Source organism: Ictalurus punctatus, chromosome 27 (assembly GCF_001660625.3).
Source record: "Ictalurus punctatus breed USDA103 chromosome 27, Coco_2.0, whole genome shotgun sequence".
Lineage (NCBI taxonomy): Eukaryota > Metazoa > Chordata > Actinopteri > Siluriformes > Ictaluridae > Ictalurus > Ictalurus punctatus.
Window position 1 is genome coordinate 5,591,331 of NC_030442.2, and position 288,358 is coordinate 5,879,688.

Below are 288,358 nucleotides of genomic sequence, written 5' to 3' on the forward strand. Positions count from 1 at the left end.
CACACACACAGGTAAAAATAAGTAAATAAATAAAACAATACAATAATAGAAGCAGACCAAACACTAAAACACTTTAAAATAAACTAAAAAATAGTTATGTTATGTTATATAACAACCATTATATGGAATTACAAAGATGCTGTAATGCTAAAGATGCCATATTTTACCCCTCATGTTACTGCAATAAAACAAATATCAGCATCTGGCCTCACCTGGTGGTAGATCTTTGAATTGCAGATAATTTTGGGGATTAACATTTTAGTCCATTGTGGCACACTAGTTTGAGCCAACTCACTTCTTGTGTGCTCGGTGTCCAGCCACTCCTAGAAGCTCTTGCCACCTTCTGTGCTCAAATCTGGCTAATGAAGCACTTTTTGATGTATAAAATCTTGTGTGTTTAATCTTATAAAGGAAGATTAAAAGAAGTAACAGGTCACAATGTATTTTTAAGAAAGAACACTACAAAAAGCACTGCAAATTATAAAACTATATTTAATACACACTATATTTAATATATTTACCTATATTTAATCTGTTTTAGAGGCTAGGGGATATTGTGTATATCATTACTAAATATTATATTATGTTTGTCATCATAAATAGCAATCAGATGCTATCAACTGTATCCATGTTTCCATGTTGTCTTAGTGTCCTCGATGTGTAAATAAAACTCCATTGTGTTATGATCAAGTACTGACAGTGGCGCAATGTGTGTTTTATAAAACAAAACATTCAATGTAGAATTATAATCACATCTGCAGGGCAGGTATGCAGGGCAATGCTTGTTCATTCATTGTTATTCATTCATTCATTCCTCTTTGCTTGTATTTCCTCATTTTTAATAAAAACTTTGGGTAAAAGTGTCTGCTAAACTAATAAATGCCAATCTTCAGTAACCTCGTTTCTCCTAATGAGGGACGCAGTGGATCCAGAGCCTACCGACTGCACCACTGTTATAACCAATGTGATAAATCAAAAATATAAAGCAAGTACACAGATCACTATAAGCATTTTTCTCCTGACATTCAGGTAGAAAAGTCATGTCCTGGCAGTTGCTTGTTACACTTGCACTATAATTTAATGAAAATGCTTCCATGGAAAACCTTTTTTCAACATCTAAGCTGTTCGTTAGTATGAAAGGTAAGACATATGGTTGACTCTTGGCTATGTATGAGGCAGCATGACAGGGAAGGTCCTCTGCACTGCTGCTTGTAGAAGATAAACTGTAGGTAGTGTATTAAGTGAGACGATCATATATCAGGATAAGTGGAAATAAAGCCCAGACACAGCTCATATAATAACATTAATGCAGGGATGCTCACTTTATTTGTCAATACACATTTGTTGTGCCGTGCTGATTTGTTAATTATTTAAATAGATTTTATAAAATGCAATTCAGAGTAATATTATTTTTTATTAATTAGTAGACGCAGTAAGACTTTCAGCCATGCTTAGGCAAAGATAAAAACAGCCACTGGTCAAATCTCTTAAACTGTGTCTGATTTAGAAAGAAAAATTACCAATAAGAGCCAGTTTGTAGTCAATCTGACTCACTGAAAAGAACAGGAATAAAGTAGTAGAATAAAAAGTATTATGTTCTCTGCCAGGTGGTGAAGGTTGTTCATGTACAGTCGTAAACCAAGTCTCTCACTGCTAGCTGCCTCCCACACACACACACACACGACACTCTCAGCTGGAAACATTGTGCTCTCATAAATGAAAAAACACAATCTTAACTATTATAACAATGTTCCTCCTCACTTCATTAAATCCTCCAGGTTTGGTAAAGAGAAATAAATAATAATAATAATAATAATAATAATAATAATAATAATAATAATAATAATAATAATAATAATAAATAGGGCTTACTTTAATCCGGGGAATTCCCTGGTACACACCACACTTACAAATCCTTCTCCAAGTGACTAGACATGAAAGATTTTTATAAAGTATAAGCTGAGTAAGCAAGAGAAAAGAAATGGCATATGGAAGTCACCAAAAAAAAGGCAGATATTTATGCTCTCTTGTGTCTGCTAGGGTTAAGACTGAGGATAGTTTTTAGCAAGCATCTTAAATCCTGGGTCCTTACAGTTACCCTAAAGTAGAATTAGTAGTTAAATGTCTCCGTTCAGTGAAGAGTGTTGTTAACTGCTGTGAAACGTGGTCAAAAAGTCAGACGTGTTTATTTTCTAGTTCACTGTATTACTTATCTAAACAAGTAGAAGGTAACCAACATTGAGATCTCCATGATAATATATTGACCGGTATTGTTGCTACTTTGGATCCCCTGAAAGAACAGGATTCTGCGATCCCGCAGCCCATTTTAATCTCTGAATAGAATGCCAGATACACCTAATCATATATTAGTGTGATATTTTACTAATTGTACCACAGCCCTATTGAATTCTTGATTCTGGTTGATCATAAGGTGTTGATTTTCTATAACTGCAGCTCTGACACTGGTGCCTGTATGGTATATGGTGGGCCCATATAAACAGGTTAAAAATGTGTGTAGTGGTTCATTAGGTTGAGTTTTCTGTGAGGTGACATTTATTGTTTTTTTGGAAGGAGTTTCCAGTATCGCTGCTTTGTAACAGTTAGTTACAAAGTTTTCTGACACAGTAAAGTGTCATTCTACTCTATTGTCATTCAGAGCTTGGAGCTGTTCACATCCTCGGACTCAGAATTGAATCTGTGTGAGATGATGTTGAAAACTGCATTTTATAATTAATGCGAGATTTTACTGGGAGCCAATGCAGTATTGATAATACCGGTGTGATATGGTCGTATCTTCTAGTTCTAGTTAGGACTCTAGCAGCTGCATTCTGGACTAATTGGAGCTTATTTATATTCCTACTGGAACATCCAGACAGTATGGCATTACAATAATCTAATCTAGAGGTGACGAATGCATGAACTAGTATTTCCGCATCATGTAGTGACAATATGTTTCTTATTTTAGAAATATTTCTGAGATGAAAGAAGGCTATCCTAGTAATATTATCTACATGAGCATCATATGATAGGCTGGAGTCAATAATCACTCCAAGGTCTTTAACTGCTGCACATGATGAAACAGAAAGACCATCCAGAGTAACCATGTGATCAGAAAGAATACTTCTAGCTACACGTGGGCCTAATAAAAGTATTTCTGTTTTATCAGAATTAAGTAGAAGGAAGTTAATTAACATCCAATGTCTAATGTCCTTTACACAATCCTCAACTTTACTAAGCTTCTGTCTGTCCTCTGGCTTCGCTGAAACATACAACTGTGTATCATCAGCATAACAGTGGAAGCTAATTCCATGTTTACGAATAATTTGACCTAGGGGTAGCATATATAAAGTAAAGAGCAGTGGGCCTAAAACAGAACCCTGTGGAACTCCAAAAGTAAGCTCAGTACGCATGGAGAATTCACCATTTACATCTACGAACTGATAACGATCGGTCAGATAAGACCTGAGCCAGGAGAGGACTGTTCCCTTAATACCAACAACATTTTCTAATCTATCAAGTAGAATAGTGTGATCTATAGTATCAAAAGCTGCACTAAGGTCGAGTAACACAAGCAGCGAGACACAACCCTGATCGTAGGTCAGTAGAAGGTCATTTACTACTTTAACTAACGCTGTCTCTGTGCTATGATGAGGTCTAAATCCTGACTGATACATTTCATGAATGTTATTCCTATCTAAGTACGAGCATAACTGCTTTGCTACAACCTTTTCTAAAATCTTAGAGATGAAGGGGAGATTTGATATTGGTCTATAGTTGTACAATTGAGACGGGTCAAGATCAGGTTTTTTGATCAAGGGTTTAATAACTGCTAATTTAAGTGATTTAGGTACATAGCCAGTGCTTAGGGAAGAATTGATTATATTTAGAAGTGGTTCAATTACTCCTGGACCAATCTGTTTAAACAAACATGTAGGTACGGGATCTAGTATGCAAGTTGATGAATTGGCTGAAGAGATTAATGTAGCTAGTTCGGTCTCTCTAAGCGGAGCAAAACACTAAACATTGATCTGATATTGCTACATTGTCATGTAATGGGTTTGTTACAGTACTGTCCAGTTTTAATTTAATGGCCTGTATTTCACGTCTAATATTTTCAACCTTATCATTGAAAAATTTCATGAAATCTTCACTGCTATGTAATGATTGAGTGTTTCTCTCTGTAGTGGTTTTATTCCTAGTTAATTTTGCTACTGTGTTGAAAAGGAATCTAGAATTGTTTTTGTTGTCTCCTATTAAGGTGGAGAAATAGATTTTTCTAGCATCGCCAAGAGATTTCCTATATTTCAGTAGGCTCTCCTTCCATGCTGTTTGAAATATCACCAGTTTGGTTTGACGCCATTTACGTTCTAATTGTCGAGTTGTCTGTTTTAAAGTTCGCGTTTGATCGTTATACCAGGGTGCTAATTTTTTTTCTCTAATTATTTTCCTTTTGAGTGGAGCCACTCTATCTAGCGTGTAGCGGAGTGTTGACTCCAAGCTTTCAGTCGCCTGATCGAGCTCTGTGTGATCTGACGGTGATCCAAATCTAATTGATGTTTCTGCGAGGTTATTTATGAAGCTCGGTGCAGTAGCTGATGTGTAGGTACGTGTTACGCGGTAGCGAGACGAGGTGGAAATATTATGATCAATACGTATTATGAACGAGATAAGATAAGTTGTCTGAGACAACTTCAGACTGCGGAAAAATGATATTTTCTATACTTAGTCCGTATGTTAGTATGAGGTCAAGAGTGTGACCACCATTATGAGTAAGCCCGATTACGTTCTGATTAATCCCTACTGAATCTAAGATGGACACAACCGCTATTCTTAGAGGGTCTTCCAGGTTATCAAAATGAATATTAAAGTCTCCGACGATTAATGCTTTATCTACAGACACAACCAGGTTTGAGACAAAGTCTGCAAATTCACTAAGAAATTCAGTATATGGCCCTGGGGGTCTGTAAATAATAATTAGAGGAATTTACATATTTTTTGTGGCTACATAACTTATACTGGTATAAAGAATTTCAAAAGAATTAAATTTATGCTTAGGTTTTTGTGTGACGACTAGATTTTTACTATGGATGAGTCCAACACCTCCTCCTCTACCAGTTGAACGAGGCTGATGTACATAACTGTATCCAGGAGGACTGGCTTCATTTAATGCTATGTACTCGTTTGGTTTAATCCAAGTTTCTGTTAAACACATTAAATTACATTCCTGATCAGTAATGATGTCGTTAACAATAAGAGCCTTAGACGCAAGATATCTAATGTTTAATAGTCCTAGCCTCAGATCAAAAGTGCTGGCTGTGCATTCAATATGATTTAATTTTATGTTAATTAGGTTATGAAGATAGACTTTCCGAGATTTTCTATATATTTGTATAGCTCAGGGAACAGACACAGTCTCTATAGTATGTATTACCTTTGCCGGATTTTTAGTTGAACATTGATTATACTGAATGTTATTATTGGAAGATGTACTTACGGTAGGCAGTCACTTGGAGTGTAGCGCCTTGGAAATGTTGTCTGAAAGCAGTTCCGCTCCAAGGCTGCTGGGGTGCAGGCCATCAGGACGAAACAACCTAGGACGCTGCCAGAACAGATTCCAGTTATTGACAAACACCAGATTCTGCTCATTACACCAAAAGACTAACCAATCATTTAATGCTAGAAGTCTACTGAACTTTTCTGCTCCACGTCTGTATGTGGGAAGAGGTCCAGAGACGATGATCTTCGCGGTGGGTGATCTGCCTCGTACCGTCTCGATCAGGCTGGAGAAGTCCCTCTTCAGAACCTCCGTCTGCCGCAGCCTGGTGTCGTTCGTCTCCGCGTGCAGCACAACCGCTCCAATGCGCTCGTCCTTCTTCAGGATCCCGGATACCTGCGCAGCGACATCAAGGACACAAGCACCAGAAAAACAGTGTGTGCGCACCTTACCTTTAGATGAGGCTACACGGACGTTCCGCACAATGGAGTCCCCGACGATCACAGCGTTGGGTCTGGTCTGGTGGAGAGGGGCGAAGCGGTTCCTGGTTGGAATCTCGAACACCGGAGGTGGAGAGGGTCCAGCCCGCGCCTTTCGCCGCTGGTTCACCCAAGGCCCGAGGTGTGTTGGCGCCGGCGTGACGGAGACCACGGCTGGGAAAGTCCTAGGTGCACGGTCCCTGCACAGAGAAACACACGGCGTACAGGGGCTGGGAGTGGAAATACCACGCTGTGTGCTTACCTTGGATATGTGGGCAGAGGCACAAGATATTTCCAGCGCAGTTTGTCGCTCCAGCAGCTGGGCCTACTTTGTCGAGTAGGCCGCGGATCTGCTTCTCCACATCCTCCAGTTCCAGCCGCACCATGTGAAGCTCAAGCGAGTCCTCATCTGCACTCAAAACCGGAGAGACAGCAGACATATTTGTTTTTTTTTGTTTGTTTTGTTTTTGTTTTTTTAAAACAGAACAGCGGTAAGTGAGAAATGTGAAACGTAAACAAGGCTAGCGGTAGGTGATGCTAGCGGGCTACGGGCTACAAGCTAGTCACGGATGTTTTGTAAAAAAAAACAAAATACAGATCAAATTTGCGACAACGCAACGTTACGATTGTTTTATCTAAAGTGGTGTCAGTTATATTTGTATAACGTAAGGTAAATAATTTTAAAGTATAGAGATTAGAAGAAATTAATGTAAATTAATGTAATAGCGTTAGCTCGAAGGGTGCTGCTTCCTCAGTGACACTTCAGGTTGCCCTGAAGTGGGCAAAAAAGAAGAACAACTCGGATCGGGAGGTGAGGTGAACTTAACTACATTTTACTGCTGGAGCCGCCACCAATCTAAGTGTTTCCACAGGTGGTACAAGGTGGAGCTCAGAAAATTACAAGTTTACACATTGTAATTATGGGTTCTATGACAACGTGAACACTTTGTACAAGTTGGAATCCTGAAATTATGGTAATTACGACATGGTGTGAATGCAGCTTTACAAACTGTTGGGGGCAGGACACTTCCGATTCTACAGAGCATTCGATTAGACTGAAGATCTGATGAGAAGCCGAAGTGAAGAATGACGTCATCAAAACTATGGATCTGTATTGGTGGCGTAGAGAGACTGTAAATTTTGAATGCATATACAGTGGGGAAATAAGTATTGAACGCGGCAACATTTTTTTCAGTAAATATATTTCAAATGAGGTTATTCACATGAAATAATTTTCACCAGACTTTGGTATTAACTCAAGAAATCCGTAAATATAAAGAATTCACAACATTAAAGTCCCTAAATAAAGTTATGTATAATAAAGTGGAATGACACCGGAACAAAGTATTATATAGTTTATATTTCCATGTTTCTTGAGTTAATACTGATGTCTGGTGAAAATTTCATGTAAATAACCTCATTGGAAATATATTTACTGAAATAAAATGTTGACGCGTTCAATACTTATTTCCCCCCACTCTATCCTCTAAATGTGAACTTTGTTGTTGTTTTGGAGCGCACTAGCTTATAGATAACCCTACAGCTCATATATTCATACAAAAAGCCACAAAACTTCAATCTTGACTTCATGGGGACATCAAGAGGGATTGAGAGAGAGAGACAGAGAGAGAGAGAGAGAGAGAGAGAGAGAGAATCTGGTGAGGAAAAGACTGTATAGCTGCTATAGTGACAACACATTAAACACAACTAAAAACGAATTAAAAAGCTATGATGTGTTGTTCTTTAATTAATAAAAAATTTTTTTTTTTAAATCATTTGCTATGGTGGTATAAGTGAAATACATATTGGGTTGTGCTGTTATAAGAAAACACCCCAAAGTGTTTTATTCCTTAAATACATGTTTACACAGGTCTACTTTCCTCTCACATGATATATAACTTAAAGCTCAGGAAAGAAAACGCATGAATTATGTTATTGTATTTCTGCTTGTCGTCACCGTTCAGTGAAACTAAAGATAAATGAATGTGTTTAGGGGGACGAGTTAGACGGTAACACCAGTTACACAGAGTTGACTTCCGGTTTGTGGATGTCTTGTTGGTTGGAGCGCTATGATTTTCTCGGAGTTTCGGGGGATATAAGAAAACACTCGAGTGGCCAACGCGGAAAGGAAACCCAGTGCTAAGTTAGTGGAAACAGTAACATTGTGTTCATGCTGAAACTATCCGTCACTTAAACAAACAGAATAGGCGAAAAGTTCAGGTCAAATCATTGGATTTCTTAGCTAGCAAGCTTCCTGCTAGTGAAGGAAGAAGAAGAAAAAAAAACAACCCTGCAAACCTAACTGGCATTTTCCCTACAATTCCAACAAATTCAAGATAACGCAAATATTCTTGAAGGGATCATTATTTATATCAAAAACTATTCGGCTATCTATAGCAACACCTTCCTACACCGCTGTTTATAATATCAGAATTAACTTAGCTACTCTTCATCTGTAACGTAAAACACTAAAGCAGTGTTTTAGTATACTTGTTTAATAATCTGATATCAAATAATTACAATAAAACCAAAGCGTATTATTGATTTCTTGGCAATCTGAAGTGAAGCGTGCACGTTCAGTGAAGTACTTTGTGCCAATCATGTGCGCATGCGCGTAACTCTCACACTCCACAAGCAGTACTTACTTTTGATCACAGCAGTTCCTGAGTGTCGTGTAGGCACTTCTAAATGACTCCTACAGTACTATTAAAATGGTTCAGTTCATTGTTGTGACGTATTTATGCCACATTGAGTACAAAGGGCCATTAATCTCATTTAATGTGCACTATTATAAGTGCACCAGGTGTATAGAAATCATAGTTTACTTTAAAGGTCTGGGCTCTTAAGGCAAAAAAAAAAAAAAGTTTATAACAAAAATAGGTCTTAATAAATAGACTTTTCATCATTTTACAGCATCTGTGTAGTTTAATGTAGTCTTTCCAGCTTTTTGTCATAGCTTTGAGGATGTAGTAGTTTTCAGTCAAACAATTCTTGAATTAGATTATCTGATAGTTATAGTTAACTTATATATATATATATATATATATATATATATATATATATATATATATATATATGCATCCATTTTCTGTAAAGCTTATCCTTCAGGATTGCAGGGAGCCTATCCCAGGGGGCATGGGGCACAAGGTGGGGTACACCCTGGACAGGGTGCCAATCCATCACAGGGCACAAACACACCCACATTCATACACTACGGACACTTTGGACATGCCAATCTGACTACCATGCATGTCTTTGAACTGGAGGAGGAAACCGGAGTACCCGGAGGAAACCCCCGTAGCATGGGGAGAACATGCAAACTCCGCACACACGGGGCCGCGACGGGAATTGAACCCCCAACCCTGGCAGTGTGAGGCAACCGGGATGTATATATAGACATGCGCACACACACACACACACACACACACACACACACACACACTTCCCTTCACTAATATTGCCACCCATGGTAAATATTAGCAAAGAAGTCTTTATTGTTTAACCTTTATTGTTTAACTTTGTAAAGTTATTGCAAGGGTATATACGATATTCTATAATTTTTTATATATATTGTGCAGCCCTGAGGTCATGTGTTTATCATTCATTCATCTCCAGTATTCTGCAGTAACCGCTTTGTCCTGGTTAGATCTGGAGCCTATCTGGGGACATGGATAAAAAGAAGAACATGGAGAAGAGAGAAACACTGATAAAGATAAAGAACCCGTATAAACCCATGCAGACTGGGGAGAACATATACAAAAACTGCACACATACAGTAACCTGAGCTCAGGATTGCACTCTGGATCCTGGAGCTGGGAGGTGGTACCACACGTCCATGTCTCCCTCGTGGATTTGTCATGCTAATATGTAAATAGAGAAATTCTGTGGACTATGGATTATTTAGTATTTTGAGGCAGGAGCTTGCATTTGTCATATGGGTCCTATTGTCCCATGGCTCAGACACTACGGTCAAGTGCTTGAGCTATAACTTCTAATGTGTCTCTGTGTCCATCACTAATAAACTCTGCTTAGTAACTCATCGTAAACAGTATATTCATGTTTTATTCTTCTTCCCTCAGTGGCTACGTCTACTCAGAATGCGGGCCTGCCGGAGTGTGTAAAAGAATCTTTCTGTAATGTGCTGAGGTTAGTACCCCGTGGCCTGACTTTAGGGCCCTCTCTCGCTAAAGATGGGCAAATGGGGTTGTGGTGTGTTGGATGGGACTTACAGACTGGAACTCTTTTGGGGCTGGAAGATCCAGACAAAGTGCCAGAAAAGGAAGAGGTATAGTATGCTTACACAAGCTACCTTCTAGTTGTAATGCCATAAAACTTTGTAGGACTTGGAAAATTAAACTTAAATTGGTTTTCTCACGTGTTTCAGACAGCCGAAGTGAGCAGATGCCTAAAAGGAGCTAATGGACAAATTTCAGGCAGAACATACTGGATGAGGTATGATATCAACATTTGGGTTACAGTTAAAAAATAATAATAATCCCATAAATTGAAAGTGAATGAAAGAAATTGAAGTAACAACTACATTATGGGTGGTCCTGCAACAAGAGAGACATTGCCTGTTTCTCAGTCCTAAGAACGCAAAGAACGGACTTGCGTTCTCTCCAAGACTGGTCTTGCCAGGCTACCTTGAAAGAACAAACTCAGAAGGACAGGAGGACATAGAATACATCTTTGTGAGAATTGAGATGTGCTGTGAGCTTCCCGTTACGCAATGGCCCAGCCCAACACATTTCTAGTAGTGGGACAGGACAGTCGTCTCTTCAGTGCTCCCTAAGTAATACGTTTCAGCTGGTTAATAGTTGTACTGTTAACTGGCTGATTAAGCAAAAGTTAATTAAACATGTTTTAATGTGGTAAGCTCATTGTTTGTAACTGTGACCTCACGCTAACTAAAAACTAAGCTAATGAGTTTACCATTACCTCAGGAGGGAAGCTTGCATAGTTTAATTAAAATATTTCCAAGGGATATATTTGACTTTTCAACAACGTCATATACAGTATCTCACAAAAGTGAGTACACCCCTCACATTTTTGTAAATATTTGATTAACGCTGAAGAACTGACACTTTGCTACAATGTAAAGTAGTGAGTGTACAGCTTGTGTAACAGTGTAAATTTGCTGTCCTCTCAAAATAACTCAACACACAGCCATTAATGTCTAAGACAGGCAAGACACACTTGTCTTTGTACTCCTCACCTGGTTGCCACCACACACTCTTGACACCATCTGAAGCAAATAAGTTTATCTTGGTCTCATCAGACCCCAGGACATGGTTCCAGTAATCCATGTCCTTAGTCTGCTTGTCTTCAGCAAACTGTTTGCAGGCTTTCTTGTGCATCATCTTTAGAAGAGGCTTCCTTATTTGCTTATTTGCTTCAGATGGTGTCAAGAGTGTGTGGTGGCAACCAGGTGAGGAGTACAAAGACAAGTGTGTCTTGCCTGTCTTAGACATTAATGGCTGTGTGTTGAGTTATTTTGAGGGGACAGCAAATTTACACTGTTACACAAGCTGTACACTCACTACTTTACATTGTAGCAAAGTGTCATTTCTTCAATGTTGTCACACGAAAAGATATATAATTAGATATTTACAAAAATGTGAGGGATGTACTCACTTTTGTGAGATACTGTATATCTCAATGTACAACCCTAATTCCGAAAAAATTTGGACAGTATGGAAAATACTAATAAAAACAAAGAGGAGTAATTTGTAAATGTACTTTGACTTGTATTTAAACAAAAAACATATGAAGACAAGGTATTTGATGTTTTACCTAATCAACTGTATAGTTTTTTGAAGATAAACGCTTATTTTGAAATTGATGCATGCAACACATTCCTAAAAAGTTGAGACAATCGTCTAATCATAGTATATAAGGAGCCTCCAATAAAAGGCCTAATTCTTCAAGAGTGAGGATGGGTCGAGGCTCGCTGATCTGCCAACAGATGCATCAGCGAATAATCCAACACTTTGAGAACAACAGTCCCCAAAGACAAATTGGTAGGATTTTGGGCATTTCACCTTCTACAGTGCACAATATAATTAAAGAATCAAGGAATGCGCTCAAATCTCGGTGCGTAAAGGGCAACGCCGAAAATCACTTCTGAATGCACGTGATCTCAGATTCCTCAGACATCACTGTCTTAAAAACCGTCACGGATATCCTGACATGGGCTCGGAAATACTTGAGTAAAGCTCCGCCGACTTCTCTGGGCTCAGTCTCATATGAGATGGACAGTAGCACAGTGGAATCGTGTTTTGTAGTCCGATGAGTCGACATTTCAGTAGGTTTTGGACAAAACAGCCGTTGTGTTCTCTGGGTCAAAGAGGAAAAGGGCCATCCAAGCTGTTATCAGCATCAGGTTCAAAAGCCAGCATCTGTCATGGCATGGGTAACTTGTACATTTGTGAGGGCACCATTAATGCAGAAAGATATGTACACATTTTGGAGCAACATATGCTTCCATCCAGAGCAGGACAACACCAAACCACATTCTGTCCTGATTATAAGCGGACGGTTGCGTAAGCAGAGAGTGCCGGTGCTAGCATGGCCTGTCTACAGTCCTGACCTGTCTCAGATTGAGAATGTGTGGCTCATTATTTAGGCGATGAAGGCCCCATACAGTTGTGCAGCTGAAGAAATTCATAATGGATGAATGGGGGAAATTTCCACTTGCTAAACTAAATCAACTGGTGTCTTCACTCAGCACCCAAACGCTTAATAAGTGTTATTAAACGAAAAGCTGACGTTACACAGTAGTAAACAGTCAACTGTCCCAACTTTTTTGGAGTGTGTTGCTGTGATCAGATTTGAAATGAGTGTATGTTTTCAAAAATTAATTAAATTCACAAAGTATAACATCAAATAATGTGTTAATAATGTGTTTTCAATATAGCACAGGGTGAATTGAATTTTCAAATAACTCCTTTTGTTTGTTTTTTTGCATTTTCCATACTGTCCCAGCTTGTTCGGAATTGAGATTGTAAATCATATATAAAAATCATTCTCTTTAGATGCACATTTTGAATTATTTAAATTAATGTTGTTAAAAAGATTTTGTCATCCTCTATTGTTTTGTCGCAATGATTTCTGGGAGTTCAAGTGGGTTTGGTCCGCTTATCCTCGAGATCAAGAACACATCCGGGTAATTTCATGCATCCTGGTACTTGCATTCTTGAGTATTGGAATTGAAATTCGGTGGTGGATGATGAGTTCACAAGGTCATGAGATCGCATTAGAACGCATATTGAGAAACGGCGATTTAAACTTGATCACATTTACTTAAATGATCGCATGTACTAAACTGAAGAATATGGACATGTTGTGTTTGTTAATAAACTCAGATCAGATGAAGATGATGTTTGGATTTAGTCATATTTTGTAACAGTTTTTTTCCCCAGTGTCTCATTATATCATAACATCATAATAATTATTGTCATGTCCAGGTTTGCTTGTAGTGCCCCGAGTGAAGATCAAAGGAACGTCATTGTGCATGAGGTGGATGGAAAACCTTGTTTCAGGACCTGTAAGGACATCAGTCAGGGAACAGAGCTCCTGGTCTGGCCAGAAGATCAGAACTTTCCGAATGAACCTGTGAAGAACAAGGTAGTGACCATAACAGAAGAACTCTCCAAACAGGAAACACCACAGAGAGCAAGTAAGGATAAGTCACTGAAGCCTGGTTATGTAAAGCAGGGCTCTGAGGGGGAAGGTATGTAGATGTGTGCTATTTAATCTAAAATAATTTTTTTATGTATGAATGTATGAATGAAAATATAAAAATTTTATTAAATTGACTGGAAACGTCTGTCATAGTAACCAGAATGTTGTGATGCTATAAAATGTAACTACTGCCTCTGTTGTCAGCTTCATAACAGGTTATAAAAATGTAAAGAAAAGGAACAACATATATATGTGTGTGTGTGTGTATATATATATATATATATATGTATATATATATATATATATATATATATATATATATATATATATATATATATATATAATATTAGTATTGTGCAAAAGTTTTAGGCACATGCAAATAAATGCTGTAGAGCAAAGATGCCTTCAAAACAATTAAATTAAATGTTTCTACATTTAAAAACAAAATACTGTAAAGAGCAGTAAACAGTAGTAAATGAAACAAAGTCAACATTTGGTGTGACAAAAAAATAAAAAAAGTAGTAGTCTCCGGTACAATTAGTGCACTTTCATAAGGAAATGATCTGTAAGTTTATGGAGCATCTTGCAGAAACAGACACGGTTCTTCTGGAGACTTTGACTTTCATACTTTCTTCTTATTTTTGCAGCAAATCCCAGCAGCCTTCATTGTGTTCTTTTGGTCTGAAAAGTGTCTCTTACATAATACGCTGTCGTCTTTAATGACGTACAAACATTTTTCTATAACATTTAATTTTGTGCTAGAAAACTAATGTTTGGGAATCTAAAATGTTTTTTTTTGTGCTGACTCGATAGTGTAGAAGTCATGAAATATAAAATCTATAACAAAAGTTTGTACTAAAAAAATAGTGTGCCTAAAACTTTTGCACAGAACTGTGTGTATATATGTGAACTGTGTGACGACTGGTCATTTATGTATGTACATTATATATATATATATATATATATATATATATATATATATATATATATATATATATATATATATACACAGTGCGGGAAAGAAGTATTTGATCCCCTGCTGATTTTGTACGTTTGCCCACTGACAAAGAAATGATCAGTCTATAATTTTAATGATAGATTTATTTGAACAGCGAGAGACAGAATAACAACAAGAAAATCCAGAAATGCATGTCAAAAATGTTATAAATTGATTTGCACTTTAATGAGGGAAATAAGTATTTGACCCCCTCTCAATCAGAAAGATTTCTGGCTCCCAGGTGTCTTTTACACAGGTAACAAGCTGAGATTAGGAGCACACTCTTAAAGGGAGTGCTCCTAATCTCAGCTTGTTACCTGTATAAAAGACACCTGTCCACAGAAGCAATCAATCAATCAGATTCCAAACTCTCCACCATGGCCAAGACCAAAGAGCTCTCCAAGGATGTCAGGGACAAGATTGTAGACCTACACAAGTCTGGAATGGGCTACAAGACCATTGCCAAGCAGCTTGGTGAGAAGGTGACAACAGAAACACAAAAGAACTGTCGATCTTCCTCGACCTGGGGCTCCATGCAAGATCTCACCTCGTGGAGTTGCAATGATCATGAGAACAGTGAGGAATCAGCCCAGAACTACACGGGAGGATCTTGTCAATGATCTCAAGGCAGCTGGGACCATAGTCACCAAGAAAACAATTGGTAACACACTACGCCGTGAAGGACTGAAATCCTGCAGCGCCCGCAAGGTCCCCCTGCTCAAGAAAGCACATATACATGCCCGTCTGAAGTTTGCCAATGAACATCTGAATGATTCAGAGGACGACTGGGTGAAAGTGTTGTGGTCAGATGAGACCAAAATGGAGCTCTTTGGCATCAACTCAACTCGCCGTGCTGGGAGGAGGAGGAATGCTGCCTATGACCCCAAGAACACCAACCCACCGTCAAACATGGAGGTGGAAACATTATGCTTTGGGGGTGTTTTTCTGCTAAGGGGACAGGACAACTTCACCGCATCAAAGGGACGATGGACGGGGCCATGTACCGTCAAATCTTGGGTGAGAACCTCCTTCCCTCAGCCAGGGCTGAGAGAAAATGAAAATGGGTCGTGGATAGGTATTCCAGCATGACAGTGACCCAAAACACACAACCAAGGCAACAAAGGAGTGGCTCAAGAAGAAGCACATTAAGGTCCTGGAGTGGCCTAGCCAGTCTCCAGACCTTAATCCCATAGAAAATCTGTGGAGGGAGATGAAGGTTCGAGTTGCCAAAGGTCAGCCTCGAAACCTTAATGGCTTGGAGAAGATCTGCAAAGAGGAGTGGGACAAAATCCCTCCTGAGATGTGTGGCCAACTACAAGAAACGTCTGACCTCTGTGATTGCCAACAAGGGTTTTGCCACCAAGTACTAAGTACTTCTGTGGACAGGTGTCTTTTATACAGGTAACAAGCTGAGATTAGGAGCACTCCCTTTAAGAGTGTGCTCCTAATCTCAGCTCGTTACCTGTATAAAAGACACCTGGGAGCCAGAAATCTTTCTGATTGAGAGGGGGTCAAATACTTTTTTTCCCTCATTAAAATGCAAATCAATTTATAACATTTTTGACATGCGTTTTTCTGGATTTTCTTGTTGTTATTCTGTCTCTCAGAATTCATTTCTCAGATCATTTCTTTGTCAGTGGGCAAACATACAAAATCAGCAGGGGATCAAATACTTCTTTCCCTCACTATATATATGTGTATATATATAGTATCTCCCAAAAGTGAGTACACCCCTAACATTTTTGTAAATATTTGATTATATCTTTTCATGTGACAACACTGAAGAAATGACACTTTGCTACAATGTAAAGTAGTGAGTGTACAGCTTGTATAACAGTGTAAATTTGCTGTCCCCTCAAAATAACTCAACACACAGCCATTAATGTCTAAACCGCTGGCAACAAAAGTGAGTACACCCCAAAGTGAAAATGTCCAAATTATGCCCAAAGTGTCAATATTTTGCATGGCCACCATTATTTTCCAGCACTGCCTTAACCCTCTTGGGCATGGAGTTCACCAGAGCTTCACAGGTTGCCACTGGAGTCCTCTTCCACTTCTCCATGACGACATCACGGAGCTGGTGGATGTTAGAGACCTTGTGCTCCTCCACCTTCCGTTTGAGGATGCCCCACAGATGCTCAATAGGGTTTAGGTCTGGAGACATGCTTGGCCAGTCCTTCACCCTCAACCTTCACCCTCAGCTTCTTTAGCAAGGCAGTGGTCATCTTGGAGGTGTGTTTGGGGTCGTTATCATTCTGGAATACTGCCCTGCGGCCCAGTCTCCGAAGGGAGGGGCATCATCTTTAGAAGAGGCTTCCTTCTGGGACGACAGCCATGCAGACCAATTTGATGCAGTGTGTGGCATATGGTCTGAGCACTGACAGGCTGATCCCCCACCCCTTCAACCTCTGCAGCAATGCTGGCAGCACTCATACGTCTATTTCCCAAAAACAACCTCTGGATATGACCGTGGCAAGGCCTGTTCTGTGTGGAACCTGTCCTGTTAAACCGCTGTATGGTCTTGGCCACCGTGCTGCAGCTCGGTGTCAGTGTCTTGGCAGTCTTCTTATAGCCTAGGCCATCTTTATGTAGAGCAACAATTCTTTTTTTCAGATCCTCAGTTAGTTCTTTGCCATGAGGTGCCATGTTGAACTTCCAGTGACCAGTATGAGGGAGTGTGAGAGCGATGACACCAAATTTAACACACCTGCTCCCCATTCACACCTGAGACCTTGTAACACTAACAAGTCACATGACACTGGTGAGGGAAAATGTCTAATTGGGCCCAATTTGGACATTTCCATTTAGGGTTGTACTCACTTTTGTTGCTAGCGGTTTAGACATTAATGGCTGTGTGTTGAGTTATTTGAGGGCATTTGTATGTCTTACAGCAAAACAGCTGAAGGATGAACATCCAGCCAGCAATACAGAATGGAATCAAGTAGAATGCAGAGATAGACGTGAAAAGGAAGTGATGGATACATGTGGTACTGAGAAGCTGGGGAGCATTACTGGAGCCACAGCACTGGAGCTAGCAAAACCACCTGAGCAGCTTCGAGTGGCTGTGAGAGCCAGCTGTCGCCTGGCAATGAAACCCCGCATAGTCCACTCACTAAGCAGCCGTTTAATCAAGCAATCGCAAGGGCAAAGATGTGGGATTGGTACACATGTTACCAAGAACTCTCAGAGCAAACAGATTACCACTGAAAATGGACAAGAAAGCCAAGAGATCTCAGTCCACAAGGAGAAGGTTAATGCAGATGATAAGCCCAAGGAAGGGTCTGTGAATGTGCAGAGAGGAAAAGAGGGTTCTCCAGACATCGAGAATCTACGAGAGCGCAAGTACAAGTGTGATGAGTGTGGAAAAACTTTCTTCCAGCTTTGCCACTTAAAGAAGCACAAGCTCACACACTCTGAGTTGAAGCCATATGCTTGTACAGTCTGTGAAAAGCGCTACAGATCCAAGGAGAGTTATCATGCCCACTTACTCTTGCACAGTGGACAACGACCTTACAAGTGCCAGCATTGTGACAAGAGCTATGGTCTGAAACGTGACCTCAAGGAGCACCAAGTGCTACACACAGGTGAGAAACCATTTGTGTGTAATGTATGTGGCAAGGGTTTTGCCCGGAGGCCTTCTCTGCGTGCCCACCGGGCGGTCCATGAGGCCAAATGGGTCCCCAGGATCAAATGCCCAGAGTGCGCCAAAGAACTCGCCAACCAGAACTCTCTTAGGGCCCACATGTGCTTACACACAGGTGAGCGGCCGTATGCATGCCCGCACTGTGCCAAGTGCTTTCGCCAGCGTTTCAACCTGCAGGGGCACCTGCGCCGCCACACAGGCGAAAAGCCCTATGGGTGCCCACACTGTGAGCTTCGTTTCTCACAGGCACCCGAGCTGAAGCGGCATCTGATTTGCCACACGGGTGAAGCATACCTCTGCCCTGTGTGTGGCAAAGCACTGCGAGACCCACAAACACTGCGGGCCCATGAGCGTCTGCATGCAGATGATAGGCCCTATAAGTGCCAGGATTGTGGGAAAGGGTATACACTGGCAACCAAGCTCCGCAGACACATGAAGTCACACCTGGAAGAAAAGCCACACAAGTGTGAGATATGCGGAAGCAGATACACTTTGATGCAAAGTCTACAGCGCCACCTCAGAGTACATGCAGATCGAATGCAGGCTGGGCACACGGTACCAACTAGGGGGCGACCTAGAAAATCAAGCCATAAAGAGAGGGAGCAATGGGAGAGTGATGGAGGGAAGCAGGAAAAAGAGCAAACTTTGTTTTTTGTCCACACCCTGCAGGACCCTAGAATGACATCTCACTCTGAAGAAGTTGTCGAAGAAGGTTTGGAACAGATGGAACTTGGTCAGGACATTATAGAAATTGTTGTGTCCACTGACAATACTAAGTGCATTCTGGTTCAAGCACAGGATGCTAATGCTGAGTGTATTCTTTTACATCAGCAGGATGCTAACGCTAAGTGTATACCAGTGGAGAACCAGGACGAGAATACTAAATGCATTGTTGTGGACGAGCAGGCCGAGAACAGTAACATGGTCATAATACAAGGTCATGACGAGCTAAACTCAGTGGCAGAGACCATTGAAATAGAGACGGGAATTGAGGACTGAATATATTGAATATGTTGAGTTTTTTCCCTGCTCAAAGGCTTGCTACTACATTTCGTTAGAAGGTTATTCTGAAATGGCAGCAGTTGAATTAAAGACATTAGTAAATATTGACTCATCTGTTCACTGAACCTTGTGTCATCACTGTTTGTGCCAGATCTGAACACTGTGTACAAAACAAATCTCTGCTGAAATATGGCTTTCTAAGTAGGATTATTAGTGTTCCAACTATTACTAATTTTGTGGGGGTTTTTAATAGAATTAATCACAGGTTGTATATTTAAAGGTAACACCCATCATATCTATCTATCTATCTATTTATCTATCTATCCATCTATCTATCTATCTATATATATATATATATATATATATATATATATATCTCAGAGATTCTCAAACCCAAGGAGGATAAAAATTTCAAATTGTATCTCTACCTACTAATGTTTGTCATTTTATAAAATCTTCTTCATTCAAATAAAAAAGTGGCATGCCCAGCCGATTTTGTCGCAATATCATGAGCTAAATCCACTGGTACTTTATTTCTGTGTAATTCTTTTGATTGTCAAACAGCACAACAGTTGAGGAATTTCATACTGAGGCTAAAGGATGGAAGAAAGTGAAATATGCTTTTTATTAGATTATTTGCAAAACGACTTAAACTTCATTCAAGTGTAACTATTTGTATAATCTTCTGGACAATTTGTTAATCCTCACATTCTCCTCACTGTAGCCTAGCCATCATCACTCCTCACATTATTTTTTGACATATCTACATCGACAGATGTCATTTTCAAATCATGTCTGGAAACTGAAAGCATCCTGGAACATTGTTTCTAAATATATCTACTGATTTTGCCTTAAGTTTTGAATCTCTTATCTTTAATCTTATCTAACATGCTAGATTTCCATTTATTTTGGAAAATTGTACAATTGGATACATTGAAAATAGAGGTTGTTTTCCTACCTTTGTCCATACAGAAACTATGTAGGATCCAAACTTTAGCATTCAAATGGATCATTTCAGTCACATGACCCTATAATCCTACACCCATTTGATGAAAGTCCAGCACCTAAAACCCAGATTAGCTTTAATGAAGGAGAACTTCTTACAGAAATAGCATCAAGTAACTAATAGCTCAGTTTAATGATGACTGTGAAACTAATATAGACAAGTAGAAAGCCTCAAATGTAAATAGCACCAGTGTGTTGCTTTAGAACTCGAAATATATGTACTGTTTTTACATGATAGGACTGTCAAAAATGATAACTGACTCAATATATTATTCATATCTTAGTGTACCAAGACTGTACTCGAACACCTCGGCTGAATCACTGTTTAGAGTGATATCAACTTGTGTGGATGGTTCTAGTCTTGTGTCCATCATACACATAATCTCTGTTCTATTTGAAGTCCAGTAGTTCAATATTAACTCGAGCAGCAGGAAGAGGATTTCTGGCATTTGTTAGCAGTTTTCCAGCTCTGTGTGATGTTCCAGGACTGTTTGGGATCGCAAGCTTTATCACTGTAAAGAATGGGAGCAGTACCAGCGCCTCTTCTTGTCATACTTCTTCTCAGCCAAGTGTTTCAGCTTACACTCTGCTACGATGGTATGGCAAATTTGATGTCTTTTAATTTTTTTTAGATGAAATGGTCACATGTACTGATTATGTTGGTGTCTATTGAGTAGTGTTACGAGATACTTTTTCTTTGTGGGGTTTTTTTTTTTTTTGGCAGTTTTTATTGAAGGGAAGAGGGCTTCTCAGGTTATCCGAGTAAAGAGAGCAAACACGGCTTTTGAGGAGATTTGGAAGAAAGGGAATCTGGAGAGGGAATGTGTGGAGGAGATCTGTGACCATGAGGAGGCTCGAGAGGTGTTTGAGGCCAATGATAAAACGGTAGGCACAGCTGCAGCCTCTGACGACTATCCTGAGACTATTCTGTTCCATCTAAACTTAACACTCTGCCAATTTAGTGGCGTTCACAAATGTACATTCCTCCGGAACTCATCATACAGGAGAAATAGTGGAGTATGTTATTATCATAGCGTCATACAATTGGAGTATTTTACGTTATACTAAGTTTAATTATTTCTTTTCTCTGTTCTTTAGACTGCATTTTGGAACACATACTTGGGTAAGATTATCTAAAACAGGAGTCAGCAGAGACCACATTTTGTGTAAATATGTGATATTGAACGAGGAGCAAAGTTCAAACCTTCACCAGCCTTTTTTCTGAGTGATTACCAAATCAGTCCCTGTTTCGATATGCTTGATTGTGGCTCATCTATACCAAGGGATTAGCCCTGAAGACACACTAATTTGGTTTTTCAAAGACAGAAATTGTATTGTTGTAAAAAAAAAAAAAATCGTAACACTAAGCTGACTGAAAATGGGGGCAGGAATCAGCGGGAGCTAGGCAGCATCTCATTCGAATAATATCCCTAGAAGTTTTCAGTCACTACTTTTTTAACTATCATTACTTAATATGTTTAATATGATTTTCACATAAAAATGTCCATGGCAAGTGTTTTTTTTTTTTTTTTTTTAAACCTGTTGTCTACTTGTACCATCAGATTAGTGTATGTTACCAAGAACAGTTATACTTCAGCTGTTGTAATTTAACTGGTTATTGTCCTTCAAACTTATTTCTTAAACAGGCTTTTTATTCTTACTAAGCCTTTCAGACTGATATGTGTAAATTACAACTATTCTGATTAGCTAGATTTTGAAAAAACTATAGATTAAGTTTACTTAATATGTTGCATTCTTATATTAGGGAAATCAAGTTTTTTTTTTTTTTTTAACATTAAAGATCTTTAAATATATTTTTGTTTCTGCTGATTTGCCCATATTTTCTTTTAAAAACTGTTAATATGACATAACTAAAAACTAAAATTAGCTATGTGTTGTCTAACTAATTCCTTAAGGTGAGTAAATTTATTAACTTAGAAAAATAGTATTAAGGTAATAAAAATGTTATTTTGAAATGTTATGTCAGGTTTTTTTCTTATCTTATTCTGGTATCAGAATAAGATTGACAGTTTTTCCAAATAATAATCAATAGAAAATATTTCCAGTAATTCTAGCAAGTACAGAATATGGAAATGATTTAAGACGATACTCAACCAAAAATCTTCAGCTTAATGTTGTTGTTTTATTTGGTTGGTTAAGATGGAATTATATGTTAGAGACATAAGAGAGAAATGACATGATTTGTGTCTAAACATCACTGTTTTAAAAATTCCATATTCTTGATATGTCCAGCAAACTTGAATGAATTGGCATGATGCTTTATTTGTCCTTTTGTGCACTGATCTGATGTATGCTCCTGTGGTCCCACAGCTTGTTCTGGCACCACGGTAAAGCGGAATGTGGATACCATCAGAGGAATTCGAAGTTGTATCGATCAGAAAGGTAAAGGGTAGCATCCTGATGTATTGAGGATGAAATAAAACAATTAAAATTAATAATCAAATTGGCTGATAGATAGATAGATAGATAGATAGGCCTCTTATATTAAAGATAAACTTAGATCTAAGATTATCCTTGGCTAACCAAATACATCTCACTGTATTGAAAACATGAGAAACGGTGATAACTAGGTCAGTGGAGACACTACAAATAGTAGAGCAGTGCTTTTCATCTAAATCCTGTATGTGCTTGACAGGTCTCTGCTACGTTAATACCGGTGAACACTACAAAGGTAATATCAATGTCACTATCTCAGGAAAACCATGCCAGTATTGGAAAAGCAACTTCCCTCACAGAATCACGTATGTATTTGTTTCACTGGGCTTTAGTTCTAATGTATTATTGTGTATACAAAGTGTTAAATTATGTAATATGATTTCTTTTTTTTCTTAATTAAGTTAGCCATGTTACATCAGAGCAGAGAGATGTGGCACTCCAAAACTGTATCCATGTTTTAAACAGTACTCTCTGTCATATTGCTTTTCAAACTCTGTTGTTGGTCATTTATTCCACAATGGCATTTGTTTTCCAGTGAGTTCAATACAACAACGCTGAATCTGCCAGAGAACTTATGTAGGAATCCAGATGAGAGACCCGGTGGGCCATGGTGCTTCACCAGTGACCCCACTGTCAGGACGGAGAGATGTGCAGTACCAAAATGTGGTATGGAACTTAAAGCATGCTGCACTGAACACTGAAACCTGGAAAAGCCTTTAACAAAGATCCAGGAGCCATTTAAAAAGCATTATGCGGAGTCTAGAGTAAAAGTGTGCATACAAACAAAAACAGGAAATTGCATGCGCACTTATAAGATTTATAAAACCTTGCGTACACACACCTGCACACCGTTTCTTTATAAATCAGTCTTCTTGAAAACATGCACAGCTGAAAAGGCCTCTTCTCCCGCCCAGTTTCCACCCACAAATATCCTTAAATAGTCAGTTCAGATTGCCTCATACATATTTAAATATGGTGTGTGCGCCATTCATTTTTGAATGAGGTAGTGCTGATAAAGGTGGAAAGAAAAACAACAAAGAGGAATGATGGGGAATGCGAAGTGGAAGATGTGTCTAGAAGTTATCTCTATATAAATGAACTAAATGAATAAAAGGGGTTATGTTTGAAATACCAATGAAATTAAAAGAGGTGGTTAAAAATCTAGCTACACCTACAATATATGGTCTCAGCTATTCATAGTTTACTCATGATGTCCATTTAAACAAACAGTACACTCATCAGGTGGATAGAGATGTGAATTGGTTATTAGCTAGAGGAGATGAGGGCGGGGAGCCTATTGATCTGTGCCATATTGTGGAGCACAGCACATGCTCTCTCAGTCCTGCCACATTCAGACAATGCCAACATACAGTCATGTGAAAAAATTAGTACACCCCATGGAATTTTATTTATTTATTTATTTACATATGTGGACAAGCAAACATTTGATCCTTTTTGATTGAGACAGCACCTATTAATAGAGTTGATACATATAAAATTGACATTTTGTATTAATTTTCATAATTTAAATTAACAAAAAAAAAAACAGATCAGTTACATGGAAAAGTAAGTACACCCCTACATTTATCACACCTTCAAATCCATTAGAATCAGGTGTTGAAGATTGGGTGCCAGGGATTAGGACCTGCTTTGTGAGCGCAGGTGGAGCCGGACTTATTTACACCACTCTCATATCTAGTGTCTGGTGTTCCCTTTGCTATTGAGGTGTGTGGTGTCATCATGCCAAGATCTAAAGAGTTCTGTAAGGCCTTCAGAAAAAGGGTTGTGGATGCCTATGAGTCTGCCAAGGGATTTAAAAAGATCTCAGAATAATTTGAAATACATCATTCCACTGTAAGAAATATAATCTACAAATGGGCCAGATTTCAAATGATTGCCAATTTGTACAGGACTGGCCGTTCCAGCAAATTCAGCCCAAGCGCAGAACGTCTGATGCAAAAAGAATTCTAACAGAACCCCAAAATTTCATCACAGGATCAGCTAGTAAGTCTTGCAACTGTTGGTGTCAAAGTGCATGCGTCTACAATCAGAAAGAGATTGCACAAATTTGACCTGTGTGGGAGGCGTGCCAGGAAACAACATTTGCTGTCTAAAAGAACATTACAGCAAGACTACAGTATGCCAATGAGCATATCGGCAAATACCAGGCCTTTTGGAATAATGTGCTCTGGACAGAATCAAAGATAGAGTTGTTTGGCCACAGTAATAGCAGACATGCTTGGCGCTAACCAAAGACAGCTTTTCAGGAGAAGTACCTCATACCAACTGTGAAGCACAGTGATGGAAATGTTATGGTTTGGGGTTGCTTCGCTCCCTCAGGTACTGGACAGCTGGCATTCATTGATTCAACTATGAATTCTGCATCATATCAAAGAGTGCTTGAAGATAATGTGAGGCCATCTGTCCAAAACTTGAAATTGAACCGAAAGTGGATCTTTCAACAGGATAGGGAATTACAGTTGTGCTCATAAATTTACATACCCTTGCAGAATCTGCAAAATGTTAATAATTTAAAAAAGAGGGATCTTTAAAATTGCATTTAGTTTTTTATTTAGTTTTGCCTTGAATAAGCTTTTTCACATAACAGATGTTATATCGTGTTGCCTTTGTGAGCATCGAGAAATTACCTTTCATTAAAAAAATGCCTTTTGTAATAGTTTTGTATGAGTCCCAATAGTGTGAAAAGGTGGATCTCAACATCATATAGCCACTGTTGGAAAGAGGTTAAATGTGCATAAGATGCTAGAAAAGCAAAGAATGTGCAGGACCTGGAGGATTTTTCTGAAGAACAGTGGGCAGTTTAACTGCTCAGGACAAACAAGGGACTCATGATCAACTATCACAAAACATAAACACAGTCACTGATCATCCAGATAACGACACACAGGATTAAGAATCAAGGGTGTGCAAACTTTTGAACTGGCTCATTTGTGTCAATTCAGTTATTATTATGTCTTGTGGAGTATATGTAAACATCTGTTATGTGAAAAATCTTATTCAGGACAGAACTAAATAAACAACTAAATGCAATTTCTGTGATCCCTATTATTTTTTTATTATGAATATTTTGCAGTTTCTGCAAGGGATATGTAAATTTATGAGCACAACTGTAAACTGTCGACCACAAGTAGTTAATTGGAGCAATAAATATCAAAATATATAAACAGACTAATAAACCAGTCTACACAAATAAATAAATAATCTCATGAAAATGATATTATGCTTTTCATGTCCAAGTAGCCTACATGCAGTTATTATGGAAAGGCATAATTTCATATAAAGTGTAAAACAGAGGCCCCAGAACACTGAGGACATAGCGCACTTTTAAACAGGAATGTTGTCATGGGGCTGTGCGATAACATGGCTAATAACTAACATCTATAAACTAAGTGTTTTTTTTTCAGTAGTTTTTTTATTTTAAATCTACAGTATATTTAGGTTCATTTTTGTTATAGTGGTCATATTACAGTAATTATGTAATACTGTGTATATACTTGACCCTGTTGATGTTGCAATTTTTAAAAAAAAAAACAACTAAATTAACTCTGTCCTGGACCTAGAGAGACCCTTTTAGATGTTTGGATTGGATGTCTGAAGTTGTTCTGTGTTTTCTCTTCACACAGGTGAGAAGTTACCACCCACTGTAATCCCTGTCCTAGTAAAGGACGTGGCTACGCGCTACCAGCAAACCAACTGTTTACCAGGCAATGCGGAGAGCTACACTGGAACGCTCTCAGTGAGTCTGCATGGTCACACCTGCCTGGACTGGAACCTTCCCATAGTGAAAGCTTTGTTTGTGGGTAAGGATTTCAACCCAGAGGTTACTCTATCGAAAAATTACTGCAGGAACCCAGATGGAGACTTGGAGGGTCCATGGTGCTACGTGAAGAAGGCAGGAAACATCACCATAGACTACTGTGATTTGGAGCTCTGTGGTGAGTTTAACCCCAAAATAATATATATTTAAAAAAAACTCCTTGTCATTTATGGTCATTTACTAATTATTCTGGCGACTGATAATGCAAATCAGTATCATTATAGAGGCATGCAAATGAAACATTTGTTGTTGTTTTTTTTTGTCTTTCAGATGCTCCTCTGGATGGGCAGGTAGCGGAAGATAGTGTTCGACAAAGAACTGTTGGAGCCAAAAAGGACACTTTTTTTAACCCTCGCAGCTTTGGCCAGGGAGAATTAGGTAAGATCAGTGGATACAAAGCCAGTGCACTTGTTCTTCACTTTCACTCTTAACCACAGACTAACCATACCAAGACTTTCCAACAAAGTCACTAGGCAAAGTATGATGCAGTATTTTCAATAAATACTGCTTGAGTACAGTTATCTTTCCCTAGAACTTTATGGTGGATTGCTGCTGGTTCTGAATGAGAAGGATCCCTGGAGGCTATTTGGGGCTTATAAGTTACAGTTACAAATGTAATTAGTGCTCTATTCTACCCCTCCTAACTAGCAAGAGCAGTGAGAATCACCTGGATAATGTGTGTAATGCAGAACCCGGGGAAAGTGCACCGTGACACCCAGGTAGCAGCAACGAAGACTTCCTAGAGTGGCATGCCTTCAATAATGCCCATGAAGAGGACTCACCCCTTGAGTGGCATATCAACATTTCTTATCTCTTATTCTTTTTTTTTCTTCCAAAAGACAGTTTTGAGAAACATTAATTTCAGTTTGGCATCTTGCATAGGCTTCTGGAGGGGCCTTAAGGGACTCCTGCACAAGGGGGAGATCCCATGCCAAGCTGTTGGGTAATCATGGAGGATAGAGGCACCTTGCCGCTAACAGATAGTTGTTCTTAGGTTAGGAAGGTCAGAAAAGCTTCCACCTACATGCGTGCAAGGCATGCTAGATCACAGTCCTTGATTGCCGATTCATTTTTAGGGGCTAAAACCACAGACCCAAGTTGGGGTGCCACATCTCTCCGTCCCAATGGAGCAGAAGAACTGCTTGGGGAGGAAGCCACCAGCGTGTTCCAACCTCTAGTGAAGCACACACCCCTGGCACCACACTACTTCCTTGCCAGTAAAGGAAGTGTCTGTGGTAATGAGAAAGTGTCTGTGGCTATCTCTCTCCAATGGGGACCGATCTCAAATGGACCACTTTGGTCCACTTCTAGCACGATAGAGCCTATGTCTTTCTCACCGAGACAAGGGCATGCTTCTGTGCCATTTGTAGGCCAGCGACAGGTTAATAGTCCACTTCTGGGGGCCAGTAGTTTCTGCAAGTCAAGCAAAATTATAAAAGCTGTTACCAGCCATAACATCCTCAACAGGAGCCGGTAACCCACATAACAAGTGAAAAATCGTGAATTATATCTAATAAGGCTGACTATGCTAATGAGGGAAAGTCAATTTCTAATGGAACTGAATGGATGCTGTATAATTCCACTAGCATTTCACTAGAAAAGGCACTCACAATATATACAAATATACACTCATCAAGGCAGATGAGATGAGGAGCTGTCTATCACCAGCTTTGGAGGACAGTTTACCTGTAGTGTGCATGTGGTCCGACGTGTACGATGTGAAAAGTTACACAGTTGTATACTCTCAGCTTTGTGGATATGCCATAGTCTAATAGGCAGTAAATGTATTTTGTTAATCTTCTTTGCTTATTTCATCAGTTCAATATCAAATCTCCCCTTCATCTCTAAGATTTTAGAAAAGGTTGTAGCAAAGCAGTTATGCTCATACTTAGATAGGAATAACATTCATGAAATATATCAGTCAGGATTTAGACCTCATCATAGCACAGAGACAGCGTTAGTTAAAGTAGTAAATGACCTTCAACTGACTTACGATCAGGGTTGTGTCTCGCTGCTTGTGTTACTCGACCTTAGTGCAGCTTTTGATACTATAGATCACACTATTCTCCTTGATAGATTAGAAAATGTTGTTGGTATTAAGGGAACAGTCCTCTCCTGGCTCAGGTCTTATCTCACCGATCGTTATCAGTTCGTAGATGTAAATGGTGAATTCTCCATGCGTACTGAGCTTACTTTGGGAGTTCCACAGGTTCTGTTTTAGGCCCACTGCTCTTTACTTTATATATGCTACCCCTAGGTCAAATTATTCGTAAACATGGAATTAGCTTCCACTGTTATGCTGATGATACACAGTTGTATGTTTCAGCGAAGCCAGAGGACAGACATAAGCTTAGTAAAGTTGAGGATTGTGTAAAGGACATTAGACATTGGATGTTAATTAACTTCCTTCTGCTTAATTCTGATAAAACAGAAATACTTTTATTAGGCCCACGTGTAGCTAGAAGTATTCTTTCTGATCACATGGTTACTCTGGATGGTCTTTCTGTTTCATCATGTGCAGCAGTTAAAGACCTTGGAGTGATTATTGACTCCAGCCTATCATTTGATGCTCATATAGATAATATTACTAGGATAGCCTTCTTTCATCTCAGAAATATTTCTAAAATAAGAAACATATTGTCACTACATGATGCGGAAATACTAGTTCATGCATTCGTCACCTCTAGATTAGATTATTGTAATGCCATACTGTCTGGATGTTCCAGTAGGAATATAAATAAGCTCCAATTAGTCCAGAATGCAGCTGCTAGAGTCCTAACTAGAACTAGAAGATACGACCATATCACACCGGTATTATCAATACTGCATTGGCTCCCAGTAAAATCTCGCATTAATTATAAAATACTCTTATTAACCTATAAAGCACTAAATGGTCTCGCGCCACAATATCTAAGCGACCTTTTGGTTTTATATGATCCGCCACGCCTACTTAGATCAAAAGATGCAGGCTATCTGACGGTACCTTGAATAGTGAAGGCTACAGCAGGGGGAAGAGCTTTCTCTTATAGGGCCCCACAGTTATGGAACAGTCTTCCTATTAGTGTTCGGGACTCAGACACAGTCTCAGTGTTTAAGTCTAAGCTTAAAACGTATTTGTTTACTCAAGCCTACCCTGACTAGATTCTGTTCTACTTTCTCCCTCTCTCCTTTCGCCGAGCCCCACACGAATTTATGGAGATACTAGAGATCCAGATCCTTTCTGCCTCTGGATGGAGCTCAAATCTTCTTTAATTCCAGACTGCTGGGACTACGGCTGCTCTTAACGCCATACAGACTTCATATAAATCCATAATGAACTTTTTCACAATATCTGTTGTTACCCAGATGAGGATGGGTTCCCTTCTGAGTCGGGTTCCTCTCAAGGTTTCTTCCTCTTAAAACATCTTAGGGAGTTTTTCCTTGCCACCGTCGCCACTCAGTGGCTTGCTCAGTTGGGATAAATTCACACCTTTAATATCTGTATACCGTGTTGATATTTCTGTAAAGCTGCTTTGAGACAATGTCTATTGTAAAAAGCGCTATACAAATAAAATTGAATTGAATTGAATTCATCTTATAAATGCTGTAATGATTATTTTTATCCTCACTGCTGTCAGAATGTGGCGAGCGACCCTTGTTTGAGAAAGTAAACAAAGAAGATGCAACAGAAGTTGAGCTCATCAAATCCTATGAAAAACGAATTGTACATGGGGAGAATGCTGAAGTAGGAAGTGCACCATGGTAACTCAAAAATCTTGCTAATAGTTTTATCAATATAAAGTGCACATTCCTGCAAGGATTTGGTTTGCAAAGACCTGTGATACTTGATGCCCTATTGGTGTGTGTGTGTGTATTGTGATTGTCAGGCAAGTGATGCTGTATAAGCGTAGTCCTCAGGAGCTGCTGTGTGGAGCCAGTTTGATTAGCGATCAGTGGATCCTCACTGCTGCCCACTGCATCCTTTACCCACCATGGGGCAAGAACTTCACCATTGATGACATTCTTGTGCGACTTGGAAAATATGAGCGGGCCAAGTGAGCTCATTGCAATTTATAAAATTAAAATAGTATTAATGATGTATTGACCAGAGTACTACATAATCTACATAAACTACAAATGCACTTACTTACTGGGATTGTCTCCATGACAATTGATGTGTCTTTTTATAATAATTCCCTTGTTTATTGTTTTGCCATTGTTTATTGTTCCCTTGGTATTGTCTCTGATATTAGGTATGAGAGAGGCACAGAGAAGATTGTGGCTATTGACGAAATCATCATCCATCCTAAGTATAACTGGAAAGAGAATCTGAACAGAGACATTGCTCTTCTGCACTTGAAGAAACCTGTCATCTTCACCAATGAGATCCACCCCATCTGCCTGCCCACCAAGAACATCGTAAACATGTGAGATACTTTTTACCTTGTATCATTCCACCATAAGCATGACTCCCACAGTCAAAAATTCACAGATGGATAACTTGTGCAAAATATGAAGGAAATGTAAGCCTCCATCTTCAACTTTGTATGTAGTTTGATGTCAGTTGGCCACAAGGGTCGTGTGACCGGCTGGGGGAACCTGAAAGAGGCGTGGACATCTAGCCCTCTGAACCTTCCAGCAAAGCTGCAGCAGATCCATTTGCCCATCGTGGACCAAGAAATCTGCCGAAAATCCACCTCCATCCGCATTACGGACAACATGTTCTGTGCAGGTGAGGGATGATCATGAGCTCAAACCCTATCCTGCTACATCTGCAGGAGAAAACCTCAGAAACTATACTAATGGCTCTGTACTATGGATAATGCAATAAGCTTAATCTTTCCTTGATGGGATTTTCCTAGGTTATAGCCCTGAAGAGAATAAACGAGGCGATTCCTGTGAAGGAGACAGTGGTGGCCCTTTTGTGATGAAGGTAAAAGAAGAGTTATTCTCTTTTATTTTTTCTTCTTCAAAGACATTGGATTCATAGAGTCCACAATATCAGAGTGCTTTCTGGATTTGGATTTGTAAATACCAAATACCCCTTGCAGAATCCTGATGATAAGCGCTGGTACCAGATTGGTATCGTTTCATGGGGTGAAGGCTGCGATCGGGATGGAAAATATGGATTCTACACTCATTTGTTCCGTATGCGCCGCTGGATGAGGAAGGTCATCGAGAAATCAGATTCTGCTGATGATGACTGATGTTCTTATGCTAATAATGAGAGCTCCAAAAATCAGATCTCTTTCTAAAGTTGTATTCATCTGCAAATAAAATGTAATTATTTTCAACGTGCTTATCCTGGTGGTGTCTGTATTTGTGATGATTATGCGTTTGTGATTATGGCTTATTATGAAAATTATAGAGGCTAAAAGAAATGACTATCAAATATTGCAGCCAAAATGATGTTTATTATCTTAATGTAGGCGGCACAGTGACTTAGTGGTTAGCACGTCTGCCTCAGTGCAGGGAGTTCGAATTCTGCCTCCATCCTGTGTGCGTGGAGTTCTCCCAGTGCTTCAGGGATTTCCTCTTGTTACTCAAGTTTCCTCCCCCAGTCAAGACATGTTTTGTATCTGATTGGCATTTCCAAATTGTCTATAGTGCGATTGTGCCCCTGGTGGATTGGCACCCCAGCGTGTGTCCAGCATGTCCCCCACCTTGTGCCCTGAGTTCCCTGGGATAGGCTTCAGGCTCCAGCACTGTGTGGTATGGAAAATGGATGGGTGGATGGATCTTAACGTAAATAAACAAATAAAGAGTAGCTCAGTGGTGCAGTGCACCTCCCAGCACTGGGGTCCCTGGTTTTATTCTGAGCTTGTTACTGTGTGTATTCTCCCTGTTCGGTAAGGGTTCTCCGGTTTCCTCCCACCTCCCAAAAATACAATACAGGTGGACTGTCTAGACTAAATTACCTCTAGCTATTATTATTATTATTATGACGCAGCATTCTGCTCCATTCACTCTATTTGTTTTTGTATAGATAATAAAATACACACAAGCAAATAAATGTTTGCACAACCAATTTGTGAAGTCAAGCTGAGTCACTGAGGTGTACAGTAGAGTAATGATATTCATGCTTTACTTAAATGCAGATCATCTGTTAACTCCAATCCAAACTATAATACGTTGGTGGGTGTTATTTATTTATAAAAACAAAACAAAACAAAAAACAACAACAACACAGTCGTCTGTCGAAATTCGGGCTTTTATGGTGGAGTACATGTTGGCAGACTCTAACCGGAAGTGCTGGATGAATAGCTGAATAGGCACAGCTGTGAAATCTCCGACCATCAGGTAAAGCTTTCATTCCAGGTTTTATTATTATTTATTATTAGGCTTTCTGTGCAGTATTTATTCACTGCCGTCAAACTGTTGTTTGCATTCAGAGGAAAACTGCTGGTAGTTTAACATGTATCCAGCCAGTTAAACCGAAACATGTCGCTAGCTAACTCTAACCTGTTTAGCCTGATTCACTGTCTCTGTCACTGTGAATGATGACAAACAGTTCAAGGGGTTAAAAGTCGTATGTGTACTTAATTTCTTGTTTTAGTGTAGGGTCGAGTTAAGAGTCACAGAATTGTAAACAATATATGGGCAGTGTGTGGTGTTTTCCTTGCAGGACAGACGCCAGAAAAATGTGACTCATTCATAATAAACACACGCAGCAGTTACTGCTAGTCTTCTGCTGCTTTGTTTCTGGAGCTCGAGAAGTCTCGGGTTCGGGCTGTTATTCCTTTAATAACACAATACACATGTTATTTGTGTGCTAAAGACTGAGCACTGTGTGTTCAGTGAGTAAATGTAACACACACACACACACACACACACACACACACACACAGAGAGTACAGTGGTGCAGTTTCTTCATTAATTCCTGTTTGCTGCAATAACCGCTTCAGTTTTGCAATAACTACAGGTAGGTGGAAATGTTGAAGAAAATATGAAGTGTATGAATATCCGACATGTTTATATATACTGTGTGTGTGTGTATATAATATAATATATATATATATATATATATATATATATATATATATATATATATATATATATATTAGTGCTGTGAAAAAGTATTTGCCCCACCCCGATGTCTTCTGTTTTTTGTGTATATCTCCTACTAAATAGTTTTAAATCTTCCAACGAAATACAACATAAAACAAAGGCAACCTGAGTAAACACACAATACAGTTATTTATTTAGTTTGTTGAAGCAAAAAAAAAACAAAAAAAGTTCTCCAACACCTATCACCCATGTGAAAAACTAATCGCCCAACTTAAAATCTGTTTATACCAAATTTAGGAGCAATGACTGCAACCAAATGCTTCCGATAACTGGAGGTCAGTCTTTCACTTACTTCTAGGACTTACTCCTGTGCTTTGGATCACTCTGTACATTTACATGGACAACAATAATCTGATATTAAGACAATACTACAATTAAGAAACTAGCATGTAAACAGCGATTATTGAATACCTTAATCCGATTAAAGTCTCACTCGAAGTAAACTCAAATCGAATTAAGACATGTGGAGTACTCCTGTTTTAATCGCATTATCGACGTGTGTTACAGACATGTACACACCTTAATCACACTATTAACATCGTTAATCGGAGTTTTCACCGCATTTTGCAACAGGACACATACACACACGGCAGTGCTCAAGCGTTTGATGGCAAACAAGAGAGCATGGCTGTGTCCCAAACCGTGTTCTTACCTACTATATAGTAGGTGAAATACATGTATTTCTATGTACTATATAGTAGGTAAGTACGCGGATTAGGACGCAGCCCACGGCTTCAAGCAGTCGTCTATTTGCACGTACAGCATGACAAATAATTAACTGCACATGAAGCTTTCGTAAAATTAAAAAAGAAACACCCAAAACTGTATACGGTACCATAACGAAGACCAACTGTATGTTGATGCGTGAAATTCTGGGGGGAGTGTCGGACGGCATGGCGAGGGGACGTAATGACGTGTGCCGTTAATCCATCTATGTTCTATAACATGTAAAACAGGAACATGAAAGGAGTATTCTAAAAGCAACTCAACTCACAATATTGTCTTACTCAGAATAAAGGCAAAAATTATATTATTGCTGTCCATGTAAACGTAGTCCTTGTCTTTCTGCATAATCCAGTTGTGCTTGAGTTTCAACTAATGGACTGAAGACCGGACATTCTCCTTTAGGATTTTCTGGTAGAGAGCAGAATTCATGTTTCCCTCAATTATTGCAAGTTGCCCAAGTCCTGACGCAGCAAAGCATCGCCACACCATCACACTTCCACCACCACGCTTGACTGTAGGTATGATGATCTTTTTGTAGAATTTGGTGTTTGGTTTATGCCAGATGTAACGGGACCCCTGCCTTCCAAACAGTTCCACTTTCGACTCATCAGTCCACAGAACATTCTCCCAAAAGTTTTGAGGATCATCAAGATGTTTTGGCAAAATACAGACGAGTCTTAATGTTCTTCTGGGTTAGCAGTGGTTTTCACCTTGCCACTCTTCCATGGCTGCCATTTTTCCCCAGTGACTTTCTGAGTCATGAACAGTGACCTTTATAGATGCAATGTAGCCTGTAGGTCCGTTGATGGTGTCGTTGGGTCTTTTGTGACTTCATGGATGAGTAGTTGCTGTGCTCTTGGAGGAATTTTGGAAGGTCAGCCACTTCTGAGAAGGTTCACTACTGTGCAGAGTTTTTCCATTTGGAGACATCATCTCTCACTGTGGTTCTTTAGAGTCCCAGAGCCTCTAAAATAGCTTTGTAACCCTTCCCAGACTGATGTATTTTAATCACCTTCATCCTCCTCATTTCTGGAATTTCTTTACATTTTGGCACAGTGTGTTACTGGGTAAGATCTTTTAACCAAATTCATGAATGTCAAAAAGTTATATTTAAGTGTTGATTTGATTGAACAGGGTTTGCAGTAATCAGGCCTGATTGCGTCTAGTCCAGCTGAACACCATTATGAATGCAGTTTCATAGATTTGGGGAATTAGTAACTATGAGGGCAAAACATTTTCACACAGGCCCAGTTGTTGTTGGATAATTTTTTTGCTTCAATAAATAAAATTATCATTCAAAAACTGTATTGTGTGTTTGCTCAGGCCGCCTTTTGGTTTCATTTCTGAAACAGTTTAGTATGTTATATACACAAAAACAGAAGAAATCAAGAAAAGGCAAATACTTTTTCACAGCACTGTTTTAACCTGCTTTTTGGGGTAATATTGCTTGAATGGTCATTTTTGAAGTGTGTGTGTATGTGTATATATATTATATATATATAATGTACATACATAAATGACCAGTCGAGCAATATTACCCTAAACAGCAGGCTTGTCCTAAAGGTTCATAATTCAAACACAATATCAAAACTAAGTAGTATTAAACTTTTGAAAAATAATTATTGGGATTGTATAGTGACTTGTTGTCCAGAAAAGTTGAAAGACTCCTGCAGGCCAGCCAGGAGAAGCTTCATCCTCTGAAGACGGCTTCACATGGTTCCTGGTTCTTTGAAGAGGCATCCTAAATGAATTAAACCAAGCTATATATCTCGTTGCTGACTGTAAAAGAGAAGTAACATAGTGAGGCTGAGGTAGTAAAGTGCTGACAATTCCAGTATTTTACAGCGTGACCATTTGAGAGACTAAGAGTGGCCTTGTGCTGTTACACAGACCTGAAGAGCTATGGACATGTTGTTCCTCCTCATCCTGTTTTTTTTTTTTTTTTTTTTTTTTTTTTTTGGGACAGCCGTATTGACTTCTGGCCAGGTTCTGCCTTTGTATAGCACACCACGCAAAACAGTTACTCTGAAGAGTAACAGAGGACATGTTTTGCGAGAGGAGGGAGTGTGGAACTACTCCACCATGCTCCTGAGGGAGGACATTGGTGTGCTCATCCTGGGAGCTTGAGAGACCATCTTTGCCTTGGACCTCACTAACATCACGCACAAGAAGGCTATGGTAAAGTGGGACGTGACTCCAGACAACCAGAAGATATGTTCACACAAAGGGAAAAATTTGGAGACTGAGTGTCAGAACTATATCCGGATCCTTCATAAAATGCTAGACGGCAGGATGTATGTGTGTGGTACCTATGCTTTCAGTCCAACTTGTGATTATATGTCTTATACAGAGGGTAACCTGACTCTGGAAAGTAAACAGCATGAAGGGAAGGGAAGGTGTCCATTTGATCCTTTCCAGAGATACACCTCTGAATTTGTTGATGGAGAGCTGTACTCTTCTACATCTATGAATTTCCTGGTCTCTGAACCAGTTATGATGCAAAGCTCTAATGACACTATACGAACTGATTTCAACCCTTCCTGGCTCAGTGAACCCAAATTCATTGGCATGAAGTACGTGGCTGAAGGAAAGGAAAACCCATAGGGGGATGATGACAAGATTTACCTCTTCTTTAGTGAAACAGCTATGGAGTACGACTCCTACAATAAGCTGGACTTGTCAAGGGTGGCCCGCGTCTGTAAGGGGGATATGGGAGGACAGCGGACACTGCATAAGAAGTGGACATCGTTCCTAAAGGCTCACCTGGACTGTCCTGTCCTTCAAACCAGACTTCCTTACATCATACAGGTTGTGTTCCTCTTCTGCCCAGGCAGCTAGACAACCTGTGTGTTCTACTGAGTCTTCACTCCTCAGATGGACATGTCACAGTACTCTGCAGTGTGCACCTACAGTATACACAGCATCAGGGAAGTGTTCTCTGAAGGCAAGTTCAAAATGCTGTACAACGACAAATCTGTTTCAAAATGGGTGACGTACAACGGAGACGTGCCTGACCCTCGTCCCGGAGCTTGTATTAACAATGATGCAAGGCAGAAAATGATTTCCACGTCCTTGGACCTGCCCTTCAGTTTGTGAGAGAAAAGCCACTGATGGATGAAGCAGTGAAACCATCTTCTCAGCAACCCCAACTTGTGAAGAAAGGAGCTGCGTTTACACGTATAGTGGTGACCAGCACTACTCTCTGGATGGGAGCAGCCATCAGGTTATGTTTATAGGCATAGCAAGCGGTTCAGTTCTGAAAGCAGTCAACTATGACGGAAAGATGGTGATAATAGAAGAGGTGCCGCTCTTTAAGCGTTCAGAGCCAGTGAAGATACTGCACCTCTCCAACACCATGGGTCAGCTATATGCAGGCTCAGACGAGGCAGCGGTGCAGATATCACTTGGCGCATGTGGCCATTACATTTCCTGTATAGACTGTGTGCTGGCCAGAGACCTCTACTGCGGCTGGAACCTCAACACTAGCAGCTGCATTTCTGTAAACAGCATTGACCCAGATACACACAGTAAAGTGGTTCAGAGTCTGAAAGATGGACATGCTACACATCGTCCTGCATTCGAGAGCACCAAGACCATTAAAACCTTCTACCCGGGTAACGTGGTCAGGCTGCCGTGCCAGCCGGGATCAAACCTCGCCCAAGTGCACTGGCGTGTAAATGATCACCCAGTTGAAAACTCCAACATGTACCACATTCATCACAACAGCCTGTTCATCCTCACTGCCTCGGACAGCAACGCCGGCCACTACACCTGCACCCCTGTTGAGTCCTCCAATGGCAAAGACTACGTCATTCAAACTGTTACATATAAGCTGAGACTGGGGAACTACATGGGGCATCCTTCAGTCCTGCCACCGCTGCAGGAACAGCTGAACACTCTCTTGATCCTCAGGGCTATGGTCATCATCCTATCACTGTTATTAGTGGCACTTTTGATATGGAACTTCTACAAAGGGCATTGTCCTGTTCTGAGATGCTTCAATAAAGCTCTGGAAAGACCACAGCCTATGTCTGGCTTTCAGGAGCCACTGCAAATAGTAGAGGGAAATAAAGCAGCATCAGTAGGATGCAGCAGTAACAGTAATAATAATCATAACAGAATAACTGAATTCCCCAGTACTGGAAGCCAGCATAATGGAGACATCGTTTAATGAGGACCCTGTGCACATCTTTCAGAACATTGGAGCTTGGAGAACATTTACGCCTCTCTTATAACTCATTTTGTGCAATGTCAGCCTTGCCCCCTTTCTAACGTTATGTGATGAATTTATTTGTTTTTGGATTAAATGAAGCTGTGAATGTATGATTTGTCATTTCTTCTGTGTACAGAACCATGATTCTCAGTGTATGTGACAAATAAAAAAAATCGGGGGGAGGGGGAGAAAAATAATTATTGGGATTTTATTTATTTATTTAAATCTATTGTTATTTATTTTTTAAGTCTGTGGTTACCAAACTTTGTGCAGGTAGGGGCACTTCTAACTGTAAAAACAATTTCCACACGCCCTCAGTGCAGATTTTTTTTAAACAAACTAGTGAAAAATTAGACGCATCCCATCCATCATTCATTTGTCTTAAACCACTTTATCCAGGTCAAGTTTGCTCGCACTGCTGTAGGGAACTGTTGGTGCTCAAACTTTACAAGAGGCAGATATGAATTTCTGTTGGGACTGTGTTTGTCAGCACCATGTCAGTTGTGCCTTCATCAGTGGATGCACGTCCGCATCTCGGTCGGTCCACAACACTTCCAGTCTGTTTGAATTTGTCAGTAAATTTGGAAACAGTGTCATGTGTGATGTGTTCTCCGTGTTTCCTGTTAATGTCCATTGCAACCTTGCAACAGCTTCCTGATCCAGCCATGAGAATGATTTCAATACGGTCTTCTTTTGTCAAAGGCATTCTTAAAGATTATATTATGAATATTATATAAATAAATTGCTATTATAATATAAATCAGAAAAAATAAATATAATATAATCTAAGTATATACAATTTTGGAAGACTTAAAATGTGTTAATTTCCCCTGTGTGTGGAGACTTTTGGGACACCCTGTAGTGTTATCTTATTTAAATAAAGACTTGTAAGTGTAAAAGGTTTATGATTTGAATTGTTTGCCATATTGTCAATTTGGAAAGTATTACCATTTTTATCCAGCTCCCTCACTGTAAAGCGTGTCTGTCGAGTCTCCAGTGACGTGTCTAAAATTCAATTCAATTCAATTCAATTCAATTTTATTTGTATAGCGCTTTTTACAATAGACATTGTCTCAAAGCAGCTTTACAGAAATATCAACACGGTATACAGATATTAAAGGTGCGAATTTATCCCAACTGAGCAAGCCACTGAGTGGCGATCAAATCTCACGCGGATGCGCTTCTCTGTAAGATCTGAAACCAAACGTTCGAGAGGGCTTGTGGCCAGGTCATGCTTTCACAAGCAATGGCACTTTTAGCATTTTATCGTTCGAAAATATGCGGGGCTTCAGGGCCGTTCTTGGATCATCACAAAATTTGGGTGAACTCCACATTAGCCATAAAAACAGCCTTGTCATTATTAATGTTCTAGTGCTGTTAATAATAAATGAATGTGTTTATATGTAGCAAAGAAAACTGTATCATTGATGCATCATTGATATGGTGAAGTTTTCTGTAAGGAGATGTCTAGATAACATTTTGTGGATGGAGTCTCCAGTGCTTTGTAACGTAATGATGAGTAAATCTTCAGGATCGAGGACTTTGTGCTTTCCAGTTTCTCCAGGAAAAAAAAAGCGAGACCGGTGAGGGCATGACTGTTTATAGCTGCTATAACATAATGTTGTCTCATGGGCATTCCACAACGTTAAATATAACTATAAACAGTCTGTACAGGAGTTTTTTCGTGACTGTTGCGGCCATAAATGCTGGAGTGTGCTGCGACTTTTTATCAAAATTTGCGATGAAACTTGTGGAGTTTTTTTGTGCTTTTTTTTGCATGGAAAACTACTTCAACTGCACAAAATTTCGCAGTGATGTTTCTTGGAAAATGAGACCTTTTAGCTGTATTCCTGTTCGACCCAGGTGAATCGAAGAGGGCTTTGGCTGAATTCACGTTGTGATGCTGTCACGTGACCTGTCTTGGCCAAAATCTGCAGAAAATTTTGCGGCGTTTGCTTGGTTTTGTGTTCATTCCTGTGCTCGAAAAATCGCAAATTCCTGGAGAAACTGATAAAGATTAAAAAGAATGATGTTGCTTATTCATAAATGTATAACTGTAATTATTGTAAATTGCTGTGGTGTAAGTGGAATAAAGCATTTCAGGATGTGCTGATGGAGGAAAATAATCAATGTAGGGGTTGCAGCAGGTCACTTCTGATTATTTTCCTATAACCGCATGCCTCATGCCTCGTGCTGTATTCTTTACATATTAGATACCAAGTACACAGTTGGTATGTGAACATCAAAGACCTGGAAATGTTATGTGAAGTGGTTTGTGTACAAGTTCACAAAGCTTGATGTAAGCTATTTGGTCTTTCGCATTCTAGCAGTGTTTGTGTCCTGTGAAGCACCAATTATAGATCTGTGCTCGTGTTCACACTGCTCCAGTTCTTCAGTAATGACGAGACATGAAGTGTTGATGTGTGAAGATGCTGTTTATGCCTCAGCAACCATCATGCTGTAACCCCCCCCCATACGCACACGCACGTACAACACCCACATCCGGCTCACGATTTATAAAAAGGAGCCAAATGTCACAACCGATCAGTATCTGATTCTAGGAAGTGCTTGCAGCTAGACACACACGCACATACTTTCTTCAGCTTTGGAATGGGTTAATGCTCTTTTGTCTTTTGTAGGATGTGTTGTTTTTCTAAAATAATCATCTTATTCTGAATTCACAGACGTCACATCAAATCTGTAATGATGTTTAAAAAGCTCACAGTTAGCCATGTGGTTTCTGCCCTGCAGCCCTCCTTTAACCCAATGAGGAAAAACTCAGCAAAAATTTTACCACTTGTCACCCTGTGTATAGAGCAGCATGATTTCCTGTGTGCGTGTGTGCATGTGTGTGCATGCACGTGTGAGAAAGAAGTGGGCTATGAACAGCAACATTATTAGTTTGTGGATTTGAAGAAGCTTAATAAAGGCTCCATTCACCAGTGGGTGAGTGAAGAGCCAGCTGCTCACCACCTGCACTACTGTTCGCGTGTGCGTGTTTCTGATAAAATATGTTTGTGTATAGGATTAGAAAATGTCAAATCCAAACTGATAGTTTTTCATACTAGTTTTGGCATTTAATCAAATTCAAAAATTTTTGTTTATGTTAACCAAAATTCAGAACTTTTTGCATCTCTGTCACCATCTTTGTTTGAAACGTAAAATTGCAAGTTACTTGCTGAGTTATATTTTTTCTGTGTGGTCGTGCTTCCATGCTGCTCCTCTGTGCGGATGAATCTGATGCTGTGAAGTTTGGGTTGTAATTTAGCTCCAATACTTGGCAGCGGAGGTGGTGGAGGATACGTGTTTTTTTGTTTGTTTGTTTTTTGTTAGTTTTTTTTTTTTTTTTTTAGAGTAGAGGCGACTTGGTTTTGACAACAGCTGATTCCCCAGATGCCAACGATGATTGCGTTTAGAGCTATCCAGATTAAAGCAGCCGTCTAGATGACAAGTTTAAATTCTGAGCAAAAACACTCCACCATCCTCAGCACCCACACACGTGATATAGTAGCCGGCTCTTCTTCATTCTGTGTACACATGCAAAGGCGAATGATGTCAAACTGAAATTTCCTGTGAAACTCCCAACAGCTCAAATTATGAATCAATATTATCATCATTATTATAAGCTTACCGTTGCGAATCGGGGTAAGGAGACCGTTTTGAACACTGATTTTTTAAAATTATTATTAATACTTGCTCAAAAATTTATTTTTGTTCATTTATTTATTTTTTACCAAAAAAAAGTTCCATACGGCAGCTTTAAATCATTCAATCATAAGTATGGTTGGACGATGTATCGGTATAATATATATCGATATCGTGATAAATGTGGATAAATGCAGTGTAATTTTCTGAGATATTGTTGGTATGGTGATGTGTTTTTTTTAATGTTTTAATAATTACAAATTATGCTGTTCATTTTTACATAATTATAAAAAAAAAAGCACCTTAATCTTCTTTTGTCTTTTTAGCCATTGAAGAAAAGTATTGTCAAAGTCAATTTTTGTCTGTTTTGGCAGGTCTCTGTGTGTGGTATTATAGAGGACAGTCATGTCCTCAGACCTGCTGGTGGATCTGCACGATGAGCTGGGGGGGGATGATTCTCCCAGTGCGGCTCTCGACCAGCTCAAACTGGTGCCAGAAAAGCAGTGGCCACAGGATGACCCAGTCAGCGTCAGCAAGTCTGGTGAGTGTTCGCACTGCTTTAAACGATCGTGTTTAAAAAATTTTTTTTTTCATGGCTGTCATGTTTTCATGCATTATGGACCTGCAGCAGATCACAGCAGTGTAACGGTTAGCATTACGTGCAACTCCGACCCTAAATCAGAAGATTCTGTTTTGCTGTGTGTTGTATGTTTAGTTGTAGGCCTGCACGTGCTGAAGTTGAGAGCTAAGCTCAGTGTTCTTGTCATTTAAACTAGAGTTTTGCCTGACATCCCTCTGTTCCCTAGTAGGTGTTCGTATCTTTTAGTTTACTGGCGGTTAGTAATGCCGGGATAGTGCCATATCCGTACAAGACCATAAACAACACCACCCATGCGACAGCAGATCAGCTGACTCCCAGATATAGAAATGTCTGTGGATAAAATGTATCTATGCGCTAAGTCTACTCATGACCGGATTAGTCGAAAACAATATTTTGCATTGGTTGCCACCTACAGTGGAAATAAAAGAAGTCTACACACATGTTAAACTGGCAGGTTTTTGTGAAGTAAAAGAATGACATTTAAAATAATAATAATAAGATAAAATGACGTCGGATCTTTTCCCATCTTTACGGTGAAATTGCAAAGTATACAAATAAATTGAAGAACAAGCACTTTTTTTATGGGAAAAAGAAAAAGAAAAAACTTACAATAACCTGGTTGCATAAGTGTGCACACCCCTAAACTAATACTTTGTTGAAGCACCTTTTGATTTTACTAGACCACTCGGTCTTTTTGGGTAAGGGTCTGTCAGCGTGGCGCATCTTGGCTTGGCAATATTTTTCATTTAAAACATTGCAAAAACATTCTAGATCAGGACAATATCAGATTGTCCTGATCATCTGGTGTGCACAGTATGCTTCAGGTCACCTCACAGATTTTTAGTTGGATTCAGGTCTAGACTCTGGCTAGGTCATTCAGAAACATTGACCACCTTTTGGTTAAGCCATTGTTGATTTGGATGTATGCTTTGGGTCATTGTCGTGCTGAAAGGTGAAATTCCTTTTCCTCTTCAGCTTACTATCAGACACCTGAAGGTTTTGCATTCAAATCAACTGGTATTTGTAGCTATTCATGATTTCCTCCACCTTGATAAAAGCCCCAGTTCTGGCTGAAGAAAAGCAGCCCTAAAGCACGATGCTGCCACCACCATGCGTCACCGTGGGTATAGTGTTCTCTCGATGATGTGCTTTTTTTGCACCAAACGTACCTTTTGGAAATATGAAGTTGTTATACCTTTTGGAATTGGTCTCATCAGACCAGAAAGGGCTTCCGTCTTGCCACCCTACCCCCGTAGCCCAGACATGTGAAGAACATGAGAGATTGTTGTCACATGCAGAGAGTAATCAATACTCGTCTGATATTCCTGCAGCTCCATTAATGTTGCCATAGGTCTCTTGGTAGCCTCTCTGGTAAGTTTTTCTCTTGTGGACGTCCTGTTCTTGGTAATATCACTATGGTGCTCCATTTTCTACACTTGTTGACGACTGCCTTCACGGTGTTCCGTGGTACATCTAATGTTTTGGAAACTCTTTCATACCCTTCTCCTGATCAATATCTTTCAACAAGTGAGATCCCGTACATGCTTTTTCAGCTTTTTCCAGACCATGGCTTCAGCAGTCGGAGATGATGTGTAGAAAATCCTGCACTCTGTTTGCTGATCTTTATTTGCATTTAATTCCCTTGTAGCTGTATGGTAATTACATGTGAACATGAGATTGAATGGCATTGGTTCATTCTGAGAACAGCCTCATCCCCAGTTATAAAAGGGTGTTGGACAACAACCAGGTTGTTGGAAGTTTTTTTTTATTTTTCCTACTTTAAAAAAAAAAAAAAAAGTTTCTGATTTTGTATTTCGATTAATTTTATACATTGTAATTTCACAATGAAGATGGGAAATATTTCTGACATGATTTCTCTTGGATTCTTCTTTTTTCTTTTTTTTTTTCCTTTTCAATCACAAAAACGTTTTAACCGGGGTGTGTAGACTTTTTATGTCCGTTGTATTTGACGGATTTGTTTGATGTCTCCAAATAAAACTGTGAAAACGGCTTAGCAAGTATCATGAACTAGCTGCAAGTATGAACAAACATGCGGAAACAAACAAACAAACAAAAAAAAATAATAATTACGGTTGGTTCAAGTAATTTGAATACTTGAGTATTCACTTGTTATGTTGGCATTTGTTTCTCTGTTAAGTTTCGTGCTTACTATCCCATTGTTTAGTGCTTACTATCCCACCATGGTTTCTCCATCTTATATGTTGCACTCTGTGTTTGGATTCACCAAAACACAGATTAAAAAGTTTAAAAGCAGAATAGAACACTGGTATAAAGTTGGGTGACTGAATCCATAGCACAAGGTTAACACCTACAACGAAACGAAAAGAATAGATTTGTCTCCATGACCCTTGGGCTTTATATTATCATGCAGCCCCATCATCTATGGTTGCTCAGAATTTGCTTTTCATGTCATTTAGACTTTTCCTCAGAAGCGTCGTGTCTAAATGCATGTGAATGTGTTTACTGGCAGCACATTTATTTGCATGACTTAAACATTCACACACACTCCTTTATTCATCAACTACTGGAGGCAGTGGGAAGGTAAGACAATATGGTAACCTGCAAAAATTCCATGTGGATTTCTTTAAAAGTGCTTTTTTACCGTTTTACTGCATTTAAAAAAACAAACAAACAAACAAAAAAAACACCAAAAAAAGAAACATCACTTTTTCAGGAAACATTATTTTAAAGATAATTTTGTAAAATCCAAATAAGGTTTACAGATCTTTATTGGAAAGGGTTTAAACAATGTTTTTCATGCCTGTTCAATGAACTATAAACAATTATTGCACATGCACCTGTGGAACAGGTCACAGTTACAATAACTTAACTAAAGAGACCTTTCTACTGACTCTGAAAAACATCAGAAGAAAGATGCCTAGGGTTCCTGCTCACCTGCGTGAACATGCCATAGGCCTGCTGCAGGGAGGCATGAGGACTGCAGATGTGGCCAGAGCAATAAACTGCAATGTCTGTAATGTAAGACGCCTAAGACAGTGCTACAGGGAGACAGGAAGTTCAGCTGATCATCCTCGCAGTGGAAAATTGGGTGTAAACATGTGTCCCCCAAGACGTGATCGAGTTCTTGTAAACGCCTTGGTGGAAGAGTGGAGTAACATCTCACAGCAAGAACTGACCAATCTGGTGCAGTCCATGAGGATGAGATGCACTGTAGTACTTAAAGCAGATCCTGACGGTTACTTTTAATATTGACCCCCCTTTGTTCAGGGACTTATTATTCCATTTCTGTTCATCAGATGTCTGTGAATCTTGTTCAGTTTATGTCAAATGCAGTTGTGGAGTCTTTTTATGTTAATACAAATATTTACACATGTTAAGAAATTTGCTGGAAATAAAAGCAGTTCATTGTGAGAGGACGTTTCTCTTTTTTTTCCTTTTTTTGCTGAGTCTGTATCAGCATCTGTATCAGCGATTACAACAGAGAATAATTTCAGCATTTCCTGTACTTGGAAGAAAAAAAACAGGAAACATGTTAACTGAAAACAACTTCAGGCAATGAAGAGTTTTATAAACAGTTTTATGATTTCTTTAGTTCCCAACTATATAATTTGAACATGGAATAAAACTGCATAAGGTCTAAGAACTTTATCATTAACAGTGTAATTTAACCATTAATTGATATAATTCAACCACCCTTATACTTTAGAGATGTGTGTGCTTTGAGTTAAACAGTTAAAAAATGCCTTCATGGGACATTGCACATGATGTGTCTCTGTGTTGAGTGTTTTCCTGTAGTTGTATTTTTGCACAAATTAAGTTTAATATTATAACCCTTTCTGCTGTGTAGCTACAGATATTAAGAGTCTCACTGAAGGCTCTCACCTGGCATGGGATGATCCCTTCTATGATATTGCAAGGCATCAAATAGTGGAAGTGGCAGGTGAGCCATCAATTATATATGTATTACTGTATGCTAAATAAACAGGAATCATTAACTGAACTTTCCTCGCCTCCCCGTCTCTCTATCTCAACCGTATTCTGTGCAGGTGATGATAACTTCGGCCGAAAAGTGATCGTGTTCAGCGCATGTCGCATGCCCCCACAGCATCAGCTAAACCACCACATGTTACTGATGTAAGCGTCTATAATTACACTGTTCAGTGTTATTGAAGTGAATGAGTAATGTGGGTAAATTTCTAGTTCTGTTTTGTTCTGAATATTTTTTAACTGTGTGGAAATAGGACTTCCTCTCTTTCTCTAAAGTGCTTGCTGGAGTGCACTTGCACTGTAGAACACTTTCCTTTAAAGAGGAACAAACTCCAGACTATTTATAGTTTTACACACACATATAGCACACTCCGGACAAGCTTGCTAAAGCGTTTTTTTGCCTAGTAGCCTGGTTAATGAGTTTATGATTTGTCCACCCCTGTTTATACACAGAATGTAGAGAGATGTATTAATTATTTGATAACGTTTTCTGTTACATGTATGCTACATTTATTTTTCTGAAAGTAACACAAGAGTGAGGTGGAATGCAGTCATTTATACTACAATTATACTACAACACTGTTAAAATCGTCATCTCATCAGGTGTTGATTCACTGCCTATAACAGCACAGCTCTGCCAGTACTGCCGACTGCAAGGCGAATCAGTGCATCGATTTGTCGACATGTTCTATAAGGAGACATTTTTAAAAATGTTTTTGGAAGGATTCTCGGGTGTAAGCACTTTGTAACGGTACGTTTTATGCCGCGTGAGAGTCTTCAGTATGAAGGACTTTGTGCTATCTGGGTTCTCGGGAACATGACGAGCTGTATTTGCGTGTGAAGTGAGAGGGGGAGGAAAATAGAGAGGCTGGTGAGGAAAGCAGCTGTTTATAGCTGCTATAATCAAAGTGATAACAGAAACTAACTTGTTTTGCTGACATCCCACAACATAAAATGTAGCTCTAAACCATTAAAAGCATGGTGCCGTTTTTCAATTTATTATAAAATCTCATTGTTTGCAAAGTACTGTGGTATAAGAGAATAAAACACTTCAGGATGTGCTGTTCCAGGAATATAATGCTTCACAGCAGGCCGCATGACCCCAACCCATCATTGATTATTTTCCTATAACAGCACACCCTATCGTGTTTTGCTCCCTATGTAGCTGTCATGAGCTCAACAGTGGCATCCTGAGCACCAAGCTCACAATCTTCTGATCATTAATACAGAACATTAACTACTGAGATATCACTGCCTGATATGACCTCCTGGCATTGCAGGTACCTAAAACAGACCCTGGATAAGTATGTGGAGAGTGATTACACACTGATCTACTTCCACCATGGCATGACCAGTGAGAACAAGTTGTCCCTCAGCTGGCTACGAGATGCTTACCGCGAGTTTGAAAGAAAGTAGGTCACCATCAGACCGCACTGGCTGAACCTCTATGTAGTGAGTTTGAATGTGTTCTATAGGAAAGAGGAACCTCAAGTGATGATGTACACATTATATATACATGCATACAGCATTGTGTGAACTCTGGATATATATACATATTATGGATATAATACAGAACATCTGGTGCAGTGAATTCTGTTTGTCTTTATCAGGTATAAGAAGAACATTAAGGCATTTTACATTGTCCATCCCACCATGTTTATCAGAACTGTCCTCATCTTCTTCAAACCACTGATCAGGTCAAGACTAAATACACTCCGCATACATTGTAAATACACAAATGTAACATGCAAAGGCTTGCTGTATGCATATTCACTTGGTCTTACAGGTATATGTGTGTGTTTTGTGTGTGGTCCACAGCTTCAAATTTGGCCGTAAAGTCCACTATGTGAACTACCTGAGTGAACTGGAGGAGATAGTGAAGTGTGATCAGCTGGTTATTCCCAGTCGAGTCAGAGCGTAAGACTCTACACACCATACACATTCACTGTGGCATAACCATACATGCACACCCTGCTTAATGGATCGTACATGACGGTTACCTTATCTTTGTCTGGATACAGGTATGATGATAAAATCCGTATGAACCTGAAGCCATCTGTGGTACCTGGTCCAATTTCACCAGCTCACAGCCCTCCTCTCCCGTTCCAGCAGTTTGGGGTTTCACTCTCAGCGTGAGTGACTTTGTGAACTTGATTATATATACTCGATACATACCTGTGTACTGTAAAAACATACAACAATCAGCCATAACATTAAACCAAAACAGCTCTGACCCATCGAGGCGTGGACTCCACACGACCTCTGAAGGTGTGCTGTGGTATCTGGCACCACAATGTTAGCAGTCCTATAAGTTGCGAGGTGGGACCTCCATGGATCGGACTTGTTTGTCCACATGACACGGATGCTTGATTGGATTGAGATCTTGGGAATTTGGAGGCCAAGTCAGTACCTTGAACGCTTTGTGATGTTCCTCAAACCATTCCTGAACCATTTTTGCAGTGTGGCTGGGCGCATTATCCTGCCATTAGTACATACTGTTGCCATGAAGGTATGTACTTGGTCTGCAACAATGTTTAGGTAGGTGTTGCATGTCAAAGTAACATCCGCATGAATGCCTGGACCCAAGTTTTCCCAGCAGAACTCTCTGGCCTGTGGCTACGCAGCCCCATACGCCGGAAGCTGTGATGCACTTTGTGTTCTGACACCTTTCTATCAGAGCCAGCATTAAAGTTTTCAGCAATTTGTGCTATAGAAGTTCTTCTGTGGAATTGGACCAGACGGGCTAGCCTTCACTCCCCACATGCATCAGTGAACCGTGAGTGCCCATGACCCTGATTCAAGTTTGCCGGTTGTCCTTCCTTGGACCACTTTTGGTAGGTACTAACCACTGCATACCGGGAACACCCCACAAGACCTGCTGTTTTGGAGATGCTCTGACCCAGACGTCCAGCCATCACAACTTGGCCCTTGTCAAATATCCTTACTCTTGGCCTTTTTACTGCTTCTAACCCATCAACTTCGAGAACTGACTGTTCACTTTCAGCCTAATTTCTCCCAGCCCTTGAAGAGATGCCACTGTAACGAGATAATCAGTGGTGTTGACTTCACCTGTTAGTGGTTTTAATGTTATGGCTGTTATATTACTATCGTTGACTCTTATCATGGCAGTGTAATTGAGATCATGAGATTTTCTGTGTTTTAGAGATCAAGAGATTTTGTGTAATGAAGGATCATTCATGCTTCGACTGCAACAATGTAATCTAGAAGAACTATAATAATCATTAATTGATCACTAATATACACAATATACAATATAACACATCTTGTGTGTAACACATCTCGTGTGTAACAATATACACATCTTCTAGTCTATATTGTTGCGTAGAAGCAGCTTCATGGGTTATGGTCTAAATGTACCGGGGTTGGGTGATTTGTGTTTGTGTTTAGGTTGAGAGACAGGGGTGCGGACTCGGACGGAATTCCACTGGTGATGCGAGACACCATCACTTTCCTGCAGGAAAAGGGTGTGCAAAATCTTCTGCAATAATATGTTTACATTCTGAGATTAGTTTGCAGAAATTCAGTTATTTAGAAATAAATATTTTTCCGTGAATGTGATCATGGGCTGCTCTTCCACATACAGACACACAAGACTAAGTTTATAGAGATAATGGATCATTCTACTGGTGTTTCCCAACAAACAGTCTAAGACCAGGCTTAATCCATGCTTAGGCGCCCATCCCTATGACTTGTAAAGAGAAGTGTATGGTTTTGTAATACTGTAAGACTACAGTCCCAATTAGGTACAGGTTTGCGCATGTCATCAAGCTTGGTAGTTGTGTATTTATTCAGCGTTTCTCTGTGCCATCTCTCAGGTCTGCAAACAGAGGGAATATTCCGGCGCTCTGCTAACGTGAATCTGGTGAAGAGCATACAACTCAAATACAACTCGGGTACAGTCATAAAACTGTTGAGCATCTGCTCTTTAAACCTTCCTCTTTTGAAAACAGTGCAGTAACTGGGCACAGGCGTTTCTTTTACCGTCGTATTCATCTCTAGTATTTGCTTTAAAGGGACGTGCTATAATGTAAATATAGATTTTTAGGGTGTGTGTGTGTGTGGCTGCATGGTTTAGGTGAGCAGGTGAATTTCTTTGAGATTGACGACGTGCACTTAGCCGCGGTAATCTTGAAGACGTTCCTCAGAGAACTTCCAGAACCGCTGCTTACATACAACCTCTATGATGAAGTTGTCACCTTTCACAGTGAGTGTACACACTATTTACAAAAACACTGAGAACTCCCAGACTGAGGACAAACACTTGGGATGATGGGATATTTTCTGTATGTATTCACATTGTCTATCTCTTAACAAAAGCATGATCTGTGTGTCTGTGTGTGTGTGTCTGTGTGTGTGTGTCTGTGTGTGTGTGTCTGTGTGTGGTGTTTTTTTTTGGCAGGGGTGGACAGTGCATCTCAAGCTGTTACAATCCAAAGCATGCTGATGTCACTTCCTGAGGAGAACTATGCATCATTGCGCTTCCTCGTCCAGTTTCTCGCTCAGGTCAGTAAAACAGCAAGAGCATTCCCTTATACATTTTCTTTTATTTCAGTCCCACTCATATTCTCAGAAATATATTTTTCTGGATAATCATCCCAACCTGCAAGGATTTCAGTGAAAAAAAACAAATTCTCATGACTTTACACTAAACATTTAGAAAAAATGTATGTGACCGTGTTGCCCTGTGACTTCTAAAGCGTTGTTTTCAACACGAGCGAATATGAAAACACCGCTCCAAAGAGGTTAAGTAGTACAAAGAGGGGTTTTTTTAAAGCCATGAAAAGATGCAGTGTTTAATTGCTCCAATGCAGTTTCATGCATGTTGAACTCTGTGGTGATCTCACTGCTGAGCTCAGCTTAGCATAAGTGTGTGTGTACTGCATATATTATATAGAGATGTTCCTTGCTCATTTGTGCAGCTTATTGTTCTGTTTTTATTTACAGTTTCTAATTACACATTCAAGATTACATTAGGACTTGTGGTGACGTTTATGTTGTAGGTGTCGGCCGAGAGCGAGATGAACAAGATGACCAACACAAACCTGGCTGTGGTGTTTGGCCCCAATCTGCTGTGGGGACAGGACGCCGCCATGACACTCAGTTCCATCGGACCAATCAACAACTTCACCCGCGCCCTGCTCGACCTGCACGAGGAAGTTTTCAGCCAGTGAAAAACAGTGGCCCTGCCTCTGTATATAATCCACACCATTTGTGCTTTGCCTCTTTGTGTTGCCAAATTCATGAGTGTTGAATAAATGAGTGAGATTGTCAGGAAGGAAAATGAGTGAGATTGTCAGGAAGGAAAGTTGCAGGTACAGGATTTGAAGAGGCTGAGGGTGAGTTTTCCAGTATACTTATGATGTTTTTTTGTTTTTTTTCCTTTTTGGGCATGACAATAATTCAGACAATCAGTATCAATTTGACTTTTCGGCTTATCCTATTGAGATCATGTAGTTATCATTATCATGGTACTAGTCAAGAAGAGAAATTTTACATAGTCTCTGCTCTCCGATCAGATCAGTCACATATGCATTGATGTATGTACAGAAGGCTCCAAAAGTCTGAGTTCACCACCAAGAAATATCTCCTTTGTCAAAATGAGGAACCGTAGTGAGTCAATAATAGGTGTTATTTACGAAGAGATGACACTATGCATTACCTTCTATATAAATGGTGTCATAATTTGGAAAGTAAATAAGTAACGCAAACAGGATGTTCAGCTATATTTTGGTTTCATTCAAAGCACTTGTTTTTAAATCAGCAACAGTTAGCAGAATCGGTTGTGGACTTTTGGACCATAATGTGATTTGTAAAGATCAGGTTATTGTTATTGGTGGAGGGTTATACAGTTCCTTATTATTAGATATATAATATATGCATCCACATGGCTTACTTTTTAGGGTTTTTTTTAATCGTCTGGGGATTATTTAAATAAATTTGACCTTTCTGTATAGATATTACTTTAAGGTAATATCTATCAGAGTATAAGCTTTTCTGTGCAAGAGAGACGTCCTTTCCTGTATCGGCCATGATCACAGCTATGGACCAATGTAAAGCACTAATACTCAAACTTGAAACACTTTTTTTTTTTTTTTTTATTTTTTTTTTTATAAACATTTAGAGGAGATTCTCAGTTGTTCTTTATTTTTTATAACATTTCATACTTGTATAATCTTTTCTACTCTTGGTGTCGTTGTATTCTTTTTTTCTTTTCTTTTCTATAGTGGTCTGATGCTGACCGAAGAGGGGACTTAAGGTTTTTTTAATGTCTAAAATAGTTATAATTCACATCTGCATATTATATTTCACACACATTCGCTATACATTTATCATATATAGTAGAGATAAACAGATTTCAGTCATGAGTGCTAATTTAGATTCAGTTCTAATTTGGGTTTTGTATTGAGTCGACAACAATCATAAGGACAGGGGGAGCTGATCCTGGATCGGTCAATACCTCTGGATCCAGAGCGTAGGCATCAATGTCCTGCGGTCAGTCATGTTTCTCAGTGGCTCCGCTTATTGTTATTAATGCTGAGCACTTAGATTGGGGCTTAATGCTGAGATTTGTTACTGAAATGAATGAAAGTGGCACTGACTGAAGATTCAAAACCAGACGTCTGAGCTGTGTTGATCTTCTATTAAAACATTTGATATTTTCTGCCTCTACAGCAGCCGAGAAAGCAATTGGGTTTACTTCAGTGATGCTGTTCGGTTCTAACCCTTAAGTCTTCTTTTACCCAAAAAATGTAATCCTTTTTTTTTTTACTTTGAGACTTGAAAGCTTGCCCTGAATAATCTTATATTAACTCAGTGTTCTATAAAAGAGAACAGAGCTGGAACACCCCGGACTCAATATTAAACGAGAACCTTTTCCATATTCCATATCATCCATATATTATCCTGTTTATTCACTCTGGGGGAAAAAAAATGATGGATGAAACTGTCCCCCATGTTTCCCTGAACATTGCACTACTGCACTATCTGCCTGTGGGGTACAGGGTGCTTTCTGCTGAAAGGAGCTTCCATGATCCTGTATTTCATTTCCATCACAGGAGGGAAAGGTGGCTAAATGTTTGCACAGTGGGTTGCTTTTCCCCATCAAGTTTAAAATCCAGTCCATATTCGCTGTGTAGTGCACCATTTTGTGAGTTTTGCAGCCTAGTGGAAAATATCCTGTGCATTCATGACACCCTACAATGAACTGCAATAGGCAGGTGTCCATTACGCACAGAATAATCATAATGCACTTTGCTATTTATAGGGAATGGCACAGGATGAACAGGGTTTTACTCAATCTCAGTGCGGTGTCATATGCCTCCATGTTGAAACGTAATTGTTTACTGTGTATGTAGGTCAACCTCCAGTTTGTGCCTGTGTACATTTTGGCATAACAGTGGTAAAAACGTTTAGTGAACCCCCCCAAATCCCAAGTGTTCGTGTGCCTTATTGAAGTTTTAGGCGTTAGATTGTGGTGTTCTAGATTTTAGCCATTTGAGTCTCCTTCCTCTGCTCATATCTGTGAACTTTGTGCCTTTTTGTTGTAAATCTCATCCCAGTGCCATCCAGATCACCTGTGCTGTGTGGATATCTGTATTTCTACCTTCTAGGTGGAAAGCTGAAGGTTTTAGCTTCCATCTTCACTGTTTGTGTCATTCTTTTTAGATCTGTACTTTTGTAAATGTAATAAATGGTATATAAGTAATAAAATGTATACAGTGGTATTTAGTGTTGTAGAGGGTTTTTGTGAATTTAGGTGTAGTAGTATGCCCTGCAGTAATACTTGAACAAATACAAATAATTTAGCTCTTAAAATAAAATGCAGTTCAGTATTTGTAGCTTTAATATTGGGCTTGTCATCATCAGTACCTAAATGCATAATTGTAAGCTGTATTTAGAATTTTCTTTCGAAGTCATACAAACACTTCTTTAATAGCTTTACTCAGCTTCTTGAAGATGAAAACAAATCCCAGGTTATATGTCTGTTATACTGCATTAGGTATGAGCATCACAGCATGTGTGTGATATGTCTGTGTTATAGTTGCATATTTGGCGACATAATGCAGTGGGTAAAGGCAGTTCATGTATGTGTCCAGGGTTGAGCCAGTGTGTGATGGTGTGTATGCAGAATTCCTGTAGAGATGCGAGGCGAGATGATCTAACGACAAGCTGCAGCTCGGTCTCTGGGGTCGTGGAGCTCACCATCGGGTACAAAGGCCCACTAACCTGCACACACAGGAAGTACTACTAATGCAGAAAAACAAAGCTACGTTATATAACTAAGTTAAACAATGAGGTAAAACTAGCAAGTGTTACTCAAGAATCAAATAAGGTAATAAATACACTATTAAATAAAAGAGATTACACTATATAGAATAATATGTTTAGAACTTTTAGAGTTTTTTTGTTCAAGGATTTACTGATAAATACAGTGCTTAAACTTGCTAAATGCCTGAATTGCCGTCTCAGCAGTCTGTCATGAGGTGGTCATGTGCAAGAAAAAAAACTTTTAGAAATGCTTACTACATGTGCTCAAGGAAACCAAACATGCTTACTTGGTTTTGATTTGGAATAGCAAAGCAATGTGGTTTCCTGTTTGTTTGATACAACTGATGCCATTATATACATACACATAAGGCTCCAAATGAACCTTTTTAAATAATTAACAGCAGGGTCAATTGTGAGTTGTAAGGATCAGGATATTGGAGAAAAAAATACAAATTCTAATCATTAAAAAAAATCAGTTGGTGGTTGGAAGTATCAAAACACTGAACTTAGTGATAATGGACGTGACTATTACATATACTACCCCTGGAATCATGGAATCACCTTGTAATATTGCATTTCTAAAACAAATACCAGCACAAGTCTAAAAATGAAAATTAGTCCTCAGTTAAAATAGAGTGCTTACAGACCTTAACCTTGGACTTTTTGAAAGGAAACATGGCCCCAACAAGAGAGTTGTTTGAAGCAATGGAAATGATTATAAAACTCCTTCAAGAAGGAAATTTGACATGGAGTGTGGCAAGAGATATTGGTTGTTCCCTGTCAGATGTGTCTAAAATCTAGAGCAAGTATAAACAAAATGGGAAGGTTATAAAAGGAAAACGTGGGTCGGCCAGAGAAAGCGTCAGGATAGAAAACAAACGCAATATGCCTTGAAAACAGAAAAAGCACATCAAAACAATGAAAAGCAAATGGACAGAAACAGGAGTCAGTGTTTGTGACAGAACTGTAAGAAATCGGCTGAATGAAATGGGATTTACATATAGAAAACCAAATGAAAACCAGCACTAACACCTAAACAGAGGAAATCTAGGTTACAGTGGGCTAAAGAGAAGCAGTCATGGAGTGTGGATGATTTGATGGAAGGGATATTCAGTGATGAATCATGGATCTGCACTGGTCAGAGAGATAATGCTGGAACTTTTGTCTGGTGCCGTTCTAATGAAACATAAATATGACTGGCTGAAGAAAACAATCAAATTTCCGCACTCATTTATGATATGGGGTTTCATGTCAGGTAAAGGAACAGGCGAGACCTCAACACTCAATGCACAGGTGTACGTTGAAATTTTGGACACTTTTCTTATTCCATCTATAGAAAAATGGTGATGATGAAGTCATTCTTCAGGATGATAATGCATCTCGCCACAGAGCAGAGTGTTAAAGCTTTTCTTCAGGAAAGGCAGATCAACTCAGTGAGATGATCTGTCAACCGCTATTCAAGAAAGTTTGAACCAGCTTGATGGAGAATATTGTTTTCCATTAGTAAAGTCCACACCTCAAAGAAAAATAAGCCTGAGGAGGAGCAACAAAGTACTAATTGTGATTTTTTTTTATTTATTGATGATTCCATCATTTTTTTTCCCCAACATTGAGTGATTCCATAATTTTTCCTCTACTTGATCTGGTAAAAAAAAAAAGGCCATTAATTAAAATTATTAATTTAATTTGTTTGAGGTAATTTTTCGAAGCCAGAATGTTCAGCTATTAAACAAAAATTGTTTTGTGTCATATCTGTAATTTGTTTATTAGCTACAAAGTACATATAAAAAAAAAGCTGGGTGAGCATCCTCTTAAGTGTGGTGATTCCATCATTTTTTGGTTGTACATATGACCTTACATGGTTCAGGTCAGAGAAGGCCAGGCCGAGGTTCTCTCCATTGCGGTAGAATGTTAATGTTCCTGCGCTGCAGTCCAGCAGAACTCCGATGACTGTGTTTATCTCGTAGAATGGTTCTGTGTATTTCTTACTCTTCCCGTTGTGCCAGAGAATGCCTTTATATGACAAACCCCAACCTTCAGCGTCCATACCTAATGACAAACAACACACATTCGATCTTAATATGAACTTCCCCACTGTTCCCAACAATGTGCGTGCACACACACAAACACGTGTCCCCTGACTGGAGTTCTCACCTATAAGGTTGATAAATTGCCGATCTCCTGCATGCAGAAGTGCATTCTGGGTACCAACTCCCACCATCACAGAGGTGCCATATGGAGGTTCCAGAAACTCGATCTCCCAGTAATGCTCACCATGAGTGAAACCTGTAACTAACACACACACACTTGCTTATAAAAGGGTTCTTAAGCAAGGAACAAATTAATTAAATAATTCTATGTCGGTTCAAACTCAATGTGGCAATGAGTTCGATTACAACAGACAGGACATACGGTCATTTAAATAAATGCTAAATGATTTGAGGGATCAGTGACTTTCCCCCCTTGCCTGACTAGGACACTAAGGACATACTGTCTCTGGTGCAAGTTATGACTATTGTTTAATATTCTAACTTGCTCAGGTGTGGTGATGGAGCAGATTACCTTCATTTCCTCGAACAGCTGCAGTGCCTTCGCTCTCCAGCAGTGGGCTGATGTGGAAATAGACAGCCTGGCCACATTGAGACACACATGCATCGTGAGACTTCGAGACTGTGTCCCATTTCCAACTCTGACATATGTGACCTCTGGGGATGGGCATCGTTTACTAAAACCTGTTTATGCAAGTTTACCGTATATGACACAAATGATCACTGGAAGCTCAGGTTTAAATTCAACATAGTACTGAAAGAGCTCGATAAAAAATATTAACCAAGTGCATAAGGCCCTGCGTAACTAATACCGGATACTTTTCAGTTTGTTTTTCTCTGCTTCTGCTCTGAATTTTGTGGCTTTTAGAGAAATAAAAAAGGGTGTTAGGGAGGGACTGATTAACAGTTCTAACTTCCTACTTATTCTGGTAGGGAAACCATCTTTTGGACTGTACATATTGTCCTAAGGCAAACAACTTTGACTGTAAATTATACGTATTTTTGGGCGCCCAACTTTTCAAATTGTAGGCTCAATATTTAAATGTGTACAATTATACCTTGGCTGTTTAATGGAACCATTATGCTTTTTATTCTTGAACTTTCCTCTCACAAAACACATTACATCCAAGTTGACATTAATTATATACTAATTTGCTTTTGAGTTATTGAGGTTTAGATTAAACCCATTCAATCTAAATGATCAGTTAAAGCACCTAATGACTATAAGAACCCAATACTAAATGTAATAAACTTTGATAATAGTGGGTTGTGATTTACACCACTGCAACAAAATACAAAAATACAATAAAAACAAATCACAGACTCTGAATGCAGTCTAAATGTTGTGAAAAAGGTCCAGTGCCTGCTACTTACGCTGGTCCTGTACTCAGTTCAGTATGGACAGATGAAGCTTCAAGTTGTTTGTCTCAAGTGGAGTAAGAGAGTTATAGGCATTCAGTGTGTCTGAACTGAGTTTCCAGGCCTTGAATGATTAAAGGTCAAAAAAACAACCCAGAGTTTGCATTTCTCACTTATCTACTCATGGTAGTGTGTGTTGTTTACTAGACATCATTTATGTCATAAAATTGCACAGCCAGCTACAAAGGTTTGCACAACTTTATGATAAAATATTTACTTTACTGAAACGACATTTAGTCCTTAGGTGTCATGTTTCATCATCACAAGTAACAAATTTGTTACTATATCTATTAACACATTAATGAAAAATAAAAAGCAGGCGGATAGTGATAGTTCTAGATGTATGAAATATTCTGTAGAACACTGTTTGCCCAACCTCTGGCTACCACTAGACTCTTTTGTTTCCTCTGAACAGCTTTTGAATTCTCAATTGTAAAAATATCCTCTCCGCGTTCTTCCTGACATCTGTTCTATCTCTGCCAGATTGCTTGCCTATTTTTGGACTGTTTTCCTAAGTATTGTACCTCTGCCAGATGCTGTACACTGCCTTCTGCAAATAAGGTCTGGAGACTAGGAGTGTCATGTGTGAGGGAAATTATAAATTTTTTACTTTGTAATAATTTTGTTTCTGTTCATGTTCATCTGAGGATAACACCTAAGAAGGCCATGTCGTGTCACTGAGATCTTTGCAGAATGTTTATCTGCTTACAGAGACACAAACATGTTCTTCTGTTCAAGGTTCGTCTGCACATCTTCTAAGACCCTGAGACAAAGCCTGTTTGAACAGCCTCAAACCGCTTCTTATCGGTACACAGACTTATGTCATGCTCTGCGTTTCATATATATTGTAGTGGTTCAGCACAAGTGCTTCAGAGCGCTCTCATTATTCTATCCTGCTTTATTCTATCCTGTATTAACCATCTTTCTGTAATAAACCTTTTTACGATCAGAGGACGAGTCTGTGAGTGTTGTCTAATTTCCACAACAATTTGGCATCCCTGGGTGGGCTGCGCGAGTCTTTCAGCTTTTCTGGACAACAAGCAAACCGGAGTATGCTCGTGGAAAAGTTTCACCCAAGTCCGTGTTGATACAGGCGGTTTGCCCTTTATTATGCAGAGCAAAAGACCGATGCAGCCTTACCACTTACTGGTAGGAATCATCAAGAATTTAGAATTAGAATTTTATGAAGTCATTGTGTAGTGCTGTCTGTGTGGAAGGGAGTCAATGATGTAAGAAATGCGCGTATTACATTGAGAGAAGTATTACATGGAGGCGATTTCTTATAAGACGTTCCCGGAACTTCAACTCTGCGACGGCAGAGATATTGGTGTTTCTTAGATCACAGCTTCAAAACTAAGATATATACCGTTGGGTATATATAAAGAGAGAGAAAGATAATAACAGTAAAAATATTTGCTAACGGAAAGAGTCTGTTTCGAGCAATAAATAAGTAAAGAGAGTACTTATTAAGAAGCGCAAGAAGTATTTTTGCGGCGGGTTATTATCAAGTGGCATGCCCCATTGACTGATTCCATCATATCAGCGGTACATGATATATTTGGCAAATTAACGCACAAGTAAATTTTACTGAGATAAAAAATAATAATAATAATAATAATAATAATAATAATAATAATAAAAAGAATTTTTTTTTTTTTAAAAAAGGGAAGAGAAAACTGTAAGCCCTACCAAATTGCTGTATGTGGACTCTCCCTCACAGGTAAACTCTTTTACATTCTTAAGGATTGCTCTATTGAACCTATAGGTTATATGATTAATTGAATGTCTAGAGATTTGGCACACATTTTGAACCTTTTCTGTCTAAGCACGAGAATGCATATTCATTTGATTTTCATAGCATGTTAAATTGATTAAAACTTTGAAAGTTATAGAAGCTGTAAAAAAAAGAAAAGAAAAATATGGGAAAAACATGAAGCAAAGCACATCCTGTGACACATGCTATGGTATCTACAGGGTGTTCATATGTTGACCTTAATATCACATTTATGCGTGTGAATTATGGGGAAGGATGTTTGAACCAATATGATGTATGGGTTAAAGAATGTGCTTTTCCTGAAAAGGGTAGTTTTAGCCTCAGACAGTTAGAATAACAGAAATTTAATTTGGAAGCAAAGAAGAGAGATAAAAGTAAAAAAAAAAAAAAAGAAGAAGTACAGTTTTTGGCTGACTGGAAGGCATTTGCTGAATGGCAGAGCGAGGCACAAAAAAGAGAGAAAAAATGACAGGCAGGGCCCTCATCTGTTTCTCAGTGTGCTAAATTGCAGAAAGCCGATCCCGACCTGGACCCCCCACCGCGACGCCCACAGCCAGCAAGGAGGGAGGAACCTGCAGTTTCAGAGGCACCTCCTCACGATGAAGCGGCCCAGCCTACGCCACTCTATCCGAACCTGTCAGAACTGAGCCACCAACCCCTACCTAACTATGCGCCAGCCATCCTATCTTCACTGGTGGCGTTACATAAGTGAAGGGACCAACAACATTGCTGCCTGAGGGCTTCCGACCAACAAAATCGGACAGAGAAGGGACAGTGCACGCTGTGGTAAATGCCCCAATGCTAGAAGTGGCCAGAGAAGGAGGCCCTATGCTAGTTCACAGACCCTGGACATTGGAGGACATCAGGAGCAGCATGACGCATCTGCCGGCGCTCCGTGAAGTAGGAGGACAAAAGTTCGGGAATGAGCTTCAAATATTCTGCAGAGAATTCAGACCCACCACTCATGAACTACGACTGCTCATGGCGAAACTTTGCACGGACTGGGTCAAGGTGTCACATGAATTCCCACAGAACGATGTCTGCCTGATCAACCCACAGTGGGATGATGGAGTCAACAAAAGGTACAGAGTGCAAATCACGGCGCTCCAGCAGAGGCTGACGAACACCTTTCCTGTGTAACTGGACATGACAAAAATAGCAAAGTGCAAGCAGCAAGATTCAGAGACTGTATCACAGTACCTGTCCAGGCTCACTGAGGTCCATGATGCAAACTCAAGCTTGGAGAAACCCGACGCTCTGGCAGATAGGCAGGCGGCCATCACAGCATGGGAGGCACATCTCAGAAACAGCTTTATGAATGGCATGAAACCAGAAATTGCCGCTATAATCAAACAACAATGTATCACCTGGGACACCGGAAACCTCATACAAGTGGAAAGGTATGCAATCCATGCAGAGAAGCTCCTACGAGAGGCAAAGGAAAGAAAAATGGAGAGGAGAGGAAAACCAAAAGGACCGGACGAGGAAGGCCAGGTGGCAACCCCCATTGATACAACTTCACATGTTTTATCTGCGGAAAAGTTGGACATTTTGCAAGAGATTGTCCAGAGCAGAACCAAAAGGAGGCCAGATGAGTGGCAGAGCTAAGGGAAGGGTGAGGCACCTGGGAACAGAAGAGGTGACATCAGATACCCAAACTATCAGTTAGCTCACAAAGAACAAGAAAATATGCACACACCCACATCCAACATTAGTCAGACTGATAATTCACAAATGTCTGAACCAGTCATGACCCTTAACCTTTTAAAGTATAATGCCTCTCCTTTTACACAGTTACCATGTATATCTCTTGTAGTTAATGGGCAAAGTGTCCCATTTTGGGTAGATTCAGGAGCAACGTATTCAGTAATAAAACACTACGAATTAAAAGACTCCCCGAAAATGAGTTCATGGTCACTACACTCCATGGGTGTAAAAGGACATTCAGTATTAGAACGTTTCTCTGAAACGCTAGTTTGTGAATGTGAAAATGGGAAAAGAGTAACCCATCAATTCCTAATTTCGTGTTCATGTCCAGTCAATCTGCTGGGCAGGGACTTAAAATTTAACTGTAAAACACACATTATGTCCTCACCTCAGGGAGTAACAATAACTGATGACTCATCTTGGGAACTCCATTTGTTTGAGAAACAGTGCTCTGTGTTTATCAATGGTCCATGCATAACAAGCCTAGAGCCTGTGCTCGTTTGTTGACGTTGGCACATGATAAGATGAACGACAACTATGTTGATTTTATGCTGCCCTCTGCCCTTCATTGCACAGCGCAAGTGCATGAAGGAAGAGACTTTAATTTTGAGAAAGAATGGTTTATGGATATACCAGAAAGTGAAGAGCTGTACCTATATTGGTGTGGCAAATTTCGTGCATATTCAGTCAAATTGAATGACACGCAGTCGCATATATTTTTTGTCCCAGAATCAGCACCCCATGTCGCATTAGCTAAAATAAAGAACAAACAGTGGAAAGACGTGAGGACTGTGGGTCAGATTATGTGAGATTGGGAAAATTACAGATTGGGAACAGAAACCCACCTCCAACGTGGTACAGCCCAACGCTAGGAGTCTATAAAAAATTCTTTCAGGAAATGAGCAAGGTTAACCTGGATGTAATATGTCATGACAAGGGAATGTTTCTGAACCTTGAGACAAGCCCCACACCCCTAGAGATACACCCACATTTGAAGAAGGTGCCTCTTGGGCTGTGCGCCCAAGGGAAACATGACGTAGGCCTGATTAGAAGTGCACAATCTGACTTTAGGCCCAGACAATCTCAATACCCTCTTAAACCAAAAGCTATTGAGGGAATTAGGCCAGTATTTAATTCACTACTAAGAGCAGGGTTCATTGTTCCCTGTCCTGATTCGTCAGTGTGCACTCCAATATTTCCAGTGTGAGAAGCAAAAAAAAAAACCTAGAACCTAATGAATGGAGATTTGTACAAGATTTGCAAGCGGTTAATACAGCAGTAAAACCGAGCGCTCCAGATGTGCCAAATTCTTACACTACATTAAGCCAGGTTCCAGCAAATAGCGAATGGTTTTCAGTCATATATTTAGCTAATGCATTTTTCAGTATATCTCTTGATAAAAACAGTTTCAGTTTGCATTCATATTTGACGGACGTCCTTACACTTTCACTCGCTTGTGTTAGGGGTATTGTGAGTCATCAATGATATACAACCAAATGCTAAAGGACAGCTTAGCACCTTTAACGCTTTCTCCAAGGCACAGTGTGAAACTGACACCGTTAAATTGTTGCAACATCTCGTTAAGGAGGGACAAAAAGCCAAAATGTCAGCATATACAACAAGAAGTGAGATTTCTAGGGCATGACATTTCTGCAAAGGGAAAGAAACTCTCCGCTGAAAGAGTATCTGCAATCCAGAAGATTCCCAAGCCTCTCATAAAGAAACAAGTTCTCTCTATCCTAGGTATGTGTTTGTATCGCAGAACTTTCATTCTAAACTATTCCATTCTAGAAGCACCACTCAGAGAGCTGGCATATGCGACAGGTTGGACAGCTCCTTCTCAGGTAAGTTGGATCCAGTCGCTGCAGTTTCCCCCATGTGTACATGCAATAGCAACAGCAGAGAAAGCTGTGGTGGCATCCAGAAACCTGGCAGGTTACCCAGAATTGAACCTCTTGGTTCCACATGATGTGTTGATGCTTGTCATGCTTGATGAGTGTAATGCTTGAACCTCACACCTGTCCACCAATCAGTGGCTGCGCTATAACACAGTTCTACTAGATATGCCAAATGTCACTATAAAACAATGTACTCTCCTTAACCCTGCTACTCTCCTTCCAACAGAGGAAGACGGGGAACTACATGATTGTGTTGTACTGACTGACGAGCTCTGCTCCCCTAGAGTTGACCTGAAGGATGTTCCACTGGAAAACCCAGATCTGATCCTTTTTGTGGATGGATCAGCGTCACGTGACCAAGAGACAGGTAAAAATCGAGTTGGCTATGCAGTAGTAACCGCAAACGAGACGGTCTGTCAAGTCAAGTCTCCCCTCAAACTTTTCAGCACAAGCAGCTGAACTGTACGCCCTAATAGAGGCATGAAGACATGCTGAGGGACAGTCAGTAAATATCTACACAGACAGTAGATATGCCTTTGGGGTAGTACATGATTTTAGAACAATTTGGAGACACAGGAACTTCCTGACAAATTCAGGAACACACATAGCCCACCACAAACTAGTCTCTGAGCTGCTGGATGCAGTCCTACTTCCCAAAACTATTGCAGTATTCAAATGTAATGCACACACTAACAAATTAGACCCTGTTTTCCTAGGAAATGCTCGAGCGGACAGTGCAGCAAAGCAAGCAGCTGCATATATGGTTCCAAAACTCAAAAGAAAATAATCACTCCTTCTGTACAGCTTTCAGACCTCCAAGCATGAGCTACGCAGATGAGGAAAAGGTTGTGTGGCGCAAAGCAGGCTGAACGGTTGTTGACGGAGTTTAGCGGAGCCGCCAGGGCTGTCCTTGTCTTCAATGTTGGCGCATGGCAGGGACCATGCGTCAAATGGGGGAATGATAGCTGTGGTAAAGCATTGGTTTCTCTAATTACTCAAAAAAAATTGTTCATGCTGTTTGCGCAACTCATAACGTGGGTTGAGTTTTGAAGGTAGAGAAGACCATGTCCCTACATCCAAACAGGACAAAACAGTGATAATGTCACACCGTTTATGAGCCATGCCCTTAAGTAGGTGGGTGAATATTTGGGTATTGACTTAAAGCAGCACTGTGCATATCATCCAGCTAGTTGTGAGGGAGTAGAGAGAGAAAATGGAACACTAAAAAACAGATTGAGCAAATGCTGTTCTGAAGCAGGCTTAGGATGGGCTTAGCTCCTTTGGGATACTGTTTGGGAGACACACAGGAATTGGACCTGTGACAGCTCCTCTTCCTGACGCTGCAGCATGTGATGATGCAATGTTAAATTACTGTGCAACCCTGTCGTCTGCTCTGCACTCTAACCATAAGCAGTTAAAGGCAGCATTTCCAGCTCCAGCCACGGGCCTGCTGCATGATCTGAAGCCCGGAGAGTGGATCATGATCAAGGACTTCCGCAGGACCAGGTGGAACAAGCCACAGTGGTCGGGGCCATTCTAGATCCTTTGTGTCACTCACTCTGTGGTAAAGGTCAGCCAGATAGTCATGTGGATGCATGCCAGCCACTGTAGGAGAGTTCCATAGCTGAGCAATGAGCTGGAGAAGATGGGACTGTAACAGGAGGACTAGAAAGTGATTCTCTATCAAGAGGCCTCTAGGAGGACCGACGCTCGCGTGCGACGATCTGCATGTACACACCCACACACATGACACACTGCATTCAAACACACATTCTCATACCAGTTCCTTGTAGTTACACAACATAAGACACCAAATAGTATCTAGTAGCCTGTGAAATCATGGACATGTAGTTTTTGGAGAAAATGTTGACGACACGGAAACTGTACTCTTAGGACGACTGAACTTCATTAGTGTGTACTATATAGCCACGTGACCAGGACAGAGGTTAGACAACGTGACTTTGCTACCTCACCTCTTATGCCCCAAAGCTCCCTGACCACAGACCTACAAACCTATTCCTAATCGTGCACCCTTCTCCTGGTATAGGTGGTATGTGTTAGTAAACCCTGTCATAGAAATAAACTCACAAATCACTGGGACCATTCCCGACAACACTGGGGGTCCGGGGGTAGACCCTTAAGCTGGAAAGATAAACCAAAGCGCGATATTGGAGTTTATTGGGTGGAAGACTTATTGATCAATCACGATGTTGCGGCAGAAAGAGTGCATGACGCACACACTTTTATCCAAATTTGGTATTTAGCTGATCGTGGTGAAGATACTAAATGCCTACGGTGACGTGATTTCTATAGGTCCCACATAAACCCGCGAAGTTCTTTAGTAGACTATTGCTGCAGATTGGACCACAATTAGTAGTTAAAAGCCCATATGTCAAGATATTGGCATAAACTCTGTAAACCGTTCTGTATCACCTTTGGTCATAAGAATCATTGCCAACAGTGCTACCCACACAATGTCATATGTCCCCTCGTCACGTAGACACATAATGGTTATTCTATCATTGAACACAGGCGGTCTGCTACTATACAAGATCCATAAATTCCAGAAGAAGCAAAGTGCACAGAGTAGAGGTGGAAAGTGCAAATATATATAATGGTTTTTAAAAAAAATTTTTTTTTATTTTTTAAATGAGTTAGTTAGTTGTTCACGGAAGAGGAGGGTCTTTAGCTGTTTTTTGAAGATGGTGAGAGATTCTGCGGTCCGGATTGAGATTGGAAGTTCATTCCACCACTGAGGAACAGTTAGTGTGAAGGTTCTGGAAAGGGACCTTGTGCCACGCTGAGTGGGAACTACTAAACGTCGGTCGCTAATCGATCGCAGATTCTGTGATGGAACATAGGCCTTCAGGAGAGAGTTGAGGTAGGAGGGTGCTGTTCCTGACAAGGTCTTGTAGGTGAGCATCAAGGCCTTGAATTTGATGGGGGCAGCTACAGGAAGCCAGTGGAGGGAGATGAAGAGGGTTGTGACATGGGTTCTCTTGGGCTGGTTGAAGACGAGGCGCGCTGCAGCATTCTGAATCATCTGAAGGGGTTTGATGGAGCTGGCTGCGAGGCCTGAAAGCAGTGAGTTGCAATAGTCCAGTTTAGAGATAAGAGCCTGGACTAGTAGCTGTGTAGCCTGTTCGGTAAGGTAGGGTCGGATTTTCTTGATGTTGTACAGGATGAACCTACAGGACCTTGCAGTTGTTGAGATGTGGTCTGTAAAGGTCAAGCAGTCATCAAGAATCACCCCAAGGTTCCTGGCCATCCTGGTTGGCATGAGTGTGAGTGAGCTGAGCTGTACAGTGAGGTTGTGGTTGATTGAGGGACAGACTGGGATGACAAGAAGCTCAGATTTTGCCAGGTTAAGCTTAAGATGGTGTTCCCTCATCCAGACCGAGATGTCCGACAGGCAAGCAGAGATGTGTGCAGAGACAGATGGATCGTCAGGCTGGAAGGACAAATAGAGCTGGGTGTCATCAGCATAGCAATGATATGAGAAGCCATGAGACTCAATCACCTGCCCTAGAGATGTAGTGTAGATAGAAAAGAATAGTGGACCCAGAACTGACCCCCGTGGAATGCCAGTTGTGAGTTGCTGAGTTTCAGAGATACCTCCTCTCCATGATACCTTGAAGGATCTGTCAGAGAGATAGGATTCCACCCAGCGCAGAACCGTTCCAGTGATGCCCAGGCTGGAGAGAGTTGACAGGAGGATCTGATGGTTCAGTGTCGAAAGCAGCAGAGAGGTCAAGTAGGATGAGGACAGATGATCTAGAGGTTGCTCTTGCTAGTCGTAAGGCTTCAGTGACGGAAAGCAGAGCAGTCTCCGTGGAGTGGTTGCTCTTGAAGCCGGACTGCTTGGTGTCCAGGAGGTTGTTCTGTTTGAGAAAATTGGAGAGCTGATTAAAAACGGCTCTTTCAAGAGTTTTGGAAAGAAAAGGCAGGAGGGAAACAGGTCTGTAGTTGTCAAATACAGCAGGGTTATGTGATGGTTTTTTAAGCAGTGGGGTAACCCGGGCCTGCTTAAATGAGGTAGGGTATGTGCCAGTAGAGAGGGATGTGTTAAAGATGTGTGTGAGTGCAGGTAATAGTGTGGGAGAGATGGACTGAAGAAGGTGAGAAGGGATAGGGTCAAGAGGACAGGTTGTGGGACGGCTAGAGAGGAGGAGTTTAGAGACATCAGTCTCTGAGAGAGGAGAGAAGGAAGTCAGTTGGGAGTTACATGGAGGAGGAGCCGGTCTATGCATGTCTGGGGTTGAGAACTGGTTCCTGATTGATGTAACCTTGTTGGAAAAGAAAGTGGCAAAGTCATCTGCAGTGAGAGAGGTAGGGGAAGGGGGAGGAGGGGGACAGAGAAGAGCGGAAAAGGTTTTGAAGAGAATGCGGGTGTTGGGAGAACTACCAATCTTCTCTTGGTAGTATGTGGCTTTAGCAGTGGAGATGCTATTGGACAAAGAGGAGAGTAGTGTCTGGTAATTGGTTAGGTCATTTGGGTTGTTTGATTTGCGCCATTTCCTTTCAGATGCTCTTAGTTTGGCTCGGTTGTTACACAGAGCTTCTGAGAGCCAAGGACTAGAGGGTGATGTGTGAGCAGGTCTGGAGGTTAGGGGGCATATGCTGTCAAGAGAAGATGTCAGAGTGGAACATAGCATGTCTGTTGCGGTGTTTAAGTCAAGTGAGGAAAGGTGGCTATTGGAAGGAAGTGAGGTTGTAACAACGGAGGAGAAATGTGAGGGGGAAAGGGAGCGAAAATTGCGACGAAAAGAGGTAGAGGGAGGAGACAGTGAAGGGGGTGAGGGGAGAGAAATAGAGAACTGGATAAAGAAATGGTCAGAGTTGTGGAGAGGAGTAATGAGAAGATTATGTGTGGTGCAATTACGTGTGAGGATGAGGTCAAGCTGTTTGCCGGCTTTGTGGGTTGCTGGTGTGGTGAGCTGCTTGAGGTCAAATGTGGGAAGGAGAGCAAGAAAGTCAGCTGCATGTGGCTTGTCTAAATGAATGTTGAAATCACCCAGGACCAGAAGAGGAGCTCTATCATCTGGGATGGTGGACAGTAGCGTGTTAAATTCATCAATGAACTTCCCCAGTTGACCCGGAGGACGGTAAACAACAAGAAAGTGCATTTTGGCAGGGTCAGTGACTGTAACAGCATGAAATTCAAAGGAAGTATATGAGCAAGAGGGAGAAAGACAGGTAAATTTCCATGTTTTGGAGAGAAGCAAACCTGTACCACCCCCTCGTCTGTTGGGGCGTGAGGTATGGGATAAGTTGAAGTTGGAGGCCAGGGCAGCTGGTGTGGTAATGTTCTCGGCATGGATCCAGGTCTCAGTCAGAGCCAGCACACTGAGGTTGGAGTGGGTTGCAAAAGCAGGAATGAAATCTGCCTTGTTGACAGCAGACTGGCAGTTCCAAAGTCCGACTGAGAATGAGAGGGAACCTGCAGAGGCCACATTCAGAGAGCGTAGGTTGTCCAAGTTGCATAGGTTTCTGGGAGAATGCCATGGTCTGCGCCTGTGGCAAATAACAGGGATATACTGATGACACATGTTAGTGTGTGTAAACAGGTAACAGCAAAAGGAAAAAAGGGAGAAGAAAAAAAAGTATACATAGCAGCATGTGTGGTGTCCTTGCTCGGTGGACTCGCGCAGGTAGACTCGCAGGTCTTTAACCGAGCTCGGTCTTCACACAACAAGGACTGACGCTTCCGCCTCAGCATTTCTTAATTAATAAATACTGATGTATTTCAGCTGAACACGCCTCTTTAATTAGCAACACAAAGAGTAGTCGCGTGAACGAGCGATTCCAGAGCGAAACTGAATCTGAATACCGGAATTTGTTTAATCTAGCAATGGGTATACAGCTCATAGCAACAAGGAAGCAGAGTTACAGCTTCTATCTGACAATCGGTGATAAAACTAGTTTCAACTAAAAAATCCAGAAAGAAACACTTTCCAGTTACTGTTCGCCTGGGTCAATAATCGCTTCTACGACACAAACATGTTCTTCTGTTCAAGGTTTGTCTGCACATCTTCTAAGACCCTGAAACAAAGCCTGTTTGAACTGCCTCAAACTGCTTCTTATCGGTACACAGAATTATGTCATGCTCTGCGTTTCATATATATAGTAGTGGTTTAGCACAAGCGCCTCAGAGCGTGAACCAGAACTTATCTGGTTCAGATGGTGTCAAGAGTGTGTGGCGGCAACCAGGTGAGGAGTACAAAGACAAATTGAACCAGATAAGTTTATCTTGGTCTCATCAGACCACAGGACGTGATTCCAGTAATCCATGTCCTTAGTCTGCTTGTCTTCAGCAAACTGTTTGCGGGCTTTCTTGTGCATCATCTTTAGAAGAGGCTTCCTTCTGGGACGACAGCCATGCAGACCAATTTGATGCAGTTAGCAGCGTATGGTCTGAGCATTGACAGGCTGACCTCCCACCCCTTCAACCTCTGCAGCAATGGCAGCAACCGCTGGCAGCACTCGTACGTCTATTTCCCAAAGACAGCCTCTGGATATGACGCTGAGCACGTGCACTCAACTTCTTTGGTCGACCATGGCGAGGCCTGTTCTGAGTGGAACCTGTCCTGTTAACTAGCTGTGTGGTCTTGGCCACCGTGCTGCAGCTCAGTGTCAGGCTCTTGACAATCTTCTTATAGCCTAAGCCATCTTTATGTAGAGCAACAATTCTTTTTTTCAGATCCTCAGAGTTCTTTGCCACAAGGTGCCATGTTGAACTTCCAGTGACCAGTATGAGGGAGTGTGAGAGCGATGACACCAAATTTAACATGCTGCTCCCCATTCACACCTGAGACCTTGTAACACTAACAAGTCACATGACACCGGGGAGGGGAAATGGCTAATTGGGCCCAATTTGGACATTTTCACTTAGGGGTGTACACACTTTTGTTGCCAGCGGTTTAGACAATAATGGCTGTGTTGAGTTATTTTGAGGGGACAGCAGATTTACAGTTATACAAGCTGTACACTCACTACTTTAACTCACTCACTACATATAATTATGTATCATGTGAAAATATGAGCACACCCCATGGAAATTTTGGGGCCTTTTTTTTTTGTTTTGTTTTTTACATATTGGGACAATAAAATGATAAAATGAATAAAATTATAAAAATCCATAAAAATCCATCAAATGATGCATAAAATTGACATTTTGTAGTAATTATCACAATTTAAATGAACAAAAAACAGATCGGTCACATGGAAAAGGTAAGTACACCCCTATATTTATCACACTTTCAAATCCATAAAATTAGAATCAGGTGTTGAAGATTGGGTTCCAGTGATTAGAACCTGCTTAGGGAGTGCAGGAGGAACCGGTCTTCTTTATACCCCTCTCATATCTAGTGTCTGGTGTCCCCTTTGCTATTGAGGTGTGTGGTGTCATTATGACTATGAGTCTGGCAAGGGATTTAAAAAGATCTCCAAATTTTGTTTGTGTGTGTGTATATATATATATATATATATATATATATATATATATATATATATATATATATAAACACACACACACGCACACACACAGAGGAAAAAAAGTATTGAACACGCTAATAAAAAGCAGTTCTGTGTGTCATTCCACTTTATTACACATAACTTTATTTATGGACGTTAATGTTGTGAATTCTTTATATTTCTGGATTTCTTGAGTTAATACTGATGTCTGGTGAAAATTTCATGTGAATAACCTCATTGGAAATAAATTTACTGAAGAAAATCCAATACTTATTTTCCCCACTGTATAGCTTTTTTTTCAGACTGCCTTTAAGAATGCCTTGAATGACAAAAGAAGCTAATAAGAAAGTATTTAAATTAGTCTCACCGCTGGATCGAGAAGCTGTTACAAGGTTGCGATGGACTTTACCAGGAAACACGGTAAGTCACATCACACACAACACTGTTGCCAAACTTATTAACAAATTGAAAGACTGGAAGTGTTGCAGACCGACCGAGAAGCAGACATCCACCAACATCCACTGAAGAAGGAACTGATGTGGTGCTGGCAAACCTAGTCCCCTGTGTATGGAGACTTTTGGGACACCCTGTATTTTTCTGTTGACTTTTTCTCATGTTTCATAGACCCGCATTTAATTTTTTAAAATTGTATTCTTTGATATGTTAGAAGTTAACTTTTTTACATTTTCAAATTTTCCTTTGAAAAACCAGGGGGGTGAGAACTTTTTGCACTCAATTGTATGTACTACAAAAACGACATGTCTGAGAAATGCTCGGGAACCTTTTGAAATAAACCAGTTTATTGCACACATGTACATGCCAAGGAACAGAGCTCCAGGGGACAAAGAGAAAAGCTCTTAAAACACCAACTGTAACACGGTAACACTATACAATGAGTAATGTGAGCAGTGCTGAACTAGACTATGCTGTCGGGTTTAGTAGAAGTTTTGAAATAGTATGATCACAGTGGATAAGGATTCTTGAATCAAGAATAAAATTTATACATGCATCAAGCAAATTCTTAAATATTAAAAATATCAGCAAGGAATTATTCAGGAGAACATCCATGTGGTCATTAACGTGTTGGGAGCAGAGAGCATAAATGCATGGCATTCCTTTGTGCTCTGAGCATACTAAAGTTTGGTAGATGAAGTGGAGGTAAATGAAAAACATTCCTCTTGAGATCTTTTCTCATTGTAATGTAGAGATGCATAAATACTTTTCTTTAACTTCTTCCAGACTAAGTACGAGTACATGTTTCTTTTAGTACTCAATACAACACCTACTTATTAATAAGCAATCAGGGACATCATGGGACTTTATTAACTCTGTTTTTAAGATGTTTTTTTTTTTTTTTACCAAGTTTCATGTATTGTAAGATGCTGTAGAAATTTTCACAGATCACAGGTTGTAGCCCGCTTTATTTTGATTGCGAATCATGATATAGTCCAAGTTCGCTGTCATTTTGGATGATCAGTTCATTAACACAACATTCTATATGATGCAAGTCTAGTGTATCATGTGGTATTGAGTGTTTTATCAGATTATTTTTGAGTACGAGTAAATGAGCACGGTATTGGGCTGTTCCCAGTATTGGTACAGATGCATCCCTAGTAGTTCTCTTCGCATAACTACTCAGAATTAGATACAAGGCTAGTCTTCCAGCAAACGCTTCCTCTCCATTGGACAGGTCACAGGTCTGATGCTATTCATGAGTCTAACTGGATGGAGTTAAGCTTTTTTTTTTGTTTTTGGCTTCTTCTTAAGCATGGTGTAAATGCTAGTAAAGGAAGGATTGTTGTGATTCAACCACTGAGATTAATGCAGATCATATCAGATGGGTGTGGGCTTCTAGCTCTTGGCAGTACTCTATAGAATTAAATAAGAAGTATGCACTATATACATTTATCACAATCATTTGGGCCTGCCAAGGTCCTTCCACACCAACCCCACCTTTCAAACACAACTCTGAAGTAATCCGACACAAAAGGATCTACAATGTTCAGGGTCTGATCTTCCATGGGTTCTCCAGAGACATTTTGGGTTTGTCAAGAAGCTAAATGGGTTTTTGATGGACAAAGAAAAAAGTAAATCCCAATAGTAGACAACCCAGATGAACATGTTTTAAAAACTACTGGCTTTGTGTTTTTTTTGTTTTTTTTTTACTATTAACTATTTACCTAAAACATCACAAAAGTCCAGGCTGGAATCATGCTCAAGAATATCAGGAAGTGAATGCAAAGAAAAGAGCTTTAAATATTACAGCAGATGGCTTAAACGTAGGCAATAAACATCAGATGAGCAGGAAACCCCAAAGCAATCAGCCATATAATGTGGAAAGAAAAGGAAAGAAAAGAAAAAGAAAAAAAGAAAGACTTTCTTAAGAGTATTCTGATTCAGTTGTGATCTACTGTAGTGTGTCCACAAATGCATCGAACTCATCAATGTTCTTCTCGTAGATGGCCAGCTTCTCTGGCAGAGAGTCCTGGAGAATAAAACATACCGTTATTTGGATAAGCTCTGTAGACAAACAGGACATTTAGGACACAAGTCCTTTATTAGCCATGCAAGGAAATGCACAGTTGATAAAAGACTCCCATTCAACGTTATGGTAATTATTCTGTGTTCACAATTATGCTGAGATGAGCTTTAATCAGTCCTAATGTCTTCCTCACCAAGTCCTCAGCCATAGACTGCGCACTGACATCGATGGAAAGGCTTGTGAGTTGGGGAGGATTCTGAAACTCTCGGTAAAAAGTGCCCAGGTCCATCGGGAGGAGGTCGTCCTTAGAGAACGCTGGTTTCTGCAAAGCAAACAAAACGACTTTTACGTATAAAGGTCAAAGATAAAACTATAATCAGTCCGTACAGGATTTCACGAGATTTTTGTGATTGTTGCGGCCAAAAAATGCTGGATTTTGCTTTGGCTTTTTTCAAAATTTGTGATGCAACTTAGATTTTTGTGCTTTTTTGCAAAAGACTACCTGAATTAGTGAAATTGCAATCACAGAATTGCTCTGCGTGGTCTTTCGCAGTGATGTTTGTTGGTAAATGAGACCTTTTCATTGTACTCATGTTCGACGCACATGAATTGAAGAGGGCTTTGGCTGAATGCACGTTGTGATGACGTCACGTGACCCAAATCTTCACAAAATCTGCAGTAATTTTGAAAAATGGCAAGCTCCTCTGAATACTGCAGCGTTTGCTCAATTTTGATTTTCATTTTTTCGACCGCAAAGTCACAGAATCCTGTAGGGACTGTATAAAGTCCATATCTCACATTTGATTTCTAATTTCACTGCATCAGGTTCTCTAGGGTGGATTGATTTGCTGAGAGTCCAACACAATACCAGTTCAGAACTGTTGAACTCATGGCTCTAAAATATTATAATACAACAGTTCCAGTCCAGTAATGTGACTGGAAAAGTGGCGTTCCAAGAGAGCTGATATGTACAAATCCCACCAGGATTTTGCCAGAAATTAGCACCCAAAAAAAAAAAAACAAACAAAAAAAAAAACAAAAAAAAAAATCAAGGAAATGCCACAATATTCGGAGGAGCTGGAATTTTTCTAAATTACCCCAGAATTGGGCCAAGACAGGTCATGTGATGCATCATAATGCACATTTGGTCAAATCCCTCTTCGATTCACATGCGATGATCACGAGTACAGCTAAAATGTCTCATTTACCAACAAACAACACTGTGAAGGACAATTTCATGCAAGTGCAGTTTCACCAAGTCAAGTAGTTTTCCGCAAAAAAAAGAATTTTTTTTTTAAATAACCGCAGCAAAATCCAGCATTTTTGGCCGCAACAATCACAAGAAAACTCTGAAATCCTGTACGGACTGTATTTACTATTACAGCACTGGTACATTCCACTTGTTGAACAATCACTCCACTTGTCTGTGTTCACTGCATAAAATTCCACCTCTAGCAATAGTTCATTACACTGAAATGGTTACTCCACGTACTACACAGTCAGTCTGTGTTTTATCATGGCAACATACAACACTATCTACAATTGTGCCCCAAAAAGCATGATCAGCTAAATCTTAATACTGTTAACAAAATAAAAAGGATCATAGTCCTGAGTTTACAGGACACACCCTTGATTCTTAAACCTGTGTGTCGTTACCTGGATGATCAGTGACTGTGTGTATGTTCTGTGAGAGTTGTTCATTAGTCCCTTGTTTGTCCTGAGCAGTTAAACTGCCCGCTGTTCTTCAGAGAAATCCTCCAGTTCCTGCACATTCTTTACTTTTCCATCATATTCTGCATATTTGACACAACAGTGCCAACAGTTCCAGCAGTCTCTATATGATGTTGAGATCCATCTTTTCACACTGAGGACGACTGAGAGACTCGTACACGACTATTACAAAAGGTGCAAACATTCACTGATGCTCAAGAAGGCAACACCATACATTAAGAGCCGGGGGGTGGGGTGGGGTGGGGGGGGGGGGGGGGGGGTTACACTTTTGTGCAGGATGATCACTGTCTTTGTACTTCCAGTTGTTTTTTTGTTTTTTTTGTAAAATCAAATCAATCAATAAATCATTTACCAATGCCTCCTGGACCAAACATCAACTTACCTTTGCATTAGCTCATGAAGGGTGTTCAAAGTCTATATATTTTTTGAAGTATATTTAAAAATACAAGGGGACTGGAGTAATATCACCCTCGAGGAGAGACGCCATGATTGTGTTTAGAATACAGTACAGGCTTTAAGTCTTTTGTAAATCTAAATGTATTTCTACAAGACATACCCAAGTGTTACTAATACATCTCATGTGTGGAAGGTTTTTTCTAAAGTGAGTTACTTACAAAATCAACCATGACAAAATCGTCTTGTGCTTGGCCTCCACTCTGGCTGGAGCTCTGTGAGTGAAGACTGTCTTGTAATGGAGAGGAGGGGGTGGGTGATGCTGGCGGCTGTACCTGAACACACACACACACACACACACACACACACACACACACACACACACACACACACACACACACACACACACACACACACACACACACACACACAAAATGCCTTTAAATCTCATATTGTGTATTTAGCAACTGACCCATGCCAGCTATGAATGAAGGCCAAATCATTGTTATGCCTCAGCAACAAACTTCCTTCTGGATGGAGAACACGGATAGCGCTGCATTGATATAAGCAATATACTGGAAAAAATACGTGAATGCTTTCTGTGATCTTGTGATTAAATATCAACATACCAAGTACCAAATATTGAGCGATTTCATACTTCTAAATATTCACAGTTTTAGTTGCCCAAAATGTCGTTATCATTGATATTAGCAAACTGGTATTCCACCACATGTATTCCAATCCATGTTAAAGAAAAGATAACAATTTATTGATCCCAAAGGGAATACTTGATCACTTTCACTTGCATCAATTAACAGGACCGTGGGTGTTAAAGTAGGTAATGAAAAATCAATGCTTAAGTTATTTAAATAGTACTGAGCGTCTCGTGTAGATGAACGCAGCAATTTTGGACGGTTAAGCTTGTTAAACAAAGCGTGTGCAAGCAACAGGCAGCAGCAGAAGCTCAAATGTGAATAAAGCAAGATATGGACATGTCTTATTAGTTTAATGGAGATAGACTCGAATTTAACAGATCGGTTTTCTGTAAAATGGAAGGATGAGGTTGATAGAGCAGAGTCAACAAGATATCACACAAAGCTGGCAAAAACTCTATGAATTTAAACCTAATCAGCTGTGTACTGGAGTACAGTGCACACCACAGCCCCAAAGACAGGATGATTTCACTGTTATATCAACAATGTTTTCATTCAGTCTCTTATCACTACTTCAAACTTTAAAACTATGCTACGCTCGCTGCTGATGCGAGTTATCCACCAGGAAGTACCGCCAACCTGTGTATGTATGTAGCTGCAATCAAAATTATTCAACCCCCGTTGCAAATCAGGTTTATTGTCCAAAGTTAGAGACTTTCAGCCGTTTTAAATGAACAAATCAAACAAAAAGCAAAAGAAACAGTTCAACACAACAAATGCTTCAAGTGGTTTCCCCAAATTCAACTGAAAATGCAACTGACAATGACTTCTCCAGTTTCAAAATTATCCAACCCCCTGAACAAAATCCCTCACAACAGCACACATATGCAAAACAGGTGTTATCTCCAGCACAACTAATCAAGGGCTTCAGGTGTGCCTGAGCTGGAACACGTGAAATATCTGATCTATCTAGGGGTAGCAATACATGAAATACCTGGACGGGGCAAAAAAAAAAAAGAAAAAAAAAAAGAAAAAAAAAAAAAAAAAAAAAAAGAAGCTATCGTGAAAAGTTGTATCGGAGAAAATGTCATGGACCTTCCAACAGGACAATGATCCCAAGCATACCTTAAATTCCACCAAGGCTTGGTTGCAGAAGAATTCCTGGAAGATTCTACAGGGCCATCACAGTCACCTGACTTGAACCCCATAGAAAATCTCTGGGGGGATTTGAAGAAGGCGGTTGCAGCACACAAACCCAAGAATATTACTGAACTGGAGGCCATTGCTCATGAGGAATGGGTTAAGATTCCTCAGGAACACTGCTAGAAGCTGGTGTCTGGCTCTGCATCTCATTTGCAGCAGGTCATAACAGCAAAAAGGTGATCTACTGGGTACTAAAGAGGCTTACCGTGAACAGGTTGAATAATTATGAAACTGGAGAAGTCATTATAAGTTGCATTTTCAGTTGAATTTGGAGAAACCACTTGAAGCATTCGTTGTGTTGAACTATTTCACTTGCTTTTGTTTGATTTGTTCATTTCAAACAGCTGAACTGTTTGTAAATTTCTACAATAAACATGATTTGCAATGGGGGCTGAATAATTTTGTTTGCAACTATAGAAACACTCTGATTTGGTTGAAAACATTGATCTTAAACCATCAAAAACATCTTAGATTTGTCTTAAATAATAGTAATATAAACAAGAATAAGAGATGAGGCAGGATTATGCCATCTTTCCTGTTCCAGATGGAGAACCAATGCTTTGATGTTTAGTTTTAAATCAGTTAGAGGTGATGACCGACTGCTGATCACATGGCCAAGCCTGTGTGGGCATTCGTGCGTTTGTTCACATCGTGTTTGTACCATCGGGTCGTTCTCCTCCAGGTCATAACCTCTGGGAGCAAATGCAGCAAACGGCAGATCCAGACTGGCAGTGGTCACCTGCACAAATCACAAAGTAGGCGGTTTACGCAATCTCCCCACGTGATTTCTGAATTATTTGTGCAGCTGTGTTCTCACCTGTGTGGTGGGTTTGTTGACGAAGGCTCCCACTTTCCTGGTGAAGGTTGTCTCGGGGGCATCTGAAGGGGACACACTCTTCCCTTCACTTCTCAACAACACATCTGTATCACCACTACACACACACACACACACACACACACACACACACACACACACACACACACACACACACACACACAAAAAAAAAACTGTGAAAATACCTATTCCAACAGCCATTACATTTGGCTGCATATTAAATTAAATAAACACAGTAAATTACTATATTACTTTATACAATTAAATATCTATTACAAGAAAATATTTCAAAGAAAGGACTACCTCAAAACAAAGTCAAGTAAAATGCCTTTACCTGCTGCAGTTGGAGGGCGGAGGATGGGGTGTGTCTGCTGAGGGGCAGGACGGGACACGCCCATGGTCTGCTTGAGTGCCATGACTGGGCTGAACCAGCACCTGCGGGACTCCACCTTCTTTCCCCGGAACAGCAATCTGTAGAGATAATCTACAAGTGTCATACTCACTTTGTTTATACCTGAACACCAGATGTTCCACTCACAGGCCATCTGATATCTTTTGTACACTTTTTGGCTACAACCTTCAGAATCTTTAAAGTCACAATCAGACCGATTCTTATAACTTTCATGCATCATACCAGTCGGGAAAAAACAAACTTTTGAACTCTGCAACACGATGATGTTTTTGGAGTGCAATCTAGTCATTGGACTAATACAGGGGCACGGAATCCAGTCTTTACAACACATAGATCTTTGTTTGAATCAGTTAATAAGGAGTAAAAATTGTAGTCAAATTGAAAGTAAATGATTCGCCACATATGTTGAGAAAAAAGTACCAGACACTCTAGCAAGTAATAGTAGTCTGGCTAGCTTGAGATTTCTGTCATCAACAATAGCATGTGTTGTGGGATGTTGATGGATCTCCCATCCATAACAAACAGACAGGGTTCAACTTCATAAGAGGTTTTAGCATGTGGATAATATTCTCCCATTTTCCCCACAGTGTGAATTATCATTGTGCCATTATAGATGATGAAATTTAAAAACTAGTTATAAAGCAATTTTTGTTTCAGCTGATTTAATTTATTAAGCAAATAACCAGTCATACAAACACTAATGCAAGAATTTTACTGTGACTGTTCTAGTTGACTAAACTAGAACACTGTGTGAATAAACACTCTGACCTGCTTACGTGAGTAGGGGTGGGTATGCGTGTGTGTGTGTGTGTGTGTGTGTGTGCTACTGTGGTACCTGGTGTGGGTGGGCAGCAGCAGTGCAGTTAGTAGGATGGCACAAATCTACTGGCCCGAGGAGAGGAGTCTGATATGACAGACGAGAAGTGCAAAGCTGAATGAAAGCAAAAGCAAGGGAGAGAGAGTGATAGAGAGCAAGAGAGAAAATGAGAGGGAAAGAGCGCACGAGAGAGACACTACTTGTTTATTACTCGGTTAAACCTGAAGGCTCATTAATTAATTTACACTTTTAATATACTTAGTATTTGAAAATACAGCTAAATATTAAAAACATTATGAATAAAAAAAATTAAGACCATAAAAGTGGCAAAAGTCCAATCTGAGCAAACAGAAAAGTAACAGACTGATCTATTCTGGCCATTTGATTTTGTTTCATAATAGGAAATGGAAATCATATATCGAAATACTAAATAGTTTTAGATCTTCAAACGAAATAAAACATAAAATAAAAGCTGCAAGCAAAGATGGATGGGCCCACTCACCCTGGTGCACATTGGGGCTGTTCTGCCAGGGGAACGCCACTCCATTTTTAAAATTTTTTTTTAAAAGCACTTATATGTTGTTAGGAGTCTATCAAATTGTAAAACATAATTTCCTGTTGCCAGTTGGTGGCGCTATGACTATAACTGAATATTGACATGTAAATGTACTCAGGCTGGGACTTTTATCAAACGTGAAGTTTGGAGCAGATTGTACATTGTACGTATGAGTTATAACAACTTCCTGTTTCATGGTGAAACATTGAACTTTGTGAGACCGCCACAGCCACCCCATGCAGTGAAAACTCAAAAGCTTAGCAATATAGCATCGTCAAGACCTTTAGAGGAGACGGACCGAATATGATCGGATGAAATCTCCAGAAGGAGTACGAGGCCTGGAAATTGCAAAATCTGAGCAAAAATTTAAGAGAAAAATCTAAATGGCTGACTTCCTGTCGGGTTTAGGACTTGGCTCTAAGAGACATTTTTGTACGTATTGCCATGTTACACGTGCCTACCTATTTTCATATGTGTAGGCGAAACGTAGTGCCTTGCACATCGTTGAAATTTTGTGTGTGCCGCTGTCAAGCCATTTTCTCACACTAATTCCAAAAACTGTATCAGATGTCAATTTTTGCCACTTCTGACGCACATGCAAAGTTTTGTGAGTTTACGAATACGTTCAGGACCTCAAAAATGTGATTCATTTCAGAAAAGAATGCAGAAAAATAATAAACAAAGCAGATACAATAGGGTCCTCACACCATCGGTGCTCTGGCCCTAACAAATGCAACCCAAGTAAAACACACAATACAGTTTTTTTTTTAATTGAAGCAAAAAAAGTTCTCCAACACCTACCACCATTGTGAAAAATTGCCCCCTTAAAATTTTATTCGGGTTGTACCACCTTTAGCAGCAATAACTGCAAAATCAAACGCTTCGATAACTGGAGGTCAGTCTTTCACTCACTTCTAGGACTCAGACTTACTCCTGTGCAAGATCATTGTCAAGATCATTGTCTTGCTGCATAATCCAGTTTCGCTTGAGTTTAAACTAATGTACTGAAGACCGGACATTCTCCATTAGGATTTTCTGGTAGAGAGCAGGATTCATGTTTCCCTCAATTATTGCAAGTTTCCCAGACCCTGAAGCAGCAAAGCATAACCACACCATCACACTTCCACCACCACGCTTGACTGTAGGTATGATGATCTTTTTGTGGAATTCGGTGTTTGGTTTACACCAGATGTAACGGGACCCCTGTCTTCCAAACAGTTCCACTTTCCACTCATCAATCCACAGAACATTCTCACAAAAGCTTTGAGGACCATCAAGATGTTTTGGCAAAATTCAGACGAGCCTTAATGTTCTTCTGGGTTAGCAGTGATTTTCACCTCGCCACTCTTCCATGGATGCCATTTTTACCCAGTGTCATGAACAGTGACCTTTATTGATGAGAGGTCCTCTGATGTCGTCCTTGGGTCTTTTGTGACTTCGTGGATGAGTAGTTGCTGTGCTCTTGGAGGAATTTTGGAAGGTCAGCCACTTCTGGGAAAGTTCACTACTGTGCAGAGTTTTTCCGTTTGGAGACATCATCTCTCACTGTGGTTCTTTAGAGTCCCAGAGCCTCTAAAATAGCTTTGTAACCCTTCCCAGACTGATGTATTTCAAACACCTTCATCCTCCTCATTTCTGGAATTTCTTTCCATTTTGGCACAGTGTGTTACTGGGTAAGATCTTTTAACCAACTTCATGCTGTTGAAAAAGTTCTATTTAAGTGTTGATTTGATTGAACAGGGTTTGCAGTAATCAGGCCTGGTTATATCTAGTCCAGCTGAACACCATTATGAATGCAGTTTCATAGATTTGGGGAATTAGTAACTATGGGGGCAAATACATTTTTACACAGGCCCAGTTGTTATTGGATAACTTTGTTGCTTCAATAAAGAACATTATCATTTAAAACTATTGTGAGTTTACTCAGGTTGCCTTTGTTTTTATGTTAGATTTTGTTTTCATTTCTGAAACAATTTAGTATGAAATATACACAAAAACAGAAGAAATCAGGATGACTCTCGACCTCTTTGCCCATACAAGTTACTTATAATGTGTCATCACTTTTACTCGTGTGTCTATAAGTAGGACCAAAATTGCATCGCACTCAGTGTTACTCTGAGGCGTGATCAGGTGAGTCCAAGCCTATATACAAGTGACTATATTACTGCAGGTTTTACGCCATCCAATCAGGAGCCACAACTGATTCCACCTGCTTAATCAATTTATCTCCAAACGACTCATGAGTCGTGTGCCGTGTGCCTTTTGTCGAGCTGGAATGAAAACGTGCAATCCTTTATAATTAAGATCAAACAAGTTTGGGATTGATGAATACTAACATTAATCTGAATCCTGAGAAACACCAGATCAGTTTGAGCATCCAGTAATTCATGTTCAACAGAAATTAACATCATGCTTCTTATTCCAGATGGAGTTCATGCCCCAGAGAGCGGAGTATCCTACTACTGTGTTGGTCAGAATTTTGAGATTTGGCATAATAAAGGCACTGTTAATTAAATATGACCTCAGGAAAATCAAACTGTATTAGACTAAATGAGTCACAATATTTACGGATACTTTTTTTTAAGCAATTAAATCAATTTCCATGTCACATCCTTATTAAGAAGAGGTGCAAAATACTACGCTAGTTCACAATCTCCAGTGTTATACATCATACCAGGAACTGGATAACAAATTAATAAAGGATTTCCAATTTTCTAAAACAAAAAAGAGAAAGAAATCAGTAATTTTTCAGTTTCCATTTTCATACTGTGAAACAAAATATCTGAATGAGGAGAATAGACACACGCACAGACACACGCACAGACACACGCACAGACACACGCACAGACACACGCACAGACACACGCACAGACACACGCACAGACACACGCACAGACACACGGGAAGTGAGAGATCTGAAACACATGCAGAGTGAAGAGTAGAGAGAATGTGCGAGAGGATAAACATTAGTGTTAGGTTATCAGGGCAAATAGGAGAGGAGGAAATTAACCACAAGGAGGTTTGTGAGTATTTTTGACTTGCACTTGACTTAATATGTGAACAGTCTAACATATCTACTCGTACCTGGATACCTAATGTAGTGCGTAAATTAAGAGAAACCGCTAATTTCATGGAATATATGATAAAAATAAGATCTTAAACTGCATTTAATAAAAAATAAATAAATAAAAAATTTAAAAAGGGGGCAGTGGCGGCTTGGTGGTTAAGGCTCTGGGTTACTGATCAGAAGGTCGGGGGTTCAAGTCCCAGCACTGACAAGTTGCCACTGTTGGACCCTTAACCCTCTCTGCTCCAGGGGTGCTGTATCATGGCTGACCCTGTGCTCTGACCCCAACCTCCTAACATGCTGGGGTATGCGAAGAAAAGAATTTCACTGTGCGTATATGTGAAAAATAAAAACCCATTAAATCATCTTTAATTCAGATTTTCTGACTTTAAAACAGTAACATTCCATTACATGCATTTTATTCAGCGCTTTGACACAAGTCATCACCTCTAAGCCCAACCCAGTATTATTCTTCAGCAATGAGTATCAACTAAAACTCCTTGCATCAGCTGAAGTTTGATCCCAACACAGATTAAGAAATGGAGCCATAATCTTCAATTATTTTGCAAATAAAGCTTTTCAATTCAAACCGACTGGGACACCATTAAAAAGTAAAATCAATCATGCAAGTTGTCTGTATTGGAGCATCAGATTACTATAAACATGCATCAGCACTGCAAACGATCAAATAAAAAGTTTATTAACTTGAAAAAATAAGCATAATGAGCACAAAGCAGCTTATTAAGGTTAAAATTGAATAAAAATGTCGCTGGTTGCACCTCTATAGGTGTAGCTTCTACTGGTGAATAAATATAATGGGGTTTCTGTCTGTAGGTGAGCCCCATCTACACCAGGGCAGTCAGCGGATTTGATATCAGACTACGCCCCCTGCTGGAGTTGCTCTTTAATATATTACTTCAATGGATACTTACAGACAATTATAAGTGTGCAAATAATTGAATGAGACATAAAAATAAAAACTAAATCAAACTCTAAAAAGCTTGTCACCCTTGAGTTCTGGGTCTCCTCCATTACGGCATAGTGGTTACTACATGTATCAAAGCACGTTTAAAAAAAAAAAATAAAAAAAAAAAAAGTGCACGCAATAACATCTGCTTATCTGTCCTACAGTTTATCATTCCCCCCCCACCCCCACCCCCCAAGAAACTAGCCTGCAATATAGAACACGCTGAAGCTAATGGCAGCACTGCTCGAAACAGATCTGTGATAGACTGGAAAGAGAAAACAGACCACCGAGGTTTATTTTATCTATGTAACGATCAGAGGATGTTAGTGCAGGCTTCTGTTTCTATGGGTGTGTAATTTTCAGTTTGTTATAGCTCAATAGTCAGTCATGAATTTAAGCTTTCAGCTGCCATTTTTCACACTAAACTGGGATTCAATTAGAGGAAAGCGTTGCAAGTGTTGGAAAATTAATTCACAGCTGCTTTTAATAATCGGTTAGTTTTGGAGACAACATTTCTTGTTTGTTAACCCTACACATTCTCACACACACACACACACACACACACACACACACACACACACACACACACACACACGCTCATGGACTCACTTGCTGTGAGAAGCCCAGCCCCATCACGGGGAACTTCAGAGTGGCCATCAGAGCAGGTTTAGGAGTTTTACTATGTGCCTGACTTACTGTACACGGACACTACGCGCATACACACACACACACACACACACACACACACACACACACACACACACACACACAAAGGAAAAGAGGAGAAAGAGGGTGCAACAAGAGAAATGAAAACACGCCACACTAACAGGATGAGAAGAAAGAAAAACCCACTGAAGAAGAGATCAGGAGATAAAGATTGAATTTGTTCAAAGGTGAATTGGTGAAATTATATGAAATTATTTTTTTTTATCTACAGTCCCAACTCCAAAAAAAGTTGGGAGGCTGTGTAAAATGTAAATACAAACAGAATGCAATGATTTGTAAATCTCAAACATATCAAATGTTTAAACCAAGTAAATGGACCATTTTAAGGAAAAACTGAAACTTTTTATTTATTTATTTTTTTTATATAAAGTGTTGTGACCATCAAATTCAAAATTACTTTTTTTTTTCCCTTAAAATGTTACATTTCCTCAGTTTAAACATTTGATATGTTTTCTATGTTCTATTGTGAATATCATATGAGTTTATGAGAATTGCAAATCATTGCATTTACATTTTACACAGTGTCCCAACTTTTTTGGAATTGGGGTTGTACAAGATGCACGGAGACACACTGAGAATGAGGGACAGAGACACGTTCAGTATTGGACAGTGTGAAGTGGAACTGCCCTCAGAAGCCTTACAAACACTAATATTCAGAACTCGTGTAGCTTTGGTGGAAGTTACGTTTCAAACACCTCGAGTCGGATTAACAACTTTTTACTAATGCTGCCTTCTCAAAGTCGTCTCAAAATGTGACAGTGCGCCTTTTACCCAGTAAAGTATCCGCTTAAATTCACACACTCGCCTCCTGATAATTTCCCCAGAATTACCCGTTAAATTCTTACATAAACATGCAGTTTTATTCCTGCGCAAATGTGAGAATGTTCATCTGTGACAATGTTGAATGAGGATCTGAACACACTACTAGGAAATATTTTATGTGTTTGTCTACCTGAGAAGGTGGAGAAGTGGAAAAGGAGGTGGTGCACACTTCCTGTGAATCCTCCACTCCAGCGTAAACCCCTCCCTCTTCCTCACCTGGAGCTCTGAGAGAGTGAGAGAAGAGTTGACTCGTTTTTATTTACACAAATTTGTGCGTAAGAAAATCGTGAAAGAAAGCATGAAATGAAAGCCTAGATAAACAAAAACAAAAGATAATAAACGAAGTTTCTCCATGTTTATTGCTTTAACTATATGCTACATGTCAAACTAAGGTAACCACAGTAACCAAAAAAAAAAAAAGAGTTTTGCACTGTGCAAACTAACACGTATCCGAGCCAGTCCTACAGAACTGTAATGTAAACAGACAAGCACCTGTAGTTGCAGGGGTGCATGAGGGCCGTGTTCCCAAGTGGACGCTCCACGAAGTGGTCTATGATGATCCCCATGATTGGGCCCGTCCTCTCAAACTGCCTGCGATCCCAACACAACTCAATTCAATTGATCGTTATTTGAACAATTTACTGTGAAGCAAAAATTCTGTGCCTCTAAGAACATCACAACACTGTTTGCATACACAGGACAAAACAGACAGCACTAAAAGGATAAATACTCAGTTTCTACTCATGAAAAGATTCCAAGTAGAAACCATTTAGACAGCTAGAACCATTAACCATCCAGAGAACCCTTGGAGAAGGGAACCCTTGTATTTTTTGAAGTAGAAGTGCATATGAGACAGTAAGGATCTCTACACAGTGTACAGTAAATACACAAACAGGACGGGGGGGGGGTCAGCTTTTTTCAGCTCAAAAACTCATTCAGCTTTTAATACCCGCTTTATTCTGGTCAGAGTGGAGCTGGATCTTGAGTCTATCCTGGGAACACTGGGCACAAGGCAGAACTACACGTTGGATGGGATGGCAGTCCATCGCAGGGACACACACATTCACACCTACGTGCAATTAAGAGTAGCAATCCACCTACATGCATGTTTTTTAAAGATGAAACCCAAATGGACTCCACAAAACTCCACACAGACAGTAACCGTCAGTAAGCTCAGGACTGACCCGGGGAACAACAAGCTGCGAGGCAGCTTTGCTAATCACTATATGTGTGGGTTTGGTTTCATGAGGATATCACAAAAAAACTTTAGACCCACTCATTCTTCATTTTTATTTTCCACATTTTAGAATAAGAATAGTTATCAAAACTCTGGAGTAACACAACTGGAACTATGGGAATTATGTCGTGATAAAAAAAAAAAAAAAGAACGAATAAATAAATCTAAATAATTTAGTATTTTATCATCTTCAAAGTTTCCTCCCCCAGTCCAAAGACATGCATGGTAGGCTGATTGGCGTGTCTAAAGTGTCCGTAGTGTATGAATGGGTGTGTGAGTGTGTATGTGATTGTGCCCTGCGATGGACTGGCACCCTGTCCAGGGTGTACCCCGCCTTGTGCACGATGCTTCCTGGGATAGGAAATATAGGGATAGCATGGCTGTCGTCCCAGAAGGAAGCCTCTTCTAAAGATGATGCACAAGAAAGCCTGCAAACAGTTTGTTGAAGACAAGGAGACTAAGGACATGGATTACTGGAACCATGTCCTGTGGTCTGATGAGACCAAGATAAACTTATTTGGTTCAGATGGTGTCAAGCGTGTGTGGTGGCAACCCGTGTCTTGCCTACAGTCAAGCATGGTGGTGGGAGTGTCATGGTCTGGGGCTGCATGAGTGCTGCCGTCACTGGGGAGCTACAGTTCATTGAGGGAACCATGAATGCCTACATGTACTGTGACATACTGAAGCAGAGCATGATCAGTATTCAGTATTCCAGCATGATCACGACCCCAAACACACCTCCAAGACGACCACTGCCTTGCTAAAGAAGCTGAGGGTGAAAGTGATTGACTGGCCAAGCATGTCTCCAGACCTAAACCCTACTGAGCATCTGTGGGGCATCCTCAAACGGAAGGTGGAGGAGCACAAGGTCTCTAACATCCACCAGCTCCGTGATGTCATCATGGAGGAGTGGAAGAGGACTCCAGTGGCAGCCTGTGAAGCTCTGGTGAACTCCATGCCCAAGAGGGTTAAGGCAGCGCTGGAAAATAATGGTGCCACACAAAATACTGACACTTTGGGCCCAATTTGGACATTTTCACTTAGGGGTGTACTCACTTTTGTTGCCAGCGGTTTAGACATTGATGGCTGTGTGTTGAGTTATTTTGAGGGGACAGCAAATTTACACTGTTACACAAGCTGTACACTCACTACTTTACACTGTAGCAAAGTGTCATTTCTTCAGCCTTGTCACATGAAAAGATATAATCAAATATTTACAAAAATGTGAGGGGTGTACTCGCTTTTGGGAGATACTGTAGTACATAGAAATACGTGACTTTCACCTACTATATAGCAGATAAGTACGCGGTTTCGGATGCAGCGCTCTTGTTTGCCGTAAAACGGTTGAGCACCGCCGTTTGTGATCGTGTCCTTTCGCAAAATGCGGTGAAAACTCCCACATGACGTTAATAGTGTGATTAAGGTGTGTACATGTCTGTAACGCACATTGATAATGTGACTAAAACAGGAATACTCCACACGTCTTAATTCGATTTGTGTTTACTTCGAGTGTGACTTTAATTGGATTAAGGTCATCAATAATCGCTGTTTACAAGCTAGATTCTTACTTGATCAGGTTAATATCGGATTTTAACGTACTGAAACAACATCGTTCAACTATAAAAGAGTCAAAAGTATGACATGTTTTTCATTTAAAAAATAAAACGATAACTGTTGGCAAACTGCTGTGGTGCAAGAGGAACGAAACACTTGCTGTTATAAGAAAAGTAATGAACTTCGGGGTGGTATCAGTAACTCTGCTTCACATTGCATCACACCATATATTCATTTGATAGCACGTGCCATAACGTGTGTTTTATTCCTTCCTTATCTGAATTCTTTGTATGGTGTTTACATTTTGAAAGTGAATCTAGCTGTCTTTTGGATTATTTGTGTAGATTCAGACAGAGGCGGTGTGTACCTGGAGGACATGAGAGCCAGATTGGTGCGGTATGCACAGGAGAGTGTGAGGGTTCCTATGGGAGTACCTACAACTCCTACACGTACTGTCTGGAAACCTGTACAAAAAAGCGTAAAGACAAGTAAGAGTAAGTGTGCGAGTGCGAGTAGGTGAGAGTCTGAACTCCAAATAATCCAGAATGTAATCACATACCTTGCAACGCTCTGAAAGTCTTACCTTCACCAAGTCCTGTTAACTGTACATCACCAAAATATATCCTGCCAATGAAAGGCAATAATTAAAGGACCGGATCAATGCTGAGTCATCAACTGTAAATAAATCAAGCTTAAATAAGCGTATAAAAGGAATCAGGTGTGCATGGTGGATGCGTGTGTACGTGTTATACCTATACAGGATGACATAATCGTGGCCTTGTTTGCGTGACAGTTTGTAGGCAGGAGTAACTCTCGTAATGGCCAGGAGAGATTTGAGAAGCAGGGACAGACGCGTATAAACCGTGTAGGAGACTTTAATGTCCTTTTCACACCTGAAATAATCAAATGTGAATTCTTTCACAGTCGCCACTCAGTACAGTTACTGAAGAGTATAACGTAAACTATAAAGTCAGGTGGTATACAGCTGTATACGTGATCAGTGGAAAATGACTCACTTCTCGTTCATCTCCAAGCACCATGTTTCCAGCTCCATTGAATCCCCCTGCACAGAGGAGAATTACGTCATACTGCGAAACAGTTCTCACATTCCCTTTGTAGGAATGCCACCCTGCTCATGAAAGAAAACGCTTTCTATTTCAGACTGCTCAAACGTCAGTGTCCTGAAAAGGGAAAGTAACAGCCGCACCGAAACCTTGTTTCTGTGTCATTATAAAACAAAGCTCCTGTATATTAAACCTATGACTCACACCTCAGCACAGGGCTTTCCGGAGAAAATGAGAGGAATCATTAATCACAAAGCACCTAAAGTGATTTTAATCAGAACTACAGCATAGCAACTGGCTGTAGAAAAATGATTTGTGTGACTGATATGAAAGATCCAAGTCAGGTGCCGGAATAAAAGGACATAATTCACAAAATATCACATCACTGGAGCTGCTAACTTAACTAACGCAAGTATCAGTAGAAGTGCAAAGCTTAAGTGTGTTATGATAGGATTATAAACTGATTATGCATTACATTTTTTTTTTTTAAACAGCTTTTAGAACAGATTATCTTTTTCTTCCATCGCAGGAAAAAAATAACACGCCTAATATGTATATAATGGGGCTGTGAGAATTTTATATTCTGAATACTGTTCAAACTTTTATCAAGTGCATGTATTCAAAGGCAAACAAATCTCCACTCAAATGTTTAAGAGCTGTTACTTTCCTAACTTTCATCAAAAAGTTATCTTTTTTTTTTACTGACGCTTTTATCGTTTATGGAATACATTTTCACAGATTTGTGGATTATATTACAGCGCCTTCCACTAATATTGGCACCCTTGGTAAATATGAGCAAATGTGAATCATTGTCTATTGTTGAACCTTTTGATCTTTTGCTAAAAAAAAAAAAAAAAATCACAAAAATAATATGCTCTTATGGAGATCTGCAAACAAACAATTGCAAACAAAACACAGGTTTATCAAAAAAAAAAAAAATCTTTATTATTGACACCCGTATGAATTCATATGAGAAAAATATCCTTACCATTACCAAGTATATTACCATTGATATTTTCCTTTTTTTTTTTTTTTTAGTACACCTTCATGACTAGGAACAGGAAATTGTTCAACCATGACTTCCTGTTTCACAAGGAAATAAATATGAGGGAACACAAAGGCCAAATTCCCTTAGTCATTCACAACAATGGGTAATTGGAATATAGTTGTGATGTGCGGCAAAAGATTGTTCACAAAATGGGAAGTGGCTATAAGAAAATAGCACAAGCATTGAAAATGCCTATTTCCACCATCAGGGCAATAATTAAGAAGTTCCAGTCAACTGGAAATGTTATGAATCAACCTGGAATTGGACGCGTGTTTATATCGTCTTAACGCACTGTGAAGAGGACAGCTCGAGTAGCCAAATAATCTTGAAGGATCACAGCTGGAGAATTGCAGAAGTTATTTGTGTCTTGGGGTCAGAAAGTCTCCAAAACTACAATGCGAAGTCACCTACATCACCACAAGTTGTTTGGAAGGATTTCAAGAAAAAAAGCCTCTACTCTCATCCAAAAACAAACTCAAGCGTCTTCAGTTTGCCAGACACTACTGGAGCTTTTTGGCAGTAAACACCAGAGGTGGTTTTGGCGTACACACAGAGAGGTAGCCATATGGAAAAGTACCTCATGGCCACGGTTAAATATGGAGGTGGATCTTTAATGTTTTGGGGCTGTTGCATCATGGTATGTGGCATCATGGACTCTATCAAATATCAACAGATATTACATAAAAACCTGACTGCCGCCGCCAGAAAGCTTCAAATGGGCCATGGTTGGATATTCCAGCAGGACAATGATCTAAAACATACAGCAGAATCAACACAAAAATGTTTTACTGACCACAAAATCAAGGTCTTGCCATGGCCATCCCAGTCCCCTGACTTGAACCCCATAGAAAACCTGTGGAGTGAACTGAAGAGGAGAGTCCACCAGCGTGGAACTCTAAATTTGAAGGATCTGGAGAGATTCTGTATGGAGGAACGCTCTCAGAGCCCTTGCCATGTATTCTCCAACCTCATCAGGCATTATAGGAGAAGACTCAGAGCTGTTATCTTGACAAAGGGAGGTAGCACAAAGTATTGACTAAAAAGGTGCAAATAATTATCGCACCCTTTAATATTTAACAATATATATATATTTTTTGATAAAACTGTGTTTTGTTTGCTCTCATGGATATCAAACAATTGCAGAGTATTTTTGTGAATTTCTTTTAAACAAAATATCAAAAGGTTAAACAATAAAGACATGTTTTCACAGCCTTCTTTGCTCATATTTACCAAGGGTGCCAATATTAGTGGAGGGCACTGTAGACAAAATCGAGTTTTAATTTATCTTGGGATTAGTCATCAAGTCTTCATCCTGATTTCCGATCACATAAGAAGGATCGATTCACTGATTCCTGGCATTGAAGACTAAGAGTCAAACCCAAAGCTTTGGAGTCGATTCCACACCAAAAATGATTCACCACAATTTACCTTTTTTCCCCAAAATTTTTCTGGTTTTTAAACAAATCAGGGCTTGAAATGCAAATAAGACTTGTATGCAAAGTACGTGTGCAAAACCAGTAAGTAAGGGAATTCTGTCACCTTGTGTGAGTTCAGGTGTCTTATTTGGATGACACAAGCACTAGATAACACTCGCATGCTGTGACATATTATCAGGTAGATGTCAGTAATATATTGCAGATAGAGACGTATTATTTAATTAAATCAAGTTCAGAGTTCTGTATTAGTCGACTAAAATGCTGCAAAATAAAAAAAATAAAAAAAATAATTAAAAAAAAGACTTAAATAAAACCTTTGCTGTTTTTTATGATATTTTAAAAAGAATTCAATTCCTCGGTTAATAAAAAAATTATAATATTAAAAAAATGAATAATGATTATCTGTTTTAAAATAATTGTTAATAATTGTAGCCCTACTATCTGCACTAAAATTACATCATCAGTCACGCTTTTGAACAGAGAGACGAGAAAAGGTATGGACCAATGACCTAAAGGCAAAAGTAGAACATTCTGGACCGATCAGTTCAGTTTTCCACTTTAAACATCAAACGAACGTTTGCTGAAGAGCAAAATAAAGAAAAAAACTTGACTTTCAAGTCACATTAAACCTGAACATAACATTACCTCAAGCTCTTGACCTGTATCTGCAGGATTTGACGCACTGTGCTGCTGCTACATGACTGACTGATTAGATATTGGCATGAATATGTAGGTGTACTGGTATTCCTAATAAAGAGGTACATCCTGAAAAACAGTGTATTATGCTGTGGCTGGCAAATGAACACAAAAGTGAACGTTACAGCATGAGGACAGCTGAACGACAAACTCTCTCTGGCTCCTTATTATATCTTATTGTCTTTGTTAAGATTCACGCCATCAAAAAGGTCAGAGCAGAATTCCCACATCATATCTGTTTCTTCTCCAGCATGCTTTAGAGGACAGGAAGAATCATCATCTCTGACTTCATAGCTGGAGAACACAGCATCATGTTCTTTTACAGGCACATTTACCTCTGATGTTTTCAGGGAAATCTCCACACACATGGAGCGCCCGACACTGGGCAGCTGCCCAGCCAGAGCTTTCTTAGCTTCATGGGTCACCTCTGGAATGTCTTTAATTGCCAGGGTGAACTAAATTGAGTGAAGAAAACACACACATCAGATGCAGGGCAAACGTTTCTATCCACAACAATGTCAGAAAGGGTGCAGGGTTTACCCAGTCTGAGCCTGTGGGGGAAGAGGAGGAGCGAGTGCAGATCTTCTCGCCCAGACGAGCCTGCACTATCACCTGCACTGTCTATTTACACACACACACACACACACACACACACACACACACACACACACACTTCACAACTTTTCTTGACAGTAATGTAATTTTTGGTATGGTATAGATTAGGCACAGCATGGTTAGGAAGTAAACAATGGTAATAAAGACCTTCAAGACGAAAAATTTGATGAATTTGTCCAAGTCTTTCCTGTCCTGTGGGCTCAGATCGCTGTCCATCATGACCCGAGCCTGAAAGACAAACGGTTAACAGAGAATGATTGTAATCGTTTGTTTTACCATGTGTATGAACATTGCTTTGTTATTTAGTGCTCAGGCAAAGCTGTAGCTACCATGCCAATAATAAAACAAACTGACTTAAACAGAGACGATTTGGCTGATCTGTCTAGACCACGGGTTCTGAAAAGGTTCCTGGTCCTGGAGTACCCCCTGTCCTGCACATTTTAGCGTTTTCCCTGCTCTAACACACCCAGGTCAACTCAGAAAGCTGTGAATTAGCTGAATAATTGGATGATGTGCATTACAGCAGCTCCAGAGTCCCGGAGTCCAAGTTTCATCCTGAGCTCGGGTTATTGTCCGGGCAAGTCCTGCCCGTACACGTGCAAGTGTCCTCCAAGTTTCCTCCCACTGTCCAGGGTGTGGATCGGATATGACAGAGTGCTCCTACAGGCTCTGTGATGTAATGATGTGTAATCCCACCTCATGCCCAATTCTCCTGGCTCTACCATGACCCAGACCAGGATAAAGCTCTTACTGAAAGTGAGTGAGTTAGTGAGTGAGTGGGGGAGTGAGTGAGAGAGTGAGTGAGAGGGGGATTGAGAGGGGGATTGGGGGAGTGAGAGGGGGATTGGGGCAGTGAGAGAGTGGGGGAGTGAGTGAATGAGAGAGAGCATGAGTGAGTGAATGAGAGAGAAAGAGTGAGTGAATGAGAGAGAAAGAGAGAGTGAGTGAAAGAGAGAGAGAGAGAAAAAGGGGGAGTGAGAGAGAGCGTGAGTGAATGAGAGAGAGAGGGAGTGAATGAGAGAGAGAGAGAGAGAGAGGGAGTGAATGAGAGAGAGGGGGAGTGAGTGAATGAGAGGGGGAGTGAGTGAATGAGAGAAAGAGAGGGGGGAGTGAGTGAATGAGAGGGGGAGTGAGAGTGGGAGGGGGATTGGGGGAGTGAGAGTGAGTGGGGGAGTGAATGAGAGAGAGAGTGAGAGTGGGGGAGTGAGTGAATGAGAGAGTGAGAAAGTGAGTGAAAGAGGGGGAGTGGGGGAGTGAGTGAGTGAGAGAGAGTGAGAGAGTGAATGAGGGGGGAGTGAGTGAATGAGAGTGAGAGGGGGTGTATGAGAGTGGGGGAGTGAGCATGAGTGGGGGAGTGAATGAGAGAGAGGGGGAGTGAGTGAATGAATGAGAGAGAGGGGGAGTGAGAGAGAGAGAGAGAGAGAGAGAGAGAGAGAGAGAGAGAGTGAATGAGAGAGAGGGGGAGAGTGAGTGAAAGAGAGAGAGAGAGAGAGAGAGAGTGAATGAGAGAGAGGGGGAGAGTGAGTGAAAGAGAGAGGGTGGGGTGAGTGAAAGAGTGAGAGTGACAGAGCGAGAGAGTGACAGAGTGAGTAAGTAAGTGAAAGAGTGAGAGAGGGAGTGAGTACTACAGGAGGTTGCTCTAGGACCAGTCAGCTGTTATGTAAACAAATGATCTGCAGTTTTGATTCCACAGAGTATAGTTGATGCTGATCACGACTTTTTTGGATGGCGTATGTCCTCATAAAGAACATTCCCTGGCTCCACCCCAGACTGCCCACAGTGTACTGTACAGCAGCCATCAATAACACACAGCATGTCAGTAATGGGATATCCATCATTACAGGGCTCCTGATCTGTCAGGGCACTAGAAACACATTTGAGTTACATTCCATATCAACTAATGTCTTCTTCTCTGATCCCAACAGGAACCGTGCACACAAACACAACCAATCTGAACGAATAAACTCAACATCACTGCTAACGCTGTCCTGCTAATGCTAGCTGACAAACACCACACACGCATACTTACTGTTCATCACAGATTTCACATCCGCTGCTTAATCCTCAGATCTGCTGCAAATCTCACATCAAAAACCGCGGACATGTATCAAATACTATCTGAAGGAATGTCACTGTAAAGGATCGAGTCAAGTCATCACAACGCTACAGCATGCTAAGGCTCCCATTTTTGTTTATATTGTTGTGTAGCTAGGTCAGAGAAATGACGTGTACAAACACGGGATTGAAATCAGCAGATTCGTCATATTGAATTAATGCAAATGTTCTCATTCAAACCAGGAAGCCGTTTTATATTACGAATTGGGGTTATTTATCAAGACAAAAAGTAACAAAACAATAATTTGTGTCGTTTTATTTTCATTTCTGTAAATGTATACACGGGTTTAGCAGGCTGTTTAAACTGCGTTCATCGAATAGTGAACTTGACAGAGGAAATGTTTGTGCGAAGTTTGGGCAGAATCTTTTATATAAAACGTTAATTATACCCAAAGTGATTTATAGAAAGAAAATTGTTGGTGATTGGAAATATCCGTGTAGTAGTTAGTTAGCTGCAGATCCGGACAAGTGTGAAATGTGTGGAAAGTGTGGATGCAGATTTCAGGGAGCGGCGGTGTAAACAAACTTAGCAGCGACTCCGGTAATGTAGCTGTTAAAGCTTATAAATCCACGAGATTGTTTATGAATAGTGTCGCTTTGTTTAGCGGGGTTTTCCCTCACCCATTTAGACATGCGCATTCTTTAATTTGAGCGTTTATTATAAGTGTGTGTGTGTGTGTGTATATATATATATATATATATATATATATATATATATATATATATATATATATATATAGATATATAGATATAGATATAGATATATATAGATATATATATATATATATATATATATATATATATATATATAGATAGATAGATAGATAGATAGATAGATAGATAGATAGATATATAATGTTTGAACGTGTAAGACAGTGATGTTCCTGTTAGCGTGTTGTTTATTAGCTGAATAGAGAGCTGTTCAAGTGAGAGCAGGGATAGGTACAGTAGGTTACACACATGCTGGTTAACAATTTTCAGCTTGAACCCCTTCTATTATTAAATATTCACAACACATTCCCTTATAATTGAGGGTTACATATTTACTTCATGAGCACACTCCTGCATTTAAAATGTTTATTTATTCATTGGAGCCACTAGAGCATTTTTTTTCTCTGGAACCTTCCACCCACAAAACTCAAATCAGCTTCACTGTGTCCGAGTGCATCTGAAACTGTTTTAACATACTAGCAGCAGTTTTAGTAGTTTTATTTTCACATGCGTTTAATTTCCACGTTAGATTAGCATATTTATGCCTTCACATTAAATACAGTTTGGTTCAGTTCAAGTGAAGAGTCATTTAGTCTTACAACTGTAATACCTGAACAGTAAGTCTAACCTCTTTAATAATAGTTGCTTATTATCTCCAGCATTGTGATGCCTGAAACAAAACCATAACCTTATGGACCACCTGTGCGTCACATACAGCTTGGGGTCTGAAGACTTTACAAAGCTCACATCGGTGGTGATGGGTTACTTGAGGAACGTCGTAGTTTGGTGCAGTTTTGCTGCGATGGGGTCTGGACAGCCTGGGATGATTTAGGGTGTTTTCACATGTAGTCCGTATTAAAAGAACCGAACCCAGTCCACTGAAACTGAACCAGAAAGGGAAGGAGCCAAAAGTGACCTCAGTAATTTTGGTGTTCACAATATAATGGATTCGAAAGAGAACCCGGTTCTTTTTTTGTTCTCTTCAGCAATGAAGTGACCTCAGACCATTTCTTGTTCACACCACAACTTCATAAGAACTCAGACCCCAGCTTGCACCCAAAATTTTATCCAAGTCATCATAGAAGGGACAGGCATGTTTCATCACGGGTGCTCATGTACTTCTGTTGTCGTTTTTTAAAATGTATTATTATTTTTTTTAGATATACTTTTACCCGACATTGTAGCGCTGTTCTGTTATAGCCTCTTTCCTTCATTTTTTGAGAAAACAAAAGAAACACTTTTATGTTCCTATGTGTTGAGGATAGTTGGCATTTAATGCAAACCTCTTTCCAAATTTCAACAGGTGCACAGGTCTTCTCCTGAGACCACCCAATCCCTCGACCTGATATGCTGAAAAGTGGACCGGGACCTCATTGCTTTCACATATCACGAAGAAATAGAAGGACAAGCGAACCGTACTCGGAGCACCTCCGGAGGTGGGTCTGAGATCACTTGGGTTGTTCACATATACATGCTGAACCGCTCCGAGAGTGTTTGGAGGGCTCAGACGAACTAGGTGTCAAAACACCCTTAGAGGACGGTTGATTTCAAATTTGTAGCAAGAAATCTTCCATCAAAATCCGACCGAGTTTTTCACCTGGACGTTCATATAAGCACACAAGAAACTCGACTGCAGAATGGTTTTAATGAAGACATTTAGTGTTTTGCAATGCCCAGTTGAGAGTCCAGACCTTACCAGTTTGAGGGCTGTTCATGCAAGAAATCCCGTAAACATCGACCAATAACAATCTAAAGGTTATTGCTGCTAATGTAATTTGTGGTTTTTCAAAATGATTAACTAACACGTCTGAGGGACATTGCAGACAATTTCTCTCATTTCTTTCCTAACATTTACTCATACATATAAATATTGAACTTCTGCGGCCGCTAGATTGGCGAGCATATCCTCTACGCAGTGTAACACTGGTAGGAATTATTGCGGTAAACGCTAAATGATCCAAGGAATTAGGTTACTGCGCTTGTCATGTTTCCAACTCGGGTATGTTTTCTTACAGGTCATTTAATTCCTAATGGCGATCCCTATTGCGATCCTGGACTGTGACCTGTTGCTCCATGGCCGCGGGCACAAGACGCTGGATCGATTTGACATCGAAACCGTGCCGGACGAGTTTCTGTTGACGACGTTTGGTTTCCCACGCGAGTTCATCTATTACTTGGTGGAGCTGCTGAAGGATGGTTTGTTAAGACGCACGCAGCGGTCGCGAGCGATCAGCCCTGATGTTCAGATTCTTGCAGCTTTGGGTTTCTATACATCAGGCTCCTTCCAGAGCAAGATGGGAGACGCCATTGGCATCAGCCAGGCTTCCATGAGTCGCTGCGTCTCCAACGTCACCAAAGCTCTGATTGAGAAAGCCCCAGAGTTCATCGGCTTCAACAGGGACGAGGCCACCAAGCAGCAGACTAAAGAAGAGTTCTACAGGGTGGCTGGGATTCCTAATATTATAGGAGTCGTAGACTGCGCACACATAGCGATCAAAGCACCTAACGCAGAGGATTCATCATATGTTAATAAGAAAGGCTTCCACTCCATTAACTGCCAGCTGGTTTGTGACGCCCGAGGGTTGCTGCTGAGCGCCGAGACGCACTGGCCTGGCAGTCTGACCGACCGAGCTGTTTTTAACCAGTCTAGCGTGTGCAAGCTGTTTGAGGAGCAGGTGACCCACGAGGGCTGGCTTTTAGGTGAGAGAAACAGAAAAGAGCCTCCTTGTAGATTATATTAAGTATCTAAGTATGTGTTTATCGATCTGACATGCAAAATTGCTTTTCAAAGGCAAGAGAGATCACAGCCATCAGGATAGAAATGTTGTGTCCCACTCCTTTTAAGTCCCTACCCTGTTGTTTGTGATAAAAGCACATCGTCTAAAGCACTTTGTCTACTTCACACATCCCACTTCCAACTTCTCTTATTGTCTGTACATTCCACAAGATTGTGCTGTTTCCCCCTAATTGTCTCATTAATCAGTCACGCTTGGGTGACGCTGCTGTGCTTCACGTTTAACATGTTTTTTTTGTCTTTTTGCAGGAGATAATCGCTATCCTCTGCGGAAGTGGCTGATGACTCCGGTTCCGAATCCCGAAACTCCGGCGGGTTACCGCTACAACCTGGCTCACATGACCACGCACGAGATCGTAGACCGCACATTCCGCGCTCTCCAGACACGCTTCAGATGCCTGGACGGAGCCAAAGGCTATCTGCAGTACTCGCCTGAGAAGTGTTCTCACATCATCCAAGCGTGCTGCGTTCTGCATAATGTCTCGCTGCAGTCTGGACTGGACGCCTGGACCTTTGAGAGGACCGAGGCCACTGACCAGTCAGAAGAGAGCAATGATCCCACAGAAAAAGTGGACCTTGAGGCACTGAGAGTCCGACAGGAACTGATTCAGAATCACTTTAGCTAGAGCATGTCTTGGACTGGAGAGTGCGCTATGTATTTAATTACGACTTGATGATTTAGAAGCGAGGCACCTCACAGGAACCTAACCTTTTTTGTGCTTTTGTATTTGCTGAAGGGGTGTAAACAAATATGAATACATTCTTTGGATTGAACAAATGATGTGTACTGATACACATACAAATACACATGCGAATAGGTGCAGTATTTGTATTGGTTTTTAAAAAAAAAATTCATAGGAATTTTGCCAGAAAGCTACATGTTGTGATTAGGTGTGTGTGTGTGTGTGTGTGTGTGTGTGTGTGCGCATCAGGACTGGGATCCCTAAAAAAAAAAGTGCACAAATTGATGTGACATCAGCTCAAAAACATTCATGCACTTGACACGGGAGACCAGTTCTTTTTCTCAGTTTTTAATGGGAAACAGGTTAACAGTGGTGTGCACACATTTCTGAATTATTTATACAGCCGTCGTTCCATATAGCTAACACACATACACACACACACCGCATACCGCTGTTGATCTCCAAAAATGTAATTTGCTTATTTAAAAAAATATTAACTGCATTTCTGTGTGTTTTTCATTGTTATTAAATAATCATTGGTATTTAAAGAAATCTTCCTGGAAAATCCTGCTGTAATAATAATGAAATATCAGATACAGGACCCCAGATTTATAGTAGATTATGAGTTCACGTGTCCAGTGAACTTTTCTGATGTTTCTGGAAGGCAGTTACATTTGGATCCGTCATCTCATATTCATCTTTCGATCTCAAACCCAAACATCTTCAGTTTATAGTACTTTCGGAAGGGACTATATTCTGCAAATTGCTATTTGTTATTATAATATATGAATAAAAAAAAAAAATTTACTTCTCTTTCCAGGGAACAGTGCTAGGGTCCACATAAAAAAAATAAAAGTAACTGTTTTGCACAGCGCATGGTGATGGATAAAAAGAAACAGCGTTCCTTCAGGAGACTGCTGTGCAACATGTAGTAGACGTAGATATCGATGAGGACTAAACGACAAGACAAGGATACCATAAGGTACACTGAATCATACAACATTTAACATATATAAATATTTGTAGAACTGAAGAGATACAGATATATAAATAATTTAATTACATTAACGCACTAGTTTGTAGTTCGCAGGTTAACACCAGACGTTTCCTTGTTGAAGTATTTTTGAATCCGATGCATAAGCTGAGATTTCTTCAGTATTCTTTGTACTCACTGCCTTGTACTGTACGAAAGCCTTGAGAAGCATTGCCTCATACAGAAAGAGCTACAAAAATGAAATTTAGGACTTCTTTCTAGCCTATTGATTGCCTAAGCGCCACAATACCAAAGGAAAAAAAAAAAGTTGAACACATAACCAATGATGAATCGAATGTACTAATTTTAGCTGCAGGTAATGAGCACTTTACGGACCACGCGGAACGTTTCTGCCATGTGAGGCCATAAATCAACCGCATCTTTAATCAGAGCGCCAAAGAGAGTCCTGCAGATAAAGACAGAAAATGACTCCAGCACAGTCTCGGAAGGAGTGATGAATGTAGAGAAGGAGGTGGGAGGGAGAAAGAGTGGACACTTTGTCCTGTTAGTGAAGCTTGCAGTAGGCAGGCAGATAGCAGCAGAGTAATATTAGGGATGGGTGTTGTGTGTGGCCCTGTCCCAAACCCCACACGAACGCTCTAAAGTCTTGGCAAGTACACTTCGGTTTTCTGTCATTTATCAATAAGCTCTGGATGTGTTGAGACCTCGAGGTTGTCGGGGCACCAGGCGAGGAACCTGAACGGCTCTACAGTGTCTATCACTCAGGACCCATACATAAAATGTAAGTAAAATGATTCTTCTTTTTTTATTTTTACAATGTACAATTCTTGAATGGATTAGTGAGTGATTGGTGTTGAGATGTGGTTTGATGTTGAGTATGTTGTTAAATATCCTGTTGGGTGAGCTGGATGTAATACGGTGATTAATATGAGTGTATATTAATACATTCATATTAATGTTAATGTTAATGGTTCCCAGCCAGAGCGACAATGACAGAGGCAAGAAAAATGGCGAGAGCAAAACTGGTGCTGCTGGGACGAGAGAACTGTGGAAAGACGGGTAAAAGCAAAAGCTTACATGGTGGAACTTATGGCCTATTAATAATGAATTGTTCTACTATTAATAATATATCATCCTCTTCCTTTTTTTTGTCACTTTCTCTCTACTTCTCCTGCTGTTGCTGTGTTTCGCTCACACTCCTTTTGTTTAAAATCCAGCTCTGTGTGTGAGATTCATCACCAAGCGCTTCATTGGGGAGTATGACCATAAAAAGGGTAACACACACAAACACACACACACATACTGATTCACATTCCCATTGGACAGTGTTTTCGATCTTCTGACCGTCTTGTTTGGTTTATATTCTGATTTTCCCTCTCAGAGGTGACCTACAGGTGCTGCAAAATAGTGGACAAGGAAGCGACGGACTTGGAGATTTTAGACACGGTTAATAAGGTGCAAACTGTTTTATAATCTGAACCACAAAGACCTCTGACACTGTATTATAATTATACCGCAGGCCGTAAGGAACAAATGAGCACATTAAGTGTGATTTACAATAATTACAGATAAGTCAGAACGCAATGCAGTATAAAAGTCCAAACCAAAAGGGCAGAACAATACAACACAATCATGTGTTCATTGTTAACATCATCTTGGCTTTTGATTGCTGCTGCTGCAGAGGGTCATAATATACAAATGAGGCCTCATTCACTAACCATTCACTTCATTCTTATTGTCCGCTTTGAGCCTCCTGACCTCCTCATACCTTGCTGATAAGTACTTCTGTGCTGCTTGGTGAATTATGAATCATTCACACCATTGAACAAAACGATTCCAAAAACTATGAAGCATATTAAGCATGGGATTAATATGAGCACTGCAACACAGTTAACAATCGTAAAAAGTATTTTGTCTGTATTTTGTTATGCATTGCTAATAATAGACCAGGTCAACAGGTCAATATTAAGTCATCGTATAAACTAAAGCAAGGATTAAAGCTTTAGGTAAATGCAAGTTTAAATTATTCTGGATAACACTGACACTCGGGTGTCAATAGAAATTATGTGGTAGAGGTTTAACACTATGTATGTATGTGTGTATATATATATAAAAAATGGTTTCAGGTCATGAAGCCCAAAGTCTACTGCCTCTCTGGTAGTAAAGTCTGTATCTAAGCATTTCCTGCTTGGGGTTTGGTGTTTTAGGGTTGTTGTTGTTTTTTTTTGGCTCATTTATTTATGTTTTTGAGTTGGTCATGCACTCTCACTTTTTACCCACCACACTTCTTCTCCTGTGTGAGGGCTTACCTTCCTCCATCACCTACATGCTCGGGATCATTCCTCGCTGTCACACAGACAGTAAGCAGAGCTGTTTTTATCATTCCAGTCCTCTCAGCTCTTATTCTTTACTGAGCATCAGTGTTTAATTGGAGGGGATTGTGTTTACATCTTTCTAAGTAAACACTAGAATTACAATCACAATTAGAAGTTACCATTTCAAAGTTTGGAACGATGCTGGAGTGGAGTTATGACTCCTACAAGTCCTGGGCTTGATCAGCTCCATCTGCCACCTACTCTGCCCCAAATCTCATACTTCATCATAGATTAGACCCCTCTGTCATTGTGCTCTGTGTGTGTGTTTATGAGTGTGTGTGTGCATGCGCTCAGGATTGTGTTGGGTCCGGCGCCACTCCTCTCGAGAGTTCTATTAAATGGGGCGATGGCTTTCTGATCGTGTACTCAGTGACGGACCGCAGCAGCTTTGAGGCTGTTGCACGCCTCAAGAGGCTCATTGATCACACCCGACAGAGCCTTGGTAAGAATGACCTCAGACCAGATTCACTCTGGCTTTATTCATGTCAAGTGAGGTATTTTTCCAAAGGTAAATAATTCCAAGTTAAGTTGGAGCTCTGACCAGCAGTAAATATCTGTGTAACCCATAATTGTGTGGTGTAAACATTCAAATGTCGGCGACTGTAAGGCCATGTGTGTTTGTGTTTTTTTTGTGTGTGTGTGTGTGTGTGTGTGTTGTCCATCTTTTATGGTACCATAAATACCCCTTCTACCTGCTATTACTTTTTATGATGGTCTGCTCTGATTTAGGAGTACAATGTGCTGTAAACAGCTGTTTGTGTGCATGTGTGTTTCCATTGCTTAGGAATCCCCACAGTGATTGTAGCAAATAAGAATGACATGGAGAATGGACGTGCTGTTAGGACAGAAGAGGGACAGGCTTTGGCCAGAGACCTGAGGTGTGTGAATCCCACTAACAAACTGCAACACAAAAGCATGACTTTAGGAGGTAAACAATTGCAAGTAAACAATTTGAAGGGGAACTTAACGTGTTGAAATGAGAGGAAGTTATGTGTTGACATATTGAATAATAAACAGAGAGAATAACTGAGAGAACAGTTAAATATGTTGCTTTAGAACATTTAAGAGAACATTTTAATACTTCAACAGTTTTAACGTGACCTCACGTAATAAGGGAGAACCGGCGGGTGGGTAGGAATTGGCATAGGGAAAATATGAGAAAATTGGGATGAAAATTGGAGAGAAAGTAAGGAAAATATTTGTGTTTGGAAATCACACATACAATGCTGAAGTATTTCTTTTATCCCTGTCTCTCCCTATGATTATGTGTGAATGGTTTATAATATACAGTATATGTTAATGCATTATTATTATTATTATTATTATTATTATTATTATTATCAATAGTATTTTTGTCTGATTTGGTACACCAGGTGTAGTTTTTTTGAGCTCTCCGCAGCAGAGAGCTCGTCAGCGGTGGAGGCAGCATTCAGCCAGCTGATCCGTGAGGTGCGGGTGGAGTTCCATCGCCACCTGTTAGCCATGGACAAGCGTTCACGTGTGCTCCAGATGCGCCATGCACTCAAGAATAAACTCACACGCAGCAAAACCATGCAATGGTGATATAGGTACGAGGGTGTTCCGCTATCTAGGTCTACTAAATACCAGATCACTACTAGTCCATCAGTAAGGAAAATGACTGGACTTATTTAATGTCTTGAAAATGATACTTAACCGAGTCACTTAACTGAGTGATGGGAAATTCCCATGAATTTACACATGTAGTCGCTAGTTTAGTAGGTACCTAACATACCTTCACCTTATTCAGTAGATAAAGGACTTTAGTTATACAACTACTGACTGTAGCCTATCTGTAGCCCTTCTCTACCTTCACACCCGGTGGAAAGGGACAACCTCTGACGTTATTTGAGTGGCGGACCGATTCTGTGGGAATTTCAAGGCCACATGATAGTCATTAAAGTGCTAAGTCACTCAATGTGTCCTCCAAACAGTAAAAATGATCAAGCTCGAATGACTGAATGAGGGGCGGGATGTCAAGATAACAACAGGACAAGATACAAATATGAGCTGCGAGGAAGTTAAAAGACCCCCTGCAGCTGTATCAGGAGGTTCTGTACCTCACAATTAAGAGACACAATCAATATGATTCCTGCCATCCTGTTGCGGAAGTCTTTTGGAAGGAAAATACTTGCTCCAGGGAAATTTCAGGCACCAGAAAGGGAAACAGTGTTCTAATGAAATACTGTGTTAGAACTTTTACAGGTCTATTTGACTGTTTGAGTCCTCTCTTTTTGTGTGTTGGTGAGAGGAAATGTCAGGTGGAATACATTTTGTAGCAGTTATGCTGCTTGATTTGCTATAAATCTGGGAAAAGGGCTACTCTTATTACATCCTTTGAAAGCCTCGTATACTGTGTATATGTGTGGCGGTCTGGGAGAACCCTTTGGATTCCATTGTGATTGAATTCTGTTGGAAGAAAAGAAAAAAATTGATTTGTGGGGGGGAAATTGGATTTTTCTGCCTTTAGCAGACTTTGACACCTACAGTGTAAGAAACCACAAATATATATTTCACAAAAAAATTAGGTGGAAATGTTTTATTGACTTTTCAGTCTTGCTTAGGCTACCTTCATGCAAAGATCATGTTTGGTACGGAGCCAGTTTAACAAACACTGCCTGTGTAAAGATGTCTGTTCCTCAAGTTGTTGCATAGCTACATGCCATAGCTAAAACTTTATTAATGTTGCGTGATCAGTGTCCATGATGGGAAAAAAAACCTTCTTGATCTGAAAAGTTCTGCAAGGCCTGTTTTATCAGTAGCCAGAGATGCCTTAAAGTGCACATATTATGCGTTTTCAGATATTACCCTGCATGTAGTGTGTTATAATAGCTGGTTGTGAATGTAAAAAGTCTGCAAAGTTTAAAAAATCAAAGCGCACGACAAACGGAGTTATTGACTCCCAAAAGAGGAACCGATTCTGAACAGCTGAAACGAGTCGTTAGTAACTCCAGACTTACTTCCTGTACTAACCTATGTAGGTTTGTAACAAAAACCCCCGCCTCTGTTCTTCACTGGCTGCTCGCTGACAGCGGTAGACCAATCACAACAGACTGGGACATCTGACCAATCAGAGCAGAGTATGCTGCAGTTTAAATTATGAGCACATTAAAGTGTTTTTTGACCTTAGATGCATGTAAATCTATTGTATGAAAGCTTTAAAACAAAATTATGCACGTTTCAAAACCATAATAGGTGCTCTTTAAAACTGTAGAGATGACATGGCTAAGGCTTTACTTTACACCTTAGTAAAGTTTGCTATACAGCAAGGAAACTGTGAACCAGATTTTTAAAAAATTAATTAATTTGGTCCAAAGCATAGCTCATAGTTTAATTGTTTATTGTGTGGTCAATGATTTCATCAATGACACTGAGGGATAAAAATGTCTTTTGAGAGAAAGAGAGAAACGTAGGGAAGACTATTCTTTGCTAGCTGAAAGTCATTTGCTCCTCTGCAAGATATGTACTTTATTTAGTCTAAGACATATGTTTGAGAGATTTATGTTTTATATTATTCCACATCTGTTTATTTGTGTTCTAGCTGCATCAGATTGTTCTGCTGGAAACGTCTTTGAATAAAGCTTACAAGGCAATTTTTATATTTTTTTAAATGATTTGTTTTGAATTATCCAATAATTCTAACACTTGTGTTTAGTGGACTTGCATCAGAACACTAATTACTATAGCTCTAATCCAAAAAGAAATTGCAAGACAGGCTGGAAAGCATAATCTATATTTGCAGCCATTATGACAATGTAAGCATGCGGTGTGTGACTGACAGCTGGGTTTAAAGCAGTATTTATTCATAGGGCTCTCATAGATTGAAGTAAGTGACAGACTAAAATGTCATTTTAATCTGATTAATTACATAAGAATAATTTAAATAAGATCTGTATTATTCACATGATTCCCTTTGGATCACGTATCTACTCTTACAGGTTAAGGCAGGTTATTTGGTTAAGTTGTGCAGATATGCAAAGTCTAGAAAATCCGTACAATTTAAACACACTCGTTTTCTCATCTGATAAAATATTGAAATGTAGAAAATGTTTTCGAAAAGATACGCAAGTGATATAGACGCAAGACCCTAAGGGTTTAAACTGGTTTTTAAATATTTACATGTGCTCTATGCATTAACACAGCCTCCCTAATGCATCAATGTGATTACATTCCATGTATCGGCTTTCCAAGATAAAAGCACATAAACTTTATAAATGAACATAGAAAGTCTGAAAAGTTTTTAAAAGCTACCTTAAAAAGCATGAAAGAGTGTGAAATTTCTGCATGAAAAATCCCATCCTCAGGTACTATGCAAATATACCACTGACACATAAGGTTATTAAAGTTATTAATTTTTTAGTTTTTTTTTACATAGAAGATGACTGGAAGATTTAGCTCTGTCCACCCTATCTGGCGAGTGAGGTCAGAGGAAATCCATCCAAGGCTTCCAAAAATTCCTGCCCAGCATGCAGTTTGGAAACGAGATATTTCTGCTTTAAATGTTAAAACTGAAATGTCTCCTTTAGATGCTACTTATGTCATATGTCCTTACCTTTCTTGGTGCCTGGACTATGTACTTCAGTGTCTGCGATCTTCAAAGGATCTTCTGCAATGTCTTCTGGAAATATCCTTCAGGAATCAAAGTGCAAGTTTGTTGTTCATTAGAGGACATTCCGTATATAAAGTACCTACTCTGATATCACACAGTCCTGAAGTACCTCACAACGTTAAGGCATATGATTATACTCCTTCTACATGATGCAAGTCTACACGAAGACACCTATCCGACATCCTTTACCCCGGAAGCATTGCCAATATAGACGTTTCTATCTACCATTACCACAAATGGACACAGATGGAATCTGGCACTGTCTTTTTGAAACGAGGGTTTCTAAAAGAACTTCTTCCAGTGCTCATCATTAATCCCAGTAGAGAGCAACCCTCCCCCACACTTGCTTAGCATAACTTACTTAGTGGTTAGCATTTTTGCTTCACACCTCTAGGGTTAAGGGTTCGATTCCCGCCACGGCTCTGTGTGCGTGGAGTTTGCATGTTCTCCCCATGCTTTGGGGGTTTCCTCTGGGTACTCCGGTTTCTTCCCCCAGTCCAAAGACATGCATGGTAGGCTGATTGGCATGTATTGGCCGTAGTGTCTGTAGTGCATGAACGTGTATGTGATTGCGCCCTGAGATGGATTCTCACCCTGTCCAGAGTGTAGCCCGCCTTGTGCCCCATGCCCCCTGGGATAGGCTCCAGGATCCCCATGACCCAGTAAGGATAAATGGTACAGAAAATGGATGCATGGATGGATGGATCTCCACCTGCTGAAACACTGCTGGTTTACCAGAAAATCTTTGTGACCATCCAAGTGTCTTTTTTCCTCAAGTCCCTTTTCTCAAATGCTTCTGCAGCTGATTTCATTGCAGCTTTTCTTTCCTTCATATCAGTTGAATCAGGTAAACATCTTGCAATTGAAGACTGGAACATGGTCCATTTGCCATTCCTGCCATCACTCAGTACCAGGAATCAGTACTTCGATAGATGGAAGTTAAACTTATCTAGTTCAGTCAGACACCCATGAGCAACTGAAAGTACCTGGTTTGCCAGGTACATTTGTTCATGACTGGTGATCAGTTGAGAGCTCTTCCGTTCCTTTTACTTGAGTGTCCAAAATATACACCCTCAAATCAAATAATTGAAGAATTGATCAATGACCGTTACACCAAGTAATCTAGAGAGCTTATTTGTGCTTATTTATTATTGACTTATGTGACTTGCACAAACATATAATAACATTTCACTGCCCGGGTTCAAATTCTGCGGGACTATGGACTAGGGGGAAGACTCGAAGCCTCATCATAATAATAAAAAACAATTCTTGGCCACTGGGAAAAATTTTAAATGTGTAACCCTCACTTTGAGACTTGTGACTTTCCCCACACCCACCTTGGCCATTCTCCTAGGGGAGTTCCAGAATAGATGAGAGACCACACCTGGTTTTGTACAGAGCCTGTACAGTGTGGATTTAAAAAACTGTTTTGTGCTTTATCCAAAGTGAGTGTCACTAGGAGGATCTTAGCTTTGACTTGGACAGTAAGCAGAATGATAGGTCAGTAGGTAAGCATACATTTTATTGTTGTCTGGTTTAAACTAAGATTAGAATGTTGGCATTTGCTGCATCTGTGGAAGCTTATACACAATTGTATTGTTAAAACATTTATTGAAGCATGAATAGAGGCTTTTGCACTTTTCTTAAAGCTTTGATTGAAGAGTTACATTTGCATCCGTTAACCTGTTTCACTGTGACAAAACATTGTGATTTGTCTGAGACATGCTGTCGGGGCTCAAGCTGGCTTCTGCCCCTATTCAGTCACACTTCTGCTGAATTACTGTGGAGGCCAGGCAGTTTGGGACTTTTCTAAACTGCCCCAAGTGCCTTTCCAACTCTCCACAAAGGTCAGTAACCTTTCAAATGGAAGTATAAATCAGGATTAAGATCAATTATGTCTAGTCTGTACCTTAAAACTGTCCATCATGTGCTTTTCACCTGGCTGTCAGTGAATCTGCCCCTCACCCAGCTTACAGGTGGTGAGAACACAAGATGCATTCACTGCACTGTGGAGCAAATCTAAACGACTATTCTATTAGTTTTCTATTAGTTAATCAAGCATAAAAACATAGTACTTATTTTGAGTTAATAATGCAAAGAGCTGAATACAGCCACGAGATGGTGGATCATTAAGGTATTTGGTAAAAACATCCCCTTTTCTTTTCCTCTATATTCATTCTCTTAGTGAGGTAATATCTGTACCTGACTTAACATTGTTATGCCAACGTACCTTTTCTTTCTCGCCATCATATTCCCAGGTTACTATCAGTATCTCAGCATCTCTGACAGACATTTCATCTGATCAACTACAGCTAAATCCCAGCAAGACTGAGCTATTGTATATAACTGTAAATCAATGTCTATGCCTTGATTCTGCAAAGTCCTTGATGACTCCTCCCAAAAATACTGTACACGAAACCTCAGAATAATGTCAGATATCATTCTGAGCACATCGTGAGAATCTGACCCTTTCTCTCCATGTAGCTCCAGCAGCACTAATCGTATTCACCCGTGTCAATAATGCATTCCATCCACTGGCTTCGCATGTCTGTCTGACCTAGGCCTAAATTTCTAGTGCTTGCCTACAAAGCCAAAAATAGACCAAAGCTTCCCAACCCCTAATGGAAATGTTAAACTCCGGCACATCGTTTGAGCCAGATGTATGGAACAGCCTGACCGGCCACTCTTCAAGTCACAAGAAAGACATGCATTAAGCCTCTTTTCTGAATTAGCGCCCAGGGGATGTAATGAACATAACATGTTATCAGGTGACCCCGTGTGACGTTTTACCAAACTGTACTGTAACCGCCCTTACACAGATTACAGCATTACAGAATGTGTATTGCTGTATTATGACCAACATGTAAAGCCTGTAGAGTACTCAGTGGTACGTTGAATGATTAATGTCAATACTCACGGGCATCCTTGGGAAGCTAATTGGGCAGGACCATTCTCTATAAAAAGCAAGTGTGGCTCTTAATTGTATTAGACACTGCAGAAGAAGGAGAAACATACATGAGAAATGTGAAGGTCTTTACAGTACTCATTATTTTCCACATGAATGACACAAGAACTGCTTATTCTGTACGTGCTACTCATCTCTACACACAGTACCAAATCTGTGAGGAATGAAAGCATGGAATTTATTCCAATTTCTTTCTTTCTGTAAAGCAGCTTTGTGATATTGTCTAAGCTTTATACAAAGAGAACTGAATGGACTATTGGGCCTTCTAGTTTCTAATTACATGGACCGAGAGTAAGTGTATGATTTATATAAGTTTTTAGCTTGATGCTTCCATCAAGGGTAGTAAGTATATTTTATATACAGTATCTCACAAAATCTTTTCATGTGACAACGCTGAAGAAATGACACTTTGCTACAATGTAAAGTAGTGAGTGTACAGCTTGTGTAACAGTGTAAATTTGCTGTCCCCTCAAAATAACTCAACACACAGCCATTAATGTCTAAACCGCTGGCAACAAAAGTGAGTTCACCCCTAAGTGAAAATGTCCAAATTGGGCCCAATTAGCCATTTTCCCTCCTGGTGTCATGTGACTTGTTAGTGTTACAAGGTCTCAGGTGTGAATGGGAGCAGGTGTGTTAAATTTGGTGTCATCGCTCTCACACTCCCTCATACTGGTCACTGGAAGTTCAACATGGCACCTCAGGGCAAAGAACTCTCTGAGGATCTGAAAAAAAGAATTGTTGCTCTACATAAAGATGGCCTAGGCTATAAGAAGATTGCCAAGACACTGACACTGAGCTGCAGCACGGTGGCCAAGACCATACAGCGGTTTAACAGGACTGGTTCCACTCAGAACAGGCCTCGCCATGGTCGACCAAAGAAGTTGAGTGCACGTGCTCAGCGTCATATCCAGAGGTTGTCTTTGGGAAATAGACGTATGAGTGCTGCCAGCATTGATGCAGAGGTTGAAGGGAGGGGGGGATCAGCCTGTCAGTGCTCAGACCATATGCCGCACACTGCATCAAATTGGTCTGCGTGGCTGTCGTCCCAGAAGGAAGCCTCTTCTAAAGATGATGCACAAGAAAGCCCGCAAACAGTTTGCTGAAGACAAGAAGACTAAGGACATGGATTACTGGAACCATGTCCTGTGGTCTGATGAGACCAAGATAAACTTATTTGGTTCAGATGGTGTCAAGCGTGTGTGGGGAAACCAGGTGAGGAGTACAAAGACAAGTGTGTCTTGCCTACAGTCAAGCATGGTGGTGGGAGTGTCATGGTCTGGGGCTGCATGAGTGCTGCCGGCACTGGGGAGCTACAGTTCATTGAGGGAACCATGAATGCCAACATGTACTGTGACATACTGAAGCAGAGCATGATCAGTATTCAGTATTCCAGCATGATAACGACCCCAAACACACCTCCAAGACGAACACTGCCTTGCTAAAGAAGCTGAGGGTGAAGGTGATGGACTGTCCAAGCATGTCTCCAGACCTAAACCCTATTGAGCATCTGTGGGGCATCCTCAAACGGAAGGTGGAGGAGCACAAGGTCTCTAACATCTCTAACATGATGTGATGTCGTCATGGAGGAGTGGAAGAGGACTCTAGTGGCAGCCTGTGAAGCTCTGGTGAGCTCCATGCCCAAGAGGGTTAAGGCAGTGCTAGAAAATAATGGTGGCCACACAAAATATTGACACTTTGGGCCCAATTTGGACATTTTCATTTAGGGGTGTACTCACTTTTGTTGCCAGCGGTTTAGACAGTAATGGCTGTGTGTTGAGTTATTTTGAGGGGACGGCAAATTTACACTGTTACACAAGCTGTACACTCACTACTTTACATTGTAGCAAAGTGTCATTTCTTCAGTGTTGTCGCACGAAAAGGTATAATCAAATATTTACAAAAATTTGAGGGGTGTGTAAGATACTGTGTATATATATATATATATATATATATATATATATATATATATATATATATATATAAATGATCCAAGAATCTATCCAGTACGAGTCACAGGAGAGGTTGTAACCATGTCATTAAAAACCTGCCGCACAGCTTCATGCAGAAACAGACAAATGAAACAGTGATTGACTTTATGGTTTTAATTAGCAAAAATGGTAAAAATTAATAAATACAAATTGATCAAATGCTCCTAAAATGCCCATCCCCTTCAACATGAAGAAAGATGTGTAAATGTGCATTAAATAACTTCCACGAAGAAAACGATGAAGTCTATGAATGAAACAAACAAACCAACATCAGGCAGCACCAGACAACAAAGACCAACAAAGACCAGATAACATATAAACTGTAAAAAAGTAATTCATCACATCATACTTTAAACCATTATGAAAAAATATTCAACACGTCTTTACTGAACACTTCATAATTTGTTTGGCACGAGGGGTGTACCGCTGTGAATTTGTTGTATTTGTTTGTGCAATGCTCCTTAGTTGATTACCTTCCTGAATTCGTACAGGTGAGAGGCCCTTTAATGAGGTAATGGTATAAAAGGAAGGCGTGCATGTTTGTGTTGAGTCAAAACGTGACTGGGAACCTCAACATTCAGCCCACGCAGCCTAAAGTTGGACTGTGATGCACTGCCTCAGTGTCGGGTTTTTCAGTAGTTTCACATTTTTTTAAAATGTATTTCTTTATTTTATTTTTTAAAAACACTTTAGGGACCAATAAAATGACACAAACACTTATTATTCTCTAGTGTATGTAACATATATGCAGAGACTTTCCACACTTTCGGACACTACAGCTTTAAAACATCCAAACACAAATAATTAGTCTTTTCAGCAAAACCTGACATTTGCTGGCCAACAAGGGCTGAAGATGTCATTTGCAAATATCCAATTTAATGGGCAATCCCTTACCAACCCCTAAAACACACTTTTATTATATCAGACATTTCATCATCATAGCAAATTTAAAAAAAAAAAAAAAAAAAAAAAGAACAATTCTCTGTAGAAAAATGCACATCAATGTTCACAACTGAGATCTCACAGCTGTAGTGAGACTCAACAACAGTTTTGTATGTATTCTGTAATCCCCTCCACCCTTCCCCTTCATTATAGAGGGCTTAAAGCTGCCCATCAGTTTTTGTCCATTAGGTCCCACTCTGGCAAATTCACACACGTCTGTATAAACGTCACCTGCAAACAGTCGTTTATTCATCTGGAAAATGTTCTGTTTCCCGCAGGGCTTGAGAAAATTGAAATGAATTGGCTCGGTGCTAAACGCTATTGTGTAGCAGGTCAGAAATGAAGCTCGGCTGTGTTGAATCAAACCAACTAAATCATGAAATGGACCCAGAAGCACTCCAGAAATAAAAACAACAACAACAATAACAACAAACAAACAAACAATTACATTGTTTTAACTGAAAGTTTCAGAATAAAATGACAGGTACTTGTAAAAAAAAAAAAAAAAACTCAAATCAGGCACTGGCCAAAAAAAATAAGCATACGATACACAACTCAAATCTGATGATAGTGCAACAGAAAGCAGTACGGACTCCTGGAGGGAAACACACACGACACACTGCCGAATCACATGGACACGGAAACGTTCCTCCAACTGGGACGTCACATTAACCAAGAAACCAGAGCATGTTAAGGCAACCGCTTAAAAACTCTACTACAGGCCAGACGGGTTGATTGCCTGAGTAGTGAAACGCGCACACACACAAACCCCCCCAACACACATACACACACAAAGCTGATACGAGGACACAACCAGTACTATTTATATTTACACAGTCCTGCATCACATTTATATCTGTAATTTGCATCTCTGCATGAGCTTTTGTGCTTCATTATGGACATAAAGCTTCATAAAGCCGCCATACCCTTGTATAAAACACACACTCTTGTATTTATAATGGTCTGACACTCACATCTGTAGACGTTCAGAGATATGATACTAATGCAGCATGTCTTTGATCACTCACTCTAGAACATGATATGATGGCAGATGAGTGGAGCGGTGTTGGGTTCATTCATGTTCCTGTGCTGTTGGGTTCTTAGCTAAACCTCGCCCTCCTGTGCTTTTGCTCCGAGTCGTCTTAACAGTGCTGCCATGTGGAAGGCGAACACCTCAGCTAATAAAACAATACAAAATAGAAAGCCCTTGTATAATGCTACATAAGCATCGTTTCACAAAGAAAACATTTGATAAAATGTGCATAAACCAACAGTTAAGTACCACAGGGCCAAATAACCCCACCGGTGACAAGTGACAGAACACCATGTCTACCATCAGTGCGCTGCAGAAACCTTCACTAACTAACTTTTACTTAGTGTCCAGATGCCGTCAGCCCTGTGGTACACGATAGAGAGAATCTAACCACCATGTCCGCGTATAGTCTGATTAGAGAGTCTTTCTGTTCATGAAGTGATCGATTTATTATAGTCTGATTTGAAAAACCGATTTGGGAAAGAGATGGAACATTCCATGCGAAATCCTGTGTTGTAAAGTTTGTGTTTGAGATCTGACACCAGTCTCACTAACTGCCTCAACACTCAGACACATGTCGTTTCGATCACTAGTAAAGGCTGTGTGTGTCTGACGCTTTATTAAGAGTCCTCAATACTGATGCTACACAAATACAATGCTGTTGTTCATACATCTATTTAATCGCCATAAAGTAAAAAATACATGTCCCTGTGGCAAACAATATTTGGCAAAACAGAGCTGAGTAATTTATTTGAAAAGACAACGATTGAAAAATATACTTACAGGATCGCTGCACATGGACGTTATAAATAGAACAAATACATCTAATAGGTGTGTGGCTTTTTGAACACCTGGAAGACCTGCTTATAAATCATGATTCATGTCTTTCTCATAGCTGTTCTGCTTTGGAGCCCAGAGGGGGAAAAAACATAAAAAAAAGCCCTACACCTGTACTGGACTGATTCTATCACTCGATCAGCCTTATTACTCTTTTTTAAAAAGCAATAGGACCAGAAGTAGACATGTACCGATATACATTTTTCATACTGTGATATAACTTTTTTTTATCATTGTTTATGATGTAATCACAATATCACATATAATAATAATTACTACATGCTTACCTGTATCTGTCTTGTCGCACTCCATTTTAACTGCAAATAGCAGGGACAAGCTTTAGCAACCTCATATTCATAATGTCGAAGTTCTTGTGCATTTATTTTACAATCAAGTTGGTAAAATAAGAAATCCCTGGATGTGATGGACTGACATCACATCCAGGGTGTCTTCCTGTCCTCATGCCTGGGGTTCCTGGGTGCTCCAGATACACTGACTCTGACCTGGATAAAGTGATACTGGAGATGAAGGAATAAACTAATGAACAATGCTAATAACAACATTAGCTTTACACATAAGGTTAGTTTTTCTATCAAATAATGAGATGACATACTGTACTAGCTGACCAACAGCTAAAGAACGAACTGTTTGCCTACCGGACTGTTTTATGATAGCTAGCTAAAGTGAACAATGAAGGATTTCAGTCAGCACATTTGAAACGTTCATGATAAATGGAATAATGTGACTGCTTTCACGCCGAGTGTTAAATGTGATGCTGCCTTCAAAACTGGCCAAAGTAAGGTCCTTCACTTGGCTGTCCTCATATTAACCTCGTCCCAAGAGCAAAAAAAACAGGCATAATAATATTATTGCCTACAACAAGATCGTGCATGTTTAATATCCCAATAATATATTGTATATAAGTATTGTATATTATCGGCACATGCCTACTTATGTCCTAATTCTAATGTTTTAATAGCTGTAAAAAGCCTTTGCTCAGTTGTTCTGTACGCTTCCCAACCAAGAGGTGCAATGGCATCTGTAGCAGGCACACGTTGGTGTGATATCTTAAACTCTGATAACTCTTTAATTTATTTCTTTCTTTATATTATTATTGATTATTATTTGTGTTAATTTTCTTTTCAGGTGCTGGTACTTTAGAACTTTTAATCCTGCTCATCCAAAATGGCACTGTGGATTCTTTACAGACAAGACAACACAGGAACAGAAACATTAAATGGCAACTTAGGACACTTTTAGATCGGAGGTCTATGGGGTGTAAGGGGGTAGAACGGGGTGCACGCTTTAATTTCGATACTATTCTATACCTTGTACTACCTCTGGCAAGGGCATTACTGTAGGCAACGGAGGCTCCACGCTTCCTCTAAGGTCCCTGATGCTGTTTTTATTTAGGTCTCCCATGCAACCTTTCTCACTGGCGATATTTTGGTTTTGGCTTTCGTCATATCCATCCTCTGGCTCCAGAGTCCCGTTTGAGCTGGCACACATGGTGTTCTGGCTGTGTGTATTGCTGAGTGTTGGAGAGGTGTTTGTAACAGAACCGTGTCGGCTAACGGAAGTGATCTTCGTTTCACTGGTGTCCCCGGTCATTTTCTCAGCGCTTGAGATGCTGCTGTTGGTGCTTGCGGGATTGTTGTGTAGGTTCAAGGCATCTCTGAGATCTGTAAAGGTGTTGCCTACATCAGAGAGACTACCCAAGCTTGTGCTGTTCTTTCTGTTTGGATGTTGGTTTTCCTCCGAGCTGGGACTGATGGTGGGTTGTTGGGTCAAAATAGTGCCTGGATTTCTGCTGCTAATGCCCAGGGCCAAGAACTGGGGCAGAGAGGGCAGTTGGATGCCCCTAATGAGACGTACTAGATCCTTCACCTTCTCTATTGAGGCCTCCATTTCCCTCTGTCGGGCCAGAACACCATTCCTGCTCTCTGTACATATCTGAAAGAGGCAAGATCGAGAAAAGATATTGCGAATTTCAAATGTCATCGAACGACATAATTAGTCACTGCGGTTGGAAACCTTGGGGCTGGAGGAATAAACGAGACATGATCTCACCGTGATGGAGTCACTGAGCTGTTTAGCTTTGAGCTCAAGCTCCTCTCTCTCCTGCTGCAGTTCAGAGCTCCACTTCTCCAGCCTTTGCTTCTCCTGTTCTCTCTCTGCGAGACAAAAGAGGGAAGTCATGCCACATATTTGAATCATTAACAGTTAGAAAATGAAATAGTGTCAATTATTACCAAAGACCTGCCAACCCCGAAGAGAAATAATGCATTTGTTCTTTTTTCATAAATCGAAGTCGACTTTGTCGAAGTCAAATATGTCATGTACAATAATTACATAACGGCTGTGGTTCAGGTGGTGGAGTGGGTTGTCCACTAATCGTAGGATTGGAGGTTCAATTCCTGGCCCACATTACTCCACATGCCAAAGTGTCCTTGGGCAAGGCACTGAATCTCAAGTTGCTCCCGATGGCAAGTTAGCGCCTTGCATGGCAGCTCTGCTACCATTGGTGTGTGAGTGTGTGTGTGAATGGGTGAATGAGACACAGTGTAAAGCGCTTTGGATAAAAGCGCTTTACTTAATAAGAAAATGCGCATTTAAACGTTTCTAGTGTCTACATCTAAACTAACACTAAACCCGTAGATACATGTACGCTCCAGTTTCTACCGTGTTGTGCTGTCTGAATGTGCCACTGACCAGGAAGGAAAGCAAACAGATTACTGATGTATGATGGGATGAAAGGAGTGGGAATTCCAGGGGCAGAGGTATCAGGTAATATTGGAGACTTCAAATTACTTGCACATCTGTCAATCATTCCAGATTCCTGTGTCGACTGGCTCGGTTTTTATTTGGTGGGGTAAAACGATGACTGCTCTTTCTGTGTATTTCTGAATAATACCTCCGAGGGTGAAATGCATAAATGTTGGCAGGTCTGCTACGAGGACTCCAGGAAACCTGTTACCTGCTTTGTAAGAAATGTAGGAATGGACTATGGCAAGAGTTCCAGGCCACTCTATCACTTCATCCTTCTTCAGAATCTGGAAATGATTAAAAACTACTATTGGCAATCAAAGCACACACCACTATAGCCTTGGTATAGAAACAAACAAACAAATAAAAAAGACATGAATGCAAAGAAGTGGATGAGGAAAATGCAACATTGAAAAATGCAAATACCAGAGAACAGAGGACATTACAGTGAAGCATGTTAAACATGTCCAAAGCACAGAACAGTCAAGTTAACGCGGTCTGAACTGCTCATTGTCATTGAGCCTTTGGCAAGTGTAGCTCTTCAAGGACTGCCAAATCCCTGTTTGCTAAGGCTTGGACAATAATCTATATTTTTGAGGGAGAGCATGGGGCAGAAGTTCAGTGGGCAAAGGTTGCAGGCTTGGGGAGGGGGGGGGGGGGGGGGGGGGATTTACCTGCTTTTTGCATGGGGGCAAATCCACATGCCCCGAGGCACAATGTGGAGGGTCAGCGCCAGGCAGTCCTGGTGATAGACGCATGAGCAGGCGTCACACATGAGTAACTGCCCACTGCGCCTACACACCATACAAAGCATCATGGATGTCTCCCTGCCACACAGAATCCACCAATCACAACAATGACCGCCACATGTTGGGCCAATCACACAGGTGGAGGTGGGACTTCTTTAACCAAAAGTCAATCTGAAATGTTTTCATTCAACTAATCTATGAAACCGTTTTCAGCAAGGTTTAACAGGAGTCCTGATACTGTAAGTAATGTATAATGTTTTACAATTTACAGTGTAACTCTTGTAAATTACTATTTGGGAACATACATTCTATACAAAAAGATTAACTGATGTGTGGTGAAATACAGTTCAATTCAATTCTATTTACACAGTGTTTTTAACAGTGGAAATCATCACAGAGCAGCTTTACAGAATCCGGATGCAGACCTAGTTTTAGATCCCTAATGAGCAAGCCAGAATGCGACAGTGGCAAGGAACAGCCTCCTGAGACAACCTTGATATGAACCAGACTCAAAAGTAAACCATCCTCCTCTGGATGACACCGGATAGTGCGATTATAAACCATTACAGTGATGTGAAAAAGTATTTGGCTCCATCCTGATTTCTTCTGTTTTTGTGTATATTTCATACTAAATTGTCTCAGAAATGAAAACAAAATCTAACATAAAAACAAAGGCAACCTGAGTAAACAAAAAATTCAGTTTTAAATTATAATATTATAATATTATAATAATATAATATAATATTAAAGCAACAAAGTTATCCAATAACAACTGGGCCTGTGTTAAAATGTATTTGCCCCCATAGTTACTAATTCCCCAAATCTAAATAGAACTTTTTCAACAGCATGAAGTTGGTTAAAAGATCTTACCCAGTAACACACTGTGCCAAAATGGAAAGAAATTCCAGAAATGATGAGGAAGAAGGTGATTAAAATACATCAGTCTGGGAAGGGTTACAAAGCTATTTTAGAGGTCTCTTTTAGAGACCTTCCAAAATTCCTCCAAGAGCACAACTACTCATTCAGGAAGTCACAAAAGAGCCAAGGACAACATCAAAGGACCTACCTCTCATCAATAAAGGTCACTGTTCATGACTCCACTATCAGAAAGTCACTGGGTAAAAATGGCATCCATGGAAGAGTGGCGAGGTGAAAACCACTGCTAACCCAGAAGAACATTAAGACTCGTCTGAATTTGCCAAAACATCTTGATGACCCTCAAACCTTTTGGGAGAATGTACTGTGGACTGATGAGTGGAAAGTGGAACTGTTTGGAAGACAGGGGTCCCGTTACATCTGGCGTAAACCAAACACCAAATTCTACAAAAAGATCATCATACCTACAGTCAAGCGTGGTGGTGGAAGTGTGATGGTGTGGGGATGCTCTACTGATTCAGGACTTGGGCAACTTGCAATAATTGAGGGAAACATGAATTCTGCTCTCTACCAGAAAATTCTAAAGGAGAATGTCCGGTCTTCAGTCCATTATTTGAAACTCAAGCGCAACTGGATTATGCAGCAAGACAATGATCCAAAGCACAGGAGTAAGTCTGAGTCCTAGAAGTAAGTGAAAGACTGTGTAACTCTTGTAAATTACTATTTGGGAACATACAAATACTCCAGTGTTCGGAAGTGTTTGGTTGCAGTTATTGCTGCTAAAGGTGGTATAAACAGATTTTAAGTTTAAGGGGGCAATTAGTTTTTGACATGAGTGTTAGGTTTTGGATAACTTTTTTGCTTCAATAAAATAAATAAATGAATAAAAACTGTATTGTGTGTTTACTCAAGTTGCCTTTGTTTTATGTTGTATTTCGTTTGAAGATCTAAAACTATTTAGTATGAGATATACACAAAAAAAGAAGACATCAGTATGGGGGCAAATACTTTTTTCACAGCACTGTACTCTTCTACAGTTATAATGACTTATAAAGCCACTGTCAGTGGTCATTCTAGCGTCATTTATCTATACAGCTTCATGTGTCACATAGGGAGTGCTGGGTAATCCTGAAGAGAACAGGGGAGTGTATCAGTGGGTGCAGTAGTCTCCCATAGCTACTTACATCCCCTACTGAGCTCAGGCTGAGACGAGGGCTGGATGGGGATGGATGTGATGAGAGGGATTGTGGAAAGATGGGGAAGTGAGGACCCACACACGCTGGGTGTAGGCTGGTGGGGGTCAAAGGGCTGATGCCCCTCTCCACCACACTGCTGGGTTTGGGTGGGCGACCTGGGTGAGATGAGATAGACAACGAAAGGGGAAAAAAAAATAAAATGGAAAGACAAATAAGAAGAAACACTGGTATGTCATACCTCTGATGAGCCGTCCTCGTTGGCTAGCAAAGAAACAGGAGTAGGAATGGGAAGAGAGTGTTAGACAGTAGAAAACTGCAAAGCAGGGGTTCAACCTCAACAAATCAGTACGTAACAATCATTTGTTATGTACCACTTATTACAGTGTCAATATCATTAGTGCAGTGTCATTAGTTTATTCACATGGGTTAAACAGGTACGTATAATCATTAATAATTACAGTTCATCATTTCCTTTCACAGGTAAATGCCTCGATTCATTTCTCATCCGACTAAATTTTTAAGAGCACTCCTGCTGCAGGTCATAGTGTTAAGCTGTACAAAGGGAAACGGGACTCTTTGTACAATGTAAAAATGGTTGAGGATGGTTGTGTACCGAGTGGCAGTTATGCATAGCCTATTCAAAAAGTATCCCATGTGAACATTAAAAACAAAACCTTAAACAAAGAAAGAAAAAATGCGCACATCTTTGTCAGATCTCAAAGCTCAGGCTCTGATGTTTGAACAGTATCTTTAACAGAGAATGTGTGGGCAGCTGACCTCAGAGCAGAGGTGCCATGTGTGCACCCAGAGATATTCACAAGTGTTATGTACAAAGAAACCCATGCATTAGAGCAATTATGGTTTTAAAAAAAATTAAACATTTTTGGCAATTTATCTCATTGTTATTATTATCGTTATTACCGCTTGAATGTAAACACTTAATAATAAGTACACTCAAACAAACTGAAGTCTGTGTCATCCCCTTGAGTTTTAGCAATACGAAATGTAATAATCAAGACAAACCTTTTAAATTACATTACAGGAAACTGAGATTTCTACATGTAAACTGAAGCACATACGTTAGAAAGAGACCATTTGTAATGGAACGAGAAAACGTACAAATAATAAACTGAATTAGAACGCAGGGTGGACAAGATAATGGAATTATTGTGCAAAGCTAAAGGTTCGATTGGTTTTAAAGCCAAGAAAGAAAGAAAGAAAGAAAGAACTCAGTTAAGATAAATACAGCGATCCTGACTTGGATGAAAATGATTTGCAGAAAATTTCAAAAGTGCTTTGGGTTGTAAGGCATGTAGAAACATCTGGCAAGCTATACAGCTCGTAAGCGTGTAAGAAACAGATAAAGACAACAAATTGCCCCTCAAACAACTGCTTTTAAGAAGCCAGCAACATATTTTAGTAAATTTGAACGTACAACCAGTTTAGATACAGTATAAAGATACTTCTACCTCATAAAACTAGAGAACCAGCTTTCTGATGCTGTGCATAAATAAATACCTCCATGTTTTGACAGTAACACTCTGCAGCCATTCTGCTCAGTATCCCTCAAAGTGCAGAGGCATTAAGCAGTGCGTGTAAACAAACCTATTACATAAATCAATTACAGACTGTGTGTGAGTGTGTGTCAGTGACTGCACATTGCTGGTAGTATAATTATGTCAAAATGGCAGAAGCTGTGCATATAAAAAAAATAATAAAAGAAGTAAAATACAGTGCCGTGTGTGCACACAGCGAGTTATAAACTGATATACTCACCTCTCTTACTGTACTCTTGATTAGCAGAATTCAGGTAAGACACTGTGCTTTTCTTACGCTGAAACACATAGACAGTTAAGCAATTATCCTCCACATGTTTTTATTATACATACACTTGTATCTGTATGTGTGTGTGTGTGTGTATGTCTGTGTCTGTGTGTGTGTGTATGTGTCTATGTGTGTGTGTGTGTGTGGGGCGCACGGAGGCTTAGTGGTTAGTACGTTCACACCTCCGGTCACACCTTCAGGGTTGGAGGTTCGATTCCCACCGTGGCCGTGTGTGTGGAGTTTGCTTGTTCTCCTGCGCTGCAGGGGTTTCCTCCGGGTACACTGGTTTCCTCCTCCAGTCCAAATACATGCATGGTAGGCGGACTGGCGTTTCCAAAGTGTCTGTAGTGCATGAATGGGTGTGTGAATGGGTGTGTGAATGGGTGTGTGAATGGGTGTGTGAATGGGTGTGTGAATGGGTATGTGAATGGGTATGTGAATCACTGCGCCCGGGGGTCATCTTCAGTCGTCTTGACACTGGATCATGGCGGTCACCGGGAAGTGAGAGTGAGGCCGATGCTGCGCAAGTCTTCCTCACTTGAATCCAATTCACGCACAAGTCGAGTTCCAGTTTGTGTTCTCCATAACGGAGGCGGAAATGGAAACTTCGGTCTTCGTCGAAACCGACGGACGAACTCCCATGTGCGTGTGTATGTGTGAGTGTGAGTGAGTGTGAATGTGTGTGTGTGTGAGCGAGTGTATGTTTGTGTGAGCGTGTGTATGTGTGAGAGTGTGAGCGTGTGTGTGAGTGTATGTGTGAGTGTGTGTGTGTATGTGTGAGTGTATATGTGTGTGTGTATGTGTGTATGTGAGTGTGTGTTTGTGTGAGCGTGTATATGTGTATGTGAGTGTATGTGTGTGTATGTGTGAATGTGAGTGTGTGTGAGTGTATGTGTGAGTGTATGTGTGTGTGTGTATGTGTGTGAGTGTGTATATGTGTGAATGTATGTGTGTATGTGTGTGTGTATGTGTGTGAGCATGTGCGAGTGTGTGTATGTGTGAGTGTATATGTGAGTGTATGTGTGTGGGTGTATGTATGTGTGTGAGTGTGTATATGTGTGAATGTATGTGTGTATGTGTGTGTGTGTGTGAGTGTGTATGTGTGTGAGCATGTGCGAGTGTGTGTATGTGTGAGTGTATATGTGAGTGTATGTGTGTGGGTGTATATGTGAGTGTATGTGTGTGTGTGTGTGTATGTGTGAGTGTGTGTATGTGTGAGTGTATATGTGAGTGTATGTGTGTATATGTGTGCGCGAGTGTGTTACCTCTGGCTCAAACACTGCTCCACTATACACGGGATTTGCTGTTGTTCGTCTCTTTCTCTCTTGGCGTTTGCTCTGAATCTCTGCACATGAGAAACACAGCTGAGGTCAACACCGCGAGACAGTCAGAGACAGCTGATTGCTGGCTGATTGTTTGAACTGTACCGAGTATCATGCTGTATCAAATGCACGGGTAGATTGTGTCTTCATACTACAGACACGTCAAAATGGAGACACACACACACTCACCCTCCAGATAGTCGTGTGTTACGAGCCCCAGAGACAGCATGAAGGCCAGTTTCTGTAAGGAAAACACAGCAGAAAACATCAGTTACTGATGATAAATGACACGCTAGCAAACGAGGAACAGATTCATCTTTTATATAGCAACATTCTTGTTCAACAACAACAACAGAAAAAAGTCAAAACCTATTCTCATTGATATGTGAGTGTATCGTATGCTTGTGTGGTGCTATAGAGTCAGTCATCTTTAGTAAATAATTAGAGATGCACCGATACTAAATTTCTCAGCCGATACCGATAACCTATTATTCAGAGTGATATCAGCCGATACCGATAGTTCTGCCTTTTATGCCTTCTTTTAAAATAATAATAATTAATTCCACAGTTCTGATGTTGTTTCACGGTAACTGGTCTCATAAACAGAAAACACATCACTCTAATTAACATGAACACATGAACTAAATTCTGAAGATTAAAGTAAGATTTCTTAACTTATTGAATGTTATTAATTCATTTTAACATTGACTGAAGTCTAAAAATCCTCCTGTTAGTCTCGCATTCACTCACCACAAACACAAGCATTTCTACTTCACCATAACATCAAACTGGTAACATATAATATAAACTTTTCCTATACATTAACATTAACTGGATATGAAATATACTACTCTACAGATATATTTTCCTGTGCAATATACACCTTTCTGTCAACTCATCTTCATTTAAATATTTCATTGGTGTACTGGCCCTTTAATTCAGCGCGAGCAGTGCGGCAAAAATTTTTTTGACTCGACCCTGAAACTCCCGCTTCACTGCTGCAGCGTCCGGTGTAAAATTTTTGCGGTGCAGAGATTACAGAGATTACAAACTGCAGTTTTGTCATCATTCCACACAAGAGACATCATCTTTACACACAGCACGAAATCCATGTGTTTTTCCGCAATCTTTTGATTGACAGGATATAATTGGCCCTGATCATCGGATGTTTTTAAACTATCGAGCGTGAACAATTGCCTTTATCGGCCGATACATCTGTGCATCTCTAGGAAATACCTGACAATATCCTGATCAGGGTCTCTGTTTACGTGTTGGAACCAACTAAGTGTGTTTGGGGTGTTGGAGTAGCTGTAAATTCTCAGCCAGTGCTGGACATCCTGACTCTTACAGGCTAAACTGTGAGAACCTTTTTATTTTTTTTACACACATACAACTGCGCATTAAAGCACTGAACACAATCATCATAATCAAACTGAGAAAACTGTAATGGTAGACTTGTTTGGCTGAGGATGTGTTTTTAATAAGTTTTTACACTCTTTCACACACACACACATACTATCTCTATGAGATATCTAGACCTAGAATTCTGACATTGTTCATCATTCTTAATCTGTTATTACACTAGAAGCACACTCTGTACCGGGTGACACTGCACATCCGACCGCATCAGAACATTAATGATATTTCAGAACAATTCATCAGGTCTGAACATGAGCAAAATGAACTTCAAGACAATATCACGTCCTTATTTAGGACACCATTTCGTTGAACACCACAAAAGAACACTAAATGACAGATTACCTCATACTTTTACACTTGTAGACATTTATCATTCATTTGTCGTTATATTGTGCGATGACGGAGGTTCTGAAGACTACAGTTAATCATGATACAAGGTTTATGGCTCCAGCTCAGTTCTGGTCCTATACATAAGCACGAGATTCATTCTAAAGATGTTTAAACAACTGAATATCAAAGAAATTATGCTTGGGACTATACACCTATACATCAGACATAACTTATGCCATATGTATAACATAAAATAAATGCTATATGCGTTATTTTCATCTGTGATGTTTAAGAGGAAAATAAAACATTTGATGATTTACTTACACTCACTATTTATATTATCTTAAAATCTGATTAAAAAAATTAAGAAACAAACAAACAAAAAATCTCATTCTGTAGTGAATGGAGGAAAAAGCCATGCCTTACCAGCGGGTTATCCTGACTTGGCTTGGGTGTAGGGGTGTGTGAAGTTACAGGTGTGTTTGTGTGTGACTGAGTGTGTGTGCTGGGTGTGTGTGAGGTTGGAGAAGGGACAGGTGATTTCAGTGGAACTGGGCAAGGTGCAGGGCTGCTGGTTGATGTCTTTGGCTCCACTCTGTCTACTGTGTCAGGTGTCTGAATGAGACAGAGACAACATGAATATCAGCTCTAATCTCATGCCCTCTTGCTCAAAACATCTTTCGTGTCAATGGCTGCTGAACATCTTGATGTCAAAGACTAACACAACATCTTTGCAAAAATATGCTAGTAAAAGATTTTTAAATCTAAGACAAGTAAAACCAAACATTCATTTTATTTTATTTCCCACCTTTTTTTATTTCAAAAAAAAAGAAAAAGGAAATGAAGGTGTGTATACAGTCGAACAAATTCAACAAAGTTTGTTGCCAAGTATTTCATTTCTATCGTCAATGTCTGTAATAATCTGAGAGTGCAGATATTTGCACATTTTATTCACCATGTCAACAGAAATGAACTGAAAACTGAAATGAATGCTCCAGCGTGTAAAATTAAAAGTGTCACAGACCAGTTGTAACGTGACTTCTGGTATAAAATGGTTTTAAGATGCAGACCTGAGGTACCTTGTATCTGACCACTGTCACTTAAGACTTTTAATGAAGACTGAATAAAGCTGTGCTGAATGTTATCGAGTGAGCTTCTCTCCTCCTGGTTAAAAGTTTAAACTAGTCCTGATGCACACTAATATTCACATAACCTACTAACTAGCTATAGTTCTATGTGCTTACATGTAATGCTTAGTTGAGAGGGCGATGTTGTACTCACAGGGGTATTAGGGCAGGGCTCGCTGCTCCGGGTTGTGTGAGGTGTGCCTGCGTTTGCAGAGTCGGTGTTAGCTTGAACAGAGCATACAGCATGGGGTTTGCTGGGTTGGGGCGAGATGAGAATGCTGGGAAGCTGTGTGTTGTGCTTTGTGCTGCTAGTACTGAACTGACTGATGTTGGTGCTGAGTGTCATGGTGATGCTGGGGCAAGGCTGGATTATGTTAAAGCCAGGCTGGGCAGTGCCAGGGCACGGCTGGGTGGCGTTAGTGGCTCCAGGCGGGGCATTGGCAGTGCCAGGTTGGGGATTAAAAATGTGGAGTTGGTGCACTGGGCCTGTTGAGGGCAGCAGAGCTGAGCTGAGCTTGGCAGTAAGGAGCACAGGCTGCTGAGATGAGGCCAGGATTGGCTGCAGTGCTGCGGGAGCCACAGATGTTTTGGGCATTACCTGTTCCAAATGTTTAGTGGAAAAAAAGGAAAGAGAAAGATAGAGAGATTCACAAGGTTAAGGAGTAGCATCTGCTGCAGTTAACTGCACAATGCGATCCGTGACATTTCATTTTAACACTTTCAAAGATACAAAACAAGAGAGCGATTATGTAGCGTTTAACTTCATCTACACTGGCTATGTCAGTATACGCTGGCTTGCGTAAAGATTCCACCCCCTTGAACTTTCCCACATCTGTAGCATCTAGCATTGGGAGCCTGCAGAGATTGTTCTAGAACATACCTAAACAAAGCAAATCTGGGACAAAGTTCTGGACAAGTACGAGTCAGGATTCGGTTGTCAACAGAATCCTGTTTTGAACACCCATGAAGCACCATTAGATTCATTATTAGACTGTGACTCTGCCTAGAGAGGCCAGCCATCAAATGACAGTGATCAGGTAAGAATGGCATTCATCAGAGAAGCAATTCATGATATATAATGCCAGTTAAGTCCATTTCATTTGCAGGTTGTTTCAGGGGGGTGAATACTTACAGTAAGCAAGTCACTGTGAACGCATCAGCAGCAGGCCACAGACAAACTAATTAAGATATCACCGGTCAAAAAATGGCCAAGTATGCAAAAAAAAATAAGAATGATGTAAACACTGCAAGCCCAGTAAAAATAACAAATGTCTGGTTTTCGTTTTGAACAGTAGACACATACAATACAGTCATCAACTCAGCAATCTCAAACAAGTAACAGGAGGATAATAATAAATAATTAACACACATTTTTAAAAAGAATTGAAAAAGTTTTTGTGCACCACAGTCGATGACTCGAGCGAAGCTGGTTTACCTGAACTTTTCCGTGCTACACTCACCATCCACTTTATTAGGGACACCTGCGCATTCATGCAGTTATCTAATCAGCCAATCAGGTCAAGAGTTTCAGTTAACCTCCGTTCACATCAAACATCAGAATGGGGAAAAAGTGGGATATATGTGACTTTGATCGAGGCATGGATGTTAGTACCAGAAGGGCTTTGTTTATTTCAGAAAGGCTGATCTTCTGGGATTTTCACACACAACACTCACAACAGAGTTTACACAGAATGCTGCGTGAAAAAAAAAAGAATAACAGTGAGCGAGGGGCAGTTCTGTGGGTGGAAACGCCGTGTCATTAAGAGAGGTCAGAGGAAAACGGCCAGACTGCTTCAAGCTGCCAGGAAGGATATAATACGTTTACAACTGAGGTGAGCAGAAAAGTATCTCAGCATGTACAAAACATCGAAGCTCGAATTGGATGAGCCACAACAGCAGAAGAACACATTAGGTTCTGCTCCTGTCAGCCAAAAACAGGAATCTGAGGCTATCATGAGCACAGACTCACCCAAACTGGACAGCTGAAAATTGGAAGAAAAAAAAATAAATCAGTCTTCAACTGTCCAGTCTGGGTGAGTTGGTGCTCATGACAGCCTCAGATTATTGTTCTTGACTACCAGGAGTGGAAGGAGTGTCCATGAAGCATAGCCAGGGGTCTGTGGGGTTTTTTTTTCTTTTTTCTTTTTTTTTTTTTTAAAGCACCCCTATTATGCTATATTAAAGTGCCTAATTTTGTTCTAATTTTGTTTGAGAGGTCTCATACAATAAGTTTACATGCATCCAAGGCCAAAAACATTTTGCAGCATCATCTCTTTTTCTCGTTCAAGGATCTGTTCACTCTAAACTCGTCCTTTCAGAGAGCCTACACTGCTCTGATTGGTCAGATGTCCCAGTCTGTTGTGATTGGTCTTGTGATCACTTACAGCTCGTGTCAGAAAGGAAACGCCCACTACCAAATCTGAATTCCAGCTTAGTAATAATGTCGGTTTACTTTACCAATTTGAGGCCGAGTAAAGATAATCCCGGACCACCATCCCAAGCACGACGAGAACAGGACGTTCCTCAGTGGTGAGTTTGCATGTAGTTGGACAATAACGTGAGCAGAGGCTTACAGCTGTGCACTATCTGCACACTTATACACTACGCATCTCTTTAATGAATAATCGTTTCGCAAATCCCGCATTGATTTCAGCTAGATTTAAGAAGGTCGGAGTTGAACTGCTGTAGTATTGTTTTGAAATTAATTGTAACCACTGACGCTTTACATGCTCGTCCTTTGTGAGTCCGTGCAAAGTGGTTTTTCTTTTGCAGCTCAAAAAACAACATCTTCGAGACATGAACCTAACTCTTTCAGGACGAAACCTTAACCTTAATATCTGAAAAACCTTAAAAGGGGCGCTTTAACTTTTACACTGTTACAGCGCTGGAAATCACAACCCACAAATATCAACGTTAATCAATAAATATCAAGTTCTTGTACAGTGAACTCCACTAATATTGGCACCCTTGGAAAATATGAGCAAAGAAGGCTGAGAAAAATTGTCTATTGTTTCACTTTTTGATCTTTTGTTCAAAACAATTCACAAAAATACTCTGCTCTCATGGATATCAAACAATTGCAAACACAACACAGGTTTATCAAAAAATATATATCTTTGTTAAATATAGGTGTGCAACAATTATTGGCACCCATATGAGTATTCATATGAGAAAAATATATTTGAAGTATATTCCTACTGATATTTTACATTTTTAGTACACCTGGGTGATTAGGAACAGGAAATTGTTCAACCATGACTTCCTGTTTCACACGGGTATAAATATGAGGAAACACAAAGGCCAAATTCCCTTAGTCATTCATAATAATGGGTAAGACCAAGGAATAAAGCTGTGATGTGCGGCAAAGAGTATCTACTCTCATCCAAAAATAAACTCGAGCGTCTTCAGTTTGCCAGACACTACTGGAACTTCAAATGGGATCGGGTTCTATGGTCAGATTAAACCAAAACAGAGCTTATTGGCAATAAACACCAGAGGTGGTTTTGATACACACAGAGAGGTAGCCATATGGAAAAGTACCTCACATCCACGGTTAAATATGGTGGAGGTTCTTTAATGTTTTGGGGCTGTTTTTCTGCCAGAGGACCTGGACATCTTGCGTGGACCTCAAAATGTGAAGGATCTGGAGAGATTTTGTATAGAGGAATGATCTCAGATCCCTTGCCATGTGTTCTCCAACCTCATCAGGCATTATAGGAGAAGACTCAGAGCTGTTATCTTGACAAAGGGAGGTAGCACAAAGTATTGACTAGAAGGGTGTAAATTGATGTTAATCTATATATAACAAATATATTTTTTGATAAACCTGTGTTGTGTTTGCAATTATTTGATATCCATGGCAGCAGAGAATTTTAGTGAATATTTTAAACAAAAGATCCTCAGGTTAAACAATAAGGACAATTTTTCACAGCCTTCTTTGCTCATATTTATCAAGGGTGCCAATATTAGTGGAAGGCACTGTAGTTATTAGCCTGTTTGTCTAGGCATAACTTGTTTTGCTGGCAGAATCTGTAGGAATTCAAAACCTCTATGGTTATATTTAACAGCCAAAATATTATTGCACACATTGGAACAATGAGCTGAATATCTGAATAATTGGATTTTGTTTGGAGGGGGTCCATAGAATTTATTTTACGGTTAAAGGGATCCCTGCTTGCTAAAAGTCTGAGAACCCCTGCTCTACACGCTAGTCATGCTGGCTGGGATGGGGACTGAGGGGTTTCCATGGGAACAAACTTGCAGTAGAGGAGCTCAGTTGTCTGTCTGGTGGACAGGACAAATTTAGGAACTCTGACTGGCAGAGTGCCAATGAGTCACACGCAATGTGAATTTAAAAACTGGGACTGCACCCTAACTAAAGATACGGCTCCATTCCTCAAAGTATTCATTTTTGTCATTAGTCAAAAAAAAAAAAAAAGAATAAATCAACAGGAATAACAAGGTTTTGTAACAATAACGTATTAAAAGAAATCCGTCTTTCTTCGTAGTTTTCACTATCACTGTAGAAACCAGAGTAAAAAAAATCCATACTGTTTTCTCTGCTTTCTCATGTTTATTAGTAAACCTCTCACCACTGCCGGACGCCACTGCTGACATGTACACACTGACACGTTCACTTACAACAATGGTGTTTTTGGGAACAATCCGCACAGGCTCAGTTCCCTGATTGGCTGGCTTGCTGGCTGTCTGGAGACCTATCGATGAATTCTGGGGGTCTGAGTTTGGAAGGCTGGGGCGGGGCGTATTGGTGAGGGTGGTAACCATGGCGATGGTGGGTGTAGGCATCATGGCAATGGGAGTGGTGGGTGTGGCAGCTCTCAGCATCAGAGGTAGAGTCTTAGTGGCAATGACTGGAGTCACACTCACGGAGTTCTAGAGAGAAAAAAATCATTCACATCATTCACACATACAAGCACACAATATAGAACCACAGTATACACACCTCAAGATCACGACCATGAACTAACTACAATTTACCAAACTTAATTCTTAAGTTTAGTTTAGGCAGGAAGTTGTGATATCGTACCTTAGAAAAGTGTAACTACTTCTACATTTCAGTAATACATAAGTCTGGCATTTTTAAAGGAGGAAGAAGGGGACAACTACTTGTGGAGTGTTGAGGTGAGTTGGAGGAAGAGAGCTCTGGTTCTGGTTGGAGATCAGTGTAGTAGTTTTGCCATCGGCCTGTAGAGGGAGCTGCGTGTGTGTCTGGAGCCTGATCTCCGCTGAATCCTGCTTCACCAGCAAATCTCTCCTCAACTGCTCCACCACCTTTTTCTGGGGAAAGAATACAGCAAAGCTGTGAATACACAAGCTCTGTTCTAAAGAGGTGAGAAGTGTAATGACAGCCCCACAGACTTGAAGAGGCTCCACGCATACACCCACTCGGCCAAGCCTGCGCTGCTGTGTGGATTTCGACTCTCTTATTGCAGCAGTCTATAACAGATGGTCAAAGTGTTTCTGTCCCTGCTGTGACTGTATTTTATGAACCTATAAAAAGGAAAAATCTCTTGCAATATAAACAGGACTAATGTAAAGCCTCTAATCCATCCATCCATCCATCCATCCATCCATTTTCTGTAATGCTTATCCTTCAGGGTCACAGGGAACCTGGAGCCTATCCCAGGGTGCATGGCGCACAAGGTGGGGTACACCCTGCACAGGGTACCAATCCATCACAGGGCACAATCACACACACATTCATACACTACGGACACTACGGCCAATACACGCCAATCAGCCTACCATGCATGTCTTTGGACTGGGGGAGGAAACCGGAGTTCTCAGAGGAAACCCCCGCAGGGCAGGGAGAACATGCGAACTCCGCACACACAGGGCTGCGGTGGGAATCGAACCCCCAACCCTGGTGGTAAAGCCTCTAATAATATATAAAAGCCACAACATATGATCCTGGTGCAGTATGTTATGAATTTGACTCACTCTACATTTCATTCTCAACACACATTCTCAATGTCCTTCTATTACAGGGCTGTAACAATTTCCATTCCAGAAGTACCCTCTCTGTACTGCCACAAGGTCAGTGATACGTTAGGTGGATGCTTCTTATATAGTCGACTCTGTCTGTCAATCAGAGTGGGAGTCAGATTCACTGCTCATTCTTTGACTCAACTAATGACAAGGACTCAGAAAAGGAATGAAAGAGAATAGGTGATATGATTGGGTAAATTGGGTAAAGTGTAGGGCTGGGTAAAAAAATATAGATTCTCAGATTTTAATCGATCTTCAATTTAACGAAATGATATACTTAATGTGCGTGCTTTACTGGAGAGGATGTGAGTATTATCTGTAGTTTGCCTCTCGTCCTGAAGATGTCGCCATCTTTCATGTTTTGAATTATTGAAAACGGTTTTATTTCTTAAACATATTTTAAGTTTTTAATGAACTGTTGGGACTTTTACAACGTTTTTAATTTATTTTTTACAGTAATGTGCAGTTTGTGCTTACATGCATTGTATGCACATTTTTATGATTTCTTGTTACAATGTTTGTTACTCAAAGTAAAAGTAGAAAGTATATAACTGTGTAGGCCCTATTGTTAATGTAAACGTGTATTTCAGTAATATAGCTAAGTAGGAGGGTTTCAGTTACCCGCATTTATATTAAAACATGGGTTCCATGTCTGCAAAACTCAGATGTGAAATGAAATATTGATAACTAATCGATCTTGAATCAAAACCATATAAATAAGAATTGAATCGCCAAATTGGTCACAATATCCATCCCTAGTAAAGTCTGTGTGTGTGCGCGCGCATGTGTAATGCTCCTTATAGATATAAAATAGCATGCAAAATCAGAACAATGCAACAATGAAAGCTTTCACATGTTACTGGGTAAACTGACTACAGGGACATCATTAAAAAGCACACACTCTAATCATAAGACATAAGCATGTCTTATAAACCATGAACACAGTTAAAGAGACTCTCTCTCTCTCTCTCTCTCATTCCATGGCAGTGACTTTAGAAGAAAAAAAAATGGACCCAAGTGACATTTTGCTGATACCAGAATTCTGTTTTCTATTCCATTGTTTTTCAGTTTATAACGAAGTAGATTGATTAAAAGTCACAACAAACTGAACCATTAAACTATAAAATGAGTCTTTTATAAAAATAAAGCTGCATTTACTTGCTTTCTGGTAAGTTCAGATTTGATGTGGGGTTTAGAAAAAACTCCTTAAAAACTCTCCTCTACAGTACATACAACGTGTTTCCGTATGGCTGACGCTGACATCAGATGACGTCAAAGAACAGATCTTCAAAGATTTGACCCCCTCGCAGATCACAGGAGGAGCTCACACTCCCATGATGAACAGCTTCTGCAGTGACGGAATACATGTACACCTCTGACAAAAATTGAGAACATTAAGATGAGCAGATCGGCTGGATTTCTGAGTGATTTGTTTGCAGTCTTCCTCGGCTGTTGTTGCAAGAGGATCCCGAAATAGGAGCGCCAAGATTATGTAATGCAAAGATATACATGTTTCATGTTCCAGAAGCGCTTAAGAAACTGAAGTTTTCTAGTTTTAAAGAAGCATGCAAAATAAGAGACGGTACACAACCTGCAGTCTTTGTTCCAGTCATGAGGTCAAAGTCAGACAACACTGATGAATTAATATGTGAAAAATATATTTGAAATATATTCCCATTGATATTTTACATTTTTAGAATAACTGGGTGACATGAAATTATTCAATCATTACTTCCTGTTTCACAGGGGTATAAATATGAGGTAACACATATGCCAAATTTGTCATAACACAGCCAAGCCACGACTCAGTTTCCCAGGAGGCACCGTGGACTACAAACATGGCCGCTGAGAACTACATTTCCCACACACGACGCATGCGCTCGCTCTCCCCAGAGTTCTAATCGCACACACCTGCATCCAATCACACACACACTCTCACCACAGTGAGACGGGTGACCCGCTGTGGCGTCAAGCCATTGAAGGCCACGGTAGAATGATTAGCGACCAGAACCAGCAGCTAGCCATCCTGATTGCGCAGGTGAATAAACCGCGCCATTCGCTACACCGATGCCTGCGCAGTTTCTGCCCATACCGGCACCTGAGAAATATGCCGCGGATCCGGCACACTGTCGGGGTTTTCTCCTCCAATGCTACGTTTTTTGCGAGCTACCCAGGGATGCTGGAGACCCGGAGAATCACCCACTTCATGGAGCTGTTAACTGGGAGAGCTGTACTCTGGGCCACGGCTGAATGGGAGCAGAGAAGCAGCACCATCACGTCCTTGGACAGATCAATTTCGGCTGGTCTTCAATCCCTCTCCGGATAACGAGGAGACAGGGGAGGAAATGCTAACCCTAAAGCAAGGTGCACGCTATGTTGCGGATTAGGCCCTAGAGTTTCGCACTATCGCTGCCAGGAGTGGATGGAATGAGCCAGCTCTCAAGACTATGTTTCGCCAGGGATTGAACCCAGATGTAATGACAGAGCTGGCCTGTCGCGGCGACCAATTCACCTTTGTCTCACTCATTAATTTGGCCATCCGTCTAGATTGCCTGCTACAGAGCCGCCGCACAGTACGCAGTGAGGCGGCTGTTGCGGTGCAAGGCATTGCCGCTGAACCCATGCAGCTGGGGCGTGCGCGGCTCAACGCAGGGGAGAGAGAGAGAGACGAAGTTGCGAGTTTTGTTGCTTCTACTGTGGTGAGGAGAGGCACCTCATCAGACAATGCCCTCTCAAGCAGCGGCGCGACCTAGGAGATAGCGTGATGGCTAAACCACATCAGCCAGGGGTGAGTTCGGGTCCTTCAACCCAGAGCACATCTCAACCTGCATTTGTGTTACCTGTCGTAGTTGAATACTCAGAGTTGTCTTGTACCTTAGAAGCGCTGATTGACTCAGGAGCGGTGGGGAATTTCATCGATCAGAACACCGTACAGCAGTACAACATTCCCGTTCGCCCACTAATTCAACCCCGTAAGATCCAGGCCATCGTTGGAGCCCCTATTGGGAAGGGGTTCGTCTCCATTTGTACAGAACCACTCATCCTCCAAACCAGCGCGCTTCATCGGGAGAGCATGGTGTTTTATGTCACAGTGTCTGCCAGACATCCAGTGATTCTCGGCCTCCCCTGGCTGGAACAACACAACCCAGGTATTTCATGGACTAACATGGAGATCACGCACTGGTCCACCCACTGCATAGCACATTGCCTACACACACCTGTGATCTCACTAGCGGCCACCTCAATCGAAAGCCCAAGTAAAACTGCTACAGTCCACATTCTACCTGAATATCATGACCTCAGCGAAGCGTTTAGTAAGGAGAAAGCTAGCGGATTACCACCTCATTGACCCTACGACTGTGCCATAGATCTGCTCCCAGGAACCACGCCATCCCGAGGAAGGGTGTATCCATTGTCACAGACTGAGCAGAGAACTATGGATGAGTATATTCAGGAGGCATTGCAACAGGCCTACATAAGACCATCCACATCCCCTGCGTCAGCAGGATTTTTCTTTGTGGACAAGGAGGGAGGAGGGCTCAGGCCATGCATCGATTACAAGGGTCTTAATCAATGCTGTATCAAGTAGCGCTACACTCTTCCGTTAGTTCCGGTCACCCTCGAACAACTCCGAGCTGCCACCATCATCACTAAACTGGATCTCCGCAGTACATACAACCTGGTCCAGATCAGAGAAGGAGATGAGTGGAAGGCCACTATGAATATCTGGTAATGCCGTATGGGCTCTCTAGCGCCCCTCGGTCTTTCAGTGCCTAATAAATGACGTCCTAAGGGACATGCTGGGACGTACAATTATTACGTACATTGACGACATCTTGATCTATTCCAGTTCCCAGGAGGAGCACGTCCAACATGTCCAGAAAGTACTACAAAGACTCTTCAAGCACCAGCTTTATGGCAAAGCCGAAAAGTGTGAATTCCACAAGGACACCATCTCGTTTCTGGGGAACATCATCAGCCCTGAGGGCTCACCATGGACCAAGGTAAAGTACAGGCAGAAGTAGAATGGCCCACCTCAGTAACTGTGAAGGAGCTACAGAGATTCCTGGGTTTTGCAAACTTTTACAGGTGGTTCATTAGAGATTTCAGCTCCATAGCACACCCATTGACGTCCATGATGAGAGGGAGGCCAAAATGCCTGTCCTGGAATACAGCTGCCCAAGCAGTACTAGAGCAACTCAAGAAGGCATTCACAACTGCCCCCATCACCAAATACCCCGACCCGTCCAAGCCGTTCGTGGTGGAGGTCGATGCGTCCGAGACTGGAGTAGGAGCCGTCCTCTCACAACGGTTCGGAGAGATGCCCAAGCTCCACCCTGTGGCCTTCTTTTCCCGAAAACTGTCACCAGCAGAGCGAAATTATGATGTGGGCAATAGAGAACTCTTGGCCGTAAATCTAGCCCTGAAGGAATGGTGGCATTGGCTGGAGGGGGCAACACACCCCTTCTCCCTTCTCACAGATCAAAAGAACCTAGAGTACCTACGTACCGCCAAACGTTTATCACCTCGTCAAGCCCGCTGGTCACTATTCTTCGCAAGGTTCCAATTCACCCTGTCGTACAGACCCGGGTCAAGAACACTAAGGCGGATGCCCTCTCTTGTCTGGACAGCACTGAGGATCGGAGGAACCACGAGGAGTTCATTATTTCCCCACCCTGCATTATCAGTGCCCAGGAGTGGGAGTTGGATCAAACCTTAGCGAGCATTCCCCGGTCACAGGTTCCAGCAGCACGCCCCTTGGGAAGACAATTTGTGCACGAGCGGCACTGACAGGAACTCATTGTCTGGGCCCACACATCTGTTGCCACGGGTCACCCAGGTGCACACCGCACCTACCATCTGTTGCGGGCCAAGTACTGGTGGCCTAACATGGAGAGGGAGGTACGCCGAATAGTGGCTTCATGCTCATCGTGTGCTCAATGTAATGTGCCACGAACACTACCGGCCGGTAACTCAAACCCCTACCCGTACCGGAACGCCCCTGGTGCCACATCTCCATTGACTTTGTCACGGACCTTCCAGAATCCCAGGGTAACACGACCATTCTGGTGATGGTGGACCGATTTTCAAAATCCGTAAGGCTCAACCTGAGGTAAAATTTTAAGCCCTACTTGCCCAAATACTAAATGGTGTTGGTTTATCATGCAAATAGAGCGCACATGCCCTAATTGCTTCTAAGCACTTCATTTCGCTTGTAGATGTTGCTGTGTTTTTCACAAATTTGTGGATGACATGCACTGTATATGGTCAGCATATGTGCTGTTGGGAAGTAGGGGCATGTGTGCGTAGGCATAGTGGGCCAGAGCTGCAAATGCTAACCAAATAGAGTTGTGCAATGGGGAAAGACACCAGGCTCACAAGACTACCACGTGGTTTCAGAAGCATTCATATACACGATGTGGCCAAAAGTATGTGGACACTTTGTATGCTGTGGATTTATAATTTCCTTCAATGGAAATGAGAGGCCCAATCATATTACAGCATTACAGTGCCCCTGTACACAAAGTGAGCTCCACAAAAACATGGGTTGCCAAGGCTGGATTGGAAAAATCCGAGAAGCATGTACAGAGCCCTGACCTCAACCCCACTGAACACCTTTGGGATGAACTGGAATGCAGACTGCACCCCTGGCCTCCTCGCCTGACATCAGCACCTGACCTCACTAAGCATTAAGCTTTTGTGGCTTAATGTTGAAATCCACACAGCCACGCTCTAGTAGACACCCTTCCCAGAAGAGTGGAGGTTATTATAATCTGCAATGGGATGTTTAAAAAGCACGTGTGTGAGATGGTCAAGTGCCCACAAACTTTTGGCCATATAGTGTACAACATGTTGGCGTTTTGTCTATGGAAAGTTGTCTAGGCCAGAAACTGCCATGTTCAACCTTTAGACATTTTAGTACAAACTAGGATTCATAGAAATGACAGCAGTGGTGCCGTTCCGCGAGCAGCTACGTAATGATGTGTGCATGGTGGTGTGCTTATATGTGCGTAAAAACAAGCTATGAATTTGTATGCCAGAATGTGTAAAAGGTTTAGAACTTCTTCAAGCATATACAGTGTGACAGGGTGAATAAGTATTGCAATAGATGATGCAGTCTCTCTCTCTCTCCCTTTCTGCTGAAGACATGCTGCCTCCTTTTTTTCGGATGTTTTTTCCTTTGTCCTTAATGTCACTTCATTTTTCATTTGATAGCGATAATACCTGAGCACGCACACACGCACACACACACACACACACACACACACCCAAAGACTAGCTATGAGGATCTTTCTGCTTGCTGTCACTCTCTGTGCTGGTATTTAACCAGCTCTGAGCTTCCGATTAAAATTCCACTCACATTGCCTGCTTCCTCACACACACATCCACCCCACATTTCTCTCTCTCAGCACTAGTGCACATCTAGTCATTAGGAACAGCATGGAAGTGCTGATCTGGCTCTCACAGGCTGATTCACAAAGCATTCTATCTTTCATTTCAATTAACCCAAAACTTAGACAATCACGATAAGAGAGGAGGGGAGTGTGGGTGCACAGCCGGGAACATAGCTCTCTTTTGAGATTCATCCATTTTCTTAAATAAAGATTTTTTTAAAAACATGCACACACACATTATTTTTTTTCCCTATATCCAGACCAGTGGGTTTTTCAAAACCCACATACAGCTTATCTGCAGAGTCGTGTGTGGCTGTGGCTGGGCTTTCAAAGCCTTAACAAAAGAAACAGATGCCACACATTGCTCAGTCCAATACCTGAGACGCAGCTGAAGCACTGAAACAGCTGCTGGTTTATCGGGCTTCATTCCAAATAACCAGACAACACTTAGGCCTGCACAGAAATCAGGATTCAGAGAATGACACAAGAGGGTAGACGAAAAAACTAAAAGAGGTAGAATACTTTAGTGTGTAGTGTTTCTCTTAAACATGTACAGTAGATGTAATCACACTTTTTTCAGTTGAGGAATCGTGATTATCGCTTCATCAGGATTAGTCAGCGTTTCTGCATTTTTGGAGAACAGAAGGGGAGGATCTGGAGTTTAAGAGCAGGGGAACAGGCATGGTGTGAAAGTCCTATAATAATGTGCACTGTGTCATTATTATTTCGATGTTATTCGTCAGTGAATGATTTAAGTCTCTGCCATATTTCTAATATCATAAGTTCAGTGAGGATTTGTAGGTTTGTGGCGCTGTTGCATCCCGAAACAGCACAAGTCCTAACCATGGGTTTGTAGTTATTATATAACTATGCAGTTTTCAGTGGGAGTTTTTTTTCTGTGATCGTTGCGGCCAAAATGCTTGATTTTGCTGCGGCTTTTTTCAAAATTTGCGAAATTGCAATTGCACGAAATTGTTTGTTGTTAATGAGACCTTTTAGCTGTACTCATGTTCGATGCATGTGAATTAAAGAGGGCTTTCGCTGAATGCACGATGTGATGATGTCTCCGCCCAAATCTGTGGAAAATCTGTGGTAATTTTGAAACATTGCAAGCGCCTGCAAATATTGTGATGTTTTCTTAATTCTGCATTAATTCAATTTTGCTTTCGCAATTCCAAAAGCCTGGAGGGACTGCATTTTTATTGAACTACAATTAGAAAAAATAATATACCAAAAGATGCCACTATCTAGGTGACATTATACTAGCAATAAAAGTAAATTACATGAGATTTATGTAGAGAGAACAGGTGTGTGCTGTTAGATTGATTATTTAAACAATTAATAGCTATGAATGTCGACTCTTGGTTTGAGCCCTGGGTTAAACCTGTGAAGACTGCATTTGTTGTTAAAAAGGAAAAACCTTCATACAGGACACCTGTCTACTGGAGGAAAGCAAGCCATTTTGAAGCAAAAGAAAAGAGTAAAGAGGGAAAATCAGTCAGAGTCACAGCCAATACAACAATTTAGAATGTCCTGAAAAAGAAAGAAACCACTGGTGTACTAACAACTACTTATATAAATTACAAACTCCTGTCCAATTAATGGCTACATACAGTACATACATTTAATAGGATGAAACACAAGTAACACAGACCCCCAGGGCCATATACAGACCCCGAGGGCCATATACTGAATTTATTAGTAAATTTGCAGACTTTATCTCAAACCTGGTTATTTCTGTAGATAAAGCATTAATCGTCTGTGATTTTAATATTCACTTTGATAACCCCGAAGACCCTCTGAGAACAGCGGTTGTGTCCATCTTAGATCAGTAGGGGTCAATCAGAACGTAATCGGACCTACTCATAATGGCGGTCACACTCTTGACCTCATCTAACATACGGATTAAATATAGAAAATATTGTAATTTTTCAGTAGTCTGAAGTTGTCTCAGACCATTATCTTATCTCGTTCATAACACATATTGATCATAATATTTCCACCTCGCCTCCCTACTGCGTAAAACGTACTTTCACATCAGCTACTGCACCAAGCTTCATAAATAACCTTGCAGAGACATCAATTAGATTTGGATCACCGTCTGATCCGATAGAACTCGATCAGGCGACTGAATGCTTAGAGTCAACAGTCCGCTCAAAAGAAAATTAATTAGAGAGAAAAAACTAGCACCCTGGTATAACGATCAAACGCGTACCTTAAAACAGACCACTCGACAATTAGAACGTAAATGGCGTGAAACCAAATTGGTAATATTTCAATCAGCATGGAGGGAGAGTCTACTGAACTATAGAAAATCTCTTAGCGATGCTACAAAAGTCTATCTCTCCACCTTAATAGGAGATAAAAACAATGCTAGATTTCTATTCAACATGGTAGCAAAATTAAATAGGAGTAAAACCACAACACAAAGAAACACTCAATCATTACATAGCAGTGAAGATTTCATGAAATTTTTCATTGTTAAGATTGAAAATATTAGATGTGAAATTCGGGCTATTAAATTAAAACCATTAAATTAAAACCATTAAACTAACCCTATAGACGATAATGTAGCAATATCAGATCAATGTTTAGAATGTTCTACTCTTCTTAGAGACCGAACTAGCTTCATTAATCTCTTCAGCAAATTCATCAACTTGCATACTAGATCCCGTACCTACATGTTCCTTTAAACAGATTTGTCCTGGAGTAATTGAACCACTTTTAAATATAATCAATTCTTCCCTAAGCAGTGGCTATGTACCTAAATCACTTAAATTAGCAGTTATTAAACCCTGATTAAAAAAAAAACCTGATAAAAAAACTTTTCTGTAAAGCTGCTTTGAGACAATGTCCACTGTAAAAAGCGCTATAGAAATAAAATTGAATTGGTTAGCAAATTCGCCTCACACCTCCAGGGTCAGGGGTTCGATTCCCACCGTGGCCCTGTGTGTGTGGAGTTTGCATGTTCTCCCCGTGATGTGGTGGTTTCCTCCGGGTACTCCGGTTTCCTCCCCCAGTCCAAAGACATGCATGGTAGGCTGATTGGCGTGTCTGAAGTGTCTGTAGTATATGAATGGGTATGTGAATGTGTATGTGATTGTGCCCTGTGATGGATTGGCACCCTGTCCAGGGTGTACCCCGCCTTGTGCCCGATGCTCCCTGGGATAGGCTCCAGGTTCCCCCGTGACCCTGAAGAAGGATAAGCGGTACAGAAGATGGATGTATGGATGGATGAACTGAATTGAACACAGGGTTTAAATAAGTAGCCAAAATAAGAGGGATCTGGTTTTATGCTTGAAACTTCTGAAGCTTGGGGCATCAACAACTAAAAATTTGTGCACTTGAATGGTTCATTTTATGTACTACAGGACCAAATCCCCTGTACTTCATCCTGATCTGATATGAGGCTACTACATTATTATATACACTACCCATTTCATTCATTTTGCGCAACTGCTTTCTCCAGGTCAGGATCAGATACAGCTAATCCTAACATTTATTGTATACTACAGTCCCATCTAAATGTATTGGAACAGCGAGGCCAATTGTTTTGTTTTTGCTATACACTGAAGACATTTTGGTTTGAGGTCAAAAGATGAATATGAAACAGACCACACAGACCAGAATTTCAGCTTTCATTTCCTAATATTTATATTTAGATGTGTTAAACAACTTAGAACATGGCACCTTTTGTTTTAACCCACCCATTTGTCAAGTGATCAAAAATATTGGAACATCTGACCGACAGGTGTGTCCTGTTACATTGATTGTTTAAGCAATTATTAGCTCTGAATGTCTACTCTTGGTTTGAGCCCTGGGTTTCACCTGTGAAGACTGCATTTGTTGTTAAAAAGGATAAACCAACATGAAGACCAGAGAGCTGTATTTGGGAGAAAAGCACTTCATTTTGAAACTGAGAAAAGATGGAAAATCTATCAGAGCACTAGCATTGGGCACAGCCAATATAACAATTTGGAATGTCCTGAAAAAGAAAGAAAGCACTGCTGTACTAACAACCAAACAGGTCAGCCAAGGAAAACAACAATAACTGATGACAAACATTGTGTCACCTGCAAAGAAATACCCACAAACGATAGTCAGTCACATCACCGACCTCCACAATGCAGGGGTGAAGGTATCACAATCCAATATTCAAAGAAGACATCAAGGGCAGAAATATATAGGCCATACCACAAGATGCAAATAACTCATCAATAGTAAAAATCAGAAAGCCAGATTGGAATTTGCAAAGAAATACAGAGATGAGCCTCAGAATTTCTTGAACCAAGATTAACCTCCACTAAAGTGATGGAAAGGCCAAAGTGTGGAGGAAGAAAGGATCTGCTCATGATCCACATCATTGAAGCTTATCAGTCAAGCATGATAGAGGTAGTGTCATGGCTTGGGCTTGCACGGCTGTTTCTGGAACAGTCTCAATAATCTTTATCGATGATGTAACTCATGATTGTAGCAGCAGAATTAATTCATAAGTTTACAGGAATGATCTGTCTGCCAATTTACAGAGAAATGCATCCAAATTAATCTGGAAGAACTTTATCATGCAGCAAGACAATGAACCAAAACATACTGCCAACTCAACAAAGAACTTCATCAGGGGGAAAAGGGGAAGGTTTGAGACTGGCCGAATCAATTACCAGACCTTAACCCAATCGATCAGCATTTCACCTCCTGAAGAATCTTTAGTAAAAGCCTAGAAAAGCATCACAAAGGAAGAATGCAACAGTTTGGTGTAGTCAGTGGGTCACAGGCTTGATGCAGTTTTTGCAAGCAAGGAATATGCAATTACACACTGAGTGTTATTTACTTTAAGAAATTTATGACTATCTGTTCCAATACTAAAAATTGGGTGGTCTGCCACCAGCGGTGCCATGTTCTAAGTTGTTTAACACATCTAATGTTCACATCAGGAATGAAAGCTGAAATTCTAAATGTTTGTCTCAACCATCTTTTGATCTTAAACCCAAACGTAAAGCCTCAACGTACGAGTTCCAATAATTTTTGAGGAGATGTATACCATTATGTTTTCAAATGATATATTCACATCTAGTGTTGATTTTCTCTTTAATGTCCATTCCATTGCTTTATTAGCTTCAAGAGCTGCTGGAGGCCCTGATGCACAAAGTGCTTTTTAGCAGACAAGCTGGCATGCAAGCAAAGAAATGCACACACACACAAACATACACACACACAGTACACACTTTGTTATGACTGAAAAGAAATTACCCGCTATGTGCGCACACACACATTCTGACTGGTTGTGAGAAACTCATTTATTGTTGCTAAGAAACAAAGTCTTTAACTCCATCTCTTCCGTCTAATAGCTATTTTTGCGTTGTTATATTTGATATGTACCTCTGAAGTGATCAAATGAAGAAATAAGAAAATAAAAACAAAGACGTTCTTAATTTGATTCCCTATACTTCACATATGGATCATCAGCAAAAACAACGAGAGGCAGGAAAACCGGCATGAGGATGTTGGATCAAATAAAACGAGGGAGGCATAAAGGAGAGAAAAGGACAAAGCTCAGGCAGGGTCACAGCCTCATTTATGTCTTTCTAAATGAGGATCTAGCAGCAGTCCTAAGCACCAATAACTGGTGGTGTTTAAGAGTACTCAGCATGAGTGAACAGAGTGAGCGAGGGATTGAGAGGGAAAGCGAGAGAGGCAGGAAGAAGGAGGGAGATCAATAAGCGACAGGTGGAAAGTGTTTTCATGAGGAGATTTCACACTGTGTGAATATACAGCTCGTCAGACACACTGCAGAGAGACTGCTCTCGCTCTCTCTCTCTTTTCCTCTGTTGCTTGACTACCTTTCTTTTCACCTTCTCCCACTCAAAAGGCTTTACTGCTACAAAATCTAGATTCAGCACCGTTGCCAGGTTTGACTGGGCCACTAGTTTACTGGTCTACTATCAGTTTTTAGCAAAAGTTTCCAAACAAATTCTCTTGCTGAACATTTAGACAAGAATAACGGACTAGGCCAGACGCCAATGTGTGTGTTCACAGTTTCTCTCAATTGCTTACACACATTAGTGTAAATAATATCTCACTATCTAAAATGCTCAGTTCTCAGGACACCACTCACACACACACACACACACACACACACACACACTCTGCAAATATACTGGAGCAAAATGAAACAAACACTGGCCCCAAAACCACGAAGAAAATGAAAACAAAGTGAAATGTTTCTATCAAAAAACCACATCTGTGTGGCGTCGGTTTCACGTCACAAGCATTGTGGTCACATATACAGTACACGCAAATCATAGAATCTTATACACGATTGAAAAAATATCTAAAAAAAACTAACAAAAAGAACACAAAATAATCTGAATTAAAAACTGTTTTCCTTGGTTAACTTTGATGCTTGCTCTCTCTGTTATTTTTTGGTAAATGGGCTACACTTATATGGCACTTTTTTAACCTTAGCTGTTCTACAAGCGCTTTACACTGGTTCTCATTCACACACACACACACACACACACACACACACCAATGGAAGCAGAGCTGCCCTGCAAGGCGCTAGCTTGCCATCGGAAGCAACTTGGGGTTCAGTGTCTTGCCCAAGGAGACTTCAGCACGTGGAGTCATGTGGGTCGGGAATCAAACTGCCAACCCTACAATTAGTGGACAACCCGCTCTACCACCTGAGACACCCACGCTACCACCGCCACCCATTTTCTGCTCACAATTTCATTGTCTTTCATTCACGCTTCAGTTTTCTTTGCCCTCATTCCCAAGTTCTTGCTTATGATTACAAAAATTACATTTCATGCAGACCAGGGGGCAGGATTAAAGTCTCCATTGGTCTACTGGTTCTAAACCGACAGCCCTTCTCTAGCCAATCAGTAAGCTGGGAGTAGATGACGTCACAGACACGTGACTTTGATTGACTACTTCTGGTTGGAGTTCTCATCAACTGAGGATGGCCCCAAGCGGTGCAGGCTGGAGATTGCTGAGATTGCTGAGGATGGTGCCGCTTGAAGTACCATGGAAATGGTTTTGGACCTCAATTTCACACGAACAGTTGCGCTGTGGTTGCTGGGACTATGGTTGCTGCTATGGCCTTAGGACTGCAATTACCACATACAGTTTTGCACTCAAGTCTCCTTTAGTGAACAGTGGATCGGTTCAACAAAACAGACTTCATATAAAAACTATAATGAACTTCCCTTTTCTTTTACACTATCCGTTGTTACCCAGATGAGGATAGGTCCCCTTCTGAATCTGGTTCCCTTCAAGGTTTCTTCCTCATATCATCTCAGGGAGTTTTTCCTCGACACCGTCACCACCGGCTTGCTCAACAGGGATAAATTCACACCCTTAAAATCTCTATCCCGTCTTTATATGTTTCTGTAAAGCTGCTTTGAGACAATGTCCAATGTATCCATGTAATGGATATACTAATAGACACAGGTGATAGATATACTAATAATAATGATAGGCACAGGTGATAGCTATAATGATAGGCACAGGTGATAGATATACTAATAATAATGATAGGCACAGGTGATAGATATACTAATAATAATGATAGGCACAGGTGATAGATATACTAATAATGATAGTCACAGGTGACAGATATACTAATAATAATGATAGGCACAGGTGATAGGCACAGGTGATAGATATACTAATAATAATGATAGGCACAGGTGATAGGCACAGGTGATAGATATAATGATAGGCACAGGTGATAAATATACTAATAATAATGATAGGCACAGGTGATAGATATACTAATAATAATGATAGGCACAGGTGATAGATATACTAATAATAATGATAGGCACATGTGATAGCTATAATGATAGGCACAGGTGATAGATATACTAATAATAATGATAGGCACAGGTGATAGATATACTAATAATAATGATAGGCACAGGTGATAGATATACTAATAATAATGATAGGCACAGGTGATGGATATACTAATAATGATAGTCACAGGTGACAGATATACTAATAATAATGATAGGCACAGGGGATAGGCACAGGTGATAGATATAATGATAGGCACAGGTGATGATATAATAGGCACAGGTGATGGATATATAATGATAGGCACAGGTGATGGATATATAATGATAGGCACAGGTGATAGGCACAGATGATGGATATAATAGGCACAGGTGATGGCTATAATGATAGACACAGGTAATGGCTATAATAATAGACACAGGGAATCTATAATTGTGTATTGAATTCTATGATTCGTATGTTTTTTTTTTTTACGACCATGATACTTATCACATGAAATTGATGCCATATATATACTAATAATATGGATGTTTTTGATGCTGCACTGATTATTTGAAAACATATCCATCAATGCTGTATACAGTCATTCAACCCTGATTGAGGATCTGAAGTCGATCCCTGCAACACTGGCCACAAGGTGGGAAAACACAGTGGATATACTTTAGAGCATCATGCGTACTCTCACACACACACACACACACACACACACACACACACATTCACACCTAGGGGTGGTTTAGAGCCACCAATGATCAACTAGTGTAAACTGAATTTCATTCGAGCTGAGTTCAGTTGAGCTGTTGGTCACCTTGACAGAGGTCCCTTCTTCTACTCTTCTATCTCTCTATCTAAATCAACCTCTATTCTCTCTTTCTTTCCGTTTCCTCCAAACTTCTCCACCATAAAGCAGCCTTTCATTACTTTACATATTATAAGCTCGAGTACGTGACTCTGTGAAGAGACTAAATCCATGTTAAGCCAAGATCGGCTCTCTTTTTCACAAGGACTCCATGTGCTATCTCAGTGAACAAATCATCTTGCCATCTTCCTGCACTATAACTCCCGTAAGGTGGGAGATAACGGATGACATTACACAGGCTCAGAGCAAAGAACCAGCTTCATCCATATATCCACTGGGAAAACTTTCATCCCACAGACCATGAGAGAGATAGTGATCCAGTGGGTCCACATGTCAGTCACGTCATGTTATGCACAATAAACCTAGGCAGTAACAGGATCCTCCCACAAAAAGACTCAACACAGTTTGTCCAGGCCTACCTGCATGTTCTTGCACCACCAGGCACTTTCCCACTGACCTGCTCAAGCCTCTTACAGTTCCTAAGCATCACTGCACTCATATTTCAGTTGATTTTTATGAAAGTCTGGGAAAATGGTTTGGTGTGGTTTTGCTGATTAATTGGCACTGATAACTGATTGCTGGAACTATGGGTTATCTGCACACATCCACACCGATAGTTTTTCCTGGTTGCGTCCATTTCAAGTTCCGCTGTCATTATACAGTACGAGAGCGGCCTCTAGAGGTGAAATAAAAACTATCATTGACAGATGTTGTTGTGTTATTTGAAGTGTTTTTCGATTCATTTTGGATATCTATTTGTTTTTTAGATCTTTATTTGTTATATGGAGTGTTACTTTTTGGTTCCATTTTGATGGATATCTTTTATTTACTTTAATATTTAATAATAGTGTGTGTGTGTGTGTGTGTATATATATATATATATATATATATATATATATATATATATATACATACACACACACACACACACAGGTGGATCTAAAAAAAATTAGAAAATCGTGGAAAAGTTTATTTTTTTCAGTAATTTAATTAAAAATGTGGAACTTTCATATATTCTAGATTCATTACACATAAAGTGAAATATTTCAAGCCTTTTTTGTTTTAATCTTGACTATTACGGCTTACAGCTCACGGAAATCAAAAATCCAGTATCTCATTTCAAATCTGATGACTGCAACACACTCCAAAAAAGTTGGGACAGTCGACTGTTTACTACTGTGTAACATAACCTTTTCTTTTAATAACATTTATTAAGTGTTTAGGTGTTGAAACACCAGCTGGTTTAGCAAGCAGAATTTTCCCCCCGTTATGCATGTCTTTTAACTATATTGTGCATGTAGAAGGTGAAATACCCAAAATCCTACCGATTTGTCTTTGGGGAATGGTGTTCTCCTTCTGTCGAGCCACACATGATTTTATGGAGATACTAGAGATCCTGATCCTTCCTGCTCTCCGGACCTGCCTCATCCGTTCAGATGCCCTACCTCTGCATGGAGCTCTCATCTACTCCAATTCCACATAGACATTCTCACTGTGGTTGCTGGGACTACGGTTGCTTCTAAGGCCCCAGGACTGCAATTACAACATGCAGTTTTGCACTCGGGTCTCCTTTGAACAGTGGACTCAACTAACAGACTTCATGTAAAAACCATAATGAACTTTCTTTTACTCTCACACTATCCGTTTTTACCCAGATGAGGACGGGTTCCCTTCTGAGTCTGGTTCCTCCCAAGGTTTCTTCCTCATATCATCTTAGGGAGTTTTTAGTCGACATTGTCACCACCGGCTCGCTCAGTTGAGATAAATTGACACATTTAAAATCTGTATCCCCTGTTTATATATTTCCGTAAAGCTGCTTTGAGACAATGTCCACTGTTAAAAGCGCTATACAAATAAAATATAATTGAAATTGAATTGTTCTCAGTGTTGGATTATTCTCTGACACATCTGTTGGCAGATTGGTGATCCTTGACCCATCCTTGCTCTTAAGGACTAGGCCTTTTTTTAGAGGCTCCAAAAAACTCGTCACATTGCTATTAGTCCTAAATTAACCCTGTCCCAACTTTTTTGGAACATGTTACATGCATCAATTTCAAAATAAACATTTATCTTCAAAAAAATATGCAGCTGATTAGGTAAAACACCTTCTCTTCATGTGTTTAAAAAAAATACAAGTCAAATTACATTTACAAATCACTCTCTTTGTTTGTATTAGCATTTTCCATACCGTCCCAACTTTTTCAGAATTGCGGTTGTGTGTATATATATCATGTAAAAAAGTACCGTACCTTTTCATGGTACAGTCTGTACTATTTATTTTTGTAATAAAGTTCAGCTATATTTTATTTTGAGTGTTGTGTTTTCACTCAGTATCAATTTTGAAAACTATCGCTCGACCTCTAATCACTAGCTCTTCACCTAGTCTCAGGTCCAATGAGCTGCCGTCTTCACATAAATGCATGAAGAAGAAGTAGAAGAAGAAGAAGAAGAAGAAGAAGAAGAAGAAGAAGAACAGCTACAGAAGCCACCCTGGTTCATTTTGGCTTTTTTAAAGTAGAGTGGCCAGTTTTTTAACACATTTTTCGGCTCTGCTACGGAAGTTTTCTACAACTCGCCGCAGTCCAGTGACATTACTGTGTCTGCTCTGCCAGCTGAGGATCACTGGTTTAGAGAATTGTTTAGAGAATAGTGTCAATCCCTTAGGCAAGAGACAGATGCAATTTGGTTATTGAGAAACGTGTACCAGAGTGCAATAACGGTGTGTAAACAACCATCACAGACATAGGTTATTTGTTAATTAGTAAATAGTAAAAGCATTACGCAGTTATGCAGCTTCTAGTAACTACTACAGGAGAGGCAGTTCTGCTTTAAAACAGTTCTCTCTGCCTCACTAGAATTATAGAAAAATAATTGTCAAAACAAACAAAAAACATGAATCTAAATGAAACTCCTCAGTCAGTGCCTCTTTCCCCTTCAAGATTCATCTGTCTTTAAGCGCAACCCTCTAACAGACCCAGCTGTCTCTCTCTTTTACAGATTCAGATGTCTTTTGTCTCTTACCTGTCGCTCGCTCAGCACTGTGATCTTGGCCTGAAGGTCATGCAGCTGTAGCTTCAGCTCAGCGTTCTGCGCACAAAAGAAACACACACATAATCACTGACAATCCCTTTGAGAAACCATATCTGTGTCTCTCTACAGTATGTATATATTAACATAGCTGAATGAGAAGTCATCGTCTTCGTGCTGAGGCGGCTCTCACCTGTGGATCTTGCTTCATCTGTGCAACTAGCTTCTGCAGAAAGAATGACAATGAGACAAGAATAAGTGTGTATGCAAGTGTGTTTGTGGGTGTGTATGTGTGTGTTGAGAGAGAGAGAGAGACAGAAAGAGAGAGTAAAAGCAAAGAGAGAGAATAGTCAGAACACAGATCATTCAGTGCTCTTTATATACTTGGTTAGCCAAGCAGAGTGTAATTCAGGGTGTTCACACAGCGACTCTTAGAGGCAGACACTGGAACTGCAAGTCACAGCACAAATCCAGCCTCCTTACAGCTGTACTCCGCACAGGGTTACAGGAATGCATGACCTTCTTTGGCTTTGTGGGGACATTTGGCTGATCGGGTAAACTTAAAAATCCTAAAATAATTATGTTTGAGTCCTGAGGTACTACAGTAATAGACATGTTTAAATACCCTGAATGTTTTATTTACAATATAGTGTGCATATTAATGTGAACAATGTTCAAGCAAAAAGTAAAAAGAAAAGAAAAAAAAAATCCTAATAATAATAATAATAATAATAAGTATTATATCAAATGTAAACACATAAAACAATGAGTAATTAAATATTTAAAATAAAAAGTCTAAAAAAAGAAGAAGATTAAACTCATCTTTAAACAGAAATAATCATTAACCCACATGGCTTCCTGTTCATTATATAGTGAATAAGGTAATACTGGTGCAGAACCCATGTAGTGCACTACATGCCCAATATAACGTCAATAAAGATGAGGGTATTATATATACGATAGTGTTAACTACTCGCATGTAATTTCACTTTTAGGACACATAATACAACTGTTGGTCTGCCCAAGTCCTCACTTCGTCTGTCCTCCATCAAGGCCATGACGGTTTATATCTTGTAGATAATCTAACCGAGTCGTCTGCTGACCACACCCCTGACTCTGCAGAACTGCGTCATATAGCAGCACTGCGTTTCGCAACGTTGAGCCCAACGTTTCCTGTCTCTGCTACGTCCACACTGGTTTTCTTATGAATATGTTATGATTATTAATATTAATATGGTATGATTCATATGATTCAACATTGCTGGAAAATTATGAGTGAGAAAATAAGCTCTTGTTCTTTTGTTTTCAAAGAGCAGAACCTGACAGTTAGCTGAGATCGTTTAAAACGTTCCTCCTAGTAAACCCCCTGTTACATTTCACTTCATTAACTGGCTATGAAGGATTTACTCTATTTTGAATAGATCATGGATGGTAAATAAGTCACTTTAGCATTTCTGTGATGCTGTCACTATGGTTATGGGTGTTGTAGGCTAGCTGCAGATGAGAGCTGACTCTGAGGCAGAAGGCAAAGTGAAAAACGTCTTCTTTAATGCCAAATGATATTAAACTAATGTTTAATTCCACTATGAACAGTCATGTGCTTTGTATTATGGAATTGTGAATGCCAACATTATTGTACGGTAGTAAAGTATTACTGCTCACACCAAATTTATATACATATGGTACATGTGGGTCAAACATTATTCATAATGTAGAGTTCAAAGTTCAAGAAAGTTCAACCTATACTGCTACCGATGTGCATGACAATGCTCAGACTCTAATTTTGAGAGACACAATCAGATTCTACAGCTCCATAATCAAGCCCCTCTCCCCAAAGAAATCAAAATCGTATATATATATTTCTGGAAAATAAAGTTTAAAAAGATTCAAACAGAATTTGGGGGGGGGGGGGGATACATTATATATATATATATATATATATATATATATATATATATATATAGAGAGAGAGAGAGAGAGATAGATAGATAGATAGATAGATAGATAGATATCTGGGACCCTACATTACTGAGAGTGGTATAATATGGATACTGATTTATTATTTTTCCCACTTCAGAAACTATTTACTAGTTCTTCTTTTGTTTTACACAGGATTTCCTGTGCCAGGATTCAGTTCCGGTGTTTATTACCTGATGAATCTGTATCTCCACTTTGAGAGCCTCCTGTAGACTCTGTAGCTCCATCATCAAGCCCTTCTGCCCAAATTCCACACCTCCCTCAGCCTAGGGGTAGAGAGACAGAAGGTGAGAGATCATTAAGACAGCGAGAAAGAGAGAGAGAGTGAGAGAGAAAGAGAGAAAAAGAAAGGGAGAGTGAGAGAGAGTTAGAGAAAGAAAGAGAGTGTGAGAGAAAGAAAGAGTGAGACAGAGAGAGAAAGAGTGAGAGAAAAGAGTGAGAGAGAAAGAAAGAGTGAGAGAAAGAAAGAGTGAGATAGAAAGAGAGAGAAAGAGAGTGAGATTAGAGAACATGTAAATACTTATATTCACTTTCTGATTTCTAATGAATAATAAAGCTTATTAACTTCATAGTGCTTGGGTTTGCATGTGTTTGTTTTTATGAATTTTCAGGACAAAAATAATGTGACTATATAAGAAAACCAGGGCTATTCTAGCTTGTCAGGACCAGCAAGATATATATATATATATACACACATACACACATAAAGCTACAGTATGTGCTTCTTTTTTTGAGGTAAGGATTGGTGTTGAAAAATCTCACTACATAATAGGGATGTAAACAAATACATTACTCAGACTGAACAGGCAGTGCATCCCAAACAAATACAAATGAACAATATGTGGAGTATTCAGGGTTTATTTTCAGAGAAAGCTTGGTAGAAAGCTCAGAAAAGGTGTGTGTACTGGGATCTTACAGTACAAAACAAGAATAGTTGTGCCAGTTTCTACTTTAATATAGAGCTTTAAAGAACAGCTAGCACAAACTCATGTGGAGGTTTGCCAGGGTTCAGCAAACTTCCCATCCTACAACTCAGAAAGACACGAATCTAGCCAAAAATGTCTGGGCATAGAGAAGGTAGAGACATTTTCTCCTTCTTCTCAGTCATTTCGAGGGTACAGGTTAACAATTGTGTACCTTTCTGACTTTCAGTATATATTTGCAATACGCGGATATTACACATAGAACCTGGCAACCCTGAATGTGGAAAAAATAAATAATAATTTCATTAACATGCTAAAGGGAGATACACTGTTCAGTTTTAGCCAGACCTACACAATGCCTTACTGGGCTCCAAAATCAAACGATATTTCTAGCACATTTTTATAGGGCTGCACGAGTAATCGTTTTTCAACTGAAATCACGATTTGAAAGGGTGCGATTTTCAAATCGCAAGAGCTGCGATTATTTCGATTGCAGGACCATCAAATATGGTAAGAAGCATTGTTGACGGTTTGCTTCCTGAGCATTTTACGTTTGACGCAGAGTTTAGCCAATAGGGGGCATTAACACTGCACACTGCACAATAGACGGAGTTACCGGTGTTCCACCGCACACCGATTACATCCCGGTGGCCTGCATGGCACCGCCCCCACCGTCGTTTTGCCTTTTTATAGCAATAGTATAGTATAGTAACTCATTTAGCTCAGTTAGAGAACGGACGCTACAATTAAAAACTGACCGCGTCCGCTCAATTCAGCATGAGTCAGAGTCGCAGCACAGATCAGATTTCAGATTTTAGCACGTGATGAGAGTGAGGCAAGCTGACTGACAGGAAGAGTGAGGGGAGCTGACTGAAGCTGACTGACAGGAAGAGTGAGGGGAGCTGACTGAAGCTGACTGACAGGAAGAGTGAGGGGAGCTGACTGAAGCTGACTGACAGGAAGAGTGAGGCGAGCCGATTGATAGGGAGAGTGAGGCGAGCCGACTGGCAGGGAGAGCGAGGCGAGCCGACTGGAAGGGAGAGCGAGGCGAGCCGACTGGCAGGGAGAGCGAGGCGAGCCGATTGATAAGGAGAGCGAGGCGAGCCGACTGGCAGGGAGAGGGAGGCGAGCCGATTGATAAGGAGAGCGAGGCGAGCCGACTGGCAGGGAGAGCGAGGCGAGCCGATTGATAGGGAGAGCGAGGCGAGCCGACTGGCAGGGAGAGCGAGGCGAGCCGATTGATAAGGAGAGCGAGGCGAGCCGACTGGCAGGGAGAGCGAGGCGAGCCGATTGATAAGGAGAGCGAGGCGAGCCGACTGGCAGGGAGAGGGAGGCGAGCCGACTGGCAGGGAGAGCGAGGCGAGCCGACTGGCAGGGAGAGGGAGGCGAGCCGACTGGCAGGGAGAGCGAGGCGAGCCGACTGGCAGGGAGAGGGAGGCGAGCCGACTGGCAGGGAGAGGGAGGCGAGCTGAATAGCGGGAAGAGTGAGGCGAGCTGACTGACAAGACAATGGTGGAAGATTTGGTTTCAAAAGTTCTGTTTAATATAAGCGAGTTTGTCACTGTCCTGTTTTGTTGTGTTTTTTATTAAGAATAATAATGAACCCACCATTCAAGCAATTACTTCCCCGAATTGCCGCTAATTAGGAAGCAAAAGTGAAATGCACACACGGGCATTCATAGCCGATTTAAAAGTGAGGCGATTTAAAAGTGAGGGGGGGGAAGAGGGAAAGGCTCTAATGGGATTCATACTTTCCGTCGCTTCTGGATTGAAAGATGCGCTAGCTGACTGGGATCTGAACGAAGAAGGCCAGGTGTGCATCACCACAGACAATGCAGCCAACATAATACGGGCAGTGGAAATAAATGGATGGACCAGACTTCATTGACTACGTTTACATGGACAGAAATAATCTAATTACTGACCTTATTCTGTGTAAGACAATAATGTGAGTAAGGTGTTTACATGAGTCGCGTTTAGAATATTCCTTTCATGTTCCTGTTTTACATGTTATAGAACATAGATCGATTAACGGCACACGTCATTACGTCACCACGCCACGTCATTACGTCACCGCGCCACGCCGTCCGACGTCCCTCCAGAATTTCACGCATCAACATACAGTTGGTCTTCGTTATGGTACCATATACAGTTCTGGGTGTTTCTTTTTTAATTTGTACGAAAGCTTCAAGTGCAGTTAATTATTTGTCGTGCTGTACGTGCTAATAGACGACTGCTTGAAGCCGTGGGCTGCGTCCCAAACCGCGTACTTGCCTACTATATAGTATTTAGAAATACATGCATATGCATCTAGTGGGCAAACACGCGGGTACGGACACAGCCATGCTCTCGTTTTCCGTAAAACGGTTGAGCACTGCCGTGTGTGTGTCCCGTCACAAAATGCGGTGAAAACTCCCTCATGACGTTAATAGTGTGATTAAGGTGTGTACATGTCTGTAATACACACCGATAATGCGACCAAAACAGGAACACTCTACATGGCTTAATTCAATTTGTGCTTACTTCGAGTATGACTTCACTTGGATTAGGGTCATCAATAATTGCTGTTTACATGCTAGATTCTTAATCAGAGTATCGTCTAATTCGGGTTAATATGGGATTATTGTTGTCCATGTAAACGCACTGAATGTGTAGTAAATTACCTATAAAATCATTGAGTTTAGACTGGAGTGAGGTGAAACCAGAACAAAGCACAAAGCAAGTTGTTATCTAGCTGCTAATTTTATTCAATTGTATATGGTAGAAAAATAGTTAACATAAACTTTTTAATACTACTTTTTAATATTGATATGATGATATACCAAAAATAAGGTCTAACAACGAATCTTACAAAGCTGTGAAAGCCTGTGGAAAAATCACAGCTTTTTTTTGCAAGAAAGAATGCCATGAGAGTGACATAATATCTGTGTCTGATAATCACATAACCTATAACATGGAAGAGGTTGTAAAACTGAAGAAAATAAAAAAAGAATGAGCAACCAAGTGTAAACAATGAGGCACAAAAGAAACAAACATCAGGGTAAGAGCTCATACATAATAAGAGATATCATGGAAGCCTTTGATTCTAGTTTCTGCTGTGAGTGAAATATTAGCTTCTTTTTTTAAAAACAGTAAACATCATACTTGGTGACTTTTACATGGAAAAGAGTTGTAAGCACTTTGTTTTATTATCTGTCCTGACGGTGATTGTTTTTTATTTCATGAATAAATAGGATAAGCAAAAATCACAAACTGTTTCCCTGCATTTATGTTAAGTTTATTGTCAGCATTGGGCTCGCAGATCATGTGGGTAGGGGATTTTTACATGTGTGTGGATGACCATGTCTGTCCACCACCACCGAAGACCATTTCTGACCCAGGAAAAACCCTGTAAATGTTCATAAATAATATCAATTTTATCATCGGATATTATTCATATAGAAAGCAATCAAATACGTGTCATTTATTTTGAAAAAACATTTGAATTGCAACAATAAAATATACTGGTAACACTTTTATAGTGAAATTTTATAGTAAAATTCACTTTATAGTAACACTCCATGGTTAAACTCACTTTATAGTAACAAACTCTTTCAAACTCAATATTACTTACTGTTGAGTATTTAATTTACATATAGTAATGATACATAATTCTACAGAATTGCTTGAGCTTTGTTAATAATAGAATTTACTGCATATACTAATATATATTTAAAATTTCAGTATTCAGTTTGTTTAAAAAAACAACAACTGTGCAATATGAACAAATATGAATTATTAATGAACAGTGGTGTATGTGTATAAATAAACTTTAACTTAAATAAATAAATGCTGGAGTTATTTGCTTGATTTGTCATGACAGATGTTTGCATCATGACAGCTTTATTTGAAACGAAATAAAAAATGCCACAATGTTGAAGTGGTTTTAAATAAACAGTAGCAATAGAAATTGCATTGTTTTGTTTGTTTATTGTAGTGTTAGAAGATCAAATTGTGATTATGCTTGGTCTTTCCCGAATCTTATCTTATTATCTTATCTTACTTTGATGCTGTGCAAACCACCACAACAAACCTGTAGCTCTTTTCTTAAATAATAGTAAAACGCAATTAGACTTTTTTCTGTAAATCGTGCAGTGCTACATTTCTACACAAACAAAAGAAATAGGTTTTCATTCGTTGAGCCTCTGCTCCATATCTATGTGCTGTGCAGCGTCTCTCTGCGGGGTGCTCCACAAAAATAATCATTCAATTCATTTTAAAAATATTGTAAAACTCTTGTAATTATTATTTCTGTGGCTTCTCTGAAAATCACAGGGTGCTTATAATGAAATACACCTCTCATTCTGACTCGCAGAAGCACTGCAAGTGTGACGCTGCGTTTGAGCAGTTCTGAAAGCGTGTCCAGTGAACTTTTCTGATCTTTCTGGAATGTAACAAATCCAGGTGTCTGGAGCAGGAGTTGTTCTGCATATTGGTTTTTGCTATTATTTTTTAAATGAAAAAGTACATTTTCACTTGTTTTCCAGCATTTCCAGGGCATAATTGTAGAACTAATATAAATAAAATAAATAATTAACCTTCCAGTATAAACCACACCCACGTCTGGTTTAAAGCCATAAATTCAGATATTCACATTTCCAGCACTAAAAGGATACAGATAATAGCATTGCAGTACACTTCTATTACATGTACATAATTACATACTATATTTACCTTACAGATGTATAATCCTATGTCCTGAAATGTCATAAAAGCAAACCTGTGTGTGTGTGTGTGTGTGTGTGTGTGTGTGTGTGTGTGTGCCAGTGCATTTATTATTTGAGGAGGATACTGCGTACTGATATATTAAATATCAACTCCGTCCATGAACCAGTGATCCACCTAAACATTACACTTTGGCTTGCACACATTCAATAGAAAATAAACAAATGAAAGAAATAAATGAATGAAAGCAGAACCACTGGATCACATCTGTCATCTGATCTGTTTCCCCCAAAACACAGTGTAGTCTGTTGTATACCTTCACAGCGACTGCTGTCTTGAACACCATCCAACTGGCAGTGTGGGGGAGCCTGGAAAGATGAAGGGCAGAAATGAGTCATACACACACACACACACACACACACACACACACACACACACACACACACACACACACACACTCACACACACACATATATATACACACCAAACAAAAGCCTAATTTAGTGCCACTTACATATAACTACACTATATACCAGTACCACTTACATATTACTACACTATATACCAGAAACATTTAATTAAACTATTTTTGAATTGTAATTAAATTATTTCTGTGCTCTACGAATCTCATTATCAATTGGTCGGTCTGCGCGCAGCACAGGGTGCGTTTACTCACTACGTTACTTCTGTTCCGAAAACACACTTCGGAGAGTAAATACTAAAGTTGTGTCCGAAATTCTGTACTATACACTTACACTATGCACTACAGTCTAGTGTATGAAGTTTAGAAAGGTAGTACTATCTCAAAAGGAACACTAGCGTTTTTTTTAATAACCGGAAGTATAGCCGCTTCCTAGTCAGTGGCGCATGACGTCAAACTCACGTAATGCGACACCGCTAGCCAGAATACCCAGAGTCACCAACAACAGCTTTCTTCAGTTTACTCTTTATGTCAGCGTTACCTTTTATTCCTAACATGACCTCGGTCACCATCAGATGGAGGCGAAATAGTCACGTGACTGAGGGAGAAAGTGTGTAACCTGCAAGTCCGCTAAGGCAGAGAGCATTTCATATTAAACACCCTGAAGAAGATCAAACGTTATAAAGCGGAGTTTGTGTAGCACGGAAGCACAACAGTGATGCTGTTACAAGTTGCTTAAATGGTTTAGTTTAATTTAAGTTTATTGTTTATTGTAAGTTAAGTTTATTGCTGTATCTTCTGTTAATGTAACTTCTGTTCTTTATTATAACGGAAGTGATGTGTTATTAACAAGGCCGCATTGCTCCTCACGCGCGGTGACACAGAGTGGGAGCGCGAGTAAGATCTGTAATGTCTAATTAAAACACTGATCAAAAGTAAACAGTTTGACTCGACACCGAAACTTCTGCGTTGTAAAATTTACTTCCTGTGTAAAATTTTTGCGGTGCAGAGATTACAGAGATTACAAACTGCAGTTTTGTCGTCATTCCACACAAGAGACATCACCTTTACACACAGCACGAAATCCATGCGTTTTCCCGCAATCTTTTGATTGACAGGATATAATCGGCTCTGATCATCGGATGATTTTAAACTATCGCCCGATAGCCCATAACAGGAAAAATAGCCTTTACATCGGTGCATCTCTAATGTGTGTGTGTATATATATATATATATATATATATATATACACACACACACAATTTATTTTTTTTCACACATGTACATATTATATGTAAGGTACTGTACTCAATACATCTTGTTTTTTTCTCTCTCTTTGTACCAGAGGCCAAAAAATGGAATTTCCACCTGTTTTGTGTATGCCCGTGAGGTCACACTCCAAAGTAGTGGTTAATGGCCCATATGAAAGTACACACCTTGGGCGGTTTTTTCCTCCAGTCTCCATATGTATTCGTTTTTTTTTTTCACCTAGCCTACTAGGATTAGTTATTGTTACAGGGTTTTCCGTACCATAGAAAGGTTTAGCCACAGCGCCTAAGTGTTTTGTGAAGCGCCTTAATCCGAAAGAACGTAAAAAGGCATTTAGGCAACTTATCAGAGTGACTGTAAAAACAACAGTGAGAGTTCAATGGCTGACAAAAAACCCCCCAGAGAAGTGGCTTGATCTCAAACAGAAAGGTAAACTGGCAACAGGAATGAGTGATCAGTGTTTGGACGTGTATCTGTGCGTGTATTTGTGTTGATCAAACAGCTGCTGGGAGATTACTCTGTACCGTCACCTCGGGATTGTAGTTACAACCGCTAAGCAAGTTGCAAGCCATCGATGAGGTAAACCTCAACAAAGAATAAATGAAGTATAAACTTTATGTTTGTTAGGGAGTAATTCTTCAGCAACATTGCACTAGTGAAATATAAATATTGGACAAAGTTTAGTTGTAAAACATATAACTGAAGAAATAGCTAGCTAACCTAGCTAACTTGCACAGGTTATGTTAACCAGCGAAACTAGTTATTTGTCATTAGATAAATATACTTCAACTGAACTAACATTAGTATCTAACGTGGCTCGGTAGCTAAACAAAGCTGCCAAACCACTTTAAATGCTAGTAAAGATAAAACAGGCGCTGAACACTTCAAAAAAGGTTGAAACGTTATTTAAACATGAAAAAAACTTTAAACAACTTAAAATTTCCTTCAAATAATTAAAAAAAAAAACCCAACCATCACCATCCCCCCCGAGAACCCAGACTGCACCTAAGCCCTTTGAACACCTAGGGAAACCCCGTGTTATAACTTTATTGTCGCAGTTGTATACTGTGTTTTACTATCAAAAAAGCTTTAGTTGTGCTGTCTGTTTTATCTCTGTACCAATGTTATTGTGGAGAGGTGTGAATTGTTTGCCCTTTTCCCATCGCCCTGCTCACCAGCAACTAAAAACAGAGGCCCTGTTTACACTAGTGTGTTTTTGTTTTAAAATGAAAACGATCCGCGTCCACACTGGTGTTTCTGCTGTATTTCAGAAACGATTACTGTCCACACTGCACGACTGAATACGCATGTCACATGACCATTCATGCACACTGGGCATGCGCATACAAGTGTAAACAGGAAGTTGGTTGCTAGTCCAAATTAGAGTTCCCTGTCAGGCTTACGCCGCTTGAAGTTCGATTTGTTGCCAATTTCTCTAATCATAGCTCGCCTCTTGTGTATGTAGCAGCTGCAGAATTATAAAATACAGAATTTAACTGCACAGTGGCTGCTAAGAATGACGACAAAGTCAGGAAAGCTTGCGGATCAGTCTCCGCGTTGTTGTGTATACGATCAAGGTAGCGTAATGGTCGTACGGTAAGGGTTTGACAAATCAGGGAATGAACGTGGGCAACGCCTTCATTTTCAAAAGTCTTTGTTTTGCTCTGTTTACACTGAAATGCGAGCCCAGCGTTTTCAAACTAAAACGGGGTCTTCTGCGTTTCCCAAAGTCTCTGTTTACGAGGGTGGAAAACGCCAGAGTAGTGTAGAGGACAGGCGTACCCGTAGCGAAAGTTATGCATTTTAAAATGAAAACGCAGCAGTGTAAACAGGGCCAGGGTCATGATACTCTACACACAGAAACCCAACAGTCTCCTGAATAATCTTATAACACACTTGTGGCGATAAAATAATTCATTTGTTTCTACTGATTGAAAATGTCAGATAATAGAAAAGAATTCCAGCATACAGTGAAAGGGTTAATAGGGATATCTGTTGTGAACTGAATCACATAGCTGGCTAGTTCACTGATGAGAACAGCATACAAACGCATCAAGCTAAAACTCAGTGGCTAAGATGTTGGGCTGCTGATCTGAAGGTTGTGAGTTCAAATCCCAGCCTTGCTGGGCCCTTGAGCAAGGCCCTTCAAGATACGTTCACACATAGAGCGACTCGCAGCAACAATGCAACCAGAGACCCTTCATTTTACATTTATTCATTTAGCAGATGCTTTTATCCAAAGCGACTTACTAATGAGAAAATACAAGCAAAGTGATGTATCAAGCAGAGAACAATACAAGTAGTGCTACAATACGAGATCCATAAATTGAGTTCCAGAAGAAGCAAAGTGCACAGAGTAGAGGTGTAAGCGCAAATTATTTATTTATTTATTTATTTTAATGGGTTGGTCAGGTGTTCACGGAAGAGGTGGGTCTTTAGCTGTTTTCTGAAGATGGTGACAGATTCTGCGGTCCGGATTGAGGTTGGAAGTTCATTCCACCACTGAGGAACAGTTAGTGTGAAGGTTCTGGAAAGGGACCTCGTGTAGGGACTACCAGGCATCAGTCATTAATTGATCGCAGATTGCGTGAGGGAACATAAGCCTCAAGGAGAGTGTTGAGGTATGGGGGTGCTGTTTCAGATAAGGTCCTGTAGGTAAGCATCAAGGGCTTGAATATGATGCGCGCGGGTACAGGAAGCCAGTGGAGGGAGATGAAGAGGGGTGTGAGATGGGTTCTCTTGGGCTTGTTGAAGACGAGGCGCGCTGCTGCATTCTGAATCATCTGAAGGGGTTTGATGGAGCCGGCTGGGAGGCCCGAGAGTAGTGAGTTGCAGTAGTCCAGTTTTGAGATAACAAGAGCCTGGACTAGTATCTGTGCATACTATGCATTTTCAATGAGAGCTGACGACTTCCGGCGACATGAGCGACAGCGACTAATGGCGACCGGATATGGGCATGTCCTTCGACTTAGAAAGTTGAATAAAGCTTAACTTTATGCAAATCTGGAGCCGACATGGTGCAGCGACTACCAATGGGAGTGAAGACAGTAGAGCGCACATCATCCCTTGCCACCCCCTTCTCACTAGCAGGCGCAGCACCACTGTGGCAGTAGCCAATTAGCTTAGCTTCCTAGCAGGTTTAAAGCAAAAAATAAACTAATTAATGAAACATAATATTATAATAACATAATAATAATAATAATGAAACATTCACTTTTTGTTGCAATCAAGCAAAATCCCAGTGTAGCTCCTATCTTGGGTGAAGTGTCCGGCTTGTCGCTGCTTCGGCGCCCAGGAGCGAGCAGCACCGAGCCGGACACCTCACCCAGGAAACTAGACTCCATTGAACACATAGTGAATGACACCCTGATGGTGACGCTCACTTACTGAGATACACCGGGATTTTGCTCAATTGCAACAAACAGCGAGTGTGTTTCATTATTAATATATGGCTTTAAAACCGCTAAGGTTATAGGCTAAGCTAAGCTAATTGGCGCTTGTGCTTTTGTAAATATCCGAGCACACACTGCTTCTCCTCCATCTTGTAGGATATGATGCATATATATGCTGGTGAATTTTATATAAGATCCTCTCCCTCCAGAATTTTTAATTTTAGCAGCAACAAAACTGGTTTGTTATCAAAAGTGGAATGTTAGTTGTGCCACCCATGTTACTATGGCAACCAGTAGTAGGTACGCCTACTGGCGACTTCATAGTACAGCGACTGGCGTCTTGCAGCGATAAAATCGCTGTATGTGAACGTAGCTTAACTCTCAACTACTCGGTCGTAGAAACGACATAAATGTAAGTCACTCTGCATATGGAGGACTACCAAACACACACACACACACACACACACACACACACACACACAGACACAAACACACACACACACACACACACACACACACAAACACACACACACTGCCTGCCTACGTGTCTGCCTCTCGTCCTACTGAATCCTCAAGTGCAGAGATTCCCTATCTCTGATCAAGAGTCTCTTACTCAGCCATGTGCTGGTGTTACAGGAAACTTCTTTCACCAACATGGTGGTGTATTTTCACACTGCTTTTCTACATTACCCACAATGCTGTTCGACTACTTGCTGATAGCGTTGCCAATGGGATTTAGCTCAATCTCTACTTAAAGAGAGCGATGCATCAGTGCTTTAGTCTGTCCAGCTCTCTCACCTGCTCATCTGTACACTCTGCTCAAACAGATCAGCTGCCAAAGCGTCATCCTTCCTGCTAACACTGCCTCGTAGATCTCTGAGCAGTTGAGCTGTAACTGAGCACAACTGCGTCATGTAGCTGCGTTGCCTTCTGGAGCTTGGAATCTGATATTCGCCGTCTCGCCAAAGTATAACTTGGATTTCTCATTAATATGACATTCAGCGATGCTGGAAAACGGTGTGCGAGGAAGCTGCACAATCCCCTGAGCTTGTTTTTAGGAGCTCACAGCAAAACCTCACTGTTACCCCATATTTTTTAAGACAAACAACTGGTAAGTTCTCACGGGAATAATGACAACACAGCACCAAGCAACAAATTAGCACCGGATTCACGATCACAGTGTGGATCACAAATATTTCAATATAAACATGTGTTAATGGTTTTTTTTTTGAAGATAGGCAGAATCATCTTTCTATTCTGAAGTTTAATTTAACTTGGAGGCAGGTGAGTGAGATACAAAAGCAAGCAATCTCCAACTCAGAGCCATTCCACGTTGGTCACTTCCGTTCTTGTTGGTTAACTGTTCTGACTCAACACCATGTGACCATGCCTGCTGATGTCTCTGCCAAGTTCACTGCTCATTTAACATGGCTAATGAGCTCTCTATTTATAACAGGGCTGGACAGACCTACATACATTCACTGAACATGAGGAGTGAGAACATTGTTGAACTTTAAGCGTGTATTAACATTTTGAAATGAAGCATCAGATATCGTTCAAGGACGATGCAACATCAAGTGAGTGCCAGTCCCCTCTGAAAGTATTGGAACTGCAATGCCAATTCCTTTGTTTTTGCTATAAACTGAAGACATTCGAGTTTGAGATCAAAAGATGAATAAAATATGATGGTTCTGAATTTCAGCTTTCGTTTCCTGATATTTACAACCTCAGTTCCGAAAAAGTTGGGACAGTATGTAAAATGCTAATAAAAAACAAACAGTGGATTTGTAAATGTACTTTAACTTGTATTTAAACAAACAAACAAAAAGTATGAAGATGTTTTACCTAATCAACTGCATAGTTTTTTGAAGATAAATGCTTATTTTGAAACTGATGCATGCAACACGTTCCAATAATGTTGGGACAGGTGTAATTTAGGACTAATAGCAGCGTGACAAGTTGAAATAAGAAGGTGATGTGAAACAGGTGAGGTCTAATCGTCTAATCATAGTATACAAGGCCTAGTCCTTCAAGAGCGAGGATGGGCCGAGGCTCGCCAATCTACCAATAGATGCATCAGTGAATAATCCAACACTTTGAGAACAACAATCCCCAAAGACAGATCGTAGGATTTTGGGCATTTCACCTTCTACAGTGCACAATATAATTAAAAGACTGAAGGAATCCGCTCAAATCTCGGTGCGTAAAGGGCAACGCCGAAAACCACTTCTGATTGCACATGATCTCAGATCCCTCAGACGTCACTCAGTGCGTTGACATGGACAACAATAATCCACTATTAACCCGATTAAGACAGTACTCTGATTAAGAAACTACCATGTAAACAGCAATTTTTAATTACCTTAATCTGATTAAGGTCATACTCGAAGTAAACACAAATCGAATTAAGACATGTGGAGTATTCCTGTTTTAGTCGCATTATGGACGTGTGTTACAGACATGTACACACCTTAATCACATTATTAACGTCGTGTGAGATCAGTTTGCGACAAGACACAATCACACACTGCAGTGCTCAACCGTTTTATGGCAAACAAGAGAGTTCGGCTACGTCTCAAACGCAGCCCACGGCTTCAAGTAGTCGTCTATTAGCACGTACAGCATGACAAATAATTAACTGCACGTGAAGTGTTCGTAAAAAAATTTAATAAAAACACCCAAAACTGTATACGGTACCATAACGAAGACCAACTGTATGTTGATACGTGAAATTCTGGAGGGACGTCGGACGGCGTGGCGCAGTGACGTAATGACGCAGGCTGTTAATCTAATCATGTTCTATAACGTGTAAAACGGGTACATGACAGGAATATTCTAAAAGCGACTCGTGTAAACACCTTAATCACATTATTGTCTTACTCAGAGTAAGGTCAATAATTAGATTACTGCTGTCCATGTAAACGTAGTCACTGTCTTAAAAACCGTCATGAGTCTGTAATGGATATCCTGACATGGGCACTGGAATACTTTGGTAAACCTTTGTGAGTCAACACCATTCGCCGCTGCATCCACAGATTAGTTAAGGCTTTAATATGCAAAGCAGAAGCCATACATCAACACTGTCCAGAAGCACCGCCGACTTCTCTGGGCTCGGTCTCATCTGAGATGGACAGTAACACAGTGGAATCGTGTTTTGTGGTCCGATGAATCGACATTTCAAATAGTTTTTGGACAAAACAGGCGTTGTGTTCTCTGGGTCAAAGAGGAAAAGGACCGTCCAAGCTGTTATCAGCATCAGGTCCAAAAGCCAGTGTCTGTCATGGTATGGGGGTGTGTCAGTGCCCATGGCATGGGTAACTTCACATTTGTGAGGGCATCATTAATGCAGAAAGATATGTACACATTTTGGAGCAACATATGCTTCCATCCAGAGCAGGACAACACCAAACCACATTCTGTCCTGATTACAAGCGCACGGTTGCGTAAGCAGAGAGTGCGGGTGCTAGTATGGCCTGTCTACAGTCCTGACCTGTCTCCGATTGAGAATGTGTGGCGCATTATGAAGCACAAAATAAGGAAACGAAGGCCTCGTACAGTTGTGCAGCTGAAGAAATGCATAATGGATGAATGGGGAAATTTCCACTTGCTAAACTGAACCAACTGGTGTCTTCACTCAGCACCCAAACGCTTAATAAGTGTTCTTAAAAGAAAAGCTGACGTTACACAGTAGTAAACAGTCAACTGTCCCAACTTTTTTGGAGTGTGTTGCTGTCATCAGATTTGAAATGAGTGTATGTTTTCAAAAATAATTTAAATTCACAAAGTAAAACATCAAATAATGTGTTAATAATGTGTTTTCAATATAGCACAGGGTGAATTGAATTTTCAAATGACTGTTTTGCATTTTCCATACTGTCCCATATTTTTGGAATTGGGGTTGTACATCTAGATGTGTTAAAACAACATGGTACCTTTTGATTTAACCCACCCCTTTTTTCCAAAAATACCGGAACATGTGACTGACAGGTGTTTCTTGTTGCCCAGGTGTGTCCAGTTAGATTGATTGTTTAAACAATAGCACTGAATGTCTGCTGTTGGTTTGAGCCCTGGGTCTCCCCTGTGAAGACCTGTGTATTTGCTGTTAAAAAGGATAAACCTTCATGAAAACCATGAATGGAATGTCTATAAAAGAAAAGCAAGCCATTCTGAAGCTGAGAAAAGAGGGAAACTCGATCAGAGCCACTGCACAAGCATTGGGCACAGCCAATACAAACTTTAGTAGCCAATACAAAAGTTCTGGAACCAGCTCTACCAAAGTGATGGAAAGGTCAAAGTATGAAGAAAGAAAAGATCTGCTCATGATCCAAAAAATACAAGTTCATTGGTCAATCATGGTGGAGGTAGTGTCATGGGCTTGCACGGCTGCTTCTGGAACAGTCTCACTAATCTTTATTGATGCAACTCATGACTGTAGCAGCAGAATGAATTCAGAAGTCTCCAGTAAACAATCTGTCTGCCAATTTACAGAGAAATGCATCCAGTCTTATTGGGAGGAAGTTCATTCAGCAAGACAACGATAGAAAACACACTGAGAACTCAACAAAGAACTTCATCGGGGGGAAAAGTGGAAGGTTTTAGACTGACCAAGTCAATACATGTCCTACATTGTTTAACAATTTAGATGTAAATATCAGGACATGAAATTCTGATCCATCATCTCATTCATCTTTTGATCTCAAATCCAAATGTATTCAGTGTAGAGCAAAAACTAAAGAACTGGCCTTACCGTTCCAATTATTTTAACTTTCAAGCTTTATTACTAGTAGCACAATGTTATTTATTGTACTGAACTCTAATTTCTGAAGTCTGCATCACAAGCCAAAAAGTAATACTTGTATCATCAGCACTAAACAAATCAAGACTACTAATTCTGATGCTGGAATAACGATAGCACTTGAGTGAAGAAGTGAGCTCTGCTTCGTCACTGATTCATTGTCAATTTGGTGGTGGGAACGCTCTTCTAGGTTCAATAATTAGGTTGTGTTTGCCTCATAATGTTTGTAAAATTAGGTTGTGTTTGCTGTCATAATGGCTTTATCAAGTGAATCATATGTAAAAGTGGGCAGCAGCAGCTCGTGACCATAAATTTTGGTGAGGCAGGCCGACATTAATGATAGCCTCAAACAAACTTAGAGAGGCTCTCATACTTGACTTATTCTGTAGACTGCTATCCAGTGAATTAAGCACAACCTCGTAATAGGCAATTAGGAGTTAAGAACATAAAGCATTCGGCATACAGTCTAGCAGCTCATTTTGCTCAGAGGTTTCACATGTACAGTCATGTGAAAAAATAAGTACACCCCATGGAAATTGTTGGCTTTTTTTGACATATTTGAACAAGCAAATATTTGATCATCTTTGAAACAGTGCCTATTAATAAAGTTTATATATTTGAACAAAACCACAAGGAAAATGTGCTTTTCAATAATTAATTTAACACAAATATCAATAGATGTGATATTCTTCTGTGGAAAAAGTAAGTACACCCTTGGCCTAAGAAGCTAGTATTACCCCCTTTAGCAGAAATAACTTCTTGTACGCATTTTGCATAATTGTCCCCCAGTCTCTGACATCGGCTTGCTGGAATTTTTGAACACTCTTCCACGCAATATTCTTTCAGTTGCAAGATGTTTAAGGGTTTTCTTGCATGTACTGCCCCTTTTACTACGCCATTCCATATCCCTCCATTTCTTCTTTTTGAGCCATTACTTGGTGGATTTGTGGATAGTGTGCTTAGCATTATCCTGTTGAAAAGTCCGCTTTCGGTTCAATTTCAACATTTGGACAGATGGCCTCACATCATCTTCAAGCACTTTGCAGAATTCATAGTTGAATCAATGAATGCAAGTTGTCTAGTCCCTGAGGCAGCGAAGCAACCCCAAACCATAACATTTCCATCACTGTGCTTCACAGTTGGTATGAGGTGCTTCTCCTGAAACAGCTGTCTTTGGTTAACGCCAAACATGTCTGCTATTACTGTGGCCAAACAACTCTATCTTTGATTCTGTCCAGAGCACATTATTCGGACGGTCAGCTCTTGGGCTGAATTTCTGGAACGGCCAGTCCTGGACAAATTGGCAGCTTTTTTAAAAATCTGTGCCATTTGTAGATTATTTTCCTTAAAGTATAATAATGTTTTTCAAATAATTGGGAGATCTTTTTTAATCCCTTCCCAGACTCATAGGCATCTCCAACTTTTTTTCTGAAGGCCTTACAGAACTCTTTAGAGCTTGGCATGATGACACCACACACCTCAATAGCAAAGGGAACACCAGACACTAGATATGAGAGGGGTGTAAATAAGACAGGTTCCACCTGCACTCACTAAGCACGTCCTAATCACTGGCACCCAATCTTCAACACCTGATCCTAATTTTATGGAGTTGAAGGTGTGATAAATGTAGGGGTGTACTTACTTTTTCCATGTAACTGATCTGTTTTTGTTCATTGAAATTGTGAATTACTACAAAATGTCAGTTTTATGTGTGATATGATAGAGCGCAAGGCTTGAAACTGTGACCATTTAACATATACTCATGAAATTTTTATCTGCGTGATCTCAAAATATATTTGGGAGCATTTGTGTGAGTGAAAATAATGGCTGTGGTGCGACCCATTTTCATTTCTCTACAAAACGTTCGCTAATTACTGCACAGTATGTGCCTGCTGTGAGCTGATACCGTGACTGGTCCACCGTTCTATTCAACGTTACATAATTATTCAAACTTCATCTTCACATTCTTAACTTTAATGCAGATTTTAGATTGGTTACTATTAGCTATCAATCACTTCCAAGGCTTGAATTTTGGCGCTGGATTGCGCTAATTGCGCTAATTGCGCATAACTGAAACGTTCCCTTTATAATGCGGGAAATTCCTGCACAAATGTACTCGCTTCAGCTCGGATCAAATTATTAGAATTTAATTACACAACCAGTGCTGCCCCGCCCTCCTGTCTCGCGCTCTGTATTATGAGCCCTGCTGAGTGCAGCGTCGGCCTGCTTCATATCGTCAATGCCGTGGTTTGCGTCCAGCAGACCTTATGCACACAATCGTGTATATGTGATGCGCTCTACCATTTAAAGTTGGAATTCATAACGAGCTGTTTGTGAAGAAAGTCTCGGCTTCCAAATGATGTATTTTTTAAATCAGGAAATCCAAACATTACATGTTGTTTTGATGCTCTTTATGCTGCGTGAGTGTGGTAGCGCGCGTGCAGACTCCAAACAGCAGCAAGAAGCACGAGTAAATGGATCATCTCCTTGTTTTAGACAGGTTTTATCGAAAAATAAACATGAATCAGACGGTATGTTAAAAAATACAGTACTGCTTGCTGAAAGTCATCATCTCTCATGTAACGACCCAATCCATGTTTTAACCGCAGGAAGAAAAATAAAGTCACAAGAAATGGAAAAGAAATTTGACTGAAATTGAACTGAAACACATGAAAGATACAAATGAAAGACATTAATAAATAGTTTAAACATGTATTAGGATTGTAATATAAGAGTTCTTCATGTCAGTGTGGAGGCGAGCATGCCAAATTCTGTATAAAGATTTGACCAACGCAAAGAAGTGAAAATACACAGGTCATACATAAACTTCCTTCTGTTAATTAATAAATGATACCAATAGTTCTGCCTTTTATGCCTTCTTTTAAAGTAATAATAATTAATTCCACAGTTCTGATGTTGTTTCACGGTAACTGGTCTCATAAACAGAAAACACATCACTCTAATTAACATGAACACATGAACTAAATTCTGAAGATTAAAGTAAGATTTCTTAACTTATTGAATGTTATTAATTCATTTTAACATTGACTGAAGTCTAAAAATCCTCCTGTTAGTCTCGCATTCACTCACCACAAACACAAGCATTTCTACTTCACCATAACATCAAACTGGTAACATATAATATAAACTTTTCCTATACATTAACATTAACTGGATATGAAATATACTACTCTACAGATATATTTTCCTGTGCAATATACACCTTTTTGTCAACTCATCTTCATTTAAATATTTCAACGGAGGGGTCGGGGGTCGGGGGGGGATTGACTTGACGCTGAAACTCGCGCTTCACTGCTGCAGCGTCCGTTGTAAAATTTTTGCGGTGCAGAGATTACAGAGATTACAAACTGCAGTTTTGTCGTCATTCTACACAAAAAACATCTTTACACACAGCACGAAATCCATGTGTTTTCCCGCAATCTTTTGATTTACAGGATATAATCTGATCCTGATCATCGGATGTTTTTAAACGATCGGCTGATGGCGTGGAAAATAGCCTTTATCTGCCAATACCGATTATCATCAGTGCATCTCATATGTGTGTGTATATATATATATATATATATATATATATATATATATATATATATATATATATATATATATACATACACACACAAATATAAAAATTGTAGTTGTGGCGCTCCTTAATGTTTGCCGGTGCTCCTAGTTCTTTAAAGTTGGGAGCAGCAGTGCTACCAAGAGAAATTTCAAGCCCTGGAGTGTATCAGCTTTATTAATAGGCACTGTTTCAAAAAGGATCAAATGTTCGCTTGTCCAAATATGTAAAATAAATAAATAAATAAATAAAAAATTTTCCATGGGGTGTTTTGATTTTTTCACATGACTGTACCTTGTACTGTGTTCGAGGTAAGGCTATTAACCAGGGTTGACAGGTTTCAGCAAAAATCTCAAAAACCCCACAATTTACCTGAAACTAGCCCAAATATTTGGCCAATAAAAAAGGGGAAAACCTTTTCTTCTTCTTTTCCTCTGCCTTTGCATGGAAAAACAAGCATTCCGCACATATTTCTTATGTATTATCCACTCCATAATCCCCCTTTCCCAATCATTGCAATATGCCTTAAAACAGAAAGTGCGTAAATGTATTTGATTTAATCGATTATTTGCGATAAAACAAGATCTTAGTGGCAGCAGAGTATTTCTGAACTAGCATCCTTTGGCAGCTCGGTCATTAAAGGTCCTGTCTGTTCCCCTCCACTGAATTCAGTCCCTGTGAAGCTTTATAGGGCTGCAGTTCCCATTTGTGACCTCTAGATGAAATAATAACCCAAGCTAGGTAAGGCTGTGCACATGCTTATTGTGGAATTTAAAACATATGGAGTTGTGAATGAGGACTTTATGAAGATTGATATTTGCTGAATGGCCGATATAAACAGTGGGGCTTTGTCACACCTTCCCCTATGGAACGAACCACCACTGGGAGCAGGTAAAGCAAAGTGTGAGTGCAATAATGCCTATATGATATTTAGAAAGCCTTTATCCATCTTTAATGCCAAATGACATTAATCTCATGCTTAGCTGCACTATGAGCTGCAGTACAGCATTCCTGCCCATAGTAAATGTTACTAGATATGGGACAATAGCATGTAAATAATCACAATTCCTTAATGTCGGCTAAAAGTCCAAGATATCCCTACAGCGTTTGAAAAGCCAAGGCCAGATTTTTGCCTGTTACAGCCTCTATAATCATAATAGGTTAAAATTTCTGGCTTTTCAGACTGGACATATGGAAAGAAAGTATTTTAACATTTTCAGTCGCCACCACGTGCCGCTGTATAACCACCCCATCTCACACTCCTCCTCACTCTCGTACAGAAGTCCCAGTAGTAAATCATTAACAAGGCAAATCCTGAGCCTATAACGATCCAGTTCCAACTCTAGCTTAAACAGGACACAACTCACGTAATACCAGCTCAGTGTCAAATATTAACACCAGCTATTAGTTATGATTTTATTGAATAGTTTATGCTATTACAGGTTAATCACCAATATCAAACAGTTTTGTACTGAAATGCAACTTTAACGTTCATGTCCTGCAGTACCAAAATCTGGCCAGACAGATGCAGCTATTCCTGAATGGAGCTATAAATGTTTACTGAGGGGAGCGCATCACACACACACACCAGTCTGGCTCAGAAAGAGCGTCCTGACACTTATATAATCTAACGTAATGTTAATTAACAAAAAGCACAAATGCCATGATGAATCACCATCCCAGGACATGCAGATTTTATGTCTGGACTTTTACAGTTTTTATTCATAGTTATTTGGTGGACAAGTAGCTTCAACGACCAGAAAAAGTAAATAAACCCTACTTCCATTTGACTTCAGCTAAACAAAAGCTTTCATCTGGTGTGTGTGCTAATATTATGTTATGTACATACTGCTGTGCTACACACATTAGCCGAGGAAAAGATTTGGAAATGGGCGTGAAAATGTGGACAAACCCGACCAAAAAGTCCAGCGCAAATTCACCATTAGGAATGTCATGAGAATCGATACTCCGGTAACAAGTCGATACCAACATTCTAAAAACGTGACGGTACTTGTTTTTCTGCAGTAGCATAGGTATCAAAGGTAATGAAGGTACAGAGGTTGCAATTCTTCCTGAACTGAAGGGGGCAGCAAATACATGCAAGTGTTTTAGTCGGTCCACAAGTGGTGAGGAAGAGGAATGCCTACAAGCACACAGGAGAAACTGCAGAGAGGGGAAAACTCGTTGAGAGGAAAGGTAGCATCGGTTGCCGGTGTGATTTGATGAAGCACCTGAAACACAGGTCTTATATTATGTTTATTTGAGGCAGCTGGCATTGTAGCCATGAAACCAGATAACGTTATGCTCCATGTAATGTTTGCGATAGCCTGTTATTTGTTAACGATGCTAACGCATTGCAGTGTTATAAACTACCTCCTAATGGGCCACCATGCATCGCCAATCAGCCCGTGTCCTGTCAGCTAAACATAGTCTAATGTCACTAATAATTATTCAAATGTTCATGCATTCAGAGTATAAGGGGTGTGTGTGTGCGCGCACATTTAGGAGTGCACCTTAGCACTTGTTATTAGCACTTAGCACTGTTTTATTAGTCATTGTCAGACAGTGTTTGATAACTAAAATATCCCTCTCTCTCTCTCTCTTTTTTTGCCAGCATTAGTCAGAGGAGGATGTCCTCCAGGAGTTTTTAATTTTATTTTTACATTTTTAAAAAATTTTAAACCACACCGTGGTATCAACTTTGGTATCGAGTATAATGTACTTTTTGTGGTATCGGTACCAACTGCTAGATTTTTGATATCGTGACATCCCTAGCCGCCATATAACTCTCCTGCTAGCACAATACACACAATACAACACAATACACGCAATACAACACAATGCACACAATACAACAGCTAGCCAGACTCAAAGAAATAGTTTTACTTGCAATGCAGTACGGCTGTCACAGATACTCAATTATAATCAACTCGATTATGAAAAATCCTTACTGAAAATTGCATGTAATCGAATATTCAGCTCCAGAAGGTGGCGAAAACATGTGGCAAAGTTGGCTTTACACCAAACCGCAGCAAAGACCATTCAGGTTTGTGCCATAAAGCAACGTGCAAGAGGTTAGATCCAAATGAGTACAAACATAAACTTGTACTCGTTACAACAATTGTAAATTGTTAGTATTTTGTCTGTCAAATATGCAGAATATGATGGAAAAGTAAAGAACGTCCAGGACCTGGGGGATTTTTCTGAAGAACAGCGGGCAGTTTAACTGCTCAGGACAAACAAGGGACTCATGAACAACTCTCACAGAACATAAACACAGTCGCTGATCATCCAGGTAACGACACACAGGATTAAGAATCAAGGGTGTGTAAACTTTTGAACATGGTAATGTTTATAAATTCAGCTATAATCTTGTCTTGTGGACTATATGTAAACATCTATTATGTGAAATAGCTTATTCAGGACAGAACTAATTAAACAACAACATGGGATTTTTATGATCCCTCTTACTTTGTTAACACACACACACACACACATATATGTATATACACACAAACATTATAGGTAATTTATTTCTCATTTAAATCTCAATAAAAAGACAAAACAAAGTATATTTTTATAGCACTTATATGTTGCATTTATTTAGAAAAAATCAAATGTTAATAATTATATGAGTAAGTTTTAGGTCACCATATGATATCGACTACTCGATTATTAACTGAAATAAACAGTGAACTAATCGATTATCAGAATAATTGATAGTGACAGCCCTAGCTTAGAGAACACCCCAGCTCATGAAACTTTCAGCAACCTTCTCAGGAGAGGATGATAACGGCTACTGTGCTGTTCGACTTAACTCATCAGTGAGAATTACACCATCTCCCACCTCCATGCCTTTGAGTTACACGGTTGGGCAAAACATAAACTCCTCGGTGTTCATCATTTATTACCAACAATATAGCCAGCTAATGTTAATGATATGCGTGATGTTCATTTACCTCAAACTGTGTAGTCAGTGTTACAGATTTAGCAAGAAGAACTAGATATAAACGCTGCCGATGTTCTGGTTAGACCTTCCGGTGAATAGCAATTTATACCTCATGTACCCTTAAAATATATTTCAAACAGGGTGGGAGCTGTTGAAGAAGAACTATTCCAGACATTTGACCTTGCTGTGACCTTGATCCTGTTTGGATAAAAATTGAATCAGTTCATCTGCAGATTATAATATATAATATATAAAGATAATTCTGTATAAATCCTACAAACATTCGATCACTTGTTCTTGAGGATATTGGACATACAGATGGCAAAAATGGTAGATTTGGATGTTGAATTCATGAATATGTAATAACATCTCTGGGATTCTGAGTAGAGTTGAAGGGGTTATTTTGGGGTTTTTTGCCTAGTCAGAGGTTGGAAACTCAGAGAGTTACAAGCTTTAGTCCACTGCAGCATTAGGCTACACATCCATCTCTCCCTGGGAATGAATATACACGTTCGATTCCCTTAGTCTGTATTAATGCATTAACTAGCTAACTTGCTGTTCATATGTTGTTACATTCTGTTAGCTAACACTTTTACCCTGGTCAGTTAGGCCTCCAGCTACTACATGGATCTGTCCATCCCGAGCCCATATGAGTAACACTGTCCACTGTTATGACAAATCATCAAAACAAAAACATCAAGAACGACTTCCTTCCTCAGACTAGACAAATACCTGGCTCTCTGATATCAATATCATAAAAGACATCAGTACGCTTTTCTGTAAACATCCCGAGCATCATCAGAAGCTTTAATGCAGACTAACTGCTTTGGCAGAGTCACAGTAACAACTAGACATTACGGAGGTATTTTTATAGAACAGCTTGATTTAACTCCTAAACTGTTAAACACTTTCATTTCACACACAGTCATAATTCACATCTTATTAAAATCTCCATCAAAATCTCCATCGCCCACTTTTAGTGTTATCTATTATACAATTGTGTGCAAAAGTTTGCACCCCCTTCTTTCTGGAAGACAAAAGAAAAGTCCTCTGTTGTATTAAACTGTGAGTGTATACATGACAACAGTCCAAAACATAAGGCAAAGTCAACAGATAAAAGACAAGAGAAGCCAGCCGTGGGTCCAGATTTACAATCCTCTCTCTCGTGACTCATATTTGTCCTATTAGTTTCCCCCGAAAGATTCGTATCCGAATCTGAACTGAATAATAACAGAGTAATAAGCTGGGACATTAAAAGGGGTTAGCGGTGGCCATCTGGTAGAGTTACAGCAGGTTTTACAAGAAGAATGGGCAAAGATTGAACATGCGATCATGCAGCTATAACACAGATGACAAGAAGAAACGCTTCAAGTTATACTAGGTGGATATATTCGATAATATTTCAATCAGTTTCTAAAATGCAAACTACTGACCTTATATCGTTTTTCACTATTAAAGTGCACCTATTATGCGTTTTCAGATATTGCCCTGCATGTAGTGTGTTATACAGCTGTTTGTGAATGTAAAAAGTCTGCAAAGTTTAAAAAATCAAAGCGCATGACAGAGTTATTGACTCCCAAAAGAAGGAACTGATTCTGAACAGCTGAATCGAGTCGTTAATGATTCAATACTTCCTGTATTAACCTACTTAGGTTTGTAACAAAAAGCCCCGCCTCTGGTCTTCATTGGCTGCTCGCTGACAGCGATCGACCAATCACAACAGACTATGACATCTGACTAATCAGAGAAGAGTATGCTCTCTGAAGGGAGGAGTTTAGCATGAATCCTTTAGAACGAATCATTTAATGAGTCGTTTTTGACACTGCTGGGGAAAAAGGTACTGCTGCAATTTAAATTATGAGGACGTTAAAGTGTTTGTTTGTTTTTTACATTGGATGAATGTAAATCTATTGTACGAGACCTTTAAAACAAAATTTAGCACGTTTGAAAATCATAATAGGTGCTCTTTAAAGTCGTAACCTAGACTAATCCTTTCCTTTCCACTGACCGCAATGACAATTTTCTGTCTTCTTCATGTTGTCCAAAAGCAGCCACGCACTGTAAATACACATCGGTAGTAATATTACTACTGCAATGAGTAAATGTGTATAAATAAACCTGAAATCCACGTCATCACGTCAGCTTCGCCCCTGCGTCACCTACACGTCATACCCACACTTCTCTAATCTAACACAGGCTGGAATGAAACCCTTAGCTTCTACAGGAACATGCTACATGGGAGCAGGCCTGCTTTACACAACACCGTTGTTGTGAATAGAAATAAGGACTGAACAGGGAGGAGGTCAGAATAAAACAAAGGCACCTGAAAGGAGGATGAAGGTTAGTAATGAAAGTGATACAAAGCAGAGAAATTCAGAAAGCAGAGGTTTCACTTGCCGAGGTTGCCAGATTGGGGTTAAATCACTTCCAGGCCAGTTCACTCCAGCTTCCTCATTCACCACCCTCAACTGTAACTAAACCAAAAGCTAACGGACTACAGTACCGTAGAGCTATATATTCCCAGCCAAAGGTGATTACAGGAACTGCATGTGGGAGGAGATGCGTCCAATCTGGCAACACGCAGCACCTCCGACCACTTTCCACTACGATGCAATCCGAGCTTGGCGCACTTGCTGTGGGTCAGGCCTTCAGCACTACCGGCTTCCAAAATACAGCCAGAAACCTCCTCCAGAGCCTCTTCTACCTCACCAAAGCCCATCCAGGCCTCATTCACAGGCTATTAAGTTGTTAGAAATCATCTGGAGAAACTTGATGCCCGTTTAGCCTCGCTGACATTAAATCCATGCAGTATAAAGACTCGGATGGTGAACCTGGATGCTAGTGTGTTATAAGCGTTTATAACGGCTTTGTGTTGCTAATGAAAGAACGCAAAGTAGACTCGAGATGCTGGGAGACACACAGGCTCTCAGCACGTATAGTCCACACGGTTATCGTGTTGTTATATTCGCAGCAGTTTATTCTGGTGCTAAAATTCATTTTAATTTGTAAGAAGAGCTGTAAGTTGGTGTGCCCCCCCTCCTCACTTCTCCACCCCCCCCCCCCCCCCCCCCCATCTTCTCCACCCCCCCACTCGGTATCCGTCCAATAGCTCTCCACTCTCGGCCAACTCCTAGAATAAGCAGAACCGAACAAAACCCGAGGCTCTCCGTCGAATTACAGTTTCAGGGGGGGGAAACGTCCATTTTTTGTTGAGAAAAAAAGTGCGGTGTGTTGAAATCCGTCGACAGTAAAAGTTGCGGTTGTAATGTGAGAATGTGGAGCTGCACTCACCCTCGTACTCACTCCGCCACCAGTCAGTCAGTCAGTCAGTCAGCCCTGCTGCTCCTCACACACGCTAATGATTTAAATAAATATTTACTCTCAGCCCGATATTCAGCACCGGATCCCGTCCCGTGTGTGACTTTATTCCTTTTCATACGCTACTGTCTTCATAGCGTGGGATAACGCATTCCTTAGCGGACGAGTTGAATTTCTTTCCTTACAAAAACCTATGAAAAGCAGAGAAACTGCCATACAAAACAAGAACTCTTCTTCAATCTCATTCAGCCGGGCCTGCGAACACCACGTATCACTACGCGCGGGAAGCCAGCTAGAGAATGGGACAGTGAAAGGATGCAGTATAAAGGACAAATTGTCCCGAATCGTCCTCTGACTTGTTCGTTAGCACAGAAAGCAGTTTTACGGTGTCATAGTTTGCGACGAAAACGGCTGCATAACAACGGAAAGATTAGTTTGAAAAAGAGGACTACTTTATGTGACGGTGCGGCGAATTTATTTCACTTTGCCTAAGGAACGGGGGTAGTGCGCCTCCATTGCCTAGGGAAAAGAACCCGGATGTAAACTCGGCGAAACTGAAGTTAGACGGTGCACGTGAACGCGCGGACTGACCAATCACCATCCTGCACAACTCTCATCTCTGTCTCTCTCTCTCTCTCTCTCTCTCTCTCTCTCTCTCTCTCTCTCTCTCACACACACACACACACACACACACTGGCTTCCCCCAGTTCATTAAACTTCATTATATGCGTCTCCAGAAGCTATACATAATGATCTAAAAATGTTCATTCTATTAATATTATAATGATCTGTTTATATAAATAATGATAAAAGGTTTATAGCAATATATATATATATATATATATATATATATATATATATATATATATATATATATATATATATAGTATATCTATCTATCTATCTATCTATCTATCTATCTATCTATCTATCTATCTATCTCTTACTTATTTATTCATAATTACTACCAGAATAACATCATTTTGCTGGTGGTAGAGCTCTAGTAAAACATAAATGCCAGAATTTTTAAAAATGTTTTTTTTTTAAATCAATAAATTACTTTTTTATTATTTTTTTTTAAAACTGTAAACATTGCAAACAGAGTGGCACATCTTTATTGTACAGAATGTGCCACTGCATACACAACAGAAAATAATATTCTGCAATTGATTTATGTATGTAGTCAAATCTTATAACAGGTTGACAGCTGACAGGTTCAATGATTAGTCTCGTTTAGTCCACATGTGACCAGGAAACATGGTCTACTTTATTTGACCACATGTTCTAATCAACCTCATCTTTCCAATCACAATCTTTTAACTTTTCTTATTATACACTATGAAAATGCATGTCTGATCCATCTGAATACTCATTAGACAACTAGACACAGCACATTAGACAAATAGACACTATTATCAAATATGCTCATATAGTACTGTAATGCTCATATAATACTCTAATAAAGCATGTAATTGAATTACAGCTGGCACTACTCTTAATCTTCTGACCAATCCAAATCGAGACTTCAACAGCACTGCGGTCAATGTTGTTGAAGTCTCAATTTGGATTGGTCAGAAGATTAAGAGTAGTGCCAGCTGTAATTCAATTACATGCTTTATTAACGTGTTCGTTTTTACACAATTTACACAGGGACTTATTTGGACGACACTCACCTAATCTAAGCCTAATAATAAATGAAACGGAAAAATCGTTGCTATTTAACAAATAAAGATGGATCTGCACTGATATGGGGAAGCTTTCTGTAATGCAACATTTATGTAATATTTATGGAGGTTTTCCTCTGTGGTATTCAGGATGGAGGACTTTACAGCTTCTCAGTAATATGACAAGGTGTATTTTTATCTCGTTATCTTCAATAGAAAGAAAAAGAAAGTGCTGGTGCAGAAACAACTGTTTATAGCTGCTTTAATGTAACTATAAATGGATTGAATGAACCTTGTCACCCTTTAATAAATACAAATTGTTAGCAGTGGCAAGTTGCTGTGGTATAATTGTAAATAAGAGGAATAAAGAGGTCATGACATGCTGTCATATGTAAATAATTCATGTTGGGTGGCATCACATCCTTCTGTCAATCATTGATTATTATCCTATAACAGCACCCCCCAAATGTTTAATTCCTTACATAACAACTGATTATGTTATAAATAGACTCCGGATTCACTGCAACCCTGACACAGCCTAAAGCGGTTACTAAAGATGAATGAAAAAAAGAAAAAAAAGAATATATAATAAGAGGAAACCCAGTAAGCATGAACAAATACATGGAGTCCCTTTTACAGTTATTTTTTTAATTTGCTTTCGAACTATTTTCACAAGTAAGGGGTAATTTTTCAAAACTCTTAGTACAAGACTCCAAATTGATCACACTTGTTTCACAGTTAGTCGTTCTAATGCAATAATGACTGATTCAAACCTGATCTGATTTCAGTTACATATTTTCTTTCCATTAAATCATTGTTTCAAAACACAAGATTATTGTAACATGTAATGAGAACATTTATTGTAATCACCAAAACGCAACCGTATGATCTTATTTTAATTTAGCACTTTTAACAGTCAGTTAATTCACCAGAAAACAATGCAAGATGCACATTTTAAATCACCCTTGGTTCTGAATGACTGTTACTTTACTGTACACAGTCATCACAATAGATATTACACTTACATCATCCAAGCAAACTGACAAAAGCCATAATAAAATTGATATTTTATTTATACAAGTAAAATATGATCAAAATACACATCAAATGTCAATTATGCAGGAAAAATATTTTATTTTACAGTATTTTTTTTTTTTTAACCAATACTCTGGTTGCATTGTGAAACAAAAAAACATAAACAATTTACTGTAAATGGAGATAATCTCAGATTAATTAACATCAAGCCTGTCTTCAACATTTGGTCAAAAATTTTCATCAACACACTGAAGATCCTCGTTGTTCATGCACCATGGGAAAAACCTTCTGGCATGACGAGTCCACGCTTGACATTTCTCTGCAGTTATGTCATTGCAAGCCTCATCCATGGCTTGAAGGAGGACGACATGCTCATAGGGATGGCGATCATACACCTTCCACCTCCAAGTAGAGAAGAATTCCTCTGTTGGGTTGAGGAAAGGAGAGTATCGTGGGAGATATAAGGTCATGAACCGAGAATGAGCCTGAAACCATTCCCGAACCAGCTCTGCATGATGGAAGCTGACATTGTCCCACACAATAACATACCTGATGTCTTTCTTCACACTGACAGGCCTACTCAAGTTCATTTAGAAAAGCTTTCTGGTGTTCAGTGTTGTATAATCCAAGAACGTAGGTCTACGGCCTACCACACCATCTTCACATATAGCCGCACACATTGAGATGTTTCCCCCACGTTGTCCAGGCACTTGGATGGTTGCCTGTTGGCCAATAATGTTACCAGATTAAAGCCCGCCTCGTCAACATAAATATACTTGTGATGATTCACAGCAGCATCCAGCTCCATCAGCCTCTTAAAAAAGATAAGTTATTTAGCTCTTTTACAAAGAATAGTTGACAGTGTTAGTCTGTAATACAGTACTGTGAGTATCACATATGTAAAAACTCAACATAAAGTACACCACATAGCGCTGTACCTGAACATATTCTGCACGCAGACGTTTCACCCAGGTTTCCTCTCTCTTCCACTCGATCCTGATCCATGTTTGCCCATAGCACGTGCTCACACATAGTTCTACTTATATGGTATTCAATTGTGATCACCAGGTGAAAGAAAAGAGTAATAATTGGGATTTATTATGATTGGTCTATCCTGATTGAAAGCTCTTAAAGCAATCTGTAGTTTATACCTTACCAACACACCAACACACAATGGTCAGATTAGTTGAAAATCTACAGACATACCAAACGATTAACTGATTAACCATTAACTTCAGTTGGATTAACTGATAGACAAATGTATTAAACTGAACATGAAGAGATGGAAATGAACAGTTTGATAGTAATCAAACTAGATAAAATAAATAGATGAAAGACAGTTCCTGTGAATGAAACGTTTATATAGAGGAAACACATTATTTGTAATGAAAGGAATACTTTGTGATTTTGTGTTGTGTACTAACATAATTGAAAATATGCTGAAATGTTTGAAAGACGTGCATTTTTAATGATCTGTTCTGAGATGAGTATTAAGAGATTTGAAAATTTACCACTTGCTTGTGAAAATTGCATTAAACCAACTAAAAAAACTGTAATAGGTGCTAAGAACAAGTGAAAGAGGTGCTACATGTTGTATAAGAATCGCTGAATACAGCGTTCACTGTGTTGTTGTTACCGTTTCTCCATCATTAAATTTTCATTCAGAGAATACTGGAACTTGATGCAAATCCTGAACCAATAGGATATTTGTATGCTGGTGGACTGGGATTTACAGAGGAACAGACTTGGAATATCACAGGGCAACAGCGGTCCTGACAAAGAGATGAAACATAAACATACTGTAGGTGAAGAACATGGTCCTGCTATCAATCTACAAGACCTTGTACATTCACTATTGCCCTGTACAATACACTAAAATGTTTTATTTCAATAAATGTTCTTCATATTCCCCGAGAGACAGCACAGGGCCCCAGACAGCACTATATTGTTGAATGAGACAGATGTGACATCCAGTAATGGTTCACCAACCATCCACACATCCAAATTATATTCCTACCACTATTTTCCATGTAGCTCAAGACAACTGATGTCAGTCTGCCGGTCAAAGGTATAGGATTAGAACTCATAGGACCAAGTGAGTCTTTTCGAGGCAATTCACAGAGCAGTCACCTCAAGAGAATGGATAAAATCGACAAAATTTGGAGTTAGTAGTTGGGGGAGACTCTTTTTTAAGAGTTTATTACAACATGGAAGATTTAGCATTCATTATATACTGTATGTTATTATATGAACAGATACTCTCTCCCCCCATCAATCACAGAGTCACTAGCCAATTGGGGGCATCTGTGAGCTCATGCATGCGAAAGAGGGTAGACTGCACTTTCCTCCAAGTGTGTTACACTGCACTGTGATGCTGCAGTTTGAAAAGATGTGTTTGGCTAGCCTTATGTATCTCAGAGGAAGCACGTGTTAGGCTTCATCCTTCATAGTTTGTAACTGTTATGTGATAGGGCAGAGATGGCTGCTGATTGGGAATCGGCCAAGATCAAATTAGAGAGAAAATGGGGGGGGGGGGGGGGGGGGGGGGGGTATGGGGACACTTTGTGCCAAAGACACCTGATATAGTAAAGCTTTTAAACCAGCAAAATTTTGCTTTAGTGATTAAATATTCAGAAGAGTGACAAAGTAAAGGTAAAAAACAAGATAAATTATTTTAGTAAAAGAGTCTTTGGTGCGGTTTTTTTACACGAGCCACCAGAGCAGTTTCAATGCATATGCATGCTTGTGTTGATTCTACAAGGCTCTGGAACTGTACTGTACTGGAGCAAATGATATTCCTTCAGTTGGTGTTTTGATGATGGAGAACGCCGTCTATTCTGTCACTTAGGTTGAGATCTGGCGACTATAAAAGCCATAGCATATGATATACATCATTTTCATCTTCATCAAACTGTTCAGTGAGCCTTTGAGCCCTGTGGGTTAGGGGGGGTCATCCAGGAAGAGACCACTCCCATCAGGACACAAATGTTTCATCACAGGATAAAGGTGATCAGTCAGGTGATCAGTGGAAACAACCCAGTCCATGTACACTGTTATTAAAATGTCCTTCACAGAAGAAATATGTTGTTCATTATACAGTACAATTTTGAAAATGAAGCATTTCTCTATAAAGCTGTGTGAAAGTGTATTACATGAGCATCATTATCAGCAATATGCAATTTTACAGTTTATATTTATATCAAATTACAGCTCAGCTCTGCTTCCTGTCAACATGAACCTAAGATGGAGAAACTGAACACCCCAATTTAACCCCAGCTAAAGAGTCAATCAATGATGGATTTGTCAGTTTAGGTGTTTGGTCCCTGTGTTGCACCAGGGAACACTTTTAGCTGTGATGCAGGTCAGATGTTGTGGCTTTATTGATTTTATTATTATTATTATTATTATTATTATTATTATTATTATTATTATTAATACTTTAACACTACAGTAAAATGTAGGTCAGATGGATTTTTAAGAGTTCTTCACTATAGTGTGTAGTAAAGAACATTTAAGAAAATTTGGACAGCTGTTTTTGTTTTGTGGGTGATTAAACAGTGTGATTTCAGAAAGTAAATAAACTGGTAATTCCATGGCTTTTATGTGGCCTTTGTTTTTTAACAGGAGTGCTTTGTGTTTTATGAAAGTCTTTTAGTGACAGTGACTTGTGTGAAGACATATACGTTCTGCTCATCTGGGATCCTCATTCATTTGGTATTGAGGCGTGTGTTTATAGTTTTCCCATGTGGGTCTAAGGTTTTGGGAGTAGGGTGTGTTATAATAATAGGACTGGAGTTCGTAGTGGATTTGTGTTTGTTATGTCTGAGTTGTAAATTAGTAATTAGTAAAACTGAACCAATTTTCTATAGAAAGAACAGAATATCCAACAGACAGAAAGAAGTGTCTCTAACGTTTGTTGGAGGATTGTTGCTCGTCTGCAGTGTGTTGTCCTCAGCAGTGGATGGAGCTGATATTAGACAGGAGGCTAAACATCTCGCAATAGCTCGACAATGAAACTGTTAGTGCATTAGGTCTCATCAGTGCAATAATAAAATTATGTAAGGCAAATTATTACACACACAGTGTCACACTTGCTATTAGATATTTGAACACTGTCGAATCCTTCCAAATAAGTCTGAAGCCTAGGAAAGCATCCTCCTTTACATCTACAAAGGAAAAAAGCCTTTTAACATGTTATAAAGGTAAATGACAAGAACATCTAACAAACTAGCACTAGCACCAGTGTTCTAACACTGGCATGCACCGTTCAGATTTCTCCATTTAAAACTTATATACACACATCTTATCTAAACAGTTTAAACACACATGATTTTACCATTCAGGTCATTTTAAAATGCTCACAAGTGCCTACTACTATTAGTAGTAGGAGTAATAGTAGTAGTAGAAGTAGTAGTAGTAGTAGAAGTAGTAGCAATAGCAGTAGTACTAGTAGGAGTAGTAATAGTAGCAGTAGAAGTAGTAGGAGTAATAGTAGTAGTAGTAGTAGTACTAGTAGTAGTAGTAGTAATAATAGTAGTAGTAGTAGTAGTAGTAGTAGGAGGAGGAGGATTAGTAATAGTAGTAGTAGTAGGAGGAGTAGTGTAAGTAGTAGTAGTAGGAGTAGTAGAAGTAGTAATAGTAGTAGTAGTACTAGTACTAGTACTAGTAGTAGTAGTAGTAGGAGTAGTTGTAGTTATAGTAGTAGTAGGAGTAGTAATAGTAGTAGTAGGAGTAGGAGTAGTGGTAGTGGTAGTAGTACTAGTAGTTGTAGTAGTAGTAGTGGTAGTAGTACTAGTAGTACTACTACCACTACTACTACTACCACTACTAGTACTACTAGTAGTAGGAGTAGTAGGAGTAGTAGTAGTACTAGTAGTAGTCATAGTAGTGGTAGTAGTAGTAGGAGTAGTAGTAGTACTAGTAGTAGTCGTAGTAGTGGTAGTAGTAGTAGGAGTAGTAGTAGTAGTAGTAGTAGTAGTAGTAGTAGTAGTAGTAGTAGTAGTGGTGGTAGTAGTAGTAGTACTAGTAGTAGTATTAGTCGCAGTAGTGGAAGCAGTAGGAGTAGTAGTAGTAGTACTAGAAGTAGTAGTAGTGGTAGTAGTAGTAGTACTAGTAGTAGGAGTAGTAGTGGTGGTGGTAGTAGTAGTAGTAGTAGGAGTAGTTGTAGTAATAGTAGTAGTAGTAGTAGTAGTATTGGTAGTAGTACTAGTAGTGGTAGTAGTAGTAGTGGTAGTAGTACTACTAGTACTACTAGTAGTAGTAGTAGTAGTAGTGCTACTAGTAGTAGTAGTAGTAGTAGTGGTGGTAGTAGTAGTAGTAGTAGTATTAGTCGCAGTAGTGGTAGTAGTACTAGTAGTAGTAGTAATAGTAGTAGTTGTAGTAGTAGTAGTAGTAGTAGTAGTAGTTGTAGTAGTGGTTGTAGTAGTAGTACTAGTAGTAGTATTAGTCACAGTAGAGGTAGTAGTACTAGTAGTAGTAGCAGTAGTAGTAGTCAAAGTAGTAGTAGGAGTAGTAGTAGTAGTGGTAGTAATACTACTAGTATTAGTAGTAGTTGTCGTAGTAGTAGTAGTAGTGGTAGTAGTAGTAGTACTAGTAGTAGTGGTGGTAGTAGTAGTAGTGGTAGTAGTACGAGTAGTAATAGTAGTAGTAGTAGTACTAGTAGTAGTGGTAGTATTACTAGTAGTAGTAGTAGTAGTAGTCGTAGTAGTGGTAGTAGTAGTAGGAGTAGTAGGAGTAGTAGTACTAGTAGTAGTGGTAGTAGTAGTGGTGGTAGTAGTACTAGTACTAGTAGTAGTATTAGTTACAGTAGTGGTAGTAGTAGGAGTAGTAGTAGTAGTGGTAGTAGTACTTCTAGTAGTAGTAGTAGGAGTAGTAGGAGTAGTAGTAGTAGTCGTAGTAGTGGTAGTAGTACTACTAGTATTAGTAGTAGTAGTTGTAGTAGTAGTAGTAGTAGTAGCAGTGGTAGTAGTAGTAGTAGTGGTAGTAGTAGTAGTAGTAGTCGTAGTAGTAGTGGTAGTAGTACTACTAGTATTAGTTGTAGTAGTTGTAGTAGTAGTAGTAGTAGTAGCAGTGGTAGTAGTAGTAGTAGTACTAGTAGTAGTAGTACTAGTAGTGGTAGTAGTACTACTACTACTAGTAGTAGTAGTAGGAGTAGTTGTAATAGTAGTAGTAGTAGTAGCAGTAGTAACTTGATTATTATCATTGGATAATTAGTTACTGTAACTTTCTAAGAGTGGGAGTGGTGTGTTCCCATGTGGGTAAGAAGGTCAAATATTGCAATGGGTTCAGACGCTGGACCAAGAGATCATAAAAAACTACTGTGTTGCGATAATCAATTCTGGATGTGACAAACTTATGTACAAGTGTCTGAAATGAAGGGGAAAAGTCTGCAGTGTTCTTGCGGTGAAAGAAAGCTGTCTTGATAGTGCTTTTAATATGAAATTCAAATGACAGGGTAGAGTATAAATTGACACTATGTCTTCTACCTGAGCTGAGGTGGATGTCGGGGATAGTCAGTGAGTGGTGCTTCATTTTCTTTAGAATGGCTTGGACTGCAATCAGTATGACCTCAGATATGTTTGGGCCTCAGAAGGTTTGCACCCATCTTGGTCTTTAGATCAGTCAGACAGACAGCCAATGCAGCAGGAGCTCATTGCAATTTCACCCCACCGCATGCTATTCGCTTCATTTTAATGGAGAGCTCTGGCTCACTCACGCAGGTTATAGAGCAGAGAAATCTGGCTCACTGTGCAGTGACAAAAGTTCAATAAAGCAGAACTTTATGCAAATTAATGTAGCCATCACTCTGGCAACTGCTTCATGAAAGGTAAGGCTTTTGATTTGCCATAACCAAATTTACATCAACATCGTAGAAATGTCCAGATAATGAATAAAGTAAGGCCATGCATAAGGCCTCAAAAAGTGGACATGTATCATAACAATAGAGCTACAGATACTTCACCTGATGATATTAGTGGGAGCACGTACATAATAAATAACAGCAGGCCAAGAACTGAGCCTTTGGGAACACCATGAGACAAGTATAACCTAGACCTATCAATTAAAATAAATTGCTGTGTGTCAGAGAGATAAGACTGGAGCTAGGAGAGGGCTGTACTAGAAAGGCCAAATATTTTTGTTGTTGAGTCCAGACTATGTCATGGGATATTGTGTCAAGAGCAGAAGTCAGGTCACGCAGAACAAATATGTTCAGCAACCCATGATCAGTTGCAACCAACAGTCATTTGTAACTCTGACAAGCGTGGATTCATTACTACGGTTTGTCCAAAACCTAGAATGAAATTCCACAAACAGGTCGTTGGAGGCTAAGTGTTCTTTGAGCTGAGCTGCTACTGCATGCTCAAGTAGCTTGTCCAGAAAACTCAGGTTAGAAATGGGTCTGTAATTACTGAGTTCCTCAGGGTCAAGCCCTGGCTTTTTATGAACCAGAATGATTGCATCCAGTTTCATGTTGGATTAGAAAGCCAGAACTAAGAGACGCAATGATATTCTTAGTTATTAGAGGCTGTGGTGAAGGAAGGCGCGTTTTGATTAAAGGAGTAAGCATATGATCCAGAAGTGCTAGCTCTGGATGCAACAGCACTTTATTTCCAGTGGTATAGATGTAGAGAATTGCCCATTTACAGGAGAGGGAGAGATTTGTTTACAGAAATGGAAGATTTTCTCATTAAAAAAGAGTTAGGAGTCAGAGAGAAAATATTCGCAGGTCACAACAGTTTATTAATAGAAAAAAACAGACCTAGTGTTTCCCTAATAATGACTAATGACGATGGTGTAGTAGTCAGTCTTGGGTTTCTCCTTATACTGTAGAGCATGATCTTCGTAGGCAAGTTTGTGCAATCTCAGGCCCATCATACTGCTGAGGTGTTCTAACTGGTGACCAGTAGCTTTCATACTGCAAAGCTCAGGAATACTACCACTACCATTCTACCAAAGGAAGTGCTTCGAGAGGCTCGTCATGAGGCACATCAAGTCCTCACTGGACCCACTGCAGTTCGCCTATCACCCCAACCACTCAAGGGATGATGCCATTGCCACCACCCTACATCTGCCCCTCACCCACCTGGACAAAAAGTACACCTATGTTCAAATGCTGTTCATAGAGTTCAGTTCAGCATTCAACACAATCATTCCTCAGCACCTGATTGGAAAGCTGAACCTACTGGGCCTTAACACCTCCATCTGCAACTGGATCCTGGACTTCCTGACTGTGAGACCTCAGTCAGTTCAGATCAGGAACAGCATCTCCAGCACCACAACACTGAGCACGGGGGCCCCTCAGGGCTGCATGCTCAGTCCATTGCTGTTTACTCTCTCATGACTCATGACTGTGCAGTAACGCACAGCTCCAATCACCTCATCAAGTTCGCTGATGACACGACCGTGGTGGGTCTCATCAGCAAGAACGACGAATCAGTATACAGGGAGAAGGTGCAGCGGACTGGTGCAGAGCTTACTGTGCCTATTTGTTCTGTTTGAGTAGGACTCTACTGTCCTGTGTTGTTAGCACACATTTGCATGTGCACTTTATGTAAAAATGTGTAGATATTATTGAGTTCTGTGTTGCTTCATGTAGCGCCATTGTCTGGAGGAACATTGTTTCATTTCATTATATATATATATATATATATATATATATATATAGTAAATTAAGATAAAATAGTAATAATTAATTGGTTAAAACAGGGAATGGTAGCTCAGAATAAAATATTAAAATAATGAATAAATGAATGCTCATAAAAATGTGAAATTATAGAACAAAAAAGAGTAGAGAAATATTTTTAAGTGTTATGTTCCACAGTTTAGATGGAGACTCACTACTTTTTTTCTTCTTGTGTAGTAGATAGAGTGTTTACTGTGATACTCGCTCTGCCATTTAACAATGATCTTAGGTACAAACAATGCCCTTTACTTACTACTACAGATTCTAAACAGGTCAGTAATAAAAGATAATCATAGAAAATCTGCCTTCAGGTAAGTGTTCTGAAAATGAAGAGAACTGTATGCATCTGACAGTTACAATATACATCATTTCTATTAATATTTTAACTATTTTAGTTTTTGTATTTATGCTTGTTCTGGTTAGAACATATGCACCAGATTGATATCAAGAGTAGAGGGCCACTGCACCCTTAAAAATAAAAGTTCTTCAATGGTTCTTTGCACCACCATAGGTTCTGCAAAGAACCTTCTTCTTGTAAAGAACTATTTTTCATTGTATAGGTTTCTTGAGTTGAGTTTTACAATTCTTTGGGTGTAAAGAAGTTCTTTATGTTTCATTATAGGTTCCTCAGAACAGTGTATTGGCTCTTCAAGGTATCATCCCTTAACAGGTTAAAGTGAACCCTGTAAGCTGAACCCTGTAAGATTCTTTGTGGGACTGGAAAAGGTTCTCATGGCATCACTCTTAAAAACCTTACTTTGGTTCCTAACTGTACCTAAGGATGTAAGATAACTTATGATGACATGGTTCCTTGTGGCACTGCACCAATAAATACATGGTTCTCTGAGGAACTTGAGGGTTCTTTGTACAGCTTAAAAGCATTCTCCTATCGCATAGGGCTGAAATCCCCTTTTTGGTTCTAACGGGAACCTTTATTTTTAAGGGTGTGCAGGGGAAACACCACAAGAGAAAATGCAGTGATAGACATTGCCTATTGTTGGCCTGTTTTATATAAATATTGAGTTCCTTTGTCATTGCCATTGCCCTATGTATATGTATACACAGTTTGAAGGCATCCTCTACTAGCTTACTGTACATGTGGGAGTAAAGCTCAAGAGCACCTGTATTTATAACTCAGAAATGATATGTAACCTGTAGATGGAGACAGAGTCCAGTGGTGTTTCACCAACATTTCTATTCCCCAAACCCTAAAAATTCCCCAGACCTCACCCTTACCTTTTCAGCATCTTTAGAACATAACCGAAGCAAAACCTGAGTAAGATGTCCCTAAGATAAAGAACTATTTTCCAAAAAACTGTGAAATGTGACTGTAAAATTATCAAAAGAATATGATGGATGCAAACAGATTTTATACAGATGTTACGTCCCATCTGGCCTGAAAAATGTACCTGGGAACAAACGAAAATTAATTAAACTGGACAAACAACACACACACACAGACACACACACACACACACACACACACACACACACACACACACACACACACGCACACACACACACACACACACACAAATGCTTATTTTATGGGTTGAGCTCTTTTTGGCTACTTAGGATTAATTAGCTGCTTTAAAATTATGTTTCACAAGGATAGTAAGTGTGTGTGTGTTCGTGTGTGTGTGTGTGTGTGTGTGTGTGTGCTCAGACAATCTTTAGGTACGGCAGTGCACAGTGAGAGATTTCATTTCATTATGTTATTTATTTTATTGCTTGAAATAATAAAACAAAGAAAATTCAAAGATATACATGCAGAAAATCCCCTAAAAGACTTGCTCTACATCATAAATCGTATAAATCTCCTGCAAATCCTGCAAATTTATATCACTCTAAAGCTACTATTACATTTAAATCCATTAACAGAAATGCAAAATGACTCATATCAGCGATAGCTCGGTCATTTTAGCTCATTTGAAAAGAGAGTTTGTAGCGAGCCGTTGCAAACAATGAAGACTGCGTAAATCCTTTCATCTAAGAAAGTCTTTCATTATGGTCTGAGATTCTGAACCATCAGTCAAACACTGTAGTCTCTGGCACACTGACTCATCTCCTGTGTCCTGTGCTGTGATTGGATCATTCTGAGCCATTTCATTTCTGCCTAGCTGTGATTGGTCAGGCTGCGTCTCGGTGAATAATTCCATAATAAAAAGCGGGGGGTGGCAAGTACACAGCTCAGTTTAGTCTAATATAATGCTGTGATGTCTGTTTTACCCGAGTGATGACTACTTTACATCTTTATCCAGAAGCAGAAGTGAACTCAGGGCGTGGTGAACTTCTTTACATCATGACCTTGATCTAAACCCTCTCATCAGAGCAACCACAGCCTTAACCAGCCCATCTTACACCACTCACTAAACCATGTACACACACATACACGCACACACACACTACCACCCTACCCACAACACACACACACACAATCATGGACAACCACAAGTGTGAGTGTGTGTGTGTGTGTGTGTGTGTGTGTGTGTGTGTGTGTGTGTGTGTGGATGTGTTTTTTGGGGGATGGGATGATGGTGGTGGAGTCGGGGTGATGAGTGAGTGAGGTGTGGGTGTGTCAGAGAGGAGGGGGGTATACACTTTAAAATACTTTCATTGCTGCATATCTAGTTAATATTTGTCATTTTAAAATTGTCTCCTTAGTGATGGAATAGAAAAGCGTCCTCACTGTTTTCCAGAGAGTTCGAATCCTGATGATGCGACAGTCATCCGTTGCCGGAGTCCAAGAGAGCAAAATTGGCCGTGGTCTCAGGGACGGAGGGCGGGATGATACACTCTATCTCCCCTGTCAATCACAGTGACGTTGAACAGTCTGTGAGCTCATGTAAAAACAGTGGAACAGGGTAGATAGTGCTTTACTGTGGAAATGTTACAACATGATACAACTTTTGGTACAACATGAGCAGCAGTTGGAAAAGATGCATCTGGCCTCATACGTCTTGGAGGAAGCACGGGTTAGCTTTCACCCTCACTGAACGGTAGCTGTTATAAGATAGGTGAGAGCCGATTGGTGGGTTGGAATTGGCAGGTAACCGAAATGGGGAGACAAATGGGAGAAAAGGTTATTCTTTTGTGCCTGATTTGCCTGGAATTACTTATCGCTTAACTCCTAATCCAGGAAAATGCTTATAAAAATAATAGCAATATTTCATTTTTTTCAGCCAGAAGCATATAATTGTTCAAAATACCTTTGAATGCTTGGAAAAAAGACAGAAAGAAAAAATAAAAAAGAAAGAAAAACAGAAAGAAAGAAAGAAAGGATGCAAGCAAGCAAGCAGAAAGAAAGAAAAACAGAAAGAAAGAAAGAAAGAACGAAAGAAAGAAAGAAAGGAAATTAGCAATCAAGCAAGAAAGAACGGAAGGAAGAAAGAAAGAAAGACTGAAAGCACACAGTCTCCCTAACTTTAATGTTCATCAATATTTTCTCTGCTCTTTTCAACCTGTACACCAGTCACATGGGTTTTCTACCATTTCTCTAGCATCATATTCTTTTACTCATCTGTCCATCACTCAGTTAGGTTATGTATTGCCTCCTGACATGCTGCAGGATGAGGAGAGAAATATCTTCGCCTTGACTGATTTTCTCATTTTCACAAGCACAAATAAAGTGTGTGTGCATCTGTATGATACACTGGGGGAAATAAGTATTGGACGTGTCAACATTTTTTTCAATGAATATATTTACAATGAGGTTATTCACATGAATTTTTCACCAGACATCAGAATTAACTCAAGAAATCTGGAAATATAAAGAATTCACAAAGTCCATAAATTAAGTTATGTGTAATAAATTGGAATGACATGATGGAAAAAGTATTGAACACACTAAGAAAAAGCAGGTAAAGCAAGGAACCAGCTGAAATCCGTAATTTTCTATTATACCTCCTATCTGTGCAAATTAATATCAGCTGGGTTAGTAAACTGATGGTCTATAAAAAGGCTTTTCGTTACCATGGTGTCATACAAGAAACATTTCATGATGGGTAAAAGCAAAGAGCTCTCCCAAGACCTTTGGAACCTTATTGGTCCAAAACATATTGATGGAATCGGATACAGACGTATTTCAAAACTTCTGAATCCTCCAGTAAGCACCACTGCGGCCATTATCCACGAGGGGAAGCAACATCACTTTGTCATCAACCGGACACACACAGGATCTCCTCGCAAGATCTCTGACCAGGGAGTCAGAAGAATAATCAGAAGAGTAGCCCAAGAGCCAAGGACCACTCGGAAAGAGCTCCAGAAACACTTGGAGGCAGCAGGTGCCATCATCACAGAGAAAACAATAGGCAGTGCACTCCACTGCTCACGCTCACCCCACAAGACTCCATTACTAAAGAAAAGGTATGTTGAAGCTCGTTTAAAGTTTGCTACAACTCATTTGGACAAGCCTATGAAATACTGGGAGAGTGTAGTCTGGTCAGACGAGAGCAGAATTTAACTTTTTGTCTGTCATACTACACACCGTGTTTGGAGAAGAAATGGCACTGCACATCACCCTAAAAACACTACACCAACAGTGAAGTGTGGAGGTGGAAGCATTATGGTGTGGGGCTGTTTTTCAAGACTTAAAGACAATATGTTTAGAAGAATGGACCAAAATCACACCTGAATACAGAGGCTGATTAATTTCTTCATACAGGAAGCATCTTGAAGCTGTCATTACAAACAAAGGCTTCTCCACTTAGTATTAAATAAATTTCAGATAGCGTGTTCAATACTTTTTTCCTGTGTCATTCCACTTATTACACATGACTTTATTTATGGACTGTAATGTTGTGAATTCTTTATATTCCCTGATTTCTTGAGTTAATACTGATGTCTGGTGAAAATTTCATGTGAATAACCTCATTGGAAATATATTTACTGAAAAAAATGTTGACTTGTTCAATACTTATTTCCCCCCCACTGTAAATATGAAAGCACTTTCTAAAATGAGATTTGGTATATGCAAACTAGTATATGTAAATTTAATTCTAATAACAGTCAATCTCTTTTAACATTTCCATTTTAAACTCCGATTCACCTGGTCATTTTATGCCGTGCAAATCCCAGCATGCATTTCAAACACACATATGCTGGGTGCAAAAGAATCAGGCATATTAAGCAAAAAGGCTTCCATAAAAAATGTGCTTTTACGAGGCGGCCGTTTGAAATGGTGATGGGAAGGGCTGCTGTGAGGTGGTTTTGTGGGAAGCCCTTAAAACTGTATGCTCCCATGCTTGTAGGCAAGTATGTACATGCCCCCTCACAGTTTAGCATGAAATCATCTTATTTATATTCTCCTAACTGAGACTGATGTAATTGGAGTAAAGATCTATTCTGAGACACTAATGTACATTCTTTTCTGGACATTTCTGCACCAGACAGTGTGGTACTGCATAAAGTAATATGGCATCTTTCCCCATTTTTTGTGAAGTGGGTCTACTCGAGCTAAGTACCCATGCTAAATTTGGCTACCCTTCTTGCTAGGCCAAGGACTAGGGTCAGGATAGAGGGTTAACTCTGGAGTGTTGACCTAAAGCACATATGTAAAAATAGTATGCTACAATTTTTTTTTACTTCATTGGTATACCTTGTTACTTCTATAGGACACAACAGGCTGTACAAGCACACAAAACACAATCTAGTGGATGCATTGTCAGGCCGTACACCAAGCTTTGGGGTAGTTGGTAAATTGTTGCCATATGGCAATAGTGTGCAATGGTGGAAAGTATTATATAGTCAAAAAATATATGAGATTACACAAAATATATAAGATTACAAGATTCCAAATCTTCATTTGCATTTTCCAGACTAAGTTGCAGAGGTTTTTTGTTTTTTTTTGCCACCTAGTAAGCATGTAAAAGTTATATCTTTTAAAGGAATTACAGTGATAAAAAGTATGTGGACAGATTTACTCACAGATTTACTTAGATCCAAACATGTTTTGGGTGAAATATCTTTTGAATTTTTTCCCTCGACACGTAGAATTTAGAACTAAATGTTGCAATTACAAAATGTCTTACAAAATGTCTTACATTTTGTAAGACAACAGTTTTTCTCTTTTACTTTGAATGTGAAAAAATGTTAGTATATTATTAGAGAAGGCTGGTGTCTTTTTTTTTTTTTTTTTTTTTTTTTTTGCTATGTAGGCCTGTTTCAATTCATGACTGCACATACCACAGTTCCATTATCGCATGTCGTTGCCATATGGCAACAATTTGACCACTTAACAAAACACGAAATATATCAACTTGTTTAAATGACAACAAATAAATGTTAACTTATCTCTGATAGTGTTTCGATTTTTTCCTTTAAGTAGGTTTGTCTAAATATTGAAAAATTAATCATATTTTGAGAGCCCTCAGATGATGACCTTCATCATGACATGTGATTGCAGAAAAGGAAGTGCAAACGACACTTCCTGGTCATCTGACATGGTTTTTTTCTTTTTTTTTTTTGTTATGTCAAAGTAAAAGCCCCCTTTTCCAGTTACATAGGAAAATAATAGTTTTGTATTATTGCCTATCAAAAATTGCAAATAAATGAATTATTGCCATTTCAACACCATGGAGTAAAGGGTTAAGCAAAATAGGCCAGATATGCATAGCAAATGCCAACCTGGTTTTAAAGAAACCCTTTGATTCTGTTACTTATGAGGATGGGAAAAAAATTAAGACTGTGTACAGTATTTGAGCCTGGTCTTTTTGACTAGCGTAATCTTTCTGTTTTAGTGTCTGCACGCTGCTAGTATTTATGCCTTTATTTTAGCTATGCTAATATGTTAATAGTTAATATGAGTGAACATGCTAAAGTTGATCACTTGAGAGAACTCCATGATGATATGATTAGTACAGAATAATAGATTGCATTTCCCAAAACAAGCTTCAGTTGATAATCTCACCTGGACACTGTAAATCTGTACCTTAGAACTGCTGCTATAATCATGAAGACTACAATGCTCATACCGATCCTTTCAACACACTCAGTGTTGCAAATTTGTATCCCGGTTTATTGTGTTTATTGTACACTGTAATGATTTATATCCGCACTATCCGGTTTCACCCAGAAGAGGATGGGTTCTCCTTTGAGTCTGGTTCTTCTCAAGGTTTCTTCCTCATGTCTTCTCAGGGAGTTTTTCCTTGCCACTGTCACCTCTGGCTTACTCATTAGGGATCTAAATTTATGTCCAAATTTTGTAAAGCTGCTTCGTGACAATCTCTACTGCTAAAAGCTTTCTTTTAAAAACTATGGCAGAACATAAACTGCTAAAAAAAATATATATACAAATAAAAAAAGACAGATTTCGAACTGTTATAAACATTTATGCTTTTCAGACTTTGATATAGATATGTTATGACAAAAGCCAGATGATGACTGTTATGGCACGAATGAATGAAATATAGTTGATAGATTCAGCAGTCGTTGTTATTCAGTGTGGTTTCTGTGCGTATTTAGAGGTCAGCGAGTGAGGTGTAATCAAAACAACACTGATGATCTTAGCAGAACTGCAGGAATCCTCAGGGGACTGTGCAGTGAGGCTTCCCCACACTGAGCTGACTAACCTCTGTAGCACTGTTACTGACACAAAGGAGTCTTGACACTGATTCTTCTTCTTAAATGCAGACCAGTTGGTGTAGCATTTCACAGCAACGTGACTATGAATCCAGCTCACAGGCAATATTAAAAGGAAGTCAAAGGATGATCTTGATTAGTACTGACACGAAGATGCAAGCTTCAGCTGCTTACTGGTTAGAAAAAGGCTCAAAGAAGCAGTTATAAGAAGCACTCGGATGATCTTGCACTGAGGCATTAAGCATGGACTTATGATTAGCGTCATGAGTGTGTTACACCAGTAAAACCACCTCTGAATGAGGTTGCATTAATAAAGTGGTGTTAAGGATAATTGCAGCTAACGAGAAGAATACAGGTAAGAATCGCTTCACGCTGTGCGTCCTCACACTCATTTCAATGTAAAAAGCAAGACAGCTACACTTAGAGTCTGGCACATTCATTTCGTCCTTGTAAAATCCGCTTTCATAAAACATGGACACAGCCAACGTGTCCATTCTGCATGCTTTCTCAGGGTTAGCTGCTAAATAAAGAGCAAAAACAACAACAACAACAACAACAACCAAAAACTAGTCATCCTTTTGAATGGGAATTAGACATTACACATTTAATCAGCATTTCCTGGATTCCTGCCTATGTAAACAAAAATTAAACAATACATTTAATTTACAAGACTTGCTAGAAGTGTGTGAACACAACAGCACACTAGATTCAAGTCTCAGACTCACATAAAGTTCAGTATACTGCACGTTTTATTGACAGAATTAACTGTACATGACACAGTGATGGCTACATTACTGGGACAATGGAAACGGTGACGTTCTTCTTTGGAATAAATCTGTCCGTGTTGACCACTGAAGAAAGCACAATACACAATGTTCTTAATGATCTCTCGGAGCTGAGACGAAGAGTGCTTTCCAGACTGAGATCTTTGAGTAGTAAGCTACTGAAGAAATAGTCAGAACCCTGCAACCTCAGACTATCCACTGAAGTCAAGTTAAGGCAGGTCAAATGAATTTTAGCTTCATCGTTTCAAGCACACTTTACATAATAAGCCGAGACAGGCAGACACTCTGACCCTGCGGAGAAATATAAATAGCTCTTTCATTGCCGGCTGCCTCTGAGGCTACAGCCTAAAGGGCTTCATTTTGGCTTTCCTCTGACTGGAATAACACAGCAAACCTCAGACACGGGGGAGCTGAAGGAGAGAAAGAGAGACATGACAGAGAAAAGAAAGAGAACGGTCCACGCTCGAGACATTATAGTACAGCGTGTGAGTGTCATGCTGAATTCTGTCACTGTCGCTTTGTGACCTTTTTCATTTTAACTACGCTATGTCTGCCTTTATAACTTCATGCACTACCCGTGAAACGATTTGAAACATTAATAACCTCCATACCACGGCGCTGTTGAATTCTCGATTCTGATTGGCTGACAGACGTTCTGAGGTGTTCAGTTATTTTTCAGTAAACACATGTATATAGTGAATGTAGTTCCAGTCAGGACCACATTATTGACCGCATTACAGTTCCTTATCACTTCGCCAAGTGAACTGAAATAACGGAAAAGTTAGCGTACTGTCCAGCACAGCACACATATTTAACAACAAACGAAATGACAGAAAATTTTAATTTTCCAGAAATAAGTAAGTAATAATTATGACGGCGGGCGGTTGAATTATTAGGAAAATAATGCGAACCCGTGGTGGTAATGCGGCCACAAGGAGAAGCAGAGGCTTGAGCCATTGATATGCAGTTACTGGAGAGAGAGAGAGAGAGAGAGAGAGAGAGAGAGAGAGAGAGAGAGAGAGAGAGAGAAAGAACACATGTGATTACAGTAATGAGACAGAAAATCTGGCCTCAATATTTATTTATTTATTTATTCGCTGCAGTTTCTGAAGTAATAGGCTAAAAAATGAAAAACCCTGTGAACAAGTAGGCCTATCGATATTTATTTATTTATTTGTTCTATTTTTATATTATCAGCATGAAACAGAAAAAAACCTGTGATCTCTCTCTCTCTCTCTCTCTCTCTCTCTCTCTCTCTCTCTCTCTCCAATAACTGCACATCAGTTGAGCTGAGCTCTAAAATGACATTCTGGAATTAGCAATGGAGGCTTGAGATGGGATGCGTAATAAATTAGATCCACATGCAACAGTGTTTCAAGGACAAAAACCTGCCAAATGTCTTGAAATAAAAAATACGAACAATGTCGTGAAGTGTGGTAACTGTGGCATAAGCGGAATAATTGACTCCGGTCTGTTGAATTATTAGAAAAAAATGTGCACCCGAGGTGCGACCACAAGGTACACCTCGCTGCCGCTAATTCAAGTCAATTTCATTTCAATTTTATTTGTATAGTGCTTTTAACAGTGGATATTGTCTCAATGCAGCTTTACAGAAACACAGTATGCAAAGTTTAAATGTGTGAATTTATCACTACTGAGCAAGCCTGTGGCGATGGTGTCGAGGAAAAACTCCCAAAGATGATATGAGGAAGAAACCTTGAGAGGAACCAGATTCAGAAGGGGACCTATCCTCATCTGGGTCACAACAGACAGTGTAAAAGTAAAGGAAAGTTCATTATGGTTTGTTGAACTAATCCACTGTTCACTAAAGGAGACCGGAGTGCAGAACTGCATGTGGTAATTGCAGTCCTAAGGCCATTGCAGCAACCGGAGTTGAATTGAGGTCCAAAACCATTCTATGGTACTTCAAGCGGCACCATCCTCAGCAATCTCCAGGCTGTAGCCTCCAATTGATGAGAGCTCCATCCAGAGGTAGGGCATCAGGATGGATCAGGCAGGTCTGGATCTCCATCTGACATCTCCATAAACTCATGTGCGGCTCGCGTCACCAGCTCTCGTTCAGAATGAACGGTCTCCGGTCGCTTTGTTGCTGCAAGTCGCCAGTCGCTGTACTATGAAGTCGCCAGTCTGCATTCCCACCACTGGTTGTGCTAGTAACATTTATCAGTGGGTGGTGCAACTAGCATTCCACTTCTGACAACAAATCAGTTTTCTTGTCGCTCAAATCAAACATTCTGGAGGGAGAGAGTTTGTATATAAACTTCACCAGTGTATATATGCATTATAAATCCTACGAGATGCAGGAGAGCCAGTCTATCTATCTGTATGTGTTGGCCTCAGATCCTCAATCTTTCTGTTAATGAGCACAGGAGGCTACGGATCACGTGTGATCTACTATCTTCACTCTCATTGGTAGTTGCTGCACCAAGTCACTCCAAATTTGCAGAAAGTTACACTTTTTTCAACTTTGTCACTCCCACAACTAGTCACCAACGCTTGCCGTCACCAGCTCTCATCGAAAATTAATGGTCTCTGGTCACTTTGTCGCTGTGAGTCGCTGTATTTGTGAACATCAGCCAGTCAGAGATAAAGCTGTAAAGTCTTCAGAACTGAGGATGTTGCGTTTTCTTGGTAACATTGGCAAATTAGTTGGGGTTTTTTTGGCTTATTAACAGCTCCAGGGTTCCCAGTTCAACCCTGAGCTTGGGTTACTCTCTGTGCAGAGTTTCACATGTTCTTCCCATGTCCGTGTAGGTTTCTTCCGGCTTCTCTGGATTCCTCCACCTCCCAAAAACATGCAGGAAGGTTTGATTTGGTTATACTAAATTGCCCACAGGTGTGAATGAGTGTGTGAATGTGTGTGCATGGTGGTGGACTGAAACTGAATGAATTGAGCTTTAAGAGGGAGAAAAGTTTGGTGAGGAAACGTTTATAGCTGCTATAACAAGTGATAACAGCAACTAGCTTGTCTTGCAGATGTTCCAGAACATTGAAAGTAAATATAAATTACTTTTAGTAAGTGAGTATAAATGGTTAAAAACAATTATGCATTGTTTTTTAATAAATAACAAAATAGCAGTGGCAAATTGTTATAGTGTAAGAGGAATAAAAGTCATGGAGTATGCTGTTAAAGGAAAAATAATCAACAACGGCGTGGTGTGATGTGGAAAGCAAAGCTACAGTTACCATTCTGAAGGTGATAATTTTCCTATAATGGCATGGCACAGTGTTTTCTTTATCTTATACCATAACATTTCGCCAGTGCTATTTATTAAAGAACAACCTGTCATACTTTTTATTTCTTTTGATTGTTTTCCTATAACAGTTTAACACATGGATCTAAAGTCTCGCTAGTTAGAGCTTTGAGATTGCAATGAACTGAACTGTCACCAATACAATAACAACAGATTCAAACACAGAAGCATGATGCATGGCATTATCACATCACCACACAATCATTTCTTCACTTATTATCAAGTCCTGCCTGAGGTCTTACCAAACTATATAATTGTGAAAGCATACAGTATAACAGCAAAACAGCGCTTTTAGCACCAACATATACACACAGTCCTATTCCTACATTACATCATATACTAAATAAACGATCAGCAATATGGAATCTACTATGCTAACTGATTAACTGAGTTTGGTATTATATTATGTTTTTATTTCTAAAAACGTCATGCATTATGATACAGTTGAGGTCGCCTTGCAGAATCTGCAAAATGTTTATAATAAAAATATATATATTTTTAAAAGTAAGAGGGATCATTAAAATTGCGTTTAGTTTTTTATTTAGTTCTGCCCTGAATAAGCTTTTCACATAAGAGATGTTTACAGATAGTCCACAAGACACAATAATAACTGAATTTACACAAATTAACCAGTTCAAAAGTTTACATACACTTGATTATTAATCCTGTGTGTCATTACTGTGGGCGGCTATGGCTCAGGTGGTAGAGCGGGTTGTTCACTAATCGTAGGGTTGGCGGTTCAAGTCTTGGCCCATGCTGAAGTGTCCTTGGGCAAGACGCTGAACCCGAAGTTGCTCCCGATAGCAAGCTAACGCCTTGCATGGCAGCTCTGCTACCATTGGTGTGTGAGTGTGTTTGTGAATGGGTAAATGTAAGTACCAGTGTAAAACGCTGTGTAGAACCGCTAAGGTTAAAAAAGTGCTTTATAAAGTGCAGACCTGGATGATCAACGACAATTAAACCATGCACTGTTCTTCAGAAAAATCCTCCAGGTCTGGCACATTCTTTGCTTTTCCAGCATCTTCTGCATATTTGACCTCTTTCCATCTTTTCACACTGAGGACAACTGAGGGACTCGTACACAACTATTACAAAAGGTGCAAACATTCACTGAAGCTCAAGAAGACGATGCGATACATTAAGAGCCAGGGGGTGTAAACTTTTGAACAGGATGCTTGGTGTAAATTGTTATTATTTTAAAAATCTTTTTTTTTTTTTTTCATTTGGTACTGCCCCTCAGAAGCTACATATGATATTTACATGTTTTCCAGAAGACAAAATAATATTGCAATTTTGCAGATTCTGCACAGAGTATGTAAATTTATGACCTCAACCTTACACACACACACACACACACACACACACACATACACACACATACTGTATACACTTAAAGAGGGCTAAAACATGACCAGTCATTAGAGAATGTATCAAAGCCAGATGCCATTTTGTGTTGCCAAATAATTCCCTCTATCGGCTTATTTTCCCCCAAAACAGATTCCTCTGAGGAAACCAGGTGTCCAGCTTGGTGGTAAGAAACTGACACCCTGCACAGTCACCACAGGCTTCTTCATTTTCCCTGAGCACCAGAACCTAGAAAAAAATCTCTCACTCCTTCTCACTTATTGCACATTATCCATAATATTCTACTCAGCAGCTTAATGTACCATACAATATCTCACACTCTGGCCTTCACACACACTGGATCAACTCAGTGAACTCAGATCTCAACCAAGGATGCAACCATGAGACAGTAACAGTGAGGGATGTGACCAGGACAATCAGGAATGCATCCTAGGATTTTTCATCACTGGAAGATTAAGGAGAAGATCCTAGAGTGCATGGGAGTAACACACCACTGAACAGCCCGGTCCAGGAGTGGAACAATACTTTCGGTGCAATACACAATAGATACACTATACACTATACACACCCTTTCTCATGCCTCATATTTTCGTCAGAATATTCATCTCAAACAGATGTCACACACGAGAAAAGGTCAGGATTACGCACACACACACACACAGATGTAGAAAAGGTCACATCCACACAGAGCAACATCTTGAGTCCAATCTTATTCCATCTTGAGTCCAATCTTGTACTGATTGTTCAATTTTTTCACACACCATCACATTAGTTACACACACAAGTGTGTGACAAAAATGGACATTTTGCCAACAGATTTATTTGCATTGTGATCTATTATTCTCTCTCTTTCTTTCTGTCTCACTCTCAGACTCGTGTGTGTGTGTGTGTGTGTGTGTGTGTATGTGTGTGCGCATTCCAAAACAATACAATAAATCAAGTCAGTTGTGTTGTTTGTGAGTAATGGTTGATTTGAGCTACAGCATCACAAGAGGGCTTGTGCAGACACACATTCTCCCTTTGCTTTGACATGATGACTAACACACTGACTCATCGCAGCACTGGATTGAATAGACACACAGACACGGACCGATACACACACACACACACACACACACACACACACACACCCAAATGTAATGGAAATCTGTCCTTCATAAATGAGTGAATCACTGTTTGGTTCTTAGCCTTCGTGTCCAGGGTCACAACACAGGCACACTGCCACTCCAATCAATTCCAAATCATTAATTACTAGTTACTGATTCAGAAATTCACTGAAATGTTAGCTCTGTTTGAGTGGACAGTCATAAAAGCTGTTACACACTCTTGGAAACTGTATTATTAACTTACATGTATCAGTTCGTTTACAAATTTCTATTATAAATCAAGGTTTGATTTCAGCAACAATGTTTTTCATGACTTGTGATCTCTCTCTCTCTCTCTCTCTCTCTCTCTCTCTCTCTTGCTTCCCCCCCACACTTATTCCTGCATTCGCTCCTCTGTATTCGTTGTCATGGTGGCTTGGTGCGTCAGGGTCTCGAATGTGTGTGTGTGTGTCTGTGTGTGTGTGTGTGTGTGTGTGTGTGTGTTATTGGCCACTGCTGCAGGAATCAGGTATGGTCAGTATGGCATCTGATGTGACATGACATCATGGAAACACTGTTCATCTCAACCTTTCCATTGAGCTAAACTTATATTTCTTTCCACCATGCTCTCCTTCTTCCTTTCTTTTCTGCTTATTTCTGAACACTATTTGTTTGTACTCCAGCAGTGTGTGCAGTCATTTAATTAATTTCATCCTACAGAAGACCAGAGGAAAAACAATTCACTTTAAATGATATACTAAATGATAAACTCATAAATATTCTATCATGCTCTGTCAAAGCTTGGCGTGTTGGTAGGGGAGGCATCCCGCCTCTGTCCTGTGTGTGCTGGGTCTGCATGTTCTCCCCGGGTTTTCTCCGGGTACTCCGGTTTCCTCCCCCAGTCCAAACACACACGTTGTAGGTTGATTGACATCTCTCAATTGTCCGTAATGTGTGTATGTGTGTGTGATTGTGCCCTGTCATGGATTGGTACCCCATCCAGGGGGTCCACCACCTCATGCCCCAAGTTCCCTGGGATAGGCTTCATGCTCCCTCATGACCCTGTCTAGGAAAAGCTGTATGGAAGATGCAAAGATGGATGGATGGATAGATAGACGGATATATAAATGTACTCCCGCTAATCTAATCTGTTATTACAAACTGGCTCAAATGCAGTTTTAGGGCAATTAGCCAAAGGTGCCATCTGAGATGGAATGTGTAAAAGGGATGTTCAGGGACTCCATCCCAGCAGCAATAATAAACAAGATCCACTTCACTACTGGCTTCAGTTCAGCACCTACAAATTGGAATAGGTGGGAAACAATATACTGTAAATCAAGTGACATTTAGAATTCCCTGTTTACTATTTTTTTTTTTGCATGGTTTAAAAACACTATTAAACAATGTTTATGGTCATATTATTAAGAGAATCTGTTCGAATGAATCATGTCAGCCAGATGGCTATGAATGTAAGAAAGCTAGCTGATAAAAAATTAATTTATCACACAGAAAAGTTAAAAATATACCTACAGTGCCTAAATGTGCGACGTGTATACAGTGGGCAAATAAGTATTGAACATGTCAACATTTTATTTCAGTAAATATATTTCCAATGAGGTTATTCACATGAAATTTTCACCAGACATCAGTATTAACTCAAGAAATCAGGAAATATAAAGAATTCACAACATTAAAGTCCATATAAATGAACTTATGTGTAATAAGTGGAATGACACAGGAAAAAAGTATTGAACACGCTATCTGAAATTTATTTAATACTTAGTGGAGAAGTCTTTGTTTGTAATGACAGCTTCAAGATGCTTCCTGTATGAAGAAATTAATGGGCCGCAGAATACAGGTGTGATTTTTGGCCCATTCTTCTAAACATATTGTCTTTAAACTTCTTTAAACTTAAATTTCTCTGAAACCAATTGAGAGGTTCCTTTGCTGTATGATTTGGCTCGTTGTCCTGCTGGAAGCTCCACCCACGTCTTATCTTCATCATCCTGGAGGATGGCAGCAGATTCTTCTCAAGAATCTCCCGGTAAAGGGCTCCATTCATCGTTCCTTCAATTATATGAAGTTTGCCAGTACCATGTGATGAAAAACAGCCCCACACCACGATGCTTCCACCTCCAAACTTCACTGTTGAAATAGTGTTTTTAGGGTGATGTGCAGTGCCATTTCTTCTCCAAACATGGTGTGTAGTATGACAGCCAAAAAAGTTACATTTTGCTCTCGTCTGACCAGATTACACTCTCCCAGTATTTTATAGGCTTGTCCAAATAAATTGTAGAAACTTTAAACAAGCTTCAACATACCTTTTCTTTAGTAATGGAGTCTTGTGGGGTGAGCGTGAGCAGTGGAGTGCACTGCCTATTGTTTTCTCTGTGACGATAGCACCTGCTGCCTCCAAGTGTTTCTGGAGCTCTTTCCGTGTGGTCTTTCCAAGTGGCTCTTGGGCTACTCTTCTGACTATTCTTCTGACTCCCTGGTCAGAAATCTTGCGAGGAGATCCTGTGCATGGCTGGTTGATGACAAAGTGATGTTGCTTCCATTTGCACTTAATGGCCCCAGTGGTGCTTACTAGAAGATTCAGAAGTTTTGAAATACGTCTGTATCCGATTCCATCAATATGTTTTGCAACAATAAGGTTGTGAAGGTCTTGGGAGAGCTCTTTGCTTTTAGCCATCATGAAATGTTTCTTCTGTGACACCTTGGTAATGAAGAGCCTTTTTATAGACCACCAATTTGCTAACCCAGCTGATATTAATTTGCACAGATAGGAGGTATAATAAAAAATTACGGATTTCAGCTGGTTCCTTGCTTTACCTTGCCTTGGAGAACTGCTTTTTCTTAGTGTGTTCAATACTTTTTCCCTGTGTCATTCCAATTTATTACACATAACTTTATTTATATGACTTTAATGTTGTGAATTCTTTATATTTCCTGATTTCTTGAGTTAATACTGATGTCTGGTGAAAATATCATGTGAATAACCTCATTGTAAATATCTTTACTGAAATAAAATGTTGACATGTTCAATACTTATTTCCCCTACTCTATATACAGTGCATCTGGAAAGTATTCACAGCGCTTCACTTTTTGCACATTTTGTTATGTTACAGCCTTATTCCAAAATGGATTAAATTCATTATTTTCCTCAGAAGTCTACAAACAACACCCCATAATGACAACGTGAAAGAAGTTTGTTTGAAATCTTTGCAAATTTATTAAAAATAAAAAACAAAAAAGCAAATGTACATAAGTATTCACAGCCTTTGCTCAATACTTTGTTGAAGCTCCTTTGGCACCAATTTCAGGCTCAAGTCTTTTTGAGAATGATGCTACAAGCTTGGCACACCTATTTTTGGGCAGTTTCTCCCATTCTTCTTTGCAGGACCTCTCAAGCTCCAACAGGTTGGATGGGGAGCGTCGGTGCACAGTCATTTTCAGATCTCTCCAGAGATCTTCCATCGTATTCAAGCCTGGACTCTGGCTGGGACACTCAAGGACATTCACAGAGTTGTCCTGTAGACACTCCTTTGTTATCTTGGCTGTGTGCTTAGGGTCGTTGTCCTGTTGGAAGATGAACCTTCGCCCCAGTCTGAGGTCCAGAGCGCTCTGGAGCAGGTTTTCATCAAGGATGTCTCTGTACATTGCTGCATTCATCTTTCTCTTGATCCTGACTAGTCTCCCAGTTCCTGCCGCTGAAAAACATCCCCACAGCATGATGCTGCCACCACCATGCTTCACTGTAGGGATGGCATTGGTCAGGTGATGAGTGGTGCCTGGTTTCCTCCAGACATGACGCTTGCCATTCAGGCCAAAGAGTTCAATCTTTGTTCAATCGTTGGTCTGAGAGTCCTTCAGGTGCCTTTTGGCAAACTCCACGCGGGCTGTCATGTGCCTTTTACTGAGGAGTGGCTTCCATCCGGCCACTCTACCATTCAGGCCTGATTGATGGAGTTCTGCAGAGATGGTTGTTCTTCTGGAAGGTTCTCCTCTCTCCACAGAGACACGCTGGAGCTCTGTCAGAGTGACCATTGGGTTTTTGGTCACCTCCCTGACTAAGACCCTTCTCCCCCAATCGCTCAGTTTGGCCGGGCGGCCAGCTCTAGGAAGAGTCCTGCTGGTTCCAGACTTCTTCCATTTACGGATGATGGAGGCCACTGTGCTCATTGGGACCTTCAATTATGCAGAAATGTTTCTGTACCTTCCCCAGATCTGTGCCTTGATACAATCGTGTGTCGGAGGACTACAGACAATTCCTTGGACTCCATGGCTTGGTTTGTGCTCTGACATGCATTGTTAACTGTGAGACCTTATATAGACAGGTGTGTGCCTTTTCAAATCATGTCCAATCAACTGAATTTACCACAGGTGGACTTCAATCAAGTTGTAGAAACATCTCAAGGATGATGAGTGGAAACAGGATGCGCCTGAGCTCAATTGTTAGTAGCATGGCAAAGGCTGTGAATACTTGTGTACATGTGCTTTTTTTTTTTTTTTTTTTAGTAAATTTGCAAAGATTTCAAACAAACTTCTTTCATGTTGTCATTATGGGGTATTGTTTGTAGAATTTTGAGGAAAATAATTAATTTAATCCATTTTGGAATAAGGCTGTAGCATAATAAAATGTGAAAAAGTGAAGCGCTGTGAATACTTTCCAGATGCACTGTAATCTGTGCCTATGTCATGTATCTTTTGTTCGTCTCTTTCTAGCAATGCGATAGCAATATAAAATCATTTTATTTTGATAAAATGGTATATTGCACTAAAGTTGTATTGCTGACACTGGAAACTCCTTCCTTCTTCACCATATCAACATATTACACATTAAAAACAACTGTTAATGTGGAGCACGAACCGTTCAAGTCCCACTAGAGAAATAACAATATATTAGAACAAGCTCACTAATATAAACCTGTAATTTGCCTTGCAGCTGCTACTGTCAAAAATGCTGTCACAGAAAATTAATCAACACCTTCTGACCTATCAGAATCAGGAATTGGTGTGGTAATAATCACTGATGTTTGGGGCGATTGTGCCCTTGCACCCCGGACCCTCAAGAACTGTCCACATATCATATATGAATCTTTTATATTATGTCTTTAGCTTATTCTGTACCATTTCTCTTGCAAAATTGCAAGAGCCTGTTGCTTGGATACACCATTACTCTTCCGGGGTGATATACGGTAGAAGTGTGCTGAATGAAGCTTTATTTTGTCTCACCCCTACAGCAGCTTGGGTTCAAGCACCTTGCTCAAGGGCACGAGGGCCACCAACATGTGAAGACCACAGATATTATACGGGGCATCCATGTGGAATTGTGACAAAATACATCTAGCACCTTCCTCCAGACGAAAGTGACTAAACTGCTCTGAAGAAGGCTCTTAGGAGACAATAATGAAGAACTCTCTAGGCACCACTGCTCAGTAACAGAGAGCTGCAGCATTGTTAAATGTCTCCTTGATTCAGATAATTCATATGTAACTCAATCATAGGTTTAATTGGGTGTTGCATCATTTAGTCCAGGGCTGTAGTTAGAATAAATGGAAGGGGTGTGTATTTGTGGAGTATTCAGATGATATGATCAAGTTCAAGTGGCTTTATTGTCCAAATACAATAAAGCCACACAACCATATACAGTTGGTACAGTACACAGTGAAACGAAACAATATTCCTCCAGGACCACGGTGCTACATAAAACAAGACACTAACCACATGAGATGACACAGAACTCAATAAGATCTACACATTTTTACATAAAGTGCACATGCAAACGTGTGCTAACAACACAGGACAGTACAGTATTATTAAAACAGGAAAATAGCGCAGTAAGTGTAGTGCCGACCAGCACACAGATTTGGTGTGCACGCTTTGCCTCTCTGATGGCCTGGGACAGTTTGCCCCTTGCTGTTCATATGGCCGCCAAACAAGGTTTGAGACACACCTAAAGCATAAGATATTATCAGAAGGCTGCTATAGAAGTCTAGTAGCAACAGATGACAATGTATCAACATGTCTATGTGATGTTCATGTGTTCATGATATCTTTTAAGCCCCTTTTTATGTTCTAAACTCATCTCCTGAGCAATTCATATGAATTTGAACAAACACTGCAATGTAGTTAAGTCAAGTTGTACAACTTGGAAAGGAATGGTTAATTGTAAGTCCATGTTGAATATCCACCAAGTTAGAAAATCTATAAATAAAATAAAATAAAATAAAATAAAAAAAATCAAGAAATCAAGCTTTCTAAGAATTTAGAAATGAAGATTTCATTACATAATGTAACAACAACAGAAAATCTGTCCTATTTCAAATGCAGTCCATACAGTATGGCACATATTCCCCCTCAGCCCAGGATGCGTTTCCTAGCATAGCGAGCACTGCATTCATGTCATGTGCTTTTGTTTGTTTTGACATGCTTTTTTTCCCGGCTTTAGTTCTATCTTTGCTTTTGTCGTATCATTGGTTTAGCCCTTAATCAAATTTCTACCCTATTGTTTCTCTATCACTTGGTGAAGGCTGGTTCAGTGTTAACGTGCATCTCTTAGCCTAGTTTCCCATCTTTCCATTATAGATAATTCCTGTTTAACCTGAATTCTCACATTTGCTATGAACGTTCACTGTGATTTTCAGATCAAATAAAGCACGTACTGAGTTCACGCACATGCATCCTGCATGAAAAGCCCACAGGTTGGAACATACATACAAACACAGTGTTGCGTTTTATGGGTGTACAACACCTCTTTATCATGTCCAACAGGATAAATTGGGAGGGATGAAGCGGAGGAGCTCTATTTCTTTCACGTGTGACAACAATCTGGAAACAGTACTGCTTCAGTTATGTTATTATATGCAATTCATGCAACGTTGACATCATGTAAATGCAATTAAAACAGGTTTTCAGTATATTAGTTTCTGTATACAGACTTAATTTAACTAACTACAATTGAAAACAGACCTTACAGTTTTGGACGTTCTTTGTACTTTCTGGCAAAGTCAAATTATGCAGTAAAAAAACCATGCAAATTAAACACTTTTTGGAATGAAAGCTTTTCTTTATAAAGCTGTGTGAAACTGTATTACGGTGGTGCTTGAAAGTTTGTGAAGTTTCTATATTTCTGCATAAATCTGACCTAAAACATCATCATATTTTCCTAAAAGTAGATAAAGAGAACCCAATTAAACAAATGAGACAAACATATTATACTTGGTCATTTATTTATTGAGGAAAATGAGCAATAATACATATCTGTGAGTGGCGAAAGTATATGAACCTTTGCTTTCAGTATCTGGTGTGACCTCCTTGTGCAGCAATAACTGCAGATAAATGTTTCCAGTAACTGTTGATCAGTCCTGCACATCGGCTTGGAGGAATTTTAGCCCGTTCCTCAGTACAGAACAGCTTCAAATCTGGGATGTTGGTGGGTTTCCTCACATGAACTGCTTGCTTCAGATCTTTCGACAGCATTTCTATTGGATTAAGGTCAGGACTTTGACGTGGCCATTCCAAATTTAACTTTATTCTTCTTTAACCGTTCTTTGGTGGAACGACTAGAATGTGCTTAGGATCATTGTCTTGCTGCATGACCCACTTTCTCTCGGGATTCAATTCATAAACAGATGTCCTCACATTTTCCTTTAGAATTCACTGGTGTAATTCAGAATTTCTTGTTCCATTAATGATGACAAGCCACCCTGGTCCAGATGCAGCAAAACTGGCCCAAACCATGATACTAAGAACATTATGTTCATTTATCCACAAGAGCATTAATGAGATCAGGCAGTGATGTGGGGCGAGGAGGCCTGGGGTTCAGTCAGTGTCATCTACTCAGCATAAACCAGCTAATTATTGACAGAAACCAGGGGTGGAGGAGTTCCTGCTCAATTTAACCTCCATGGCTTCATCCATGGTTTAGTCTAGCTAAAACATTAAAGTCTGCAACTCTAATATAATGGGAGTTTTGAGATTTTGAGCACGAAGATTAAGAATGTGACCATGTGTAGAGTTCTAAATGGTATATGAACAGCGGAGGGTTGTGTTTCTAAATTTCTGAATGAAAATGAAAAGGCATTTCAACGATTTGAGCATCCCTCGGAAGGTTATCACGTCCTTTTCTCGACCGCAACAGACACAGTCAGACACACAAACACACACAAACCCTACCCATTGGAATATTGAAGTACACTGATGGCTATCAGCACTGCCTTGCTTCCAGAAAGGACTGTATCGAACAATGTAGCACTGTAAGCAGCATTTATTAGCAGTGGAGGATCACTGCTGTCTGCTTCGTCACTACACAGGACGTTACTGTGAAACTGAAATGGAATGTGGAAGGAGAGGAAATCAGACTGGAAGAGAAACAGGCAGAAAAATAAAGTGTATGAATAGCAGTAGAGTAAAAGAGAGTGGAAAGCAGTGGTGAAAGCAAGTTGTGTAGCATTGTGCGATCCTACTGTTACATGGCAACATCATCCACTTTTGTAAATATAAGAGAATTCACAGAATGGCCTTAATGGAGGATGAACTCTGAGAATTTGGGCTGAGGTTCTGCGTGACTTCTGTTTTGCACTAGATAATGTAGCCAGTCCCTCCACTAAGTCTTAGATATGAGTTCCTCAGACGTGGTCTTGCTCAGAAACAGTTAGTTTATAACTCCGTTTAGACAACAGCACATCTGAGGATAGTCCAGATTTACCTTCCCTCAAAGATAATAACCCCCTGTGACATTTCTGTAAAATACTAGCAGTGTACCAGTAGCAGTGTATCTGTTTATTCTTCTTGTTTATTGAATGTACATGTTTGCACGGAACAAAAAGGAGTGGCTCTTAATTTCATTGTACATATGTATAGTGACAATAAAAGGCATTCATTCATTCATACATAAAAGATTGGCAGTTGATTAATGAGTTTTTATTCATTTGTAGATTCTTTTTTTTCATGGAAAAACATCAGCAGGAGATAACAGTGCAATAATGTGTTGCTGAAGTTAGTGGACTAAAAAATTTGGATGAGGGTGCCAGGCAATTTTTGTAAGCACCTACATTTACCTACAGCAAAACAAACTCTCTATTCAAGACTCAAGAGACTCAAGCACCATTTTGGTTTTTGAGTTCTTTCATGTATCTCTAGATAAATAGCACTGTATGTGAGTGTAGCAAATAGCACAAGCCGAGACAATAGACTCAAAAAATACATTTTGCTTGGTTTACCCGTAATTGCCATCTGTGTGGAATTTCATGCTGTGTTTGGTGTGTCTATATGTTGGGGTAGGGGTAATTGTAATATTATTCAATTTTGTTATAATACAGGCTGTCCCAAATTCTTCATACATAGGAGAAACTATGTTTTCCAGTATCACATCAGTTGTGCCTTCATCAGTGGATAATGGTGGACGTCCACTTCTCTCTTAGTGCACAACACTTCTAGTCTCATTGAATTTGTTTGGCAACAGTGTGATGTGTGATGTGACATGTCTTGCCATGTTTCCTGTTAAAGTCCATCGAAACCTTGCGGCAGCTTCACAATCCAGCTGAGAATGATTTCAATACGTTCTTCTTTTGTCAAGGGCATTCTTAAAGGCTATCTGAAAATAATATAGAATTTCTAACTATATATATATATATATATATATATATATATATATATATATATATATATATATATATAATAAAAACTATAAAAAAAAAAAAGTATTGAACATTTTTGGAAGACATTTCGCTAAAATGTTTTCATTTCCCCCATGTACGGAGACCCTGTAGAATATTTCTCAATACACGTCTACATATAATCATTTTGGTTGATTGCAGATTTATTAATGTGACAAGATAATGAACAAATACTGTCACTATCAGAACATTACAGAGAATATATAATGGCATACAATTTAACATACAATGTGTCGCAGGGCACAATCACACACACACACACACACACACACACACACACACACACACACACACACACACACACTCAATCACACACTATGGACAATTTAGACATGCCAATCAGCCTACAACACATATCTTTGGACTGGGGAAGAAACTGGAGCAAAGGGGATGTTACTAAGTACTGACATAGTTTAGGAATGTGTCTAAAACTTTGCACAATTACTATAGCATTTCTTTACATTTTTAAAAGATCGTTTAAAAAAAAGAATGTAACACATTTTGCTGATTTTTGTAGTAAACACAGCGATAGAAATAAAAATCAGCAAAACGTGTCATTTGGCCGGGGTGCATAAACTTTTGCATACAACTGTGTAGTAGTGATTATTAGTCTTAACCTCTTGATGGAGGCAATTTGAGATGCTTTCAATGCTGTTGAAAGGACTTCTACATGATGATGACAAACATATTTTGCGTTCTACAGACTGAAAGCAAAAATGAACGTTTGCATACACGGTACACCTAAATCAGCACAGAAATGGTTGTAAGTATGCACAGTCTTAAGTATGTAAGTATGCACAGACTTTCTTGTGGCCATCTCAGTGTTTGAACCCTACTGAAAAGTTGTGATCTGAACTGAAGAGGGCCTCCTCATGTATAAACATAAAAAATTGCTGCTGTTTATTATAAATATTAATTGAAATGTGTTGCGAAAAAAACCTACACAGTATCATCTGTATAAGCTCAAAATATCTCTCACTGCCTGTTTGAATCATTTTTTACTTTATTAATCCTTCAACGGCCCTGGAGTTGATGTAGAATGGTATCAGGTCATTTCAGCAATAGAAACTGAAAAGATAGGCACACGCGCGCACGCGCGCGCGCACGCAGACACATACGCGCACACACACACGCAGACACGCACACACGCGCACACACACACACACACGCGCGCACACACAAACACACACGCGCACACACAAACACACACGCGCGCACACACAAACACACACACGCAGACACGCGCACGCACGCACACACACACACACGCGCGCACGCACACACACACACACACACAGTATAATCACATCCCATTCAAAGTGCATGTTGTGGTTTGTAATTACAGAGTGGAAGCCTTTCTGAGTGCTACTGCTTGAAGAGAGGTATGATCACTCATTCTCTCTGGCTTGCTCTCTTTCTCTAATGTACTGCAGTCTAACCTGTGTTCACACAGTGCCACTGAGCGTGCTCCGAGGGAACATTCAACAATGTGTATAATTAGCTATGAATATTGAAGACGGAGGGAAGAGTCAGGGGAAAAGTGGATGTTCTGGAGGAGTGTGAACAAGAGACGTGACACACTCATACTACAATACAGATTTACACCTAGATTATTTTGCATCTACATAAATGTTCCAGTTGCGGAGAAAATGAACTTTATTAGTGCTCCAGAATGTAATAATAGTCAATAATTACTATATGATTGTGAAATGATCTGTAGCTGAGCAGCTAATAAATCTTTCCCACTCTTCCACTGACGTGACTGTGGGTCATCATGCTTCATGAGGTTAACAGGAAGCGAGAGATGTTAATTAATTAATGAAGTCTGGTCGCTTCAATTTCGGACTGTTCCATGTTTGGAGCCTATATATCTAATGTTATGGTTGAACTCAGATTTAAGAGGTCATGACCTTTCTTTTATTCTCATATTATAGAATGCTGTCGACATTTTGAGCTTCTACCTTAAGCTCCATGTGATAGATATGCTTTTGTCACAACTGCTAGATTTAGTTTCTATAGTCATGGAAATCATGTCAGCACCCCACACCCTCCAAAGAAGGTTAGAAATACACAGATACTCAACCAGGGAACAGTTAGTTCTGAATTCTGTATCGTTCTCTCCAGTAGAAATGTGCTTTTTACTTTCATTAATTAAAAACACAGCTAAAAATAGACCTTTCTCATTCTACCGTCATGGCTCAGGTTCAGTGTCTATTAGTTAAATGTCATGTGGTCCATGCAGTTTTTTCCCCTATGGAAAAGTAATGGAATAATTTCTCTCTTTCACAGCAGTGTATTAATTCTGACCAATGGAACGCTGTCAGTCATTATTGTATATTCAAGACAGGAGCATATGTAGACAAGTAGAATTGGTTTTGAGAGAGAGGGACTCTGAGCTGGGATCAATTTCCAAGCATCACTCAATGCAGAAATAAATAAACATCTGTTTAGGAATCTAACTGCAAAATACAAAGTGGTGGAGTTAGAGATACAAAGCATCCCCTTCCCCTTCCAGTTCAGCGGAACACAATAAACATTTCAGGGGTTAATTAACTCCTAGGAACTGTCCTAGGTGCAAAATAGTTCCCTTATTTTAATGTTGTACAGATATCAATGACGAACAAGATGTTGAAAAGCATGTGCAGATTGTACACCATGGACATTGCATAATGGAAATGACTTAGCAATGTAAAGAAGGATGGATGTAATTATACTGATCTGAGATCAGTCTGACCGAGTGAGAGCTTTACTCCTTCACTGACTGGTATAGACTGGTATGGGCAGCATGTTAACGGTTGTCCCCACAGCTTGTTAACCACTCTGTGATGTGTGTGTTTATGAGTACAGGATGGACGGAAGCTGGGCTTACACAGCTGTAAAAGCCTCAGGGACGGGACTTAGAGAGCGCACGTTAAATCAGCCAGGTGTGAGCATTACCATGACAACCGCAGTAGCAATGGAGAGTAACAGAGAGGCATACGGTGGGGGGGATAGAGAGATGGTAGGAGGCATGGTTTAAGTGGAGCCTGCATGCTCTTTGACGTCAATCGGCCTCTTGACTATGAGATAGGACCTGCTGGTTTTTAATAATACGGCCATGCAAGCCTGCAAACACCAACAAGTCCATTCTAAGCAAACTGCGTGATTGGTAAATTGTATATTCTGTTTTCTGGAAATTCAATTATGTAGATAATCATTTAAGTAATCATTGCCTGATAAGACCATTAAGCTGTTAACGTTTATATTTATTCCTCGTATTAATTCTCCAAAAGTGGCTTATAACTGAGGCAAAAAGTGATCCAAGAACTGAACTGTTAAATCATCGCAAGGCATGCAAGACATCTGCCAACTATTGGTCATTGGTATTTTGGCACAAAACCTGCAGGCTTCTGTTACACAAACGTCACCTTCCAGCACAATAATGGCACAAAGCACATCCAAATTCGACAAAGGAATGGCTTCAGAAGAAGAAGTCCAGCCCTAAATCCTATAGAAACCTGTGAAATGACTTGAAGGCTGTACACAGGAGATCCCCTCACAGTTTGATAGATCTGGAGCATTTTTGCAAGAAAGAGTGGAATAAAATTGCCAAATCAAGATGTGCAAGAACTGGTAGAATTGTAATAAAAAGACTGGAGTGCTGTATTACAAGCAAAATGTGCTTTAACAAAGTATTAGTTAAGGCATGTTCACACTTATGCAACCAGCTTCCTTCCTCCTTCCTACAGACCTAATTTCTAAAAGGATGACTATTTCTTTTGGCTTTGAAAAAATATCTGTGACAGGAAACATGAAAAACAACACCACCATAATAAAAAGCAGGTTACAAATCTAATTATACTGGTTTGTAAAACAAACAAACAAAAAACAAGTAGTACTGCACTGGGTCGAACTGTGTATGTAGAGATGGGTAACAAATCAAAGGAAAGATTGGTGGCTCTATTAGGCTGTGTGGGGCATTTCTTTATTTTTGCTGATATGGTTTGGCTCCACTTTTCCCCTTAGGGAGATGAGTCACTGCAAATCAATACAGAGTTTTTCTTACTGATCACCATTATCTTATGATGAAACATTTCTATCTTGATGAGAGTCGTCTCTTTCAGGATGACCACCCCTCCCCCTCCCCCTTCCATCGACAGGGCAAGAGGGCTCACTGAATGATTTGATGAGGATGCAAATGATCATCACAGTTACCAGATCGCAACCCATTTGAACACCTATGGGGGATTTTGGAGTGGTGGGTTACACAGTGCTCAAAAAACACCAACTGAGGGAATATCTTTGGTAAGTACAGCGTTTCTAGCTCCAGTACATTTCCACAGATTTGCAGCACCGATGCCGAAGAGTAATGAAGTTCACAGCTTGTGGTGACCCAACACCTTACTAACAGACTTTATGTTGGGTTTTGTTTTATTTTATTCGCCTTCTGTATGTATAGGCTTAAAAAGTAATATACTCTAAATATTACTTTGATGGTTGATTTCATTCAGTAGATTCAGAGTTACTGTCTAGAACACTTTATTTTTCTATGCAGTAAATTCAGGTGGTTTAAATGCTAGTTACTGGTTTTAGTTCTATTCTGAAGAAAATAAATATATTAGGTTTCACTTCCTATTGGGAAATGGCTTAATGGCATCTACTTAGTTGCAGATCCAGGATATATACATGGTGTTATTGTTAAATAGTAATAGAATATTTGCCAGTTACACGTCTCTAGTCATGAATTAAAATATCAGATTATTTCCTGTTTCCTTATTACTTGAATCACCTGAATCCCCATTACCCCACAGCCTATAACCACAAAGTAACCCTCTGAAATCCCATTAGGAAACCATCAAACTTGCATATCAATATACATTGATACAAGAAATAGCATTGTTAACATTTAGAGAACCATTGAGGATCAGTGGGAAGTTTTGGCTCAAATAATCAACCAGAGCAAATAAAGCAATTAAAACATGAAACTTTACTTCATATACACCTTACACTACTGTCTACTGCCAGGTAATATAAAGACGGCCATTATGTATTCCTCTATTCTGCTGAGATTATATACACATGAGAATTCTTTCTTTTGAGGCATGAGTAGAAAGAGAAAGAAAATCGAGGGCATTTCCTCATATCACATTTGCCTGAAGCCTTTACGCTAAAAGCAGTGGAAAACTGCTCTCCATTATCTCTGTGTGTTCCAGTGGTTTCTAATTGAGTCAGTAAAACATGGGCCATCTCTCTATCTGAAACAGTGGGTTATGAAACGAATAGGGGAGCTGAATAAATTCAATTGATGCTTGTATTAACGTCATTCACACTGTGTTAGCAGTGTAGTTCACCCATCTTTTAAATTATATTGCACAGCAGTACAGTTTTCATAGTGAGGAATCACACCACCTGTTAAAGCTTTGTAGGTAGTTTACCATTGCTCTTTGGCATTTATACAACAGCATTCTTTTATCCTCAGTCCCGATTGGTCAGAAGGTGCTGAATAATTTTCTATAACAGTATGGCAGTTTAGATGAATACACTTGTTCTAATAGGTGATTATTTCTATAGTAACAATATACACAAGACATGTTTGGCAGAGTAAATAAACAGATTTAGAAATGCGTTTAATCATTTTTTGTTTGGAGATGTTCATTGGGCATGTATCGAAGGAGTCTCCAGTGTCAGTAGATTTTCTGGACAGAAGATTTTTGTGCATTATGGAAAGCTGCAAATTGTTTTTGGTCTTACTAAGAGGGAGAAAAAACAACAACAGAGAGAACAAAAACAGTTTATAACAAGACAACTGTTACAACATAGGTGATACCAGAAACTAACTTGTAACTATAAACAGACAAAAATTTATAACTTTATCTAATTAATAATTATATTGGTATAAGAGAAATAAAACACTTTCGGGTGTGCCGTTACTGGAAATCAATCAATTCTTCCAAAATTTTTCATACGTAGTTTTTATAATATATATATATATATATATATATATATATATATATATATATATATATATATATATATATACATACATACATACATACACGCATACACACACATACATATTATATACATATTTTTAAAAAAAAGAAGCTATCAATGGCTGGAACCAGATTTCTGAGAAGGCAGGTTGTGAAAAACCCTCAAGTGACTACAAAAGACCTGCAGCAAGACTTGGTGGCAACAGGCACTGAGGTTTCAGTGAGCACAGTAAGGTGCGTACTAAACGCAGAAGGTTTCCATGCCAGAACTCCAAGACGTACAACACTACTGACCCAAAAGCACAAGAAAAGTCACACAAAATCATATAAATAAGACACAGAAGTTTTGGGATTCTGTTCTGTGGAGCGATGAAACAAAACTGGAACTTTTCCGCATGATGGATCAGCGGTATGTCTGGAGGAAGAAGAATGAAGAAGGAACACTCTGTCCACAGTCAAACATGGTGGTGGCTCGGTGATGCTCTGGGGCTGCTTTTCATCCTCTGGCACTGGAAACCTGCAGCATGTGGAAAGCAAGATGGATTCATTGAAGTATCAGGAAATCCTAGGAGGATACATCATGCCATCTGTGAGGAAGCTGAAGCTTGGCCGTTATAGGACTTTCCAACAGGACAATGATTCCAAGCATACCTCAAATTCCACCAAGGCTTGGTTGCAGAAGAATTCCTGGAAGATTCTACAGGGCCATCTCAGTCACCTGACTTGAACCCCATAGAAAATGTCTGATGGGATTTGAAGAAGGCGGTTGCAGCACACAAAACCAAGAACATTACTGAACTGGAGGCCATTGCTCATGAGGAATGGGTTAAGATTCCTCAGGAACACTGCTAGAAGCTGATGTCTGGCTCTGCATCTCATTTGCAGCAGGTCATAACAGCAAAAAGGTGCTCTACTGAGTACTCAAGATGCTTACCGTGAAGAGGTTGAATAATTTTGAAACCGGAGAAGTCATTATAAGTTGCATTTTCAGTTGAATTTGGAGAAACCACTTGAAGCATTCATTGTGTTGAACTATTTCAGTTGCTTTTGTTTGATTTGTTCATTTCAAACAGCTGAAAGTCTGTACATTTCTACAGTAAACATGATTTGCAATGGGGGCTGAATAATTTTGATGGCAACTGTATATTTCTTTTCAGACAGCCTTTAAGAATGCTTTTGACAAAAAATAAGATCGTATTGAAATCATTCTCATGGCTTGATCAGGAAGCTGTCGCAAGACTGTGGTGGACTTTAACACGAAACATGGCAAGCACATCACACATGGCACTGTTGGGTGAGACGATGCCATGTGTGTGTTTACAAAGAAATGGCAGATGTCTAGAGGATGTAAAGAAAGTTACATTTTGCTAAAAATGGTTAATTTCCCCTATGTGTGGTGACTTTTGGGACACCATGTAGAATGCCATGCTGTGTTTTATTTCTCATTTAACTTCCTGAAAACTATGTAAGATATATTTAAAAAGGAAAAAGAAAGGAAAGTGGTGTCAGTAATATAATGGCCTGACTAGCCTTAACCCATGGAGCTGTTCTGAGCGAAATTGGATCTAAAGAGAGATCTAACCATCTCCACAAACCTCAGGGCTGTCCTGGAAAAGCTGACTGTTCATATAAATAAAGTGTGTGCAGCACTTGTGTACAGTAGCCGCTAAAAGAGTTCTTTTTGATGAACGTATTCATCAAATTGTTGCCTTGTTGTCACAAGAAAACTATGTGATTCTGTTGTACACAAAATCAACATGGTTAGTCTTTATGATAGGATAAGTTCCTTTTCACGTGATTAAAAATTGCTTATTCATTGCAAAGATTTTGAAAAGTCCTCTGTCCACAAACATTTGACCAGCAGTGCATGTCGGTGGCTAGACACTCCGAGACATTTTCCCATACCTCTGTGTGTGGGAAGTATGTGACCATTGTGTTAAAGTTGCAGTTAATACAGGTTTTAAAACACAGTAACAGGGTCACACCTGGATCCTAGCTATGTTAATGCCAGAGTGTAATAGGGTGCAGTCTGGGTCCACTGTAATCTGGACCACCGAGTGGGAAAGAGACCTGAACCAACAGGACATTTCAATGTAGTGCCATAAAACTGTATTAAGACTGTAGATGTAAATTTGTGTGTTGTCTCATGTACTGAATTTTGTCTTATTCCACAAACAAATTAATCTATTCATGACAAACATGGCACAAGTGTGTATATCCAATTCATGCATCCAATTCAGAATGTGTTCCGACTGGCAAATCTAATGTTTCTAGGTGTATCTGACTTAAAAAAAAAAAAAAAAAGATTTTCTGCAGTCTTAACAGTAAACATACACAAACACTCACTCACACACACACACACACACACACACACACACACACACACACACACACACACACACACACACACACACACACACACACACACTTATTTCCAATTTCTCCCAACAGAATTCAAGACACATTTTGTATGTGGTTTCAACTCCAATCTGGATTTCTGGACATGAGACTTGACTAATTTGACCAGTCAAACTGGATTTCACCTGTATTGTTTGTTTGTTTTTTTGTTTTTGTTTTGCTTTTTTTCATGATTAGGTGTGTGGAGTTTCTTGACGTCAGAATCTGCAACAAGAACAGCACGGGCTGTTAAGCAAGTCTAACCTGGGAACACTGGATGCAATGCCATTCTATCACAGAGCACCATGCACAACATGCACAACATGCACAACATGCACAACATGCACAACATGCACAACATGCACAGCATGCACAACATGCACAGCATGCACAACATGCACAGCATGCACAACATGCACAACATGCACAACATGCACAACATGCACAACATGCACAGCATGCACAGCATGCACACACACACACATATTCACAACTAGAGGCAATTTAGAGTAGTCAATCCACCTACTATGTTTTTTAGGAGGTGGGAAGAAACCAGAGAACCCGGACGTAACCCGCATGGACCATGGTATTGTGAGGCAGCAATGCTAGCGACTGCATGATCATGCTACCCTCATACAGAGCTTGCAGTGTGAAAACCAGCATGATGGCAGATCAGGGAAGAACCTTCGCTAACTTTTATACCAGTGCTGCCACCAGCAACATATACACCACCCTCTTCAGTTTTTCACTATATGTTCATAATTGTGACTGGACATTGTCCAACTGATATTTCATAAATATGTACATAAAGAAAAGGTAAAAGGCATTTTAAGCATGGGTAAATTGTCCTTTACAACAACCTCTGTGCATGTTGATATACATAATGAAACATAAATAATGAAAACAAATAATATCTGTCCTAGTCCACCATAATTATATAGTCCGTCAGATTTATATCACCCTGCAGCTGTCACCTGGTTTCCTACTGAAGTTAAGCAGGGTTGAGCTTGGCCAGTACCTGGATGGGAGACCTCCGGAGTAAAACTAGGGTTGCTGCTGGAAGTGGTATTAGTGAGGCCAGCAGGGGGCGCTCACCATGTGGTCTGTGTGGGTCCTAATGCCCCAGCGTGGTGACCGGGACACTATACTGTAAAAACAGCACTGTCTTTCGGCGTTAAACCGAGGTCCTGACTCTCTGTGGTCATTAAAAATCCCAGGATACTTATTGTAAAGAGTAGGGGTGTAACCCCGGTGTCCTCCATTGGCCCTTCTCTATCACGCCCCATAATAATCTCCATTCCTTAATTGGCTACATCACTCTCTCTTCGCCACTAATAGCTGGTGTGTGGTGGGCGTTCTGGCGCACTATGGCTGCCGTCGCATCATCCAGGTGTATGCTACACACTAGTGGTGGTTGAGGAGACTCCCCCCAATACTATATAAAGCGCTTTGAGTGTCTAGAAAAGTGCTATATAAATGTAACTGTAACTATAATTACTACACAACTGATACTATAATACTTCAAAAAATATTTGAGTCCATTTAACAGGCCTGAAACATTGTTTTCCACGAGTCATCCATTATGTGTTATTAAAAATATATATTTTATTTGCCCCAACATTCACTTAACCCTGTTATCTGAACACATCCACTCCTCTGAAATATTTGGAATAATCTACGTCACATGTTCAACGATGGGTAGAAGAAGTTCTCATTCTTTTTTTCCCTTTATTTTCAGTGACATTTGAGATATTGCGTGCACTTTGAAGACCCAACCCTGTTACAAATACCCATCATATCCTCATGCCATTGGTACGGATGCTAATTAAGGATATTTTATGTGCTTGCTGATTCCATGCTGAAGAATTCAACCTTGTTACTTTCAACCTTGTTATTTATTTAAGAGCAAAATGCAGTTATTCTCAGCAAAGAAACCTCAAAGCGAGATATTGTTGCTTGCAATGAGTTAATACATCTTTTTAATGGTTAAATGCATGCTTCCTTAGATTCATTGTTACTCGCCCTTTTAAACAAGACAACATGCCACCTTTTTGTTGCTCTTCTTCGAGGGTGTCTTCTTATCTTATCCAGAAAGGGCTGGTGTGGGTGTAGGTTTTCATTCCAATCAAGCAGGAGCCACTCCCAATTCCACCTGTTTAAAGTTTTGCTTTCAATAGACTGTAAGGTGTGGCTGCTACTTGGTTGATATGAAAACCTGCTCCCACACAGGCCCTTTCTGGATAAGATTGGACACCCCTGATCTGCGTACAAGGAATTCCTCTGGGACGTTGCTGTTTTCATTGCAAATTTCTGAAGTCAAGGTGCACAATGTGGGTTCATGGTGGACTCCAGAAAACATGTGGATTGATCCCCATGTTTTCGTGGGTTTCCTCTGGGTAATCCTGTTTCCTTCCACTGTCCAAAAACATGCAGATTAGTGGATTGGATATGTTAAAGTGTGAATGTGTGTGTGGACGGTGACTGTAGATCTCCTTCCTTGTAGATCCACAACGACCCTCAACAGGATGAAGCAGTTACTGAAGATGACTAAATGAAAGATACACCATGCACCAAATACTAAAAAGAAAGATATTTCATGTGCTTTATACTGTTTAGAAGATCTATCTTGCTTAAATCATATATGTCTTAAATCATATATGTCTTAAATCATATATAGATTAAATCGAATCTAAAGTCTCTGTGAAATGCCTTGAAACACGCAGCATTATTCAATGTGTTGACGTAATTTTCACTGAAACAGGAAATCAGGGCAGGACATATTGAGTAGCTCCTCCCCTTTTAAAATCGTGAATAGTGTTTAGCTTACCTCACAGCCTGGCCTAAGCTGTACTTGACGGCTAGTACCATGGGCTGCATCCGAATATCCCTACTACACTACTATACAGTAGGCAAAAAGCAGTACACCAAAGAAGTAGTATGTCCGAATTCTCAGTATTCATAAAACAGTAGGTGAGAAATACCTGGATGACCTACTGCATCCGCAGAGATTGTGAAGTCTGGAAGTAATGCACACTGCGCTATCCCATAATGCAATGCGACTGATGCAGAACAGCTGTCAGAATCCAAAGATGGCAGAACGCAGCACATTGTCTCTTTTTAAGTCGTAGGTCACATGACAATGCTAACATAGCAGATGTAGTACATCCGAATTGTATTCATGTTACACACTTATACTGATCAGTACGTACTGCATCAACGGCCGTGCAGTAGGTACTGAAACGAAGGCAGTAGGTACTGACACAGTACGCGATTTTGAATGAAGCCATGGATTTTTATAATGTCGGATGCGGGACAGTTCAGATTCTAGAGAGCATTTGATTGGATAGAAAATCTGATGAGAAGCTGAAGTGCTGAATGATGTCATAAAAATAGTTGATCCGTATCGCTGGTAGAGAGACTGTACATTTTGAATGTGTATCTTCTAAATGTGTATTTTGTCCACTGAGTTGGAGCGCACTAGCTTATAGATAACCTTAAGGCAGCCATATTTGTACAAAAAGCCACAAGACTTCAGATTGGATTTCAAGGAGACTTGAATCTGACAGTTACGGAACTGCTCAGTAAATAAATGTTCATGTCGCTTTAAGAAGAGCCGCACAGTGGGCGTGAACGGGGCGTGTAAAAAGAGAAGACGGGGCGTGGCTCATTATAATATTAATGAGCATGGTTGGTCCTTGGGGACAGCGCTGATGAATGAGACATTTAGCAGAGACACGCGCACACGGCTCGCGTTAATTCACTCAGACTGAACCGGACAGTGAATCCAGCAGCTGTTAATCCGACTCGGATGACGGAGACATCACAGATCAGACGAGTGCGAGTGGCTTAGGCTGCAGAAGGGCTGCAATTTTCTGTCTGATTTTACTGTCTGATTGTAGATTTTGGTGTGCATCTTCACGCATTTGAGACATTATTCATCCAATCGAGTTCCCTTCATCACCAATATGGACACCATATTGGACAGTTTCACCTCGGACAAACTTTTCCCTAATCCCAACCTGTTGGACCTGGAGGACCTGAACGAGTCCGACTTTCTCACTAATGTGGTGAGTGTTGATCTCTTTCAGATTGATCAGACATGACAGACAGACCAAAATCATTTCCTGCAATAGTTTCTGAGTCCAGAGAAAGAAAACAAGCACACTGTGTGTAAACCCGTGCTGAAGCTGTCTTTACAATCAGATCGCATTAAATCCGATACAGACGACTAGATATCAGACTTTCCACGGAATATAACGACAGAAAGCACGGGTTTATTTGCGTGTCTTAGTGCGAGTCGTACGCATTTGTTTTACTTGTATGTTTGTTCTTCGCGCAGTCTCTTGCAAATGATGTCTAAGCAAGAAGTCTGGAGTTAGCCAGCTGTGAAGTTTGCACAGCTGGTAGAGAGGAAACGCTTTCCTCCAGCACGAGTGGGCGGGTCCTCTAGAGAGAATGGGCGGTGATTAGAAGTTTGTGTGCTTAACAAGCCACGCCCCCAGGAACCTTGTATCCTGGTCCTTGCATCCTGGTGAAGCTCCTGTTTTACCCAGGGCCAGATAGCAGGCTGCGAGATTCTGCAACAGAAAAAAAAACTGCATTTATTACTGCGTTTTAATGAGAAACATTTCAAACATTAGCTTCCTATTCCCTCGTCCTAGCTTCCTATCCACTTCCTATCACCAGCAGCAGGCTAGAACATGTCTCACACATCACTCGATGTTCTTCGTGCCCTGCTTTTATATGTCTGCTTCTCTCTGTCTGGAAGTCTGTGTCATTCTCAGCCCAAACTAATCTCACGATCATATAAACACAAACCGGAGGCCTTTTTGTTCATTTTCATGCAACGAGGTGCAAGAAAATGTACTAACACTAACCATATCCCTTGAAACTTTTCGAATAGCTTTAGTTTCAAATTGGCAAATGTTTTTTTGAGAACAGATAGAGGTTTCAACCAAGAATCACCCCTGTTCATCCACCCGTCCAGCCATCCATCCATTTTCTGTACCACTTATCCTACACAGGGTCATGGGGAAGCCTGGAGCCTATCCCAGGGAACTTGGGGCACAAGGCAGGGGACACCCTGGACGGGATGCCAATCCATTTCAGGGCACAATTACACACACACTCACACACCCATTCACACTATACGGACAATTTGGAAATGCTAATCAGCCTAAAATCTTTGGACTGGGGAGGAAACCAGAGAACCCGGGGGAAACCCCCGAAGTATGGGGAGAACATGCTCCGAACACAGAGGAATCAAACCCCCAACCCCAGAGGTGCGAGGCAAGTGTGCTAACCACTAAGCTAACGTGACCCTCCCCCAGCAAGTTATGAGTCAGCTGCAGGGAAATAACTCGGTGAGCTGACCTGAGGAAGAAACCTTGCGAGGAACCAGACTCAAAAGGATAATAGAGTCCCATCCTCTTCTTGGTGACACAGATTATGAAATTATAAATCATTAGTCTCACACAACTGTATAAGTCACACAGTACTAAGTGTGCTGAAAGGATGTTCAGTATGAGCATCATAGTCTTTATGATTACACCAGCAGCTCTTAGGTACAAATCTATACTGTCCAGGTGAGCTTATCCACTGAAACCAAGGTGAGTCTGTTTATTTGGAAAGTATACTGTAACTCTTAACATGTCCATGTAGGACCATCTCCAGCAGCAGAAAGTGAGTCACATGTGCAGAAATCACATCTGTTCTGTTGTCAGGAAGATAAAGTAGCACAGGAGTGCTGAGGATTTGACCAGTGGAGGAGGGTAGCATCCGTATGTGATTCATTAGGACCCCCCCCCCAACCCCCCTCCCCCAACAAACCCCATGGCTTGATTTGGTCCATGACGCACTCATGCCAGGCACAAACTAGCCCTCACTGTGGCCTGAGACATAAACAGTGCATGCTCGAGTATAGGCATCTAGGCAAGACCAGACAGCTTTTATTTATTCTTTGACCTTTTTTCTTCATGGAAGCCGATGAATATTATGCCAATAAAATGAAACAGTGTACACTCTGCAGTGTAGGACATCCACAGACAAGCAGTCTACTGTCCCAGACCAGGGTCTTTGGTAAGAGCTAAGCGCTCACTAATTCACCGTGTGTTAGGGTTGACTTGTCTGGAGGTGTGTGTGTGTGTGTGTGTGTGTGTGTGTGTGTGTGTGTGTGTGTGTGTGTGTGTGTGTGTGATTATGTCTACAGTACAAAGGATTCAGTCCAGATGTCTGGTGTTTAGTAGCAGCTGTGCAGAAAAAGAAAACCACACAGTAAGAATAAGAGAGAGGAAATAAAATGATAGTGTTAAGTTAACTGATGAGTCTGTGTGTACTTTTGCATAAGCTAGAGAGAGACAGAAAGCATTAGAGTTATGTATGTATGAGTGCTCTGTGTGTTGCTCTGCTTTGCTATGAGGTGAGTATGTGAGATTCCTGCCCTGACAGGTTCAATGAATGGCTCACTTTGTTCCTTCAGGGAAGAAGCAGCACTCATGGTCTACATACACACACACACACACACACACACACATATACACACACACACAGACACACACACACGCATGCATATATATATATATATATATATATATATATATATATATATATATATATATATATATATACACACACACATATATATACACACACATACACACACACACATATATATACACACACACACACACACACACACACACACACACCACGTACACCCCACACCCTCAGGCACAGATAATAGAGTGCATTTGTTTTACTCTGCCATTATGAGGTATAAGTGTAGGTGGGTCATTTCAGAGATTTATTTATAACCAGGAATTCTTCCACTCTGTGGTTGTATGTGTGTGTGTGTGTGTGTGTGTGTGTGTGTGTGTGTGTGTGTGTGTGTATAGACCCTAAGTTTAGAGTAATTGCAAGGCTCATGTTTATGGGTGGAAGTCACATTCTACTGTTTGTTTAACGTCCTGCAGGACTTGGTTGAAGTTGAGCAGAAAGACGTCGCTTTCATTAAAGTACCGAACTCTTTTTGTGTTCGGGTTTAATTTTGAGATTCAGAGGTTATATTTCACTGATTATATTTGTAATGCTGTTAAGTTAATCACGGTCTAACCTGGAATAACAGTCAACTAACTTCCTGTCTCTCTGTATTAGTGTTTGTGTGTCTTTAATAGAGGAATATTTAGTTATATGGGGAGAGATGAGAGATCAGAAAGAGATCTACAGCTAGGATCTAGGACCTATCGGATGTAGGAATATATCTCATGTTAAACATGCTGTCACGGGGAAACAATCAAAAACAGTGTGATGTGATGTTGCACAATGTGAAGGGAAGTTATTGTGACCACCCCAAAGTCGATTATTTTTTTATTTTTAAGTGTTTTATTCCTCTTAAACCGCAGTGAATTTTCCAACAATTAATGACTAAATATTTACATTTTGTGGCATGTCCTCGAAACAAGTTCCCGTTATCGCTTATGTTGTATCCACACACACACACACACACACACACACACACACACACACACACACACACACACACACACACACAGAGCAAACAGCTGTTCCCTCACCTGCCTCTCTTTTATTCATTCACTTTACATGGTTACATGGCACTGACGTTACATGGCACTGACGCTGGCGACTCCTTCCATAAAATTAGAGATCTCCTTATAGAAAACGTCACCACATCAACCACCAATTATATGTATTCCTCCGTTATATAGCGACACATTTAAATCCGTTTATTATTACATTATGTGGAGCAGGCACCGGGGGGCACACTGGCTTTGTGGTTAGCACGTTTGCCTTGAACCTCTGGTGCTGGGGGTACGATTCCTGTCTCCGCCTGGAGTTTGCATGTTCTCCCCGTGCTTCAGAGGTTTCCTCAGAGTACTCTGGTTTCCTTCACCAATCCAAAGACATGTGTAGTAGGCTGACTGGCATTTCCGAATTGTCTGTAGTGTGTGAATATGTGTGTGATTGTGCCCTGAGATGGGTTGGCACTCCTTCCAGGGTGTCCCCCAACCTTGTGCCCCAAATCCCCTAGGATAAGCCTATCCTAGGAGATCTCTCATCACTCATTCTACCTGTGTAGGATAAGCAGTACAGAAAATGGATGGATGGATGGATAGCGCAGGCACTATACGATGTCCATGTGAATAAACTGTTACCATAGAAACAATAATGTATTAAAATGATCTCATTGATATAAACCTGTGATTTGAACTACGACCAGAGCTGCTGTTATAAAAAAATAAAATAAAAATAATCAACACTTTATATAACTAATCAGGATGACATCTATAATCCATAAAAAATGATGTTCATCACTAACTTTTAAAAAGCATGTTATTAAAAACAGGGTCATGAGATGAGATCAGGAGTTGTCCTTTAATGAATGAATTGAATAACATTGAAAAATACAATATTAAAGTTTTTTTTTCTCTGACGCACTGTAGCAGGTACGTCAGTTCATAGAAATGTAGCACACAACAGACGCAGCAAGCTTGTTTGCATAATCCATTATTCAAGCCGTTGTTCCACATGAGTGAGGATTGCTAAGCATGTCCTAATCCCTTTGTTAAATAATAGTTTTGGCACTTACAGGTCGGGCAAGTCTCACCTGTCCTGAACGGTAGAGAGCCATTAGGTGTGTTCGTCATGATGTTCTGTGATTATATAGTCATGAAAGGTAGTGCTTGCTTGTACGAGAATCTTTTCATACCGTCCAATCTTGGTGTTTACGTTACTGGGCTTATTAAACTGTCACCACACGGGACACATTTTGCAATTTGTTTTGATTTGCACTGATTTCCGGTCACTTTTACTGATCATTATAAATTGTACAAATATAACAGGTCGATAAGGCCAATAACTCTCTGTTTGATGGCTTTACTCAACAGATTGATCTGATTCATGTAATTTTAGTACCGGTGATGATTAGATACAGAATCGCAGTGCTTGTTACTGGAGATTTGGGATCTTTGGGGATTTAGGGAGTTTGTTTCAGAGTGACAGAGGAGGGAGAAGGAAAGCAGGGATGGTGGAAGAGATCAAACTAAAGGGAGGAGAGAGAGACAGAGCGAGAGAGAGAGAGACAGAGAGAGAGAGAGAGGTTGAATTGGGTAAGAAGAGATGCATTCCTGCACTCCAGACTACACTGAGAGCTTAGAATACTTCGATAATTTCCAATATATACAAATAGAGGAGAGTGAGAAGGAAAGATGGGGAGAGAGCCATCTGCACTACTCTTGAATTCATTTTTTCCCCTGGAAATAGATTGAAATTGAACAATGATTTACTTCATTCTTGTCTTTTATCACTTTCTTACTTCTGCTGTGTTTCAATTTCACTGCTCTATACCAGCAACCTGTGAGACGCTATTTCTGTCTCTGAATAGTGGACTGATTTAATAATAATAATAATAATAATAATAATAATAATAATAATAATAATAATAATAATTAACAAACAATAAATAATAATAATAATAATTATTATTATTATTATTAATAATAATAATAATAATTAACAAACAATAAATAATAATAATAATAATAATAATAATGATAATAATAATAACTACTCCCTTAAGGGTGAACATGGTTGCATTACAATGCCAATAATTAGCGACTCCAGCATGTGATCGGGTTATTAATAGAATTAGCAGTGTGACCTCAGCAGTGGAGTCAATCATGTTTGTGTGTTCTTGCATGATGACGCCATGGAGCTCGCTGTCAAAAGGTTAAATATGCATATCTCTTCATAAAGTTACTGATAAAGACAATCGGGCAGAGTGAGGTGTATCTCTCTCTCTCTCTCTCTCTCTCTCCAATTCACACACACACACACACACACACACACACACACACACACACATTTGCATTTGACTCTTTTCCCTGTTCCAAGTAAAGTGAATTTTTCAAAACAAAAGCAAACTGTTTAAAAGATTTCTAATGTTTGAATCTGAGCTTAGTTCTCAAGGTGTGTGTGTGTGTGTGTGTGTGTGTGTGTGTGTGTGTGTGAGAGGGAGAGAGAGAGTTTTTATATGTTCTTGAAAGCTGTCCTACTCTCTTTTTGGAAAGTTGATGATGAAGCTGTCTTGACTCGAAAGTGCTTTGAACAGTAAGTGTCCAGTTCTTACAGGTTTGATGGGAAAAGCCCAATCGTGCATTCGCCCTTTATTCGAGTCTCCTATTTCCTATTACATAATGCAGCCAGATGAAGGTTTTTGTTTTTTTCTGGGATTGGGAGGCGTGTCCAGCACAGTGCTTGCAGGTAGTTTTGAGATCAGATAGATCAGCTCTACATGTTCCCGGCTGCTTTGGGCAGATACGGACTCAGTTACCTGTCATTCAGTGCGCTTTCTTCTATTCATTCCTGTGCAGCACCTGCAGTCGCTCCAGCTGAAAGAGGAGAGATCGGTGTCATGTCCGGACTCCTCCTGCTCCCTCGGCTCTGAGGAAGCACTAGAGTGGTGTAGATGCAGATGCCATGGCTCACTGCAATTCAATGCAACTGCAGCACTTCACATTCTTTAAATGCTCTCGGCGTAATCCTGATCTGTACCCGATGTATCCATAGAATATGTACGATTACAACAAATGAGGATTTGAGCAGTGTTTCATTGTGCAGAGAAAAGAACAGAAAACTGGTTTACTTTAATATATACTTATATCACTTATAATAGAAGCCTCACAGTACAGTAACTCATTACTACAACCATTATACTCTTACAATAGAAGTCTTACAGTGAGAAATGCTAGTAAGAAGGTTTTCCAGGAGCTGTTCTTCTGTAACAGTGTATTAAACTGTTGAGCACTGGAGAAATACAATGCAAAGTTATTCTGGTTCCTTTCATTTTCCTGAAGGGTTTTGTGGTATGTGCAATGAGGCACTTAACGCCATGTGTATTTCGAGCTAAGCTGACTACGTTGGCTATGCATAACTATACATTATTTGCACCGAAAAAGGAACAAAATCCCACGGAGAACTAATTACAAAGATTTACAGCTAAATTTACAAATGTCTTCGACCCAAGAAGTTCATGAACGTTCATGTGGTTTATTGACTGACCTAACAACTGCCTTCCATTATAAGTGCCTTTCAAATCAAAGGTTTTTGAAATTGAAATTCCCGTTCATTGGTGTCCAATCGCTGCAGGTGGTACAGAGAAAATAAATTTGGTTTGGAAAAAAAAGAAAAACATCTCTAACCCCAATAAACTCATTTAATAGCTCTAACTCTAATCAAATTCCTTCAAGGCATTGTGTGTATAGTCCTGTAAACATCTCTGTTTTAGAGTCATTAGATTATTTATTTATTCACATTACAATATGAACTATAATTGTGGCGCCTTTTGTATTCCACTGATGTAACATTTACTATATATATATATATATATAAAATGTATGTTTAAGATGAATAACTGAAATATTAATAATAACAGCATTTCAGCATTTTGTGCTTGAAACATCTTTTTCCATGAATCATCCTTTATGAGTTATAGTAAAAAAATGAATATTTTAGCCTCCCCCAACAATTGCTCAACCCTGTTACCTGAACACATTCACCCCTCTGGGATATTTGGAATATTCTACAAGGCACATGTTCAACAGGAAATTGCGTCCTCCAAACGTCCTGAAGATCATGGGAAAAGAAAGTTTTCTTCTCATTCCCTTATCATTTTCCACTGATATTCTGATAATGACTGACTCACTTTGAACATTGCCCAAATTATAGGCTGAAAGTAAATAATTCATTTTAAGAAAATAATAATGTGAATACGGACCCTTTAGAGTGTCCATATTGTCTTCATGGCATTAGTGTGGATGCTAGTTAACGACATTTTGTGCATTTGCTAATTCAATGATTTTAAAAAATAAATAAATAAAATAAACCTCAGTCCTATTACTTACAACTCTGTTACATATTTAAGAGCAAAATGCTGCCACTTTCAGGAACGAAATCTCAAAGAAAATGAGATTCTTACAAATGTTCATTTTTAATAGAGAAGGGCTAAATGGTACCACAATCACGGACCAATCATACACCTAGTAGCACTAACCGTGCATCCTAACCTTATACTAAACCTAAATCGCAGAGACATTTCCTGCTGCTAGGGTTAATAGCAGTGTAATTTTACTGACTTATAGATATTGTTGGGTTTTAGCCGGTCCACATGCCACTTGAATTAGAGACACACACTGTAAGATGTGACACTGATGTATGGTTTGGTTAAAACAGATACAAATATATACCAGACACGCACATAAATACCATCCCTCTCGTTCAGGCCTTATTCTTGTCCAAACACTTCATGGGAGAAGATGAAACTGGAGCACACTGGTAGGATGGTGCAGACTTACAGCAGACTCGGGTTGAGGATTTGGATTCAGTCAAATGGCATCCCAAGCAATTAGTCATGTTCTGTTTAGGAATGTGCTGAGTAGTTTTTCATTTAGTTATTTTTGCCATCCCACTGCATTTGAGCTCTTGAACCTCCCCCAGTTCTGCCCTTAGTTCTTTATCAAAGAGCCCATTAGACCCCCACAGCAGTGTTTCAAAGAACCTGTTCCTTTCAGAGTAAACATGGTAGACAAGTGCCAATGTTTGCAAAAGTCCTTGAGGTCATTTACATATGGATCCACTAGTTCCTCTCCCATGCATACTAGCGTTAACTTAGGAGCATATGTTGAACCCTGGAAATAACTATAGTTTTAATATGAATAGCTGTGAAAAATTCATTTTCGACACTGGGGTGGGGGGTTACTTTGATATTTATGTGGCATTATGAACAAATTTCCCAGCAGATAAATTGTAATTTACAGTGTCTTCTGACTTCAAATGGATCAGTCAAAGGCCCACTCCCTTTGGCTAGTTGGGTTTGCGTTAGGCAATTATTTGGCTTCTGTGCTCTAGAGTCTATTGATGCCAAATTAAAGGCCACTAAAATGCAGAGGGAAGGCGTAGCACTGTAACAGTGTAAGTAACAGATGAAGGTCTGAGGATTCAGAGGCCCACAGGAAATGACATTTAATTTGTGATCTGATATTGCAGAGTAAAAAAATAACACATCAGTGCAAATCTGTACGGGAGTAACGATAGACTGCCGTCACGTTTCGATTCGATTCATGAAACTGGCTTCACGATTCATGATTCGATTTGATCCTCAGTATATTTCGAACAAACTTTTGCTGAAGACAAATGATGACTAAAAAGACTCTATCGCTGTATAAATAATAAATAATGCAAAACGGTGTATATTTCTGTCTGTATAAAACGAAATTGAAAAAAAAAGTTTAATGCTGTAAACTAAATGTACTACAGGTTCGTCGTATCATAAAAATAAATAATGTATAAATCCTCCCAAAAATTCGATTGAATAAACAAAGTCTCCGACCTGGGGAAAACGATCGATTGAAACATAATGAGCTCGGCAGCACTCGAGGTGTCATTTGAACCGGAAATAGAGCTCCAAAGTCAGCTAAAACGCCCGATTTCCGCAGCCTCATTTTCAGGCACTGTAGATTGCAGCGACGTGGGGCTGGCATCATTTGGAAGCTACCGAAGAGCTGTTTTTAAGTGACATGGTCGTGTAACCGTGTAACCTATAATGCGTGACAGTCGTTGCGATCCGGAGCTATCGGTCAACGTGCTCTCTATATATTTTATGGATTGTGCAGACTGGAACCTCCGGAGTTCAAACTGCAATTGTATTAGATGCAGAGAATTAATAGAATGTTGATTTACACAGTGAATCGTACATTCCCATCAGCTTTTTTGCATCACGATGCATCACGTCACGTTGTATTGTTAGACCCGTACAAATCTGTATCGCGGTGAAAATCCAGACATAACCCGTGAAGGATGGAAGGTGGTTGCTGGATGGGGGAAGTGGGGGAAGGGAAACAGTAGTCCATGACGTCTGCCTGTTCCCCTGACTAACTGTCTGCTGTGGTTGTGGTTCCCTTGCCTCTGTGCTTGATGGCAGAACTAAGAGCGATCTAAAGTTGGAATTAGAAAACCAGCAGCAGACTGGGAGGTACAGCACCACTTCAGAAAGGAGAGCCAGGACTTCAGAATAAATGTGCGTCTGACTGTGAGTGGAATAAAGCTGTGCTCACCTGTTGCACACTTTACACTTCTGCGTTTCTCCCTTGTGTCTGCCTCATTAATGAAGCGCAATTAATGAGCATGACTCCACGATGATCAGATATTACCCTCGGTGAGCTGGGGCTCTGACAGCGAGTCTGATCTTTTTCAGCTGCCGTGAACTATCTGGCATCTGATCTTTCTCAGCTGGGACTGCTGTTCTGCCAGCAGTAATATGACTTGTAGTATATGAGCTGTCATTAAAAGAACAGATGTGTGAGTCTGGAATGAACAGTGCGCACCTAAGACAGCAAGTGTTAGCATTCCTAAAATTATTATTATTATTTTTAAAGATTTGTGTGTGGGATTTTTAACCAAAATAATCTCTAGATAAATGAACACAAAACAAAGTTATAGCATATTCATTTTCTGAAGAAATTCCTTCTCTCCTTCTTGGTCTTTCCTCCCAAATGAAATGAGTTTCCACTCTTGTGTGACTCATTAAGTCAGAACGAGTCGTGCCTGCAGTAGAAAGTGTAGTTTTTTCCACACTCTGCTGAACTTGGCCGTCTCACTCACCCCACTCACGTTTCCACGCTGTTATCGGCGCTTTTGTTTTTCCCTTACGTTGCGCTCCTCCATGTGCACCCTGCACCCCTGCTCCAAAAGACGCACGGACGGCTGCAGCATTTGCATAACGCGCTCTGATTGGCTGGAGCGCAGCCAGGGGTAGAAACCGGCCAATTGAATGCGGTGCGTGTCGGGGGCGTGGCTGAGTAAAGACATTCGCCGGCACCTGGAATGCTGCTGCGATTTTGGGACCAGTGCAGGAAAAAAGGACACTGTGCATGTGCAAGCCATCCTGATCCTGCTCTCCTTTTCCACTGAGTGAACAAAATATCCACAGATTTAAATGGCATTAGCAGCTTGGAACCTTAGAAGGAAAATGAAGTGTCCATTTTTAATCATTTAGAATATTTTATTTAGCCTGGGGATTATTAGAGGGTTCTCAAACTACTCCAGCCCCCCCCAACTTTTTGTAACCAGAGACGTTTTCAGACATAACTCACAGATCTCTATATCCATTAATTAAAATTGAAGAAGAAAACTTTATTTGTCGCCGATCCATTACAGCACAGTGAAATTCTTTGCTTTGCATATTAAGAATCTTGTTAAGAATCTGAGGTCAGCGTGCAGGGTCAGCCATGATGCACGCCCCTGGAGGAGAGAGGGTTAAAGGCTTGCTCAAGTGCCCAGCAGTGGCAGATTGTTTGTCAGTGCTCGGGTTGGAACCCCAACCCTTCTGATCCATAACCAAGGGCATAAACTGTAGAGTTTATATAGGGCTGCACTGCCCTATATAAATATTAAGCTCATAAGGCAAATGAATGGAGTCATATTGTGTGTTTGTGTTTTTGAACTTTCTCTCCACAGAACCCAAACCAGTTATAGCTACAGTCCAAACATTTTGTATTGTATAATCAGCATAACTAAACCCTATCAACTCCCAGAATCCTTCAGGTTCACACTTACATTCCTTACTCTAATAAGTGCACCTCCTATTAGTTCCATTGTAATTATACTGAATACCTGAATAGCACACCGATTAACACTTCATGCTTGTTTTTAACTTATTAAACTGAAAATGAACAAGGATTGTGAATGATTATGAAATTAACCACTCGCTATAGAAACACACCAGTGTCACTTACATCATTTTAAAACTAGTCAATTCATACGAACAGTCAAATTTTAGATTTATTTAGCCCTAACTCCACAACAATAGTAATTAATAGTAGTTTATAATAGTTTGCATGGTCTCCCCGTGCTTTGGGGGGTTCCTCCGGGTACTCCCCCGTCCAAAGACCTGTGTTGTAGGCTGATGAGCACTTCCAAAATGTCCGTAGTGTGTGAATGTGTGAGTGATTGTGCCCTGTGATGGGTTGCCACCCCACCTGGGATGTCCCCTGTCTTCTGCTGGGATAGGCTCCAGGCTCCCCACGACCCTGTGTAGGATAAGCGGTATGGAAAATGGATGGATAATAATAATCATAATCATAATCATAATACAATTCCATTCAACCCCCTGACTATAAGTCTCAGACCTGTTGGGAGTTCTTGGATCCCACTTTGAGAACCCTCACGCTAAAACCAGTGAAAATATTTAATTCTGTCTTTCATCTTTCAAGCACATAAGCTGGAGTGTTATTGCAAAGCCGAGTTAATGAGTTTCCTTTACTGTGGTGCATGCCAGGACAAAAAGATCGCTTTGAAATGCGTTTCTGAAAAGAAGAAGCCTCTGACTCTTCTGTATAAATGCCGGTTTTTTCTTACCGTATTACAGTTTAGATAAAAATCAAAGGTTACACAAAGTGAAAACCACAACTATAGCCCTGTGCACACATGCTGGGGGGAGAGTGAGAAAGCACCAACTGCAGTTTCTGCACACGATTCGAACAGAGAAACAGTTGCACAACTTGTGGAGGATTTGTCTTGTTTCAGTGTGTGGCTTTATTGCATGTAGTTCAGTGAATTGGATATGTAGACACAGTAGCGTGTGCAGTAATTCAGTGCAATCCAGTTTTATTTTTTTATAGCACTTTTAACAAGTTGGACATCATAGAGTAGATTCTTTTCCAGGTCAATAAGAGGTATTCTGAGTATTGCCTCTGTTTGACGAGAAGTGTTTGAGGTGTGCTTGTGTGAGCCATCTGCACCATCTGAACACACTGAACATTCTCACAGTGGAGCCAGCTGGAGCACAGACTAACTAACACACCCACTTTACTGCCATGCGTGGAGCATCTCACGCTGCTGGAACAGCTATTTATTTCCCTAAAGCATTTAATGCAGATAATACTGCAATTCTTGGCCTGGCTTTCTGTCTCTCGCTTTTGATCTGATCTCACCTGTAAATCCGGCAGTCTCCATACGATCAACATTCTCAGACAGCCAGTCGCTCTCACCTACCATGTAATTTAGCAAAACTTGAACTTTTCTTTCTTCCTACACACGCTCACCCTCACAATGCCTGCATCCATCAGATGTATCAAATGCAGTCAGATGTCTCGCCATAATCAGTTAAAATTAAAAAGGTTTTTTTTTTTTTTTCTGGTGGAATGTTGAATGAATCAGGTGGAGAGAGTGAGGCAGAAGGAGAGGAGGAAGGGAGGGGAAAAGAAAAGCCCTGTTTTTACTCCTCCAGGTCCTGACTGGAACTAAGGGAGCTGAGACTGTGCCGAGGCCATCGGGAGGTTACGCGCAATCTCACTCACCGTCTAGCACCCCTTTGGAGACCCGGTTGTCCATGTGCCAGTCTGGAATTCACTTCCCTCCCTCGCTTTCTCTCAGTCGCTCTTTCCATCTGTCTGAATTCCAGATGTGGGATTTCAGAGCTCTTGCATCAGTAGTGTGCTCTTGCATCATCTCGCCCAGTCTAGAGCAGGAAACTGCTTGTCCAGAAGATTTCAAATTCAGTACCCATGCAGCATGCAGTGGAGTATGTTCATGTTTTTTTTTTTTTTTTAAATAATAATAATAATAAAAAAAAATAAAAGGTTCCTTATGTGTTCTTTGAGTAGATAATGCTTCAGGTTTTCCTGTTCATCATGGCTAAACTTCAGTTTTTTGCATTCTAAATAGAATCTTCCCCCAGAGGGACAAACTGAAAATCATTAACGGTGCTACAAACAGCCTTTTTCTGTAGATCACCTGTAGATCATCTGTAGAGTGTCTCACACCGTCTCAGCTGGGGAAACAGATTAAAGCATCAATATGCAATTCAATCAATCAATCAATCAATCAATAATTGCGCAAGAGAACAGGTCAGTGACTAGTGTGGGAACTAGCTTGTTGGCTATTCATTTTACCCCTTTACATATTTTGAATTTTGAATGTTTCAAGGGTTCTTCTGATAACCCTTTTTTTGCATCTTAAATTGTTCCACTAAGAACCATCTCTGCTGGGTAAATACTTTGCTGTCAGGTACTATACAGAACCTTTAATAGTTTCCCAAGAGGAACAACCAAATCCCCACCGAGAGTTCTTTTTTTAAAGACCTGTGCGTGAGAGTGCACACGTTATAAATGACAAATAAAAAAATTTCCAAAAATGCACCAAATTACATGTGAAGCAGTCCGTACAGGATTTCACGGAGTTGCGTTTTTTGTTTCTTTCTTTTTTCCCAAGTTGCAGAGTGTTTTTTTGAGGAAAACTGCTTGAATCTGCGAAATTGCAACTGCATGAAATTGTTTTGCACAGCGTTTCGCAGTGATGTTTGTTGGTAAACGAGACCTTTTCACTGTACTCGTGCTCGACGATGCGAATAGAAGAGGACTTTGGCTGAATGAGCGCTGTGACGACGTCACATGACGCATCGTGGCCCAAATCTGCAGAAAATCTTCTGGTAGTTTAGAAAAATTGCAAGCTCCTCCGAATATTGCGGAGTTTGCTTGAATTTGGATTCATTTCTGCGATCGCAAAATTCTGGAGGGACTGATCAAGCTGGGTGTTCATTTTCTAACGTTATTTAATTGTAGTGTTGTGCAGAGGGTCACAGGTTTTGGGCTATGTCAAAGAAAACAACATTTTAATGTAGACCTTTCAATGATCCTTTAGTTTGTACCTCTGGGGAACCTACAAGAAGTTCTGAACCCTACAGCAGACTGCTTCCCTGTCACGCAGGGCTACCTAGAACCAACACCTATTGTACAATGTATTTCATCTGATGACAAAAAAACAGCTCCGACATCTGATCTACTGCTTCTTCTATAGCCTAGAAGGGTAAAAACATTGATTGGTGCTCAGCTAATTACAATGTCCACCTTAAACTCTGCAGCTCTGCTCCTAAAAATGCACGTATGCACTCCTCTGGTTGAGTCTGGATTACTGAGGTCCGTCGCCATATCCGCCACACAGATCAGCAACAGGAACCTCCTGTCGCACATCAAAGATTCAGGGTGGGACTGTTTATGCTTGTGCACTCAGCTATAGTGATTAGACTGCGTCTGACAACAGGAGGGTTGCGTCATTAAGTGCACCCCATAGCCACGGTCTTCACAGGATGCCATTACTTAAATGCAACTGAATTATGAGAGCCTGGTTCCTAATTATCTGCTCAGTTTTTACAGGAAGTACAGATAAACCCCAAGCTTTATCAGCGTAAAGGGAGGACAGAATCTACTGTACTATATCTGCTTAATGGAACTGCAACTTCGCGTGTTCAGAGATTTATTATTAATAGCGACATAGCTTCAAACAAAATTATGTTGACAGGCTGTTGACTTAGGATCTAGGCATTTATCTACTGAATATTTTAGAGTATCCCTGTAATTATAAACAGTTATAACCCTGTAATTATGACCAAGGTCACTGTGGTGCACAAGTATTTCTGGTGAATGGACATTACCCACTCCATAATCCCCCGTCCCTCTCCTAATCTTTGCAATATATCCTACAGTACGGAGGCACAGTGGCTTCGTCGCACCTCCAGGGTTGGGGGTTTGAATCCTGCCTCCACCCTGTGTGCACACAGTTCTCAATGCATGTTCTCCCTGTGCTTTGGGAGTGTCCTCCTGGTACTCCAGTTTCCTCCCCCAGTCCAAAGACATGCATGGTAGGTTGATTGGCATTTCCAAATTGTCCATAGTGTGTGAATGTGTGTGTGCTTGTGCCCTGCAATGGGGTGGCACCTTGTCCAGGGTGTCCACCGCCTTGTGCCCGGAGTTCCCTGGGGATAGGCTCCAGGCTCCCCCGTGACCCTGTCTATAATAAGCATTATGGAAATGGATGGATGGATGGATGAACCTGACTGTAGAAATGGTTCTGTACATCATATAAATACGACCTGCACTTACACTTTGTGGAAATGTATTAGATTTAATTCTGTTTATTTGCTATAAAACAAGCTCCTGGCAGCCATGGTGTGATTCAAGCTCAAAAGTACCTCTATTAGCACTTGTTGCAGTTCACATTTTTGACCACTAGACTACTGCAATTATAACTCCATGGAGCTAAATGGGGCAGTGAGCATGCTGCCCCAAGATTGAGCAATATAATGATACTTTATTGATCACATATACATATGCACAGTGAAATTCTTTTCTTCACATACCCCAGCATGTTAGGAAGCTGGGGTCAGAGTGCAGGGTCAGTCATGATACAGCACACCTGGAGCAGAGAGGGTTAAGGGCCTTGCTCAAGTCCCAACAGTGGCAGCTATGCAGTGCTGGGGCTTGAACCCCCGCCCTTCTGATCAGTAACCCAGAGCCTTAACCACCAAGCCACCACTGCCCCGAAAAGAAAAAAAAAAATCTAAAAAAGGTTGCCATATCAATTGAACATCAGCTGATATCTGTCAAACAGCAACATATTTTTTAGCATGCAGCGTTTATTTTAACATATTTTTAATCACTCAAAAGAGGTCATTAGTATTTCAATGGAATTTCCAATGTATGGGATTGTGAATGAAGACTTGATAAAGATTACCATTTGTAAAATGGCTAAGACATGGAGCTTAATATGCTGGGGTTCTGCCCCACCTGCCATATGGACAAGCTGCCACTGCGGTGAAGTCCAGTTTCAAACTATTTCACCTATAAGCCATCTGCTGGACTGAGAAGACTCAGAGTAAATTCTTAAGCCTAGTTTCGCAAGTGTATTAAATGAAGCGTTAAATATTAAAAGTATTGTTTGGATTATATTTAAACTGCTTGAGTCATAGAACAGCAGACCTTCTTCTAGCTTTGCTTATGTGCATGTCAGCAAATGGTCAAGAGTTTCCGTGGGAACACACAGCTGGAGAGTGTGCCTCATATCCTGGTGAAAGTGTGTAACTATGGTGTGTGTGTGTGTGTGTGGGTGGGTTGGTGGGTGTGAGTGTGTGTTAACGTCACCTTCTGCTGTTACGTGTACGCCACAGGTGCATCACTCGCATACCAGGATGTAAACATCTTCAGGTCCTCACACACCTTTGTTACACTCCTGCTCAGCAAACACACTCTCACATAAACGCCTTGCTATTATACATAGCCTTGACGTGCATGTACACACACCCACACACACACACACACATACACACACACACACACACACACACACATGCACACACTCACACTCAAACAGAAGAATATTGTTTGAGTACAAGATTGCACTTTTTGATAATGAGGTTGAACATGACACCTTCACACACCTAGGGTTAGTTTGTGCTTTGACTCACACCTCTAAGAGTCCAGCTATTGGTAAGTTTTTTTGGGAAGTGAGAGAAAATCCTTTGGATTTATTCTTTGGAGTTATCTATATTTAAAACGAATTGAGTCATCATTATAAACCACAGTAGCTCCATATCAGGCAAAATCAGGCACAATATTAATACAGTGATGTACTAAGTATCCAAGGAAATGATTCCCCCCATTTCATATGTTATTAAAATATGTTGGCTCTGATTTTTTTTAACAAGCCCTTCTGCACTTTCAGCACTTCTCAGAGCAGATGGAGGATTTCTCCAATGAGCTCTTCAGCAGTTTTTTCGATGATCACCTGCTAGCTGAGAGGACGCCGCTGCTAGACATGGAGCTTGAGCCACCGAACCCCGACATCCAGCAGGAGCACAGCTACTCCCTCAGCGGTGACTCGGCTCCTCAGAGTCCCTCCATGCCCATCAAATCAGATGACGATGCAGGTTAGGACTCTCTCTCTCTCTCTCGCTCTCTCGCTCTCTCTCTCTCTCTCTCTCTCTCTCTCTCTCTCTCACTCACATACACATACACACACATACACACACACACACACACACACGATTAAACTGGAGATTAGTACTGGAGTCTTAGAGTTAGACTTAAGCCTGTCTTAATTCAGAGTTTTTATTCACCTCCATGTGACACGAGATAAGTTGGGCTTGAGCTTATGACTTAGACTTTGAATTGGAGGTTTCTTTACCAGTAAATAACACTACATAGATAGTACTCATTCATTCATCTTCAGTAACAGTTTATCCTGGCCAGGGACACAGCGGACGCCAGGAAAATTGGGCGTGAAGTGTGGTTATATACTAGATAGTCCATACTTAGACTATACTACCACAGCAATTTAGTCTACTCCACCATCGCATTACTCTTGATTTTTAATGACTTGGACTTGACTTGCACATAAGAGTGTGATGACTTTTAGACTTGTCTACGACATGAGAATTTGATGATATTTTCCAGTTATTCGTTTGGCACACAGGACACAGTATTCATTACACAGTTTGAGCAGTCAGCTGCTATGGGCCATGCTATCTCGAAACCCTGGCTTTTGCTCTCATATTCATAATAAGCATTATCCCAGCATCTTAGCAGACACTCTTAGAAAAACAGTTCCGTCTTTTACGCTAAAACGTTCTTTAGTTTGTCCGTCTGGGGGATCATTTTCAAGGTTCTACAGTAGAGACGTTACCTCTATAGGTTCCAAAACGGAGCTTCTCTACAAAGTCTTTAATTACTGCAAGGATCAAAAATGAACCATTTTCTCTAAAAGTATGCAGAGCTATCACTCCATAAACACCTGTACTTGAGGGAAAATGACTTGACTACAACACCAACATAGGCACACACATGACTGTACACAGAGAGACGGTTAGACATGTACCGTACTGTGCAACGTTTAGGCACACTGCTTTTTTTTTAGTACAAACTTTATAAATTATTTATTTGATGACTTCTACATTATCGAGTCAGTACAAAAAAACATTTTACATTCCCAAATATTAGTTTTCTACCACAAAATTAAGCAGCGTATTACATAAGAGACACTTTTCAGACAGTAAACACAATGAAGGCTGCTGGGATTTGCTGCAAAAATAAGAAGCGAGTGCGACAGTCAAAGTCTCCAGAAGAACCGTGTCTGTTTCTGCAAGATGCTCCATAAACTTACAGATCATTTCCTTATGAAAGTGCACACATCGTACCGGAGACTACTATGTTTTTCTATCTTTGTGTCACACCAAATATTGACTTTGTTTCGTTTACTACTGTTTACTGCTCTTTATGGTATTTTTTAATGTAGAAGCATTTCATTTCCTTATTTTGAAGGCATCTTTGCTCTACAGCATTTCTTTGCATGTGCCTAAAACTTTTGCACAACACTTTACATACACACCCATTCATTCACAGAAAATCCAAAAGAAGCACACACACAAATACACACTTACAAACCTGCACACACTGAGAGCCAGACAGTCAGGCATGCACACAGATGAGTTAGACAAATGTGAGTCTCTCCGCTTTTTTTTTTTTTGCAGATCAAAATTCATATCAACATAAAGTAGATAGAAGCAGTAAAATTCATTCTTCTCAATTGCAAAAGCACCGTCACGCCCTTTCTCTCTCTCTCTCTCTCTCTCTCTCTCTCTCTCTGTGTCTTCTCTTTCTCCTGGAGCTCCAGTGCAGCATAGGGTTCCCTGACGAAGCTGCAGCTCGGCCTTCCAGAAAAAGCTGGGGATTCCAGGCAGAGGGCCAAAGCACACACTCTGTCTCTCTCTCTCTCTCTCTCTCTCTCTCTCTCTCTCTCTCTCTCTCTCTCTCTCTCTCTCTCTCTCTCTTTCTCTTGCTCAGACCAGAGAAGAATGCAGGCAGCAATAAAATAAAGACAGTATCTGCTTTCCAGATTTTTTTTTTATTGTTTTTTTTTCTTCAGCTGGAAATAGAGAAAGGTGAAAGTGTGCCAGGGGCAAGGCTGAGGAGGGGTGAGCCCTGTGGAAAAATGTTCTGGTTGATCTGAAGTGTTGCATCATCTTAGATTTCTCTGGGTGTATGTGTATTTGAGTGTGTGTGAGTGGAGCAAACAGGGTCCTGGTCTACAGTAAAGCTACAGGGCCTCAGGGAGGCCAAGGACCAGTATTCTGTACATCTTCAGTAATCTTTTTATGCTGATCAGGGTGACGATGGATATTTATATCATCTTTATTTATACCACGGTTCGTGTTATTATAGGAATAGTATGTGGAAATTGAAAACTCATTATTCATGTTTACTCCCGTTGTTTGGTTTGTGTGAGATGGGGGAACGGTGTAATGCCATTTCAGCAGTAATGTTTAGCCAGAAATTACAAACTGATAAAAAAGTTTGCTGTGCTTCATAGTTGGTTCCTAGCAAATAATGGAAAGCCTGGAAAATGTCTTTACCGGTCAATTATGTTTTGGATAAAGGGAAAGTTTTTTATTTTAAACAAAATGTTATTTCTTTTAAAATTCAGGTCAGCCTGTCTCATCACTTTCTTGCCTCTGCTTTTAAAAATTTATGCAATGGCAGCTGTTAAAGTGGACGCTTGATGTTTTATTGCTCTCCTTTTGCTTGTTTCCACAAAACTAATGAGCATCTCGCTCTCTCGCTGCTGGATGCGCTGTAGCTCCTGATTATAAGAGCTGCTATAGCTTAAACTTCAAAGCCTACCGGATCCCCCATGCCCCAGGTGGTTATACCCTTGCAGAGTGGCACATGGCTGGTGGTTGTAGTGAGGAAAGCCTCCAGTGGGCTGTCTGGTGGGGGTTTGAGAGTTTTGCATGCTAAATTGAAATAATTATAGGCAATTTTAGTAAAGCTATTGTGGTGGAGGCCTGTAAGACACACCCAACTTGACTTGTGGTCTGAGGATGCAAACTGTTCAAGTTTTGTTTTGTTTTTTGCACACATTGTGGATGCTATAGTGCACGTTCTGGTTGCAGAGGAACTCTTTACATTATAGAGCACGGCTACTGAGAACAGACATTTAGAAATCCATTACAGAACCTGTAATTTAAGTGGTCACTCTCAGTGCATTGTCAATTTCATCCAGTCAGATTATTGTAGCTTTGAGAAACTCAAATATCTTGAGGATCAACCCCTGATACGCAGCAGTAGCTAATGTCAAGCCAACTACCTGCCTGTTTTGTTTGGATTGTGTTAGATTAGGGAGCCTGAAAGGAATTAATCTTTTGTATAAAACGACTCTCTCAGCGAGAACCCGATCCCTCGACTTCGCCTTCAAACAGGAGAAAGCGGAGAGAAGCTTTCCTCTCCTGCTGTAATCAGATTCCCGCTGCTCTCTTTCCCCTACATCAAAACCAGCTGTCCTGCTTTTACAAGGGCACGTAATGTTTTATCGATCCCTCCATTGAGGGTACAAACAAAACGCAGTGGAGGTAACGAGGACCCCTGGATTGGAAGGTACATTTCTTCTGCTGTAAGAGCTTGATGGAGGCAGCACTTCCCTCACACCCCCTGTTGCTCCTTTCTGCTTATGAGGGGAAAATGTCCACTTGGATCACAGTCCTTTTGCCTAGGATTCATATGGGGACAATAATGGAGAGCTGTTTTGTGTTAGCTTTTGGGTCATAAACACAAACGGCACACTAGGCATGCGTCATGCTTACAATTAATGACCAGCTACCAGTGCATTGTGATATATAACTTGCTGACATGCGTACTAGTCATACACCTTTGTGACTGCTTATATTTTGATCTTACAGGCAACTTATACATGCATGAAACATGTTAGATGTAGAAACTCAACACGTGTAAGAAAAACGTGTAGTATGAGTAAAACAAAGTACTTGTTGGAATTATAATGAGTATTGGTGCATTAATTGACTGCATTTTGAACAGAATTTGAATATGAATCCTGATACCATATTAATCAGGCTGTACAGGAGTTTTTTTTGTGATTGTTGTGGCCAAAAATGTTTGATTTTGCTGCAGCTTTTTAAAATTGGTGATGCAATTTGCAGAGGTTTTTTTTTTTTTCTCCAGAAAACCACTTGAATTGGCGAAATTGCAGTTGCACAGAATTGTTTTGCACACTCCTTCACAGTGATGTTTGTTGTTAAAGAGACCTTTTAGCTGTATTCATGTTCGACGCACGTGAATCAGAGAGGTTTTGGCTGAATGGGCGAATTGTGATGACATCAATTGCCGTGTCTTGGACCGAATCTGTGGTAATTTTGAAAATTTGCAAGCTCCTCTGAATATTGCGGAGTTTGCTTGATTTTGCGTTAATTTCTGCGATCGTGAAATCCTTGAGGGACTGATTAATATCATATGATGCTTTTCCATCAATACCCTCATATCCATCATATCCATGCTTTCATGGTAGTTCTATCTTTTGTTACCCTTATGCTAATCATCAGTGCACATGTTTCTCCTTGCACAGAGGGCATGTGGGCATTCAGTCAGGACTTGACTGCCATCCTGGTAAAACAGGAACCCAACCTCCTGTCTGAGCCATCCCCTGGACCAGCGACCCCTATGCCTACTTCTAGCAGTGCCACCCAGCCGATCACCCTCAACCCACCACCACAGAGACGCCACAATCACGAGAAGGTAAGAGTTGAAACACTATACTGAAGTCCTTATACTGGAGTAAAGCTTTCATTGAGAGTGAGAGTCCCATCATGGGACTGAGTCAGCATGTTGTCTGCATCAGCTATTTGCTTGCATCAAGTAGATCATGCAAACAGTGTCTTCTGGTTTGGTTGTGAGAGATAATACTACATGGCGAGCTTAACAAATACTTTTCAGTGATCACTACGGAACACCAAAAAATAAAGTGATGATTCAGAAAGGCTTCTTTTTCTGTGTCTTGAGTACTGTTGAGTATTCGTCCAAGCAACTGAAACGTTAGAATTTCAAATACTTATTTGTAATTCATATATAGACAAGAGCAGGACATATAAATCTAATTGTTAATGAATTTGCAATTTTATTGCAAATGTTGTTTAAATAATAAAATCTTTTTTAAGGGCTTCTGTAGATTCATAGTCATAAAATTAGAGGGTTTAATTAATGTTAAAATCAGTTACAAACAGCAGTGAAGCTTCAGAGTTGAGAAACCTATTCTTTCCTTCCAACTTCTGCCTTCTATGAACTTCTGCCTTGTATGAATCACCTCTGCAACTACATAATGCTTAAGGAGCACACCAGTAGTTCCTAATTATGACCTCATCTTATCTGTTAAAGGGTTTATGTAAATATGACTATGTAGTTAATTCCACAGAGAAAGAGAGGATGTAAGCTAGCTAGCTTCATTCATTCATTCATTCATTCATTCATTCATTCATTCATTCATTCATTCAAAGGAGCTAATGGAGGAGTGTTTAATACATTTCTAATTCACCAGAATGAAATCTAATGTAGTTGGGAGAGTATGATATCATGGCCAGAGCCATATCTCCCTGCAGCTCTTGCACTGAAGTTAAGCAGGGTTGAGCTTGGCCAGTACCTGGATGGGAAACCTCCTGGGGAACACTAAGGTTGCTGCTGGAAGTGGTATTAGTGAGGCCAGCAGGGGGCGCTCACCCTGTGGTCTGTGTGGGTCCTAATGCCCCAGTGTGGTGACGGGGACACTATACTGTAAAAACAGCACCGTCTTTCGGATGAGACGTTAAACCGAGGTCCTGACTCTCTGTGGTCATTAAAAATCCCAGGACACTTATCGTGAAAGAGTAGGGGTGTAACCACGGTGTCCTGGCGAAATTCCTCCATTGGCCCTTCTCTATCACGCCCCATAATAATCTCCATCCCTTAATTGGCTACATCACTCTCTCTTCGCCACTAATAGCTGGTGTGTGGTGGGCGTTCTGGCGCACTATGGCTGCCGTCGCATCATCCAGGTGTATGCTACACACTAGTGGTGGTTGAGGAGACTCCCCCCAATACTATGTAAAGCGCTCTGAGTGTCTAGAAAAGCACTATATAAATCTAAGGAATTATTATTATTATTATTAAACAGTACAAACATAATACAATACATTACACATTCCTACGAGATGCCACTATATTCAGTTTATTCAGAATGTAAAATATAAGAAAGCGAAACAAACAGAACCTCTTCTGATTGTATATTCTCCTCAGAATAGTCCTTCTATAAGAAAAAGTTTGCTCTCTCTGTTTTGCTCACTCACACACTCACTGAGACACTCCACTGAAGTCCTGGGACTGGGGAAAAGCCACACACTCGTGGTTGTTTGAAGTGCTCTTGGGGATGCTACTCTACCAACTAGTGCAGGAGTAGGGAAGATACAGCTGCAGTAATCCATCTGATCTCTGCGTTTTAGACTATGTGTATGTAAAGAATACTGCAGATGACCTCGTATAAGTGTCTGCAGTAAGTTGCACTGGATGAAACCTGAAAATGACTCTCATAAACCTCACACACACTGAGAACCAGAGGGACCGCTGCTGCATTTGGAAGAGAATGAAACACACACACATATCCTGAAGTGTTCTTGTAGTCAGCTGGCAGCTTCTACTGTAGCTCCGCCCAGGCAGCATGTTTTCTCTCTCTCTCTCTCTCTCTCTCTCTCTCTCTTTCTCTCTCTCTCTCTCTCTCTCTTGTATGTGAGGCATTCACCTCAGTGAACTCTAGGCCTGAACTGCAGCTGCTGCAGTTGTAGCGCCTTATTGGCTCTGGCTGTGCTGAGGCGGTCTTTGTGTCTACATCAGTGTGAGCTTTATTAACACAGTTTCAACACAATATCACCAGCATTCCTGAGGATCATTGGTTATTTTTAATAGACTATAATTCCACATACGTTGAGAATTCAAACAGGGATTCATGTGAATTTAGTAAATAATTCCACACTATGCAATGCTGTGACAACGCAATCGATCAAACAGCAGCAACACTGGATGTCATTTACTGAGACGATTGAATGTTCACAGCTTCACTGGTAAAGATGGAGAACGATGATTTGCTACATTGTGACTGAACAGTGGAGCCTTGCTATAGGAGCCATTACCTGGGCGCTCATACATAGTTAGTTTTTCTGCTGAAAAACCCAAGTGGTCATCATAATCATCGTAACCATCATATTCAATATTATATGGCCATATTTAATACCAATTAAATACCAATGTGTTGGAACTAGAGATGCACCGATGCTAAATTTCTCAGCCGATACGATAACCGATTATTCAGAGTCATATCAGCCGATACTGATAACCGATACCGATACTTCTGCCTTTTATACCTTCTTTTAAATTAATAATAATTAATTCCACAATTCTGAAAGAAATGCAAATAAAACCTTTATTCTTTCCATTTCAAGTTGTTTCACGGTAACTGGTCTCATAAACAGAAAACACATCACTCTAATTAACATGAACACATGAACTCAATTCTGAAGATTAAAGTAAGATTTCTTAACTTATTGAATGTTATTAATTAATTTTAACATTGACTGAATTCTAAAAAACCTCCTGTTAGTCTCGCATTCACTCACCACAAACACAAGCATTGATACCTTATCACTGACATCAAACTGGTGATATATAATATCAACCTTTTTATATATTAACATTGACTGGATATGTAATACACTACTCTATAAATATATTTTCTTTGCAATATATACTGCAATATATACATACATACATATATATAAACCTTTCATCGGTGTACTGGCCCTTTAATTCAGCATGAGCAACTCAGCAAATAAAATAAATCAGACTCGACGCTGAAACTCCCGCTTCACTGCTGCAGCGTCCTGTGTAAAATTTTTGCGGTGCAGAGATTACAGAGATTACTGTTCAAAACTTCAGTTTTGTCATCATTCCACACAAGAGACATCTTCTTTACAGACAGCACAAAATCTATGTGTTTTCCCGCCCTCTTTTGATTGACAGGATATAATCGTCCCTGATCATCGGATGTATTTAAACTATCGGCCGATAGTCTGAAAAATTGCCTTTATCTGCCGATACATCGGTGCATCTCTAGCTGGAACTCAAGGCATGACGGCTTCTGGACAAGGTCAAGACTACACGTTATCGTTATGTAAAATTGAAGAAATGATAATGGGTACATTTCAGCATGCAGCAAATAATGGAGCTTCTTTAACCAGCTGTGTGCATGAAGCATACTTTTTGCTTTGAGAAAAGATAATTGTGAAATAATGCGTAACAAACACTTTTCTGGCTAGTCTTTACAATCATGTACAGGTTTTTAAAAAAAAATGACAGATGTGTTTGACCAATGGTGTGTGTTTGAGCAAGTTGAGTATTGCAAACATAAAAAATGCCTTATAAACCAGGACTCACATGGTCCCTGCTTCCTCTGGTGGAAACGTGACTATAATATCCTAAACCAAAGTTTTCCTCTCTGACAAATAATAACGTTCACTATCTGTCTCTCTGGAGCTGTTTGCTCCCTGCCTGCCAATTTATACACAAACACAGACCAAGAGCATTGACGTTCTTGGCTTCTTGAACACCACAGTAAAGCACGCTAGACAGTCGAAGTAGTGGGTCATTCGAAAGCAGGGCATGCTTATAGTAAATGAAGCTCTCAGGTACAGCGAGATTACTGCAGCGAGATAAAGAGAGACACAGACAAAAACAAAGACAGTTTTATGAAGCGAATGTAAAGCACACAATCTAAATGATATGACATTATAACATGACATCCAGTAATTACAGTCATTCAGAGCGTGTATTCTATCATTTTCGACATGTGGAAGGAAATCTGCTTTCTGGAAAAAGTTCTCTGGGAAGTGTGGCTGCAGCGCTCGTGTCAATCAAAGCACAACTTACATTGGCTTACAATTCACAATAAAAGTGTTATTGCTATAAAATAAGTTTTCATTACATAAATGGGGTGGGGGTTAGGAAGAACATTCTTTTTTGCTTTAAGGGCTGTGTTCACAGTTCAAATCATTTTATTGTTTCTAATAAAACTTTTTATATTTACTCAATGATTTTCACAGATGATATAAATAACTAAATTGCCTGGGAGAAGGGGATAGGGGTCACTCTGGTCTTTAGTACAGAGCCACTCTATCTAGCGTCACTGATTTAGCTCAGACTTAGCAAGAAAGCCCCCTGTGCTCTTTCGGTATGTGTTATGAGTATAGGCATGCTTGTGCTGGAGTAGAGGGTGTCTCTGTCTTCAGCTGTGTTTACTGTCTGAGTCATCTAAGCCCTTTTAAACAAATGCCACCAAATACCATTAAATATACCGCATGCATCATGTATTTCTCTTCTGCAGAGAGTGCAGAGAGAGGAAAAGCAGACCTTACTGAGAACTGGAGAAATAAAATGGAAAAAACAAACAAACAAATAAACACCCTCCGTCCTGGGAAATGAAATGGTCCCTGGTTCTCCTGTTGTACACATGCCTACAGTTCCTTTCATGAAATGGAAATCAAAATCCAAAGTTCTCCCACACATACATGCATACATACACCACTCTGTACAACTGTGGTGAGCAGAAAAGCATGTCCGAGTGCACATCGAACCTTGAGGAAGATGAACTACAACAGCAGGAGACTACATGGGGTTTCCGCTCCTGCTTGTAAAGACTGGTTATTTAAGCTCCTGTGGTCTGTGCTGTGTCATACAGAGTCTGTAGAAATATAAATGCACATGAAAACATTGTATTGTTTTGCCTGGGTGTTTCAGGTGGCCCTAGAACAGAACTCAAACACAGTACCTACTATCAAAGCAGAACCCAGAGAGGTCAACCAGTTCCTCAGTGTCCCCACAGGTGATCTCACACACACACACACACACACACACACACACACACACACACACACACACACACACACACACACACACACACACACACTGTTATTTGAATTTTGAGTAAAACCAATGGCAATAGCTTTAGCCGCAAAAAAAAATATTTTTACTATATTTCTGCAAAACAGGCCTAAACCATGACACTACCAGCACCATGTGTCACAGATGATAAGGTTCTTATGCTGGAATGCAGTGTTTCCTTTCTCCAAACGTAACGCTTCTCATTTAAACCAAACATTCTCTTTTGGTCTCATCCATCCACAAAACATTTTTCCAATAGTCTTCTGGCTTGTCTTCAGAAAATCTGATGATGTTTTAGGTCATATTTATGCAGAGATATAGAAAATTCTAAAGGGCTCACACACTTTCAAGCAGCATTGTATGTTTTAGCTAACACCCACTGTATTATATGAACAGCTTATTGTATTATTGTATTATAGTTAATGCTTCCTATAACCCTGAATTTGTTAGCCCCTATTTTTTGCATTTAAAGTGCACAACCACATTAACACTACTCGCGTAAATCACTTTCGGCTGCAGTTCTAATGGTCTTGCTTCCTTTGTTTATCAGTTGCTTCAATTTTACATAAACACCTCTGCATTTACCCTGCTTTGGCAGTATAAATAAACTCTTCCTGTGGTGTGTGAAGGCCTCAGAGATTAAATTTAATCCCTCCAATCTCACACCTTTCAGTTTATGGTGAACGGCTCATCATAGCTAGTTTTTCAATTCATAAGTGCTACATTGTATGTGATCATTTCTTTTACATTTTTATAAATATAAGAGATATAAATGTTCTAATTGAATATAAAAAAGACAAACTGTATGTCCTAAACGTACTGTTATATCTAGGTATTGTCATCAGGCAGGTGGAGTCATTCTTTCTGTGGCTGAATAGGAGATTATTGAGCATATAGGGTACTAGGTAGACTCGAGAACCACTAAGTACCCTATACGCTATGTACTGAGCATTTACTGTGACTAGAAGTATTCGCACACAGTTTAAAGTGGAAAAAAACAATACCTCATAGATTCCTGATCCTAGTCCTAATAAGGTCTCCTAATTTACTAGACTAGGAATGGCTGAAGATCAGCACTGTGTATTGGTCTATGCTATGAGGTCTGAATTTCCAGTAGCTGAAGTCATTCAGTATAATGAGCTCAGAATGGACCTGTCTCAGCCAGCTGGGGCCTGCGGATACATAAATATACATTAGCGTAGGATGTCAAACTGTTTAGTATGAAATCCGTCTTACGGCATGTTAATATAATTATTATCAATAGTAACAGAGTAATGTTTTTTGTTCAGAGGAGCACCTGCAGCTCCCCCCGACTCCTCCCAGCAGTCACGGCAGCGACAGCGACGGATCGCAGAGTCCTCATTCGCTGCCTCCATCCAGCCCTGCCCGCATGCAGAGTCCTCATTCGCTGGCACCCTCGAGCCCCGCCCGCCTCCAGAGTCCTCATTCGCTAGCACCCTCCAGCCCTGCCCGCCACCCGGCTCGCTCCTCCACAGCCATCTCATCCTCTCCACTGCTCACTGCTCCACATGTAAGATGTGCATGCATCACTTCATGCATAACTCCAGTTACATGGGTTTTGGCTGCTGTTAAAGCAAACCTCCACCCTGAAATGCATTCAATATGTTTGTTGAAATATTTATGAGGTGATTAGCGATTCTGGTGCTAATTTGTTGGTTGTTGCTGTATTTTCACTCTTTCTGTGAGACGTCTGCTGCTCACATCACAGGGTGGGGGAGGGGTCTTGCTAGCACATTTACAATGGCATTTAGTAGAAAAATGTAAACTATGCCAATTGTAAGGGATAATGATCAGGATTCTCTGTTAGCTCCTAAAACCAGAGAGCTTCTGTTTTTCACTCGCCGTTTTCCAGAGATGTTCATATTACTTTCATATTAATGAATTGTAGAAATCGTGGAGACAGCAAATTTTCCACACGGTTTCAAACTCACCCGTTCCAAAAGGCAATGCAGCTCTACAACACCACATTGTTACAGTTCGTGACCTACTTAGCTTGTACAAGAGAAAGGTGAAGCTTTGTACAGATGAGACGTTTGAGGAACAGAGAGCTGGACAGTTTAAAAGACTAAAGCACTGCTGCATCACTCTATTTAGGCAGGTGTCAGTACCGGTGTGTTATGGAATGGCATTCTGGGTAACATGCTGTAGGAAACCTTTAACGAAAATAAACCAATATGCCAGTTATGGAAGTTTAAATAAAAAAAAAAAAATACGTCAACTCAGAATTTCATTATTAGATCAATTTTGGACACCACGGAATGTTAAGGATGTAGATTAATGTGCAAGTGGTTCGGGTGGAATCCCACTTCTGTGCAAGTTAGGATGCAAGTAGGCAGCTAGCAGTGTGCAGTAGTCAGTCTGAGGTTCGAACATGCATACTTATAGCATTGTATTTCTCCAGTAAGATAGTAGGCTGAATGCGCGTTGTGATGACGTCACATGACGTGTCTCTGCCCACATCTACAGAAGATCCGCATCAGTTTTGAAAAACTGCAAACTTTACGGAGTTTGCTTGATTTCGCGTTCATTTCTGCTCTCGCGAAATCACCCAATCCTGGAGGAACTGATTAATAGACCCTGACATTTCTCATGAGGGGAATATTCTTAGCCAGTTTATCATAGCTGCTTGTCATTAAACATATTCATCCGATTATTATTTTTCAACATTTCTATCAGTTAAAATGACACATTTAAGGATGCTTTAATTTGCAGTTATAGTTTTTGATAAATTGCTGATCTTTTTTTTCCTCCTCAATGCTGTTGGTCTTTATGCAGTTGTTTATTCAGTTTTCTTACGTTTATGCTGTACAGAAGTTACAGGGCACGTCAGGTCCACTGATGCTCACGGAAGAGGAGAAGCGGACGCTGATGGCTGAAGGTTACCCCGTCCCTAACAAACTCCCGCTGACCAAGACAGAGGAGAAAGCCCTCAAACGAGTTCGCAGGAAAATCAAAAACAAGGTTCGCTGGAAAGGCTTTAAATGACCACATGATATTTATGCTCAGTTCAACCATTCTGAAGTGGAAGATTGGAAGCAGCTCAGGCTTCACCCAGAGAAACACCGCCATTAAATGAAGAGTCATTCTTTCTGTCCTTACTCATTCGTTTCTCTGGTTTCCTCCAGATCTCAGCACAGGAGAGCCGTCGCAAGAAGAAGGAGTATGTGGAGTGTCTGGAGAAAAAGTATGAGCTGAGCTCTCTGCTTCTCACACACACACACACACACACACACACACACACACACACACACACACACACACACACACACACACACACACACTCTTTCTTATATTATTCTGCAGTTCAACCTCTTTGTCCTCATAATTCTCTGTCTCCTATCCATCTCCGTTTACTTCCTCTTCTTCTACTTCCATCTTGGCACACATCCTTTCCATTGCACACTCTCTCTCTCTCTCTCTCTCTACACACACACACATGCACGCACACACACATACAAACATACACACACACACACACACACACACACACACACACACACACACACACATACATATCTTTGCGAGGATCAAATGTCCCCAGAAGGATAGGAATATCTGAACTTGAGGACATTTTGCTGCTCACCAAAGTGACATTATATATAAAAATATATATATAAATAAACAAATATATTATATATATATATAATATTAAAATAGAAAAAAATTTAAAAAGTCAATAGTTCCTTTTGGGTGAGTGGTGCTGTGTGTGGTCAGGTTTATATATAGGCACAGCATTAATTACCTACACTAATAATTATGTCAATGGAAGGTCCTCACAAAGACTGTACCACACACACACACACACACACACACACACACACACACACACACACACACACACACACTATTAACATCTCCTGCTCCATATGTGTAATTTTTGGGTGATCGTTCCTATATTAAGGCCAGTGGCAGTGGTCCATAAATGTCTCGGTCAGTGTGTGTGTGTGTGTGTGTGTGTGTGTGTGTGTGTGTGTGTGTGTGTGTGTGTGAGTCATCCTAAGCTGCTTTTTAGGCTCTCATGGTTTAAAGAGCACACTGGAGAGACAGGATTCACATTTAAAACACACACACACACACACACACACACACACACACACACACACACACACACACTTTTATTTGACTCTTTTCCCTGTTCCAAATAAAGTAGAACAAATTTTTCAAAACAAAAGCAAACAGTTTACATTGTTTCTGATCCTTTTCTGCTAAGTTAAGCAGATGTAAGATGTAGTGTGATTCATGGATGCAGTAGGATGTGTGTAGTGGGCATTTGTGTAATCAGAGTTTAATGTCTGTGTGTGTGTGTGTGTGTGTGTGTGTGTGTGTGTGTGTGTGTGTGTGTGTGTGTGCGTGTGTGTGTGTGTGTGCGTGTGCGTGTGTGCAGGGTGGAGAACTACACTTCGGAGAACAATGAATTATGGAAGAAGGTGGAGACACTCGAAAGTGCAAACAGGTGAGACAGGAGCAGGGTGTGTGTTTGTGTGTGTGTGAGTGTGTGTGCGTAATTTGTGAATTTTAGCATGTGTTTAATTATGGAAAGTGCTACGGCACCATTCTGCCATTACAACAGTTCACTGCTACTGCCACACACAGCACGGTGCCTGCTTACTGCTCATTAAAAGATAAATTGTGTGTGAGCGTGTGTGTGTGAGTGTATGTGAGCGTGTGTGTGTGTGTGAGTGTATGTGAGCGTGTGTGTGTGTGTGAGTGTATGTGAGCGTGTGTGTGTGTGTGAGTGTATGTTGGCTCTGAGCTGCTTTGCACAGTACAGATCTTTCTGACTCAGCTACCGAAGTTCAAGCTGCACCAGTAGGGGGGTTTAGAATTGTGTGTGTGTGTGTGTGTGTGTGTGTGTGTGTGTGTGTGTGTGTGTGTGTGTGTGTGTGTGTGTGTGTGTGTGTGTGTAAAACCATGTGGGTGGCTTGGATCACAGACAATTCATTGTGTTTTTGATGCAAGAGCTGAGGCGATGTATTATTCCTGGACGCTCTGCAAGCTCCCCTGACCCATGGCATTTTGTGACAGAAGGTTTTTATTAATCATTTGTGCACTGATTTTCAGACGTTCTTTCATTTTGCGCACTTGTTTCTTAACCTTGTAACCTCACACACACGCACACACTTTTCTACTCATCTGGAGTCCCTGGATCACATGGAGCTACAGAGATCCAAATCTGATTCAGATCTGTGATCCCGTCTGGATCGGACGCTTGGCGTGGGAGATCTGCTCTGTTTTTGAGTGAGAATAATGGAGTAAAGGTGGGAGTGAGTGAGTGAGTGAGTGATGGTGAGTGAGTGAGTGAGTGAGTGATGGTTAGGGAGTGAGTGATGGTTAGGGAGTGAGTGAGTGAGTGAGTGATAGTGAGTGAGTCAGTGAGTGAGTGATGGTTAGGGAGTGAGTGAGTGAGTGAGTGATGGTTAGGGAGTGAGTGATGGTTAGGGAGTGAGTGAGTGAGTGAGTGATGGTTAGGGAGTGAGTGATGGTTAGGGAGTGAGTGAGTGAGTGAGTGAGTGAGTGAGTGATGGTTAGGGAGTGAGTGAGTGAGTGAGTGAGTGAGTGAGTGAGTGAGTGAGTGATGGTTAGGGAGTGAGTGAGTGAGTGAGTGAGTGAGTGAGTGAGTGATGGTTAGGGAGTGAGTGAGTGAGTGAGTGATGGTTAGGGAATGAGTGAGTGAGTGAGTGAGTGAGTGAGTGATGGTTAGGGAATGAGTGAGTGAGTGAGTGAGTGAGTGAGTGAGTGATGGTTAGGGAATGAGTGAGTGAGTGAGTGAGTGATGGTTAGTGAGTGAGTGAGTGAGTGAGTGAGTGAGTGAGTGATGGTTAGGGAATGAGTGAGTGAGTGAGTGAGTGAGTGAGTGATGGTTAGGGAATGAGTGAGTGAGTGAGTGAGTGATGGTTAGTGAGTGAGTGAGTGAGTGAGTGAGTGAATGATGGTTAGGGAGTGAGTGAGTGAGTGATGGTTAGGGAGTGAGTGAGTGAGTGAGTGAGTGATGGTTAGGGAGTGAGTGAGTGAGTGATGGTTAGGGAATGAGTGAGTGAGTGAGTGAGTGAGTGAGTGATGGTTAGGGAATGAGTGAGTGAGTGAGTGAGTGAGTGAGTGATGGTTAGGGAATGAGTGAGTGAGTGAGTGAGTGATGGTTAGTGAGTGAGTGAGTGAGTGAGTGAGTGAGTGAGTGAGTGATGGTTAGGGAGTGAGTGAGTGAGTGATGGTTAGGGAGTGAGTGAGTGAGTGAGTGTGTGAGTGAGTGAGTGAGTGAGTGAGTGATGGTTAGGGAGTGAGTGAGTGAGTGAGTGATGGTTAGGGAGTGAGTGAGTGAGTGAGTGAGTGAGTGAGTGAGTGATGGTTAGGGAGTGAGTGAGTGAGTGAGTGAGTGTGTGAGTGATGGTTAGGGAGTGAGTGAGTGAGTGAGTGAGTGTGTGAGTGATGGTTAGGGAGTGAGTGAGTGAGTGAGTGTGTGAGTGATGGTTAGCGAGTGAGTGATGGTTAGGGAGTGAGTGAGTGAGTGGTGGTTAGTGAGTGAGTGAGTGTGTGATGGTTAGGGAGTGAGTGAGTGAGTGAGTGAGTGAGTGAGTGATGGTTAGGGAGTGAGTGAGTGAGTGAGTGAGTGAGTGAGTGAGTGATGGTTAGGGAGTGAGTGAGTGAGTGAGTGAGTGATGGTTAGGGAGTGAGTGAGTGAGTGAGTGAGTGAGTGAGTGAGTGATGGTTAGGGAGTGAGTGAGTGAGTGAGTGAGTGAGTGAGTGAGTGATGGTTAGGGAGTGAGTGAGTGAGTGTGTGAGTGATGGTTAGGGAGTGAGTGAGTGAGTGAGTGTGTGAGTGATGGTTAGGGAGTGAGTGATGGTTAGCGAGTGAGTGATGGTTAGCGAGTGAGTGAGTGAGTGGTGGTTAGTGAGTGAGTGAGTGTGTGATGGTTAGGGAGTGAGTGAGTGAGTGAGTGAGTGAGTGAGTGAGTGAGTGAGTGATGGTTAGGGAGTGAGTGATGGTTAGGGAGTGAGTGAGTGAGTGAGTGATGGTTAGGGAGTGAGTGAGTGAGTGAGTGAGTGATGGTTAGTGAGTGAGTGAGTGAGTGAGTGATGGTTAGGGAGTGAGTGAGTGAGTGAGTGAGTGTGTGAGTGAGTGAGTGTGTGAGTGATGGTTAGCGAGTGAGTGATGGTTAGGGAGTGAGTGAGTGAGTGGTGGTTAGTGAGTGAGTGAGTGTGTGATGGTTAGGGAGTGAGTGAGTGAGTGAGTGAGTGAGTGAGTGAGTGAGTGATGGTTAGGGAGTGAGTGAGTGAGTGAGTGAGTGATGGTTAGGGAGTGAGTGAGTGAGTGAGTGAGTGAGTGAGTGATGGTTAGGGAGTGAGTGAGTGAGTGTGTGATGGTTAGGGAGTGAGTGAGTGAGTGAGTGAGTGAGTGAGTGATGGTTAGGGAGTGAGTGAGTGAGTGAGTGAGTGATGGTTAGTGAGTGAGTGAGTGAGTGAGTGAGTGAGTGTGTGAGTGATGGTTAGGGAGTGAGTGAGTGAGTGAGTGTGTGAGTGATGGTTAGCGAGTGAGTGATGGTTAGGGAGTGAGTGAGTGAGTGGTGGTTAGTGAGTGAGTGAGTGTGTGATGGTTAGGGAGTGAGTGAGTGAGTGAGTGAGTGAGTGAGTGAGTGAGTGAGTGAGTGAGTGAGTGAGTGATGGTTAGGGAGTGAGTGATGGTTAGGGAGTGAGTGATGGTTAGGGAGTGAGTGAGTGAGTGAGTGAGTGATGGTTAGGGAGTGAGTGAGTGAGTGAGTGTGTGAGTGATGGTTAGGGAGTGAGTGAGTGAGTGGTGGTTAGTGAGTGAGTGAGTGTGTGATGGTTAGGGAGTGAGTGAGTGAGTGAGTGAGTGAGTGAGTGAGTGAGTGAGTGAGTGAGTGATGGTTAGGGAGTGAGTGATGGTTAGGGAGTGAGTGAGTGAGTGGTGGTTAGTGAGTGAGTGAGTGTGTGATGGTTAGGGAGTGAGTGAGTGAGTGAGTGAGTGAGTGAGTGAGTGAGTGAGTGATGGTTAGGGAGTGAGTGATGGTTAGGGAGTGAGTGAGTGAGTGAGTGAGTGAGTGAGTGATGGTTAGGGAATGAGTGAGTGAGTGAGTGAGTGAGTGAGTGATGGTTAGGGAATGAGTGAGTGAGTGAGTGAGTGAGTGAGTGAGTGATGGTTAGGGAATGAGTGAGTGAGTGAGTGAGTGATGGTTAGTGAGTGAGTGAGTGAGTGAGTGAGTGAGTGAGTGAGTGAGTGATGGTTAGGGAATGAGTGAGTGAGTGAGTGAGTGAGTGAGTGATGGTTAGGGAATGAGTGAGTGAGTGAGTGAGTGATGGTTAGTGAGTGAGTGAGTGAGTGATGGTTAGGGAGTGAGTGAGTGAGTGAGTGAGTGATGGTTAGGGAGTGAGTGAGTGAGTGATGGTTAGGGAATGAGTGAGTGAGTGAGTGAGTGAGTGATGGTTAGGGAATGAGTGAGTGAGTGAGTGAGTGAGTGAGTGATGGTTAGGGAATGAGTGAGTGAGTGAGTGAGTGATGGTTAGTGAGTGAGTGAGTGAGTGAGTGAGTGAGTGAGTGAGTGATGGTTAGGGAGTGAGTGAGTGAGTGATGGTTAGGGAGTGAGTGAGTGAGTGAGTGATGGTTAGGGAGTGAGTGAGTGAGTGAGTGAGTGAGTGAGTGAGTGATGGTTAGGGAGTGAGTGAGTGAGTGAGTGAGTGTGTGAGTGATGGTTAGGGAGTGAGTGAGTGAGTGAGTGAGTGTGTGAGTGATGGTTAGCGAGTGAGTGATGGTTAGGGAGTGAGTGAGTGAGTGGTGGTTAGTGAGTGAGTGAGTGTGTGATGGTTAGGGAGTGAGTGAGTGAGTGAGTGAGTGAGTGAGTGATGGTTAGGGAGTGAGTGAGTGAGTGAGTGAGTGAGTGAGTGATGGTTAGGGAGTGAGTGAGTGAGTGAGTGAGTGAGTGAGTGAGTGAGTGATGGTTAGGGAGTGAGTGAGTGAGTGAGTGAGTGATGGTTAGGGAGTGAGTGAGTGAGTGAGTGAGTGAGTGAGTGAGTGATGGTTAGGGAGTGAGTGAGTGAGTGTGTGAGTGATGGTTAGGGAGTGAGTGAGTGAGTGAGTGTGTGAGTGATGGTTAGGGAGTGAGTGATGGTTAGCGAGTGAGTGATGGTTAGTGAGTGAGTGAGTGTGTGATGGTTAGGGAGTGAGTGAGTGAGTGAGTGAGTGAGTGAGTGAGTGAGTGAGTGATGGTTAGGGAGTGAGTGATGGTTAGGGAGTGAGTGAGTGAGTGAGTGTGTGATGGTTAGTGAGTGAGTGAGTGAGTGAGTGATGGTTAGGGAGTGAGTGAGTGAGTGAGTGAGTGATGGTTAGTGAGTGAGTGAGTGAGTGAGTGATGGTTAGGGAGTGAGTGAGTGAGTGAGTGAGTGTGTGAGTGAGTGAGTGTGTGAGTGATGGTTAGCGAGTGAGTGATGGTTAGGGAGTGAGTGAGTGAGTGGTGGTTAGTGAGTGAGTGAGTGTGTGATGGTTAGGGAGTGAGTGAGTGAGTGAGTGAGTGAGTGATGGTTAGGGAGTGAGTGAGTGAGTGAGTGAGTGAGTGATGGTTAGGGAGTGAGTGAGTGAGTGTGTGATGGTTAGGGAGTGAGTGAGTGAGTGAGTGAGTGAGTGATGGTTAGGGAGTGAGTGAGTGAGTGAGTGAGTGATGGTTAGTGAGTGAGTGAGTGAGTGAGTGAGTGATGGTTAGGGAGTGAGTGAGTGAGTGAGTGTGTGAGTGATGGTTAGGGAGTGAGTGAGTGAGTGAGTGTGTGAGTGATGGTTAGCGAGTGAGTGATGGTTAGGGAGTGAGTGAGTGAGTGGTGGTTAGTGAGTGAGTGAGTGTGTGATGGTTAGGGAGTGAGTGAGTGAGTGAGTGAGTGAGTGAGTGAGTGAGTGAGTGAGTGAGTGAGTGAGTGATGGTTAGGGAGTGAGTGATGGTTAGGGAGTGAGTGAGTGAGTGAGTGAGTGATGGTTAGGGAGTGAGTGAGTGAGTGAGTGTGTGAGTGATGGTTAGGGAGTGAGTGATGGTTAGGGAGTGAGTGAGTGAGTGGTGGTTAGTGAGTGAGTGAGTGTGTGATGGTTAGGGAGTGAGTGAGTGAGTGAGTGAGTGAGTGAGTGAGTGAGTGATGGTTAGGGAGTGAGTGATGGTTAGGGAGTGAGTGAGTGAGTGAGTGTGTGATGGTTAGGGAGTGAGTGAGTGAGTGAGTGAGTGATGGTTAGGGAGTGAGTGAGTGAGTGAGTGAGTGATGGTTAGTGAGTGAGTGAGTGAGTGAGTGAGTGATGGTTAGGGAGTGAGTGAGTGAGTGAGTGATGGTTAGGGAGTGAGTGAGTGAGTGAGTGAGTGATGGTTAGGGAGTGAGTGAGTGAGTGAGTGAGTGATGGTTAGGGAGTGAGTGAGTGAGTGTGTGATGGTTAGGGAGTGAGTGAGTGAGTGAGTGAGTGTGTGATGGTTAGGGAGTGAGTGATGGTTAGGGAGTGAGTGAGTGAGTGAGTGTGTGAGTGATGGTTAGGGAGTGAGTGATGGTTAGGGAGTGAGTGAGTGAGTGAGTGTGTGAGTGATGGTTAGGGAGTGAGTGATGGTTAGGGAGTGAGTGAGTGAGTGAGTGAGTGATGGTTAGTGAGTGAGTGAGTGAGTGAGTGATGGTTAGGGAGTGAGTGAGTGAGTGAGTGAGTGAGTGAGTGTGTGATGGTTAGGGAGTGAGTGAGTGAGTGATGGTTAGGGAGTGAGTGATGGTTAGGGAGTGAGTGAGTGAGTGAGTGAGTGAGTGATGGTTAGGGAGTGAGTGAGTGAGTGAGTGAGTGTGTGATGGTTAGGGAGTGAGTGAGTGAGTGATGGTTAGGGAGTGAGTGATGGTTAGGGAGTGAGTGATGGTTAGGGAGTGAGTGAGTGAGTGAGTGTGTGAGTGATGGTTAGGGAGTGAGTGATGGTTAGGGAGTGAGTGAGAGAGTGAGTGATGGTTAGGGAGTGAGTGAGTGAGTGAGTGAGTGAGTGAGTGATGGTTAGGGAGTGAGTGATGGTTAGGGAGTGAGTGATGGTTAGGGAGTGAGAGGAAGTGAACAAAGGAGAGAGTGAAGGAGTATTACTTCACAACCAGAATGAAGGTTTATGAATGCTTCTGTTCAGCTCAGTGAACCTGAACTCCGCAGTCACGCTGCTGATCCACTCTGTCACTGCTGTTTAAATTGTTTCATTCTGAGTGACTTACAGAGTTTTAAAAAAATAACATAACTTAGAAGGAAAAATTAAATCCTAAAGAAAACAACCTGATTAATAAAGTTTAATTCGATTCAATTCAGTTTGATTTGTACAGCACTTTTACCAATAGACAAAGTAACTTTACAGAAATATGGATATAGATGTAGACTCCTAATGAGCAAGCCGGAGCTGCCTGATCCATCCTGATGGATCCTGACCCTGGAACATAGATTGTTGGATGGATTGTCCTGATGGATCCATCCTGACCCTACTTCTGCTTGGACTTCTTATCAACCGGAAGTCACGTGCTGCTGCTGAGGACGGCTCCACATGGTGCAGTCTAGAGATCATTACTGAGGATGGGACCACTTAAAAACCATAAAGATGGCTTTGGACCTCAATTCATATGAACAGTTATGCTGTGATGCCTAGAACTACAATTGCTATGATAGCTTTAGGACTGCAATTACCACAAGTCTCCATCAGTGAACAGTGGAGAAGTTCAACAAAACAGATTTCATGTAAAAACTGTACTGAATTTTCTTGGTTACACAACTGCACTATTTGAGCATGTGATATTAGCACATTTATAGAAGGGGTTTACTTCTAATCGCGCTATCCGGTGTCACCCAGACGAGGACGGGTTCCCTTTTGAGTCGGGTTTCTCTCAAAGTTTCTTCCTCACATCGTCTCAGGGAGTTTTTCCTCACCACCATCACCATACTCCTTACTCATACATTTACAAATCTATATCCTGAATTGATATATTTCTGTAAATCTAAGTTCCAGTCTTCAGCTGTCCAGGTTTGGTGAGCCTGTGCCCACTGTAGCCTCAGATTCCTGGAGAGGAACCTGCCCATCTGCCCCAAGGCTTAACGTGTTGTGTGTTCTGACATGCTTTTCTGCTCACCACGGTTGTATAGAAAGCTTATTTGAGTTCCTATAGACTTCCTGTCAGATCAAACCAGTCTGGCCACTCTCCTCTGACCTCTCTCATCAGCAAGCCGTTTCTGCCCATAGAACTATCGCTCACTGGATGTTTTTATTTAATTTTTTTTTGCACTTTTCTGTGTAAACTCTATACACTAATATGTTAATATACTGATGGATTGATTTATTAAAGTAAACGCATATGTAGTGGAATGGATGGATAGACTGATGGCCAGAGAGTGCCTCTGTGATGAAGTGTACTGATTATAGAATTGTGTTCACGGCATCTGCAGCCCCCCAGTGGGCTATAGTGGTACTGCAGAGGGTATCCATAAAGTCTGAAATCATTCCACCAGTGGAAAATAAGTGTGAAGTTCAGTCTAGTGAGGACTTAACACACTTAACTAGAGCGCCTCGCAAATGTCTGTCCATCTATATACACACTGGCGCTTCAACGTACAAGCAATGCCTCCTTTTAAAATAAACGTAATGTACGCTTCCTCATTTTATCATACCAAAACGAGTTATTAAATGCAAATATATGATAAACATTGATATATTTAGATGGGCGGTCTGTATAAATGTTCATTCCAGTCCTCGAGCTGCTCAAATGGCTACAACTGAAACATTGTGACATTTAACAGTTATATCTCTCATTAGCACAGGAAAAAGAAAACAAATAAATACAAAGATGAACAAAAGTATAGCTATTTCTGCTGTACGGGATTAATAAATGATTGAATAAATTCCGAAGTATATAAAAGAATAAATTTTCACACACTAAAAAATAATAATAATAATTAGGATAAATATTTATGTTTTATATTGGCAGATGAGAATTGAATTCTCAGGTACTTCGCTGTCCAAATACAGGTCTTATAAAACATCTGATTCGGATAAAGTGTGTATTTTATGTCCAAAACAAACAAATTAGAGATATTTTATGTAACAGGTCATTAGTTAGACTTAGAACAGCAAAAACAAAACCCCACTACAACCCCACCACAACACACACACACACACACACACACACACACACACACACACACACACACACACACACACACACACACACAGAAGAATATGTCTTGGCTGTTGAACTTGTTTTGAGAGAAGACACAGTGGGTTTCAGGGTTTTACTGAGAGACTGAGAGAGTGATGGAGTTTAAATGGAAACAGACACAAATTCTTTTCCAGCTCAGTGTTATTCCTAGGCTATAGTCTTTAGCCACAGTCTAGAGTCCTAATGAGCTCGAACTGTAAGGAAAACCTCCCTATGATGAAAAAAGAAAGAAATCTCATAACCTCAGTTAATTTGGAAGAAAACGAGAGAAGGAAAGATGGTGTTTTATAGCAGTTCATTTTAGTTTGATTGATTTTTGAACACTTGAGTCACACCTCTCACTTAGCAAGGAATCTCACATAGCGTTCCTCTTTACTTGTGCTTGCGGTGCTTGGACACCAGAGCGCGCTGTATTGCTGTCTACACAGACATCGTGTCCACTCTTGTGAAAATGACTTTTACCTGCGTCCCAATTCACCTACTTATACTATGTTCTCTTGTGTATGTAGTCTCTTTTTTTTTTGTGAAGAAAAACTACATACTTTTGAGTGTGTAGTAAAAGAGTATGCAAGTACAGGGATGTACGTACAACACATCGTGTAACGGAAGAGAACGCTGTCACCGTAAACAAACTCCTCGTTACATTTCAGCTTTTCTTCATTCTTCTATATACTGTACAGTTTCATTCATCACTCCCTTGACTTATTTTGTTCCACATTTCATTTACACCTCTGTAAAATGTGTGCTTGAATGGAGTGATGTAAAAATGAGTACTAAACAAACGTAAACGGGTTAGCATGCTTGCACTTCTGGTCCCATCGTCCCGAAGTCAGTGGGGTTTTCTGAATGGGTGTTTTTTTTGTTAAATGCCTGAAATAATGTCTGTGGTGAACACAAGCAAAAGATATTTTCACGTTTTATTCTATGACATAAAATACACCAGTAATACCCTATAGGTGATTTTGTTAAGCTTTTACGCGTCTTGAAAAAGGCAGTGGCTAACAAGTGGATAAACGGGACTGCAGAGGTTGTTGGGATATTAAACACCACGAACAGGAAAACTCATCTACTACAGCCTTGTTGTGTTTATACTCACGCTCCTGCAAACTATTCCAACTCAAACTTTCCCACTTGTAGCTTTATCAATGCATAGTATTTGCCAATTGTAGTGTTGTTGTTTTTTTCTCAGATTGTTGTGCTGTAAAGCTTCGTGGCAGTGATGGTGAAGTCATGTGACCGTGGTGTAGTTTGTTTATAGCCTAGAACTATATAACTTATAGGCATCAATTCATCAATTCATAAAAGTTGTTCATTATTATCTTAAGAAGATTATCTTATTGAACAAAACGTGTAAGAATCATAAACGTGTTGGTCACAGAGTTTATTTTCTGCAATAATGCAAAAGCCAGTGGATAAAACTCCAGGGTGATGCTAACTTCCGGGTTGGCCGACAAAAATATGTAATTTTTGCTGCACTCTATTCGGCAAAGCAAACCGTCACAAAGCTCCTCCTCCCTCGTGCAAGGAGTTGTGGGCAATATTAACTGACAAAGTGTTCACGGATCCGCCCATCAGAACAATCAGCCGGAAACAGTAGACCATCCTGGTATGTTCAGGAAACTCATTTCAACATTCAACTACTATTTAGTATGGATAGCATGCGCATTGAGACGCAGGGATGGACTCTGTATCTGTAAATGGACTGGTAGAGGGGGAAGTAAAATGAAGATAAAGAGAACGGATTAGGTAATGTACTCTTACAGAGCTGTCCTCAGAAATATGTGTTTTGGAAGAAAGAGACGGTGTCTTACGTTCCATCATTACTAGATGAATTACTGTGTGTTTCCAACAGCTCCTACGATAATGGAATGAAAGTAGGATGAATGGATGCCTAACTTTATTAAAGACAGATGGACACTCACAGACACGCAGTAGAAGGGTCTTAAAATCCTGCTTTTGCTTTCTGCAGGTCTTTGCTGCAGCAGTTACAGAAGCTTCAGGCTCTAGTCAGTGGCAAAGTACCTCGATCCTGTAAGATGGCGTCCACACAGACCGGGACCTGTCTCATGGTATGCTCTCGCAGATACTTCTTCACTCTTTTGAAGATTTTAGGTGTGTTTTTATAAAGTGGGAAGCAAAAAGTCACATTATGTGTGTATACTGGACTAACCTGAGGAAGTACTAATAAACACCAAGCAAATTGTTGCAGAGAAACAGGAACACACCCACTGGCATCAGTTATAACAATTATTCACCCTTTATTGCATGTTTTACCTTGATCTCTATCTCTCTATCTATCTGTCTGTCTGTCGGTCTATCTGTCGGTCGGTCGGTCGGTCGGTCGGTCTGTCTATCCATCTATCTATCTATCTATCTATCTATCTATCTGTCTGTCTATCAATCTATCTATCTATGTGTCTATCTTTCGTCAGTCGGTCGGTCTATCTGTCTGTCTATCGATCGATCTATCTATCTATCTATCTATCTATCTGTCTGTCGGTCTATCTGTCTGACTGTCAGTCTATGTCTGTCTATCCGTCTATCTATCTATCTATCTATCTATCTATTTATCTATCTGTCTGTCGGTCTATCTGTCTATCTATCTGTCTGTCTGTCTGTCGGTAGGTCTATCTGTCTGTCTATCCATCTTTCTATCTGTCTGTCTATCTATTTATTTATTAGTTTTTTTCTATCCCCAATTTAAAAATTTGCATAAAACACAATGAGACAAATCCTAGTACTCTCTCTCGCTCTCTCTCTCTCTCTCTCTCTCTCTCTCTCACACACACACACACACACACACACACACACACACACACACACACACAGAGTATAATTATAATTACTCAACTGCAAGCATAAGGCCTGTAATTAATCTTTTACACCCTAATTCATATAGTTATTAATCTCATACAGTTCTATCACTCTTGAATGTTAACACTGTATAAATTATATGGTTAGTATTTTAGAAACATAAAAGGTAAAAACCTAACAAGCATAGAGACCCTAACTCATAGCTGATCCGTGTAATTAGTGTGCTAGTGCATTGCGGTGTGTGTACAGTACTGTAAAGACATGAGCTGATCTAGAGTCATGTTATTTTCACTTCATTACACTACACACATTATGATGATGCCACAGATGTTTGTGGCCTGAAGTCCTAGAGAGCGTACTGTAATTGGCGCCGCTCTGTGTCCTCTCTTTTGACTGGAGTGGCTCTAGCCAATCATGTTCATTAGTGATATGGAACAGAGAAGATAGCACTCTCCTCTGAGCGTATTCAGCCGTCCTGTGATGTTTCATGAGCAGCAGGATAAAAAGATGCGCTGTAAGTGTTGTGGCCTGAATTGGGAGGAAAATGTGTATAAATCTAAAAAGGAAAAAAAGACAGTAAAATGCCTATTAAAATGGTGTAAACAGAGAGAGTGTGCTTGAGTGAGTGAGTGTCACACTGACTCTAGATTAGCTGGTTGCGGCGGAGCGGCGCTCTCACCGTGTGTGTGGTTCCTCCTCTCGGCCAGGTGGTGGCGCTGTGTTTTGTGCTGGTTTTGGGCTCGCTGGCTCCCTGCCTGCCTGAACTCTCACTCTACTCTCCTTCCTCCTCATCCTCACCATCACACACGGTGAAGTCCGGCCCGCTTCCCGCGACTCACCTCTACACCACCAGCCAGGGTACGTGTCCCTCAGGATGTTAGATTACTGTGTATTAATGTTAGATTAATGCAGTGCTTCTCACTCTCATCTCACACCACATTACATACAACACCTTCGACAGTCTAACAGACTACAGACTATTTGTCTCTGTCTGTCTGTCTGTCTGTCTTTGTCTCTCTCTGTTTCTCTGTCTCTCTATCTGTCTCGTGTGCACTTTACCTCTGTCTGCCTGTATATATGTGTCCCTCTGTCTCTCTGTTGTTGTGTCTCTATTGGATGTCTCATTCTGAGATATCATCCCATAACCCTCACCAGCCTTCTCTCTCATCACACACTCACACACACATACTCACACACACACACACACACACACACACACACACACACACACACACACACACACACACACACACTCACACCTGCACACTTACACAATTGCTTCTGAACATCATCTCTCCGCTATTCAAATGTCTCCTCCATTTTGAGTAAGGCTGGCTGTGTTGCCATAGTAACTGAAGATCAGATCAGGCCTGAGTCAGTGCATTGTAGTTCTTATCACACACACACACACACACACACACACACACACACACAACAATGCATTAATACATAATATGTCAGCATAAATCATGCAACAATGTTTTCTGAAGACTGTTTGTCTAACAACACCAACAACACTAACACTACAGTATTGCTTTTGTTGTTGTTGTTGTGGTATAGCTCGCAAAAACTGTGCTTTATATTGTGTGTGTGTGTGTGTGTGTGTGTGTGTGTGTGTTTGCAGTCCGCTCCCGCAGCCTGCTCTTCTATGAGGAGGGTTCCCCGCTGGAGAACAGCCACAGGGGCGTGCTGAGTGTAAAGGGGGGGGAGGGGGAGCCACACCAATACACACAGGACCTGAAAGAGACCCACAAGCAGACTCACGCTCACATCAGTACGTACCTGAACCCAACACAGTCCAACAAGAACAGCAGTGGCACCCCCCTCCTCCACCGGGAACAACACTACCATACACGGTGAGCAAAACACACACACACACACGTTATGTTAATAAATATACACATATATTCTTATTTATATGACTCACTCAGCTACTACAAAAAGTCAGCTTGCACACTGTAAATGTAAACAAAACCCATCCAATACTGAATAAAAAAAGAATGAAAGATTTCCGCGACTATTATTCGATTTCATCAGTAATTACTCAGCATTAAGGCCGTTTTCACACATGGCTTGTTTGGAGCATTTGTTTTGGAACCTGGTGCGTTTGCTCCTGTGGTTAGTTTAGATATTTTAAACCCGCAGCAAAACAGTCGGGTCGAGAAAGCCTCGTTCAGATGGTGCGGAGCGGTTCGCTTGTGGTGAGAAAGCAATCTGACCCAACGGGCCTCGATCCAACCGCTATAGCAATGCTTAATGGGAACTGTGTTAAGTGAATAGTGTGCTTGTTTTGCTAATGGCTCACAACATGAATCGTAGTTTCATTTGGACCAAAGATGATGTCAAATTTGGTCTGACTAACATGTTTCGGAACGGCTTTCGTAAATGCATAGAATGATTATTTTACATCATTTTCATCTCATCAAACCTTCATGTCCCTCACATAAGTGTTGGGTTGATGTGACAGGGGCGAAAATCATCTGTTTGGCCATTTTTAAAACACTGTATCAACCTCAATATGATCTCAACATGGGCATAGATCCAAGAGAGAAGGATCCAAGTTTCAAAAAAATTATATAAATATCTGATATCCATCTTCCTTTATTTATTTATTTATTTTAGACAGCATGATCCTGATGGAGGTGCTGAATATTTCTAACCCCTCTGAGCGGAGCTGCCTACATCACGCAGGCCTCCGCTGACCTTCGACCCCACGTCATCCAGGCCCTACTCCCAGTGGCGCTCCCTAGTGTTACCACTCTTTCGCTCTACAAAACCAGGACATCGTACACCACTCTCAGACACACAGCCTGGACACACCAACGTGCAAAAAGAAGACAGAGAAGAGACAACAGAAAAACGATCCGGAGTGAACGAGTGACGGAGCGAGCGAGGAAGCCGCTCTTCTCTCTAAAATCACACCAAATTAGTATTCCTGTTCCTAAGATTTCTTTTCCTCTCTGTTCCCTTTCCAAAAAAAACAAACAAAACAACAACAACATTCCAGTACTGGTGGAAAAACAGGTGCCTGGTGTTCTGAGCATTCATTTCTTTTTCACTTTCATAACAGAGTTCATTTTATGTGCCAAAAGTGTTAAACAGAACGACAAGATCTTGGTGCAGCTTGTTCGGCAGTGTTTTACGATGGGCAGCGCTTCCTTGACTGGGCGTGGCTAAGGCTCAGAGAATTTCGTTCCAATTCCCAGTTGACTGACGGACGTTTTCAGATCTTCTCAACATCTCCCACTCATAAAGCCTGATTCGAAACAGAAATGTGATTACGTTGATTTGTTTTAACATCTACATTGTGATTTTGAAATGGAATATTTCCATGTCTACGTACATGAATCATGTCATGTCTAATACTTCTGGCACAAACTTAAGCTCATACTTTAATTAAAAGCAGTGTATTCTTCTTTTTTTTAATCACTACGACACAAGATCGGTTGATGCGTTGAGTTAAAGCTGGACTGCACTTGTTTTGCACTAGGAAAACTAATTGATTTAAGTGCCTTCAAGTTCTTTTTTTTCCATGTAGTCATATTTAAGATGTACTATTTTCTTAACCTCCAGTCTTCTCTCTTAGATTCTTTTAGCTTAATACGAATTAATAAAGGTATTTTTTATTTTTATTTTCTTTTTTTTTGTACTATTTTAAATTTGAAAATCTAGATGCATTTGTACTGAATTTAAAGTATCCATAATATATTCTAGTATTGTCAGCATTCCAAAAAGAGCATATTTATTTTATGCACAAAAAAAAAGAAAAGTGAAAAGTTTTTGTTCTTTTTTTTTTATTTTTTTTTTAAAATAATTGCTATGGATGATGTAAAATTTACATGATCTTTTTTTTTGTCATAACTGTTAAACAGTTTTTGTGTTATCTTTATTCTGTATAAAGAAAAGAAAGTTTTGTATATAGGGTGGTTGGAACCAGGACAATCAGCAGTAATGCCATCATAGTTAGAAATCTCCTTTCTTTCATGCAGAATATTGTTTTTATTTTTTGTTTTGTTTTTAAATACATTTTTTACTACGCAGATACGTACACATACCTTTACATTATACACATGAGAACCTGGATACCGTTGAAGTGAAGGCATTCATACACATTTCAAATGTACAGTGCATCATGTAAAACTCATTTCAGTTATTTCTAATGGTGTGATTATATGTGCCATCATTCTTACATCATGTACATTATAGCCATCATCCATATGATCTGATTATTCTTGTAAAACAAAACAAAAAAGTCACATGTAATGCCACCAATCTATAGTGCAACTCACAATCTCCCCAGATTGTAACACTTTAAATGGCTTTGTATTTGGTAATGATGAACCACATCAAGCTGCTGTCCAGGAGGTGATTTTCTTGTGTTTTCTACCCTATAGTTTATCGAATAGTTGTTCTATCATTAGATTCGTCTCGTCGAAATTGTTGGAAAATATCAACGTGTACAGTATACTTTTGACAGCGTCAATGCAACTTTGGGTCTCCGTAAATAAATTCGTCCGTCGGGGTTAAAGTCTGGATCAACACTTCTCTAGAGCTTGGTTCAGAGTTAATAGAGTTGCCTTGGACTTCCATAACTCAAGCTAGGTTTCGTGTCTAAAATACGTGGAGGAGGAAATGCTTTAAAAATCTAGATCTCAGTGTAATTATTGTTGGTACCGCCTGTGTCCTCATCCTTTTTGTTGCCTTTTTGTACATATGACATTGATGGTCAATTCTATCTGTAAATATGGAGGATGTATTTTTATATTTCTGATGCGCTTTGGTATTCACTACGCGCCTGGGTGGGGCTTATGGACCTGATGCTGAACTGTGGCGCTGTTTCGCTTTCTTGCTGCATGTTTCTCTCTCTGTGCTTCAAACTTCTGTATGTTACTGTCTACTGTCTATATTATACCAAAGTAGAGTTAGAATGAAGCAAAATACAAAAATTTGCAGAAGCAAACCTCGGTCTCCTTGTGTTATTTATTCCTGGTTATAAAATGTGTATATAAATGCAGGATGGATACCACTGCTATTATTATACACCCATAACCAAACACTACAGCACTGCAGTGCCTGAAACAGCTCAACGGTTTGTTAATCACAGTGTAGGATTACCGTTCGATCACTAGGGGTCAGTGTGGTCTTTACAGTCACTCAGCACGAGGTTACTCACTTCCTGATTTTAAGACACTGAACTGAAAATGCAGGTTGGGGGAGGTTACAAGTAGAACCCGTGGGTATCCGAGGGGTCCAAACACCCTTTTTTCAAGCTAAGAACCCTTAAAGAATACCGTTTGAACATAAAACAATATCAAATAGCTCTATGGATTAATATCACAATGCCACTTTGTGGTGTCACATGATGGGGTCAAATTTATCATGTCAAAGTAGTCACACATTACATCTGTTTTTTGTCATTTTTCTGTTACTGTTACAAAGTAGCACATAGATTATGGTGAGGCAGGGCAACATTAATAACATTAACAGATTTAAGTTGTGAGGCTGCCATACTTGATGTATGCTTTAGGCTTCTATCTAGTACTGTACAATTGTGGAGTAATGCTGTAATAGGCAGATGAGAGTTGACAACTTAGAGCCATCTAGCATACAGTCTACCAGCTCTATCTGAGCGGTTTTAGGTGTACTTTTGTTCGACTGTGTTCAATAGAGCAGGTGTGTTTCCCGTGAGCAAATATCCTTAACCAGGGCTGCTAGGTTTCAGCAGAGGTTCCAGCCCAACTGCACCTCAAAAACCACACGAAAGACCTGAAACTAGCCCAAACCATTCAGGTATTGGAAAAGGGAGACATATTTTCTTCTTTTTCTCATCCTTTTTGTGGGAAACAAGGTCACCATTATTGATGTATGGACACTGTCCACTCCACAATCCCCCTTCCCCTCTCCCAAACTTTGTGATAGAGCTTACAATAGAAATGGCTCTGTACATCATAGACACACTGTCTGCACTTACACTTTGCCGTTGTTTGAGGGAGTTTATTTGTTTTTAACTGCAATTATCTGCAGATAACTACCCCAGCCCTGTTATTAACTGCCCTGTCGACTGTGTGTATGGTGCAGTGTCCATGCCTGCCCCAAAGAGCCTTTACTTGTGCTTTTTGCAATTCTCATTTTTGACCACTAGGTGTGATAATAACTATATGGATCTAAAAAGGGCAGTGAGTGAGCTGCCCCACAGCTGAACACAGACCAAATCAATAGAACATTGGCTAATATCAAATGTTGTTCTTGTTCCTCCATCAGCTGCTCCTGTTAGGGGTCGCCACAGCACGTTATCCATCCCATCCATCCATCTATTTTCTGTACCGGTTATCATACACAGGGTCGCAGGGAGCCTGGAGCCTATTCCAGGTGACATGGGACATAAGGCAGGGGACACCCTGGATGGGGTGCTAATCCATCGCAGGGCACAATTACACACACACACACACACACACACACACACACACACACACACACACACACACACACACATGCACGCACGCACGCACCCATTCACACACTGTGGACAATTTAGAGATGACAATCAGCCTACAGCACATGCTTTTGGACCGGGGGAGGAAACCGGAGTACCCAGAGGAAATCCCCAAAGTACAGGGAGAACATGCAAGCTTCTCGCACACAGGACGGAGGTGAAAAACAGCAAATCATTCGTCCACATATTTGATTTGGCACAGGTTTTAAACTGGATGCCCTTCCTGGCGCAACCCTCCAATTTTATCCAGGACTGGTACAGGCACTGATAGTGCAACCCCTAGTGGCTGGGTTGGTTCCCTGCATGGAAATCAAACCCAGGCTGTGGCGGTGAGAGTACAGGATCCTTAGCTGCTAAACCACCAGGTAACATTGACTAATATCAAATGAGAACATTTTATAAAAGCTTTGATCAATCAAAAGAGGTCATTAATCAATGGAATTTAAAATATAGGGGTTGGCATTGGCAATATACATGATATATGATATGCACTCACTGACCACTTTATTGGGAACACTTGTACACCTGCACTGTCAGTTATTCAATCTTCCATTCATGTGTCAGTAGCACAATGCACAAAATCCTGCAGATACAGGTCAAGCATGAACTTCAGTTAATGTTCACACCAAACATTAGAACGGGGGAAACGCGATCTCAGTGACTCTGACTGTGGCATGGTTGCTGGTTTGAGTATTTCAGAAACTCCTCAGAATCTCCATTCGTGTACAGCAGTCTCTGGCGTTTACACATACTGGTGTGAAGAACAAAAAATGAAAGGGGGTGGAACACTTTGTTGAAAGGAAAGGTCAGAGGAGAAGACTGGCCAGACTGGTTCAAACTGACAGGAAGGCTATGGAAACCTAAATAACTGCTCTTTTAACTGTTGTGAAACTGAGCAGATGATGATTAAAGAAAAGAAAAAAAAGATCCTATCTGCCAATCGAGTCTCCACTGTGTAACTTCACATTCCTGTTCTTGGCTGCTAGGAGTGGAACCTGATGTGTTCCTCTGCTGTTGTAACCCATCTGCCTCAACCCAATTCCTGCTGATGTATTTAATGCTGCTGCTTCTTCCCAGTGATGACGTGTGTGACTTAGAGGAAATAAAAGATAGACACACACACACACACACACACACACACACACACACACACACACACACACACACACACACTCACACACACACACTGCAGCCATAAAGCAGGCCTTCACTCATTCCAACAACAGATGGACTACATGCATGCTGCATGATAGACTCGACTTATTAAAAGGTTAAGCCTCTTACACAATACTGAACATACGGGAATTCCTACATGAGGCTGCTGGACAGTTCATGGATCTAAAAATAGAGCGGAATTGATTGTTTTCCCCCGCAGTCTGTGGGCAAATGACTAAAAATTACTTTTTTTTCCTGTTATGTTCTTAAGCTAGATGTGATTCATCGTCTTAACACTAAGGGTACACTTCAAATGAATTTAAAATAAATATCCAGTAGGTCAGTTGTCTCTTCATAGAACATTTGTGTCTATCAGAAAATCCCCTCTCGGTATTTTGTCCAACAGAAAACAATAAAAGATGAAATTATCTGTATTTCTGTATTTTTACAGGTTTATTGTTTTGTATAATTGCTACAATCAGTTGGACCATGCAATTACTTTCATGCTTGTAAGGGCATTTCATAACAGGTCATGTCTATTAGATATATAATATATCTTACATGATGTCTCAAAATATGGAATTATGAATATTATTGCTTCCTTTACTGACATATAGGTTCCATATGATATTGACAGATCATGATCAGCCAAATCAGATAATAAGAAAGAACTGATTCAATTTCAAATCAGCTCTATAGCCTGTGCTATGGGTGTCAGGGCATATAATTATAAATATAACTATTTCTATAACGAATAGCTTTATTTAAAATAAACTATAATTGTAAATAGTCCTTCTAAAGATGAGACAAAAGTTTTACCATATATGAACTCACACAGACATACATGTATATAATTTAACATGACTGAACGATTCACTTAAGTGAACCCTGAGTACTGGGAAATGTCCTTAAAACTCCCCATTGCCTCTCTCTCTCTCTCTCTCTCTCTCTCTCTCTCTCTCTCACTCGCGCGCTACCAACCCCCACAAGTTCATCAGATTATCCGGAAATGTAATCAATATTGTTGATTCCAGATGGTGATTATTAAATAGAGCAGTGTAAGGGAAAGAGACCTGCACTGGTACACACTGCCTCCACACACTCACAATAGATAAAAATAATCCACTGAGAGGTGGAGAAAAGAAACAAAGGACGAGACTACAGCTGCCTCTCTTCCTCCCACACAAAACACTCATAGTTCCTCATACCATTTGTGTGTGTGTGAGTGAGTGAGAGTGAGAGAGAGGGAGAGAGAGAGCGAGAAAGAGAGAGTGAGAGAGAGGGAGAGAGGGAGAGAGAGAGAGAGAGAGAGAGAGTGTGAGTGAGTGAGAGAGAGTGTGAGTGAGTGAGTGAGTGAGAGAGTGAGTGAGTGAGAGTGTGAGTGAGTGAGTGAGAGAGAGTGAGAGTGTGAGTGAGTGAGTGAGAGAGTGAGTGAGTGAGAGTGTGAGTGAGTGAGTGAGAGAGAGTGAGAGTGTGAGTGAGTGAGTGAGTGAGAGTGCGTGAGAGAGAGTGTGAGAGAGAGAGAGTGAGTGGAGTGAGTGAGTGTGAGTGAGAGAGAGAGAGCGTGAGAGAGAGTGAGAGAGAGAGAGTGTGAGTGGAGTGAGTGAGTGTGAGTGAGTAAGAGAGAGTGAGAGAGAGAGAGTGAGAGTGAGTGAGTGAGTGTGAGTGAGTGAGTGAGTGTGAGTGAATGTGAGTGAGTGAGAGAGAGTGAAAGAGAGAGTGAGAGAAAGAGTGTGAGTGAGTGAGAGAGAGAGTGTGAGTGAGTGAGAGAGTGAGAGAGAGTGTGAGTGAGTGAGTGAGAGTGAGAGAGAGTGAAAGAGAGAGTGAGAGTGAGAGAGAGTGTGAGTGAGTGAGAGTGAGAGAGAGTGAGAGTGAGAGAGAGTGTGAGTGAGTGAGAGTGTGAGTGAGTGAGAGTGTGAGTGAGTGAGAGAGAGAGAGTGAGAGAGTGAGTGAGTGAGAGTGAGAGAGTGAGAGTGTGAGTGAGTGAGAGAGAGAGAGTGAGAGAGAGTGTGAGTGAGTGAGAGTGAGAGAGAGTGTGAGTGAGTGAGTGAGAGTGAGAGTGTGAGAGAGTGTGAGTGTGTGAGAGTGAGAGAGAGTTTGAGAGAGTGTGAGTGAGTGAGAGTGAGAGAGAGTGTGAGAGAGTGTGAGTGAGAGAGAGTGAGAGTGAGTGAGAGTGTGAGAGAGTGTGAGTGTGTGAGAGAGTGTGAGTGTGTGAGAGAGTGAGAGAGAGTGTGAGTGAGTGAGTGAGAGTGAGAGTGTGAGAGAGTGTGAGTGTGTGAGAGAGTGAGAGAGAGTGTGAGTGAGTGAGAGAGAGAGAGTGTGAGTGAGTGAGTGAGAGTGAGAGTGTGAGAGAGTGTGAGTGTGTGAGAGAGTGAGAGAGAGTGTGAGTGAGTGAGAGAGAGAGAGTGAGAGAGAGTGTGAGTGAGTGAGTGAGAGTGAGAGTGTGAGAGAGTGTGAATGTGTGAGAGAGTGAGAGAGAGAGACTTTTAAATTGTCCTTTTATTTAGTCATTTAGATTCCTATAAATTTTTGAGAGATGTAGTAGATAATGAAAAAAAAAATCCATAAATAAATAAATAAATAAAAATAAAAGTGTAGAAAAAAGTAAAAAAATTTAAAAAATAAAAATGACAAAAAAATGAGGTAAAAAATAAAACTATTTCACATCCCACTCTTTTTTTTTTTTTTTTTAAAGTTAAATCTTAAAACTCCTGCACGGACAGAGCATAAAACCTCCTCAACTGCCCAAAATTCCCGCATGTTATTGTCTCTACTGAGTGTGCTGGGTATTTCTGACAAAATACTTTAATTTTTTAAAAGTTTTTCCCACCAGCAGACCAAGCTGTTAAAATCCTCTTTTGTTTTTTTCCACTCACCCCAAAAAACCTTTCCGCAGAAACCCTCGTCCTGACGCAGTTTTGTGTTGAAATGCCAGTATGATTGATACTTTTTAGTGACAGACATCGATAGGTCTACAGTAATTAAATGGTGATCTGAAAGACCAGAGGGGCTCATGACTGCTTTATAGAATTTATTTCCGTTTGTTCTGATGGCGTAAAACCTGTCCAGTCTTGCTGCAGTGATCTTCGTGTTAGTAATTTTGCCCCAAGTGTATTGTCTGATTCCCTGGTTTCTCTCTCTCCACACGTCAACCAAGCCACACTGTCTGATAAGCCCCTCAAGTGCCTTAGCAGACTGTGGGTGTGGTTCCTCCCCGATCCTGTCTAGGGTAAAATCTGTGGTGCAGTTCCAATCCCATCCCAAAATTACTAGGGGGTTTCTTCCACTTTATTGTATTGCATTTTTTAGTTTGTTGAAAAGTTGTGCTCTCTCACTGCCGTTGTTGGGGGCATAAACATTTATAAAAACGCACTCTATTCCCTTTATTTCCGCCTGCACCATTAAAACTCTCTCGCTCACAAACTCCCAGCATGCACCAGACAGAGAGAGAGAGAGAGACAGAGAGACAGAGAGAGAGAGCGAGCGAGACTGCTACTGAGATATATGGACTAACATTTAACAGTTCATGTTGAACAATGGTCATAACTGGAGATAAGGAAACTGATTTATAGTCATTGTCGTGGTAACTTCTTAGAACACTCAATTACTTTGTTAGACTTCGGTACAATCTTATTAATCTTACAGCAAACAATGACAATTTTAGACATGTGGGGAAACACAGGGAGAACAACATACACTGCTGAATATTGCATCACAATCCTGAATTATCTGAACACTCACTTTCCTTTCTCCATGTTGACCCCAATTGTGGGCATCTGTTCCCACATCTGTAATCAGGTGCATTCAGAGAGGAGCTAGGGTGTGAAAATGACTACCACGAGAAAAACAATTGTCTGAGAAAGATAATAAATGATAAATGATAATAAAAGTCTTCCAACCATGAATATGTGCAGTTAATCATAACCCTGCCTAATCAGTCAAGTGATATTTCTTTCAGAATTATTATGCTAACTAAGTTAGCCAGTGGAGGAACAATATTTGAGTCTCTGAATGACTAGCATAGCTGAGCTGAACGGTGTGCCCCAACTGAAGCTTGATTACAAGTCTGTTTCTAGTGAATCAGTCAGCTCACCAGTAAGAGTTGAATGTTTGACCTCCAAAAAGGCTCCTTGCCAGTTTAAATATATATATATATATTTTTTTCAACAAACTGCTCCTTGCCTAGCGATCACTTAAATTTACTCACTTACACACATTCAGTAACTGCTTTATCCTTATCTGGGTCACGTTGGATCTGGAGACTATGCCGGGAACACTGGGTGTGAGGCAGGAATACACCTGCGATGGGCACCATGTACACACATTCACACACTAACCAGAACTCAGGGTCGAAATCCGGGATCCTGGAGCTGTTCAGTAAACCATAGGTGTACTTTTTGACTAATTAAAAAAACATTAAACATTGCAATGTATTTGTTTTAGAATATATTTGAACAAATGTCAAATCCAGACAAAGCCACTGAGCATTCCAGCATTAATATTATTGTCATTATTGTCAGACACTGCAGAGACTGCACTTACATTAGCATGATTATGTCGAGAAGACAAATCTTGAGAAAATTCCTGTCCATTCATATATATACATATATATATATATATATACCCTTTTGTTAGTACAAACTTTGTTATAGATTTTAGATTTGATGACTTCTGCATTATCATTAGAAAACTTTAGTTTTCTAGCACAAAATTAAATGTTACAGAAAAATGTTTGTATGTCATTAAAGAAGACAGCGTATTACGTAAGTGACACTTTTCAGACCAAAAGAACACAATGAAGGCTGCTGGGATTTGCTGCAAAAATAAGAAGAAAGTGTGAAAGTCAAAGTCTCCAGAAGAACCGTGTCTGTTTCTGCAAGATGCTCCATAAACTTACAGATCATTTCCTTATGAAAGTGCACTAATTGTACCGGAGACTACTACTTTTATCTCAATTTTTTTATCACACCAAATATTGACTTTGTTTCATTTACTACTGTTTACTGCTCTTTACGGTATTTTGTTTTTAAATGTAGAAACATTTCATTTCCTTATTTTGAAGGCATCTTTGCTCTGCAGCATTTCTTTGCATGTGCCTAAACCTTTTGTCTTTTTGTATATGTATATATACATACACACACACACACACACACACACACACACACACACACACACACACACACACACACATATTATATATATATATATATATATATATATATATTTATATAAGTACATATTAAACATTTATCCAACAAAAACTTAAAGGGGCTGGCTCAAAGAGTTGCATTACGAAGCACATAGTAAGGTGCAGAACAAATTAGTTTTACTGAAGCCCAAACCTAGTCCTGGAGAAGATTCACATATTAAAATCAACATACATGCAGTAGACAGTAATGGGAGCACAAGCAACCCTGGCACACATGGCTACACCAGGGCTCTGAACATGAACCCGCTTAGCCGCTTAGGATCGCGGGGTGCCTGGAGCCTATCCCAGGGAATTTGGAGGGGGACACCCTGGACGGTGCCATCGCAGGGTTGGCACACACACTCACATGCCCATTCACACACAATGGACAATTTATGGATGCCTATAATGCATGTTTCTGGACTGGGGGAGGAAACCGCAGTAACCGGAGGAAACCCCTGAAGCACAGGGAGAAAATGCAAACTCTGTGCACACAGGGCAGAGGCAAGAATTGAACCCCCAACCCTGAAGGTGCTAACCACTAAGCCACCCTGTGCCTCAATATCAGCAAAGTGGTTACTCTTAGTCTCTATATCTGCATCTTTATAACTAACTATAATAATAATAATAATAATAATAATAATAATAATAATAATAATAATAATAATGATAATAGTTAAAGACAGATTGTGCTTATTGGCTTTCCAGCATACACGCATTCATACTCACTCCATTTAAACTTTAAACAAAGTCAGTCATGTCAGCATTTTGATACTCACAAAATGCTGCATTACTGAAAGCTATTTCAGCCTACTGGATGTGTTGATGTATTATCGTGTGTGTGTTGCGGTATTGATGTGCCTAGTTGTGTAAGCTAGGTCAGAGCATGTGTGAAATCCAAGACCTCTGAGTCAGACGCTTCAGGCACTCAAGAGATCGATCAATGATCTATCTTTCTAGGGTCATAAAAGATAGAACAGATCTGCACTGCATATTTTCAAGTTTCACTTTTTTTCTTACATCAGACACCTTCGTCCACCTGTAATGGTTTACAAGAAGAAGGTACACGCTGTTTAAAGATAGTAAGTCAACTTCCCGTGACTAGAATAAACCCAGGTGATGAAGTGAAAGTGAAAGAACATATTAGCATTTTACAGATAAGGTTACAGTATACTCATGAACAACACTGACAAACAACTACTTAATGACATACAAAATGCATCTTTCAATGCAGCAAACAAAAATAGTTTCAAACAGGACTCCTCATATTCTCATTATAATAAGCCGTAGTACAGTATGTTAAAGCTACAGACATATACTCACTGTCACACAGCTGGCAAAACTTGTTCTCTGTACTATCTGATATTCACTCTGTTCCGCCGTCAGTTGCCCTGCTACAGATCATTGCCACACAATGTCATGTGCAGGCTTGCAGAACACAACCAAAAAACGGCTGTAGATATGATGCAGTATCCAGGTGTATAGTATTTTACTCAAGTTTTTAATATAATACTTAAGTACTTCCTTTTTCATACAACAGTAAAAAATCTGAGCTTCCCATACAACACTGCAATACTGAGATATCAGTACATTAGAGAAATACCAAGACTGCAATAAAACAGTACCATAACAATACCTAGCTTTCAGTGTAATACTGAAATACCGAGCTTTCAATACAATGGCCAAACATTTTCATTTTCAACAACAGATCAAAGAAAACATGTATTTAACCCTTGTGCATAAATTGAAAAAAAAGTTACACATAGGTCCATAGAGGACAAAAATGTCCATGTCCAAAAACTGTCATAGATATATTATATATTAATTTTTTTTTTCCACTTTCATTGACTTCGATTTTTTTTTTACCAGCATCAGTTCTGATCATAATTATCAAACAATCATTCATTTTCAGAATTTTAACCCTTTAAACACCAGGGTCTGGACATAATGCAAAAATCTTCAAAGTTCAGGAACCTTTTTTGACTTTTATACATGGGGTAGGATTTGTGATTTCCAGTAAAATATCATTTCTTTCTTCCAAACTGTTTTCAGTTCACACATACAAACCACAACTCTGATATCCATATAAACACACCCACACAATTATAGCTGCATCAGGGGCAGTTGTAGCTCAGTGGTTAAGACTGAAGGTGGTGTGTTAAAATCCCAGAACTTCCAAGCTGCCACTGTTGGCCCTTGAGCAAGGCCCTTAACACTCAAGTGCTCAGAAGTATAAATGAGATAAATGTAAGTCACTCTGGGTAAGGGTGTCTGCCAAATGCTCTAAATGTAAATGTAAATTTAATCAGTCGGTCTGCAGCACTCTATAATACAGCAGAATAGAAAAAAGGAAAAGCATGTATTTTCTCCCAGAGGCTAAACCGGAGAAAATAGCACACATTTCAGAATTTTTTTTTTTTTTTAATGTTTTGAAACCTTGTCAACAAAATAAAAGCCTATTAACACAGAATGCATGATTTTATGCTTAAATGTCACTGGGATTAAATATTTCAGTTTGAATGGGTTTCAGTGGGGACATTTTTGTTCTTAAGGTCCTGAGTGTACCTATTTTGTGTACCTAGTTTAAAATAGATTTATGAAAGCCAATGAGGGTGAAATATTAAAATTCCAATAAAAAGACACACCTTTTGCTAAATTTATGCTGTTTGCATTAACACAGACAAAATGATTAAAAAAAATGAAAAAGACAAAAATGTCCATAAGGGTTAAGCATTCAAAAAATTGTCTGAAACCCATTTCAGGCAACAAGCTCCTTTTTTTATTAATTTTTTTTTTTTTTACAAGGTGTGTTTGTTGGCAGTGGTGGCATTTTGCTCTTAAATGAGTAACCGAGTTGAAAGTAACAGGGTTGAGGTTTTTTGTTTTACGCACAGAATTAGCAAGTACACAAAATATGTTTAACTAACATCCATGCTAAGGGCATGAAGTCATTAAGGACTTTCTAATGAGTTGCCTAAAATGCATTTACTTGAATCATTTACTTTCGGTCTGTAGGTTGGGCCGCAGCGTCGTACATTCAAAGTGACCTCATAAGAAAATATCATAATGTCACTGAAAACATTGAGCATGTGATGGTAAATGGAATTTGGAACTTGAATTCCCACCTCTGCCCTGTGTGTGTGGAGTTCCCGTGTTCTCTCCGTGCTTCAGGGGTTTCCTCCCCTATTCCAAAGACATGCGCTGTAGGCCGATTGGCATCACTAAATTGTCCGTAGTGTGTGAATGTGTATGTGATTGTGCCCTGTGATGTGCAACCCTTCCAGGGTGTCTGGCACCTGGGATACGCTCCAGGCTCCCCACGACCCTGTGCAGGATAAGCAGAATCCAGAAAATGGATGGATGGAATTAACTAATAATGAACTATTATGTCAAGGTAAATGTAGGTATAATTGGCTCGGACAGGCAAACATGCTGTTACATATCCCAGTCATGGAATCGCCCAACTTAATAAAGCTTAATGAAAAACTGACCTTTAAATACAAAACAAAATATTCAGATTTCAATACAATATTATACCAAACATTAAACACTATACTGCAAAGTAAAAGCCTGAAGTTATTTTTGAGGTATAATTAGCCACAAGTCTAACATTTAAGTTGTTTTCCAGACGGTTCCACAGGTTTTGTTTGAGGTGTTTACAGTACTGTATAACTGCTTTGCGTGTTGAGTAAGCAGGCAGGTGAGAGCTGGGCCAGAACAGGGCGGGGCAACAGAGATGCCCGCTGGTGATTGGCTGACTGGCTAGAGATTACGTGGTAGGCGGGGTCTTGGAGCGAAGTCGTGCGTGGCGGGCTTGTATTAGCCAAATTCAACTGAAGAAGACGTCTAAACCGGGAGAACTATCAGTAAACTGTCGAAGTAAATCAAACGCGCTGTCAGAAAGCGCCCACTTAGCTTCGAGTTTCCACTGTGCTACTTTCTGTCGCTAATTAAAAGCACCTGGACAGAGTTGGTATGGCAGAAGCAAGCGACTGGAGCCGAGCTGCTTCGTCCCGGGCGGCAGCAGCGGCAGCGGCAGCGGCGGCGGCGGCGGCGGCTCCTCCTCCACCACCTCCTCCTCCTCCTCGCAGCCCCGCGGACTCGGTAGTGGTGGTGATGGCGCCCGCACTTGAGGACGTGGTCGAGGAAGAAGACGTGTTTCTGACCCAAGACTCCCCTCTAAAGAGCCGCACAGAAGCGGCTAGAGTGCAGGTAGACGGGCTGTCGTCTCCGGTGAAGCAGCTGGAGAGCGAGTTCCTTCCTCTGACCATCCGCAAACAGGTGTCTTACAGGTGAGCGAGACTGGCAGCACACTGCGTCCTCGCGGACTAAACAGTGTGCAGGTGTCAGGCACGAGCGCCTCGAAAAGCACGTGCTAGATAGTATGCAAGAATAGTACGCATCATCCCTGTGTGTTCGAGTAGCCCAGGAAATAGTATGGCAGGTGTTGGCTGCATGAAGCCTGCGGGATAAAGTACTAAACAGCATGGCTTTGTCAGTGTTGGCAGATGCTACTGAGGTG

At 40.4% G+C, this 288,358-nt stretch overlaps 12 protein-coding genes and 1 long non-coding RNA gene across 29 annotated transcripts in view; 8 read left to right on the plus strand and 5 right to left on the minus strand.

Annotated features, from left to right (window-relative positions):
* Positions 1-6,683: 6,683 nt before the first annotated feature.
* znf408 (zinc finger protein 408) lies at positions 6,684-20,553 on the plus strand. 3 transcript variants are annotated; one of them, XM_017458591.3, is made up of 5 exons: positions 6,684-8,116; positions 10,053-10,258; positions 10,358-10,425; positions 13,440-13,705; positions 17,545-20,553. In XM_017458591.3, coding segments are annotated over exons 1-5 (2,292 nt in total). In that variant the 5' UTR covers positions 6,684-8,115; the 3' UTR covers positions 19,296-20,553. The 3 variants fall into 3 exon arrangements, with proteins under 3 accessions (XP_017314080.1, XP_017314081.1, XP_053532573.1); XM_017458592.3 differs by having other exon boundaries at positions 13,440-13,651; XM_053676598.1 differs by lacking the exons at positions 6,684-8,116; positions 10,053-10,258; positions 10,358-10,425; positions 13,440-13,705 and adding an exon at positions 14,941-17,414.
* Positions 20,554-20,699: 146 nt separating this feature from the next.
* On the plus strand, positions 20,700-31,875 carry f2 (coagulation factor II (thrombin)). Its single transcript, XM_017458593.3, has 14 exons — positions 20,700-20,900; positions 21,028-21,188; positions 21,402-21,426; positions 22,635-22,706; positions 22,960-23,065; positions 23,296-23,426; positions 26,405-26,716; positions 26,869-26,976; positions 30,216-30,339; positions 30,465-30,632; positions 30,831-31,004; positions 31,131-31,309; positions 31,440-31,510; positions 31,629-31,875. Exons 1-14 carry the CDS (start codon positions 20,825-20,827, stop codon positions 31,782-31,784), a joined length of 1,863 nt encoding a protein of 620 aa, XP_017314082.1. The 5' UTR covers positions 20,700-20,824; the 3' UTR covers positions 31,785-31,875.
* An 848-nt stretch (positions 31,876-32,723) lies between these two features.
* On the plus strand, positions 32,724-54,544 carry arhgap1 (Rho GTPase activating protein 1). Of its 2 annotated transcripts, none has more exons than XM_017458588.3 (13): positions 32,724-32,877; positions 42,604-42,770; positions 46,660-46,752; positions 46,859-46,946; positions 48,080-48,211; positions 48,410-48,496; positions 48,618-48,716; positions 48,821-48,931; positions 50,208-50,284; positions 50,636-50,713; positions 50,896-51,024; positions 51,220-51,323; positions 51,821-54,544. In XM_017458588.3, exons 2-13 carry the CDS (start codon positions 42,635-42,637, stop codon positions 51,989-51,991), a joined length of 1,305 nt encoding a protein of 434 aa, XP_017314077.1. In that variant the 5' UTR covers positions 32,724-32,877; positions 42,604-42,634; the 3' UTR covers positions 51,992-54,544. The 2 variants fall into 2 exon arrangements, with proteins under 2 accessions (XP_017314077.1, XP_053532574.1); XM_053676599.1 differs by lacking the exon at positions 32,724-32,877 and adding an exon at positions 33,415-33,499.
* LOC108259164 (semaphorin-4E) lies at positions 37,217-42,584 on the plus strand. Its single transcript, XM_053676600.1, is given in 3 exon segments — positions 37,217-37,453; positions 37,456-37,569; positions 37,572-42,584. Coding segments are annotated over 3 exon segments (1,293 nt in total). The 5' UTR covers positions 37,217-37,245; the 3' UTR covers positions 38,543-42,584.
* Positions 54,545-54,640: 96 nt separating the features above from the next.
* si:dkey-23n7.10 (SPRY domain-containing SOCS box protein 3) lies at positions 54,641-59,332 on the minus strand. 4 transcript variants are annotated; one of them, XM_047151626.2, is made up of 5 exons: positions 58,511-59,332; positions 57,651-57,820; positions 57,243-57,380; positions 56,947-57,137; positions 54,641-55,046 (listed from the first exon to the last, which is right to left on the minus strand). In XM_047151626.2, exons 2-5 carry the CDS (start codon positions 57,805-57,807, stop codon positions 54,816-54,818), a joined length of 717 nt encoding a protein of 238 aa, XP_047007582.1. In that variant the 5' UTR covers positions 57,808-57,820; positions 58,511-59,332; the 3' UTR covers positions 54,641-54,815. The 4 variants fall into 4 exon arrangements, with proteins under 4 accessions (XP_047007582.1, XP_047007583.1, XP_047007584.1 ...); XM_047151627.2 differs by having other exon boundaries at positions 57,243-57,374; positions 58,511-59,328; XM_047151628.2 differs by lacking the exon at positions 54,641-55,046 and adding an exon at positions 56,574-56,621 and having other exon boundaries at positions 58,511-59,326.
* Positions 59,333-63,425: 4,093 nt separating this feature from the next.
* LOC128629273 (uncharacterized) lies at positions 63,426-71,356 on the minus strand. 2 transcript variants are annotated; one of them, XR_008393609.1, is made up of 3 exons: positions 69,162-69,292; positions 67,507-67,815; positions 63,426-67,385 (listed from the first exon to the last, which is right to left on the minus strand). XR_008393609.1 is itself a non-coding variant. In XM_053676601.1 (3 exons), the coding sequence occupies exons 1-2, from the start codon at positions 69,481-69,483 to the stop codon at positions 67,739-67,741; spliced, it is 744 nt and encodes a 247-aa protein (XP_053532576.1). In that variant the 5' UTR covers positions 69,484-71,356; the 3' UTR covers positions 63,426-67,385; positions 67,507-67,738. The 2 variants fall into 2 exon arrangements, 1 of the variants encoding a protein (XP_053532576.1); XM_053676601.1 differs by having other exon boundaries at positions 68,817-71,356.
* An 829-nt stretch (positions 71,357-72,185) lies between these two features.
* atg13 (ATG13 autophagy related 13 homolog (S. cerevisiae)) lies at positions 72,186-95,944 on the minus strand. Of its 6 annotated transcripts, none has more exons than XM_053676603.1 (18): positions 95,751-95,944; positions 93,869-93,949; positions 93,647-93,727; positions 93,442-93,561; positions 89,879-89,925; positions 89,615-89,755; positions 89,446-89,486; positions 89,230-89,326; positions 86,564-86,662; positions 86,202-86,295; positions 85,133-85,231; positions 79,952-80,047; positions 79,039-79,175; positions 78,687-78,801; positions 78,531-78,608; positions 76,235-76,348; positions 74,083-74,211; positions 72,186-73,892 (listed from the first exon to the last, which is right to left on the minus strand). In XM_053676603.1, exons 2-18 carry the CDS (start codon positions 93,938-93,940, stop codon positions 73,815-73,817), a joined length of 1,638 nt encoding a protein of 545 aa, XP_053532578.1. In that variant the 5' UTR covers positions 93,941-93,949; positions 95,751-95,944; the 3' UTR covers positions 72,186-73,814. The 6 variants fall into 6 exon arrangements, with proteins under 6 accessions (XP_053532578.1, XP_053532577.1, XP_017314231.1 ...); XM_053676602.1 differs by having other exon boundaries at positions 89,422-89,486; XM_017458742.3 differs by lacking the exon at positions 85,133-85,231.
* A 128-nt stretch (positions 95,945-96,072) lies between these two features.
* harbi1 (harbinger transposase derived 1) lies at positions 96,073-100,526 on the plus strand. The gene is made up of 4 exons (XM_017458743.3): positions 96,073-96,377; positions 97,851-97,983; positions 98,563-99,247; positions 99,591-100,526. Exons 3-4 carry the CDS (start codon positions 98,578-98,580, stop codon positions 99,965-99,967), a joined length of 1,047 nt encoding a protein of 348 aa, XP_017314232.1. The 5' UTR covers positions 96,073-96,377; positions 97,851-97,983; positions 98,563-98,577; the 3' UTR covers positions 99,968-100,526.
* Positions 100,527-101,521: 995 nt separating this feature from the next.
* Positions 101,522-107,008, plus strand: zgc:110699 (RERG_RasL11_like domain-containing protein). Of its 2 annotated transcripts, none has more exons than XM_017458745.3 (7): positions 101,522-101,799; positions 102,001-102,077; positions 102,236-102,292; positions 102,400-102,473; positions 103,688-103,835; positions 104,178-104,271; positions 104,767-107,008. In XM_017458745.3, the coding sequence occupies exons 2-7, from the start codon at positions 102,008-102,010 to the stop codon at positions 104,954-104,956; spliced, it is 633 nt and encodes a 210-aa protein (XP_017314234.1). In that variant the 5' UTR covers positions 101,522-101,799; positions 102,001-102,007; the 3' UTR covers positions 104,957-107,008. The 2 variants fall into 2 exon arrangements, with proteins under 2 accessions (XP_017314234.1, XP_017314233.1); XM_017458744.3 differs by having other exon boundaries at positions 101,523-101,799; positions 101,997-102,077.
* A 1,812-nt stretch (positions 107,009-108,820) lies between these two features.
* Positions 108,821-180,284, minus strand: phf21aa (PHD finger protein 21Aa). Of its 3 annotated transcripts, XR_008393610.1 has the most exons (17): positions 179,786-180,281; positions 159,405-159,456; positions 153,635-153,727; positions 151,678-151,710; positions 151,479-151,544; positions 132,525-132,695; positions 132,039-132,290; positions 127,552-127,995; positions 126,697-126,885; positions 124,711-124,762; positions 124,465-124,544; positions 123,152-123,209; positions 121,364-121,530; positions 118,766-118,841; positions 117,859-117,962; positions 114,947-117,741; positions 108,821-111,012 (listed from the first exon to the last, which is right to left on the minus strand). XR_008393610.1 is itself a non-coding variant. In XM_017459337.3 (16 exons), the coding sequence occupies exons 2-16, from the start codon at positions 159,432-159,434 to the stop codon at positions 117,106-117,108; spliced, it is 2,451 nt and encodes an 816-aa protein (XP_017314826.1). In that variant the 5' UTR covers positions 159,435-159,456; positions 179,786-180,281; the 3' UTR covers positions 113,076-117,105. The 3 variants fall into 3 exon arrangements, 1 of the variants encoding a protein (XP_017314826.1); XM_017459337.3 differs by lacking the exon at positions 108,821-111,012 and having other exon boundaries at positions 113,076-117,741; XR_006981230.2 differs by lacking the exons at positions 108,821-111,012; positions 114,947-117,741 and adding an exon at positions 119,229-119,381 and having other exon boundaries at positions 117,914-117,962; positions 179,786-180,284.
* Positions 180,285-182,112: 1,828 nt separating this feature from the next.
* LOC108259144 (uncharacterized) lies at positions 182,113-195,988 on the minus strand. Its single transcript, XR_001810825.3, has 3 exons — positions 193,884-195,988; positions 183,450-184,283; positions 182,113-183,325 (listed from the first exon to the last, which is right to left on the minus strand). It is a non-coding gene; the product is annotated as an uncharacterized LOC108259144 (long non-coding RNA).
* Positions 195,989-227,029: 31,041 nt separating this feature from the next.
* creb3l1 (cAMP responsive element binding protein 3-like 1) lies at positions 227,030-275,960 on the plus strand. The gene is made up of 12 exons (XM_017459334.3): positions 227,030-227,398; positions 244,899-245,103; positions 249,588-249,757; positions 254,834-254,918; positions 256,267-256,508; positions 257,810-257,959; positions 258,124-258,182; positions 259,383-259,451; positions 270,156-270,255; positions 271,708-271,858; positions 272,625-272,856; positions 273,623-275,960. Exons 1-12 carry the CDS (start codon positions 227,297-227,299, stop codon positions 273,657-273,659), a joined length of 1,602 nt encoding a protein of 533 aa, XP_017314823.1. The 5' UTR covers positions 227,030-227,296; the 3' UTR covers positions 273,660-275,960.
* An 11,664-nt stretch (positions 275,961-287,624) lies between these two features.
* dgkza (diacylglycerol kinase, zeta a) overlaps positions 287,625-288,358 on the plus strand; it is a 177,340-nt gene continuing 176,606 nt past the window's right edge. For both annotated transcript variants that reach the window (XM_053676609.1, XM_053676611.1), the window contains exon 1: positions 287,625-288,128. In XM_053676609.1, the coding sequence (XP_053532584.1) occupies positions 287,812-288,128 (317 nt within the window). In that variant the 5' untranslated portion in view covers positions 287,625-287,811. The remainder of the gene's footprint in view (positions 288,129-288,358) is intronic.

What these genes read in the sequence shown, in the direction of transcription:
- arhgap1 (XM_017458588.3), top strand. Translation starts at nt 42,635, where the DNA reads ATGTCCTCAGACCTGCTGGTGGATCTGCACGATGAGCTGGGGGGGGAT. An exon ending in ACAACTCAAATACAACTCGG is followed by an intron (nt 50,714 to 50,895) that starts GTACAGTCATAA and finishes TGCATGGTTTAG; the next exon opens with GTGAGCAGGTGAATTTCTTT. An exon ending in TCGTCCAGTTTCTCGCTCAG is followed by an intron (nt 51,324 to 51,820) that starts GTCAGTAAAACA and finishes TTTATGTTGTAG; the next exon opens with GTGTCGGCCGAGAGCGAGAT.
- f2 (XM_017458593.3), top strand. Translation starts at nt 20,825, where the DNA reads ATGGGAGCAGTACCAGCGCCTCTTCTTGTCATACTTCTTCTCAGCCAA. An exon ending in AACTTCCCTCACAGAATCAC is followed by an intron (nt 23,066 to 23,295) that starts GTATGTATTTGT and finishes TTTGTTTTCCAG; the next exon opens with TGAGTTCAATACAACAACGC. An exon ending in ATGTGCAGTACCAAAATGTG is followed by an intron (nt 23,427 to 26,404) that starts GTATGGAACTTA and finishes CTCTTCACACAG; the next exon opens with GTGAGAAGTTACCACCCACT.
- phf21aa (XM_017459337.3), bottom strand. Translation starts at nt 159,434, where the DNA reads ATGGTGTTCAAGACAGCAGTCGCTGTGAAG. An exon ending in CTACATTTCTTACAAAGCAG is followed by an intron (nt 117,963 to 118,765) that starts GTAACAGGTTTC and finishes TTTGTCTCGCAG; the next exon opens with AGAGAGAACAGGAGAAGCAA. An exon ending in AGCTCAGTGACTCCATCACG is followed by an intron (nt 117,742 to 117,858) that starts GTGAGATCATGT and finishes TGCCTCTTTCAG; the next exon opens with ATATGTACAGAGAGCAGGAA.
- si:dkey-23n7.10 (XM_047151626.2), bottom strand. Translation starts at nt 57,807, where the DNA reads ATGCCCATCCCCAGAGGTCACATATGTCAGAGTTGGAAATGGGACACA. An exon ending in AGCTGTTCGAGGAAATGAAG is followed by an intron (nt 57,381 to 57,650) that starts GTAATCTGCTCC and finishes TGTGTGTGTTAG; the next exon opens with TTACAGGTTTCACTCATGGT. An exon ending in CCTTCTCTGACCTGAACCAT is followed by an intron (nt 55,047 to 56,946) that starts GTAAGGTCATAT and finishes CTGTGTGTGCAG; the next exon opens with GTTAGTGGGCCTTTGTACCC.
- creb3l1 (XM_017459334.3), top strand. Translation starts at nt 227,297, where the DNA reads ATGGACACCATATTGGACAGTTTCACCTCGGACAAACTTTTCCCTAAT. An exon ending in CCGACTTTCTCACTAATGTG is followed by an intron (nt 227,399 to 244,898) that starts GTGAGTGTTGAT and finishes CTGCACTTTCAG; the next exon opens with CACTTCTCAGAGCAGATGGA. An exon ending in CACTGCTCACTGCTCCACAT is followed by an intron (nt 256,509 to 257,809) that starts GTAAGATGTGCA and finishes TATGCTGTACAG; the next exon opens with AAGTTACAGGGCACGTCAGG.
- zgc:110699 (XM_017458745.3), top strand. Translation starts at nt 102,008, where the DNA reads ATGACAGAGGCAAGAAAAATGGCGAGAGCAAAACTGGTGCTGCTGGGA. An exon ending in AGAGAACTGTGGAAAGACGG is followed by an intron (nt 102,078 to 102,235) that starts GTAAAAGCAAAA and finishes TTTAAAATCCAG; the next exon opens with CTCTGTGTGTGAGATTCATC. An exon ending in GCTTTGGCCAGAGACCTGAG is followed by an intron (nt 104,272 to 104,766) that starts GTGTGTGAATCC and finishes TTGGTACACCAG; the next exon opens with GTGTAGTTTTTTTGAGCTCT.
- LOC128629273 (XM_053676601.1), bottom strand. Translation starts at nt 69,483, where the DNA reads ATGTGTCATCAGTATATCCCTGTTATTTGCCACAGGCGCAGACCATGG. An exon ending in GCTTGACCTCATCCTCACAC is followed by an intron (nt 67,816 to 68,816) that starts GTAATTGCACCA and finishes TTTCTCAAACAG; the next exon opens with AACAACCTCCTGGACACCAA.
- atg13 (XM_053676602.1), bottom strand. Translation starts at nt 93,940, where the DNA reads ATGATGGACAGCGATCTGAGCCCACAGGACAGGAAAGACTTGGACAAA. An exon ending in TCAACAAACCCACCACACAG is followed by an intron (nt 78,609 to 78,686) that starts GTGAGAACACAG and finishes TGATTTGTGCAG; the next exon opens with GTGACCACTGCCAGTCTGGA. An exon ending in ATTTTGTCATGGTTGATTTT is followed by an intron (nt 74,212 to 76,234) that starts GTAAGTAACTCA and finishes TTTGCTTTGCAG; the next exon opens with AAACCAGCGTTCTCTAAGGA.
- znf408 (XM_017458591.3), top strand. An exon ending in AAGTGCCAGAAAAGGAAGAG is followed by an intron (nt 10,259 to 10,357) that starts GTATAGTATGCT and finishes CACGTGTTTCAG; the next exon opens with ACAGCCGAAGTGAGCAGATG. An exon ending in GGCAGAACATACTGGATGAG is followed by an intron (nt 10,426 to 13,439) that starts GTATGATATCAA and finishes TGTCATGTCCAG; the next exon opens with GTTTGCTTGTAGTGCCCCGA.
- harbi1 (XM_017458743.3), top strand. Translation starts at nt 98,578, where the DNA reads ATGGCGATCCCTATTGCGATCCTGGACTGTGACCTGTTGCTCCATGGC. An exon ending in CCACGAGGGCTGGCTTTTAG is followed by an intron (nt 99,248 to 99,590) that starts GTGAGAGAAACA and finishes GTCTTTTTGCAG; the next exon opens with GAGATAATCGCTATCCTCTG.